The sequence below is a fragment of the Numenius arquata genome, chromosome 9, assembly GCF_964106895.1.
Source record: "Numenius arquata chromosome 9, bNumArq3.hap1.1, whole genome shotgun sequence".
Lineage (NCBI taxonomy): Eukaryota > Metazoa > Chordata > Aves > Charadriiformes > Scolopacidae > Numenius > Numenius arquata.
The window spans coordinates 17,330,280-17,575,629 of NC_133584.1; the positions used below are offsets into that span (position 1 = coordinate 17,330,280).

Consider the following 245,350-nt stretch of genomic DNA (forward strand, 5'->3'; position numbering starts at 1 on the left):
TTAAAGGTGTAGCAACAGCAATGCTTAAAAATCCCTTAATAAAGTGGCAGTACATGACTGTAATGCAGAATCTGTTCTACCAGTAACCTGGAACTCCTGATCCATATTGAACTGGATCTGACTAATGCCAGTTGTTTTCATTGTTAATATCGCTTTGTGTATCACATGTCAACTGTTTGCTCAGTGAATGTCAAGGCTGAAACAGGCTAGTGAGACAACATCTTACACAGAATAGCTTAAAACCTGGGTTTCAGATGCAAAAGCTTTTGCAGTTGCTTAGCGGGGTATCTTTTCCCAGCACTACATTTACAATTTATCATTTCCATATTGTTTGGTACAGTACAGTGGAGCCTTCTCCAGTAATAAACTTGCTTGCTAGGATCAGATCCTTTTACTCCCTCATACTCCTGTTCTACATTTGTTCAACCCATTTATGTAGGCCTAGCGATTTTTGGTGTTTTTACAGCAATAGTTATCCTGGATGTGAAATATGTCACACATCGTGGTGAATGCTATGAAAATGTTTTATTTAATTAATTACTGCAATAAGAAGGCTGGTAACTAATCGTTACACACAGACTTTACATGAAGTATTAAATCTAAGTGTACTGGTATAATCTTTTTAGTTTAGATATTTCCATATTACATACTGTTAAGGTGATGTCCATTTGATTGACATAATCTTCACAGAGTAGTGAAAGCTCCAAGTACCAGGAAAACACTCACCAAGGAACTTATACTCCTCTAAAAGATAATGAATACTGTTCCAACATACATAGATTTAATTTATTTGACTTCTAAAAAAAGAGGGTAAAAGGACAAAAATCATTAATCCCCTTTCTGCCTTCTCCATTGCATTGGTTTCTATAATAAGCCATGGAATGGGGAAAGTTGACCTTTAGCAGAACTTGTATCAATATTCCCATTCATAAACTCTATTCTAGTCTTAATCAGTACGGAACACAGAACCAGACAGAAAATTATTTCTCCTCACTTTAAAATTCTCTCAGAAAACAATAATCTTCCACTATGAAAATTGTGGCTAGTACAGTTATTCAGATTTCCATTGAAATATTTTAATTAAAGAAGGATCTACGTAATTACAACAGCCAGAACTTTCAAATGTATTCTAAATTAAAACACCACACAATTTTCTTCTAGCATGACTAGTACAGAGTTTTGCATTTTATTAAGGGATTTTTAAGCATCACTATCGTTACAAGTTGTTTTGGTTTTTTTTAAAGAAAAAAAAAGTAATTGCCAGAGCCAATCAAACCAATGAATGTACATACTCCGCTTTTAGGTTGCTGGCTTGCCTGTGGCCCTTACCACCATTTGCCAGCGGTTTCAATTTCTCACCTTTATTTTTTTAAATCATCAAAACAATATTCAGGACAAGGTATAATTTCAATCTGTGCCCCTTCACTCCAGCCAAGTTGACTAAGCAACTTAGAAATAGATAAAAGCAGAGCATACCGGAATACACGTTTTTATAGTGTACAGGAACAATTCAACACGTTCAAAGTTCAGGCAACTACTCTGACAACCACTTTCATGACTATATATGGAAATTAGTCCTCAAGTAATCATACTGACTATCAGGTATTATTACAGCAGCTGTGCAAGTGATAAGCCATAAGCACCCTGATATTTCATGAAACTACTTAGTACAGTTCAGAGGACCTCTATGCACCATCTTGGCTGCTGGCCACCGTATCAACCTGAATAATGTTCATATTTCACAGCTCATGAAGGCATCAAGGAATACACATGTGCATTCAAATGCCTTTATCATCACCTGTGCCTACCCACAGGACACAGCTGAGATTTAACTGTGGTCACGCTAACCACATGGGGGAACACCTCATACACATCCACAGAGCAGATGAGCCCCAAGAAAAACAGTAATTCTACCTCAGAATTATCAACAACAGAGGGAAGTACGATTTACGTGCTCTTGTGCTCTGTGACTTGCTGGTCCAAGGCAAAGTCACAGTCTCTTAAAATAAACACATTGACCTGCCGAGGCATGTGGTAAATAAGCAATGGAAGCCAAAGAAGATAGAGGCCTGGGTGTGGAAGAATCATGCAACTGTAAAGCAAGAGGACTGCCCAAGTTGGGGGGAAATAATGTCAGCTTCAGCAGAAATCTTGGTATTGCCACATACACTGGATGTGATACTCAGCTCTATTTGTCTGTATGAATTTCTCCTCAAGTTCTGTCTGCAAGCTACAAGCTCTGCACATCCAAGACTCACTTCACCAGTAGGAATTCTGCATTAGAAGAAAAAAGACAGAATGGTCTCAAGGCACACTATTTTCATGAGCAGTGAGTCACTCTCTCCAGCTGGATGATAATAGACCTGCTCCTCCTCCTGAGACTCAAGAGACATAAAAGTATATAAGACATATAAAGTATGTATAAAAGTATATATAAGTATATAAAAGTATATATAAAAGACATATAAAAGTATAAAATAAAGGGATGAGGAAGAAACAAGGAGTTGAATTAAGAGTTTATTGGGCTGCTACTCCTGTGTTCAAGAAAAGCAAGGAAAAAAGACAGATGTTTCAGTTGGTGTTCCTTTAGAGGATTTGGGAAGGGCTAGGTTTCGTGAGTGCCCATAAAAATGTTTTTTTATGGTGAGCATCTAGAAGACTTCTTACATCCTCACAGCACAATAAAGTTGTTATTATTGGCAGTCTTATAAATCCACTGTAGCAGGAAGAACTTGATATGGTCAGAAGGCAGTAGATGGGGCTTTGCAACTGGAAAGGAAAAAAAAGTCTCCTAACCTCACTCCCAGTGAGCAGGGATCAGGAGATCTCTCCAGTGAACTGCTGTAAGTAGTTACTACAAAAAACAAAAAACCCGTGAATTGTGTGCTTGGTAAACACTTAAAGAAACCGCACCACAAATTTATACAGCATTCTACCTATGAAAATAGAAGCACTTCTACAAAATCTATATCAATACAAACTCACCATTGACGCAGGAGACTTCCAGCCAGAAGCAATTTTCTTTTTTTTTTTTTTTTCCATTAATCACTTTTGTGCCCCACTTATACTTTGCCAACAACAAAAAAGTCACCCTATGATTCAATAGATTTATTTCTTAGGATTGGAAGCTAAGGAATAATATAGCTTGCTCAAACTCTCCTAAGATCCCAACAGATATCTTGCCATCTTTCTTAAATTTATCGGGGATGACACAGGAATTTTAACTCTACATCAAATCAGCAAGTAGTGCAATTCACACCTTTCTTAATGTGATTGTTGTCTCAAACTTGGAAATTTACATTCAGAATGCTGTTATCACAATAAATAGATTTTTTTAATTGAAATTGTGTAGAAAATTTTGTGTTCAAAATAACACTGATAACAAAATCCACATACTTGGTCTTCCTGGACCATTGAAGTTTTACTTAACAACACATGTAAAGCTACACAGTTTCTGCTTTCTCTCTAGAAATGACTCTTGAAAGACTAATATTTTATAAAGTCAGCTGGTAGAAAACATTGCAATATGTGTTGACAAACAAACTTAAATTAAACCCTGTTATGTTTCGTAAAGTTTCTCAAAGTATTCCAGGTCCTTCCCATGTCAGCAACCTTTAAAAGGTCAGCAGAATTTTTAATGAAAAGGCATACCTATATTTTGCAGGAAAAAAATAACCACCCAGGAATGAAAAGTTAGTAATAGGTTCCCCGGAAGTACCCATCTGAAATGAATCAGTAATTAAAATACACACACTTTGTGGACTGTTTTACATGCAAGAGACATAGCCCTAGCACAGTGGAAACAGGCAACAGAATTGGAACCCTCCGAGAGGATTTTATTTCAGCCCAGAAACTACACCAAGACAGAGTTCATAAACAGAGTTATACTTCCTAATGAGGAAAACAAAGCTCAGACTTCAGTTTCCCCTCACGCACACTCCCCCTGCTATTCCTACTACACGCAAACACCCTTATTTTATCTTTTTATACTCTGAAGCCTTGCAAACTCGCTACACAGGTAGCGCCCACGGGCGGGTCAGTAGCTTACGCTCATCCGCCCGGCTACTAACGCGCACCTTCCGCTCTGGCGGAACTCTCCGCACGCTGCGGGATGCTGAAGCAGCCTTTCAGGTTCTTTCTCAAAACCTTTCGCACTTCATGCATCTAAACGCGCTCGCTCCCTCCAAGGGACGTAAACAGAGAGCAACACACGCTAAAAGTAAAAAAAAAAAAAAAAAAAAAAAAAAAAAAAGTAACGGCAATATTTTAAATATTGTCTAAGTCTGCTCTTCACCGCTACCTACAGGGAGGGGCGCGGAGCCCCCGCACCTGCCAGAACGCGCCCTCCCGCCTGCTAAGGGAGCCGGGCTCGCCGCTCACCACCCCCTCACGGCGGACAGGCCGATGGGGTGACACCGGGAACCGGCCCCGCCGCCCCATTCGCTCCCTACTTGCCCGCCAGCTACCGGCGCCCCGCTCGTTCGCTCCCTACCTGCCCGCCGGCCGCCGCCTCCCTCACTGCCGCACCGCCCGCCGGGGCCGCCGGCACCTGCTGCCCGCGGGGCGGGGCGGGCCGGGCGGACGGGAGGCACCGGCGGCCAATGACAGGGCGGCAGGGCCGGGCCGAGGCAGGGGCCGGTCTGTGGAGCCCGAGGGACTCGCCCTCCCTGAGGACAGGGCGGCGGTAGCCGGCCTGCGTGTCCGTGAGCGGCGGGGAGAGCTCTAGCGGGGGTCTCTCAGCCAGCACTGACGGTTACTCCTCGCCGCCCCTCAGACCGGAGCTGCTCCCCGCCTCGCTTTAAGCCACTCTCAAAATTGTGGCTCTTCCGTCCCACGCTGTGCCCTGCGGGTCCCCTGGAGCCGCGGCCCGCGCCCTGTCGATGCACCCGTCGTGGCTGAGCTCCGTCTGGCCCTCCTGGCAGCCCCTCAGTGCCCGTGTCAGGAAACGGCTGGGGCTCGGCCCCTGCTCGGTTGTCACCTGTCTGTGCACTGCCCCGCGAAGGAGAGCCCTACTAGGGCAGCGAGGTCCCCGCGGGCGGCCATTGGAAACCGGGTGCTGAGCCGCCGTGGCCGCGCTCGCCTCTGGTAGCGAAGCGGTTAAAGCTGAGCCGGGCCACTGGGGGGCGCAGCCTCTCGCAGGACGGCGAAGGAGTTTTGGGTCCTGCCGGATGCCGTCACGCCGTTCCCGCCTCAGCAGCGCGCGGCCTGTTTCAAAGCGGGAGCCATGGCTGAGCAGGGCCTGGAGATGGCCTCCATGATTCCGGCGCTGCGGGAGCTTGCCAGGTAGGACGGACCCAGCCCCCGTGTGTGGGGGGTAAGCGCGTCCGGCCTCGGCATCAGTGTGTAGCGTGGGGAGATGGAAAAGTAGGTTCCTTCCCCACCGCTGTACGAGGTCCCCCGGGGCTGGGCCTGCGCCTTCCCCTCATCCTGGTCGCCTTCTCTTCCCGCCACCTGCCTGGGTTGTTCCTTCTCTTCCTTCCTCCCTCATGGAGGGAGCTGTTAGAACTTGGCGGGAGAGGTGTGTTAGTCTGCATAGCACCCCGCGTCCTGGGGACTTGTCTTGTGTTTGTAGCGTGGTTTTGGGTAAGCAACCCCACTTTTGGGACAACAGTTTCACTGAAGATTAAACGACTTTGAAAAGCTTCGGTTATAAAGTTTTAATGGCAGCATCAAGACTGCAGCTTTGTTTTGTGGTAGGCAGCTGGAGGTACAATTGTGTGTTGAAGATTTGACCTGACTAGTTACCTGTCATTTTAGCCACCTGAGAAGTTGCTATTGACACCTCTTACGCAGGGTATTGGTAGTTAATCAGTTTAATTGTTTTAGTTAATTCCAAAAGTGGAGCGAGTTCTTAATTCATTTATTTTTGTTGCACCAAAGCTCGTTTGTTGCTTGGTAGTAGCATGTGCATAAATCCCGTAATCTGCCAGATGTAGGTTTAATATATATCAAACATAATTGCTTAACAAAATTAAATGATCTTCAGCAGTTTGTGAAACTTTGTACTTCTGAAGAATAAGGAGAAAGAGGAACAGGCAATATGCTGGTCACTAAAACAAGAAATAAATTTGTATTTCTTTTTGAAAACTTCTAGAAGAAAAAAATAATCAGTGTTTAACATTGTGTTGTTGAGATAGACTTTAAATAATTATTTTGTATTTTAAAATGGATAATGTCAAAATAATGTATTTTTAATTTTAGTGCCAGTCCAGAAGAATACAATACAGCTGTGCGTAAACCAAGACAAATACTCTGCCAGTTCATTGACAGAATTCTTACAGATGTAGATGTTGGTAAGTATACATCCTTATATTTTAAAATCGTTGTCTGCTTTATGCTTTCAGTAATTCCTGCCCCCCCCCAAAAAAAGTTACAAATCTCATTTCAACAAAGATTTAGTAGTTGAATACAATACTTTTTATAACTTATTTTTTAATAAATTTTATGGTGAAGTATTTGCTGTTATGATATGAAGTAACTTAAGTCAGTTGTAGGACTATAAATGCTTGCAACATTGAAAGTCAGTTGTATCATGTAATGTGATTGTTCATTGAGATAGATAGCTTCCAAGTCTTAATACTCACAGGGTCTTTCAGAATTGAAATACTTTGATGTAAACAGCTTTATTTTCAATTTTAGAATTCTAACAAAGTCTTGGTTTAGTACTCCTTAACTCATGTTAAGGTTCCAATTACTACAGTACTTTAACATCAGTTTTGTTATTATGAAATCCATATACTACAGAATTATAATTTGTAGTTATCTGTACGTTTGCATCAAGGAGAATCACAGTATGGGTAACTTACTGTTTCCAAGGTTTCATGTAGCTGTCTTAGTAAGACTGATATTTTGTCTAGTGAATTGATCGGGTATTGTACCCATGATGCTTTCCAAATGATGTGTTTTTTAATTCTGTTGTAGTCCTGAAAGGGACAATTGTGTCTTTAAAAATGAAAATGTTAACTATTTGTTATTCTTCACTCATCAAACCGCTGGATATAATACTAACTAAATGTTAATGCATGTACTGTTATGAATAATTTTTGAGCTGAGTAATTTATATTTTTCTTTGTACAGTTTGGTGTCACACAGCGGGTTTATAATATGCACGAAATCATTATAATGAATTAATAAAGCACACTCCCAATTGCTAATTATACAGTTTTAATACTGTATCATAGTATTTTACAGTCTTTAGGTGTGAACAAAATTTGTGAAGTTGATTTATGGCCATGCTAATTCAGAAATGTGTCTCCTTTTCTTTTAAAGTTGCTTTGGAACTGATTAAGAAATCAGATTCACAGCCAAGTTCTGTAATGCTGCTTGATTTTATTCAACATATCATGAAATCTTCCCCGCTTATGTTTGTAAGTGTGGATGGAAATCAGGAGGAAACTGAATGCAGTTGCATTGGTGAGTTTGAAAATGTTTATGTTGAAGCTTGATATTTTCAGGATTTAATTTATTTTACAATGGGATCATACAAAAGAACAAAAATTGGAAAAAGGCAGATTCATAAGTTCAGCATTACATATTTATAAGTGAGTATTGTCATAGACTTTTAATATTGTGAATTTATTTGCGTTTGTGATAATGAAAATTTATCAGGACAGAGTTTGACCTTATTCATTACCATTGCTTTGCAGTATTTTCTGGTTAATGTTGATGACCTATCTTGTACACATAATCATTGCCTGAGGGTGTTTTTGACAGAGGAAAAAAGTCTGGATCTACCCAGAATAAAATGTCTGTCCTTTTCTCTGTGTCCCACTCCCCTGGCATGCACGCCATTTTCTTCTTCAGCCTTCCCTTTTCTTCTTTTTCAATAAGATCTGCTGAAGAAATGTCCCAGTGAGGGCTCTCTGTTTACTAAGCCTACATGCATTTATCTCAAGGAGTTTTCTTTTGTTTTACTGATGAGCAACCTGCTCTCAAAGAAGTGCTCGTAATAGGAAGTTTTGGTTTTTATCTTAATAATTTTCTGTTTGCTGTTTCTTTTTTTTTTTTGTCCTAGAATTTAGTAACTGGATCATAACAAGACTTCTCCGAATTGCTGCAACTCCAAACTGCAACACGTTGCACAAAAACATCTGTGATGTCATTTGCTCTTTACTTTTTCTGTTTAAAATGAAGAATTGCTCCATTTTTGAAATACTAACAAAAGACTTGCTACTGCTTTTCCAAGACTTAATCTTCCTGCATGAAAGAGATGCACAAAAGCATCTTTGGGGAGATATACTGGTCTGGCCAGTTCCTGTAAAGAGATTTTCAAGCAATACAAGTGACAATGTGGGATATTTAAGATTGGCACCATTACAGCTGATGGGTATGCCCAATGTAGAATGTTTGGAAGTTATATTAATGTCTATTCTGACAGATATTGTTGCAGATGTGTTTTTTGTAAGACAAGATATTATTCTGTGGGGGATAGGCTGCTCCCTGTTGGAGTATGGCAGTCCAAAAGTTAAAGTTTTGGCAGTCAAGTTTTTAGTAAAATTAATTCATTTAGGAGGGCCTCCAGAACAGCTGGCCAGTGTTTTCTTCACAGTCTTTTTTGGAATTCTACAGTCAGTACTTGAAATGGATACTGAAGAATCAGAACTGTTTGGAGAACCGTTCTTACAGTTGGTGAGGACATTGTTGCCTTTTGAAGCAGATTCTTATAAAAATATTGAACCTGTCTACTTGAACATGCTACTAGAGAAGCTCTGTGCATTGTTTGAAGGTGATGTGTTTAAGTGTCTTCAGTCTGAAAAGCTGAAAGCTGCTTTTTGCCATATACTGCTGTATTTTCTGGAGTTTGTTCCAACTGGCTATGAATCTGCCTTACAAGTAAGAAAAGTCCGTATCAGTACCATATGTGGAATTTTTGTGAATGTGCTTGGAACTCAGGAAGAACAAGAGGTAGGTTAATTTTAAAAGCTGTATTTGTCATGTGAATAGATAATATACAAAATACTACATATATATGAAGAAGAAAATCTAGGAAATACTATTTTTAGTTGCATAATTAGATTGATACTCCTTGTTTCTCAGCTATTTCACATATTTGTAGAAGTCAGAGTTCTTTAATTAGTGGGTGTAGCTGGACCCCGTGTTTTCCAGATGTATTAATCTGTTGAGAAGCTATGCAGGCACAAGGGTCTGTCTGTAATCACAGTACAAAATGTGGGTAAGGCACAGTGTATGCTCATATAAGGGCAACTTTACAAGTAATTTCCCTTCACCTGAGCTGCTCTTACTTTCTAACCATATGCTTTTAGTCATATTTGTTGGGGACAGGCAGACAGAAATGTTTGAGTTAAAATAGAATCATGGAATAGTTTGGGTTAGAAGGGACCTTTTAATGGTCATCTAGTTCACCCCCTCCAATGAGCAGGGCCGCTTTCATCTAGATCTGGTTGCTCAGTGCCCCATCCAATGTGACCTTGAAAGTTCCCAGAGATAGGATGTCTACCACCTCTCTGGGCAACCTGTGCCAGTGTTTCACTACCCTCATTGTAAAAAATTTTTTCCATATGCCCAATCTAAATTACTCTATTTTAATTTAAAGCCATAATCAGGTGTTAATAATGAGGTGTTGCTATGCTGAATGTTCCCCCTACCCCATGCACTCACATGCATATCATATGTATTGTCTCTTAGACTTAGCGTGTCTGTCTTGGTGGCTTTGCTAGCAAAGTGTTATCGCAAGAACTGGGAAACAGCTGTACAAGCTGCATTCTCTTTGGTAGGAACACAGGAAACTTCATTGCTTATGAGGATTTTTATCTTATAATTATGATTTTTGAATAGAAAGTTTTTTAAGAATGTTGTTACCATAATATTTTGAATTTTTATATTTTAAGTCAGAAACAATAGTATTATGACTTTGAGAAGTAAGGCATAGTATACATCATGGTACCTCTGCTGTTGTTCCATCCCAGTATCTGGTGAGTCCACTTTATACAGCATTAAAAACACAAACGGAAGAAATCTTTCAGGAGCTTCATCAGAACCAGCTAGATACTTCTGATACTGATGGGTGGAGCAGCAGCAGTGATGAAGTTCCAGAGAAAAAGCGACGGCTAAGCCTACAAACAAAGCATCAAAAGAAATCACCTACACCAGTAATGTATGACACTTATTCCATAACTACTTTTATAGTAATTTGGCTAGTGAATAATAACAAATGACAACTTTTTTGAGGCAGTTTCTTCATACCATCCACATTGAAAGATCTTCTGGAAAAAGATCTAAATGGTATTTTGAAAGATCAGAATCTACAGATGATTTCTAAGCCAAACCAGATAAAGAGACTATATTTTTAATAAGTTCAATGCAAATTCTTTTCATTTTTACACACTGAAAACAGAGAAGCTGAGATAATACATACAGAAAGATGGAATTACGTATGTGGCTATGCAGTTGCCCTGGACATGCTTAAAGCAGGTCTAATTAAGTCAGGTCGTTCTCTGATGATCAAAGCAAGCTCTCTCAGCCTCTGTGCTGCATTTCAGCTCCCTGATTATCTTGGACTTGCTCCAACATGTTGATCTTTTTCTTCTATTTGGGCGTACAAAACTAGCTCCAGCATGCTGTACTGCAGGTGTGGGGTCACAATCAGCCTTTGCTCTTGATAATACAGCCCAGTATGTAGTTGATCTTTGCAACAAGGTCACACTGCTCTTCAATTCAACTTTTCCACAAGTCCATTGGGTCATTTTCTCCAAAGCTACTTGCTAGCCAGTCAGCCCTCTGCCTGTTCTGTTGCATGGGGTTTTTTGCTTTAGGTGCAGGACTCTTCGTACGTCTCTGTTGACCTTGATGAGGTTTTTGTCAGCCCAGTTTTCCAGCCAGTTGAGATCCTTTGAATAAGCAACATTGCTTTTATCCATAGAGCTACCTGTGTCATTGTAGAAAGGAATCAAGTTAGTCTGGCATGATTTGCCCTTGGTAAATATGTGCTGGCTGTTCCCCGTTGCCTTCTTGTCCCTTATGTAGCTAGAAATGAGTTTAAGGAAGACTTTTTCCATAACATTCCCAGGGACTGAGGTTAGGCTAGCAGCCCTATAGTTCCTTGAATCCTCTTTTTTTGCCTTTCTTGAAGATTGATGTAACGTTTGCCTTTTTATAGTCATCAGGAGCCAGCCTGGTCACCATGACCTTCCAAGGATTGTACAGTTATACCTTTCTAGCCTTTCAGATAAATCTGATTTGTGTCATACTTAACTTCAGAGTTAGTATCTTATTCTCCCTAAGAGCATGATTAAGCTAAAGCTTCGTTTGGTATTTTCCTAATCCTGTATCCAACATGGATTAGCTCAGTTTTTGCTATGATGATTTATCTTTTCTTTAAAAAAAAAGAAAGGTATGTGTTGGAAAATAATTAATATGGTCAAATTACAGACTTAGTCCCGTAAACATGAAATTGAAGAGCACTCTATGGAATGCCATCACAAAGAAAGCTGCATCCTTAATATTTATCCTTGAGAAAGAAATTCTGTCAGCGGATGTTCTTCAGACTGTAGAAGGGATTGCTGTAATTCTGCGACTAGCTGCTTTGTGCATAGTTCATTGCTCCCCCCCAACAAATTCTACCAGGTAAAGGTACTGAGGTGAAACTGTGAAATCAGTCGTTTCTTTTAACTTTGCCTATGATTCGTGTGGATTACTTTAATGCTTGCCCATGTATCGGGACAAGTATTAGATAAGTCCTGTATGTTTTGAAGTAGTACATTTTCATAGTAACTTTGCTTACAAGCAATACAATATTAGATGTTTATAATCTGTTGCATTGATCATGTGACTTCTATTTTAACAGACTAGATCATAAAGTAACTCATCCGTGTAACTCTGACACATATAAGAATGATCCGAACTCCTCAGACTCAGTGGTGAATGTACAGTTCACATGGTTTTCCTCTGATTTTATAACAAGAGTAGTAAAAGCCTGCAGAAACCTGTTAGAGGCTGCTACGCAGATTGTTAACCTAGAACAAGTGATTGACAGAATAGTCAAGATCTTTGATGCTTTGCTGTATGCACAAGGTGAGAAATCCTTTAAACTAACATGTTTTTTATTGGATTTGTAAATTAGGAATGCATCTGACTGAATTGGTTTGTTGTGGTAGAGGTACTGAAATGACAGATCTTGTGTTAGAACTCCAATTCCTGTACAAAAAGGGTTAAATAAAAAAAAAAGAGCTTCTCTGTTCAGAGAGCTTCCTTTGTATTCCTTTTTGAACATGATTTATTAATTGTTGTCTGTACTTCTGTTGATTTTTATCTGAAGAAGAGACTACATGGGGATAGTGAATATGCATAAGAACGAAATGAACTTTTAGCAGTTTTCTTTTTAAAACGCACAGAGGCAGCATGCCTCGCTCTTTTGGTTTCACTCAAAGATTTCAAAGCTTCTGACCAGCTTCAGCAAATATGGCACATAGGACGTGTACCAAAAATATTAAGTACTTATATGTTTCTTTTCAAAGTTGCTAGTAGGATGGAGGACAGACTCATACTAAGACTAAAGTGTTATTATGAGTTCAGCTTGCTCGCCATCCCAAAGTCCACCGGAGAGTCTTTCTACAAATCCAGAGATACCAAAGTTGTATTCATTCTGATGCTCGTGTATTACATGCTGTCAGTTATTTAATGAAATTTTAACATCATTTTGATGTACCACTACATCATTGATTATTACATGTCTAAAATGTAGGATATGAACATGTGGGAATAGTGATACTAATCTTTGTTGATAGCAAAAATAACATTTTGTGGCAAATTAAGAGCATAAGATATGTATCTGTTTTATAAACTATACAGAACTGTAAAAGTATCAGTTTTTTGTTGATTTGACTTTTTGTTTTTTCCCCCTAGTGAAAATTCCACTGAGTGATCAGATTCTTGATAACTTATGTGGATTGCTGTCTCTGCCCTGGATTTACAGCCATCCTGATGATTTTTCTTTTAAGCTATCTGCTTTTGAGTTTGATCCTGTAGTTTTAAGCGAAAAAACTGCACAGAGTTTCTGTGAGTATGTTGAAGTATATAAGACCTAACATCTCTCTGGAGTGATTGTTCTGAAGTAAAATTATTTTCTTTGCCCTCTTATGATGATATTCAAAGTTTATTCAAAGTTTAAATCAAGTTTATTTTGTTCTTTCTCTTTAGCACCCCAAACTCAGTCACACTGTGTGTTCCTTCTGTCTCTCTTCCCAAGAAAGATTCATCTGGATTGGAGAAAATCCATTTATCATTGGGCTCTACAAAGTCCCTGTGAAGTAATTCGGGCTACTTGTGTTAAAGGATTCTCTCTCCTGCTTCATCCACAAAGTGTGCAGTCCTGCAGTATGATTCCCAAAGTTCTTTTGTATGTATTAACACTGCTTTTCTGTCTTCATGCAAGAAAAACGGATAAATAAGAAATGTAGTATAAGCACCAAAATAAATATTTATTTCTATTTCATCCAGAATTTGCTAGATCTCAATTTCAGAAATCATAAGATATCAACAGGACAGGTGTAAGTGGCAATGTTTGTATGCTAGAATAGTGTTTGCTTACCATGTCTGTTACAATACAAGTTACTTCATACTTGTTGAAGTACTAGTTGAAGACCCCATTTCAAATTAACAAATTTAAGGAGGGGAAAGGAGATACCTATGAGTTAAATGCATGTGATATTTGTTCATATGTCCCTTAAAATCTTTCCAGTTTCTCTGCCTTTTGTGTATACACCTTGGTGTCTTCTGTCCTATTGTGTCTCGTCTTCTGTTACTTCATAACATGCCAGACTGACCATGCCCAGCTCTTCTTCAAACCTTTAATAGAACTTGAGGGTAATCTGAACAGAAAAAAGATAATTCAGTGAGACAGATCTTTAAATTCTTTTAATAGTGCTTTCAGTGTAGTTAGAGAATTCATAAAATGTAGAAATTTCTAGGTAAATGTAGAGATTTCTAGGTAAATGATCTATTAAAATGGGTTCATTTTTGTTTCCATTTCAGAAATCAAATCAAAGATGAGTCTGAGCTAGTCAAGGAGGCTTGTGCTGCTATAGTTGGGAAGTTATCCTGCTGTCTTTCTGGTACATTCAATATGCAACCTTCCTTATCAGACTCTGCTATTAAGCATGTTACTTACGATATTTTATGTAGCAGCCTTACTGTGACTTCTGCTCATGAAAAAACTGGTTCTGTGCAAGCCTGTGTTTTCAAGCCATTTCTTATTCTCCTTGAGAACAAAGTATCCAGTTCGGTAAAGCTAGGTATGTGACTTTAACTTTGTTAACAGTTTGCACTTCTGTCTGCGGCACTAAGTCACTACTTCTGTACCTTTCTCTGTTCCCTTTTTTCTATATGGCTTTTTCTATAGCTATAAAGGTGATTGAAATGTTGTATTTTGGTTGATGTCGCTGCTAATGTTTGATGATGTTGTTGATATTCTTTTTAAACTACCTTGGTGTAATTTTGTTGTATGGCTATATCTAGAAATGTAATACTTGATAAAATCAGAATTTTAAATAGCTTGTCTGGTTTGACAATATTTACTCGTTTGATTAAAAAAATATATAGTGTGCTTTATGGCTTACTTGCATCACTGTCTTGTGCACTTCAACAGATTTTTTTAAAAGCATTAAAAATATTCTTTTCTTTCCTCCTCGAACCCATGCCACCCAGCATTTATAGAAAATATACCACATCTTTGCAAACATCTGGATTTTAACACTGATGAGTCCAGTGTGAAGATTCTTGTTGAGTCTTTATTAAATCTAATGGAAGATCCAGACAAAGATGTAAGAGTGGCTTTCAGTGACTGCATAAAGAACATACTAGAATCCTTAGGCTCTGAGGAAGGATTCATAAAAGAGGTGAATTCATATTTATGTGGGGTTATTTTTACTAACTTACTGTGTTTTTTGTTTCACTAATGTCAGACACTTTAAAATTATTTGTTTTGTTTTCATGTGTTCCAGCTGTTTGTTTCAAGAATGAAAGAAGCCTATACAAATGCCAAAATATCAAGAAATAATGAGCTTAAAGATACCTTGATTCTCACAACAGGAGATATTGGCAGGTATTTTTAGTAGTATCTTGAATGTTGCAAAGTAGGGTTAGTTTGTGATGCAAAGTAACTTTCAAGTGTAAGTGTAAGATTAAATTACTTATTTGAAGGTTAGCCTTTGTCCAGAGTCCTTTGCAACTGTAGTAAGCTGTTGATTCATATGGTATATTTCTCATTTTCTTCTGCTGTGTCGTAGGAAGTACAGATAAGGCATGCAAATACAATTATGAGTCATTTTGCATTGTGGTAATTGGAGATTCTTAAGTCATCTTATTAATGCAATGATTCTTTTTTCCTTTTTAATTCTTTTTCTTCTGCTTACTTTGTAAGGGCATCAAAAGGAGATTTGGTACCATTTGCCCTCTTGCATTTGTTACACTGTTTGTTGTCCAAGTCAGCTTCTGTGGCTGGAGCAGCATACACAGAAATTCGATCCCTGGCGGCAGCTAAGTCCATAAAACTGCAAGCTTTTTTCAGTCAGTACAAGAAGCCTATCTGTCAGGTAAAAAGAAGAGAGTTTGTGGTTTAGAAAGGAATGTGTTTGGGTTCTTTTTGTGTACTTTGAAAATGGTATTAAAGATAAAAATTAGAGTATTTTATAAGGTGAAATCTCGCAGGACAAGAAAGAGATGATTTAAAAAACAAACCAAACACCCACCACCCCAAATATTCAAAAGGAATGGGAGATCTTTAACTTTCGCATGATCATCTCCTCTCAACAGTATTGCTTTTCTTTTTTATTTCTCTAGATGCTGTCATTCTGAAATGGAAACTATATATTTTCTTGCATTGGGTGGTACCGTTGCCACAAGAGGCTATGATTTAAAATTGGAATTGAAGTCTACATTTTATAGGCATAATACTGACATGATTGATTTGTTCTTTTGTTGTACCCATTACCTAAAGACAGAAGTACTCTTTAAAAGAAAATTATCAAAAGCAGAGTTTTCTAATTTTGAATATTTTTTTTAATAATGCGATGACTGAATCCAGGGTTGCGAAAGTGTATGATAATCCAGTTCTATCACAAAGTAATAATCATAGATCTATGTGCAATAAATGAGAAAAGCACAAGCGTTTCACTCTTCTTCCTATTTTTACGGAGCAAAAAAAGGGGGAAATAATACTGAATTTCTTCATGCTTAGTTTCTAGTGGAATCCCTGCACTCCAGCCAGATGGCAGTATTGAGTGCTCCATGCCAGGGTAATGAGCTACAGAAACAAACAGCTGCTCACCAGAGAGAAATGGCTCTGGACATGTTGTCTGAGATCGCCAATGTATTTGATTTTCCAGATCTAAATCGCTTTCTTTCAGTAAGTTGGTTGGACTTCTTTTACTTTTGATAGCTGGGGTTTTTGTGTGTGCGTGCTTGTGGATTTCTATTTTAGTCCATAATTTTTCTGTGAAGGTCATGGATCTGGTTTGTTTTTTTTTTTCTCTAGTTGCTGTTGTTTGTTATAGCATAGAATACTTTGGGATTGCTGCAACTGGGAGTTCAAATACAGAGGAACAGTTTTATCAAGTTACAGTGATGGCTACAGTGCTAATTCAAGTATGATGGATGATACACTCAATGAGTACTCTAGATCTGAGTTAGTTTATGTTAATGATTTAGTGCACTTGCATGGATGCTTTGTAAGGTGTGATTTTTGCACGCTGTCTGCGCTGTTGTTCTGTGGATAGACCTGTTCTTGATCAGGTTAGATGTTTGTTTTACTTGAAGCCTAAGTAGCTTTGTGCTTGTGTTGTGCTTGTTGGTAAATGGGAAATGCAAAACTGTTAAGTAAGCAGTGTTCTAGTTGACTGGTAGGTTGGGGAATGTTGATGTGTGTGGGTGTGTTGAGTTTTTTTTCTTTTAAGATTTCCTTTTGTGGAGAATCTGGATGGACACAGAAAAGGCTAGCTCACTTTTTGTTTGCATGTTTCTCAGTATTGATTAGATGAAGCACCTCCCTAAGTAAATATTTGTATTTTATCTGCATTTTTACTAGGTATTTCCATGTTACTGAAGTTCTTCTTTATTCATATCTGTGGTCATATGGATGACTAGAGATGTGTGGTGCTGTACTGACACAAATGGAACAAAGCCGAATCATGGAGTTTTGGAGGGGTTTTTTATTTGTTTGGGTTTTTTTTCTAACAAGTGTTGTTTTTAATTTACCAGCGGACCCTACAGGTTTTGCTTCCTGACCTTGCAGCCAAAGCTAGTCCTGCAGCCTCCACACTTATTCGAACCGTAGCAAAACAGTTGAATGTAAACCGAAGAGAGATTTTAATCAATAACTTCAAATACATCTTCTCTCATTTGGTCTGTTCCTGCTCTAAGGATGAGCTTGAGCGGGCGCTTCATTACCTCAAGGTAAATTGGCATTTGCTCTATTATACATGCAGATTAGGAGCAACAATTGATGAATAGTGAGTTTCTGCTTTATTTAAATTAAGGTATTGCAAAGCATAAGTGGAAATTGTAGATGCAGAAGTTTTGTTGTTCTTGTTATTTATAATCTGTTCCTTTGGCTCTGAGGAACTGTTGTAAGATATTTTGTGAACTTAAAAACTCTAAAACTTGGTTTATCTAACACTGAGCTGATTTGGAAGCTTTTTCTTTTATTTCTATGGTAAATCAAGCAGACTCCAGTGCCTCCTGTCTCTGTGTGCTGGTTTCATTGTAATGAAATGAAGACTTGGTTTCTGTTTGCTATTTGATTATAGAATGAGACTGAGATAGAGCTGGGCAGCTTGCTGAGACAAGACTACCAGGGACTGCATAATGAATTATTGCTGCGTATAGGAGAACACTATCAACAAGTCTTCAATGGTTTGTCAATATTGGCTTCATTTGCATCTCATGATGATCCCTATCAAGGACCTAGAGAAATAACATCACCTGAACAAATGGTAAGGATGGCAAAATATTCATGTTCAGTTTTGTTCAATAACTTTTTTTTCTTCAGTTGGAAAGTGAAGACAATTTGACATTCTCTGAACATCCTGTATTTGAGGCAAAAAGTGAAGGAAAGGCTGGCATTTCGTATTAAGTATTCCTGTAATAGGGAAATACATACTGAGTATGCATAAAAAAAAAAGAAACAACCAAACAAAAAAACTCCCACAAACCAACAAACAACACCCCACCACCCTTCCCCTCCCCAAACCGCAAAGTCTTACCAAAACAAAAAACCCCACAGCCTAATAGGGATGTCTTTCATTAACACTGATATTTTTTAAGGAGCAGCATATTTATTTTTCTATTATTATTCTAATTTGTCTTTGATAATTAGCATTTCATACTTGCTTTTTAATTTTTTTAAGCTTAGAAAAGTGTTAATATTAAGATTATTTGGGGGTTTAACTCTTTTTTTCCCTCCCCGCCCTTCTCCACAGGCTGATTATCTGCAACCTAAATTGCTTGGTATCTTGGCATTTTTTAACATGCAGTTACTGAGTTCCAGTGTTGGCATTGAGGATAAAAAAATGGTGCGTAAACTTAATTTTAAGTATTAAAGATAAGCAAGAACTATTTCAATATTCCAGACTTACCTATGTGATTGGGCAACTGTCATTGAAGTCTGAAAGATACTAAGATTCTGACATGATTCTTGAAAACCAGTGGTCTCACTGTGGGTAGGACTTCTGTGTAACCTCAGAAGTTTTTGTTTTGTTTTTTTTAATGGTCACCAAATGTACATATTTTGGACGTGGTATATATGCAACAAGTCAATCAACCAGAGGAGGAATCCAAGTGTATGTTTTATATGTGTGGAAGAAACAAAGTGGAAGATGAGGGAATATGGTAAAAAATGGGAGTTACAGCAGGGAACAAGGTTATAAGGACACCAAAGGGCAAAGCTGAAGAAAATAAGATGCAAATCCACAATAAACCAGGATTTATTGGGTTTGCTTCTCACCGAAGAGCTCCTTTCAGCTTTATGGTAGAGAGCATTTAGAGAAATTAGAGCTCACAACTTGAGACAAAGTCTGAAAAATCTGCTCTGCTGAGGTGGTGCTTCTAACTACAAAACAGGGCTTTTAGTGACCTCACAGAGGTAGTGTAGATGTTTTCTATAGGGAATGTTTCAGTGCTAGAATATATATAATTTTACATTGATGGACTGCATTTTCTCTGGTGTTCTGTCAAACTTTTTGCTTCTCAGATATTCACGTTGAGATGCTCTCATTTTCATAGCCCCATGTCTTCATGCTTTCTGAATTTCTTCCTTTGAATAGCATGTCTTCTGCTGCACCTGCTATTGTTTCTATCTTTTTTTGTTCTGTTGTTCTTGATGAGTTTCCCCTTGCACGACCTTTCCTCAAGCTCATGTTTCTTCCTGTGTCACTGATCTGTCATGCTGGGCATTGTGCTACCTTGTTTGGTATGGTGTTACTATGACTGAAATATCTCCTGCTTTTTCTGCATCTCAGTATTTGTCTTCTGTCTTTCATCAGCCCCATTGACAACTGAGCTATTACCTGTTCCCTGAAGCTTATCAGTCACTTCTGCCAGAATTTGTATGTCAATTCTGTTGTTGGTGTGGTGCTGTCTTGTGTTTGGCTTGTTGTTTTTTTGTTTTTTTTTAATGCAAGTTGGTTTGTTTTCTCTATATTTCCAAAACCTGCTCTTTTCAGCTTCCCAAACTTTGGATATATAGCCAATCGCGTCTCTCTTCTAACCCTCAAATTCTTTATTGGAACAGCAAACTGAATTTGGTGTCTTACAGGGTATGATTGCTTAAGCCAGTGTAGCCTGGTTTTATTAGAAAATACAGCTTGTATGTGTTTTACTGAGTATCTAATACCCTAAAATGACTTTTCTCCATGTCTAGGCTTTGAACAGTCTTATGTCTTTAATGAAGCTCATGGGTCCCAAACACACCAGTTCAGTAAGAGTGAAGATGATGACTACGCTGAGAACAGCTCTAAGATACAAGGACGACTTTCCAGAACTGTGTTGCAGGTGAACTGATAGTGCACCCAAGCAGTGACATACCAGCTGTTTCTGTCCTTGAATACACTGGAGTATTGTCCAAAAAAATACATATTTTTTTGGACAATACTCTAAACCACATAGCTGAAATAGCTTAAAATGCTTCTCATGACTCACTTAAAATGTCTTTATGCAGAGCAAAATCATTGTTTAAGATTGTTTTGTTGCCTTTTCTTGTTTAGAGCCTGGGATTGTTTTGTTCGAAGTCTGGATCATTCATACCTTGGCTCCTTGCTTAGTCACGTGATAGTAGCATTATTGCCTCTTATACATATCCAGCCAAAGGAAACTACAGCAGTATTTTACTTTCTCATAGTTGAGAACAGGTACCGTACAAAGTATTTTCAGTTATATGGATTAAATCCTGTAATGGCAACAGGCATAACCCTAAATTAAAATTGTCTGGCACTGAGATGAGAAAACTTGTTTTTCAGCAAAACAGTATGTTGTTCTTGTTGTTCTATAAAATTCCGACTTACCTAAATTGCAACGAGATTTTGAAATTTGACAGGTGATAGCCTCATCTGGAAAGGTGTTTTTATATTGTCCTTACAAAAATATATGACACTATGGCCAGGTTACAACCCATTGAGGCACTTTCCCCTGCCAGGTTTTCCAACTCTGCGTTTTTTCTGCTGGTATGGGAAATTATTTCCTTCTACAGGGCACACAGACAGAATAACAATGATTGCTAACATTTACTTTAAGCTAGAGAGAAGAGTACAGAATTGGAAATAGGGAGGAAAGGAGTTCTTTATTAGTTTCCTGGAATAATTAGAGTTATAATTATGAATTGCACAGAACTTAATGTTGAGTAAGATTTCATACATCCTCTTTGCAAGCGGCCACACCAACTGAAAATAACATCAGTCTAGTACAAAAGAGTTACATTTTTATGACAACCTTTTTGAAGACAATGTTGAGTCTTCTTTATCTTATGTTTTGTAGCTTAAAATTACGATATTTTTTTAATCAATGATGATAGATTATATCTTGATCGCTTCTGTTGGGTTTTCATTTTTCTTGCCCTGTATCATACCAACAGAATTCAAAATAAAAGGTGACAATAGGAATAGTAAGGCTCTTGTAGAAGCCCATAGTAGCAAAATTGGAAGAGATTCGTTCATGTTAGGAACACAGAATTCTTTTTTTGGTTGTGTGTTTTCTTTTCTTATGAGGAAAACTGGAACTGGATTCACATCAAATGGGGTTATTCTCACCCTTTGGCCAGTGTCCAAAATAAGGAGAGCCAAACCTGGTAGAGGTGAATGGCAACTCTGAAAGCTTTGGAAAAAACTGCCTTTAAAAGAGAAAATAATTTGAAATATAGAGGAATACCTGTGGCTTATTTGAGTAACAAGAAAAACAGACTTTCATATGTATACTTAATTGCATGAATTTTTAATCTAGTTTACTTTTTTCTGCTTTTTGAGCCTCTGTTCTTCTAGTCATTACACTTTACTTTCTATAGATGGGCTTCTAAGATTTTTCTGGTCCAACTGATGTTTGCAATGTTCTTTGCATTATTTTTTTTTTGGTAAATATTAGGGATGCAGTACAAGACTTCTTACATGAAATATATTTTCTGCCTGACCTTCCAGAACTAAAAGAAATTCAGGTCGTCCTTCAGGAATACAGAAAGGTACAGCTTCTTTTATTTATTTTTTTTATTTTTAATGCATCTAATGAATTCACAACAAGTGAGGAAAACAGGTAAAGTTTATTATTATGCTGAAATACTATTTATCTGCCTCCACAACAAAACAGAATTTGCTTATTGTAGGAATATTTTCAAACAGATGCTGGTTCTTCTTTAGCAGTAAAATATGCTCACGTTTAACATGCTTGTTTCTGTAGCATCTGACTTTTCATCTTTTTGAGATTGAAGAGATTATAAAATTAAAACTCAGCAGTATTAGCTACAGCAGTGAATGTGTTACAAGAGAATCTTGGTCCCTCTTCCATATTCTCTTTAAAGGTAACAAAGATTGTCTGTTTTTAGGAGTACTTTATGGTCCATTTCTTTTGCTTGCCCTCAGAAGGGTTTGGTAACAGATGGGAAGTAGCAATTACGTAGTGGGAATGAGGTAGTAAAAGCAAAAATTCGTTTGAGTTTAGATAATGAGGTACATAAAGCAAAGCATTTTGTTCTGATTGTCATTTTTATTTACACCATTATATTTAAACAAAAATGTAAATATAGCACCTTTTTGAGGAAAACATTTTAAAAAATAAACACAGTGGTATATGGATATAGGGGAGAATGTAGTCAGTAAGATAGTTGTTTGTATGCGTTCTAACTTACGGCCTTTGAGATGCTGCTTAAACATATTCCTGTTATGTTTAACTTGAACATCTTGTGTCATGTTTTGTTCAGGAATCCTCCAAAAGCACTGACTTGCAAACAACACTGCAGCTGTCTATGAGAGCTATTCAGCATGAGAATGTGGATGTTCGCATTCATGCACTTACCAGCTTGAAAGAAACATTATATAGAAATCAGGTATAGAAAACCTCTTTCAGTAGAATTAAATGTAAATCAAAGTAGCATCTGGACAAACAATCTAAAACTCCTTACTGTTACTGAGTGTTCACGTGAACTGTGTGATTCTCCTCAATTTATTAAGCTAGCTGTTTCTTAATATAATGAGAAGGGCTTCTTTTTCATTATGTCTCCTTCTAAGAGGACTTTCAAATCCTAATTTATGTGATGCTGATTCAGCAAGACTAGTGGTATATTTCTTATCTTTCTCGGCTCTGAGGAAAGATGTATCTAAGAAGTCTATTTCAGCAATCTAGTGTGTAGTCTTGTCCACGTGTATGGCTTTTGCATCAGGAGACTGATACATTTAAGTGAACACTTTTTGTGAGTGTAAGATCTGAAAGAATTAAGACGTGTGTGACCATGTCACACATAAGATTTTTTTTTTCTCTTCCTTTGCCTTCCACCCTCAAAAATGTGAATCCATTGATCATATTCAAATAAATTTTATAGCTATGTACAAGTTGCAAAGATAACACTTTACACATCTGTGTGGTTATTAGCCCAGAGGGGTCCATGTGACCTATTTTAAAAAAAAAATAAATAAAAAAATCTGTCTCCTTAGGTAGCTATAAAAGATTGTGGGACACTCTTCAGTCAAAAATTTAAAAAAAAAAAAAAAATCCTACTTAAAAGAACAAACAATCATTGTGTATATTCCTGGCCAATCAGTAATTCTTGCAGCTCAGGTCAGCAAAATCTTGTCATGTTTTGCTTAGTTAGAAATCTAGCAAAATAATTGAGGCAAATCAAACTTAATTAGTTTCACAGCTTGTGGGACTATTTGCTCTGCTATGTTGGCTGGGGTTTCAGCTTTCATTAAACAGAACAGTGGCAAGCATCTTCACACTATTAAGAGAAGCATTTTTCTGTATTTGGACTAAATGTGGAGCTGGGGAATAAAAGCTAGGCCAAAATGAAAAAGAAAAGAAATCCAATTAACAAGATGGGCATTGATTAAAAGACTTGAAAATCTGGGCTTTGTAGGACTGAGGGTGAAGAAATGGCCAACAAATAGGAAATAATAAGGATACACATGGCAGTGAAACCAGAAGGTATGCATGAAAGGAATTGAGAGAAAGTATCAGAACACATGAAGAAAAAGGATAGATAAGTGAAAAAGTGTAGAAAAGAAGAGGTTCTTGGTAAGATAAGGAAAGAAAATGAAGTTAGTAGAGAGGTGTATGATAATGAAATAAAATATTAACCATGACAGCATTATTAATTGAGGCCCAAATTCCTCATGCTTATTCATTTGTTTAGTCCTTCCTAGGGTAACAAGCAATTTAGGGCAATCAGGCTATAGTTACAAAATGATGGTATTTGAATCGCAAACCTAAAGTCATGGGTAAATGAAATACGAAGTAAGAATGAGTTACGGATGGAAAATATCTGAGACTATTTACCATGAACATGGTTGTAGAATAACATCATAATTCATCTTTATTTTTCAACTTCATAGGAAAAGTTGATAAAGTATGTAACAGACAGCGAAACCGTGGAGCCAGTCATCTCCCAGTTGGTAACTGTACTGCTGATCGGCTGCCAGGATGCAAATTCTCAAGCCCGACTACTTTGTGGAGAATGTTTAGGTGAACTGGGAGCCATAGATCCCGGCAGGCTTGATTTTTCAACAAGTGAAACTCAAGGAAAACACTTTACATTTGTGGTAAGACATGTTACTCTAGTGTTTTGTTTAACAATAAGGGTTTCTCAAAAGTGCTTGGGAATAGGGAACCTCTTATCTTTAGACCCTTTGAACATCCATACTTGCTTTCTAATCTCAAACAGTTTAGAGTCAGGCTTCAAAGTGATCATTTGGAGACTAAAGATACAGCTATTACTCTGTTTGTTTTAATTAAACTGGCATTTTTTTTGTGATTGAGGCTGGTGTGGAGGATCCAAATTTTGCCTATGGACTATTAATGGAACTGACCAGAGCATTCCTTGCTCATGCTGATAATGTTCGTGCTCAGGATTCTGCAGCATATGCAATTCAGGTAAAATACGTGCTTAGATCCTATTTTTGTTTCACAAATGTTTTCCTATTACACTGAACACAGAATTATGCAATAGAAATATAAGTTAGTTGAAATGACCACTGCCTAGTAATAGGGAGTTAACAATGCTGGATGAGAGTTTTGCAGTTATAACTTTGTAATTAAACATCCTGTAAGTTCTATTTCATGACTTCTGTATATACACAAGTTTTTGTAAGTACTGTGGTCATGAAATATTTTCAGTGCTAACTTGGTCATTTAAACCGTGCCTTTTCAGGAGTTATTGTCGATCTATGACTGTAGAGAGACAAACACAGACTGCCCAGGCTCCAGGCTTTGGAGGAGGTTTCCTGAGCATGTGCAGGAGATACTGGAACCTCACTTAAATACACGGTATATGACAATTGAAGTCATTTCTCTTCATAACAGCTTCAAAAACTTGTTTTTGTTCTCCAGGCTAGCAATAGCTTCACTTGGTTTTGTGATTGTTACTTTTCTGTGAAGAGTGATATGTGTCTATACAGAATTCAAATAAGGTCTTTCTATGTAAAGCTGAATAAGCACTTCCTTGAATGTAATTCTCGATAAATCTAACAAGCAAAATTCTGAGCTCATACTTTGCCCAGATCTGCCTGTTTATCCTTAGAGCATTGTCTTATACAATGTTTTGAAGCATTTATTTCTGTTTTCTGTTGTTTCTACAAATTCTCACTAGGATTTGAGTTTGTGCTCAAATTCATTAATAGCCCTTTACTGCTACCGTTTTTAGAAGCAGGAGGAGCTCATTGGCTTCTAATTTGAGTTTTTATTTTGTTGAGTTAATGATAAAAATAATGTGAAGAAAACTTCAAATGATGTATGCACCTTAATTTGAAATAATCAACACTGTTTCCTTTTTGTTTCCTCATGAAGACCATCACGCTTGTCTGAGATAAATTTTACCTTTTTAGAAAACAAACTTTTTGGCATTTCTTGGCTTTTATATATGTTCTAGGTTTTTCCTGTCAAAAACATAACACTGAAATATTTATCAAACTGCATTTCGTAAAACTGATTTGAACAGCACTTTGAAGTATATTTAAAAATTCTGGTAACGTTTTAGCTTGTTTGTGTTGCCTGTTTTAAGAAGCTCTAGAATAAAATATGCTGACTACGGAAAGTATTTTCATAATTCTTTTTTAAAAGATTGAGAAGATGATGAAACCAAATATGATTCCAGTTAGGGAACTTCATAATTAAAAATGTGCTACTGATTTCTATTATATTAAATAAAAAAGTTAGTTTTATTACATCGATATTTTAAAATTACAGGTACAAGAGTTACCAAAAGGCTGTGAATTGGTCTAAGATGAAGAAGCCAATTTATTTAAGCAAATTAGGTGATAATTTTGCAGAATGGTCAGCAACTTGGGCAGGTTATCTCATAACAAAGGTAAGAGGATAAAGCTGCTCTCTATATTGGTATATGCAACACATTTTGGCTTCTGAAAGTCAGGGGTGGGTGGGGGAATATGCCTATTCTCTATAGGCCTGCTAAAGCACATCCCTGAAGACTTCATGCGTCATCAAGGTAGCCATGCACCTTCCCTTCCCCAGCATTGTTGCTTTTTGGCCAGGCTTCACAGATAGCGTCAAAGCCAAATGTCTAGGAAGTTTGCCCTTGTCCAGAGTCTTGTATAGCTGAAGGCACTGACAAATGCTTCTGAAAAGTATCTGAAATGCTTCTTGAAAACCTCAAATTTACCTTCTCAGTTTCTGAAAGATTTCTTTCATTTCTCCATAGTTCCACAGTCCCAGCACATAAAAAGTACTTGTCTCTTTCTTCCTTTCCTTTCCCCTTTCCAACACGTGACTCACTGAAAATTTCACTTTAAGAAGTGAATTTAATCACAATAGCTCGGTACTTACACTGTCCTCTATTTCAGACAGAAGAATTGAATGTCTTCATAATTGCCTACTTATTGCAGGCTTTTAAGGGCAGAAGAGAGGCTGAGCGCAGTAGTAGACTCTTGGCCTTAAGGGTTTTTCTATGGCCAGTGCAAGTTCACAATGGTGATGAAAACATAGAGAAATAGAATATTGTAAGCAATGTTTGCTTGTCTTTTTGTGAAATTGGCAATTAATACGTGTAATAGCAGCTGCCATCTGGAATCCCTGTTGCAGGTTTAGGTCTGATGAACCTTCTGTAGGACATGAGTAACTTAAAATTTTATTTGATGGAATAGTATTTTTATTTGTCAACAAAAAGAAACCTATTAATTGTTCAGGCATTTGCACTTTTGTAATGATGCTTTTCCTGGAAATAATATTTTTCTATAGGTGAGACATGATCTTGCCAGAAAAGTTTTTGATTGCTGCAGTATTATGATGAAGAATGACTATAAAGTGACAATTTATCTGCTTCCACACATCCTTGTCTATGTTTTGTTGGGATGCAGTCAAGAGGATCAACAAGAGGTGAGACGTAGAAGAAGGTAGTGTTCTTCATAGGAATGTTCAAGGGCTGCTCTCCATAAGAGCTGTTCAGCTCTGCAGAATTACTGTAGAGCTACATGAACAAATCATATAGGTGTTAAACTCCTTTTCCTGTATTAATAATATAAATTTTCTGCTGGGGTTTTGAATAGACTCGTAAAAGTTTGTATTGAACTGCTCTTCTGTGGATTTCTGTGTATTTCTTCAGTAAGGCCTAGGATGAGATATTAGGCAGTTAATTATGACTGCAGTAACATCAAGATCTGGAGTTATACAAAGAGGAAGAGAGTTCAACACAAACAAGGAATAAATAGAACTTGTATAATTCCAAGAAGGCAGACCCGTAAATTTTTCCCTCCCTTGCATACACTTAAAATTTAAGTGGAAAAACTGTTTAGCTGCAAGATTCATGCAGAGCAGCGTTCATAAATGTCTTGTAGGAAAGCAGGCATAGGAGAGAAAAGAATCCTCTAGTCTGCTTTCTTTCACTTTGCTTTAGCAGAAGTTGAAGAGATTGAAAAATATAACTTATTTTTTATTAATTTGAAATTTCACAGCTAAGATACCTGTGTTTAAACACTGTGGGTGTGTAGAGGTGTGTGATGATTTTTCTTGTGTGAACAAGTACATCCACAATAAGCATCTGTTATGTATGTTAACTCATATTCTATTGACTAAAACAGGTAGCGGGTCTTTCAGCATGATATTTACTTAAATATAAGCAAAAAGTAGATCTGTGATCAAGTAGATAACTTGAATTCCATCAAACCTGGAAGTATTGTATTTGCAGCACAAGTACAGTAGCATTCATTGTGTTTTGAAGCCTAAAATTCTAGTAATCATGATGGTTATTCTGAATCCAAGGGTTTGATTTTTAAAGGCTTTCTCCCTGTATGGAATCTCCTGACGACGACTGCTACTTGGTCTGCCATTTCTTCTTCTTAAGATTGTGGGATAAACAGAGCTTGCGAATAAGCCCAAAATTATTAAAATACATTATTAAAATATCTAGTATTTTAGTTTGATTTTTGTGTTAATTGCTGTTTCCTACTATTTTGATGCCTGTGTGGCACTTCTGTCTTTTATCATATTGATGTTTGTGTAGGTTTACGTGGAGATTATGGCTGTTCTGAAACATGATGACCAGTCTGCTAGGAGGCTTGAAGACAGTGCCTCTGATCTAAGTCAGCTGAGCACACAGACTGTGTTCTCCATGCTTGATCATCTCACTCAGTGGGCTAGGCATAAGTTTCAAGTGCTTATTGCTGAGAAAAATACTGGCAAGTCTAGCAAAGAGAAAAGTGATCTAAAACGTGAGTGATACTTATTTTATTAAAAGTGGCATTTACATTCTTCAAATAAGTATTTAAATCTCCCACTTCACATTATCACCATTTAAGAATGCAATATTACTATGGTAGTCTGCTTTATGATTTCATACTGTCTATATTGTGATTTCTACTCCCTCCCACCCCAAATCTATTGTTTTGAATGCCTATTGTAAGAAACACTGATTCAAAATCAAAAAACGTAATGTTAATTTCTTGGTAGCTTTCTAAAGGTTCGGTTTAACATATTGTGTGCTGTCTTGCAAGATGTAGGAAGTTCACCAGTATTGTTTTAAATAAATTATTCTTGAGAGAAGAGAAAAACATTTTCTTAAATTAATCAGATTATTTCACTAAATTGTGAAATGAGTTAGCTGAATCTTTATGTATAAATTAATTCTTGAAACCTCAATGGACAGACTTCTTAAAATGTTTGTTTGGTTTTTTTTCTATAGCATCAAGTGAGGACTATGGAGAATATCAAAATGTGACACGTTTTCTAGACCTCATACCTCAGGATGCGCTAGCTGTGGCTTCCTTTCGCTCTAAGGCTTACACAAGGGCTGTGATGCACTTCGAATCATTCATCACAGAGAAGAAACAAAATATTCAGGAGCATCTTGGATTTCTTCAGGTTCTGAAGTTCTTGGGTTTTTTTGTTTATTTTAATTTAAATTTAAAATAGATACAGATGAATAAAGCTTTGTCAGATTCTTCTTCGAGATGGGAAGAAGAAAAGATATAGTTAGGCTCTTTCTTTTGGATACAAGGGTTTAGTTGTCTGTCTTTCAGCAATATTTAGTACTTCCCTTTCCCTGGAATGCTTTTTATATGAAAAAGGAGTAGGTTTCTAGTGCATAGATAAGAGAAAATCCTGAAAATACTTAAATGTGTTTTTGTTGAAAGTACAGCACTTATTGCTTTTAGTTAACTCTGCCTTTTGTTAGAAAAAAACACAGCCAACTATAATAACAAAAAAAAAAAAGAAAGCCAAAACACATTTGAAGGAAAGCTAAATGGCTTATTCTAAAGTAGAGAAAGAGCTAATGCTAAGGGTGTTCAAAATGATTTAAATTATTTTCAAGAAGTATTTTAACTGGTGGGATAAGCCTGTTTATTGTTCCGTATGGTTTATATTCCTCAGTGATGTTTTGAATTTGAGAAACTTTGTATGTTGCTTTTCCACCTTAAGTAATCTGCAGCTTCATATTATACAACTTTATCACATAATAATAGGACATTTATTTTGCCTTTTATACGGATTGTTATTCTTTCTTATTCTTCCTATAGTATGAGATCAGGAGTATTACAGTATACTAAGCAAAAGTAGGGCTCAATTTTGGAAGCAGCACAGCAAATCTGACATTTTCTATGAAAGCTTAATGCCAAGAAGTCCTACTGAGTAGTTTGGTCTCCATTTTCAACACGATGTGTGATTCTGAGCATGTTATATATAAAATATCTTCTTGTCTCAGAGTTGTTTTTAATGTCTGTTTTCACTTCTGTTTGAATGAAGAAATTGTATGCTGCTATGCATGAGCCAGATGGAGTAGCTGGGGTGAGTGCAATTCGGAAAGCAGAACCATCTCTCAAAGAACAAATCCTTGAACATGAAAGTATTGGCTTGTTAAGAGACGCAACAGCCTGTTATGATAGGGCTATCCAACTGGAACCTGACCAGGTAAATACAAGACAAATTTTAACATTTTTTTTTTTTTTTAAATATTACAATTTAATAATATTGTAAATCTTTTTGACTAACAAAAGACCAAGCCAAAAATGCCTCTTCAAGATATTTGAGTAAAATGGGAACATAAGAGTTTCCCTTGGCAGTTGCTGAATAATTATTACTATTGAAAGTGTCGTATGAACTGAAACCAATCTCTTACTTGGTTTATAGTGGAATTTGCAGGCTCGGGTTGATAGTTGGGTGTTTATGCCCAGGCCTTTGCTTGGGAAGGCCTGGAGTTGGATTGCTTAAGTATCAATCAGTATTGATACATGCCAAAAGAACTATTAGAGAAAGTTACTACAGGTTTTATTGAAAGTAATTCTGACTTGCTATTTTTGATCATTGACTTCCAGGGAAAATGTTCATAATATAAGAGCGATTGGAAATTGATTAAAGAAAACTTAAAAATATTTGTCTTCCATTCCCCTTTCCCTTCCTGTATTTGGAACATATAAGGTAGCAGTACTGGAAAATCGTTATGCTTTTCATATGCTAAAGTGAATATCCAGAGATAGAATGATAGATGTGATTCAGAGAATCACATTTCAGCAAGCTGAAGACACATATTACGCTTTCTATATTTGAAATACTCTTCTAATGTGAACTGCAAAAAGTATCCCAAGCAAGGGTATCCCTATGGTTTCTTGCACTTCCCTGTGCAGCGCAGGTTATCTAGCCCAGCTGATAACGGGTGTAGTAAATAGAGTGTTTTGATGGCACTACTTCGTTCCCAGAGTATGGGAAACATTTTTATGAAGAGTGAAACTGCTTTGGGTTTTTGGGTTACTTTCTTCCTGTGACTCTTTCCTTCTTACTGTTTTTCATTTCTTTAAATCAAATTTTTATTCACAGCTCTGATATGGGGATTAATAAATCATTAAACTACACTTATGGTGATGCGCATTGCAAAAATTGCCTGTGGTAATTTCAGTTCTTTGGTAATCATAGGCTCTTAAAATTATGAGCGTTCGTTTAGCTTATGGTGCAAACGGTTGTGCCTTTTCATGTTATAAAAAGCATTCAAATGGATATATTTCCTGCTTCAGACTCCATGAATTTAATGAGTGTATACGTGTGGTTCTTTTAATTTGTTGTTGTTTTTTATTTTTTTTCTCTCTTTTAGATTATTCATTATCATGGTGTAGTGAAGTCCATGTTAGGCCTTGGTCAGTTATCTACTGTCATTACTCAGGTCAATGGAGTGCTGGCGAACAGGTACTATAAGCACCTAATACAGTGGTTGAGTAATATGAAGCCCTGTGTTACACCTGTGCCTCAATAGCCTTTTTTGTGCTTTATCAAGCATTTGAGGCTTATCAAGCATATCCAGTTAGCAATGTGAAGCTAGAAAACTGTGAGTGCTTTGTCAATAAATGTATTTCAGGACTTCCAGAAATGTTAGTACTTCTTGTCTGCACTGTGTGCGATGTTGATATGTGCTTTAATTTGTTAAATAGAATCTTTCATTCATTGTTTTGCATGCTACTTGTTCCATAGCTATTCTGTAGCCTAATAGGATAAATGTGCCATAGCAGTTAAATACACTAGTTGGAAACTGAATTTGTGGGATCGAGTTGTACAGCTATTATTTGTTATCCGAGTATATTGTTTGGTTTTACTAATTTTTATTAGGAGCAGGCTTACCTTGCTTCTTTTCAAGTAAGAGAAGTTTTATATAAAGAATATTTGCTAATATAATATAGAACTAACATACTGAGGAGGGAAAAATTGAGTTTCAGCACAGGCCTTTGTTTTCTTTTAACAGGTCTGAATGGATTTCTGAATTGAACACTTACAGAGTGGAAGCAGCCTGGAAGCTGTCACGATGGGATTTACTGGAAAATTATTTGGCTTCAGGTAAGTTATCAAAATATCAATATCAAAATATCAATATTTCCTTGTATTTCTGAACAAGGGTATGTTTTAATCAAATAATCTTGATTTAAGGGGCAGTTATTGTAATTTTTTAGTCTTGGGTTTTACTGGGGGGAGGGTTGGTTCTGGCAGTCCTCTAAATTTTTTGCAAATGTATTAGATTGTAAACTATATGGTCTTTGAGTAGAAATTTCGAGTGAAAGGCCAAATTTCTTGTGGGTCTGTTTGAGGGGTGGATTGTGGGGGGGAATTATACAGTATTTCTAAAATTCAGTTCTGAGAAAAACTTATTTTCCCAGCAGCATGTTAAGACAAATTAGCATGTTTAGATTAAGCTGCTTAAAGAAACAGAGTTTGAGAAGCTTTTTTTTTTTTCCTCCCCAAAGATGTGAAGTCCACTACTTGGAGTGTCAGACTAGGACACTTACTATTATCAGCCAAGAAGAAAAATGAAGCAGATTTTTATGAAACACTCAAGGTTGTTCGAGCAGAACAGATTGTACCCCTTTCAGCAGCAAGCTTTGAAAGAGGATCCTATCAGCGAGGATACGAACATATTATCAGGTTTCTGACTTTCGTGTCGCTATTTACAAATCCAGAAATCACATTACCAAGTATGCAACAGCAAGAATTTTCCATTTCCATAATAAATGGTATTGATGTGCATTTTCTGTTACCTCTTTTTGTTATACTTGGCCAACTGGAAACATTTGATTAGTTATGAATTTATAATTATTCCTCATGAGCGATATTCACAATGAAACTGTTGGGTATAGTCTTTCAAAATCATCAAGCAAGTTTCAACAATTTAATTCCATGCTTAAAGTAGTACATGTAGGCCAGTAACTCCATTAACTTCAGAACATTGCTTTTAATCTGTATGATGGCCTAAAAGCATGCCCTTCTTTTATCAACAAAAAACTGTAAAAATTGAAATCCCGTCCCTTTCAGTAGTTTTCCTTTTTCTTTCTAATAAATTTTGAAGTTGGCTGTAGGAGACTAACAAGCGAGTAGCCTTTTTTAATGAAAAAGGCTTAATACTTTCTCTGCACTGTAAATGTATCCTTATGGCAAAATATTGAATAGCGAGAAAAGAACTAGTAAGTTCACAAATCCCTGATTTTGTGTGTTTGGTTTTGCTCTTTTTTTGCTTTTAGAAGTCCTACTATTTGAAAAAGTACTTACATGGCCAAATTTTAGAAAGAAAATGGCAAAAGCTGTGTAAAACTTGCATGTGTCTCAAACAGCAACCAATTTTCAACAATTTTTTGCCTTTATTTTGCTGACACAGGTTGCATATGCTGTGTGAGTTGGAACATAGTATTGGACCAATGTTTCAGCAACCAAATGGTGACTACAGTAGAGATTCCCTGAATTGGTGTGCTCGTATTGAAATGACCCAAAACTCCTACAGAGCAAAAGAACCCATTTTAGCACTGAGAAGGGCTTTGCTTAGTCTCAGTAAAAGGTGAGAACACTTCTTGTCTGTCTGTGTTGTGTTCTCAGTAATATTCTGGTTTTCCATGTGCATGTTAGAAGAAAAAAGATAAAACTGAAAATTTATATTATAGGCAAAAGCAGTCCTCTCCAGTATTACATACTGTCAAAATAGAAGGGAAAAGTGATGTCTCTAGGAAAGATAAGGGAGAAACAAGGGGAAAGAGTATTTGTTTCTAGGCCTAAATGGGAAAAGGTGAAACAGGTGTATTACGAATAATTTAAATGATGTCTATGTAGTATATAGATTATTGAGAAATTTTATTTCTGTTTCAACACATTGTGATATTTACTTCAGACTGCGTTCATAACTGAAATTTTTCATTTTTTGAAAAAATACCTCTGCAGCCAGGATTACAGTGAGCTTGTTGGTCAGTGTTGGCTCCAGAGTGCCAGAGTTGCAAGAAAAGCTGGTCATCACCAGACTGCGTATAATGCTCTTTTGAATGCTGGGGAATCTACGCTCTCGGAACTTTATATAGAAAGAGCAAAGTGGCTGTGGTCCAAGGTAAAGAAAATAAAAATGGAACTTACTTTCTTACATGCAAGAAAATAATCTTTATTTTTTTTCAAGAAAAAAAGGTGCACAATCAGTATATGTAAAACAAAGTATGTCACCTAGGACTATCAACACATTCTGATTGCAGCTGAGCCACAGGAAGTTTTTAACTCCAACTGCTAGTCAGCCCTTCTCTGTATCTGTTGACTTTTCTGGCAGCTCTGTGTAAAACCGGTGGATTACCTTCCTCTGTCAAAGCAGCCCAGGCAAATTTAAATTACCTTAGTTTTCCTTAATTTGTATCCTTTTAACTAATAGAGGTGGGCAGCAAACATGGGAGCAATTATTGTGGTAAACCCAAAGGAACAATACTGCAGAGATAACATGGGAATATAAGAAGCATTTGGAAGTCAGTGATATTCGGTTACCACAGCCAGAATGGTCTAGAAAATGCTCAGGGACATAGCTTTGCCTTAATAACAACTGTAAGATGGATGTTTTACATCTCTCTTATTTAAAGTATATAAAATGTTTTCCTCTTTCGCTTAGGGTGAGGTTCATCAAGCACTTATTGTTCTCCAGAAGGGGGTTGAGTTGTGTTTCCCTGAAAATAAAGCACCGTGCAATACCAAAAATCAGCTCATCCATGGTCGGGCGCTGCTGCTAGTGGGCAGATTTATGGAAGAAACTGCAAACTTTGAAAGCAATGCAGTTATGAAAAAGTATAAGGTAATTTGATATAGTAGTATTAACAAGACGGTAGTTTTGAATAATAATAATATATCTCTCAAGTATGCTATCGTTATGCTCCTGATGGTGTCAACCAAGGATAACATCAACGGGATTAAATGATATCAATGTGTAGGAGGGAAGTAGTTCTTCTTGTAAATATTTAACTATATGAATTTGCTTTAACATAACACGTCAATACAGCCAAGTCTACAGATTCCAACAGCGGGAGCTAAGAATACCTAATATAACTCTCTTAAAGTAAAAAACAAATTACAGGAGAATAGCTTTTTTTCTTATGCATGCACAAATTGGAATTCCTCACTAAAATGTAGACTAAATAGACTGTGAGATAACTTGATGACACATTATGCTACTCTTCAATGTTGTTTCTCTCTGGTAGTGACTTAAAACTATGCTTTAAATATGCTACCAGTCTCTGAAGAACTAGGAAAAGAAGCAACTGATATGTTTTTCTTCAACAGCACAGAACTACACTGCTTCGTTTTGCTATGCCAGTGAAATACTTGTTTGGCATTGATTAATGCTACTAAAGTAGTAGCAGATGCAGATCTTTATACTTCCTTAAAAGTTTTGGCATTTGATACTGCTAATACTTACTGCCGCTTACTAATTAAAATATTTTTGTAACAGTCGTTTAGAGAAAAATCTAACAGATGTATGAAATAATGGAAGCTAATGAAATTTCGATGGATAATATTAAAATACTAACCCTTAGAATTCTCTACTGTCTAAATATTGGCACTGGAAACAAGTCAGTGTTCTTAGAGAATGGATGTGCCACTTGCTAGGTTTTTTTATGTTCTGATATATGTCCCACATTTTTTTATTTTTCTTTAAAACATCATGTTTTTAGAAGGAAAACAGAAATGAGAAAAACATCCTGCTGTTTCACTTTTCAAAAAGCTAAAAGAAACCCAGTAGTGAGTTTATCAGGATCAGGAACTTGATTACAATATTTTTAATGAAACTATAATCTTTTCTAGTTGAGGAATCCTATATCATCCTGTCTTAAATTATCTTGCTGTCTCCAAATCCAAAAGGTATTTCAAGAACAGACTTCTAGTTTGTACAAGCATTTATCTTTGGGCAAAATCACAATTTTGGAGCTACATAGTTACAATTAATACTTTTGTGCATGTACTTTACACAAAGTTAACTAGGACAAGTTTCTTGAGAATCTTTTTTTTATTATTTTTATTTTTTAATTTTAAATTTAGCATCCTCTCAAAAGTGATTATCTGTTTTTTATTTTGTTGCAGGATGTTACGATCTTCTTGCCAGAATGGGAAGATGGACATTTTTATCTTGCTAAATATTATGATAAATTAATGCCGATGATAACTGACAACAAGATGGAAAAACAAGGAGATCTCATTAGATACATAGTTCATCATTTTGGGAGGTTAGACCCTAGGGGAACTTTGCTTAGTTTCTACAGAAGGATAACTATTATACTTAAAAAGCATTTTATAGTAATTAATTGTCTTTCAGCAATTCAACTGACTCAAATTTTTATGCAGTATTGTAAAACTTGGTTCCTTTTTTGTTTTCATACCTAATGAATTTTACTTCTGACTAAGCAATTGTTGTCTTTCTTGTGTAAGACAGTGACTTATTTCATCTGCAGTCTTGATTTATAAAAACAAAGCCTTTGTACGTTAGTAAGCTTTTACTTGTTGCAGATGCTGAACATAAATTTCTGAAGTGCAGAATGGAATGTGAAACAATTATGGTTGTAAAGTTTCCGATGCTTCTAAAATATATCATTAACATGCTGTGATTTGAACATGTAATCACAGGTCTCTACAATATGGAAACCAATTCATCTATCAGTCAATGCCGAGAATGCTGTCTTTATGGCTGGATTTCGGAGCAAAAGCATATGAATGTGATAAAGGTAGAACTTTTTTCCCCAGGGCATACTTTGTGTCATACTTCTGAATATATGATTGAAAGAGCAGTGAAGAATATTTTGAGTTCTTTGTTAAGACTTATTGCCTGAGATTATAAGGAAACAAGAAAGTATTATTCTTCTTTTAAATTACAGGATGTTAATATGCAGGAGAGTATTAATTATTTTAATTAAACCCTCCAGAACTTGTTAAAAATATATAATGAGATAGCATTGTTCCTCAGCTAACTGAAGTCAATAAACAGATTTAGGGAAAATCCCTGCATGTCACCTGTCACCTCTTCTAAGTTGCCTCCAGAGTAATGAGTAGTGGCTCTGTATACACTGCGCTACAGTAAAGTGTTAGGTTTTGGGGCTTTTTGCCAGTTTATCTTGGTTCCAGTTGTTGAAGGAATCTTACTGAACTTTAAAAGGGGGGTTGGTGTATATGGAAAATCCTGTGGGCAGAATCAAGGCATGTGAATCAACTGCCATAGATGGATTTTGGATGGGAGATTTTTGTACAAATGAAAACTGCAAACATTGCCTGCAGGTCTGGAGTGAAGCAGACAGTTGTGGCTCCTTGATCTTGACCTGGTTCTATACGCTTAGGTCAACTGAATTTGGCTGCAGGCACATCAGATGCTGCTTTCTCTGTTGTTGATGTGCTAGTTATGCTGGGTCCTCAGGTGCAGGGGTGGAGTTAGGAGCAGATGTGCAAATTTCGTCCCTTGTAAAGACTTTATTCATTTCCTCTCCACTAAAGAACGTTGGAATCCTTTTACTGGGGAAATACATGGAATGTTTTTGTTTTGTTCTATGCCATTGCATTACTTCAGAGAAGCAACAGAAGTTTTATTTTAAGAGTGTAAGGAGAGCTTTTCCAATATTGTCTGTAACATGTTCCTGCTGTCTGTGCTTGTTTATTTCCTGTTATTCTGGTTAGTTAAATAGCATATCTATTAAGTCATTGTATGCTATAGTAAAAAGAGCTTTACAGTAGGATCTTTTACTTTTGCCTGAGGGTTTCTTTTTTTGGCTTATGAAAATAACCAAAAAACTTGTTTCTGTAGGCTTGATTTAAATGACTGTACATTTCCAATGGAAAAAAGGAACATAATCTTGTCCTCTTGTGTTTTTCAGCTAGTCGTCCAGAACGTGTTCAAATGAAAAATGATTTAGCTAAAATAAATAAGGTGATTACAGAGCACACGAATCACCTTGCACCCTACCAGTTTCTGACAGCTTTTTCTCAGCTAATCTCCCGAATCTGCCATTCCCATGGTGAAGTCTTTGCAGTTCTGATGGTGATTGTTGCTAAAGTGTTTTTAGCCTATCCACAGCAAGCGATGTGGATGATGACTGCTGTGTCCAAGGTACCTTGATAAGTATAGCTACACCTTTATTAAGTTTGTAAAACTGTTTTTGTCAGAGAAATGCGAACATAATCTATTTTACTGTAAGATGATAAGAAGGAATTTAGAGTTTCAGTTGATGTGATAGTGTTGTGGAACAGGGTATCAATGCCATCACTGCAAAAGATTTTATTGTAGTCTAAAGTTGAGATACTACAGTTTAAATGTTCCAAAATAGAATGCTAACATGCATCCTGGCTTATATGATGTATTAGGAAAGGAAATTTGAATAACAAATAGCTGATGAATTGTGTAGTTGTCCATGACAACAGATTTCATTATTCGTAATTGTAATAGTACTTCCAGTTTTATAATCAAATAATCAACTTTGTGCCTTGATTAAAATGAGATAGATAAACTACTTAGTCTTAATACTTACCTGGTAGTAAGGTCATTCCAAAGCGAATTGGAAAGCATGGTGCCTACTATTTCTTTAAGGTTGGTGAAATAATGTTCAGGATACACCGGCATATTCATGAATATTGGCCTTTATCTTGTGGGGCTCCCAAGAATGGTTTCACAAAGTAATAACCCCACACACATAGCCCCCACAGCTGTACCACTTCACTATTTGTTCAGGTACCAGATTTCAGTTGGAGAACCTCCATCTCCAGATATTAAATATGACAAGCAATAAGTAGAGAAAAGAATAAATTAATTACTCTGTGTGTGTGTGTTAGGATTCTTTAATTGATTTAACTGTTTAATAAATTTTAACTTCCTTCCTTTTTCAGTCTTCTTACTCTACACGTGTCAATAGATGTAAGGAAATTCTAAATAAAGCTATTCACATGAAGGAGTCTCTAGGAAAATTTATTGGAGATGCAACACGCCTCACAGACAAGCTACTAGAACTATGCAACAAACCGGTACTTACAAAAGTAAACAAATAATTGCATGTAATAAGATGTTATACAAAAGCTGCTTCTGAGAGCTTTCATTAGCCAATTCATTACATTACTGCAATTTAACAGAAACTATACTATGCTAACTTAAAAAAAATTTTTTTTTTTACTTTTTCACAATAAAAATATTTAAAAAAAAGTAGAAAGTAGCTCTAAATTGAGCATATTGCAAAATAATTCAGTACATAATGGTACATTGTTTTTTGCTTTCATGTATGATTCTTGCCCGGTAACTTTCACAGTTTCACTATAAAAATAAAAATGTATTTTCATGAACAAATGAGCTTGTTAATAAAGGTAAAACCAAATAAATTCATTCATTATTCTGTATTTACATTCAGAGTGAAAAATACATGTGCCATAAAGGCCACATATATTTACTTTTGACCACTCCCATTTAATTTGAGATGCAATTTGCAATTTTTCTTATTACCATAAGCATTTATTATTGTTCTATTCAGTAGTTAATGTGAAATAGCAGTAATATTTTAAATGTCTATTGATAATTTTTTAACAACTTGTTGTTTTTTTTCCAAGGTTGATGGAAACAGCTCAACATTAAGCATGAATATTCATTTCAAAACACTTAAGAGATTAGTAGAAGAGCACACATTTAGTGAAATTCTCATTCCCTTACAATCTGTAATGATACCAACTCTTCCGTCAATTCCTGGTACACATGCTAACCATGACCCTTTTCCTGGGTGCTGGGCCTACATTGCAGGCTTTGATGATACGGTAAGCCTCCAGTTGGCACCTCATTTTAAGCTTCATGTTAAATAAAGATAGCTGCAAATATACGTTAGTTCCCTAACAATGGAGGAGTGAGTAGGAAACTTCGTAATTACTTTGTGGAAACTGAGTGACTTTTGTCATAACAATCTGAGACAGATGTGACCTCTTGGTACTTAAATAAAGTTTTGGCCTGAGGTTAATATGGTGTAGCACCATGGAAATGCTAATGTAATTGCTTGCAGTGATTTATTACAGTTAGACACTTAATTTTTGTATGATCTGATACAGGTGTTAATAAAATTAATTTGATTCCTTAGGTGGAAATTCTCGCCTCACTTCAAAAGCCAAAAAAGATCACCTTAAAAGGTTCAGATGGGAAATCTTACATTATGATGTGTAAGCCAAAAGATGATCTAAGAAAAGACTGTCGGCTCATGGAATTCAACTCCCTTATTAATAAGGTTTGAGTTAAACAATCAGATGCATTATACTTACTGACCAGAACAAAATGCTGAATATCTAACAAAAAAACCCCACTCGCCTTGAGATAAAACTTTCTGGAAGAAAAGTGAACTGTTGCAAAATATCTTATTTCAGCTGAAATCGATAGCAATTGATACTGTATAACTTCTTATGGACTTGTGAAAACAATAACAAAATACAGCATTTTGCCAAAACAATTTCTTATTCCAGCAAAAATATACAGGAGAGGTTATTTACAGTAAGCAAATAACTGCAGACTTTTTGCTGTCATGCTTCATATTTCTTATTCGGGATTTTCTAGTATTTTTAATGAGAAATAGGTAAATTCATCTTTTCATGCTAAAAGTGTTGCCATACTTATTTTAGTTATGTTTTGCTTCTCAGCAATATGCTTAAGGTTAAGGTACCATGTTTTCTGTGATGTTAAAGCAAATGATAGCATCTCTGAAACGTGAAAAAAACTATTTCAAATACTGCTTTTAAGGGATTTAAGCCATGTACAAGTTATGCAGTTTGACTTTTTATTGCAAAATTCTCTTTTTAATTTGCTTCAGAGAACAGACAAGCATTTTGCTTGCATTTGACCTACTGCAGACAGTGAAGCTTCGAATTTTAAATTCTAGATTGTGTGATTGAAGAGTTGATATAGATAGAATGGTTAATGTTATTGATACATTTTGATGCTATCTATGTTATCTATTAATCTCACTTTTCTTTTGTGAATAGTGCTTAAGAAAAGATGCAGAGTCACGTAGGCGAGAACTCCATATTCGAACCTACGCAGTTATTCCATTAAATGATGAATGTGGCATCATTGAATGGGTGAACAACACTGCTGGTTTAAGAAATATCCTGATAAAACTTTATAAGGAGAAAGGTAAAGAAATATACTAGATTGTAGTGATAGTGATATTTTTTTTATTTTTTTTTTTAAGGGGCTTGTATCTGTATTAGTAAATGAGACAAACAGCAAGGATCAGACTAAATTCTAGGAAGATGCAGTCGTGTATTTTTAACTATATGCAATATATTCTTATTCATATGTGTGGTCAACTTTTCCTTTTAAATGGTAGAGAACTGGTGCTTGCAATAAACAAGTTCCTTATGAGAACTGATACCAAAATCATCTTAATGCATTCTTTTTATACAGTGATGTAAATCATTTCAGCATCAGTGCCAGTAGCATAGGAATGTATGTGCAGCACTGAAAAATAGAAAAGACTGTGGACTTTTTCTTTGGATTTGATCTGTTGTTTATCATTTCTGTTAGATTTGTGTGAGATAATGAAGATAATTTATAATTGAATCAAGGTTGAGGGTACAGCAGCTTCCCGGGGAAAAGATCAGATTTCTTTTGAATTTCTTGTTAACAAAGCAGCTTTCTGGTCAGTGCAATAAAATTTGGGGGGAAATTTTCACCCATTATCTGGATGTGCACAGCCATCTGGACGTTAAGAAAGCCAAACATCTCAGCTGAATATAATGACTGGCTTTGTAGGTGTGGGGGTTTTGTATATGTGTGTTCCCCCCCACTCCACCTCATGGTGACTGGTAAAACTGGTGGCTTGTTTGCCAGGTGTTCCGTTTCACTTAACATCAGGATTTTTTAATTTACTTTCCAGTACCCCACCATCTGCATGTTCTATGGGTTATTTTCCATTTGTTCATTTATTTCAACTTTCAAAGTTTATCTACTCTATTGTAGTAGTACATATTAAGGCTTTATATTTGGGGATTTCTAATTGAGGAGGTCTATTACAGGTATCTATATGACCGGAAAAGAATTGCGGCAGCATATGCTTCCAAAGTCAGCACCTTTGTCTGAAAAGCTGAAAATGTTCAAAGAAGTCCTTCTGCCTCGTCATCCTCCTCTCTTTCATGAATGGTTTCTTAGAACGTTTCCTGATCCTACTTCATGGTGAGTGACTGGGCCTGGGCTAGCTCAAGAATATTACTTTGTGTATTTCACTAAACATTAATAATACTACTGAATAAAGACAGATAACCCAAGGAAGTGACTTAGATGTATCTGATTCTTGTTTCCGCAGGTACAATAGTAGGTCAGCCTATTGTCGTTCCGTTGCAGTGATGTCAATGGTAGGTTACATACTTGGTCTAGGAGACCGTCATGGTGAAAACATCCTGTTTGATTCTTTGACTGGCGAATGTGTGCATGTGGATTTCAACTGCCTTTTCAACAAGGTGAGAAATGCCATTTGCTGAACTTGCTCTTTATTTTACATACATGTAAGTTATAAATTTCTACTGCCTTGATTTTTTTTCCACTTTTTTACTTAATGTATCTGTTTTGTTATCTCCCTCACTTTGTTTCCTATTTATACCAAACAGTCGGGGATATGTAAAGAGTATGTGATTGTTCTGTATATTGCATTAATGAAAGCCAGCTTTTTGATTTAGCCTATATCAGATAAGCTGATGTGGATACACTGAAATAGCCCAAATTTCAGAGTGTTTGCATTTTGTGACTCTCCACTACCACCCTCCAAACAAAGCTGTAATTACTACATTCAGAATTCTATTGCTGTGAAGAGTTTCTTTGTTTTTCTCACACAAATTCAGCACAAAAATTCCAGTGGTTCTGTAAAAGTAAACAGCAGAAATTGTGGCCAGAGTGGGATTTGGAATTTTGGTGTTTCCGTTGAAAGATGCGTTTGGTGTGGGACATTCGCCCTTTTTAATTCAAATAAATGAGGTAGAGATATTGTTAGTGTATTGCTCCTGCTTTCTTTTTATTAAGCCTAAATGGTCCTACATAACCCTTACTTAAAAAAATAAATTAGTTTAAGCTAACTTGTATATTGTAAAAGAAAAGTTAGCATTTTGCATGAGACTACAGAGCAGCAAAATACGTTTAGAATAAAATTGTATATTCTGTGTTAGTGTATTGAAACAGGGAAAAAGAGGTCATTTAGACACTGGTATCCTTTATTCACTCTAATTTCCCTTTAGCAGCTGAGGACTGTGATCTAAGCAAACATCTCTTGTCAGCTAGGAAACTGCCACTGACAAAGATGGGGAAAAATACTGAGAACAGTGCAAATGTTATCCTGTAATAACACTTAAAATGCTTAGGGCATGCTCTTTTTTTTTCTTTTATCAATAAAAAGGGAGAAACTTTTGAAGTTCCAGAAATCGTCCCTTTTCGTCTCACTCACAACATGGTTAATGGAATGGGTCCAATGGGAACAGAAGGTCTTTTCCGAAGAGCTTGTGAAGTCACAATGAGGCTTATGCGTGATCAAAGGGAGCCTCTAATGAGGTACGGCACTGGTTTTGCTACAAACTCAGCAAAAGTTGTCTGTAGTCTAAACATCTGAAACAGTTAACTGCTGGGGAATGAATATGCCAGTTCCAGCATATGCGTATCATGGAGCTCAGTCTTACTACGACATGCAGTTATATAAATATTCAGCGCCAACTTTAGACTTCTGGTGGTGTTCTTGTTTTGGAAATTAAATGTATCTCATGTATCTTACCCTTTTTTTATTTTGAACTTATTTAGTGTCTTAAAGACTTTTCTTCATGATCCTCTCGTGGAATGGAGTAAACCTGTTAAAGGGAATACAAAAGCACAGGTGAACGAAACTGGAGAAGTTGTCAACGAAAAGGTTAGTTGAAAACAAGCATAGCATAAGGTATTCAAATGTCCATCATGGTTTCAAGTTATGTATTTTCTAACTGAAAGCTTAACTTTCTTGGGTTTTCTTTCATTTAAAACTCAGGTTGTTTGTTCTTGATTATGTTCATAATTTTTATCCATAAAGAGACTATTTTTATTGATATAAAATGTAATTTATCTACTAAAGAACCAAACAAAATAGAGCCTATAATTCACTTACTAGTGTTACTAAATCAAGGACAACATCAACAGAAGCAATGGGATACGTGAGGCTCCTGCTTCCCCTCACTCTGACTGTCACACAGTACTCCAGTTCTAGAGTGATGGTAACGTCTGGAGTCCTTTCCATGCATATTGTTGTGCTTTTCATGAGTGGATGTTTATTATAGAATAAATATGTGCCTTGTTACTTGTCAACAGTTTGTTAAAATTAGGATTTTGTATGTACTGTTTCTTTTGTAGCTGCTGATAAATACTGTATTGTTCATCCAAAATATCGCTTGCACAACCTGCAATATTTATTCTCCTTTCCCTCTGCAAAAATTCTGATTTATCTCTTTTTTGCTTTAAAAGAAATATTTAGTGAAAATAATTACGTGTAATAGCAGATAATACTTAGGGAGCACAGATAAACACGGCAACTAAGACAAGGACAAAGTACAGTACTGAAGCTCTATTACAAGAAAGAACTTAACTGAGCTATTTGAGCACAGAAATATCTCCTGGTCTTCAAGCAATTGCTAACCAGGCTGTGTCTACATAACCTTTCTTTAAGTTACAGGACCACCTACATAGTTGTATATGTTAACTGCTTTTTCTGGATAGGTGCCAACGTTGTGCTTGAGCTTTAAAAGAAAAAGTGCGAGTATAATAGGTATGAACTGGCTGCTCTAGTGGGCGTCAGAACAGCTCATTTTCAGTTGATCAGCACAACCTGTTATTAGACTTCTTTATTTTCAGTTGCCTATAATTTTGGCCTGAATTTTCCAGACTAGGCCTCTTTAATTTTAACCATAATTCTAAGAAAAAGGCTGGAGAAATTTTGCATTTATTTGAAAGTAATTGCATGAAATAAGGCTTTCTAACATTTTCAAATACATTTGCATAGCTTTTTCAGTCTTCTCTGCTAAATTTTATATGTTAAAGTGTAAGGCAAAAATTATAATTTGTCCAATACTCTATGCATTTTAAAGAATGATGTTAAAAAGTGAGAATCCTTTATTTTCAGAATAACTGGTGTAATCTGGGATTTTTATTAAATTAGCATACAGATTTCAAATACATCCTAATAAATACTTTTTATTTTAAGAAGTGGAAGTTGATAGATGGTAGCAATACTCTTTTTTTTTTTTTTCTTTCTTTCCAGGCCAAAACCCATGTCCTTGATATAGAACAACGGCTGCAAGGTGTCATTAAGACTAGAAACAGAATAAAAGGATTACCCTTATCTATTGAAGGGCATGTTCATTACCTTATTCAAGAAGCAAGTGACGACAACCTGCTCTGCCAGATGTACATGGGCTGGGCTCCATATATGTGAGATTTGTTCCCTTTGGAACAATATTATCCACGAGTGATAGAGCTTAAGAAGGTATTAACCAGTGGTAACTGGTTACTTCTCTTGATTTCTGATTGTAAGCAGCAGAACAGTCCTATGGTCAATCTGAAATCTATGTAAAACGTACAACACACTTGCAAGTATGTTGTGAACACACTTGCAGATGTGTAAGGTGTTACAACTTATGTTTTGTATATCTATAGAAGGCAGTATATAGGAACTGCTTAAAAATTAGACTGGGCAAGTCTGCAAGTTTCTTATGTACATGACTACCCTGACTATATGAAAAATTTTCCCAATGTTGAAGGAATGCCCTCTAACTTTATAGAAGTGCTGTATAATTTTGTAAAGATTTTTCTCCTTCAGCTTACTTGTAGATTAGAAAATCTGACATTAAAGTTTTATATTCGCGTAAAGTGGTTCTTTCAACTTTTTCCTACTTATACTTCAGAAGGGCTTTCTAAAAATAACTAGTATTTCTTTTCAGCAGTAGTCCTTGAATTTTTGGTTTCCTTTGACTTTCTTCCCCATGGCCTGGCTATGTATGGAAAAGCATTTGGGATCTTCAGTCTTCCCATGAAGAAACTGGTAAACTGTTACAATGTTTTAACGGTTTCCTTAGCCCTTGCCTGCTGTGCCAAGAAACCCTGGTGAAGGGAATGACACAAAGCTGGATTTGTGAGAATTCTGGACAGCCCTCGCTTCTCTCCCTTGTAGAAGTTGTGGCCACAGAGAGTGTCCTTCAGGCTCCGTTTCAGGAGTGTTTTGACACAGGCAAAAGACTCTAAGTGTGTTCAGAACACTAGACATCCAAACTGTAGGGAAATTGGGGTGATAGGAGAAAAATGAGACTTGCTCTCCACTAGGATATCATTACAACTTTTGCACGGTATTTTTTTTTCTCTGCTGTTGAGAGACAAACAATGCCATGAGTTTTTGATCGCAGTGATGCTGTGTCATGAGACAAGTTTTAGCTCAGCTGAAATCCAGACATGTCCGATTGTAAACTTAAATAATGGGTTTTACCTGGTTATAGTGTGTCTGTTTCTCTGGGGAACTACTGGGTAATATGCTACTACTGGGTAAGTGTTGTCACTGTCTCATCATTCTGACAGTTTTTCCAAGCACAATCTCTGAACCCGCTGTGTTCTCTTTTGTTGCGGTGTGAGAGTGCTGGGGTTGCGTTACCTTTCACAGGCTCCATCCCTACACCCGGGCCCAGAGCCCGTACCGGGAGCTACGGAGCCACCTACTGTTCAGCCAGTTACCCAGATGCCCTGCCCACAGCGGGCCGAGCCCGACGGCACCGAGGCGCGTTCCGGGAGCTCCTGTGTGGGCTGGCCGGGGCGGGGGCGAAAGGCGACGCGTCACAGGCCTGACGCTAACCGCGTCCGGGGCTCCCCCGCGTCCGGGGCGGGCGGGAAGGGGGGTAGGCCCGGGGGAGCCCGCCCCGCCGCTCTATCCGCCGCTCTCTATGGTCTGTGTGAGGCGCTCTGCGCGGCGCTCTATGACGCGGGCGGCCCGGCTGTCAGCGCGCGCGCCGGAAGGGAGGCGGAGCGCGGCCCGTTGTTGTTTGGGTCCGGCGGGGCTGTGAGGGCGGCGGGGACTGGTGGCCATGGGGGTCCCCAAGTTCTACCGGTGGATCTCGGAGCGGTACCCTTGCCTCAGCCAGGTGCTGAAGGAGCATCAGGTGAGCTGGGAGCGGAGCGTCGCTGCTTGCCAAGGGCCCGTCGGCGGCGGGGGGGTTCCTGACTGGCCCCTCGGAGCGGGCCTGGTCCCCGGCCGGGCTTGCGGAGCCGAGGCCGGCTCGCCCATAGAGACCCGCAGGTCGAAGGGGTGGGAAGCCGGGGGATGGCGTCGTGCTGTCGCCAGGAAACGGGCGAGTTTTTCAGAGCCCCCCGGAAAGCTAGGTGTCCGACGCCCCACAGTCGGGCTCTCCCCGGCCCGGCCGGAGCTCGGCGGTGCTCCTGCCGCGGGGGGCAGGCGGTCGGAGCTTCCTCCTTACCGGGCTCAGGAAAAGTTCCTGCTGCTGACGAGGAATGGAACAGTGATGACGAGGGACAGGCAGGTTTTACAGCTCCGCTGCGGCTTTTCCTTGTTACGTGTGTTGGACAGTTCGTATTGATAAGCAAAACAAGAAGGAAGTTAAAGCCTGAAATACGAAAGCAAATAATGCTTTTATTAATCCGGCAAAACCGTCTTGTTTTCAGAGAAGCCGTGTTTGGCACCTGTTAGACACAAGCTCTTAACTTTTTGTTACCATTTTGAACTGGCATTATGGATGTGCTTTTATTGTCTGAATAAGGATGTTCTGAGATGATGATTGAAGGCATGTTTGAGTGTTAATACATTTTTCCTAAACAGATAGCATTTTAAAAGAATAAATAGCAATCAATATATCTAAGTATATTAGATATCAATATATCTATCTGGTATCAATATATCTAAGATGCTCTCCTCAAGTGATTCCAAACCTGGATGTTTCACCCTTCCTTCTAGTTTCAAAGCTTAAGTCTTTGCTGATGATTTGTTGGATTTCACTACAGTGTCTTATATTGTCAGTGTAGCAAGGCAGCAGCAGCGTATGCTGACTTCTCAGCTGTTTTGTTAAAAGCCTGGGCTGCTCACTGAAATTGGTGTCAGCTGAAGTTTGGCTGAAGAAGGGTGAACTGTGGCAGCTGAGGGAGTCAGCATGTGTCTGCTCTACCAGGGGGTAGCATCATGATGGTTTCTGAAAGAGGCTCTTAAGATGAACAGAAAGCAAAACTCAACCTTGTATGCCAGTGCTAATGTCATTCTCTTGTTAGTCTTTCTGAAGGCTAGATGATGTTGTTTGCTTATGTGGAATATTTACTCTGTATAAAAGAAAAAAGAGAATGTCTAGATTGTTATCTGTGATATTAAGCTTCAAAAGTAGCGTGTATCCCCTTTCTTTTCTTTGCCAGACCACTTGAATATACAGACTGATACATACTAGCATCTAGATTAGGATTTTTATTTACTATTACAGGAAAAGCTACTCAGAATAAAAGGCAATTCCTATGTAAAACGTATTTAAATCGTACTATAGCTGTGGTTCTTAAAAGGTCATCTGTTTTTCAAGTATTTTTTGCTTTCATATAAAAGCTTTAGTTTTCATATCTTTAGAATGCTACCCATGCAATGCCCTGCTCCCTTGTTATCTGAAAGTTGGTGCCTGTGTGGATGATGTGGTGTTTGAGCATTTTGAAAGCAGTTTGATTACTGCATTTAACTGTACTGAAGATCTTATGCACAAGAGAAGACGAAGTATTGCAGGTGACCAGAGATCCTTCCTGATCCTGCCTCTTGGTTCTTCCCTTCATCATTCCTCTTTCTGAAACAGGGTTATGTTTTTCTTCTATCTGGATGATAAATACACGTCCAGCAACATACCTTTCAAAACTATGTAAAGATATGTCAGTAGCAATACTACAGAAAATTACAGAAAGTTAGCAGTGCCTTTTCCCAGTTGTAACAGCAAGAGCATTTTTATGAACAGTCGTATTGGTGGATTAAAGAATAGAGGTTTTTATTGCAAATTGTTCTTGTGCATGTTTAGTATGTTTTGGCAATGAAAAGATACATAACAGCCTGTTAGCTTCATATATTTATCAGTGTTTGTCCTCTGTATATTGCTTGTGTACATTCAGAGGAGGGTTTTTTTCCTTTAAAAGAAAGTTGGACTGCTACAGGTAAGGCTGTTAGAAGAACAAGAGAACTAGACAGAAAAAAAGTAAATTTGGAGAATGAGGGAAAGAAATTGATGTTATCGTTGATAACCCTGCTGCTTTTGGTGGTAATTGCCACTCTCTCTGCTTGCAGATGGCTCTTAGCGTAGCTAAAGAGGCAGCATGCAGTGGTCATAGTAGGAACTGGTAATGGGGAGAGCCCTAAAGCTTCTTAAGCTGGCTTTGCTCTTGAAATACAGTTGGAAACTGCATACTCAGTTTTGTAGTTTTTATTGCAGCTATGCAAGATTGAATCAGTGAAATGCGTGGGGTTATAAAAAAAATAAAATTATCTCTTCCTGAAAGAAGTGTGATTTTTTTTTTTTTTTACTTGCTTTTCTCTCTCACAATGTAGAAGATTGGTCGAGCACACGGGACAGAAGTCCTAAGTACCAGAAACAATCAAGATAGGATAGGAATCTGTTCAGCTGACTTTCTTCACTGGGAAAATCGTAGTAATGGATTGCAGGTGCAGACAAACCTTTAACCAGTCAAGGTATTCTTAGACCATTGGTGTGCAGTAGGTTCCAGGAAGTTCTTCCCACCTCAGGTCGTTTCTGAGTTCTTTGGTCTCAGCCATGCCTTGGGCAGTGATTCATTGCTTCAGCTCTCACCAAATGGGTACTAACTGTGGCTTTTGTAGATTCCAGAATTTGACAACTTATACCTGGATATGAATGGCATTATACATCAGTGTTCCCATCCAAATGATGATGACGTTCACTTCAGAATCTCAGAAGATAAGATTTTTGCTGATATTTTTCACTATTTGGAAGTACTGTTTCGCATTATTAAACCAAGGAAGGTTTTCTTCATGGCAGTTGATGGAGTAGCTCCAAGAGCAAAAATGAATCAACAGCGTGGGAGACGCTTTAGGTGAGAATATTTGTTCTTGTTCTGTCTTTAGGATAGTAAACACTTTAAAAAAACATTTACTTAAATGTATGTTATGAAAAGAAAAATATATTTTGACAGTAGCTTTAATTTTTAGTTGAATGAGAGTAACTACCTGTAAAATGATAATACGTAAAATCAGGATTCCAAAAAGGAGAGTTTGCTTGTTAACTGAAATATTTTTCTATGTACGCGGGACTTGGGGGCGTGGAGAGCTTTTTTCCTGTTAAATTATTTGTGAAATAAATCTGCAGTGAAGTTCTTACAGATGTCTCCAGTGGCTTCATAACCTGTGAGAGTCTTTGGTATTTGTGAATGCTAATTCTAGATACACCTTTTTGGAAACTATAATGGAATGTTCTTGGACATTCATAGCAGAAATTCAGTTTCTAATGAAACTTTGGTTTCCTGTTGATACCAGTTAGCAAGCTAGCTCAAATACAGAGCTGCAAGTAGATTTCACATTGTGAAGAATTATATGAGTTTTTTGGGAGATGTGGAGGATTTTTTGAAGACTGCTATAAGGAAAGAAAGACAGTGGTCAGACAGTATAGGGATGGTGAGTGAAATGTGACACAGACAAACTGCAATAAAGGGACAAGAGAAAATATTTTCAAGCTACTGGGTTTTTTTTTGTGATTTTGGCTTTTGGTTGTTGGGTTTTTTTAAGGAAAAAAAATGAGGTTGAGAGGAAGTAAAAGATTAAGGAAGAGTTCTAAATAGAAAATTGGAGCAGAATTGAGAGAGAAAATCTAAGATGTTGGTGGCTTTTCTTTTTCTGGTTCAAAAGCGGTTATGAAATCCTTGGCCAAGAAAGGCTAGGGTAATGTTTGTTTGTTTGCTTGTTTCTCCATTACTAGTGATGGTAAATTGTTACTTCACCCTTTCTACCCTCATGGTATTCCAAACTTGCTGCTTTGTTTAACTGTGTTACTGTTATTGTTCGGGGATGGCATTTTAGATGTTTAGATTCCAAGTGTTCCTACTGTTTCAACATTAATTTGCTTTCATTGTGATCAGCCGTTGAATGATCATCTTGGTAATCTAAATATTACCCGTATCTGAGTAATGACTACTTACCATTTTTCCCCCTAATAACGATGGTATTTTTAAGCCTTCCAGTTGCATCAGAAACAAGTTCAAACTCTATTCAGGAGTTAAATTCCACCCCCCCCCCCCCCCCATTCCCCCTTTATTTTTTCAAAAACCAATCCACTCTTTAAAAGATAAACTTTATGTATTTTGTCAGTAAAGCTATACTTAGGATATTAACATTTGAATAAGATGATTCTGTCTCTACTCCCTCTCTCCAACTCTGTTTTGTTTTAGGTCAGCAAAAGAGGCAGAAGACAAAATAAAAAAGGCATTAGAAAAGGGAGAAACTCTCCCTACGGAAGCCAGATTTGACTCCAACTGTATTACACCAGGTAAGATAATTAGTTATATAAATTTTAAGTGTTTAGATTTCTTGTTTGCATCTATATTTTGGCATTTTTCTATTGTAAGGCATTTTTTTAAAAATAGAGGACAGAGTTGATAAAGGCTGAAATAAGTTGAAAACTGAACTTTTAGTAAGTTTTAGTAGGGTTGGAATACTGTCTCATTCTAAAAAGTTTCTTAGGTTCCTATGCAAAATATGAAACCTCTTTGCGAAAAAACAGCTATTCCCTTGATCTCTTGCAGAATTTTTATTTGTTCTTTCTTTTCATTAATACTTTTCATATGTAAATGCAGTTTTGAATGACTAGTGCAAAGCTTTGTGTTTAACTGAGATTTCTGTTTTCAGGAACTGAATTCATGGCCAGATTGCATGAACATCTTAAATATTTTGTAAATATGAAGATTTCCACAGACAAATCCTGGCAAGGAGTAACAGTCTACTTATCAGGCCATGAGGTCATTGTATTTTGTTAGTATTTTATTTTAAATATATTTTTTTTTAATAGAAAAATACTTACTGATTAATTCTGGGTTTTTTTTTTTTTTTTTTTTGTGCAGACTCCAGGGGAAGGTGAGCATAAAATTATGGAGTTCATCAGATCAGAAAAAGCAAAACCCCATCATGATCCAAACACAAGACACTGTCTCTATGGCTTAGATGCTGACTTGGTATGTGCAATTAAAATAATACAAACAACAGAAGTTTATAAAGTGTGTGTGGTTTTGGTGTCTTCCTAAAAGCATAGGGTTCTAAAATGTTATTAAACAAGCATGTAATTTTGTATTCCTTCAAACTTTTGAATTTGTAATGAAATAGAACAGCAAAATTTATGCTGCTGGAATCTTGAATAACAGTTTAAAAAAATAATGAAGTAAGACCTTTCTATTATCTCTTTGTAATAGATTATGCTGGGATTAACAAGTCATGAGGCTCACTTTGCGCTCTTAAGAGAAGAAGTCAGATTTGGTGGTAAAAAATCTCAAAGGTGAACTGATTTAACTTTACTCTTACTTTATATATGATGAAATTAAATCCAAAAGGTACTAGGTGACTAAAATGGGGTTTTTATTGATTGCTACTAAATAAAGTCTTTTGTTTTGGAAAATGCATGAAATTAGAGAAATCAACTTGTTAAATTGTGCATTTGAATTTGTTTACATGAGAAAATGTATGCTGTCAGGGCAGCTGATAAAAATATCCTTAGAGCTTTGGTGTGTTGTGCTTCTTTCTTCATATTATGAATAGAGCAAGGCTGTACTGGCATCGTTTCTATAATTGTCTTATGCAGATATGGACTTTTAAAAATGTATTTATATCTCTGAGGTTTTGTGCATATAAGTAAATCACTAGAATAATTAGCAAAATAAACTCTCTTGAAGTGGCTGACTGGAGGCTCTTATTCGGGATTTGCCTGTTTGAAGAATATTGTGGGCTATAATCAGTCAGAACAAGGTGATTTGTCCCAGATCTGTGCATGTACATGGAGCTATTCTGAAGTAACAGAAAAACTATTTTATAACTCTTACTGTGGTTAGGTTCCTTCTTTGAAGGACCTTAAGCATATATTTGGTGGATAAAGGGAGAAGATGGGAGAGACTTAGAGAAATACACTTTTCTTGATACAAAAAGGATTTTGGATAATACAGTGATAAGTCATACAAAGATAGATATATATATATAAATGCATAATTTTTGCTAGTAAACAAATGTTTTTATTGCCAGGAAAAATTCTTTTTCCCCCTCCCTCAAGCATTGTTCCATATTTGGCTCCTGTTGTAATTTCTGGATACTATTGCTCATTACAGGAATTTACTTCTGGAAGTTGCAGGAATTGCCTTCTGTCAATATGGTCACTTTTATTAATACTTACAGTTGGAAATTTGAAAATACTAAAAATACATGCAAATTAATATCTGTCAGCAGTTTCTTGGTTGAGAGAAATTATTTGTTTTATCTGGATTTTCAAGTCCAGTGCAATGAAGAATAAGGGGCAAAATGCCTCTAGGGTCTTAGAGCATCAACCTGAATTTGCCGAAGTTCTTTAATACCGATATGAAAATTATGTTTAAAAAGTGACAGAATTGGGTCTGAAGTTCTGTGCAGCCAAGTGTAGCTCAGAGTTCTTATTAGTAGTCTTCATATGCACTTGTGTATCACACACATCTTCCTCTAGTACGTTTTGGCCAAAAGCTACTCTGTATGTATATGTGTGAATACACGCGTGTTTATGCTGGTTTGTCCTTGGAGGTGGTCCCAAGTGTCTATGATATCTACAAGGTGCAATTGTCCTTTATTAATTTAAAACACATCAGTCTTGAGCTAATTAAACTTTAGGTGTAGGTCTTAACCGATTTTGGCGTAATGTTGGTTTAGGTATTAAGTAATTTCAGTGAAGAGAGGAAAAGAAGGCAGAATATATGTTGACTAATTTATGCCATAAGCAGTATGTTTGTCAATTTTTGGTGCTGTAGTACAAAGTGTTGAAGCTACTAGATAATGCATATGGAGCATATTTTCAAGTTGAGCATAGTCTTTTCTTTCAAGAAGCATTTCAAATGACTGCACATGTAACCCAGACAGTTTAGACCTGAATGTGTACTCTCTATGTACTCAGACTACTTCTAAAATACCTTAAAATGTATTGGGTTTCCTGCAAAGTTAGGTTAGGTTGTCCCTTTTTTGGATAGTGGGATAATTATTTAGGAGACGGTTGATGCACCATGGCACTCCATAGAGCAGCCCTGCTTTCTCTAAGCTAGCTGTTTTCCATACAGTCCAGTCACATCTGCTGGTTAGAAGATTCTACTGCAAAATTTTATAGACTCAAACCAGATGAATACTAAAATAGATTCAAAGACATGTTTATACGTTATTTCCTCTGCAAAGATATAATCCTGGTAAGATTACGTGGTTTTAGGTAACCTTGGACTCAGTAATTATTCATGTTGAAAGTGTTTATAAATAATTAACTTAATGTTTTGAATAATTTATAGAGCATGTGCACCAGAGGAAACGACATTTCATTTACTGCACTTATCTCTGATGAGAGAATATATTGATTATGAATTTTCACCAGTAAAAGTAAGTTCTAATGGAGCTGTGATTGAAAAAATGTGTGAGGTCTTTTTATGCAAACATGATAACAAAAATTATGCTCCTGTGGGTTTTGTGTTTTGTTTTGGTTTTTTTCTTCTTTTTTTCCCCACCCTAGGACAAGATTTCCTTTGAATATGATATTGAGAGGATAATAGATGATTGGATCTTAATGGGTTTCCTTGTAGGAAATGATTTTATTCCTCATCTACCTCATTTACACATTAATCATGATGCACTGCCGCTACTTTATAGAACATATATGGCTATTTTGCCAGAACTGGGAGGTAAGAACACTAAACTTAGTTGTGGGAAGTAGAAACATTAACATTCCTGTGTTAATATTTATTGACCCTTTTAGCTGTGTTAGAATGTTTAGCGTTTATTACTCTTCCTTTTGAAAGCCGTCAAGATTGTGTTGTTATCTATGTGGCATATAAATTTACATTTTTAAACTGTTAATTAAAAAAAAACAAAATACACTTTGTTTTCCAATAGGCTACATAAATGAAAATGGGCATCTGAATTTAAAACGCTTTGAGAAATATCTTACAAGATTGTCAGATGTAAGTAACTTTGAAATTATACTGCGTAGAATGGTATAGTCTGAATATAACCGCAACACAGTGCCCTAAAATACACCGTGCTGTAGTTTTAAGGCACTGTTAAATGACTGTGTTTTACAAGTGGTTCAGTCAGCTGTTTTATCATTTAACTGATGGGATCCAATCAGTTGTTGTCTGATGTTAACATAATGTGAGAGGAAAGAGATTGAATTATTTGATCTATGTTATATCCAGCATCTTTTAGTACTGCAATTGAAATGAGGGTTCACCAGTAGAATCATGGTCCTCAATTCTCATTGAGTAATGAGCGGCAGTACTGGGCCAAACGTGGTGCAGGCAGCAGTATTGTTTACTCCCCCTGCCGGGTTTCTTGCGGGGTAAGCTACGTCTGAAGATCTTGTAGAGCGTATTTTTGCAAGTTTTTTATGAAGGTCGCTGGTAAAGATCAATAAAGCATTAGTATCTCTGAGGCAGACATCAGCACTTTTCACAAACTAACTGGCATACGTGAGGCAATCCTGTAAAGTGCTGTTGCAGTAATCCATCCTAGAGATGAGAAAAGATATAGGCCATATAGAAATGGAAACATCTCAGCCTTCTGCTGAACCTGGAAGGTGTAAGGCCATCTGCTGTCCCTGCTTCAGCCCTGTCTTCTGATTCTTGGGCAGAACTATGAAAGTGTTGGATGTGTGGCACAAGACTATTACCCAGACCCTATATACTTCTAGAGTTGATAGTGAAATGTGGAAGTTTTCTTACTCTTTTTGTTACCCATTGCTGCCTTACTGAAAGAAAACAAAATATGTTATATATTGTTAAGAAAAAAAGATTTTTAATATTAATCTATTAGTTTAGTTGTAGCTCTAGGGCAAAATCTTTATGTGCAAATGACTGTAAATGTAATCTAATGCACCTAATAAAAAGAGATTGTTAATTTAGCACTCTTAAATTTGGCATCCCTCAAATATTTCTAAACTTACTTTAATCTTTCTGCACAGTTTGATCGTGAACACTTCAGTGAAGTCTTTGTAGACCTAAAATGGTTTGAAAGTAAAGTAGGCAATAAATACCTCAATGAGGCAGCTGGTATTGCAGCAGAGGAAGCCAGAAAAAATAAACAAAAGAAACAAAAGGTTAGTGTTTTACATGCTCTTATTTCCAAAATTGCATGTTACTTTTTGCAAATGAATAATATGATCTTAGACAAATTAAGTGGCATAAACCTATGTTTTGAGATCAGAAAAGATATTAAAATGCATCATTTGAGGAACTGCCTGTATACATTGCTGGTTGTGAGTGATGAAATGGTTAAGTCAAGGTCAGGTTCTCAAGATTTTTCAAATCTTGTAAACCCATAACTTAATGCTTTAATATCTGTTCCTCAACAGCAGCAAACTTACTTCTGGGTGAATTAATGGTCAAATTGTTGTGCTTTATAATTTTGCATTTCAGTGCATAGCCTGCTGGAAGTTTTATGTGTTTCAGGTACAGTGATAGATCATTCATGCATGTCTTGGTATCAGATGACTATGTGACAATGAATGGATAAACAGCAGTGTCATTGGTGTGAGCTATCTCAGAGTGGTTATTAAACTTGCAATTCTATATATAATTAATTAATAAGGACAGCACCTTTCTCTGTATCTTGACTCTGCCCCACTGTCATGTTCCCCATGACCACCTCCATTGCCTGTCCTTCAATATATGACATTAGCAGAGAGTAGAGTAGCACCAGGAAATTCCTTCAAGTTTAATCTATCACTGTATATCGTTATCCTGTTCCTTTAGTGTAGTTTGTGGTTTGTTAAGAGCAAGATGTTAGCTCTTCCTTTAATTAAGGTATGTTTTATTTGTGGTTGTTTTCTTATTTGGCGCAGAAGTTTAGAGCAGCTGTATAGTATTAGCTAGCCATCTTGACTGATCCTTTGAATGGCAGTGGCAGTCAGGAGCTTGCATATCTCAGGTACAGGGGAAGAGGGCCAATGATTCTGCTTTTTGAGAGCTGCTTAGTGCTGCACACAGAAGACAGCGTGTAGTGTGAGAATGAAGCAAATGTTTGGCTTGTTTGACTCTCTTAAACACGATTTCTTGTATCCTTACTTCCCAGAAAAGTAATTTGAACTCTTAAAAATTTACTGATTAAAAATTTGATTACATACTGGTGCTGTAGCACAGAGCATGATACAGGTAGAAATGCTTATAGGTTTATAGCGTGGTTTTGGAAATAGTTGTATTTTGGAAAAAAGATACTCGGAGATTTCTTAAAGGTAGTTGAGACTTATTTGGCACTGCTCCTTTGTCTGATCTGTATGGATAAAATAAATTTCCTTAGGCAATTACAAGAGAAGAAAATGTAGTGGGTTTTATACTAAACAATAATAATACTTATTATTTGATCATAGCATTTTGAGTTGCAGATTATATGGTTGTGAATGAGGTATGTGCGTATTGTTCTGTATTTTTACTTTATCTCAAATATTAAATTAATAGGCTCAGGAAAATTCTATATGTTTGGCTGCTTTAGAAAAAAATGAAGGCGAAGTTGTGACCCCTAAAAGTAAGTGCAAATAATTTTTCCATATACTTACAAGAGAAAAACTTGTTAATTTGGGTATAGATTAGGAAGATCTGTAAGAATCTAGTGTCAGAGATTACCTTAATCTAAATGAGTTACGTAGTCAGCTATTGGGAAATGGAACTGCACATCACCGGTTTATGGTGAGAGGGAGTGGGGCTAAAGCTTTTGAAGGGCTTCTTGCCTGACCGGTATTACCGTGGTGAATTAAAGGAATGAATGACCAAATCTTCAACAACATGTATTTTATTATATAGGTGGGGACAAATGAACAGACTTTTATATAGCTTTGGGGGTTTGGGTTGTGTTGATTATGTTTTTAAACTCATTCCACTTGTAGGAAATGTCTTTTGCTCATGATTTGAAATTTAATGTCAAAAAATGTATAAATATTGCTCCATAATACAAGATGATGTTGCTTTAAAAAAGAATAAATTTTAAAATTTATTTTAATCTTTTCTTAAACTGTTTTCTGATGGCTTATATTCTCCTCTCTGTTCTTACAATTGGGCTACAAAATGGGTTGCCTGTCTTTAAAGGGAAAAAAGTTCCAGGCTTCATCTGGGTAAAGATTTTGTTTGTTTCGTGTTACTTTCAGTGCAGGGTAAGTATGAGCACCTATAATTGTGAATTGAGGAATAAGTGTAAGGTCCAGACTGAATGTTTCAAACCTTATTGTAGTAGAGAAGTGAATGTTAATCCTTTTTTTTTTTTTTTCCATGACTACTTTTTCAGCTGCGTTGGAAGACGAACCAGAAGATGATGATCTGTTTGAAACTGAGTTTAGGCAATACAAAAGAACTTACTACATGACTAAGATGGGTGTAGAAGTAGTTTCTGAGTAAGTGTATGTTTTTTTCTTCTTTTTTGTTTTTCCTTCTAAAACCCCGAAGACAAGTCTTTGTGTATGTCTAATACAAGACAGATTATTCATCCATGTTGAAAGCAGCGAACACATGGCAGTGCACTGCAGGGGTGATGCTTTTGGCTAATGCAAGAAGAGCTGCCAGTCAAGTTTTCTATAACAAGTATGTGAGGACAAGAGAAAAGCTCCATTAGTATTAAATGAATCCAGAAAATCGCGATAGTCTTAGGTTCCCAGAATGCTTTATCCTCATTCTTATGTATGAGGTGCTAAGTAACTTTTATATATCAGTGAAAATAAGAAAAACTAATAAGTATCTTTCCTTTTTCTTTTAAGTGACTTCTTGGCTGATCAAGCTGAATGTTATGTCCAGGCAATACAATGGATTTTGCATTATTATTACCATGGAGTTCAGTCATGGAGCTGGTAAGAGAAATTGTTAAATGAGAAATTGCTTAAAGATCGAGCGATATTTCACTTTGTATCCTAGAAACTTTTAACGTAGTTCAGTTTGTTTCTGATCTATGAATACTGCTGTGCTATAATTAAATCAAGTAACTGAAGAGGGCTTTTTTTCCCCTGCAGGTATTATCCTTACCATTATGCACCTTATTTGTCAGATATTCGCAACATCAGCGAACTCAAAATCAAATTTGAACTGGGAAAACCTTTCATGCCATTTGAACAGCTTCTTGCTGTACTTCCAGCAGCTAGCAAAGATCTGCTGCCTAAATGCTACCAGGTAGGATTTAGAATTAAATTGCATTTATCTGTCTCTTACTGGTTGTCTGCTTTATTTTGAAGGAAATCTTTTCCTGATGTTTTTGCATTCCTCTTAGTTATATTCTACCTCTGTATTTTAGGTGTATGCTTAAGTATTCTGCTGCTTACAATTCTTAGTACGTGGTGAAGTTAGTAATAAATACAAAATTTTGCATTTGCTAAGCAATTTCAGACTAGGACAGTAAAATGATGTGTTGAATTCCTATTCAACCTTGAATTGGTTTTAATACCAGCCTTCCTCTATCGCTTCCTAGAATTAGTGCTGAATTGTCTCTGATATTGTTTAATTCCTCTGTTGTGTTTTCCTAGCATTTGATGATTAGTCAAGACTCTCCTATTATAGAATATTATCCGCCGGATTTTAAAACTGATCTAAATGGTAAACAGCAAGAATGGGAAGCTGTAGTATTAATCCCGTTTATTGATGAGGTAGGTTCTTTCAATGTCTGCTGTCTGCAAAAGCTTCATAACAAATCTGCTAAACTTCTTAATTTATCAACAGTTAGATGTGCAATTAACTGGAAGTTTACATTAACACTTGATAAGACCATAGAAAAATATAAATTTTGCTGCCTGGAGAGTAAGGCCAGGTTAAGTTACCACAAGCAAAGTTAGTTTCAAGTGGCAGAAGTCCCAAGTAAGGGATGTGGACTTTTTGTTGTTTTCTCATGTTTTTATTCAGTTATTCAAATTTGTAGTTTCATATCTTTTGAGGAAAAAAATGTTTATTCCTATATACATAGAAAAATATACAATGTCTGTAGGTAGAACAAAAGAAACATTTGAAAAAAAAAACCCAGTCTTTTTACAGAAAATCTCTTCATATGAACATTAGTAATGGGTAGAAAACTAAGTACTAATTAAACAGTAAAACATTAATGGAGAGGAATAAAATAGTAACATTTTCCTTTTGCATATAGGATAACAGTATTATATGTTCTTGTAATATCTTTTATCAGGTTAGACTTAAGCATATCAAAGAGTGAATGAGAATAAAGTGCAGATCAGATTTTAAGATATATATAGGTGGTGGTGTGTGCCTGTTGGTTTGTTTCCATAGGTCACAGTGAAAGTTTAACAGCACTGAATCTTCTCACAAAAGATAACAGTTGCTACTTGAATGACCCATAAGATTTTGAAGCTTCTTCAATAGTTATTTTGCAGAATTTTATAAAAACATCTAAAATCTTTTTAATATTACTTTGTATGTTAAATGTAAAAGGCAAAATATGGCTAGCCTTTGGAAGTATGTTTGCAAAAATATGATCTTTATTCTCCAAAGCCATTCCATTGTAATTGTCCTATTTTTATCAGAGAGCTGGGACATAAGAAAGGGTGAGGCTGCAATTAGAAGAATAACACATTAACCAGAAAAGTGCAGGTATCCACTTTCCCAATGTGGATGTTTCTGTGCTGATTTTTTGTTGCCAGTTTCACACATGCTAATTTCTCTAAAATTTAGAAACGATTGCTGCAGGCCATGGAAGCCTGTAATAAGTGCCTAAAAGAAGAGGAGAAACGAAGAAATACTCACAGTGCTTGCTTAATGTACTGGTATGACAAAGAAGCGGAGTTCCAGTACTTGTCACCATGGCCAGAGAAATTCCCTGCAATAGAAAGATGTCATACAAGGTAACATTGGCATAACTGTTTTAGAGTAGACTAAAAGTTGTTAGAATACTTTTATTAGCATTTTAACCAAAGCTTTCTATATGCCAGTATATACACTGAAAAATGTAGGATATTGAATTAGATGTTGCTTGTTGTGGGTGGCGCAGTGAAAGTGTTTGTCCCTTTTCTTCAAATATTACTCTGCAAAACAGATAAACCAATGCTGAGTTAGCAAGAGCACTCTAGAGAATTACTTTCCTTTGTATGACACAGAAGATAAAAGACTGGTACAAATATCCGATAATAGTGATGATTTATTAGTACGGTAATTCCAGATCATTTGTAAAAAAAGAAGGGATTTGGATCCAGTGCAGAGAGTTGAACAGAAATGTGTGGTTCACTTTCCTCTCAGTGAAAGTAGCCAGCTAGCTTTAACACTGGCTAAGGTTTCAAGACTAAATGGAAACATAACCTTAATAGTAGTCAAACTTAAAGGAAAATAGGGGAGGAACGCTCTGTTCAGGATTCACTCTATTAAGAATGAATAGATGTGAAGGTGGATGATACTGTATGGAACCATTGCTAGTTTAGAAGAACGAAGTTGTGAAGATGAAAGATACCATATGGAATCATTGCTAAATTAGAATTTGACAATAACAATGAATTAAAATAGTGAGATTGGGACATACCATGGCTTGAAGTTTTGTCTTTTTCTTAATGAGTAGTCTCTTTGCAGCTATAGCATGGGTTTTTATAGTCCTTTGTATAGATTTTAAGTTGCTTAAATTAATTGCCACTTTCCTGTAAAGTTAAAGGGTTTGTCAAGTAATGAATGTTTGAATGACCAATGAGAGTTTCTAGACCCGAAGGTTGATCTGTATGAGCAAATGTTGTGCTACTTGTTTTTTAGGTATAAAACAATACCTTTGGATGCTTGGCACGTAGAAATAACCCACAATAAGATAACTAAAATCAACAAGAGCGCATTATATTTTTGTGGATTTCCTACTTTAAAGCACATTAAACATAAGGTAAAAGATTTCTCCCTTTGAGATTTTCAATTCTATTTAATAGGTAACTATGTAAGAGTTTCAAGTAAGTTTTATGTGCTGTTTTGTTTTTACCCAGTTCCATCTTAGAAAAAGTGGTGTACAGGTGTTTCAGCAAAGCAGTCATGGAGAGAACATGATGTTAGAAATCATAGCTGATGAGAACTCAAAAGAACAGGTAAGTATTCAGCTCCTAACAAAAAAACTTGTCATAAAAAGACTGAATTTGTTAAATAGTCAGATTTGAAATGTTGGGGGTTTTTTTGTATCTTCTCAACAGTGTATTATAGGGGAAAAACATTTATAGTAGTACTGAAAAATTTAAAAAAAAAAAAAATTAAAACCCAAGCATTTCTTTAAAAAGAGTAGTTAGATATGTAGAATAGTCAATTTAAAAGATAATATTTAGATTTTTTAAAATTTTATTTAACTAGTGATGCTTTGATTTCAAAATGAGCTTTATGTACAAGCTGTTAAAATTTGATTAATAGAGAGGAAGTTGAAATATGGCTCTGTTCAAGGCCATAGAATTAATTACTGGAGTAAGAACTCTGGAATTCTTAGCTCCCAACCCAAAGTTGAGACCATTACGTGGTGGTATTCTTGGAATATGTTTCGAAAACATCAGCTGAATCAGTTCACTGAGAACATCAACGGTATTAGTTCACACTGAAAGCTTTTGTTTACTTTTGGAGTCAATAGTAAAAAATAAATTAGGGTTAAAACACTAAATTTTTGTGGTGAGCAGCCTAAAATTTTGGTAATCTGCTCAAAGATTTAAATTTGTCCTGGCTTCAGAAAGTCTCCTGAGTAGAGTTTCTGGCATTTCTCTGTGGTAGCTATCAGGTATTCTCGGGTAAGGAGTTGGTGAGACTTGCTCCTGACTTAAATAATAGTTGGAATTGGTATAAATGCAAGGAAGCAGAGTTTCCACACCAGTGCTCCTTGTCTTTGGGGTGCTGAGTATATAGACACTTTTTTTTAATCAGTCCCGTTTAATCAACAAAGCAGACTTACACCTTCCACTTGAATGAGACTATTTGATAGAGGAATTAGAGGAAAGAGTTGACACAGAGAGATTAGGAAGCAAAATATCTTTTCTAAATCCTTTAAAAGCCAACTCTACTTCATAATTAAAAACATCATGTAGCAAAAGACAAATCCAGAAAAAGGAAAAAGTTTGAGATAAATAGTTAAGGAAAAACAGGAAAGGAGAGAGGAGGAAAACAGATAGGGAGAGTGAATATTCAAGATACATGGCAAAGAGAATTGAATAAGCCAGAATAATAGGTTAAAAAACAGCAGAAAATCATTGGAAAAATAGAACATAATGTGAGACTAAAATTACAGATGCTAGTAAAGCCCTGGACGTAAGTGCTGTTTCTTTATTTCAGTGAGATGCAAAAGTGAAATTTATGGTACAGAATATTTCACTAATCCCAAATTGTCAATTTGATTATGGTGTCCCAGAGGCACAAATAGTTCAAAGTGATTTAACAGAAGAAAGTACTTAGTAACCCCATAACAGAAATGTAAATAACTAACATATGCTTATGTAAAGAGCCACATTTGAAATATGATACTTTGTCCTAAAAAATGAAATGTGATTCTCAGTTTCTAATCAGAGATTATGTAGTATGTCTCAAAACAGAATTTAATAAACTAAAATGAGCTTTTTGTTCTGCAAGAAAAACCTGTTCTTTAACTAGAGGAGGTTTTATTGCAAAAGCAGTTTGAAAATATTTTAACAAAAATCTTTTAATATTTTAAACTATTGGTAACTTCTTTATTTTTTCAGATGGTAGAAAATGTTGCCAGTTTGGTACTTGGAAAGCGTGTTTTTGTTAATTGGCCACACCTTGAAGAAGCCAGAGTTGTTGCTGTATCAGATGGAGAAACTAAGTAAGAGACATTCCATAAATAGTTGTTTGTCATCTTTATTGTTTTATTCAAAATAAATTCCTTAGGTTGTACAACAGTTTTGGTTTTTATTATAATACTTGCTAACAGCAAATTAGTCCAGACGTATCGAAGGCTACTTAGTGGAAGAACCTTTGCTTAATTATTATTAATTGTAATTATTCTGAGGTTTGCTTATCTCTGTTGAAGTCTAGTCCTTCAGTATTTTGCTATAGATGTGGAAGTTTGGAACAGCTCATTCTTAACTTTGAGGGGAAAAAGGCATACACAGAAATAATGTAAAAGAGAACTCTTTCTATACAATCTTCCTTTCAGCACATGCACTGGTATTTTTTATAAAAAGTACGCTGTGTGTCCTGTTGTGGAAGGGGTAGAGAAAATGATGCTGCAAGTTTTCCATGTCCTTAACAAGTAATTTCTAGCTATTTTAAGTTTTGCTCATGTCGAGATTAATCTTACTTGGTTAAATTTGTGCCTGTCGTGATTTTATCAAGGTTTTATTTGGAAGAACCACATGGTACACAAAAGCTTTACATGGGAAATGCAGTGCCCCCGACTAAAGTGGCATATGTTGGAGATAAGGAACAAAGCATATGGTTAAAAGAAATTCAAGGCATTTCAGAGCAGTAAGTAATTTTGAAATTAAAGTGTAACTTTGCACTTTATAACTTAGCTATGTTTTATTGCTGTAGTATATACCTAGGTAGTAGAGAAGAGCTGCTGATGATAAAGGTTAGTAAGTCTGCTGGAATTTAAAAAAAAAACAAACAAACAACATAAAAGAGCTTATGTTGAATTTCATAGTATATGGAGTTAGTCCCTAGATATTTAAACTTAGATACTGTTACAAAAGAATTCTCAAATGAATTAGTTTCAGTTTTTACTCTCCAACTCAATTTTCTGTTCTGGTTTTAGTAATCTTCAGTTGTAGGAAATATATAGAATGGAGTCATACGGTATCGAGGTACAACTTAAATAGTTTAGCATTGTTAAATTTGAATAGAGTTCTTGCTCTTTTAGAGTGTGGATGCCCAATGGAACACAACTGAGTTACAGTAGCTTGCCATTTTATTATCTGTCACTTGAGTTAACTGTGTTAATTACCCCTAACTCTTCCCACTGTAAAGGTCAAATTTAAATTTACACACTTAGCTATGTGGCTGTGCAACAATGGATAAGCGATTGGCTAAGCCATTTATTCTGGGTATTTTTTATAAAACAGGAGGCAAACTTAGAATCCTTTTGTTAAAAGAAGTTGGGGGGTTTTTTTGGTTTTTTTGGTTTTTTTTTTTTTTTAATTCCACACTCTTGGTTCATTTCTGTTTATTGTAATCGGTCTAAATGTTCTATTTTTGTATTCAGCTACCAGAGAAGAAAAGGAATAATTATTCATGAAACCTCAATAGTTGTGTATGCCCAGTTACTCACTGGTAATAGATATCAGCTAAACCAAAATGGAGAAGTTTATTTGGAGAAGCAGTGGTCAAAACAAGCTCTTCCTTTTGTTTACCAAACTGTTGTCAAGGTAAATATACAAGTGCAGTATCTTTCTGCAGTAGCTCCTTACTCCATGGGGCGGATGTATGGACGGGGAGGAAAGGGTATATGGTCCTTTAAAACAAAAAAATGAACAAAAATAAACAAATTAATGTAATTTTTTGTATTACAAAAGATATAATGTGCTTCGGCAAGTATTTTGTCACAAAATTTGGGACCCTGTTGCACAGTTGAAGGATCTTAACTGAAAAAATGCCTTTTGTCGTCTTTTTACTGATGGTATTTTGTATGAAGTACCATAGTGGTGCTCTACAAGGTAGCATAGTTGCTTATGTAACAGCATTTGTAACTTCTTTGCTTTCAGTTAATTATTTCAGACCGAGATAATGTTAATTAACAAGTTCATATAAATAGATGCTTTTTATAAATTCTGCTGGAAGTGAATTATATTTAACGTTATCGATTTTGTCTTTTTTGTGTAGGATATCAAAGCCTTTGACTCCCGTTTTTCAAACATCAAAACTTTGGATGACTTGTTTCCTCCTGGAAGTACAGCCTTTATGCTGGGATCTCCTTACTACGGCTGCATGGGAGAAGTTTGTTCCAATAAATTTTTTTTTCCCCTAAATTGCTTTATTTGCAAGCCTAAAATAATCTAAGATGTTGTGGCAGTAGTGGTGGTTTGCTAGCTAAAATTTTAAATCAAAGATTCCCTGATGATTTAGTCAGAAGAGGGAGGGGATTCTTCTGCTTTGCCTATTCACTGTTGCTGGCATAACAAGAAGAAGGTAGCACAGCTTCAATGCAGGATTATTTTTTTTAATTATTTGGGATAATTTTCAATATAAAGAGTTCCCATTTTGGACCATTTTCAGTCATGGATTCCTTTGATTTAATGCTGTTTGCCTCTGTGAGGAACCAGTGTACAGGTCGTGGCAAGATGATGAATCCCAAAGCAACTCTGTGCCTACTGCAGCAAAATTGTTGATAAAGTAGACGACAAAGTCTTTTTAAGTAACATTTTTAATATGTTGTTTGTCTCTTCAAGGTTCAAGATTCACACGATGTGATCACAGAAGGTAGAATTCGTGTAGTTTTCAATATTCCGTGTGAACCCCAGCTTGATCCTTTAATACAGAACCAGCATGTAAGTGCTTTTGGTTTTTTAGTAAAAGGTTAAACAAGATGTCAAATATATTTTTGCGATGGTAAAATGTCTTTAAGGGATGCTTCCACATTACTCATTTGCCCTTTTTGTAAAAATCCTTATCCTTTGGGAATTGGCAATATTTTTTGTTTGTTTGTTTTAAAGAAATATTCTGTGAAATACAATCCTGCATATATTTTGGCCAGCCGTCTTGGAGTAAGTGGATATCTTGTCTCCAGATTTACAGGGAGTATCTTTATTGGAAGAGGATCAAAGAAAAAGTAAGTTCTCTTTGTGAATTTTGACTGTAGAGAAGCTTCTAAACTGTAACACAAGTCTACCTTTCTGCTATATTTAAGTGCTGTTCTTATCAGGTGTATAACTGTTTTGTGATGTGAAGCTTTCTTTAGAGTTTATTTGCTGTAAACTGAATTCATATACATTGTTTTTCGCTCCTATCATAAACTTTTTTTTAATTTTGTTTACTGGAGATTTGTTCTGTTAACTTTAGTATTGTACAAAGACATAAATTGACTTTCCTGGTTAACTACTTGCATAATTGAAGCGGGAGTTTGACCTTTTTGCCACACTGAGAATAAAATTGGAATTGGGATCTAACTTCATTGTATTTATCATCACTACTAGTATAAAGCTATAACAATTATACCTGTAATTTTTTTGAAGAACTAGTTAAGACTGAAACTGCTTAAAGTATGTAAGGGAGGCAGTCGCTATAGTTCTTTGAATGTCAGAATTGTGGTTTCCTAGGACAGCTCACTAAAGAAGAGATTGATGCATGAGCATCATCTTGTGATTTAATGTGTACATGTGTTCTCCACTGATGGTTCAGGGACATCCTTCTACTTCTTGGTAAATGCCAGGTAGCTTGTGGCTGATTAAATTTCAATTAATGAAGAACTAAAATATTTCCTGCCTTCTTTGGCAATAAAGTATGGGCATGCATGTGGACAGCTACCATAGCACAGCTTCTGTCCTGTAATATTTACAGCTGTTGCGATGCTAACAAGTAAACAATACAATGAATTCAATTTTGCTGTGGTTTAAGGCTGAGGATGTATGTTTATATGAGTTTTTTAATGTATGTACACACATATATCTATTATTCCAATTTAATAAACTTTTTCTTATTTCTAGTCCTCATGGAGATCACAAAGCGAATGTTGGGCTAAACCTGAAGTTCAATAAGAAAAATGAAGAAGTTCCTGGCTATACTAAGAAAGTTGGAAATGAATGGATGTATTCTTCTGCAGTAGAACAACTACTTGCTGAGTATTTAGAGAGGTAAATATTGGGTATTTACTTCACCCAAATTATCTACCTTTGTATCAGTCTTTGGATTTTGTCCTCTGGATGTAGATCGTCTAATAACTAATGAGTTTGCTTTTGGAGATTGCTTGATGGAACTTCTTTTATTCTGATATTCTCCTTGCAAGAGTCTCTCCTGCCCAGGAGAAGTATATTTTGGGATAGAGAAGTTTTGTCAGCAGCTTACCCTTGACAAATGAACAGTATGACACTAAATTAAGTAAAAAATAATCCGCCTGGGCTCCATAAATTTTGAAGCCTGTCAAAGTTTGTTTTGGTGAGGCTTTTTTGTGGTCTATGCTAACGTGAAACTAAGTTTGTCTTCTATTTATTCATTTTCAGGGTCCCTGAACTATTTAGTTATATAGCCAAGAACAGCCAGGAAGATATCTTCTATGAAGATGACATTTGGCCTGGAGAAGATGAGAATGGGTAAGCCGTTTTTTTCTGTCCTTTTTCTGTCCTTTTTCTGTCCTTTTTCTGTCCTTTTTCTGTCCTTTTTCTGTCCTTTTTCTGTCCTTTTTCTGTCCTTTTTCTGTCCTTTTTCTGTCCTTTTTCTGTCCTTTTTCTGTCCTTTTTCTGTCCTTTTTCTGTCCTTTTTCTGTCCTTTTTCTGTCCTTTTTCTGTCCTTTTTCTTTCGGTTTTCCTGTGTTTTCTGTCTGTCTCTCTCTCTGTCTCTCTCTCTGTCTCTCTCTCTGTCTCTCTCTCTGTCTCTCTCTCTGTCTCTCTCTCTGTCTCTCTCTCTGTCTCTCTCTCTGTCTCTCTCTCTGTCTCTCTTTTTTTTTCTAGAAAAAGTAAAATAAAGGCTGACAACATTGTGAAATTGGTGGTGATCGTATAGTGGCTGCTGTGTAACTGAAACCTTGCTGTCCTTGAACAGCATGACTGTTTGGTGATGAATCTGGAAAAAATTATCAGAATGATGGACATTCCAGCTGGGGAGTTCAAGTTTCTCTCAGACTCCTATCTCAAGACCAACAAATGAGAAATCTAATTTCTGATGGCTGCTTCATAATTCTTGCTTTTAAAGTAACCTTCAGTAAGAATAGTCACCAAAAGATAATTTTGGAAAATAAGCAATAATTATTTTAATTGTTTAAGATCACTTTGAATTTGAAAAATAACATGCACAGAATTTAAAGTACTTCACACATTTTCAATATACATCCAGTCAGTTTCATGGGAGACAAGGAGCAACCTTGGTCCCAGATACAGTATAGTAACATTATTATTAGCTAGTAAGCCCTGTTCACAGGCTTGAGTTAGTAAGTCTGTGTGATGCTGCAATCGACAGGATTCTTACCAGGCTGACACACTGTTGTGGGACTGTTCTACTTTAAGAGTCTCAAATTTGTGCTCCATTTTACCAGAGAACCCCGAAGTTCTTTCTTACTGTGTTGTGAAAAACAGCTGGTCACAGAATCTTTAATCACAGCTTGTCATAGTTAATTGGTTGGATGCAAGCATAATTTACTGAATACTTTCAAATAATTTTATTTTTTAGTATATTTTTTTTTTTTGCTGAGACAAAACTTCAGGTTAATTTTGAAACTATGGCATGATTCAGTTATTTTTTTTTTCTAACTACTATTGTAAACTTATGCAGAACTCTTGAATTCTGTTACTTTATGAATGTATACAAGCATTGTGCCTATATCGTAATACTTGACTGATTAAATCATGGACGTGGTAAAATAGTTTATGCAGTTGAAAGTTTTAATTCATGTATTCATGTCCTTTTTTATCTAGAGCTGAGAAAGTTCAAGAAATCGTTGCATGGTTAAAGGCACATCCTGTGTCTGCTTTGTCTCGCTCATCTTGTGACTTGCAAATTTTGGATGCAGCCATTGTTGAGAAAATTGAAGAAGAAATAGAGAAATGCAAGGTATGCAGCTTGGCATCATTGTGAGCAGGGGTGAACCAAAAAGCAGCTGCTTGTTATTTTCCACACTCTTGAATTAGAAGACAATTGAAGATTACTTGTCCTTCCAAAGAAAAAGAATACAAAATGTAATGTAATATCTGAATTTTTAATGTGAATTGTCGCAGAAATTCAGAAGAGCTCATTATTAGTCTTTTTAATTGACTTACTCTTTTTGAGGTGATTCAGCAGCGTTAGCCCATACTCTGAACTCTGCCTTTTGGTGATTTCAGAATGGAACAGATGTCTGTATATTCTGAACTACTGAAGTGCTGTTTCTAAGTGCAATATGAGCTGTTCTTCCCTTGCAGTTTCTCTTTCATAGAATCATAGAATGGTTAGAGTTGGAAGGGACCTTTAAAGATCATTGAGTCCCAACCCCCCTGCCATGGGCAGGGACACCTCCACTAGACCAGGTTGCTCAAAGCCCCATCCAGCTTGGCCTTAAACGCTTCCAGGGATGGGTCATCCACAACCTCCCTGGGCAACCTGTGCCAGTGCTTCACCACCCTCACAGTAAAGAATTTCTTCCTAATATCTAATCTAAATCTCCCCTCTTCCAATTTAAAACCATTACCCCTTGTCCTGTCGCTACACTTCCTGACAAAGAGTCCCTCTCCGGCTCTCCTGTAGGCTCCCTTCAGATATTGGTTGGCTGAGGTCTGAGGAAAACTAGAAAGTTCTTTTGTGAAGGCCACAGATCAAAAAAGGGGCCAAGGAAAGTAATAAAAAGCTAAAGGTAAAGCCACATGAAATAACGGACTGATTTCTTTGAAATTATTTGCTAGGACATTATAACAGAATTGGTGTGAATTCTGGAATTAGCCGAGCAATGCAAAAGCTCTGGTAAGAAATCAGTCATGTTTTAATAACTGGACTTGGTCATCCTAAAGACTTTATGAAAGCTGTATACCTTTATCTAAAAGGAACAAAAGAATTCTACATTATCTTTTCATATGTTTTGTTGTACCTGAAATCCAGGGCTTTTTCCTACATTAGTTCGTAATGGCTTTCTGTTCTTTCTTTAGCAGAGAAAGAGCAACAAGAAGGTGCGAGTAACTGTGAAACCCCATTTGCTGTACAGAGTAAGTGATGTGAGAAGGTGTTTTTTTAAAGTTGTCCAGATCATAATTATGTTACCTAAGCTTGCCAACTTCCAGAGAGTGGAATTTTAGAACAGTGTTGATGGAAGAAAAAGTTTTATGATGCCTTCTAGAAAATCAACTTGAGAACAGTAGCCCGTCTCTAAAAGGAATTTTTAACTATGAACTCAGTCATCTGTTATACTGACTTTGAGTTCTTTTCTACCTTTTGTCCTTCATGCTTCTACAGTTCTTATCGGCTGTATAATGAAGGCAAAATAAAACAGATTTGTCCCTTCTTCCCTGTTTTGCTTTTTGTTCAGTTCTTGACATATGACCAACTGCTCATCTTGCCTGGTATTTCACAGCTACCCATGTTACTGATACAGGCAGGTTACCCTTGATGGTTTTATTTTGTCTAAATTGATCCCTTTGGTCTGTCTTGGGTCACTGTTCTCAGGCAGCAGCAGTGAGTGAGAGTTGCAAGAAAAAAAAAGCTTACTTTGTATTTGGGAAAGGAAGATTCTGTGTTCTTAAACAATTCTTTTCAGAAAGTTTGTTTTATGGTGTGTTTCAGATACTGTTATATAAAATGCATTTTGAATGTAATCCCTGTTTTTTTGCAAACATTAACACAGTGTTTTGGTTATTGTCAGCCCTTAGAACAACAGAACGGGGTTGTTCCAGATCGAGACGCAGAGTACAGGCTGTTTGACCGTGTTGTGAATGTGAGAGAAAACTTTTCTGTTCCGGTTGGTCTTCGAGGTACCATTATAGGAATAAAAGGAGGTAATATTTTCTTTATGGTTGTAACATTGTAGCTATATAACAGCTCAGCCAGTGATGTGAAAGCAGGCTTCAGAAAAGTGTTTTCTAGAATGGTTGTGAATGCACAAAAATTTCTGACCTACAAAGCATGTCACTAGGAGCTTTAAGTTGCATATATTTACTGTTTTGAATTAAACCTACAGGTATTGTATTTTAATGTCATTTGTTACACAGCTATACTTTGAATAAGAAATTACCCTTTTCTTTCTTAATATGAAGAAGGCAAGAGACATCAATGAGAGAGAACACAGGCTGCAAAAAAGGAACAAAATTTTGGGAAGATATGGGCAAAGTTAAGAGAAGCAGAGATAAAAACAAAAGTATTAGCCTTGATACTTAAGTTGAACATAAAATTTTATCAAATACGATTTGTCTCAAATTGTTTTATTTCTAATTTGTTTTTTACTCTGTGATACTCCGTTTCTGTTAAATGGCATGGATTTACACCTTCTTTGAGAATATTGACTATAAATCTATTTCAGGTAAACAAAAGGATTTACAGAGTCTTATTGGGTGTAACAGTTTGAGTTCTAGTAATAGAAATTGTTTTCTTACCTGGTATTTAAGTAGTTGCTTTCTCATTCAGTTTGCATCCAGCAGAATCTTGACTAGACTAGACTTGAGTCCAGCTTTTAAAAAGAGTTATTATTTTCTCCATAATGGTTATATACTAGTATAATTTTAAAGGAGTATTAGTCTATCATTATGCAAGAAGGTAATGCTAAAGCTTGCGGTTTCTGACTGCCTAAATGAAGAGATGACTTGCATCTCTTTTCTGGCAGTTTCTGACAACTGTGACTTACTGCTATAAATTGCAGTTCTGTTAATGCAGGTTGATAAGTTGTTACGCGTGGTACATTTCTGTTAAAAGTATATCTAAAAGGGCAGCCATGTATGACTTTGAGAATCATTTCTGAATTGCTGTTAATGAAATTACTCATTTAAGACAGGGATTTTTTTGTTGTTGATAATTAGTTGGGGTTTGTTCTTTTCATTATTTATTGCGTAACTAATGTATTTACATAATTTAGATGAAAACAGCTACTGTTATATATCTAGGATGACGTTTTACTTCATTTTGTATAGCCAGTAGAGAAACAGATGTGCTCTTCGAAGTTTTGTTTGATGAAGAATTCCTTGGAGGCCTAACTATAAGGTTTGTGCAGGGGCTTTCGTAGTCATCTCATGCTCTTGGTATGGATGGCATGAAATTGCGGCCTTTGGTTTCGCTGAGTATTTTTAATGCCTCTTCTTAAAACTTTGTTTCTTAGTGTTGGTCCATTTTTTATTTCTTTTGCATTTGTTTTTTCTAGTTGAGTAGGGATAATTTTTATGAAGATGATATATTTTGGAAATGCTGTTTTGGCTTTTTTGCATATTTAGAAGCTTCTGATTTGTAGAAAGCATATATGAACCAGCGGAATAAAGCACTAGATCCAAATGTCTTTCGAAAACAAATATGTAGAAAGCAGGTTGTTATCAGTATGTCTTTAACATATAGATTAAAAATAGTTAGTAATCATCTGCTCTTCTGAAGGAGGGACGCTGAGCTATAAGTAATTGATACATAGGCACTAAATTCTAACCACAGTTAAAAACCTAAACTGTTCTTCAGGAGATGGAGGCACGATTAATGCTTTTGTTTTAAAAAGTACGATAACTTTTCTGTATTTAAGTAAGCAGGTAAAATTCTAAGTTCACTAATTTAGCAGGCAGACTTCATTTTACTATTGTTCTTAGATAAATTAACGGATTTTTTATGAGAGGGGAGAATCTTATGTATTATCTGTGTTCAGCAAGCATAACACAATCCTATCCCTTGCATGTCCTGTAACACAAATAATCTTCAGTATTCAGAATCATAAAGGTCGATATAAAACTGATTAAATCCTGCTTAACTTCAGTTTATAATTCTGCTACTGGCTTCAGTTTTCATCTGAGAAAAAGAAAATATTATTTCCTGGTTCATAATTTTTTTTACAGAAATATTTACTACAAAACTATGCTATAACAATTCACTCATTTTTAAAATTTCTTTGAGCTCAGCACTAAAAGGTACAATATAAACCCAGAGCAGTAGTAATTATGGATGTTTTCTGGTTTTGACAACCAGAGGCCACAGGGGAGCAAAATGGGATTAACGCTGTGTGTAATGTTACTAGATTTCAATGTTGGATACAGTTTTCAGCCTCTGCTGTTCAAATTTGAATCATTATCTTTTGGTATAGAGGCAACAGTATTGTTAAGTCACTAATATTGAAATGTCACTAATTAAATGACACGAAACAACTATGTAATTTGCTTTTCTTAAGGTGCTCACCTGCCAGAGGTTATCGTCTGCCGTCAAGTGCCTTAATTAACCTTTCTCACGGTAGTCGGTCAGAAATGGGAAATCAAAAACTGACAGCCATAGTTAAACCTCAGCCAGCTGTGAATCACTACAATCCATACACATCTGATCCGTCGTCTGTATGCTCGCAAAAAGTGCATCTTGGAGGCCTCAACCATTCTCCTCGCTCTCTTTTTGTTCCTACTCAAGTAAGACTTTTCTTTCATTTGTACAAAAATGTTTTTCCATAGAAGCTGAATTATGACCATGGTAATCTTCATTGGTACAAATAAAACTTAATTTTTGTATCACTAATTAGATGTACAGTAATCCTTATCTTGGAGAAATGAGTTAATGCAATAATGAAAGGGACCAAAAGTTCCTTATTGACAGTTGTTTCATTTTGAGTTGCTCCAGTTGCATTTCCAAGAGACAAATATTTAGTTCAAAGCAGCGACACCACCTTTGGTGTCAACAAAGAGTTTGTTTGGGCAGAGATGCAATTATTTCCTTGAAGCTCTGTTCCAAGTAATGCTTCCTGTAGGCCAACCTTGTCCATGCTCAGAAAGAGACGACATGATTTTCTTGTGAGTTTTGCTTCTTGGTTATGATTTACTTTGAAAAATGCTGGAAAGGAGGAAAAAATACAGGTGAATTTGGGTTCTCACTGGTTTAATTAAACTTTGTTTTTTAATAAGTGACTTCTTTAAAGAAAATGAGTTTAATGGTAACTTCATGTTGCTGTAGGTGTATTTGAGAAGAATCGTCTCATGTCTATACAGGAAAAAAATTTCATTTGGAAAGTAGTTTAAGGCAATGAAACACTTCTGATATAAATTTTTTTTTTTTTTCTCTTAATGATTTAGCAACTGAATGGAAGACAGCATTACAATCTCAGGGCTGAAAATCAGGGCAACTCTAACTCACCCCAGAAAGGATCATTTCTGAGTGGCAATCAGAAAAATAAAGTGAGTGTTCTGATTCCTTTAGTATTGGACCCAAATGTCTCAATATTTATTTTGGCCCCCTGTTTAGAGTGGGTGTTCTTTTCTGGTGATTAACAAATAGCTTTGTTTTAGTACATCAGATGTTTTAGCCTGGATACAGACCGGAGTAGAACTTGTCCCAGTACTTGAATGACTATAATATCTTGTGTTATCCTTGTTTAGATTCTAGATTTTCAAAAGTGTTTTTTACGTAGCTGGGCTTCAGTTCTGTGGTAACACATATGTAATGTTGTGAAGCAATTGAGCCTAATTGATAGGGCCTTACAAAATAAGGCATTAATAATAAAATTTAAGAATACTACCAGTATGAGAGCATGCTTTTGAAACCATTTTGAATTGTCATCTGCATTTAATTATACTCAGTGATCTTTCTTATGTTAATAATTTCTGTTAGTAACAAAACAAAAACAATCTCAAAGCAAACTAAGCTCGTTTCAGTTTAATAGTGATTCTTAGGAAAAGTTGTTATGTAAATACAACCCACCACAGTAGCCTATTTTATAAATTGGATATCTACAAGTTCTACTAAGTGTCAGTATGAAAATTTCTGCTGGCTGAAGACGGTTAAACTTGGACCTTAGGATTTTTGGAATGTCCTTGTTTATGATTAGCTGTTCAAAATTTGAGTTTATAGCTGTTGAGTTTGTTGGGGCTGTTGTTTCTTATTTTGTCAGGCACAGAGTAAGCAAGATGATGAATTCTGCAGCATATGGCAATCATTGCAGAGTTCTGGGAAGTCTCACCACATGCAGCAAAACATGCATGAGAAGGTTAGTATATACACTTTAAACAGATCCCTGGGTTCAAAATATGAAGGTACTTAATTTTATACGTCAGTTCATTACATCAGAATAGTTTCTAGTTAATGTTACAAATAAATCGTCCGGATGAAAGTATTGTTACACAGGGTATGCATAGCTCTGGAAAGGGGTAGTCATAAGGGACTACTATGTAAATGATAAATAAATAGTGTCCTGGTTAAGGTTTGATGTTTGAAATCCTAGGGTGCAGTCCTACCTCAGGAAATCAAGCTGGGAACTGGCAATCAGTTCTATAAGCCAGGATTCAATGACAGCAGCTTTAAAGGTCAGCAAAGAAAACAGGAGCCATATAAAAAATGTAAGTACTATAATTAGAAACTGTTTTGAGGAGAACTACTTGCTTTATCTGATCTTCATTGAAATACCTATTGAATTTTTTGTAGTTATGAACAGAAAATAATTTATTATAGCTATATAAACACTACATTAGATTTGTTACTGTCAAATAATATTCCTGGTGTGCATATTAGGTTATTCCACACTTAATCCTGAACTATTTAATCAAGCTGTTCTGCATTATGTTGGCCTTTCCTCCATCTGATATAAAACCAAAACAAAAAAACTCCACAACTTGGCTTTGAAAAATTTGCTTGTGATCACATTTGTAGAATATAAGATTAGATGTATTATTGCATATCCTTAATTTTATTTTATCCTACAAGAAAAGCATGACCTATAAAGTATGAATTAAACATTTGATGCAGCCATTCAAATTAATGCAACTCTATGTACTTTTTTGGAGTTATTAATATTTTATGATTATTATTATGATGATTTTTAAGAGCACTTCAAAATCATGCGTTCTTTTGTAGTTAAAGAAGATTCCAAAGTTACAAGAGGTGAAAGTCAGCCACATAATAAAATATCAAACAAACAGGTAATTTCTTCTGTACTAAGGAAATGTATTCTTTTCATTTTACTCTGATCTGATTCCTCATTTTACAGATTTCTCTTTAACTGGCATCTTACTGATTCTTTTACTAGGTAAATTCTATTTTGGAGGTTGTTTTTTTTCTCTAGAGATTTTATAGACGGAAAATGAGAGAAAGTATGTAAGATGTATAATGATGATACCAAATGATTTTCCTACTCCTCTCAGGCTCTAAAAGCTATGCTGTAATAGTAAACACAAATGTTAAGTTTTTAGTAAGCTTAAATCCTCTAAGAATATTAGCTTATGAAAGCTATTTGCAGATGCATTTCTAAAATGATGTGTTATAATGAGTAATGGAGTGTTAGTATTCAGTAATAAATGCTGCAGTTTATTTCAGAATTTTGCAGGTGTGAATAAGTACAATGTTAAACTTCTGAAGAGGAATGAAAGTCCCAACATGCCTGTAATTCAGAAGGCTGCAGTTGATGGTCCCTGTACAGGTGGAAAGGTAGGATCTAGATAGTTTATCTTGTGCTTTTTGAATAACTTCAGTTTCCAGTCCATTTTGTGCCAATTATTCCTGGTCAGTTGTGTGCAAATTCATGTTTATAACAGATACAAGACAAACCTGGGTGACCTTGATGATTCTTTAAATCAATTCTCTATTGGTCAATACTTGCATCTTTTTAGTATGCAAAACTTGGTAAAAAGTCTCTGGTTATCTGTTCACACTCTGAGCAGATGTGACTGTGGTGTGCCCAAGCTAAGACAAAAAAAAATCCTGAATAAGCATAAAATTAATCTCAAACTAATATACCCAGCCTCTTGCATCTGCTTGTGATATACTAAGTTAAAGCACCTTTTTTTATTATTTATTTTAAGAAGGACAATGAACTTGAAAGCCTTCTAGCTTCTTTGAAAATTTCCAAAGAAAATGAAGTGCAGACTTATCCCAAGGAAGCAAGAGCTACAAATGAAGAACATCTGTCACCACAATCATTTGCTATGGTCTGTATACTGGTGGAATCATTACGTTGCAGTTTAGCATCTGCTATCTTAGCATCAATGCTTCTATTTAAAGAAACTCCGTGAAACCTCATACTGCCTTTTTAAACATATTGATGAGCTTTTAATTAGCTTTTCTCAAAGAAAATTAAGAAACACATTTGTTTATGCTAAGATGCTGTTATCTGTGCTCTGATAAAATGTAATTCATAGGAAAACAGAAATTCAGTTTTTGTTACTGATTACGATTTTCAGGAAAGTAGTGTTGCCTGAATGCCTTCATGTCCCTGAATGGTTTGTTTTATTTTTAAAGAAAGGAACACAGATGCTTAAAGAGATTTTGAAGATCGATGGCTCTGACCCGGAAACAAAGAATGAAGTGAAATCCCAAATTAATGATGTTCCTGCTCCCCCTAGTAGACAGGATTGCCATGGACCTGCCTTGCAATATAGACAAACAAAAAAAATGGGTATGTTTAGACATCAGCTCATAGTTCAGAGCTTCATCTTGTAGTGACATGTTAGAACATAGCTAACAGTATAGTACTGAATTTCTGATAGTAATTACTGATTAGTAATAAAATGTCCATCTTTTTCACTTCTAATTATTTATTCAGATCTAGAAATCTCTTTATATAAAGTCTTCTGGTTTTTGTTAATCAGAAAAGACCAGAAAAAAAATTATGGGTTTTCTTCTGCTAATAACAAAGTTATCCTTTCAGTGTGGGATATGCTTGTGATACAGCTTTTTTTTTTTTTTCTTTTGTCAGCTCCATATATGAACAAGCCTCATAGCACTGGAGCCCCTCAGAACACATCAGCACTGGAAACTGGAGGGCACCCTTTCCCTTGTCCACAGCCTCCACTGTCTACTGTTTCTGAACTTTATCGTATTTGTTCTCTTGTTGGAATGTCACAACCGGATTTCTCTTTCCTAAAAACACCACAGGTAAAAGGCTTTTTCTGCAAAAGTTAAAGTTCTAAATCTTGTTTCAACTGTCCTATGTTAAACATTTGGACTGAGCACTGAAATACATCTGAAAATCAACCTTAGCTCCTTTTCTTGCCTTTTTTCAAAACAAATAAACCAATCCTTTGTTTCTATCTCACAGTTTGTCTGCAATACAAATGCCTTCAAAAATCTTATCTCATTTTTCTAGACCATGACAGTTTGTCACATAAAATTATCAAATGGTTTGTTGGTTCACGGACCGCAGTGTCATTCTGAAGCTGAAGCAAAGGAGAAAGCTGCACTTTTTGCTTTACAGCGTTTGGTGAGGATGCTAAAAATCTTTCAAAATCTTTGTCTCTCTTGCATTGCATTTGTTTATAATCCTCTGTGTCCTTCTTCATAGAGTTCTATAGGAGTGAACTTCCCTTTGCCTCCACCTCCACCAGTGTTTCCAAATTATCAACCTCTAGGCGTTCCTGTACCACCTGGGTCTATTCCTCCAGTATTTGCACAACCCCCTGGTAAGTACTGGGCTAGTACACGTTTCAAATATCGTCATGATATCCTGCAATTGTAATGGTTCTTTATATGGAAATGAATTGTCATCCAGAAAGCTCCATTTTTGGTCTTCGTGTATGTAGCTGTTTGAACTGCTTTGAAAACAGTTCATTAACCTCTTCTCATCAATATGCAAGTTAATTCAATACAAAGAATCACATATGTCCCAGTTATTTCTTTTCCTTAAGATTGTATTTGTCCATTCAATCTTAGTTGGTTTTTTGTGATTTTTTTTCCTTCAAAACAATAGTAATTAGTTCAAAGCTGATAGTCCCAGTTCAGAATTCTTAAGAAATCTCTTTCTTGATTTTTCTACATGGATTTTCTTTTTCCCCCCCTGTATACTTAATGGTTATCCATGCATTAGTCTTTTTATTTGTTTATAACCAAGTTTTACTGAAGTACTGCCTCAGAATCCTGTTGTACACTGCCAAACATTAGCATGGTAGTAACCCCCCTAAAATTGCTGAAAACTGGCTCTGTTTCTGGTTCCTGTCTAATTTTGTATTTTACTAAAGCTCACATTCACAGCTAGTGATTAACGAGTCAGCAGCGTTCTAGCATCCTGATAACCCACACAGCAGCTGCTACATCTCTTTTCCCCAGTGTTTCTATATTGTTGACTTGTTTCAAAAGGATGGCCTGCACTAGCAGCCTTCTACTCATACAGTTGACTCAGCTGAGGATGTGAAGATCCGAAGTTTTATGCGTGCTCTGAAATGCAGATGCTGTGACTTAGTGCTCCTAACTGTGCAGTCATCTAGGGATAGTTCTGTAAAAGCAGAACTGTTTGTTTGGGACTTTTTTGATAATAAATAAATACTTACCTATTTTCAAGTAAATATGAAGAATATGAGGCTTTATTGGAAAGAGAAACACTATGCAGACAAATGTAGTTGGGGGTACTTCTGAGGTCTTGGGGCGTTTGTATCCTTTTTTTGAGGAAGGAGAGCTAAAAGTTAATTATTTTCACAGCTAATATAATGCCTCCATCATCTCACATGTTTGGTCCAGTGTCCTGGGGAACTCCGGTGCCTAAACATTATTATCCTGGCTCCTATCCAGGAAACGTGTCTCTTGCAGGAACTATACCAGTTGGTTCTCACAACCAGTTTATACCTCTGCAGGTAAGATTGGCAGGTTTGTCTTAATATTCTATTTTTGTAAAAAATGTGCCTACATGATGAATGCAACAACACCCCCACTGTGAAGCACTATTTAGTATTAGAAAACTATTGTAAAAAATCGTATGCATGTTTTCTGAAAGTGGAATATTTGCAGTTTTTTGGAGAATGCATTTTGTTAAATAATATTTATTTAATTTAAAGGTAACTAAAAAAAGGGCTGCTAGCAAGAAAAACTTTGAGCTCAAGGAGTTTCAGAGTTCCCCTCAAGCTGCACCACTAAAGAATGAACAGCCAGTGTCTTCTGACCACATTCAGCAAGATAGTTCTTCAGCTCCTTTAAAATCTCCTCAAGCTGCTCAGTCCACTGTTTCCTTTCAAGACAATGTGGCTACTCCAAGCGCTCCTCATAACAAATCAACACCAAACACTTCCAGCAAGCGAAAGCCAAGAAAGCTGGCTGTCAATTTTGGCGCACCAAAATCTTCAGAATAAATATGGTAGCTAGGTGTATTTTATCTTTAACTCTTCCCCCACTGTTATGTTCTATCATTTAAAAAAATCAGAAAGCTCTATTAAAAAGACCAGCCACTTTAAGTATAATATAGAATGAAATAAATTTTATTTGCCATGATTTTCAGGTTGTTACAAAAACTATAAAAATTATGTTAAAACTTAATTATTTTGACTTAAATTAGCAAAAGCCAGGAAATGCTGAGTTAAGGTTACCATGCCATCCATTGTGCCTAGGTTTCTGAACAGTGGCTTACAGACTATACCGGGTAAGCAGCAATAACAGTGGCAACCTTAATTCAGGATTGCTGTGCTTTGTTTTTTGGGAGGGATATGGTGCGGTAATAAGTTGGGCATCAAAGATTGCTTAGTACGACATTTTGTATTCTAGCTTATTTTTAAATAGCGTAATAAGACAGAAAGGAAAAATTATTTAAATGCAGCTTTCATATTGGCTCTCAAGGTCATTCCGAGTTGAATCAGTGTGACTAAAACCTAACTACAGTGGAACTGCCAAATTTGCTGTAACTCTGAACTGTTAGGTTTTATACCACAGGGCAACAACTTTACAACTTTCAAAATGTAGGTATTTTTTATATCTCTAGTATTAGAGTGGCAAAAAGTGATTGCTGATGCAGAATCTCTTCCAGGAGACCAATTTATTGGATGTATTGAATAAAAAATATATCTGAGAAGTAGAGACCTCTTTGGTAAAGTATGTTTAATTTTTTTAATCTAGCAGCATTATCAACTTTGTTGTTTTCTGATGATAAAATAACACAGATATCTACTGCAGATCTGCATATCCCCCTAAAACGCTAGTGATATCCTGATTTTTTTTTTTTTCTAAATTATAAAAATGGGCAGAGTTTAAAGATGTCTGTTTGCATAGAATGGCTGTCAAAGTAATGTTTAATTAGATTCCACTTCAGACAAAAAGTTTACTTGTATTTTTGAAGGGAGCTATGTTGTCAAAGTAGTAACTCCATTCTTAGTTCATATAGGAAAAAAAGAAGGCTCAAAGGTCCCTGGACTATTATTTTTAACCCACGTGTTCTGTTCTTATTGACATTAATAAGAAACATTCAGTCTAAGAGAAAATTTGAAGCCTGGTTGGTGCTGTTTACTGACGATTAAACTTCATTTTTCTTCTTTATTCTAATCTGTTCCAGGAAAAATACTTTTTCTCTAAGGCCCAGGAAGCTTAGAAATAAAGCGTGCTTTAGTGATTCATTTTGTCGACTCTGTTGGATCTGCAAGTCTGTAGACTTCCTTTCAGTTCCCCTACCTTGTTCTTTGCCTCCATTTATTGCATTTTTTTATATTGATTTCTGTGAAACAGTTGTTGCCTCAGGAGTATTTGTAGAATAGCAGCAAGCCCTATAAAAAGGATCACAGAGGTAAAAACAAGGTTAAGAAATTTCATTTTGTTTTACCACGAACCTTGTAGAATAGTCTATATAAAGTCTTAAAATACGTTGATTTTGTTGTTCTATTTATAGCCATCTAGTCTCAAGAGAGTTTGAGGCCATATTGCGTGAAGAGAAAGTTGTATGTTTTGATGATTTATTGCCATTAGCAATGCGAGACTGACACGATGCTGACACGCCAATATTTTAGAAGTGTTTATGTGAGATTTAGTTAGAGACACAGATGTTAGTCCCCCGTATACTATATGAATTAATCTGATCATCAGAGAAAAGATCTGTTTAGAAATTCCCGTGATGGAGATGAGGCTGTTAGATTCTCATATCACCTAATCTTGTCTCCGTTAAACTTTACCATAGGTGTCATCATAAAAGACTAAGCAGTTGATGGTGATAAACATATTGTAGTTTCTGTTGGAATTCTGAATTTTCTTAAAATTACTGAATTTTGACATATCTGGATAGCCAATTCATGTAGGTTTTTTTAGAAACAGTTAGGAAGAACACTGTTCTTAACATCAGTAAACACAACAATTTGTATTATTAATAACCTTCTTCAGACTACGACTTCCTCTCCCTCTTCAAGTAGAATTGCTATATTTAGTATATATAGCTGGTTAAACACTTAATTCTGTAACTGCTGCATATTGTATTAGTCCCTGTTTTTTAGTTTACATATATTCTATGATACTGACTGCCTGGTGCCCAGTTAATTACAGTTTTACATGTCCTGGTAGATGTAACATCTGCATTGACCTATGCCATGTCCCCTGTGATTTCAGTTTTTATATTTTAACAAGGTGATTATGTTTAATTCATACAGATATAAATTTAAGCATTTGTTTTTCTCATAGATATAAAGTATTTTGTAAGCACTGGAGTTTTTCATTAGATCTTATACAGAGCAGTATTTTACTAAAAATCCAAAAGGGAAGACTTTTATGTGCGCATTTTTGTAGTTTCTGATTTTTTTAAAAATAACTTTTCATTGTTTATCTGCCAAGTGAAATGTTTTAAATTTGCATATGAATGGATACAGAATGTATTTTTTGTGCTGTTTAGTGTTAAGTGTGCATTTGCAGATTTTTAGCATGTAGTTGCACAAAGGACTGTGCAAAGATATTTTAAAATATGAATATATGATACACTGAAGGAAAAACATTCGTAAAAGTTAAATGCTATATAAAACTTTAATGCAATAGAATAATTTTATAAATTGTGTCTGTGTCTGCTTGGATTAAATATTGGAACAAGAAACATTACTTATTTTCACTGTTTTATTTTCAAATACTATATGGGAACTTCTGTATGCTTCAAACCAAAATTTTAAGATGCAAATTAAATCTCTTGAAGCCCAATTTCTGTGATTCTCAGAAGCGGCAACCGCCCACCTCTGAGCTGTTTCTTGATGGCTTTCAGCTACTACTCACTTAAAGATAGGAAGCTTGTTAAAAAGACTTGGTCACTTTGCAATTAAATGCATGTAACTAGATACTCATCTTCCAAAAGTTCTTTGGCTTCTGTCACCTGTTAAATTTTAAAAATAATGTTAAAAAAGCTATAGAAAAGGCAGCAAGATTACTTCCCAGCAAGTTCAGTCCTAGTGGTTCTTAACAAGGTGTGAAAAGAACTGGTGGCTGAAAAACAGGAGAAAAATAGGTACCTGGAAAGATTTGATGCTCTAATGCGAAGCCTTTTTCTGTACCTGGAGGAAAACACTGTGCTGAGATTTTTGGCACAGTATAGTTACCTCATTTGTAACAAGGCTTCTGAATGAAGCATAATGACAATCTGCACTAAAACTAGCGTAATGTGTTTGAATTTCTTCAAATGGCAAGTTACGCTTCATAATTAGATTTCCTCATCTCCCCAATAACAGCAGAATTTTTAAATTAAAAATTACCAACTTAATGTTACAAGTTTTTTCCCTTATTTTAGAGCGGGTAAATAAACTTCTTCGCCTTTGTGTATATATACCATGCGTGCAGTTTTGTTCTCTTTGACCAGTTATCTCTAAGATGATGTTCAAACTCTACTTGTCATTCCCTTTTAAAGCATAATGAACGCTGTAGTCATGCCAGTTAGTTCTTAGTATCTTTGGTTGTGAGTTATGAACTTTATTAGGGTCTGTCTTTTGCAATCTGTGTCACCAGCTTTTCATGTAGAGAGGTTATTTCCCTTCTCATGGGTTATGTATGGTGTGAATTAGCTTGTTTAAAGCAACTAGTATAAAGAATGGAGAACACTCTTAGCGTGACAAGCTGCTGCAACTTTGTGTAACGATATCCTGTATAGAACAACAGTCCGGTTGGTATATACATTCAGGTCATATTACTCAACATGAAGATACCAAGATAGAATCTTGCATTGCTTAAGCTGTCTTCAAATCATTAAGTCGATGGATTCTTAAGTACTGCAGTTGTCCTGCATGGCAAGTTCTGCTGCCTTACTTTTCCCATCTCAATATATAGGACTAAAGAAAATTAAAAGAAATTAAGTTAAGGGGTAAGTTTTCAAAATGTATCAGTTTGTGCATAATAAATTTTGCATGGACACTCCCATTCAAAAATTAAGTGGCTTTTGTTCAATTTAGTTCACCTGAACTACTATATAGATGACCCCTGAGAGTGAGGAATCTCAAAGAAGGAATGGTTGTTTACAGTAAGGGATTTTTTTATTCTTTTTATTTGATGTGTGATCTCCATATGTATTCCATAATCAGCCTTCCTTACTACTGAGAGACAGTTATGTTCTTCTCTTTCTGTCTCTGGAAAGGGGACACAGTGACACCAAGGGCATAAGGGCAGTCTGAATACACACTCTTGGCCAAAAGAATCCAAATTCAGGTGCATGAGGACCCATGAATATTGAGACTGTAACTGATATGTATTTTGAAGAATCGGATATCATGAGGTAAGTAGCTGCTGTTTTACTAAGCAAGGAATCTGTGGTTCCATCAACAGTTCCTTATTGCTGCCGATTTTTAAGAGGGTGTTTACTCTTTTTCTGTAATTTACAAATTTACTGTTTCATTTCTGCTTTGAAAGGCAATACCAATCAAAGAGAACAGAAGGAGACGCAATGCCATCAAGTGCAAACAATAAACCTGGTTCCTGTTATTTGAAAGGACAGAGAAAGTATTTTTCATTAAAACTACTTTTTCTGGTAAAACTTGCTCGGTAAGCGTTGCTGCATCAGCATTGCTTTATCAAAGTTGATAATCGCCCTCTGTCCTGTATTTTGTGTAATGGCAAGAAAGACAAAGGCTGGCAATCAAAAGCCAAAATGTCATTTCTGTGCCAGTACCAATAGCAATAAAATTCCAAGTTGGCAACTTTTAGCATGTTGAGGGTTACAGGTTGGTGATCTATTTCAGAGTAACCTATGCATGTTTTAGATTTAGCACTAATTTGGGGTAGAACGTGACATTTGCTGTTGGCTCCTGGTGTTTCTTGTGGTACATATTACTTTGAAACAGCTGAAATGCTTTGTCAGTCATTGAAACTTAACGCAGTGAGGTAAATGGAGAACAGTATATGCTGCTGGAACCTCTAAGTTTACTGAGCCTATATAGAGATGGTTCATCCTTCTAGATACCTCTCTTTCAAATTTTTTTCTTTTCCTTCCTCTTGCTTTTTTAATTCTTCCTTTTTTTTTTTTTTTTTTTAAAGTGGCTAGGTCTTACTGAAACAATAGTTCTTAAGTGCTTTTTCATCCCTTTAGTCTGTAGTGTATCCATTCTCTTGTTTTTCTATTTAAGCTTCATTGATGACCATTTTCCTCTCTTTATTTTTAAGATTTTTTCCTGTAAATTTCCAGGCTTTGAAATCAATTTTCTTTTAAAGAGCTGTTTACCCCTTGATTTTCTAGGTACAAATGACCATTCACCACACGTATGCAGACACAAACGTGTATATATACAGATACGGGACTCAAACCTCTTATTTTCACAAAGCTGTTCATAGTTCTGTCACTTTTTGCTGACATCATAATTCCTTAAGAGGCATCCAGAGGATGATGGACATTATCTTATATATACACATTGCACATCTCTTAATGTAGTTATTACTTAGGATGGGTTAAAAGCATAGGCAAATAATGAAACATTAACAGAATAAGTACAGCAGTTTCCACTTCACTTGCTTTGGTAGATAAATTCTTGGCTTAAAATTTGATTGTCCTCATTCTCTGTCAAAGGTTACTTCTGTTACAGGGCTGGCAGAAGGGCAGGACTGATGTGCTTCAGGCACAGTGCAAAACCTCACCTATTTGGGCACGGTTCTGATGTGCAATTCTCTAGTGAAAATGCTGGCTTATCCGGCCTCTTGTTACTTGTTCCCACTGGATCGTGCCAAACTGTATCACCACATTATGAACCATATCAAGGAATTAATCTGATTGAAACTCCTTCCCCCATGTTATTTTTCAGCCTGATAGTTCACCGTGGAGCCACAAGAACAGCTGTGTTGGTACAACAGTTCACAGTGTGAGGGCGGGATGATTTAGCAAGAATGGAACTGCTTAGGAAACATCCCATTGCTGCCTAAAATTCAAATCACACACGAAGCTAAAATGCTAGATTAACTGATGTAATTGTCTGTGGTTCTGTCTGTTGACTTCAAGGAGAATGGTAAATTCTGGCAGGAGTACAGGAGGAACTGCTGAGAATGGTCATATGGTAAATTATTGCAGCAAAATTTGCCAAAAGGTCATCACTTTTATTTTGGGCCATCTGTTAAGTTTTCAGGCAAGGCTTAATGAATGATGTATGTGGGCTGCACCAGCAGTAGAAATTAGTGGGCTTCCTCTTCTTTAAACAGAAACTGACTAAGGACACTGAAGTCAATGCTTTCACAATCTTAGAACTTCTTAAAATGGTAGAGCTAAGGAAGTGAGTAAAAAGCATTTGATGAAGCAGTAGAACGGTAGATATATCTTGACAAAATATAGCTAAGGAAGGGAAGTTAAAAAAAAAAACATGCATTCTGAGTTTTGGGTCTTGATTTCCTAGATTTCAGTAGCTGGAATCCGTTTAGAACCACCAGTGGCAAGTTTGAGTCTTACTGGAAGCCTAGGGTGAGTGAAGAGGCTCCTACGTATCAGTCGCGTAACAGAAATGCACCTGAGAATACTTTTATTTAAAAGAAAAAATAAGTTGCCTATTCCAAATGTAATTTAATTAATAATTTTGAAATTTTAATTAATAATCTGGTCCTAGAAAATGTCAATATGTTTTCTTTCTAGTTATTAGGTCTGCTGGATCTGTAGCACCCCCATCTCTCAAGGTCTATTTTAACCTGGATAACTGGGGCAAACCCTTCTTGCTTGGCATTGTCTGAAGTGTACTTGTCACTGGCTGGAACACGCTGAGCGTGGTGACAGTGCTTACAAATATTCTATATAAAGGTGCGGATTTTGCCGTCACTACCAGTGATGGATGATCTTGTCCCTGATGTTCTGCTGTTTGGATGGCTTTGCTTCATAACAACTCCTTTCCTTTGCTACAGCATTGGCCAGGTCCCTGGAGTGCCTCCACTCCTTCATTTGGTTTGATATTCCAGTAAAAGATAAGACCAGGCACGCTTTCCAGAGACAAAAGCAGCTGAGGATTTCAGCAGAGAAGATGCAGAAGTATGGGACGTGGCTGCTGCGTCAATTGGTACGTGACCCCAGGTGTGTGAATTCTCTGCCTCCGGAGCAGTGGAAACGGTACCCGCATGCTCTCACTCCAACAGGAAGACAAGGGTGGTAGCAGAGGGTACACGGGCTGGTTGTCGGTGTTGGGAGGGCGTCAGTACATCTTCACTTCAAATTGAATGTTTCTGGTCTGTGCTAAAATGAACATGGGATTTTTACCCATGTAAATGAATGAATGTTGGCAATAAGATTTTTATCTGAAGATGACAGAGGTTTTGGATAGACAAAGAGTGCCTGTGTGGGAATGATATTATTTATGACAAAGTAACATAAGCTAATGCCAGATAAGTCATGTATGGACAAGCTATGTGTGTCTGAAAACCCGTTGCCTCCTTTATTGCATGGGTTTTATCACATTGCAAATAGAACAATAATATAAAACTTGTATTTCATAAGCCTCTCATAAATTGAGCAATTTAAATACATGCTGTATAACTGAGATTTACGTATGGACTGCAACCGTGCAAGTTGGTTCACGTTACCTTTTTCCAACATATAGATGGGTGTTCCTTTTCAAGGTGCATCTAAGTTTTTTTATTAACATATTAAACTGAGTTTAAGATTTGCATGAAGAAATCGGCTTATGGTCACTTCCATGGAATGGAGTCAATCAGAGGGGTATGTATTTGTTACATTAAGAGCTTGTAAAACAAAATAGTAACCCGCAACTCCATTTTCTTTTTGAAGCTGTTTTTCATCTTGCAATGAGATGGGCCCCACTTGTATTGATTCTGTAAAAAGATGAAGGATGTCTAGATGCATCTTCCCAATTTTACTTGAGGCTTCTTAGTTTTTGAATGTTTTTAGCCTTTTATACCGGTTACACATGTTGAGTCTTATTTACAGAGCTTTCTTCATGAGTTCTAAATAATCATTACTTACTGAAACTAACAGAACAATTAAATTAGTTTGAAGAAAAATAGTCTCAATCAGATGTTAAGTACTTGATACCTTTCTCTGACGTACATCTATTAGCTGTATGTCAAGAGATTATAACTTGTCAAGTTATAGTCAAAGAGAATATAGAAGTCAAAGAGTTGGTGACTTTTTAATGAGCAGTTCCTTTGGGAGGAGAGGTAAAGCAGCCATTCCTTGGCTTTCTGTTTCACGTGCCTTCCGTTCCCTGTGATCCGAACCCTTGTCCCAGTGACCTCTGGAACTGCCCGGGTGAGGTGGGAGCTCTCCTTATGTGGCTTTCACTCTCCTTAGTATTCTGGGTTTAAAGATCCAACAACATCAGACTCTTATCCTACATAATATCCTTTGGTTTTTCATCGTGCAATTTTTTGTAAGAGGGGCCAAACAGAAGTGCAAGGGGAAATACTTTCTGTGTATTTTTTTTGCTTTTGCTTTTCCTGCTTTAATTAAATGAGGAGTTAAAACTAATTGACTAATTCTTATAATCAAATTGGGGTTAAAACGAAATTCTACTGATACAGGTTGAGGATCCTGCATCTTATTGCTTAACTAAGAGCGTTTCTGTTTGTTCCTGCTTAAAAACTGCTACCACATTTAGGGGCAATAAGGGAACGTTGCTGTCACTAATTATTTTCCAACAGTAATTTCAAACGTGTTTTGCTCTCTGCAGGAAAGTGATGGCACAAGAGAATTGATGCAGATAAAGATTTCTTATAATTACATAGAATTTGTTCACTGGCACTCACTACCTTCAGTGGCAAATCTCAGACTTTCATCTAGGGGAGAGATGGATTACAGCTTTGGATTTTATTCCTGTGTTGTGTGCCCTTGTCACTTGTACGTCCACTCAGACCTGTTTTCATCCCTGGGTTTCAGGATATTCGCTAGCCTCCATCAGCAGGGCTTTTGCTCCCACAGCAGTGGGAGTAAATAGAGCGAGTAGTGGGAGTAATGGGGATACTGCATTTGGGATCAAGTCTGAGAGTATTGAAAGGATTGGATTCATTTGTTGCCTCAATATATGCTGCGTGAGGCTCATACAGGGACATTGCCCCAGACGTATTTCCCGCAGTAAATGTTGGTTGTTCCCAAACCCCAGCTCCTGGCTGACCCTTTCCTGTGCGATGGGGCTGGATGGAGAATGGGCTGTGGGTGGGATGGTGGCTCCGAGGCAGTTCTGGCACCATGAGGAGTATTCCCATTCTGTATTTTAGAAAAGCTTTACCAGTTTGGTGTTTAAAAGCCTTTTATGAGCATTTGCTGAAGTTATATAGAACATACGTTTGGTTTGGGTTTGGAGGTTTCGCTGTGCGTGTGTGTGTGTGCAATCCCGGTGCCGAGCTTGAAAAGGCGCCGTCGCTGCCGGGAATCCAGCCAGCCCCTCCCGTCAGGGCGCAGGTGCCGCCCGCCCCTCCCCTCCGCCGCTCTCCGCCCGCGGCCGCGGTTCCCGCCCCGCCGCCAGGCCGCGGCCTGCGGAGGCCGCGCCGAGGCCCGCCCCCGGCAGCGGCGGGCGCCACCTGCCAGCCCGGCGGCGCCTCCCGCCCCCCGCCGCCGCGCTCCCCGCGCCCATAGGCCGGCCGGGCGCCCGCCCCGCGGCGGGGCGGCGGTTTTCTGGCGGGCGGCGGCCGCCCGGCCGCACTCCGCGATGCCGTGCGGGCAGCAGGAAAGCGGCGGCGGCACGGCCCCCGGGCGGTTCGTGGTGGGGGTGGACGTGGGCAGCACGGTGGTGAAGTGCCACGTCTACGACCGGGCGGCCGCGGTCAGAGGCTCCAGCTGCAGGAAGGTGAGTCCGGGGCGGGGGACGGCGGCCTCGCCGGGACTGGGCGGGCGAGGGCAGCCCCAGGCGGCGTTCGCCTCAGGGCGCCCGCCAGCGGGGCCGGACGTGCCCGCGCTCCCCCGAGCGGTTTCGACCCGCGGGTCTCCAGGCCCCTCAGCGGGTCCCGCGGCCGGGCGGGGCTCACCCGGGCTTTTCACAGTGCGCGGGCACCCCCCGAGCCGGGCCGGAGGGAGGCGGCTTCCTCAGGCTCCCCTGACCGGCCGGGGTGGAACGGGACCTCCAGCCCCGCGGGGGCAGCGCGGCTGCATCCCCCCCCTCACCTCTCGGCGTTCGCTCCCGCCCGCTGGTCCCTGTTACCTTCGGTTTAGCCGCTCAGTGGCTAATCCCTCTCCGAACAAAACGGCTTCTGTTAGTAGGGCACCGCGGAGGCTGGCGTAGGGCTGGCATTTACACACGTCCCATTATGCGCTGTGTAAGGAGGGGTGGGGGGGAAGTTAACTTTGGAACGTGAATTTCAGGCTGCTTTTGGTTTGCCTGGCTTTTGATTTTGGGATCAAGGCGATTTTTAGAATTAACTATTTTATTATTAGCTGTGGCAATGAAATGATTGCAGTGAGGGAAAGCTTAAGACACGGGATGGGTTTTCAGAGGTGGAAGGGGATGCTCTGAGTGGAGCTGACCCTTCCCTGGAAGCCTGGCTGGCGGGTGCTCCCTGGCTTGCTGCGCTGCTGGCCCGCCGCTCAGAGGCCTCGACTCGGAGTTTAGCAGCACAGCTCTTCGAGAAACCTGGGTTCCAGTTCAGAGCCCCAACAGCTTATGGGTTTCCCCCGTTCCTGGGGGTTTGGGCTTCTTTATTCTCTCTGAACTGAGGAAGTCTTCTAGGGATCACACACCCACTTTCAACTGTGTTTTAAAAGCGGCAAGCACTGTTGTTTCTTCTGTTGCAGTAGATTCAGAAAACTAAGTACAAGAAAAAGCAAACCCAAATTTGTTTGGACAAACTATCACAAGAATGCTGTTTTTTGTGAAGTAGGGATCATAATGGTGCTGTGTGTCTTCTATTAATAGGTGGAATCACTTTATCCTCGTCCTGGCTGGGTTGAATTAGATCCGGAAGTGCTGTGGAGTCAGTTTGTCAGTGTAATAAAAGAGGCTGTACAAGGTAATGGCTTATAAAGTCTAAGAAGGTAATTAATTATTCATCAAAATTAGGAAAGCTAGTTAATTAGATAATAAGGTTATTTTTACTTATTTAAAAAGTACTGAAAATTCATCATTGAGCACAGATCTACAGCATACTTTAAGGCCTGTTCAATCATTACATAAAATAGAACTTTCAGTTACTTCTTTTCATTCTGTGGGGCCAGATTAGGATTGAGGGAGAAGTAGAAGCAGCGTTCATACTTGATTTGGATGTTAGTGACAGTTCCTTGTTGCTCCAGCTTTTTGTGTATGGATCCTTCCCCAGTGCCTGTCTTCCTTCCTCCAGATGCCTCTGTGTACAAACAGAGAGTAGGCTTGTTTCCTCCTCTGTTTCCCCACTGTTCTACTGCTGCTTGGTCTGTGTGGATGTGTCTATGAGAGAATAAAGTTAGGGTGCTGCATAGTTGTGCTGGCTCGGTTATAACCTGATACTCCCGCTTTTCCCATTCAAACTACGCACGGTTCTTACCATCTGATTTCTGTATTACTGTTCTTTTCTGTTTGTATTTTAGCCTAAAATTTCCTAGTACTCTGTGCACTATAACACCCGCAACTCCGTTTTCTGCCAAACTTCTGATGTGTTTTTTTCCCTCTCCTTTTCTGGATGCTGCTCTAACCGTGTACTTCCTCTCCACAACTCCCACAGCTTTCCCATTACACCAAAAGTAGCGTTCTGCGATCCAGCATGGATTACCTTCTGTGCCACTGTGACGCCATGGACCTGTCAACTGCACCCCAGCCCGCTTTCTTACAGTGCCCCAGCCTCCTTGTCACGTGTGCGTGTGTCGTACTCTTTCATTCAGTGCCTGAAGTTCCTCCTGTTCGGCTCCTCTTGTGGTTTGGTCTCCAAGCGTTGCTCTGCCTCCAAGCCTGGCTCACAGCAAAACTGCTCTTGTCTCTTCCTTTGGAAGGCAGCCTAGGGGACAGGGAAAGTAACTGTTGCCAGGTGTAAGCTGCAGATCGTTATTTTGGGCTCTTGGTCTGTTTTCTGAGCAGCCACAACTGTTTTGTCACAAGAATAGCGATGTCACCTCAACCCCTGAAGACCTTACTAGCTTCCTCCACTCCTATTCTGTGGAGCAAATCAGGAAGCAAGATGTTTCAGCTGGTTTTAAAAGGGGAAACTTTTCTTGTGGCCAAGCTGTGCGCGCTGTCGGCAAGTCATTTTTAAGTGGTTGTGTAACGTAAGTGAGCATAAGCCCACGCTGCTGTCAGAGGCAGCAGTCCCACCCTCCTTATTTACAAGGTTATTTCAAGTCCAGAGTGGTTTCCTGGGTCAAGTCCCTGTGCGGTTGTTTATGCCAGCGGAGTTTCACGAATATTTGTGTCAGCGCAAGAGAGGGTGTGGTACCAGGGGCAGGAATGACTCTCTGAAAGCAGAAAGAAGGCATGGGAGCACTTCGGTTTTACAGAACTTGTGGAGCTAAAACGTGACTGTGCACGAGTGGGTGAGCTGATGTAGTTCTGTACCACCTAAAGGTGGAAACCACACCTGGCTGCGTGGTCTCACTCCTCTCTCTCACTCTGGTACTGTTTCAACCTTTCCATGAGATGGCTTAGCTGAAAAATATCCGTGTTTGTGTTCTTTTTTTCTCTTTAATGGAAGTTAGCTCTACTCACGTAGGGGTCCAGGGAGCATGGCAGTTGACACAGGGAAAGTGGTGGGAGCATGCAGCTTGTGGAGATGGGGAGGAGTAACGCATGCTACTAATCTGTAGTGAGCTGCAGTACTACTGGTATGGCTTTGCCTTCAGTTTAGACCCAGCTGCTACTGAAAAAGAAATACTGCTGTTCTCAAGCTACCCACTCCCAGGTCCTCCTCCCATATGCTCTTGCTGCCAGCAGCTCTTGTGCAGGCAGTTGGAGCAGGTGGCTTTGCGAAAGCGCTGATTTAATTTTCAGCTGACTCAGGGCCTTGATACCACTGCCTGCATGAATGCAAAGACCAGTATAAGGGAAGGTGCAGAAGCATATAGAGACATCAGCGGAGCAAGACATGTCTTTTCTTTATGAAACCCCTTCTGTAATTGTCACTCAGAGGCTGTGTCAGTTACAGAGTCTGTAGTATATGCTTATGCAAATGAGTAACTTTGCGCATGAAAGTTAACATAAGAACATGCGTGAGCAGGACCTACTTAACCTGTGATTTGGTCAAGTAGTGGGATTGAGAGCCCTTCACAGAGTAGCAGTACTTTTAAACAAAATAGGTAGGCTGTCATTTAAGTGGAGCTTTTAGACTTACCTTTTTTTCACATGTATTGCTTCTGGAAGCATGCATGAGCTGAACAGAGCTGCTTTGAAAATACCTGTGGACATATTTATTTACCATTATATATATTAGAAAAAATGTTCTGTAACAGTTATTTGAAGGTAAAGTTTAAGAGCAAAATTGGGGTGTACACAAATGTACATTTTTATACTTCTAAATTTGAAGTACACTTTGCATTCAGTGATACATTGTTTAAGCAAATTTGTTACTCAGAATTTTGAAAGATTGCTTAAGGAATATAATATTTAAGGTGGGACATGTTATTATCAAAGTGATTTAAAAAATCATGCCATATTGACATTAATCTCTTTATTGCCTGTAGAATCAATCTAGTTTTGTTTCTTTGGGGAATTGCTTTCCGTAAGTTTGTGAAGATACTTCTGTTTGTGCTTTCGTTCACATTCCATGTGAAATGCACATTTTAATTGGTTATGCAGGCATGTGTAACCTGCCTGCCTGTCTCTGGGATTGTTGAAGTAAAGTATCAACAGGCCTTTCAGAAGGTGGAAAGGGTCAGCATGCCACAACTGCTTTTGTAAAATACATAGGTTTATTTACCTGCTCTGCAGTCAGTTGTCTGACTCAGAGTTCTGTAATACTTCACTGTTCTAGCCACTTAGTTGACCAGTCTGTAGAGATTTATTTTCTGTTAAATTATTAATTGCTTAAGTATTCCATAGGTTTTATAGTTATATTGGAAAAGTTGTGTTTGTGTTTGTTTCTCCTAAGAAATGCTTTTTTTTTGGTGTGGTTTTGTTTTCATCTTTAGCTGCAGGACTTCACATGAGGCAAATTGCTGGTCTTGGCATCTCAACGCAGAGAGCAACTTTCATTACGTGGCACAAGTATGTATACACTATGTAGTTTAAAATGAATTTGTATTCATAGACTGGATGGAAGTAACTGTAGAAGTGTCAAGTCACTACCTGAAAGTAACAAATGTCAGTCACTCATGTTCTCTTGTGTTTGCACAGCTACACAGTACAGCAGTTTAGAATGGTTTCAAACGTATGTCCTTTTTGTTTTGTTCTTACTACTTTGGAAAAGATAAATACATATGTATTTTTTAATTCCAGTAAGAAATCTCACTGAAAGTGTCCACATGCCTATTACTAATTCCTCAAATCCATCAGGAGGACACATGCTTATTTTAGGAATTGACCTAGTCTTAAGTGTCCTGATTTGAAATGGTGAATCATGGAATTTTTTGGCAGTGTATGTTCTTTAGTTTTAAATGGCGATGTTCAACTACTGTTTTTCAGGAGGACAGGGAAACCTTTTCATAATTTCATAAGTTGGCAGGACTTAAGAAGTGCTGAACTTGTGAACTCCTGGAATAAGTCCCTTCTGCTGAAGGTAAAAGCTGCTAAGCTAGATACTGCTTGGACGTACTAGAACTGTTTAATTTTCATGAAGAGTAAGAGCAATATATGAAATACTCTGTTAACACGTTAATATGATGTGCTATGGCCTAAAAACATTTAACTGAGCCAAGATAAGCATGGAAGATAGTATCAAGAAAAAATGCAGTGCCGATAGTGTGAAGGTAATTAATTATGGGAAAAGATATCTGTAGATCTAGCACTTTTTTCTTTTTTGTTGTATTAAATATTGCATGTTAACATTGCTAGAGCATAATTTTTGGATGTAGGCAGTTCTTGGTTGGCAGTGGTTTGTGGATTTTGTTTGTTAGGTTGGTTTTTTTAATGTACTCTTTGCTCAGATTTTCTATGGAAGTATATTTCATGCTGCTCATGGCTTGTGCTTCAGACCTTCAAAAAAGAAAGATTCTCTAAGTGGAAAAACTTAAATTACTTTTCCTGTAGGTGAAAGCTAACTAGCACATCCACAATAAGAAGTTGAATTCTTGGGTTTGCCACTGTGGTCTTTTGTGAATGAAAATTCGATTAATGATTTAATTTTGGTTGATCTAGTAGAATACGATTGAGCCTGTCTACTACAGGAGAACTTTCACTGGAAGTAACGCTGTCAGCCACATCACGTGTTGTGCTCATACAGGCGACCTGTCTTTGCGACACAGAGCAGTCTCTATCAGTGTGGCAGCACAAGTCAGTAGAAGACTTGCTTAGTGCAGGTGCTCTTTCCTGTGGTATTTGTTGTGGGAAGGCTATCTGTTCAAAACCTATGTAAGGATTCTCTAACAGAATTTTAGCTTTCTGAATTTCATCTCATGTCAGCAGTTTTCATCTGTGTTGTCATCCTTTAAAGATAATTGATCAGAAACCTTTAAAAGGAGAGATTAAAAATTAAGTAACTGTTTTCTTTTGAAACAGGTAATCCATGTTATTTTTACAGTGCTTCATTTCTTGACTGGGAATGATCGATATTTAGCACCAAGTTTTCTTACTTTTTCAACACAACAAACTTCTATGAAGTTGTCATGGGTTTTTAAAAACATACATGAGGTAAGCTGGAATGGGGAGAATAATAGCTTCCTTAAGTCATAATAATGGCTAGGGACTTAGGTTGGTTGTAACCTCTTCAGTTTATTCTTGCTTGTTCTTTTCCTCAGAACCAGAATGAAAGACTTCTGTCTGTGTTAGTGTTCAAAGCCTGGCTACCTAAATATCTACTCATATTTATACAACTTTTCCATCTGATTCTGGAAATGAGTAGTAGTAAAAAGTTTTCTTCATGCACCTCATTTCACTTCATATAATTACATAGTTAGTAATTGTACTTTGTTTTAAAGTTGTTTGCGCTCTGGTTTTGCATGACAGTTATATTTATTTTCAACTGGCACTCTTCACTTTTCACTCTGCATTATTCCAGATTTGACAGTTTCACAAATAATATCATACTGAACAACCAAACACTGTAATTTATTGTGCATTTTGTTGTAAATTGGAAAATACACATAAAAAAAGTTGTGCTGAAATAATCTAATGCGCTAATGAGCACTGAGCTATTTGTTGCTGTATTCTTTGCTCTAATCCTTACCCTTTGCCTTGTTTCTTCCTGTTGTGCTTACAACTTTAGTCATCTTATTTTCTGTGTTAATTTTCAAATTATTTTTGAAGAAAGTGGTTATCATCCACTTCTACACGGTGTAAAGAAACCCTGAAATCTTCTGAGTTTTGTCTGGTATTTTCTGTCACAAAACTAACTGTTGAGAAGGTCAAGTATAATTTTTTACTGACGTGTTTTGGTTGGACCTGTTGAAGATGTGAGGTGTGCATTTGGAGGATTATAGAATTGAAGGTTATGCGGCTGCTGAGGTTTTCAGTGCGAGATGAGTGTTCTCCCACATTTTGTCAGCCGCTGATATTTAAAATAATGTGACTATCAAACCAAGACACTCAAAAAGCCCAGGCTTTTAATTACAGAGAATAATGTATTCCATCGTGTTTTTAGTGAATTAGTTCGTATGTTCTTTTTCTGAATTCTGTAGTTGTACACAGTATCAGTTAGTAGAAATTAGATGGAACCTGAATTTCCCATTTTAAAGGGGAAGAAAATCCCACGGAAAATAACATTTTGAACTCTTTACAGAAGACATAAACCAGAAAACACTGGTTCTTCTTTATTGTTCTCGAGCACATATTTTAAAATACACTTATTTATTCTATTTCTGCTCATTTTTTATTTAAGTGCAGTATGCAGGACTTCGTTTTCTTTATTCAGCACTGCTATAATTATGACTACAAAGTTTCCCTTCTTAAGGCTCTGATGCCACCGCAGTAGAAGATTAATTGCTTTTCTTTCCTTAGCAGGAACTATAAGAAACTGCTTATTCTTTGCTAGGAGCATGAACTGTAGGATACAGCTGACTTGCCCTTTTTTAAGAAATGTTGGCAATCAGAAACTTGTTTTCTGGGGATGTTATCATTAATCACAAAGAAAATGAGAAAAAGAATCGGGAACTATATTCGTCTTCATTGTACCCAGTTGTAAAAACTTTTTTTTGTATGTATGTATATTTGTTCCCAGGCTGAAGAAGCTGCCAGAAAAAATAACTGCTGCTTTGGAACAGTTGACACATGGTTACTGTATAGATTGACTAAAGGTGAATGTTACAGTTCCTCTTAAAAATTAATCAAACATACTGGAATCAAAGCAATGATGTTCATGACTGTTATTGATATATCCTAGAATGCAAATACTTTTTTGACAATTTGTGCTTTTTTTTAAGAATTAATGAATACTGTAATATATTTATTGTTTTTTAAAAAAAAAATAGCTTCTTAATTAATTCTTTTTTGGGCCTACCTGGAGGTGTAGTCAGAAAGGGAAATAATTATTCAGTGTAATCAGCCTTTTAAGCATTTAAAATTTAAAGAGGACTAAAGAAACGAATTGGCCTTGATTGAAGAAAAGTACCTGCGAAAGAAAAAGAACACAGAATTGTTACAAATCTGGAAGAATTGCAAGTTTCTGTCCAGAGGACTGATGCCTGAGCAATTGAATAGATTATGATAGAGAGTGATGCTGTCAGTGTGGTACATGTTGTGAAAGGTACCCGCTCTCTTCTGGGCAGTTTCATGAGGGTAAAATAAGGTAATTAATGTATACACATTATAGGGAGTGGCAGGTGAAGTTTGTATGTTCATTGTATTATTATGACTTTGCTTAGAGGCACTCAGTTTGTATTTCATTGCAGTCACTGAAATGTTTAAAGAAAAAGTGTGTTTAAAATTACTCTTAAATATTTGGGTATCTAAAATCTTACTTTGTTCTCTTTTTTTATGATAGGTTCTGTGTATGCTACGGATTACTCAAATGCCAGTTCTACAGGCATTTTTGAACCCTTTACCGTATGTGCTGTTCTGAAAAACTGTTGTTGTTCTTTATTGTGCTTCTGAGAGAGTTGCTGACATTTTTACTTTTCCCGTATTATTTCAGAAATGTTGGAACCCCACTTTGTGTAATTTACTTTCCATTCCAATGTCTATTTATCCTCCAGTGAAAGACACAAGGTAACTATGAAGGCATATTTGCAAGAATATGACACCTATTAAATTAATTGCCTTTAGAAAATATTACATAATCTGCACAGACAAATTAATATACAAATACACATCAAAAATTTGTTTTTTTAGATGCAGATGTACTTTTTTAACTCTACACCCGAACTTTATTTTTACTATCAGTATTTCTTAAAATGATAGTTTTAATGCTTTCTTTAAAATAAATTGGTAGCATTATGTTTCATATGTGATGCAGACCCAGGCCTTAAACATTTAGATTTCATTTTAACAAAAAGGTTAATTTAGTGTTGTGATGTTTCTTCATAACATTTGTTTTAAGCTTCAACTTCGGATCAGCTGACTCTGAAATATTTGGGGCACCTATTCCAATAATGGCAGTGGTGAGTGAAAATGTTTTCTTACTTAAATTTGTGTATTTGTACCTATATTATTTTTATGTAGCTTGGATTTAATACTTGTCTGTTTAGTAAGTATACTCTATTGCTTCTCTACAACTTAACTGCATTAGAATTGGTTGTTGAACTTTTGTCCAAAAACTCAATTTTCAACCTTATGGGGAAAGGGGAGAAGAGGAAAGGGAAGGGATTTCTAAAGGTTGAGGTCCATGAAGGTCAGATGACAAAATGATTAAGCACTGAATGTAGGACTTAAAAAGAGTGAGTTCTGTTCTAAGCTTTCATAACGTCTCTCTCTGGCTTTAAAATCAGTTTTTATATAGAAAGTTGTGCAATGGGGTCCATCCTGGCTTGGCTTCAGTAAGACTCCACACAAAAGTAAGAGTATTTGTTAACAGAACCACTTGTGGTAAACTTTATTTCTTTTTTCAGTAAAAGCAAATGAAGAATAACATGTTCTCTCCTCAGTAGTTAGGATTTGGATAAGAAAACCCCCATTATTTTTGTAAAGTGATGACTTGCAGAAAAATATGCTTGAATTGAGCTACATGGCAAAAATGTCATCTAGCTAACACAAATTTCTAAATTTAAAGACTTGTAGACTCAATTTATCTGTAAATCTACTGTTTCATCAAGGCACAAGCATAAAATGCATTTAAGAACCATCATCGTTGTTGGAAAAACTGAGCATGGAATAATTTGTCACAGGAGGGTTGGCAGAGAAAAAGGAAAATGAGACCTCAAAACTTCAACTTAGTATTTGGGGGAAGAGGAATTCAAGGCAAACGACTCTGTTTTGCTCCCTGGGATTGCAAATGCCCTCTTTATCCTTATCAAATACTAAACCATAAAATATTTCTTCTGTTTCCGTAACATTTTTCAGTGTTGCAAGCAGTACTACAGACCTTCACATTATGTCTGAACCTGGTGTAATTTGATTCTAGTGATAAATCTGACTGCTGGAATGGCCTGCAAATACTTAAGCAATTGTATGAGAGTCCTCTCTTAATGCTTAATTCCTTTGTGAATGGTTATTTGTATACAGAATGCTGATGTGTTTGCAGTATTGTGAAGTCCAGCAACATCGCAGGTTGGTGGCTGGTAGCTAATTTGCCATATTGTTTTTGTTGGTGTGGCAGGTGGCTGACCAGCAGTCAGCTATGTTTGGAGAATGCTGCTTTCACCCAGGAGATGTTAAACTCACCATGGGAACGGGTGGTTTCTGGAATGTGAATACTGGAGAGCATCTCTTTGCGTCGCGGAGAGGTAAGAGAGTGAAAATTTGGATTTAGAGTATTTCACATTACTTGACAACTGTTAACGATGAGGGTATGAAAAGGGATAAAAGAAGGCTTTGCTTTTCCTTCTGTCTTTAGCTGTAGAAAGAACAGCTTGAAAGTGTTTTCAGAACAGAAGACTGGAAATTTTTCATTAGAAGTGTAGATCTTTGTTATTCTGAAATATGCTTCTCCAGAAGAGAATTTAAATAACATGACTAGTAATTACATCTGCTACCTGCATCCCTCCTTGTTGGTTTGTTTGTTGTTTTTTTTTTTCACCTAATGTTCTTGATGGCAGTATAATACAGTACAGGGATGATGAAAAGGGGGATTGGTCCTCTGGCTTCTGGGACCAAAATGTTCCAGTGGATCACTGGAAGTTCCTCCTCTTGAGCCCTTATGCTTTGAAATACCTGTAGTGAGATAATACAGGATTAGCAATTATTGGTTTTCTTTTAAAATACTAGAAGTGGGCTCCCCAATATGTTTCTAGTGTTTAAACCTTCGTTGTTCTGAACATTTGTGGTTTGTTAAGCTTGTTTATTTGTCATAGATGGCTATTTGTCAACAGAGCAACAGATGATACTGAAGTAAATTTGCCTGCACAGTCTCTCTCTCTGTCGTATTTTTAAGGCGTTACTAATTTCGGGAAGCCTACAATTTACAATGGGAGGGGGTGGGACTGAGGAGGGAGGACAGTGTTGTGCTAAGGAGGCTTTTACCAGCTCAAGTCTGGAAGGGCCTCAGCAAATACAGAAGGTGTGTCAGAACTGAATAGCATGGACGTTGAATTCCCTGTGAATGCAAATGCTTTTTTGGCTAATTAGTGATGTTGTTATGGTGGTACTTTTACTTAAGAAATCAGATGTATGTAGCCTTTGAAAAGTAATAGCAAAAACAAGCTGTAAGGTTTTTCCTTTTTTTTTCTTTTTTTAAAAATATATGGCTGTTGTGATCTGATAGGAGTTGAAATCTTCAAGGCAGTGCAACTTTTACTGCTTTAGGCTGTTATTTATGTTAAAATTATTTTCCCTATGTTCGTTGCCTGTCGTGTGGTATGGTTAGTAGGACAACTTAGGTGCCTCGCTTTCTCATACCCTGGGCATGAGACGCAATGTGTTCAATCTTTAAAGTTGACATATGTATTTAAGACTGCAAGATGAATCCCTACAGCATCCTTGTGTGAGCTATTCATTAGCTGCTGTTCTAGTTTCTGATCTACATTTAATTGCTATATATGACAGTTTAAAAAAAAAAGAAAAAAAGTTCCTCTGAGAACAGCACCTCTCACAATTCAGTGGTGGAAACATGTTGTATAGATTTTAATTCTACCTCTCTGGCAGTCTGATAGTACATAAGAACTGTGGTCATGCCAAGTGTCTTGTTGATCTCTTCCCTAGAGGTAGGTTATTTTACACTACTAGAGTTTCTGGTGTGTCCACCTTTAGGAAGCCACCTGAAGGAGTTCTCTGTCCCTAATTAGCTGTCCTTCTCTAGGACTTTTGGCTCAATGAATTGTTTGGTCTTGTTTTCACCTTCGGTAGAAAATAAAGATTGTACAGGAGACCTGCAGCAAGGATCTGGAGATATATATATATCACCTTTTCCTTTCAAGAGACAAATAGAAACTTTAATCTAAATAGGTCCTGCTAATTGTCTTCCCTTGTAAGCACCAGTGTGCCTCCAGCACTAACCAAGTTTCTGCAATTTCACTAGTGGTACCATGCCGCTGTTTCGCACACAGGCAAGCAAACTGGATATGATTCTGTGAAAGACATTTGTATATCAACAACGTTACCTTGAGAAACTAGAGACAATCTCTAGATCCTTCTGATGCTTTTCTGGTCATACAGTTATTGGGACTCATTTGCCTTTGTTGCATTACCTGCAATCTCTGAGTCCTGAGCAGGGTCCCATAAGGTCTGGGTGCTTTCTTCACTCCAACAGTTACGGTACTTGGGTTGGGTGAACTTTTTATTGCAGTGGCCACTGAGTGCTTAGGTTCTTATCGTGTGACCTGAAAAACCATTTGTCGAGCTGCGGTGCTAGAGAACATCTACCGTTCAGCTAGATAACAAAGTCTTTTTTGGTTTAGCATTAAAAGCAGTACTCCAGAGGACTTTTGTGCTATGTTCTTGCTAATACAGATATCAAACAAGAATGTCTTTGTGTTCACAGTGACAGTTTTAAGTATTATATCTCTCTTTTCTTTGTTAAGATTTCAACATATCCAAGGGGGAGTGGAGGGCAAAGGGGAGAGCAAACCATTAGGTTTATCCTCATTATTGGCTGTTCATGTAATAGTATCTTCAAGCAGACAGCTCTTTGAAATATGCTGTACTGTGCTTTCAAATAAACTAATAGTGTTTGCTCTGTGTATTTCTGGCTTTCTTCTTAGAGATAAGGAAAAAAAAACATTCAAAGTCACTGAATGTTTTTTTTTTTGAGTCACTCGAAAGCCAAAACTGTTTGGTGGAAATCATAACTTCCTGCAAATTCCACCATGTAAACCATAGAAGTGCTAATCTTTTGTAGTTACAGACAAGGTATGTCTCCAGATATTTTTAATGAGTTTGGATGTTTCTTTTGTTGTTTATATTAGGCAAACGTACAGATAAAATGTACAGTTAACTGGCAGTAGCCTTTGTTGGTGACAAGGATGGGCTAATTGTGAAATGTGGTTTCTTTTTTGCCTTTTATGTGAGGAAGCATTGCATATTGAAAAAGGAATAAAAAAGTATATTGCTTTCATCCTATTCTGTGAATATGATCTATGTTCTAAGTTTGTGTTGCCTTTGCGGTTTTTTTGTGAATGTCTGTTTTAATGTTTGTGCTTCCCATCTGAAATCCCAACCTTCATGTTTTATGTTTTGGGGAAGTAAATTCTGACTGACTTTTTGAAACCATTGGGGAAAATTAGATAGATTGAAAACAAATAGGAAAACATTGACAAATTCTTAAGTGTATACAATCTCTTATCATTTGAAAATATAAATGCAAATAGTTCTTCTCTTTAGCTTAAGGGGGGGGTTGTGATTTGATAGTGAATTTTTTAGGTTAACTTTGATTTAACAAACTGTTGTTCCAGTTTAGTTCCTGTTTAGTAATTCCATTACTAAATTTTTAATTGATGTTTAAAAAACCAGTGATGGTTTTTGAGCTTTAATTCTGCAAAGGAATTGAATAGAAACTAACTCTTTTTTTTTTTGTTTGGTTTTTTTAAGTTGTGTTTATTTTGGGGGTGTGTGCTTGTATATGTTTTCCTGTAAACATTTAATTTAACTAGGTATTTTGTTGTGTTTTGTGGAAAATCATTAAGGTCTGTATCCACTGATCGGTTGGAAGATTGGGGAAGAAATTGTTTACTTAACTGAAGGCTCTATGTCAGACACTGGCACCGCCATAAAATGGGCTCAGGATATAAGTAAGTAGTTCTTTGGTTTTATGGAGGGTAAAATATATTACTACATAAGAGGTTTCAGTTACGTTACTGGGTCTGAGTTTGTAACCCATAATTGAAGAAACAAGCCTACATGTTTTGGATGAGCGGAAAATACACAGTCTCATTAGTAGGTTCTCTGCTGAGTGAGTTTACTGCAGGAAGTTTGATTTGCACAATCATCTCATCAGACTCTGCCTCTCAGACCCTCCTACCCACGTAGGCCTTTGTTTTCCTGGAACATTTTGCTCCTCACTTGCTTTCTCTTGGGCACGGCAAACTTCCTGATGCCTTCTTTTGTTTTGTTTTGTTGGATTTTTTTAAGCTGATATCCAGACTTGGAGATAAGGAGACCTGCCTGCAGTTAGATGTGTGCTGCTTAGGGTGTTGGGACTTGAATTTTCAGTTGTGGAGAAGCACAGCAATTGACTACTAATTACTAGCATGATTGTAAATGCAGTGTTCCCATAAACAGTTGCTGTAATGCTTTTGAGAGATCTCTAGCTGTATATCTCAGAACTGATAACAGGTTTGAGTTATATGAAAATTATGTGGAGAACTTTAAATGTAAAGGTGTTGAGTGTGTTGCTTCACATAGAAGTAACGTGGCTTTTGGCTGTGACTTATGTAATGGAAAGGCATTCCAGGTTAATAAAAGGCTAAGAAAAGTACTAGGTCTCTAGTAGTTGATGTTAAAAACCACTGATTGTTTATAGGACAACATTTCTGAGTGTTCTAATAAACTATTTATTTGGTTTACTTAGAAATTTGGTACACCAGAGTGCAAAAAAGGAACTAGTGTCTCAAACTTTGGGTTATCTGGGGAAGGTTTTCCTGAAGTGTAGCTCGCCACGAAGTTCCACATTTCTTGAATATGTCAACTTCTGGTGCATATGTGCATATACACGCTCATGTATGTGCCCTTAAGGCTTAAGTATGACTCAGATTGGTCCTCAGGTCTTCATCATTCAACATTTGACTGAACCTAGAGAATAACAGCCACTAATCTTTTGAGGAAATTATTCAATACACAGTTTGGTGCGGCAGATAAAAATATCAGTGGTACATGTATAAGCTTGCTACTTTAAATTCCATACTTAAAATGGATACTTATCATAGAATCAGAACGGTTTGGGCTGGAAGGGGACCTTAAAGATCATCTAGTTCCAACCCCCCTGCCATGGGGGGAGGGACACCGCCCACTAGACCAAGTTGCTCAAAGCCCCATCCAGCCTGGCCTTGAAAACTTCCAGGGATGGGGCATCCACAGCTTCTCTGGGCAACCTGTGCCAGTGTCTCACCACCCTCTCAGTAAAGAATTTCTTCCTAATATCTAATCTAAATCTCCCCTCTTTCAGTTTAAAACTGTTACCCCTTGTCCTATCACTGCACTCCCTGAAAGAGTCCCTTCCAGTCTTTCTTGTAGACCCCCTTTAGGTACTGGAAGGCTGCTGTAAGGTCTCCCTGGAGCCTTCTCTTCTCCAGGCTGAACAGCCCCAACTCTCTCAGCCTGTCTTCATAGGGGAGGTGCTCCACCTCTCTGATCATCTTCATGGCCCACCTCTTGCTCCAACTGGTCGATGTCCTCCTTCTGTTGAGAGCCCCAGGGCTGGACACAGTACTCCAAGTGGGGTCTCCATATGGAATTTATCTGTACTTAAAATGGATATTATTGGTGTATGCAGAGCAATTGTATAAAGGGTTTTTAGCTAGCCAGTAGTGAAACGGGCATCCCCTACAGTTGTTACCACAGGCAAAAATTGGGGAAGTTTTAGAGGGAGATTAAAAAACAGGCGTGCTGCTATGAACTCTCTAATAAGCAAGACCTTTATTTTCTGGAAATATGATCACAGAGAAGCAGAATTCAGAAACTTGCCAGCTTTATGAATAAAGAGAAGGGTAAAACTTTTGCTCTACAGAAGGAGTTGGGCTAAAACACAAGGTAAGCTAATGCCTCAGTAAGGATGGGGATGCTCAACATGGATGAAAATGAAACCTGTAATACTGGAAAAGGTTTGGAAATAGGAGTTTCTGCAGCAAGACAAACTTAATTTAATGAGCTTCTTTTAGTGGGATCAGATCACTTCTGAGAATTTTGAAAAAGTAGTATGTGGAAGATCAAGGTGAAGTCAATCTTACTTGATTTTTTCATTTTTTGTCCTGACATAGAGGTATTATATATAGTTCAGTAGTAGCAAATACAACAAGAAGGAAAAGATGTAATTTAGGTTTATTAGTCTGGGCACAGTAGAATTCAAAACTTTCAAACAAATTTATGAAGGTTACGAAGGTAAATTGAATCTCCTGGTGAGTTACTAAGATGGGTGTTTCGAAGATAGATTGAGCTAGATTAACCTCATTTATCTTTTATGGGAAAATTTACTTTTTACACAAGAAAAAGCAATATCTGTCATTTACAGGAGACATCTAGTCTTCTGTAAAAACATGTTATGTGGCTACGTAAGGACATTATTAGTTAAAACTAAGAAGATGGGTGTTACTACAAGGATGTTGTACCACATGCAGTTGCGTGTGGGTAAAGAACAAGCTAAAGAGGGATGTCTGTAGAGTTGTGAAAGGATTTGTTGTCCGGCTAGACAAAGAATAAAAGTAGCATCTATCAAAGAGGTGATATTAGGACCTACCTTATTTATATTAGTGTCAGTCGCTTGTAAAAATATTAAGGGTGCTGATGAAATATGATGGGTATTAAGGACTGTCTCTGTAGTCATTTGACGCTTGTGCTGACGATAAAAACATCTTTTGGGGAAAAAAACATTTTTTATGTTATGCAAATCTAAGTTTTTAGCATACTTAGGGTGCCATTGTTAGCATTCTCAATTACCATTTATGTCTATTTGAAAAGCAAATGACCTTTTACAGGATGTGAAAATTAAAAGGCTATAGCATAAAAGGATCTTCTTATCTGTTAAATTTAGTCGTCGTCTTATCTGTTAAATTTAGTCTTCATCTGAATAGGATTTTTTTTTTATTTAATGTGACCAATGGACATGACATACGGGAGAAGTGTTCGTTTCCCCTGGAACGTGTATTTCGAGAATATTACCAAAGGAAATAGTCTAGCTCTAGATTTTTGTATCTTAGTAATATATGAAGAAATTGGAGTAAATAATAAAAGCATATGACTTATGCATCTTTACAGATCTTTTCACCAATGTAGATGAAACAGAAAAAATGGCACGGAGTATTGTTGATTCTCAAGGCGTTTGTTTTGTTCCAGGTTTTCAGGTAAAATTATTATTATTAATATAACTGAGAATATAATTTTAATAACCCAGTTAAAATTTCAACTTTTACATGTTTAAATGTAGTAACGTTCATCTTAGCACAGTGTTTATTCTGTACTGCTCAGGTTCTTAATCTCTGTCCCTCACCACAACATATGAAGATCCCTGTCATGTGAGAATGCTTAAACAATACTCCCCCATGAGAAAAACCCTACAAAATAGGAAAATTACTTCCGTTTTGCAGATGGAGACCTGGGGGATGGATAAACTAAATGACTTGCCCACAGTGTCTCAGGCAGAGCCTGCAGAGGCAGAAACTGATCCCATAGCTTTTCTGCCATATGCAAAGCACCGTTCTAAAATAATTCATTTTATTCTGCCTCTTTTCAAGACGTAGGCTGCAATTCATCAGAATATTTAACCGTCCTTAAATATGAGCAAGATTGAAGCATATTGTTATGAAAAGCAAAGATAGTAATATTTAGACACTTCTTTGATATGCAGATTTTAATCTGAATTAGATTTTTCCCTTTAAAATAGGGTTTGTGCCTTGTTGCTAAGCTCAGTGTGTATAGCAAGAAGTTCCTGGCATTTGTTCTCCACTTTAGTCCCCTCCATTTCCCAGTAGCTTGCTTTCACCTTTCTATGCAAGGAACTTCCTGCAATTATTTGGGACACAAGCTCTATGTTCTTTCTCCTTGCTTTCCATTTATGCTAGAGACCTGTGTATCCTCATGTCTGTCCTTTCCATCTCTGATTTCATGATCCCTCCTGAGTTTCATTACAGATGTGAGTTACTGTTCCTGTGCAGAAGCAGCAACAAGGGTGATATTGATACTGCAGTTCAGTCCAGCATATTAGTCTAGACTGGAATTGATGGGAATTCCAGTTAATACATTAAATGACAAGCTGTGATAGCTGGGGAGCTGACATACTGCCAGTTCACCTACAAAGCAGTTGCTTCCAGTATGGGTTTGACGGTTGGTCGTAATAGTTTATAATTTGTCACTGCAAAATATGACAGAGCTGCAAGTCAGACCTCTTGGTCGAACCTTCATACAGAATGATTTGCGAATGTAGCCGTTGCCAGCTTAGGGACTGTGACGAGTCCCCCCAAAACTTTTTCATCTAGTTACGCCACTTTCCTAAATAATAGGAGATAATCTGACTAAAGCACACTTAGAGCAGCATAGCTGTTTCTATGTTTCTGTTTCTATTGTCAATGAGAAAAAAAATATATATCTTCACAGAACTTTGTTTTTCTAATCAATATTGCTGTCCAGGAGAAAGTCTTCGGTGTAGCCCTGGTCTCCAAGTTGTCATTTGGAATATTAGCATTAGAAACTGTATTGAATGGATGAACTAGGCAAGATGAAGGGAACGCTGTTGCTGTGCTGTGGGTGTTGAATAACATCTGCCATCAGCTGGTTCTTTGGTGCATAGACATATGTTTGAACCTCTCAGGTGTTCAAAAGTTACTGTGTTACCCAAACAAAGAAAAGCCATTGAGATGAAAACAGCATTCTTTCTCTTCTTTTGTCTTTCGGTTTTTTTCCTCAAAAATCACCACCTTCTCTTTTCTCTTAGAAGTCTTAGAGAGTATTTTGTTAGCTTGAGTACATACATTTTAGGTCTATATGGAATGTTTTTGACAGCTCATCTCTCTGTGTTGGTCCCAAAGTGCATTTTATTTTAATCTTCATTGGTCTACCATACTTGGTTTGATCATTTCCAGGACTAGTTTTTTTTTCTAAAGAAATTTAATCTTTTTAAACTTACCTTTGTTGAGTCCTGTATGTTAATGGAACAAGGCAAAGAAAAATTTCATTTCTTCCATAGGTAGCCCAGCTACCTTCTCTCAAACAGCTGGTCAAATAATTATATTTATGTTTAGGGGTGTAAAGCTTGATTATGCTGAGATGCTTCCATTTAGCATTTACTGTGAGTAATTGTCCTGTGAATAAGCAAATGTTGAGCCATGCCAAATTTCAGTATTTGCAGACAGGAATCCTGAGGTATACAAATGTTAGTCTGAATCTTTTTCAAACCTTTAATTCTATTAATATTCAAGTTCTAGAGATGTAGGTAAAACCTCTTTTTTGGTTGGTTGGTTTTTGGTTTGCTTTGTGGGTTTGTCTCCCCCTTGCCGTCTTGACACTGTCTCCAGAAAGAACCCCAGCTAGCTTGGTAAACACTGATTCAGTCTCTTTTTCCCTAATTCTAGTATTCCCAGTCCAAATTTAGAAGCTGTACTTAGAAAACTGAATGGATTTCTCTTTAACTGTGACATCTAGTTACCACTAATAGTACCCACCGATGTGAATTTCTTTGCCCTTTAAAAAGCCTTGCTTATTTCAGTGGAAGGTGCTTAGCTGGTAGACTCACAGTAGCAGAATCTGTATCAATTTAGAAACCGAGTGGATTAAATGGTATGAAAAGGGATGTGGACAGAGTTGAACACTTCTGGGACTGCAGCGCATCTGCTGAGCTTCACTGGCTAGATGCTCACACAAAGGGATTGCATGGTAGTGTTTCTTACGCCTCAAAATGATAGCGGTTAGGGAGGGTTCTTACGAAGCCCATATGTTCATTTACTACACAAAGTAAAATGTTGCTCTACCCGTCTGTGTTGAGGCAATAAGAACAAGTTTCTTTCTTACTGGATTCTACTGCTGTGATGAAGTGCACTGAGAGGAGCATCATTATAAAAGTGTATTTGAAATTGGGTGAATGTATACATTAGTCATTTTTCCCTTACTCATTCTGCTAGAAACATGGGTTTCCAGGCATAATTTGCTGTGGTTAGTAGTAAGAGGAAAAACTTAAGACTCTTCATTGGGGTGTGTACATATAGATGCTTCTTGCTTTTTTTTCTGACAATTAAGTCTTAAGGTACTCACCCTTATGTAGAATACGAGTCTATGCTTTTCAGTCTATTATCTTGTATATGAAAATGTGTGAACTTGGAAGCCATGGATCTTTATTATGCTACTGGGCTGGACTGGTGGTTCCATTGTTAGAAAGGGAAGGGTACCTGTACATGGGGGGGGGGGGGGAAAAAAAGAATATTTTCTTTTACTGTAATGCAGAAGTTTCTTCTATTTAGGAACTTTTGCAAAATGACAGTTTTCCTTTTGGCTGTACATACCTATTGATATGTATTTTTTTTTTAACATGTTAGTTTTTCTTACTTTATAAATATGCAAGTATGTATCTTATAAGCATGAAATTCAAACTACTGGTAAGTGTTGTCATAATTGATATTTAGCACAGTACAACTGGAAAGGATTTCAAGGACATAGGGTGTATCATCAGCAAGTTCGCAGATGACACCAAGTTAAGCAGGAGTGTTGATTCCCAGGAGGATAGGGAAGCTCTACAGAGAGACCTAGATAGATTGGATCATTGGGCCAACATCAATGGTATGAGTTTCAACAAGGGCAAGTGCCAGGTTCTGCACTTGGGCCACGATAACCCCAAGCAGCGCTACAGGCTTGGGGAAACGTGGCTGGAAAGCTGCCTGGAAGAAAGAGACCTGGGCGTTCTAATTGACAAGCGGCTGAATATGAGCCGGCAGTGTGCCCAGGTGGCCAAGAAAGCCAACGGCATCCTGGCTTGTATTAGAAATAGCGTGACCAGCAGAAGTAGGGAGGTGATTGTGCCCCTGTACTCAGCACTGGTGAGGCCACACCTCGAGTATTGTGTCCAGTTTTGGGCACCTCAATACAAGAGAGATATCGAGGTGCTGGAGCGGGTGCAGAGGAGGGCAACGAAGCTGGTGAACGGCCTGGAAAACAAGTCATGTGAGGAGCGGTTGAAGGAGCTGGGACTGTTTAGTATGAGGAAGAGGAGGCTGAGGGGAGACCTCATCACTCTCTACAACTACTTGAAAGGACACTGTAGAGAGGTTGGTGCTGGTCTCTTCACACAGGTAACTAATGACAGAACGAGAGGGAATGTCTTCACGCTCCAACAGGGTAGGTTTAGACTGAACATTAGGAAAGAATTTTTCACAGAAAGAGTGGTCGGGCATTGGAATAGGCTGCCCAGGGAGGTGGTTGAGTCACTATCCCTGGATGTGTTTAAGAGCCGTTTAGATGTGGTGTTGGGGGATATGTTATAGGGGAGAACTTTGTAGAGTAGGGTGGATGGTTGGACTCGATGATCCCAAGGGTCTCTTCCAACCTAGACAATTCTATGATTCTATGATTTTTTCAATTTTAAAATTACTGTCTACACTGAAAATAAAATTTAACATTGTCACAAACTAGGCATGGACCAGCAAACTAATATTTTGTGATAAAGTTCATCAGAGGAGTGGAGAGGAGATCCGTCAGTCAATCCTCCAGTTCTGCAAGAAGAAACAGACAACTTAGTGACCATTAGAATTTCAGTTGGACTCTGTTTATCAGTGTCACTGAAAACAGGCTGTAGTATAAACTAATAAAAAGTGTTACCATTCTTTTCAGTGTGTTACTTTCGAAATTCAGTTCATCTTTTTTTCACCAGTTTGGGATTGTTTAAAAAAAAAAAAAAACCCAAAACAAAACGTGTGCATGAAATCTTGCTAGGGAACAGCAGTGTTAGTGTGCCCTGTCCTGGACACTTAAAGTGTACGCTATATATATTTTGAAGAGAAGTCATACAGATTAGTGTTATTCAGTATTTCAGATTTGGAAGAAGTCACCTAAACATTTTTCCTGTTGAGAGAAGCTATTTAAACTGTTCGCTGAGTCAGTTAAAATAACACTATCTACCTCTTACATATTGTTTTCAATTTTCTTCTTTCACTATGCTGCCTGTAATTGTCGTAAGTTATTTTTTTCCTTACTATTTGACTCCTTTCTCAATAGCCCACAAATATAATTCACTGAACTCACGGTGAAATCTTTTCTGCAGATTTCTATGAATGACCCATATTTATGTGCCTCTTTCATGGGGCTGAAACCTTCCACTACCAGAAACCATCTTGTACGAGCTATATTGGAATCTGTAGCTTTCAGGTACTGCTTATCTTGGTTTTATTTTCTTATGTTTGCTTTTATTTTGAGGAGGAGTGTTAAATGGATACATGGAGTTCTGCAGTTTGTAAAATACACTGTTACCGTCACTGTTACATTGAAAGGGAGTTTTAGTTGCATCCTTTTTTTTAATGCTTTAGGAATAAACTTGTGTATATTTATTAGTTCAGAGTTTTTGTTGTTAAGTAACCGCATATGGGTTCTTAAGTTACATTGTTTTCTGCACGTTCTAAAAATGTTTTCTGTTTAAACCTTGTCCTTACTCTGCTGACAGTGTTTTGTCAGAAGCTATAGCCTACTCCAGCTGTGTTTAAAGTATCCCTGAAGCTGTAAGTTTTATATTAGCTCTTTGGCTAAAGTTTGAATTTTTGGTGTTTCATAAATCACAGTAATAGGCATCTTAAAAATCTTTAAAGATGTGAATGGGTAATAAATTCCAGATCTAACTGTTGAGATTGGAGATATTACTGCTAGTTGCTGTACCACATCAGTAGCTCACTGTGGAACAGGGTGGTTCTGCCGTGGGAACCCACCCAGCCTGCCTTGAACTGAAGTCGAATATGGTTTGAGCCGGGCTCACGCTGCTCTGTGGCCAGTTTTGGGGCACCGGTACGATTCCTTCCATTGAGTCCCCAGCTCTGCTTTGAGCATACATTACATGCAGTAATTCGTGAACTGAAGCATGGGTCTCTTGAAAACAGGGATGTTGAGAATCTCATCTCATTCAAATACCTAGCTAGAAAGGGGTAGAGATCCTTCCTGTTTAGATTTTCTCCCATTAAATTTCAGAACAAGTCAAGCTTACAACCTTCAGAAGTTATCTTTAAAGAACAGCTGGATAAACTCGGATTAACACTGTCTCAGCGTACTTTCCTCACTCTAAACCACTTGTTACATCAATAATTACATCTTGTCTGTAGAATTCTATCATCAGTTTCAGGTGGGAATAAATGTGCTTTCTACAGTGACTTGCCATGGAATGGGCTGTAATTTAGCTGTACTTGTGCCTTTGTAATGATGTATAACAAAGACCAGTTTCGGTCTTTTTTTTTTTTTTAATTTATGCGTTTTGGAAACTTTTTCACTATTGCAGCAGTTCTGACACAACTGAGGCATTTTTTGCCTTGTATTTTATTTTCTGACTATGTAGATACTGGAAACACTTTATGGAATACATAATACTAAATTCAACTAAATATTTTTTTAAAGAAACAAACAGCTTTATGATATCATTGTGAAGAAGGTACGCATTCCTCTTCAAAGTATTCGGTAAGTTCCATGTAACTCTTAAACTTGATATGTGGGAGTTTGATTTAAATAGGTGTGAACTTTATTATGCATTTGATCTTACTGTAAAAATTCTGCTGCTAAGAAATGGATGACTACCAAGTCAAATGTTAATGTAACTTTAATAGTGGCAATAGAGACTACCCATGGAATGGTCAGTTATTAAACCATTGGCTTTGGTGATTTTCACTAGATAAGTAATGAATTGCTCTAATTTTTTTTTATTTTTTTTACTTTTAAAAAGCAAATTCATGTTTTCAGGTTGCACTAGAGTGTATATAGCAATGCTTTCTACAAAAGTCATTCTACACTTTATTATCATTCTTTATACTGAAATTTTTTGTGCCGAGTATGTCACAGGCTGAATATTTTTTTAAGACATCAGTTAAAACGATCTGTTTGTGAGGGAAAGAGGAAGAATATTTTTACAATTCAGTTGTTAAGAGGTTGGTTTTGCTTCAGTCTCTGAAGAAGCAAATCAAATTTGGTGAGATAACTGTGATCCTTACAATAGACTTTTCACTATGTCTGAGAAAAATTTAGCTGAATTCTGAGTTGGTGGAAAACTTAAGCTGCACACTTCGGTAGGTACTTCATTTGGATGCACCAGTTGTCTTAGAGCCTCAAAGCCCTGTCACGCTGAGAACGCTGTCCAAAATTTCTCCTTCTGGCAGCCAGGGGTCATCATGATACCATGGTCAAGAAGAGGCAAGAGGGTGTTCCTGTCCCTCTTGTGGCTTATGCCTGTGCAAAGGAAGAAGGAGACTGGCAGGCATGGAAACAGTTGAGAAATCAGGCTTTTGAGTAGTGGAAGAAAAGTGAAAGTACGAAGTGGGGGAAGGTAAAAGTTGCTGGTTTTCATCACGTACTGGGCAAGTGTTGGCAAAGATGAAGGAGCAGACAGCCTTGGGTATTTAATGAAGGGGAAAAGATGAAAAGTATTGGATTTTTCAATTCCTTAGGAAGCTTTTTTACATAGAAAATTGCATCCAAAATTTGGTGAAATTTCTGTCAAACTGAAAAATGGGAAGTATGGAAGTACTGCCTAGGGAACATTAGAATTCTGATCTCATTTACACTGCAATGTAAACTTAAATGGTGTAATCATGTTCTCTTTTATTCATTAATATGAAATTTCTGTATCAAGTAGTGATTTTAATAGTTAACTATGATCAGTAGCAATTCAGCTTGTGGATTAAGCAGTCAGGCAGTGTCTCCTGATTTCACTTTCAGAAACAGCCAGAATGTTTATGGAGAAGCTTGTGAGGCATCACGTAGTATAGAAGATTTCAGCTGGTGTATTTGAATTGAAGATTTCTAAGCAACCATTAAGTTTTATTATCCAACACTTTCTACAGTAATAAGCAGTAGATGTCTTTGCTGCAGCACATTTGATAGAACAAGAGCTCCATACCTGGCTGTTACTGGAGTCCAACAGCATAACGAACCAATCTATGACAACTCAAAAGATTGCTTTTTATTATAGTTGTTTGTTTTTGTTTGTTTGTTTGTTTGTTTTTTGCAAGAGTGATTACTTTGCACCACTAGTAATCACTCTCAAATTATTAAAGATCAGCATTGGTAAGTTCTAGTTTTCTCCATTAAAAGGGTCTCTGACATGATGCAATTAGGAATATAGATGGAAGCCTCATTCTCATCTTCCTCATAAAAGAAGCAAATGTGAAGGCTTTTTAACTAACTAGTACAAAGATTAGGTAGTGTCATGGTTTGGGTAATGAAAAAAGTACTTTTCCAGATCTGAGAACACTTGAAAGGGTTTGTTTAATGTAATGGTTTTGACTATTGTGATGTTGTGGAGATAACGATGTGAAGGTTCCATTACAAACCCTGACATTTCAACCAGGATGATGTATAGTTTTAGAAGACAGAACTTTCAAAGCTTCTGATAATGTGTCTGTCCTGTGTCCCTGTCTGTCTAACATTCCTCCCCCAGTTTATAGGCGTTTTTTTTTTTTTCTAGGCACTTTGTGCTGGCCTTTAAATTTGCCCATAAAACGAAAATGCATTTGTGCATGAGTAATAGGAAGATTTATGCATAGGTGTGAAACCCCAGAAGTTGTTTTCTGAAATTTTGGCAATAAGCATTTGATCTGAATGCATTTTATTATTTTTTTTAACTTTTTATTCCCTTCTCCCTATAGAGCTGATGGAGGTGTCAGTAATAATAGTTTTGTCATGCAGATGACTTCAGATTTAATTAATAAGAAAATAGAAAAACCTGCAAATGCAGACATGTCTAGTCTTGGTGCAGCTTTTCTAGCAGGCCTTGCTTCAGGTATGTATACATTAAAAGGGGTTTTGTTTTTCCTTTCATAATGCATGTTTGTAAATAAGGAAAAAAAAATCAGAAAAAAAACAGGGCATAACTTCAACTAATTATTAAAGCTCCCCAAACTTTAGCCATTTTTGTGGGAATTGAAGGTAAGTAGTGTTTATGTTTCTCTCGATAGTGCTTTGTACCCAGGTACTTGTATTTGGTGGACCAAAGAAACAAATTATATTGTCAAACATAAACCAAATCAAGGACCTTATTTGTATTTCTAACACAATGTCCCAACTTGCTGAGCAGCTGTATGCTAGTTTAGTTTCTATATATGAATAGCGGCAATGAGTTTAAAGTGAAAAGTGTCTGTGTGTATGTTTGTAAGATTCATTTACACTTAAGAAGGATATACCCCTAGAGAACGAAGAGGGGAACTCAGTCTTGCCGCCTCCTGCTTCCTTCCCCGGACGCTGCATCCCTTCCCGTGTTGGCGCTGCCCACAGCACGGCGCTCGGTGGGGATGGATCACGTGGCAAGGAAGCTGCTGCGCTTACGTGCAGCCCTGTCATTCCTACCGAAGCTGTGTCCTGTCGTCCATGAACCGAGTTTTTATTCTCTTAAGATTGTCGCAGAAATAAATACAATGGAAATACAAAATAAATTATTAACAGGAAAAAAATCCAGCTCTACTCACACAGATTTGTTGTGTATAATTAACCAGACTTAGAACTACGAACTGTCAATGGTTTTGCTTAATACACAGCTACAAAATATGTTTCTATTAACGTCATTAAATAGCTTTTTGTGTAAGTAACGCAACTGGAAGATAAAAACTATATGCTCAGGTAAGACTTATTCTGCAATTAAAACTAAGAAAGTCCTTGACAGACAAGAATAATTCAATAACATAAATTAATCTGAGTATGTAACACCAGCTGCTTTCTGCCATTTATGCATTTTTAAAGACAGTAGGAAAGCAACTAGAGCGAAGTCTTTGTTTCTGTGGCCCTTCTTTGAGAGGGACCTGTAGCCGAAAGCACAGTGTGGATGAAAGCGAAGGAACGTCACTGTACCAGAGCTGTTCCTTGGAAACCATCCCAGTTAAGCAGATGTGCTGTTGTCAGGATTCCAAACAAGTGGATGCTATTGGAAAGGAGTTCCACAATGTTAAAAATATGCTTCCCTCTGAGGGAGTTTTTGGTTGAGTAAAGAAAAGCTGTCATGATTTCTTACTGTGTTTCTGCTTTGGATCTCTTGGAAGTAAATTAAAACAACTCAAAAATAACATTTGCAGTTGAGCTTGAGAATGAGCTTTCTGTTTATAGGGTTTTGGACTGACAAAGAACAACTAAAGAAGCTAAGGCGAATAGAAGCAGTTTTTGAGCCCCAGAAGGACTCAGAGGAATACAAACCTGCTATGGATACCTGGCTACAAGCAATGAAACGCTCCCTGCACTGGTAGAAACTGGCATTTTAAGTATAGAAGAATTAAAAATTTTCAATTCATATTTATAAAATCTTCATATAAACAGGACACTAAAGAACATAACTGAAATTTGTTACCCTCCTGCTGCTAGATTACTTACCACACCATGATGAACCTTCATATCATCCCTATGACAGCTGTAGTCCAGCTGCAGCGTTGGTGTCCCTTCAGTGACCTCCTTTGGGTGGCCCAGCTGCTTGAATCCTACCATGTACTAGAGATGGGGAGATTTTTCCTATGATGGGTTTTCTACTGAGGAACTCACCTCCCTTCTGATCTTTGAAATCTTTGGTATGTTAATCATCAAGGGAGGGTAAAAGGCACATATACTTCCCTAGGCATTTCTAAGAAACACAAAATGATTGTTGAGGGGTGAGTTGTGATGAACTTGATTGTGTACAAAGATATATTCTTATTAGTGGCCTGTTACCACCTTTTGGTTGACTTTCTAAGGAAGCATTTGACCCACCTCTGTGATAAAATTTTTGTGTGCTAAATTAAGATGAAATACAAAAACAAATAGGCTTTCAGTAGTATATTTTAAAAAAGTTAAAATCCAGGATTTTTGTAGCTGATGGTTCCTATCTAGCTTGTAGCTCCAATTGTTTAAATTTTATAAAGACCAAAAGTTCTATTATCTGGCACAGCTAATACAAATACATTAAAAGTAGGTACAGGTATGCTATCTAACTTGTAAAAATCTGTAACATTAGTATTTTCAAGCCCATTGTTAAATATTAGTTAAAAGGGGGTCAAAAGTCTATTTTTGAAGCTATTAATTACTTTTATATTTTTAAACAAATAAATTATAATTAAAGAAATATGTAGTTAATTATTCCTATGTATTTGTCACTAATCTTAAATCATAACTTCTCAGGAGTATGTGTAAATCAGTTTCAAAAATGTAAAATTATTAAACATTTTCACTTCAGAATAATATCTAATTCAAGCTGTGGGTGATTGTGTTCCACAGACACTGGAGACAAGAAACGTTTATAGATTTAAAATTATTGAAGAGGGCTGAAGAACTGTCATTCACTTTTTCTCGTGTTGAAACATGGGAGGTCAAACCACACTCCATTCCCTCAGTTTCTGAAACAGTCATCTGCCATGAGTTGGAGCATCTACTCTTGCTGTGTTCTTCTTCAAACTAGACCTCAGTTGCCTGTCACCCTTAGCTTAACATATTATTTTTCTTATTCTGTAACTTTCTGCCCTTCAGCCTGTGCTACATCTTGGCACTTTTTTTTTTTTTCTCTGGGTATCCTTCAAGTTGCAAAGACCATTCTCTCCTGAACCTACTTAATGGGAATCCTGAACCTCAAGTCCAGAAACAGGTCTGTTTGCTGATTCTAGTAATATGGCAGACTATATGATCTATATGGTTGATAGCTCTATAGACACTTCATTTTTTCTCCTTTTGGACCATAAAATATGGCTGTCCAGGTGCCAAGACTCTTAATATAAAAGTCCATTGATGAGGTTCCCTCCACTCCTCCTCCTGCTGAAGGTAAGAACCTGTAGTTACAGGGTATGTGGAACACTTGCTTTGCTTCAACACCTGTGTTTAGCTGGTGATTTTTCTCTGTCATCTCATCCTTGCTGCTAGAGAACGTGCTCATTGGCAAGAAGGTTCTACTAGGCCAAACAAAAAGGCTTTCAGTCTGGCATTTTGAGCAGACGTTTGTGGCCTCAGTGGCTGATCCTCTACGCTTTGTTCTCACTGAAGGAGTTCAGTTTCATCAAAGTCTGTCTATGAATAATGTCCATCTGTTAACCTCTTAGTGAAGGCTCCTTGACTTATGTTTGGTTAATAGTTTTGTGGGTTTGCTAGGCTTGATTAGGGTTCTCACAGTGCCCAGAACGGAGCTCTAATGGGAGCTGAATCTGATTCTGTTCAAGTAGCTGTGCTGAAGGTAGCTAAGCTGGCCCCGTGCCTTATACACCACCTTTACTGATGGTGGTTTTCATCCTGGCCATAGCATGGCTTGAAAGATAGGAGATACCCAAGACATTACATAGTCCTCTTGCTCTGGATAATGTCCTAGAGGACCTGTTCTGGGTAACTGTTTACCACTGTTGTTGTTTAGTTTGAAGTAGGAAATTTAACCTGTTTCTCTTTGGCTAGCAAATCTAGAGGAGAGAAGCTTCACGGCAAATAAAGGGTGCAAAAAGGCCACAGGAGCCTTTCAAATGATCCGCAAAGTTGTGTGTTCTGTTGTGGAGAGGTTCAAAGTAGTGAGTAAGTCTCTGAAACAAACAAGGGGTGCCTTTAAGTCTACCAAGATTGAGCAGCCTTTGGAGGTTAGAGCATCTGCCACAGCTTGTGACACGTAGTTGCCCAAAGACTGACCAGACTAATAGACACCTTGAAGAAAAGTGGTTGCTGATCGCTAAGCCTCTCTTGCTTATCTGTCAGAAGAAAAAATGATTTTATCTTCCCAGGAAATTTTTAACATGCTGATATCTTAAAGTGGTACCTGTTAATTGATAATAAATTTGAAATGAGCTTTAAGCAATTAGATACACTTTCACAGGCGCTTTGCTATCTCGATTTTTGCTACACAGAAGGGCGTTAAGACCATTGTAGAACCTCACTCACACTAACTTTTATTTAAAATGTGACTGCGTTTACTGCTGCTGTGTTAACTTGTATTTAGGTTTTTGCCTCAGGTGGTTTTCATCAATTTGAAAAGTATATACAACTTTACATTTGCTATCATTTGATACATTTATTTGGTTACATTCTTATTTGATTACATTTGCTATTTATATTTGATAGTAGAGGTAACAATACAAAAATTATAAATATTAACTAGTTTGGAGTTTTATCATTTTAAGAGATACACCGTGTTGAGGCTGTGAATGTTTTAGTTAGGATTGTGTGGGAATGCACCTCATCAGGCATGTGAAGATAGAAAATTCATGCATTAATGGGCTCTGGGCATCCTGCCGTCGCAGATACACATGGTGCTGATGGTATATAATTTTGTCCCAGTTTGGCAGTTTTATCATTCGTAACAACATGTAGTGCTATTATATATGTGGGGACTACGTGGCATGAAAAATCCCTTTAATGTTGGAGGGATCTTGCTACTATAGGAGTAATTATTGCATGTCAAGAGGAAGGGCGGATAAAAGAGTCTTCGGATAGTTGAAAACAGTGAGCCAGCATTGTATGAGTTTTCTTACATAGCTAAGAGAATCAAGACAGCTATGTTTAAAATCTCACTGTAATGAACTTTACCAAGATTTTTGAGTACAGTTTTCATTTTTTAAGCTTTTTTTTCTTTCCTGTAACAGCTAGTTTTATGTAAAATTAATTCAGACACTCTCGTATGTTTTTTGACGAGCATTTATACTTGCTTCCTTGTCAGAAGAAAGGAAAATACTGAGTTGGTGTTTCAGCCTGCTGGCTGCTTTTTGATATAATCTCTGTAGCAACATCCTTTTACTAGTCCCACTATTTCCATGATCAGGGCACAGCACAGAGGTGCACTAGCTGAACAGCAGCCTTGCGGGAAAAGCTAAGAATAATTTCTTGCCAGTCGGTGGGGCGTGGAATAGAGGGTGTTTGTGCCCTTACTGGTCCAAGCGAAAAAGTACAGGCAACATTGTGATCCCTTCTTCGAACAAACAGGTATGTCAGTACTGCAGGTTGGGTCGGGGAATATGGTAGGGCTTTGACCCAGAAGTTGGGTAGCTTTTTAGTTAAAGGCTTTATAGGGAGTGGGGGCAAGTTCAGCAGGAGAGGAGAGGTGCAGGGACTGTTTAGGGTTAGCGTGAGGGTTGTGGGCTGGCAAGAAAGCAATGAAACTGGCAAACTCTGAAAAGTAATGTGTTGTGAAAGGGGAAGGTGGAGGATCTGAAAGGGATCTGACTGGCCAGAGCGAGCAAGATGGTGTTCTAAAGCAGACCACTGACCCTTTCTGGAAGGAGACATGAGAACTTCCTGTAGTGTGCGTTTTACTGTAAGGGGTCACTAAGCCCATGCCCTTGCATGTCTAAAAAAACAATTCCAAGATGTTTTTCAGTGCAGCCCTCATTCTGAGATACAGTTTGGGATTTGTGTAAGTTCTGAAAGACCATGTATTGGTTTAGAGTGCTACAGAAGTGGCATACTTACCCTCATGCAACCTCATGATTGTTTCAGCAGCTTCAAACTCAATAGTGTTTATATGTAGTCATCTCGTTCTGCAGTTTGCTGTTGAAAGCAAATGCAAACTACAATAGTGACCTTTTCTGTTTTTTTCTTTCCTTAATGGTTAAAATGCCAATTTTTCATGTTCATGATCAGTTACCGTATCTGACTTCAGTTCATCAGTGTTTCTTGCAGAAAAGTAAATAAACCAATGAACTAGAGAGATATTTGAAGCATAAGTGTCTTTATTGAGGCTACGTTTGAGTTCAAGTATTTGTTTAGCTCGGGTGAGTTACGGAATAGTGCAATAAACCAGGCAAACCAGTGACTGGTTTGCCGCTGTTTTGCTTCCTTCTCCAAGGCAGTGCGTGCCTCCTGCACCCGTGGGGGCATTCTTCAGTTGCCTTTATGTACCTCTTGTGACTTTACCTGTTAGAGGGGTCTCTGAGAGAATACACAATAGTTTGTTGGATTATTTTTTTTTAATGCTTTCATGAAGTTATCTTGCATAACACTGCAAATATTGATAAAGGTCTTGTTGCATGCGAGGAAAGCATTTTATAGAGGATGAAAAGAAACTAGAACCACAAAGTCAGCAAATTCCTGGGCACATGGTAGATTTTCCGTTGTGAACTATCCCACTGAAGTACAGATATATTTCTTGCTTACTAATTTTTTCCTTAGTCCTTCCTTTAAGAACTCTATTTTACAGACTTTTTTTGATGTTTCTTCCCTTTCTAGTAAAGAAGATAGGGTCAAATATATCTTTCTAGAGAATTCAATATCATCTGTAAAGCAAGAAAAACACAATTTTAACATGTTCGGTCTACTCTGCACGGTCTAGAGGTTTCTAAAACATTTAAATAGTGTTTCTGGATCCACATAAACCTTGTTTTGCTCAGTTTGTTCAGTGGCATTAAGGCGACTGTTATAGAAAATTGAAAAATGGGTTACTGCATGCCTTGGGTGTGTACAGGAGACTTTAACAAATGTTTCATCATTGCTTGGATGATTTTGTTTGTAGTGCTATTTTATTGGTTTTTTTTTTACTCCCAGGAGTGTTTTCTATTCATATTCTCTCTATAAGAATACTTAATCCTGCTTTGTTGACATCAGTTTTTTTAAAAAGAAGGGGAAATGTAGAAAGCAAATACTTTTTAAAGCTTTAATAACGGGGCCTGCAGCTGCCGCTCCCTTTCCCGAGGCGCGCAGCAGGCGGTAGCCGCTCGCCACCACCGTCCCCTCTTTGTCCGCCAAGAGAGCCTTTGTTTCACGGGAGGGAAGTTACGGAGCTGTTGCGGGGCACGGCAAGAGGAAACCGTGCCCGGGCTTCGCCGTTTCCCTCCCGCCGCGGCCCCTCAGCTGGCTCCTCCGCGCCAGGGGCAGGGACGGGCGCTCACCTGAGGCGGCCAAACCCCCGGCGGGGCTGAACTTCGCATCCTCAGGCCGCCGGCTCCTCTCAGATAGGCGGAGCGGAGCCCGGCAGGGCCTGTGCCCGCAGACGCTGCGGCGCCGTCCCATGTCTATAAATACGAATCTATATACTTTATACCGACCTGCAGCACCCCGCCTCAGGAGGGCGGCGCCGGTGAGGGCAGGTGCGGCCGGCCGTAGCTGTCAGCGGGCGCGGACGGGCGCCCGGCCCCGGCGGCCCTTCACCCCCGCCCGGGGGCCCTGAGGGGAGGCGATGGCCGTGGTTCTGGGACGGCCCCGCCCTTCCGCCCCGCCCCCCTCGCTGTCTCCCCGCGGATTGGCGGAAGGCGTGTGTACACACACGGGATCGAGCCAATAGCGCGGGGAGGGCGCCTGACCTCACGCGGTGCGGCGGCCAATGGGTGCGCCCGCTTGCCAGACGCCGCCAAGCTTGTGCGGGGGAGAAGGACCCGGGCAGCGCACGGCGAGGCGGCGAGTGGGGCCGGGCGCGGGGGGGGGGGGGCGGCGGCGGCGGCCGGGCTGGAGGCGCTGCCGGGGCTGGCGGACTGGCCCTGGTGGGCTCCCGTCTGCAGGGCCTCCTCGCCGGCGGCGGGTGCGCGGCGCCGGCCCGGCCGAGAGGCGTCGTCGGCGCAGCGGGGCCGGGCGGAGCGGCGCGGAGCGGCTGCTGCTGAGGGGCCGCCGCCTCGTCGCCTCAGCGCCGCTGTCTAGGCCCGGCCCGCGCCACCGCCTTCCCTCCGCCTTTTCCCTCGCCGCCGCCTGGTCTGCGGGTGAGCGGGGAGCCGGGTGGGGTGGTGGGGGGGCGGTGAGGGAGGGGCAGCGTCTTTCTTCCCGGCGGGCAGGGGAGTTGGTTCCCCCGTTCCGCGCCCCGCGGCGTTTACCAGCCGCCTCCTCCCCCTCGGTCCCGTCGCCGCCCGCCTCCCCCCCACCCCTCCACCCCCACCCCACCCCCCCCGCCGTCTGGCGGCTCGGTCCCGTCGCCACCCCCCCCCGTTGCGCCCCGGGAGAGAGGCGAGCCGGTGCCTGACACCTGCGGGCGGCCGCGGGGCGGCGGCGTGCCCGGCTGGCGGGTGACAGCCGCCCTGCGCGCCGCCGGGTCGCCCGCTCCTCCATTGTGGGGAGCGCGGCGGGCCTGGGCCGGCAGCGCGGCGGGTGCGGGCGGCCGCCGCGGTGGGGCAGGGGGCGGGAGGGGTGGGAAGGGGGCGACCGGTCACCGCCGTGAGGAGTCACGGCTCAACAAGGGAGCGGGGGAGGTCGCGGCCGTACGAAGTGTAGCCTGAAGTTGGGAGCTTGGCGGGTGTGACTGACGGGCTCTGCCGGGGGAGGGCTGGTCCGGCAGCAACAACAACAACAAAACTTAATGGAACGGCTCTTCCCGCCCCCCCCCCTCCCCCGGCCCCGAGCTGCGGGCCTTCCCTCGCTCCCAGCCGTGAAGGGTTCGGCGGCAGAGGTGAATCCGAATATAAATACCGCCTTTCGAAACGGAGAACGCAAACAATAGGAGGAAAATGCGGAATAAGCAAACTTCCTTGAAATGTGGAAGAAAACCGCATCTGAGAGCGTGCTCCCTCGTTGAGTGAAGGGATGATGCTGAGCTATATATCAGAGGTCGTGATGTTTTCCTCTGTAGAAAGGACTTCAGTTTTCATTTTTTCTGTAAATTTTTGAATTGACAAAGTGAAGAGTTTAATAGGATTTAACATGCTGTGTAAAAATAATTTAAAAATTATTAGTCAGTTTTCATAATTTGAAAATCAGTTCAATTATTTTCATGACTCTTCATTAATACTTTTACCAGCTGATAGATTATTTTTTTTTAACTACTGTCATTAATGTAGCTTAACTATACTGACAGAAAACAGCAAAACACTGGAGGTTGTGTAATGTAACTAATTGCAACTTGATATAACCTTTGATTAAAAAATAATTTTATGATAGTATAAATTGATGCTGTTAAAAGGAAAATTAATACATTTTTCTCCATTTCTTTACCTTTCCCAAGTTAACTTTAGTTCATTTGATTATATTATATACTGTCTTACACAAAAAAAAGTATGATTTGCATACATGGGTCAAAGACTCATGACAGATAACCAGTGTTATGAAACAAATGCAGAACTGTATTTCACAGCCAATATTTGTGCCAATGCTAGGTGTACTCAAAGATGTTTTGTACGTAGGGAAGTACTGAATTTCAGGAACTTCTGTTCAAAAAAGCATGTAAGGTGCTAACTACAACACTTTGAAGAAACATGAAAGAGTAAGGAGAAGTTTGGATCATAGAAAAGGAGACCTGACTGGAGAGGTGGTCTTAAGAGGAAAAAGCGCGCAGTGAGTGTAGTGCCTGTAGAAGAGAAAAGAGTAATAGGTCAAATGATTTAGTTCTATACTAAGGGAGAAAAAAATATTTAATGTTAGCAAGATTCTCTCATGGGTGAACTTAAGAGTGATCTTATTTCACTGACAAATTGTTGGCCTTTCTTTTAACCACTTCCTGTTTGTACAGAAATCACTTTTGTAACACAACAAAATGAAACCATTTGACTTGTACTATATTGATGTAATTAACAGAAGACATATACCACTGACAGGAATGCTCTTTATTGCTGCAGAGGGTTCTGACTGGCAGCCTCGCTTTACAAACTGATAAGGTACAGTTTTCAATGCAGCATCTTGACAGCAGCTACCCAGTGTAAAGGGGAGGGACCAAACAATTCAGCTGGGCAAAAGGCACAGTGATGTTTTGGAAGGGATGTCATTACTACAGGAGAATTCTTTATCTTCCTCTGCTCTCGTGTATATTGGAACTAATGTAGGGGTCTCTTGTGCATCTGGACATTCTTCCTGGACGGTTGTGAGCACCCTCACAGTGAAGATCTTTCAGTTGGTTTGGCTAAAGGTGTTGTTATGGGTTTAGTGAAAAAATGGGAACGAAAATTGCAGCTTTCCATCGCCTTCTAAGAATTCATAATGTTACTCAGTTTAAGTGTGCACATCTCTTCACTGTGCCTACAGCAAAGTTTAGTGCAAATCTCTAAAAGTGATAGAAGAATCGTGACCTGATACAGTTAAGGGAGGAAAGCTGCTGCCCATACTGTCTAGGTGGTAATATCTGAACTTCTGCATCCTAATGACTTCTTTAGTTATAGCTAGCCTAAGTCAGTTCTTGGAATTGCATTTCTTCCGATGAGCTACCTTAAAATATCGTTCTTGGGGTTGTCTTTAATAAGCAACAATTTCTTAAATTGTCGGCTTTTTCTGCATACTTTTTTGGTGTAATGATTATGAATTTCTCATTTACCTTTCTGATTGCATTCACAGGACATGACTACTAATGAATCAACAGTGAGTCTTAGAATAGAGAAAATAAACTGTCTAGTCCAGTGTGAGGAAATAAATGTGTGGAGTTCTCGTGTGCAAAGCCAAGAAGCCACTGAAATCAGACAAGTTTATCATAAAATTTTAGGCATTCAGTGGAAAACAACCTAAACATCTTGGTGTGGTAACAGTACACATACTGCATCAAAGCTGATAGTGTAAACACCTGTTGCAGGATCTGAAAAACTAGGTATATGCTCAGAAATACTGTAAAAAGGTGCAGGCATGGCAGGGAGTGACAGATCTGTAACAGCTTCCTGGTTTGATTCTTCATGTGGTTTTTTGTAACATCCGGTATTAAAATGAAATGAATTATTTTCACCCCCTTGTTGATTTGTAGGCTACAGCTCTTTTGCAAGAAGGTGGGGCAGTAGTAAGTGATCTTACACTTGTTTCATTAAAAGAACTTTACTGCTACATTTTCTGATTTCCCATGTGCAGTGACAGTTTCCAGTAAAGGACTTTACAGACTGTTCAAGTTCGCTTTTATACTTTCCAGTATTAATAGCATAAAAATCAGTCTAAGCAAATCAAATTGAATGCCTATGGTAGTTCAGTTTGCAAGACTACTATATGTTATATCTGCTAATAATGTGTATACTGGTATATACTAAAATATGCATTAGTGGAATCTGTAACAAAAGCACAGCTTTCTGTAATATCATATTTCTACTGAAATACAGAGTAGTAATTAAAGGAAAAGGCATGATATTTGGAAATAACTTCTAGACCTAGCTATTCACTTGGTACTGTTGAAGAAACTTTTTGCTTTTCAGAACACCGTTTGCAAAATCTGCAGCCTACGAAGCCACTTTTGAGAATATTTGTCTTTACTGAAACTTATAGAAATTTTCAGATTTTGTCAGCAGTAACTTGGCAATAAAATAATGCTTTAGCCAGATCACATTTAGTATTGGCTGTCATAATAGAGACTGAAACTAAGCTCCGAAAAGATTAGCGTTTGGTTTTGTTAGTAGGCTTGGTTGTTATCTGCAGCAATTCATGTATTGGCACAATTTCATTCTTTCTGACTTAGCAGCAAGTGTTAAAAGAGAGGTAGAAGACAACTTGATATTGTTAACTTCCCAAATCACTTAAGCATGAATTGCCAAGGGGGCTCCTTTAGAGGTGTCCTTGAAGGCACTATCCAGATTTATCATGGCACTGTGATCTTCCTGATTTACAGTCCTTGGGATATTTGATAAACATGAACAGCCAAGTTTTTCACAAAATTTCTAAATATGCTGTTGGTTAACATAGCTGCTAGAAATAATCCATTTTAAAAATGGATTTTATAAAGGTGATGTTCCTTTTCTTTTGACTGGTTTTACATTATTTCAATCAGCGAGACGTGCCCTGACCATCAGGTTTTACATAAACAATGGTAAGAAGAAGCAGTGATGGTAGTTGTGATTATGCTTCTCCTATTCCTAGATAGCAGATCCTTTCCTATCTGTGAATGGAGTGCCTGTCTCCCGAACACGGAATTTTTGTTAACTTCTGTAGACCGAAGTCCATTGGTGAATGTAATTCTGGTCTTGAAGCTTAATTTCTTTTTTTTTTCTGTGGAAGTTAGGGCATGCTCCTCGGTTTTTCAGGTCAGGTTTGTCCTGTTTCGTCAGGTTCCTGTTGCTGCCAGGTTTGTCTCAGTTTGTGTGGGAATAGCAAATGATTCAGTTCTGTCTTTCAATGTCTGTAGTTCTTTTGTTCAACGGAGTCCCTTACGAACCTCTGTCGGGTGACTATATCGTCTGCAGGGTGCATGAATAGGTTGCTTTGAAAGGAACTCATAATCCATTTCCCCATGGTAGGTGTTAGCAGATGTGTTCTGCGTGAGTAAGTGACCATTTTCATTCACTGTTTTGTTATTGGGAATTTCAGCCCAAGATGTAAGTGGGAAAAAATCAAGAAAAAATAAGGTCATATGTTCAGAGTGAAATTGGCAGGTTGCTGTGGGTACACACTGTCTTAAGTCTATGAACTTTTAGTGAAGTTGTATGGATGAATTCTTCAACTTGGTAGGAGCTATTATAATGATATTTGTGAGAATTAAAGTCTTAAAGCAAATGTATCAGTATATGCTCGTTAAAGCTTGTGAATGCCAATGCATTAACATAGTAAAAGTCACCTGTAAACCATAATGGTCATGCAAGTATTAAACCTTTCCCATATGAGCAATACTTGTAATTACCAGAATAACTGTAATTGACCTGTTGTAGAGATTATGGTGGTAACACGACCAATAATTATGAATGAGATTAGGAACGGCAAGTGAAAGTGAGGTTATGTCCCCAGAGTGAAATCAAAAACCTTTGTATGCCTGGGCTCTCCATTTATTGTAAGGAAAGAGTTAGGTAACTTTTCCCTTCACTATAAACTTGACCTTGAGACTTGAGAAACTTGAGAAATATATTTCTGTTCTCTTGAATGTGCAATCCAATTGCCGTAAGATTCAGTTTATTTAAAATTCAACTTAAAATTGCAAATACATTTAAACAATTTTTAAAAATCAATAACTTCATACACAGAACTGACAAAATTTCAAGCTGTGTATTGATTCTGTATAACAGCAGGCTTCAGCTGTCCGTCAAAAGCAAATTATTCATCCTGCTTCTCGCTGTATAAGAAATTGGGAAAGCTATGATCTGAAGACAAAACATGCCACTTCTTCCTAGTGGCTTTTTGAAGCTTGCACACACTCCAGTGAACTCTTAAAAAGCGTGGAGTAGTCTTCATACAAACAAACCATATCCAACTTTTTGCCACATTTCAACCCATAAGTAAATTTTCAGGAGATCATAAATGCTTTTTTTTTCAGAAACGGACTCATGACGTGGTTCTGCAAACCAGACTGAACTGATCGAAAAGCTTGCTAAATCTGAAGGGTCCATCCTGTCCGGTGCACAGGCCTAGATGGTCATCTGAGCTGTTGGGGGTTGCAGCATATGGAAGACTTTCTTCTTCCCCCTCTCAGTCCCATTGTTGCTATTCTGACAGGATCAGACCTAAATTGGCTCACTGAGGGGATCAGGTGGAAACGGGAGTTATTGAGAGCATGTAGCAAGGAGGAGGAATGGAAAGTGAAAGGAGCAGGGAAAAGAGGAAGATCCTTTTTAGCATGATAGTGGTGGTAGGATTTTACATCAGCGCAACTTGTTTCATGGATTGCACACTTTAGGTAATTTTCTGTGCTGTAGTCAGTATTTGAGAGCTTGTGCATCACTAGAAGAATCCCTTTTTGCCTTTGTTCTGAATTATAACTAAGGAAGTATGAATTTTTTGTAACCTTTACCCTTCGGTGTATACTGTCATGGTCTTCATGCAAGACTGGAGCTAATAATGGGTTTAAACTGGAACAAAGCTTCTAGCAAATTATAAGGAAAATGTAGGAAATTGTTATTACTAAGCCACCCTCCATCATCAAGTTCTTTATCCCTATATAACTTGGTGATCTTTAATCAAATTGAAATATAAAATTCTCTTCAGTTAAGTGGATTGTAAGATCTGTCTAGCTGCGGGTGTAGACAGAAGTGTATCTCAGCAGGATGGCTGAACTGTTCCATGTATTTGTCAACATACTGATAACTCTGGAAATTTTAAAATCTCAACATTAAAACTCATTACAAGACCAGATTAATATCTACAGCATTCTCTGAGGTATCATAGAGTATATGAACTGGTGGTAGCAAGAAGCTTGTTTGAAGTCTCAGTAGTCAAAAAGATGCTCTTTTCAGCTGAGCTTAATTGAAAGAGGAGTATTATTGGCAATGCACAACGACTGTCTTACCAAGGTATTTTACAGTCAGTCATATAGATCACTGAATTTTTTTCAAATGTCAACCCATTGCTAAAATGAATTTTTTTAAGGCAAAAATACGTTTGTGAAAACACAGTGTGCTCTTTACTCTGAAAGGAAGTCCTACCTACCTCTTCCCACTGAAGCAGTAGACTCCCAAATGTTGTGCCCTGTATAGTAGTCAGCTATGGAAAAATCCCTGGGCTAGAAACCTAGTTAGAGAACAAAAGATGAGCTTATAAAATAGATCGTCTACTTAAAAGAACTGCAGCTAAATTTTTGTTAATTCCAAATGAATCTGTGCATATCTGTGCTGTTAAAAATTAGTTGTCTGTAAAACTCAAAAAAAAGTTTTAGATCATCTTACTTTTTTAAGTGCTGCGTGTTATCCACGTCAAACCCTGTGTACTTTATCTTGAATGACAGTAAGCTGGTTTGGGGAATTAAAAGAGCCTTCAAAGGTTCAAGTACTTGGGCATTATTCCACGTTTAATGTAACGTCCTCCTTATTTAAGCAATAAGGGACATGCTTCACTGCATTGATTTTGAAATAAGCCACGAGTGCTGTTCCTGTTCTTAGTTTACCCCTAGTACTTGCATGACACTGGGCATGCCTAAGAGCATCCCTAAGAGACTGAGTCCCTTGAGGGAAGGAATATCTAGTTGCAGGTTGATGGGATTTGGGTCTCAGCACTGTCAGGTCTGGACAAGCAGCAGAACTGGAGGCTCAGCAGTGCAATTAATCACATGGAGACTGAACACTTTCATCTAGGGGAGAGATAGATTACAGCTTTGGATTTTATTCCTGTGTTGTGTGCTCTTGTCACTTGTACGTCCACTCAGACCTGTTTTCATCCCTGTGTTTCAGGATATTCGCTAGCCTCCATCAGCAGGGCTTTTGCTAGTCACGTACATGTACAACAGTAGGAGTAAATAGAGCGAGTAGTGGGAGTAATGGGGATATTACGTTTGGGATCAAGTCTGAGAGTATTGAAAGGATTGGATTCATTTGTTGCCTCAATATATGCTGCGTGAGGCTCATAAAGGGACATTGCCCCTCACATGCTTTTAACAAACCACATTAAATGTTCGTTTTCATTATGTAGCTCAAGTGCTACAGTTTATACTAACTAAGCTTCCATGTAGGCCTTGTCTGTTTTTCCAGGTTCTTTCTACTGTGTAAACTTGAAATATAGTTACTGCTTTTGTCAAGGAGTCCGTTAATTTGTTCTGATGATACATTGGCATTTTGCTCAATCACAGTAATTTAGGAGAACCTGGTCAATTGGTTTTGTTCCTTCTGATTTCTTGTGTGTCAGCTGGTTCCCACAAACTGCTAGGTGAGATCTCTACTTTCAGATTAGGTTCAGGTAGTTATGTCTTCCATTTGCATCTTGGTTTAAAGCATCATGCTGATGGGTATTCCTGTCTTTTGCAGTTTGTAGGCCAAAGTTATTTCTTCTATACATAAATAAAGGATAAAACTGGGACTAAGTCATTTGAAGAGGATTCAGGAAAAAAAGTTGATAAATCAATGGAATCTTCTTATAGAGATGTAAAATCTGTAATTTAAATTTCAGAAATTTGATAACAAAGTTGTATTTCTGTTTCTTGGTGTATCAAGAAATTAATCTGTCTAGTACCTACAGATATTTTCACTAAACCTGGTACTTTTTATATCTCAGTTGCTTTAAAAGGAGTTGTACCTAAAAACATTCCAGCATCCAAGATGAGGAAACACTTCCTGGGAGCAGGTGGATTTCTGATAAGTACTTTGTAATTTTGAAATTTTACTGGTCTGAAAACTGAGACACAGTGAAGCAACATATGTGTAACAGGTGGTCTAATCCATGTAGATGCTGTGCATAAATTAGTGGTTTAAAACTGAGCTTTTACTGATTAATAAGGAATCTTTTTGTTACTGCTGTCTTCTGAAATCAGCTTTGTAGTACCGTAGCTGGAAAGTTAGTTCTATGGAGAGGGATGTGAAGAACATAAACTAATTTCTAGTGGACGGGCTGGCATTACACAGGCTTCTTTTTCTTGAAACTGATGACATTTTCTTTCCTCTTAGCTGACCCAGTTAATTGGAATCATTTTCACTTTGCAATACTCTTGATCAAGTAAATGAAAAAAATAACTTCTTGGTGATGATAAAAAGTGTTCTAGTACACTAAAATATCTCTACAGCTTTTTCTGTGTATCATGAAGACTTTTCATCGTAAACAATTTAGGTAACTGTCCAATAGTTGTCTTAATTTGTAGATACTGATGTAATACATAAATGACACCTTTCGTTGTGAAGTGGAAGTGGCCTCTGGGACTGGGGAGAATCTTTGTGTGGTGCGGGTCTACATGAATGTGTGATATGTGAAGTACTGGTAAGAATTTAAGAAAGCTAAAGAAAACCAGGGTAAGTTTGGTAAAGCTTAATTTTCAGGGGCAGAAAATAGACTGTTATGGTAAGAGACTAGTCTTTTCTACTATTAGGTTTTAGCCAATATGTGTATTTTAAAGGGCTAATTTAAAAATAAAACTTTGGACCATAGAAAATAAAACTATGAAGAAATATAATATATTTCTGCAGATAACTGTTTCCTGTTTTGCATTGTTTCTTGCCATGGGATTCAGCGTCAGTATCACTGACGCTTCAGAATAGATCTGGCTTTTAACTTGTAACGAGAATAGATACAGGTAAACACTCTTGTACTGTTTTGTTGTTACTAGAACTTGATTATCTGGGCTTTTGTAAATTTAATGCCCAAACTGGCTGTTTAATGTCATTGGCATAAGTGATTAGGTGACATATGTTCTAGGAGAAACTACAGCTCAAATACAAAAGTCAGACAGTTCGCTTGGCTCCCTGTACTGTACAATATTTGACCAAAAGGCAAAATTATGGGGAGCGGATTATAAACTAATTCTTAGATTATGAAGGGACAACCTTAGTTCAAATAAAGCAATCTTTGTGCCTCATGTGCTTTTGGCTCTAAACTTGTCTTTATGCAGCTTCATTTCAGTAGAAACTAGCTAAAGAACAAAAAGGTTGAGTTTTATGTTTCTCTATCTGTGTGGTGCAAGCTGTCAAACAGCAATTGGGAATGAAGAGAATCTCCATTTTGAGGCCATCTGTGTAGGTTCTTTTGTCTGAACCTGACAAGAGGTCATGGCAGATGGTGGGGTCACAAAGTCTGGCTTCTCGAGCTTGACAAAATGTGTTCATAAAGCTGGAAGAATACCAACTGTTCGTACTGGCTGAAGAGCATTGTGGCAAAGGATTGTAATAGTTTATGGCCAATACCTTCTGGATCACTAAGCTTGATAGCAAATAACTTGTCAAAGATGAAACTAGTTTGCTTATTTTTAAATGGGTTAAAGCTGCTTAGTAAATGTGTTCTTAACTATGTTTTATTTGAGTAAATTACTTGTAAAGCCTTTTAAAGCAAGAGAGGGAGGTCAGACTGCATCATGAATTTTGGCCAGAGCTCCAGATGATGTATTTGGAGAGTTTCTGTGGAAGGAGGAAGGTGGAAAAAGAAAAGGCACATAGATCATAATTTTCAGAGACGATGCAAGGATTCAGTATTTGCTCTTTGCTGTGGCCACTGTAGCTTTATGGCTTTTCTGTGGCTCTTCAGTTTTCAGGATTGCTACACATGTCCAGTAGCCTCTTTCCCCAGGGTGTGAATATATACCTCTCTGTAGTGTCCTCTCTGAAGGCAGAGAAGAACACTTCTTATTTTCTTGGATGTTTTGTTGTGAAACTAAAAGTTTTCATGGGAGAATGTGTTAGTAGACAGAATTATGTGGTATTCACATGCTGGAATAGCTGCTTAATTACGGCTATGATAAATTGAGGCGCTAAGGAAGATAAATACAACTCATTCAAAAGGAAAGGGAGAACACCTTTAAGTTGAATAAAATGTTTTCCCACTAACTCTAATAACAGTTTAATTGATATGATGTCTGAATAAACCAAGAAATCTATAGGAACATCCTAGAATTTAAAATTCTTCTGGATTGTCCAAAACCGGTAATGCAGTGATGGTAGGGTTCCCCATTAGCTGTGCACGCTAAACTATGAAACAGTTTTCGGCACTTTTCTAGAAGGGAGGTAAAGACTGGCCGTTCTCAGACTTTGTGTAGGTTAAAATAGAGAGGAAATAGCATGAATTGCACCCTGCTCTTGTAGCTGCTGAGTTTTGCTGAAAATGGTTGTGATTCATATTTGGTAACTGGTTTAAGCATCTTCCAAAAGATACTGCTGAATTGATTCCACTCTTGAAAGTGTGAACAATTCTCCCTCTCTTATACATCCCAGCACAATTCAGATGTCTTTTGTAGTTCATTTTTTAACAGCAAGTACTTATAAAGTACTTTCAAAGTACTTAAAAGCTTTGTGAAGTTAATTCTGTCTTTAAAAAGATGTGTACTGCCAGCATTGATTTGTAACTTCTTTTCTTCTGGTTTCTGGAAGACTTCTGGAAGCCTTGATTTTAAAAAAGAAATTGCTTTAGGGATTTTTCAGTATGCCAAAATGTTTGTCTTTTCCTGGAATTCTAATATTATAATTCTAATTACATAGGGTTAACAAAAAAGCCAGAAAATATTAAAAAGAAGAGTTTGAACTGGAATGTGTTTTCTTGGATGTTTCCTAAAAGTACTTAATGTTTGCTGTGTATATTCGTTTCATAGTATATCCTACTTTTTGTCAAGATTTTTGGATGTCTGCAGTAATGGAATTAGAAGCTTTCTCTGTTGTTGGAGGCTAAAGACACAATGGAGAGAATTCACTTCCATTTTCATTAGATGCAAATGATTGCATGATTTTCATTACAAGACTTTAGTAATGGCATGACATAATTTGCTACCACATTAATACAGTTAGGCCTCCATGTAAGTTGGGCCTTTATATATAAGATTACATCTCTGCATATTCCAAGCCATGTTTATTTTTATATCTGTGCAGAACCTGACTATTGTGGTGATTGATTTTATCAAAAAGTAAAAAAAAAATAAATAAAAACCTCTTCTCTGGAGATGCAGGGTTTCAGCTAGAGAGGTAACTGAAAATATATTTTAACTAAGATGTTTTATTAACTTTCTTACAGGATGTTCATTTTGAAGATTCTCTGAAGATGAAAAGGGATATCTTATGGTTTTACAGAATATAAAGCAATACTGTCTGACATGACGGCAAAAAATGTAAGTGTAATTCTACAACACGTATTACTTTTTATATTGGTGTGCTGCCAGTCACTTCTGCCTTTCAGAATTTGAAGGTCTTTGTGTTTGATTTCTTGTATTTGCCCATAAAAGAAATCAAACCCAAAGACCTTCAGATTCAAAAATGTTGTCCAGTTTTTGTATACCACTAATGTGTACTCCATCATCTTCTACAGTATTTTGATAAATTTAAACTGGTTAGAAGCTCTTTAAGGATGTGGAGTTCACTCAGCTATAGGTCAGGTTAATAACTGGGGCAATGCTCTATGCTATTTCCTTATTGATCCTTATGGGTCCCTTCCAACTTGAAATATTCTGATTCCTGTAACATTGTTTCAAACTTACCAGAGAGCTTCTCATTTTGTGGAAGCATCTCACCTTTGCATCAGAGTAAAATCCTTCTACTGAGTCCGAGTCTCAAAACTAGTTACTTTACTAATGCTGGTACACTCTTGGTTTCTAGAAGTCTGAGGCCCTTCCTGTTCCTTTGCCTGCCCCATTAACAAGCCTGGCTAGAGGCTCTATATTTGATTCCCCTATCCTGAGTTCTGGGGAAGCTTATGAAATGTCTAACATCCTGACCTTAATTTTCTGCCTAATTAGCTGTGCTTCCTGAGGTACACAGTTTGTATAGAGAACAGTTCTGATTAAGCTTTGTGGTCAGTGAGTTGAGTATGACTTTGCCTTTGGTAGGGCATCCTGCAGTCTAGTTAAATCTGAACAGGTTTAGGAACCGATGTCACTAAAGAAGTACCCCACAATAAAAGTGCAGGGAGCCCTAGGGTGGCTCTCTGTTTAGTAGCTGCAAAAGCTTTTGTGCGTATTTGGTTAGATTGATGCCAAGGGGCATAGCTTGGTTAAAAAAATTCTCAAGTCTTGGAAATTTCTGTTTGCTCTATTAATAATTTGGTTTGATGTGTAGTCCTAGGTAAGGTTTTCAGGTGTCTTATGTCTGACTTTGATTCAAACTGACCAAGCCAGAAAATAAATTGGCGTGTATATGCAAAGCCCTTTGAGTTGCTTATTTCATAGGCCATATTCAACTGTAGTATAAACAGGTAATTCTACTGATATATGTGGAGCAGCTGCACAAATCCAAATCATATGTGATTTCGACCTTTCGTTCAATGCAGTCAAAGGATAAATACCAATGCCAATAAAATCCATGGAGTGTTGTGTTTTAGAATCATAGAGTGACATAGGTTGGAAGGGATCTCAGGACGCCATCTACTGTGGTGCTTTGCATAAAGCTCTTTGATACTTGAATTCAGAACCCAGTTGCTTGGTGCTTTGTTAGGACTGCTCAGGGCTTTGGGTTTTGAAAACCTCCAAAGACAGACATGATACTCAGTCTGGGTAACCTAGTCTTGTGCTGACTACTGAAATATGTTTTTGTTGTTGTTCACTTGAGCGCAAGGCTGTAGTTATTTTATAGAATAAATATTTTATTGGGTTGAAATTTTGCATATTAAACCATGCAAACCTAGTTATTTAGTTAATGTTTATGGGTTTGCTTTTAAAAAATCAGTTACTGTGGTGCAGGTGAAAGTAGAATTCAGTTTTGTTAAGTATACATGTTCAAAGGATTTGCAAAATAAATGTGTAAAAGCAAGGATGGTCATATGCTTTCTGTCCTTATTTGTAGCACTTCTTCAGAATTTCACAACCTTAGTTACTCAGAACTGCACACTTGGGCCAATAGTGTCAGCCCTAGTGTTTTCTATTGCTATTAGAAGGCCCAAGGGTGCTTCTGAATTTGCGGAGTTCCAGGGTTGAGCATATGGCTATGGGTTTCTGCAGCCTGAAACCTGTTTCAAGTGTAAGGTTAGTGTTTGTATGTTATACTGTCTGAAATATTTTAATGATCTGCAGTGTGAGATGAGGGAGAGAGCTTCTTTGCAGAAGTATTTCCATCTTTTTTTCTTTTTGTTGAAGCATCAAGGAAAGGGAACTTTGAAGTACTAGAATTTGGACATCTTCTGGGAAACGCTAAAGGACACGTATCTTTCATCAGACATGTACACCTCAAGAAGCTGTCAACTCTGTGTTCTGAAATCACTACCCGTCAACTGGGACACAGTGGTCTAGGGATGTTTTGCCGATGCATGGCAAGAGCAAAATGCTGTGAGCTTAGGCTAAGAGGTCTTTGCATCTCACATGCATAAGCTGTGTTGAGCAACCTTGTCTCCAAGGAAGCTTTCACTTCAAGCACATGGCAAAAATGTTTCCATGGATTGAATGTGCATGTGAGATGATTAGCATTCTCCATCACTGTTTTTCCTTGCTAACTTTTTGAGTACATGATGGGAGGATTATCAAGACGGGGCTTACTGCACACTTTCTCTAAATGCAGGATACTTTCTAGTGTCTGCTTGTGGAACATTGCTTATGGGCAGCTTGGCCTTCTTTAGAAAATAAATCCAACCAAAACCAGCTATGAATAATAAAACGTTGAATAAAAGTTACAGATTCTCTTGGAGATGAGATATTTCCGTGCTTACGGTACACATTGTACCCAGATGTAATTTAAATCACCCTGTCATAATGGGTTAATTCATTCTTTGCTTATATCATAAAATGTATTTTTCTTGCCTGTTTTGTACTTCCATTCCCATCTGTCCTTCAGGTAAGAAGGCATTGAAACAGTATTGAGAAACAGGGAAAAAATGAGTAAATTCTCATGGTAAATTTATTTTTAGGAAAAGATAAATTATATGACTTAAGCAGATTATTTGAATAAGACTGTTAGTTTTGATTGCCTGATCTGAATTTATATACTTGTGCTTGTAAAGTTATTTGTCACTGCTTCTCAGAGGGCAGTTGCCTTGTCATAGATGAGGTCAGTTAAATGGCTATAATAGCTGTCCTTTTACATGTCAATGTGGAAGAAAACAGTTTAACTGTTGGTCAAGAGGGCCTTAAACAAGCCTTAACACCTGTCTTAGGAAACTCTTCAAAAATGATGTAAAGGACACCAGCTGTTCTGCACTGATAGTCCATGCGTGTTTCTTTAGTTTATGATAAGAGTGGCCTTTTTTGGTCCTGAGTTGTTTCCATAAGTGATAGTACTACACCATGTCTACAAGTGAGTTTATTAGGGTTTATGAGTATGAGAAAACAGCTAGTTAATGGATTCTCTACCCATTTGCAACTTCTACATGCTGTAATCTGGATTAATTCTAGGGCAGAGAGAACAAAATCTTTTCAGGTTAATAGGCAAATTAATTTCTCTAAGGAAAGGGAAGGATTGCAGGTGGAGACTTGCTACCTGAATAGTATGTCAAGCAGTGGAGAAGGCTGGTGAGCTACAAGAGCAGCTCGTGACAGTTTGCCCCATCCAAAACTCTGGTTGTGATTCTTTTTTTCTTTCCCCTCGCCCCATTTGGAAAATTCGAAGTCATCTACTAGGAGAGGGGGAAAAAACTTGGTGAAAACATTCCATAGGATGCAAAGGCCTGCCAAGTGCTTGTTTCGTCTTACTTCATGGCTGGATTCATCTTGCTGCAGATGGGCAGAAGCAGGAGGTCCATCTCCTGCCATACCCAGTAGTCCACACACTCTGGGGCAGTGCTATAAAGCAGAAATACCACGCGAGCCGTACAAGAAGTAATAAATGATACCTATGTAAGTGTTGGATTGTTTGCTGGTTTCAGTTTAGGAACCAAGACAAGGAATGACAAGATTCCCAAAAGTAGGGGGTGGTACGGTCTCCAGATAACAACATGGCCTAGGACCTGTTTGACATCAAAATGGAATACTATAAAGTTCTTGTTCTGCTGCAGTATTGTAGTATTGCATCACGCTTTGTTTCCTCTGAGGACTTAGTTATGATAGTTCTTCTGCAAGAGAAACAAATTCCGTTAGATCTGCCAGGCTTCTTATTTAAGTTCTCATGAAATTCAAGTTTGTTTTCAAGCTCTTATACATTTAGATACGAAGATTATAAAATTGAGAGAAGTGCTCCTGTTCATTGGATGCTCTTTATAAATGTGTTACTAGGGCCATCATAATGATAAGACATATTTCTATGCAAACCAAAATCCTGCTGTAATTTTCTATAATTTGGATCACTAAAGTACGGGATACAGAAAAAAAAAAAGGACTCAAGTATTTTGTTATAGTTCCTTAAATATTGAACCAGTTAAATAATATAAATCTTTCAGGGAATTAAATGTAAATGTTTAAATATTCATAACGGCTGGAGAGTCATCTTGGGCTGACGGTGCATATGTATATCATCTTCAGTGTTTAGCTGAAGCACCGGTATGAATCAATAGGGTTATAAATCTAGAGCTGAGGGTTCAGTTGTGAACAAATTGCAGTGCTGTCTTTGAATATGTTCATGAGAATTGTAATTCTTACCCCTTCTCTTGGAACAAGTTAAGGCCCTTATATCTAATACTTCGTATTTATCCCTGTGGGTCCCTGTTCATTCTCTGAATTAAAATTTTCTCCTATTTGTGTTCTTCTATGTCTTGCAGTGGCAAGGGTCCAAGGGAGAAGCTGATACTGTTATTAATTGTGCAAAGGCAGCAGTAGTATGATCGAAGAGTGCTGGCTCTTCATCTTGGCTTTGCAGTCGCAATGCCCTTTCAATGCTATATGCTATTCAATTTACTAACCTTTCTGACCTCTATTTTGAAGATATCTTCAAGATTACATTTTCAGTGTAAGGAACCCTAACATGAGCTTTCCTTGCTGCCCAAGCACCTGGGGGGAAGAATACTCGAATGCTCCTGTTTTCTTTGTGGACGTGCTACCAAAACACTATAGGAGACGTTTGACGTTTGTTTTCATGTCTTCCTCCTCTTTCCCCTGCTCAAATCCAGGCATTCCTGTTCGAGTCCTCCCCAGCCCTGCTGCATTGCCTCTGCACCGCTGCCACCTGCGGGGGAAAAAGGGAAAACAGAGAGGAAAAAATGAGACAGTCTTGCTCGGTTTCAAAAGCCACTTCTGGTGATGCTGTAATCTGCAACGACCAAAGCACTTGGTTGCCCATTGGAAATAGTATATGACCATCTGGTTGGGCGTGATAGGAAAGAGCAAGTCTGATACAGACAACGCTTGAGATAAATTGATGAACTATATTGAGCATCTCTACAGGCTTGTTTACAGAAGCACGTAACTTAGCTCATTTCGGCAGTATTCTATGACCAGGGTAGGGCAGCAACAGTTAGCGTTCAGATGTTGCTCCTGATGGTGAAAAAAATCTTAATAGAAGTAGTTGCAAAAGAGTCAGTCAAAACGCTTTGTGCAGATTTTGCCCTTCAAAAACTACTTGCCGAACGCAAGCTCTCTAGTGGAACGGAGCGATTAAATGCTTGTAATAGGTACTTTTTGTTCTTTTGTAGCCTATTCTAGTGTTATGTTACTACCATTTAATTTGCTGGCAGTCAAATGATTCTCTAATTTGATATGATTAAAATTCTATGAGCGGCCCTAGCATATGTTCCATTATTACACCATATATCTGTAAAATAAAGCAAGTATTTGTTCTTTGATTGTATGATTGTTTTTTCTGAACTTGGTTACCTGAACCCTTTTCCCAATTATTTACACAAGTACTCAAGTTTTATAATATTTTAAAAAGAGATTTTTATAGTATTTATTTTAATTGCTACTGCTCCAATGGAGCTCAATCAGTGCTTGTCACAGCTTCTGTCTTGGAATCAAAACAAAATGCTTTGTTGAACAGGGGTTACTAAGGTGGTGCAAGCAGAACCCTCTGAAACTGCAGCATACCTTACCATCGCTTGCTGTTGCTGGGCCCATCCTTTGTTAGCTGGCATCTGAGGGACTTTCCATCTCTTCTCTCCCTCGTGCAGGAACAGTGATCTTGTGTTTTTCTATACAAACTCCACCTTTCTATGCTTTGTGTACATGCCAAAATCTGAGATGCACCATTCTGTTTATAATTTAAATTCTTCATGTCTCTGGTAATTTACCCCCAGGGTAAATCAGTTTATATCTGAAGACTAGGGAATGTATTTAAAATGCATCAAGAGCCACATCTCCTCAGACCTGTAGACCATGTAGCTTAGTACTGACAGTACTGAACATCAGGCAGATTTCTGCTGTTATTGGTGGCAGCTGTTCTAATTGACTTGGAGGGGACAGTGACTTACACCATAATAGCCAGAATGTGCTGCTTGGGTCATGTATAGTACAGTATCAGAATATTTAGGGGTTTTTTAGGTAAGAGCTTAGTTAAAATTAGAGTTTGTCTTCATATACACACAGTAAATGTCTTGGATCCTTTACTTTGAATCTCGTATTCTTGTTCAACTCTGCTATCCATAGGATGATGATGTTTCAGAAATGCAGAGCAGATTACTTTCATAATACTTTTAGTTGCCTACTAGAAAACATAGAAAGGTTTATCATATTTTAAGACTTCAAAATGTTTTGTTCAGGTTGGTGTGACTTCCACAAATGGAGACTTGAAAGGATTTATAGATCAGAACCAGAGTCCAACAAAAGGTAAGAGAATTCTATTTGTATACATAGAAAAGAAGCATACATTAAGACTGATTTCTCTCATATGTTTACTAAATTAGTATTATTGCTGATTTCACTGCATATGGTTGGTTCGGTTTTGGGAGACTCAGAATGTAAATATTCAAAATGTATTTCATACATCCACACTGGGTTTGTATACTGACATGCAAGTGTTGCTGAGGGTGAAAGAGAGTGTAGTAAAAATAATTAGACGATAAAATAAGCCCTTTTTTTCTTTCCTTGATGGTGAATAATGTGCTGAATTTCCTGATTTCCACCCCACCCTTAAACTTCCCAGACTCACTTGCCGTTCAAATGGGAGAGAAGGTTAAGCGTGACTGCATGGTCAGTGATACCTTTTGATACTTTCATGAAAGTGTTGTGGACAATTTACAATAATAATTATATTTTGTTCCATTCCTGTTTCATGTTAGCATTTCTAGATTAATCTCTTTTGACTCTAAAACAGTATGTTGGCAGTCAGAACGGATATAGAATTCCAATAAAATAAAACTGCAACCCCTTCTCAGTATTAAAAAACTTGAGGATTTACAATTCAGGAAACTCTGATCAACCTTTCTAAGGAAATACCAGTTTGCTGTTATCCACTGCAATAAACAAATGCATCTACTAGCTGGGAGAATGATTTTTGGCTCATCATGGCAGTTTAGGTGCATCAGACTTCAGAGTCTGAAAAAATTAAAGAGTCTAAACAGACAATGCCTAGAGCTACAGTATCTTCCTTGTTTTCTAAACATTACGGATTCATTTCTGGCCTTTGAGGATTAATTTATTGTGCACTGGTGAGATAATTGCGCTTTTTTTTTTTATTATTTTGCGATTGTATCATAATAGTAGGGAAAAACACTAAAGTGCAACATTTTCAAATAATTTCTGTGAGACAAGCAATTCATTTGTTCAGAGAATAACTGACTTGAATAACTTTATAAAGTATAGGTTGTTACTGTTAGTGGTAGTATCTCAGTCATCCCGATTTTGCTTCTGGGATGACAGATGTATTATTTACCACCATTCTTCTGTATTTTCTAAAATGTTATGTTCTGATGATTTTTATTTTTTTTAACCTTGAGGTATAATTAAAAATCACTGACATCTCTGTTGAGATAAAACCTCTGGTTCACGCTGGCTTGGAAAATCAAATATTCCATAAAAGCTGGAAAAATTTGCATGCCAGTATCCAAGCTGTCTTTACTTTCAGTCTTGAGTATCCTTTCCTTCTTCTGGCGTGTCCACTGTTGAACTCTGAAAATTGAAAGGCATTCAGGTCCATTGTCTCTTACCACAGCTTTGTGAACTTTCCAGTGAATACAGTTTTTATTGTTTTATCCATTATTTAAGTTAATTCATTTGCTATAGTAAAAATAAAGGCAATTTATTGCTGCATATCTGGGCCTATTCATAATGTGCCTTCACAGTGTTCTTCGACTGAAGGAACATGTCCTTAGACTGAAGCAGTTCTCTTTCAAGAGTGAGAGAGGCCATTTGCTCAAATAAGGATCTTCTTGAAAGCATCAGATTCCAAGTGCTAGAAATTTATGTTTAGAAAAGTTGCCTTTTTTTTCTTTCCAAAAATATAATTATTTGTGGTGTGTGTTTACTTGTTGTTGGCCTCTAGTACAAACATGCTAATACAGTACCAATATCACATTAAAGGAACACTATTCCGATTCCAGTGCTGAGCCATGAGCACATAGAAAATTCCTTGCAAATTTCGTTGTCCCTTTTTTTTGATGAACTCTGATCTTTTATTATACTATGAAATCTGTTGTGTAATCCTGATTTCATTGGTTTAGTTTTGAAAAATGCTGGACTGTTCTAGGTAAACCCACTGCTCTGCCACTTTGCCTAATAACAGTGGACTGCAGCCTGGATCTTTGAGGATGCTGTTTCAAACTTCAGGACAATCTCTTGAAACACTTATCGAAAGAGCTGTTGCTCTTTCTGTACTCACAGAGCTGCATTCTCATTCTGTAGTATTAGCACTATATATAGTTATGTAGGGGAAGTTTTCTGGCTTTTCACACTACAAACACGTAATCAAAATAGCTCAGTTGACCTTTGTGCTCTAAAATTACTTTCTGGGGTTTTTTCTGGTCAGAGGCTTACCTTTCAAAATCTCTCTTTTCCTGAGTTTTTCCCTCGAACCATCTGAAGCACTTGCTCTGTTGCTGCTGTTGTTGCTGATCAGGCTCCATTTTCCCACCATGACCTGTAGTCTCCATGCACAACCTCTGGATATTTTCCAGGTTTATTTTGCTACAGGAGAAGCTAATGCTCACAGACTGCTTAGGTATTGCAGTCTAATCTGTAATTCTTAAAGCACATGCTGTGTCACTTCTTCTGGTTTTTAAATCTGAATTACTGTTCCTAAATAGGTTGACAGGTTGTTTGGTTTATATGGGGGTTCAGTTTTCTTATTGCTTGGTTGTTTCCTGTGCTTGTTAGTGAATACTGTGGTCTTCTTGCTGTAGCTTTTTTTGATTCAGGCTTTTTAGAATACTTTCAGTATTTTTTTTTATTCCTTGTATAGATGATGTCTGGGAAAAGGAAGGATTTCTAGTACCTGGTGTATCTAAATGCAATACAGATTTACTAAGGAAATTGATCTTTTAAATGTGATGATTGCAGAATCAAAGCACATACATCCAAATTTGTAATCTTCATAAAAAGACTTTCTGCCTAATCCTGAAGGGAACTGGATTTTTCTTTCTAGGTTTGCATAGAAGAAATATCACAGTGCTCAGCAGAGCATTAAGTCCGAATGTTTTTCACTTTGTTTAGTGAACAATTCCCATTCAACAGACAATTTACTTTCCTACATTTTTTGCTCTTAATTCATAGGCAAACAGGCTCTTTTGGCTTAAAGGATTTCCATTTGGAGCTTATTTCCTCTGCTTGAAATGAATACTCATTGGATCTGAGAGGGAATGCCACATGCAGGTGGCTCTTGCCTAATGGCCAGGGTACTCACCTAATGCCAGGGACTGCTGGTTGCAAGGATGGTCACTGGGTAAAGTATTTTAAGGAGTCCACACAGCAGAGTCTGGATATCTCCTTTCTGAAGGTCATTTTCACTCGTGTTTCCACTCAGTCTTTGATGTAGTAGATTCTTATTGTTACAGTCAAAACTGTTCAGCTATGGCAAGCTGGGCTGACTATCCTTCATTTCCTTATCTCAAAGTGCCTGGCAGACTAGCGATTAAAATTATTCCTGTAGGAGACCTGTGTTTCAGTTCTCCCAGACAAAAAATTGGCCCTGGTTCTTGTTCTTTAGTGAATCAATACTCTCAGGTTACTGAATGCAAGAGGGATGCTTCCTCTCAGGTTTTGGAGAACAGAGATGATTGTTGCTGTTCTTAGCCTTGGCGATAGACCGGTACGTATGTCTTGGGTATTCTTCTAGTGTTTTATCATGGATTGTGCCCATTGGGAGAAACTCCTGGTATGCTCCACGCTAACAGGACCAACACATTCCTGGCTGTAGGCGGAACTTTGGTGCCTAATGAAGTTAATTGACAACAACTAAGGTGCTCCGTTATTTAGACAAAATCTTGGTTTAAGTGGCAAGATGTCTTTGTGGAGTTGGCCCATTCTGTTAAAATTATGAAGTATAATAGTTCAAGGTAGTTCTCAAACAGGTACAATTAGGTTTGTGAATGAGTTGTATAGTAACGGTTCAGTTTTAAGTTTGGGGTGATTGTTTCCAGCTGTGAATGAATTAAATCAGACATACTGTAGAGTTCGGTTGAAAAGTTGCATGTGTAATCAGAATTTAAAATTCAATCTGTTTGGGAGACGTTCCCAGTCAGTAAGTTAAACACTTCCAGTTTTTTAATCCTGTTCATATATATTATAAAAATGGAAAATCAAATCTTCTCTGGCTGATTCCATGGAGAGGGCACACCTGTATCACCGCTTGGCCGCCTGTCCCATAGAGCCACCTCGCCGGCCCTCTGTGCATCCACATGGATGTCCAAAGCTTTGAGGGCTCTATTCTAGCCTGAGGAGTAGTCCCAAGGCTACCTGGTCTGCTGAGCACTCGGAGCTGCCTAGGTATGAAGCCCTGTAATAAAATCAAGGTGTACAATCAGGTAGTCAAAGAAGCTGCCGCTTCTCAGCTGTGAATTCAATGAGCTGTGGTGCCACCAGGTGAGCACTCTAATTCAGCACACCTGAAGTGCTTTAATTTGTTAGTCTTCTGCAGTGACAGGTGAAGGGACAGTGTGTCCTAAAGATTCCTTTGACCAAAACAAGACATGCAGAGACTCCAATTTGAAAGCATCTGCAGATGTGAAAGGTTTGTGCTTGCCCTGCGCAGCTGTGCAGACAGAGCTGAGGTGGCACAGGGCGAGGGGCCATTACCGGCCGCCCACCACGGGGGCAGGAGGGGACCCAGCCCCGCTCCAGCGAAGTGGCCTGTCCCTAGGGTGAACCAACGGCCTGTCCCTAGGGTGAACCAGCGGCGGCTGCAGGTTTGGGGTGTGTGCCATTGCTTTGCCCCTGTCAGAGACTGGCGTTTCTGCCATGGAGACTCTGTAGCCTCAGCAAAATCTCTTCCGACTCCTTCAGTCTCCAGGCACCGCTCCCTTGGCCGTACCGCTGTGTGGGACCGCCTGAATTAAAATTGTCGTTGTAAATGTAGGAGATGCGGGTGAATGCCCGTGTGCAGGGCCGCACAGGTGGAGAGGAGAGCCTTTGTTACACCAGGTTTGACGCCACGGCCCCCGCCGGCCGCCCCGGGCCCGCCCTGCCCGCGCCATTGCTGCCGCCTGGCCCTGCCGCGTCGTGCCCACGGGCGACAAGGGGGGGGACCGCCATCGCCGCCCCGGAGCCCCGCTCTCGGCCTGCCTACTTTAAACTCCCGGCGGTGGCGGGGGGGTGCCGGGATCGCCCGGCGCCGCCGTCTGAGGCGGGGGTAGCGCAGGGGCCCAGACCCTGAGGGAAGGCGGGCGGCGGGAGCAGAGCGCAGGGAGCAGCGCTGGAAATGGCCGGGCTGTGGGGCGGCAGGGCGGTCTGCTCCTGGCCAGGGGGACCTCGGCGGGCTGGGGGGAACGGCCCCTGCACCGGCACAGGCTGGGGCTGCTCTGTATGTAGAAAGGGGCCTGGGGCTGCTGGCGGGGAGCAAGGTGACCGTGAGCCAGGAGGAAGGCTAGTGGTGCCCTGGGTGGCATGGGGAGGGGAGGTGACAGCAGGTCCCCTCCACTCAGGCCTGGTGAGGCCACTCCTGGAGTGATGGGTACAGTTATGGGGCTCTCCAGTGCAGGAGAGACACAGACATAATAGAGAGTTGAGATCATGAAAGGACTGCAACATCTCTCGTGTGAGGAAAGGCTGAGAGAGCTGGGACTGAAGTCTGGAGAAGGCTCGGGGGGGAACTTATCAATGTATATAAATACCTGAAGGGAGGGTACAGGGGATGGAGGCAGGGTCTTTCCGGTGGTGCCCAGTGACAGGACCAGAGGCATGGGCACAGACAAACACAGGAGGTTCCCTCTGAACATCGGGAAACGCTTTTTTACTCTGAGGGTGACTGAGCACTGGCACAGGTTGCCCAGAGCAGTTGTGGAATCTCTGACCTTGGAGATACTCAGATGGGCCCTGGACATGGTCCTGGGCAGCCTGCTTTGACAAGATGACTCTAGAGGTCCCTCCTAACCATTCTGTCATTCTCTCTGCAGATTCCTGTAAGTTTTTTTAAGTACATATTTTACCAAGAATAGTTAATCGGGGGTGGGAGGGAGTGGTCTGTTAATATTTTTCATAAACTTGAGAATTGGGGATTTGATCAGAATTGTTAGAGTTTCAACAAAAACAATAGCAAAACCAGTAGAAATGATCAGGAAGGTTTGGGGGGTGGAGGGGGAGGAATTCATACCAGACTTTGAGCTGAAAAACTCCGAATGAGAATTTGTTTCCAAAACAAACAAAACGTCTCCTGTAACACGGTTGTTTCATTCAAAATTCATAGCTGCTGATAGGAATGAAGAACTAATATATCTGACATAAGTAGAAAAATGTCTAGTAAGGATTAACTTGTATTTGATAGATTACATTCTTAATTATAGTATTTCCAAGGTCATCTTTTGTCATGCTTTTAGCTTATGTTAAAAGTACTTGATGTACGTGACCTGCAAGTAAGGGATATTCCCAAAAGTAAATCAGATCAATTAAATACACAGAGAAGTCACCTGGAGCACAAACTTCATTTTCAATAGATAATGTCCTGAGAATTTAAAGAATTCTAAATTTCTAAGTGCCTATAAAGAAATTATGGAAGTTACTGAAACCATATTTTGTTATCTTTCATGGGGAATACTCTTGCATGTAAAAAGTGAGTTTATTTCACAGGTTAACTGTTCTGCTGCCTCCTAAACAAAATCTGTTGGCTGACCTAGTGTGTCTGTATCTGAACAAAGGCACTGGGTACTGATCCACTTTTGTCTATGAACAGTGAATTGACAGTTACTAGTTAGGGTGTGGAAGAAAGAAGCAACAGTTCTCAACTGGACTATGAGTGACGTGTGATTCTCAGCTTAAAATGTATAATGTAGATTGTACTGTCCTTAGTTAATACTTTTTTATTACTATATTCTTAAATTCTTTGAATTTACGTGGTGTTCTCTGTTTGTTGCTGTGGAGGCAAAAGGGAGTCCAGCTCCAGACACCAATCTTGAAACAGGCTCCATGAGGGAGGATCCCTTAATAGGATCAAATTGCAATCCAGATTGCTTTGGTTGGGAATCTTACCTTTTCATGCAACTTCACAAGAAACCTCGTTTCAATACATCTTTTTTTATGCAGTACCTAATTTTTATTAAGTCCTGATAGGGCTGGTGTTTTAGAAACTGGGCAATGCACAGGATGTCCCTGTGCTACTGTAATGGAAGCAGTAAGGCAAGTGTCTCTCTCTTTTTTCTTTCTGTCTCTTTTTTTTTTTTTTTTTAATTAACATATTTACCATTTTCTGCCTTTCCTTGTGTTGTAATCTTTTGCTTGATGCCAGACATCTTCTCTGATAACAGTGCCAGTTAGGTTTGCCCTGGTCACCTCACAGCTGCTTTTAAACACTGTCCTTCGCTTAGTGCCAGCATAGCTGTGTAGGTGGCTGAGCAGTTCGCTGGACCTAGGAGGAGATTCAGCTGAAAAATACCCGTTGTTCCATGTACGACACCATTCTCTGTCTGATTCTGTGATTTAGTTTTTCCTTTTCTACAGATCTCTTTGATTTCATATATTTCTAGATATGTGTGTTCTTCTACAGATTATACAATTTTTAAAGTTAGGTTTATAGCCCAGTAAGTTTGTGGAATAAACAAATGAAGAAATGTACCAAGAAAATATATGCACGTTAATAGCATGTTAATAATTCAGTTTTCCTATATGCTTTAATAATACTGTGTCCTGATCTTGGAGATCAATTAATGTTTTAATGTAATAGAGGATCCTGAGGAAACATCACATGTTATTGCAAAATATCCTAATGGACTTCCTGGTATTTCCCAACTCTGAACTGTTATTTTTACCATCCATTACCATCAAGCCATAGGCTGTGTTATTTAAAATGGCTGTTCATTGATACGCTTTAAAAATATGGATGTTTGTTTCAGAGCTCAGAATATGAAATCCAAGTTACCAGCACTTCCCTAGTGTTTTGTCTAAAAATTCAAAGACTTTATTTGTTGACGTACGCATTGTGTGTGACCCCAGCTGGTTGGTCTGTGCCTCCCGTCAGCTATGGTTTCCTTCAAACTGGCTGTGACAGATTCTATAGATTCTCCAATTGACATTGTTTCTGATTATCTTTGCAACTAAGCTGCAGACCTAACAGATTTAGTTATACAGGGAAAAAAATCACTGAAACGTCTTTAACTCCATATTTGTATAGGAGTCCGTGTTGTTTGTGTGAAGTTAAACTATTTAGGATGCCACCTAACGATTTGAAGTTAGTCTTATGGGATGGTTAGTTAGTGTGTGCATGTGAGCATGCATGTACATAAACATGAATAACTTTTTTCGGTGACTGCTTGAAACTAAAGATCACTTAAATTGAATTTTTCTTTGTGCAAGTAAAAAGATTTCATAAATGCCAGGAAGAATAATAGTTATGTAGTGATCATATGTTTCTAAGCATGAAAGAATATCAACTCTGGTTTTTCTCCATGAGAAACAGCAATAGTGGTGACTGAGGGATGGAAAACTAATTTACGTAGAAGCAAAGGGGGTTTGTTCTAAAAGAAACATACATATGTTCACTGACAGATTTTTATCCTGCATTTGCACCCGTGACGAGCATGCTCAGTTTGTGGTGGTTTTCTATATATTGCCATTAAAGCCTCTCCATGAGAGTTTTAAGTGGGTTTCTTTCCCATGTGCTTGGTTTTCTGTAGGTGGAGTGGGAATAATGACACTGACCTCCTTTGTGCTTCCAAAGTACTGCTGAGAAACATTATATAAGAATTGAGTATTATTATACAAATCATTCTAGTTTGATCCATCTCTGCTGACCTTTTTCATCCAGGCAGTAAGATTACCGTGACTAGGAGGCTGATGGGTCTCATTGTGTTCAGCTTACCACTGTACGTACTGCTGTTTTTCAGTGGAACATAAATCAGTGTAATCTTTTTTTCCCCAAATGATGGGCATTATTAAGACTTGGCATTTATTTGGAATTTCTTCATGTTTAAAGCCTTTACAGTTGCTATGTGATAAAGTATATATATTTAGTTTTGTGGTATTTTTGCTTTAAGTTCAATACAGAAATCTGCTGAATGTTTTTTAAAGTCTGTGAATATTTTTAGATGATCTACAAACAGCATGACGTCTCCTTCCTCCTTCAACTTTTTCTGTGCTGTTTTATAAATAAGACTTGAAGAGATTGTTCCTGTTGGTGCTTGCTGTTTTGTAACACCACCTTGCCTCCAAAACTTTAGAAATTACCAGCTCTTTAGCAAACATGGATGCACTGTTTGGTGAAAATTTGGTGTAAAATACAGCCGCTCATGTTAGCAAACAAGTGCCTGCTCTCAGAGCTGGTCGCACTTTTGTCGGCAGTTTCCAGTTTGTGGTGATGTTTCGATTGCGCTGGGACTGGTCCTGGCCAGCTCCAGCTCCTTCAGCAGCGGCTGCGTCCTGCAGACCTGGGCTGATGCTGTGCCAGGGCCGTGGGCAGGACGGGTTGCTCTTGGAAGTTGGATTTCTCTTTGTTTAGAGGAGAGTAGTGATGCTGGTGATACTGACTGCAAAATCTGTCTCTTCAGGTTGGGGTGCTCATGTGATCTGTTTGGAAATGCATTAACTGGACCAATTTTCATGTTGTGAAGAGAGATGGAGCAGCTGAGGTCACATGAGTATCTTGACTATGACACTTAAAAAAACGGGAGGGAATATTTTTTTCATAAATGATAAAACTTTTTGTTTACGTTTTTTTCAGTTGTTGACAAACAAGCAGAATTAACTCTTATTGTGAAAAACTTCATTGTTCTTTCTTTCTGTCATGGTGGATAAGCGAGACCTCACTCATAGAAAGGAACTCGTCCCTTTCCATCCTGTCTGTGTTTTAAAGTCCACACATTCACATATTTATATTTATGCTTAAATTTAAAAGGAAGGACAAGGGCAGGAAAGCATTTCTTTGAAAACTTGATGAACTCTTAAGATCATTTTGATGATGATGGGGGGTTTGTGTAGGGATTAGAAGATAAAGATCTTTCTTACTGACAGTAACTGTAACCAAAAAAGACTTTTAAACATATGTCATGTGTGACTGTCTTTTTAAAAACAAGATCAAGTAATTTGCATGACCCATGTAATTACTAGAGTTGCCCTAATGGTGAGGGCAGTTTAAGCTAGTTTTCAGAGAGTTTGCCTGTGTGTGCGCGAGGGGAGGTACTTACGTTAAAAACTATTACCAGTGCACATAGATTACAACCTACGTGCCACATGTTGAGAAAGAAGGAAACGGTGTGCACAGCGATGGACGTGGGACAGTGGGTAGACACGTACGTTGGACTGTGCAGCAGCAGTGCTAATTGTACAGTACAGTAAGTCTGAGAGGTTTAACCTTACGTTGTGAAACATGACATTACCGTGCCTCTTGCAGGCCAGGAAGTGTCACCAGCGATGACTCTGTGATGTAGCCCCATGGTAAGAGAACTGTAAGCTAGATGCTGACATTTCAGAATTTTACTGCACTTTGCCATGTGACTTTATGTTGTCAGCATCAGAGAAAGTAATTTATTTCTTTTCCCCGGTAAGAAAAGGGACAAGGAAAAATAGCATGAGAGCTGATATTGGAGAAAAAGGAGTCAAAAGTTTCAGCTGCAGCAGAAAAGAGGAAATTTTCTCCAGCAGTACTGGGAAGTGACAGGCACGTCGCTGACGACAACAGCCTGCAAGGAGAGGGGAGACTAGGTTTTGATGAGAACACGCTGGTGCAGTTTAGCAAATCCTGGGCAAAATCCTATAGCAAAAGTAAAATTGACAAGTAACTAGCCAGTTTAGGGAACTATTTTGAGCTCAAAATGTGAACACAATGTATGTAAATCATGAATTACTGTTGTCAGGGGCACTCAGGCACTACCTCACAAAAGGCGTTTTGTAATAGAGCAAGGATCTGCTGTGGGGGTGGGTTTGCGAGTGTGTGGGGTTTAGAAGGTTTTTTTCCTAGGTGAGTTAGGTGACTGAATACATTATTCGATTTATTGAATAAAGCAGAAGCAAGCTGCTTCTGAACGTGTTCTCAGATACAGATCTGCCTTTTGGAAAATTAGTCAGTAGTAGTACTAGCGTCAGTGTTAGTAGTAGTGTTACTTCAGATGCCAAAGGGATTTACACAAAACATTAGAACATCCTTTTCTCAAATTGAAAATATTTCTCATATCTGTTCATTTTTTATAAAGGTGAGACTTGTATGTCTACATCTTTACTATTTCTATGCTGTAGCTACAGAAGATCCTTTTTTCAAGTATTCTTTTTCTCTCAGTTGTGTTGTTTCTGCTTTGTATTACACAGAAGTTACACTGTTGAATTTATGACTTTCCAGTTCCCTCATGGCAGAACACAGGTGTACTGAATTAAAAAACAAAACTAAACAAAAAGGCTGGTTCAGGACCAAGTGAGAAGAGAAAAGTGGACAGTGGAGGAGAACAAGTTGTATGAGAAAGGACACCACTGGGTCAGCTTGGGACCATCCAGGCTAAGCTGAATGTTGACCAGCTCCTGTGGAAGGAGGAGGGCAGTGGGATGGGGAGGGCTGATCCCTGCACTGGTCTGAAGGAACCTGTCACCTCAGATGCCTTCGGTTTCTGTCTGCTAGTGCCAGGGAGCGTAAGTGGCTCTTCGGGAGCCAATCCTTTTCCTTAGGGCTCCTGACCCCAGCTAGACCCAACCTGACTCTGGGTTATGAGACAGTGGCAGCTCTTCCTTACATTTGATTCTGCCTCCAGACCCACCACTGTCATTCCCCATTTTGAAGAAGGCTGTGCATAAGAATGGGGGGAGGTATTAGATTGATCAATTCCCAGCTCTCTTGCTTTGAAACTGTCGTAGAGCCAGGAGGTCCTTCTGCCACAGTGTCCATAGATAAATGTGTTCACTGCTTGGAGTGGCTTGTGTACAACAGTTTGCGCATTCGTGGGCTAATGGCAGTGCTGCGTGATAGTTTTGATTAAGACCTTAAGTCTGAATAATCAAGATTACAAGATAAGGTTTGAAATAGAGGAGCAGCAGCATTTGTGAGACTCTCAGCATAGAGCTGCACTTCTCTGTGTGAAGGCAGGAAGAGTTAGATCCATAAGCTGTCTGGCATCACAAGGATGATAAACAGCTTGGGATGAGAACCCACTGGGTGAGAGATGGTGTGCTTGGCTTCATCTTGATGTCCAGCTGCCTGCTCTGTTACTTCAGGTAAGTTGCAAAGGCATCATTTACTCCATCTGTACAGTGACAGAGGCATCATATGCTCTGGATGTTACATCTGTACATCTACCTCACTGATGTTTGTAGAATACTTCAGTATAGTCAGGCGAGGAGTGGTTAAGGCTATGAAGATAGCTGGATATATATTTTGTATATGTGCTTATGATTATAAGTAGGATTTGTGTGCTGATTTCTCTCTAGAAGTATACTCATTAATTTTAACTTAATGCTGAGCTATGGCAGGCTGTGCTCTTTGTCTTAGGCAAGAAGAAATTGTTTTTGGAAATAAAATACTAACACATAATTTTAAAGGTAAAATAGTGAAGGTGTGGTTTTGCGAGGTGTCCTTGTGACATCTGCTGAAAGGTCTGGAGGCGGTTGTGTGAGGGTGTGTTTGCAGTTTATGAGACAAAAAAGCCAACCTGATTCCAAAACGTTAAAATGTGAGAATTTGCCAGAGTGTTATTCAGAGGTTACTAAGGAAGTAATTTAAAACTCTCTTTTTACTGGTCTTTTTAGGTAATATTTCAATAATCACATTACCAGTTTCCAGCACCAACTCTCCAACTAAGATTTTGCCAAAAACCTTAGGACCAATCAATGTGAATGTTGGACCCCAAATGGTAAGTTTTGCAACTCCGGTAATGCTGACTTGTGTAACTACCTGCATGGCTTCCTGTTGATGTAATGTGGAAACATGAAAAACAAAGACGTGATCGGTGCTGGGAACTTGCCGCTTCCCGCCTCAGCTGCAGAGGCTGCTGAAGTGCCCCACCTGGCTGGAGAGGCGCTGGATGTGGGTACCGCAGCTTGGCACACCAGAGCTGCCGCTCCCAACAACCATCTTGTGGGTGAACTTAGGGGATGCCCGTCTTCCTGGCTTGGAATGGAAACTGAAACAACTTTACCAGTTGACGTTTTAACTATTACTCAAAACTGTATTAAGAAAAGAAAAATCTCATGAAGAAGATTATTGATACTCTGAATATTTTGAGTCATGTTCTCACCGCTAAGTCTCCAGTGTTGCCAAAGACTAAATGTCTCAGATCTGTTGCTAGAGGTTTAACTTGTTGAAACTACTCTTCTTAAAACTCTTTTCCTGTCGATAACTGTATACTGAGAGCATATTGCTGTTTCAGGGATTTTGGATCTGGTTTGAGAAAAATTTTCGGTTTTCTAGTGGCCAGAGAGCTTAACAGGCAATATAGTCAACTGCTGCTGGTAACCCAGTGCCTACGTGCCAAGCACTTAGCCTGAGTACAGCAACCATTTAATGTGTTTTATAAATAATTGTGGTGGGTCTTTTTCTCATCAGCAGTTATTCCTGTTCTTCGGTGGCTTTTATCCCAGTTGGACAGATGGGCACAAGCATTGCAGCCAGCGCTGCCCTCCCCCGCAAGCTGCTGTGTAGAGCTCCATCTGAAGTACTAGCCACAGGCTAGTGCCCCGTCTACCAGGGAATCGTGTTCCTCAGAGCATCGGTACTGATGCAAGTATTGCCAGAGCAGGTGCCCCGTAGCATTTCACTGGAATGGTTCCTCTACGAAAGATGTGTCCCGGGAGTGCAATAAATAAGTAATAGTCAAGAGCAGGGAGAGCGGTCAGTTAATGCAGTTCCTGCTCTTAGGAGTGGCTGCTTGAGGCCCTGCTTTTGGTTTAAACGTACCCTAGTTGCAGTTTAGGTTCTATAGCGGGTAGAAGTTGCAAAAGCTACTGCATGCTGTGAGACACACATTTATTCTTATTTTGTATTCTTATTTTAATTTTTTTTTAATTTTTTAAAAATTATTTTATTTTCTGCTTTGTGAGGATAGGTCTATATTCAGAAAACATTTTATTATTAAATAGCCGTTAATACAGACCTCCAGTGTACAGCTGTGTTGTGCCCCAGACCATTTAAAAGAGAATATTCACAAGTTCTTAATAGTAGGAGTGTTAGCAATCCTTTGGCATCTCACCTGCGTTAGCAGCAGCCGTGAGGGGGTTTTGGCTTTATTTAACCGCTGCAGGTCACAGCCCCTGCGGCCGCTCCGGGTCCTTCTCAGCGGCACGCAGCCCCGGGGTCAGGGATTGACCTGGATTGCTCTGGATCCCCTGGGGTACAGCTGTCACTGCAAACAGTGACATCAGCACGGGTGTTTTGGGCTGGACTCTTGTGTATGGGTGTTTGTTACCATTTCTTTAGATTCAGTCTGTAGGTATAAATTTAACAGCGTAAGTATTACTGATAAACTGGTAGTGCTTAATTACAGAGATTTAATTACAGGGATTTAACACATCCTACAGACGCTCTATTTGCTAAAGTAGGGTGAGGTTTTCTGTTTTATGCTGTGCAGTGAATGTATGTGATTACTGCAGGCACACTGGAAAAATATTTGCTGTTAAGAGAAGGTGGGACTAGTCCTCTGAAAATACTCCGTGTGGCATATTTTGTGAAAGCAAACATTCAACAGCAAACGTAAAAGTGACGCCGAGGTAACAGTGGTTTGTGTACCCGGGAGAGCTGGCAGCCGTGACAGGGAGCCGTAGAGCGGGGGCTCCGCGCCTGAGCAGCTCCCGCCCCGCGGTGCCGCGGGGGGCCGGGGGCGCTGCCGGTGCCGGCCCTGCCGGTGCCCGCCGCCACCAGGTGGCACCGCGGGACAGAAAGAGAGCGGACGGGTCGGTGTGCGAGCGCCCGAAGGTGGTTGTGCCAGCTCGGTTTACTACAGCGGGCGGAGGAGGAGACTGGACATAAAATGCCCTTCAATCACACATTTGATCTGTGATTTACAAGGCATCGGTAGAGCAATGTGAAACCTCAGAGGGGGTGGAACGTGCTGCAATTAATTTCAGTACACAAAATATTTAACATCTTTTCTCCCTGGCGTGTGCCTGCCATATGCCGGCAGAGCCATATGCTTACTGCAAACAAACATTATTTATAGTATCGCAAGAAATTGATATAAAAAGTTACTGGATCGGACTGATGTTTAATTGAAATATTGCATTACATGCATACTGATGTTACGCCAGTGCTGAACTTAAACAAGCTTTTACAAATTAATCATTCTGTCACAAAATGTTTCTGACGTTAGGCCAATGTGGCATTAAGTTGATACCGTTCTTGTGCCCGCATGCGGCGTGTAAAGCAGCCAGCATGGCGTCTTTTGTTCTCCAATATCAACCAGTAAATATCTAACTTGTACCTGTTTTGATTTGTTTTAAAGATTAACTAATTAATACTGCTTCATTTTTAAATACTATCTAAATTCTTCTGGTGACCTACTTTAAAGAATGAACTTACACGTGATTTAAAAGTTGAGACCAGGTGTCTTAGTGTAAACAACCATTGTACATACAGTTTCACTGGGTTTGAGTAAATGTAAATTCTATCTATACCGTACAGGTGTTATTTAATTCCGTAGGTACAATGTTGTATTATTAGCTTGCCAGAATGCTTTGAGATCTTGTGAATGCTAGAAACTGCAGGGAATACTTTGGCTGAACCTCAGATTGTCTTTGGTACCAAAGACAGACAATTCCAAGAGACAAATCCACTGGAAAGGAGGCTTTATTGATTACAGTGATCAAGAAATTGCCTAGATGTACTCTTGAAGAAAAAATTAGATGTATATAGGCACAGAGCCTATCTGTCATACCTAGTAATTATTGCAGTCTAGATCTTGTCCATATGAATAATACAGTAACATGGTACAATTAGTAGAAAACTTAAGAGCATTGTAATTACTTTCATGTATGAAGATATTCTGATGACATCGCCACTGTATATTTTGGCTGCAGCTTGCATCCACTACAGAATTATTTATTATTATCGTCATCATCTTAGTACCATGCTTAGTATGAATTTTGGGCTGTGGTAACCTCTGTTTTCTTAAGAGAACTGTGTGTTTTTATTTCTAAATTTCATAGATCATAAGCACATCACAAAGACTGACCAGTTCAGGGAGTGTTCTGATTGGGAGTGCGTATAACCCAGCTCCAGCAATGGTCACACAGACACACATAACGGAAGCTTCTGGCTGGGCCCCAGGGTAAGATTCTTGGTTTATTTAAAGATGTTTGAGGATCTGCTCTGATTTTTTTTTTCCCTTTATTTATACTGTTGTATCTTTATGTTGGCTTACGGCTTCTAGTCCTTGCACAAGTAAAAGGAGGCTCTTCAGCGTATTAAGCACTTTTGATGTCTGGAGCATCGGAGCATGTGAACACAGAAGAACAAGCACCAGTCGCTTCACTGTCTGTTTTAATTTTGTTTCATAGCAGTGTCCGTTTCTTTGTGAAAAAGGAGAGTCATAAATTCATGAGCCCTGTTAAAAGAAGCCTTTATTTTTTTTTCCTAAGTTACGGTATATCCAAGGAGCTTTGCTTTTGAGCGTATCAGCGGGTGCCAAGAGGGGAAGAGACTTAGAGGCATTTAAGAATAAAGCTCTAATGGAAAATTTTAAAATGTAATCTATGTTGTATTTTTATGAATGTTTTACAGTAGCAACAAGTTTTCATAGGATTCTGAGGTACTCAGAGCAACGTGACTGTCTTTAGCTCTTCTAAGGAAATCTGGTCTTTACAGTTTTGGTTTGGTTTGGGTTTTTTTGTTTGTTTGTTTGTTTTTTCTAATACCAGTACTTCTGAGCTTTTATGTCTCAAGACAGTGCTTTGCCTCAGAAAATGAACAATAATTTATTTCCATATCTAGGCTAATTTTTGTAAACAGGTGATGAGTGTCAGTAGTACCTTTCCAGGTTTAGAGGTGGGAAAATGGAGCTTCTTAGGACATGGCAGAAATGAGAGTACAATGTTTGTACCTTGACCTTCTTCATTCTGTGCTTGTAAGCGAGGACTGTCATAGGCTTGTACTTCCCAGGTGTTCTGTTCCCACCACAGAGTCAATAAACTGCATGCCTGGCTGAGAAGTTTTTAAGCTTAATTTTTTTGCTGAGTGTGTGTTTATATCCTCAAAATACCTTTTGAATCCACTTAGTTCTGATTTTATTTGAAAAAGGAGTTGTCAAAGATTATTTCTGCAGAATTTGTGTAATGTGGAGGCCAGGCAGAAGTTCTTCCAGTTCCCAGCGGAGGGAAAAGCTGTAGTGCCTGTTCACAGCCTGCTAAACCGGAGAATGAATGCCCATTGGCTTTCTTAAGCTTCATCCAAGCCCAGGTGGTGGAGATTCCCAGAGAAGCCTCGTTGCAGTGCAGCAACCACCACCCAGCAGAAGCAAGGAGTTTGTAAACTGTCAAAATCTTCTGTTTGTAAACTGTCAAAATCTAGACACGCTATTTCCAGTGAGCCTAATTACTGTTTCGCCAATAAAAAGGAGCGAGATGTTCTCCAGACGGGCCAATCAATATTGATCCCCAGGGTAGTCCATACGATAGGTCATATTGTCATCTGAAGAAGAGAGGTGAGGCAGGGTCTGTGGTATTGCTGAACCCCAGCGGCGAGCCCTCGCTGAAGACAGTTCAAGAGGACTGCGCGTCCAGACTCCTTGCTTCACCCATTGTTTACTCCTCTTCGCAGATTCCAAATTGTTTCCAAAATCAAGTGAGACAAGAGCATATTCATTCTCGGGGCTCCGTACAGTCTCCCTCAGCCGGGGTGACAGGCGGGGGGACGCTCTCCCTTGGCCGCCGCTCCAGACCCCTCCCCGCTGGGTCCGGCGCAGCGGGGGCGGTTTAGCACCATGGACAGGGGTCGCCCACCACACAGACCCCGCCGGGGCTGCCGGGGAGGCGTCTGCTGGTGGGCTCTGGGTCGCGCAACCCAATACACGCAGGATTTCATGGCACAGGTCCTCACATCCAGCATTTTTGTTCAGCTCCCTTCATAACACTGCCAGGTTTTTAGCTGCGTAAGTATCTGCTGGGAGCCCTGGTTTTGAAATTGCAGGGTAACAACATGAAGTCATTTACTGATAGTTCTCAAGCACTGTGCATTGTTTCGGCTGCAAGAATAAAAAGACAATTTTGGAAGACAACTGCTGAAATCTTCTTGCTGTGGCTAATAAATAGAATGATAAGGAAACCAGCAACGATTGGTGACTGCTACTCCTCTGCAAAATTAACGTCAACTACTTCTTCAGAGTCTCTCTCTTCAGCTCTGTGTGCATCAGCTCCAATATGAACGTTTAGTGTTTTACCTTGTTTTTTGTTTAAAGATAGCAAAACATACAATGTCCTGAAAATACAGAATATATCTTAGGCGCTGTTTAAAGGCATTTTTCTTCTACATGGAGGCATTTTTAATAGGAATTTTCAAAGAAGCCCAGCTTCTCCTTTTTGATGGGATGTGGTTATCTAGGTCACATTAGCACTTCCTATAGTTCAGATGAAGTGAATTCCTTGAAATCATACGGGCAAAGCAAGGTAAAGTTGGGAATACAGCTTGTCTGGCAGTGAGCTCAGACAACCTCCAAAGTCCTAACCACCTTCTCTTAAATTTTGTCAAGCTGCATGTGTGCTATTTTCCCCTTTCAGTGAGCATGTAACAGCAAACACTAGTACCCAGTAGGCCCCACATACATTGATTTTGTTGGTCTAAATATATAATGTTATTTTCATCTAAGTTTGAATTGTCTTTTCTTAGGGACAGAAAGCGGACTCGAGAATTTATAGAATCAGATTTTTCAGAAAGGTGAGTATTATTGAACATATGTATTTTATGTAAACAGTCATATCTATCTTATTTCTTCAGATCTGCCCTTCAGCGATATGTGTGTCCAGTTCCCACTTTCAGCAGTTTTTCACTCCTCCACGTAAAGTCTTTGTTGTGTGTTATTCCTTGTAGTTATAATTCATTACTCTTGGCTTTATCACTTCCTGATAAATATATTTGCTGTTACAGATTATGATACTGGGAGTTGTGAAAAACACACCACCACATCTTCAGAAACAGGATTGTTCTAGTTTTCAGTGTGACAAATACTCATAAACAGATGGTCTTTTCCTTTGCTTCTGAAACTTCTTTGAGTGCATTCAGGGTGGTTTTATTTGTTTTGCCTATCAGGGGTTACTCAAATTGAATAACTGTGTAGGGATTAGGAGTGTTGGGTTGGGGTTTTGTTTCATCTTCCAGTATTCCTTTCCACTCTTCCATTTCTTCTGTCCTTTCCAGTGTTCTGTTTTCTTAAATACATACAAAATTTTGAAAAGCATTCTGGTATGTTAATGTTTTCCTTAGCTTGTTACTGTTGTCTGAACTAGGCCTTTTTTCTGTAAAATAATAGATCTCCCTGAAACATATTATGAAACCAACTTGTAAAACTGTAATTAAAAAAACAAAACAAAACCCAAAAACCCCCAAACAAACAAAAAAACAAAAAAACCCCAAACAACCAAACAAAAAACCCATCACAGCTGAGCTTTTTAAAGGCTTGTGTTGAAACGTGCATCCAAATCTAGCTTGTGTGATAAAACCAATTGCTTCTGTTTTTTCCATCACCATTATCCAAGCTCTTGCTTTTCTGGAGGCAGAAAGTGAATGGAAAATAATCCTGACAGTTGCCAGTTAGTAATTTGGCACCATAAAAACCAATGACTGTGTACTTATTCTCCACAAAAGAGATTCTTGTATCTCAGCCTTAACTATGCTGGTACAGATATTAAACTTGGTTGTTTGGAGAATTAAGGTGTCTTCTGCTGAATTGTAAATAGGGATGTCTGAGCCTTTCTATTTTAAGCACAAACATGAGAGTTCCCTGTAAATCTGGCTTCTAGGCACATCAAACCTGTGAGGTTTTCCCCCTTTTTTTGGTTACTCTTTTGGGAAACTCGCTGGAGATGAATTTTAAGTCCAGTTGTTCCCAGTAGCATATGGTCAAGGTAGAAATTGCCGAGAAAGGGGATAGGGTTCCAGTGCACTTTTCTGCCAACTTGTAAGAAAAAAGAAACTGATTCAAAAAAGCAGAACAGTTTTATTTTTTCATTTAGGTGGTACATAATGATGCATCCCGATTCCTGTTGCAATAGATAGACCTTTTGCTGTTTAACAAAGTAGCTTATTAACATTTGGTGTATTAAAATAATTACTTTTCTCCTTCCCAGTAAGAGAAGCAAAAAAGGAGATAAAAATGGGAAGGGTCTGAGGCATTTTTCAATGAAAGTATGTGAAAAAGTTCAACGTAAAGGAACAACTTCATACAATGAAGTCGCTGATGAGCTGGTATCAGAATTCACAAATTCTAACAGCCACCTAGCTACAGATTCGGTAAGCAAATATGTGTTGAAATTAGTTGGACCATTACAAAATGGTTTGGTTTATCATAGAATTCTGTCCCTTCTGTTTCTGCACTGTCCTGCCACACTCCATACTTTCCTTTACTTACTTAACTACTTCCCAAATATAAAGACTTACCCTCTGAAAATTAAAAATATAGAATTAAAATGAAGAATTGAACTCCATCTAAATTATAAACAAAATAGAGAAGTCTGCCAAAAGGTAACTCTAAAAAGAGGCTACTTTTGTACCCTCCCTACGTGGGCTTGTCAAGCTTTTCAACTGTAATAGACTTGCCATGACAGGAACTTGCTGCACAGAGGCTTCAAGCAGGTCTGAAGCTTCCAGTTGCAACCAAACGTGCTCACATGGTGTCCAGGCAGTAGGACAGGTGAAGGTGTCCTCTTTTAATGCCACTCTGACCTGAACTGCCATTTTGGCTTTCTACATGTCTATGAAGAATGTGTTCATGTGTTCAGTCTTTTTTTTTTTTCTTTTCAAATCCTTCTGTTGCAATTAATGCTCCGTTGTTTCCTTAGCAGGCTTATGATCAGAAAAATATTAGACGGAGAGTTTATGATGCTCTTAATGTCCTGATGGCAATGAACATAATTTCAAAGGAGAAGAAGGAAATCAGATGGATTGGCCTTCCTACAAACTCCGCTCAGGAATGTCAGAATCTAGAGGTAATGTGAGGAAGATGGGAAATTCTGTAGAGTTCCCAGGTTGTGAGAATGGAGCTGCTCTACTTTAGAAAAAGGGTTTTTTTCTCAATTTGAACCTGAGTGGTTTTGATTCTTGCACACTATGAAAATACAACTTCTGATATATGAATAAACTGAAGGGATATGTTTGTTTATGCCTAGTTCAGTTTTATTTAGTGTACATTACATTAGTATGTATTACATGAAGTTTAAAAAAACCCTGTTTACCTTACAAAAATGGACATTGATTAAATCAGGGATTACTTTTAAGACTAAAGGCTGTAGTAGCCTGAATTAACCAGATGAAAATATCGTACATTTGAAAGGAGACCAATTTTCTATTAATGTCTGTACTTGGAAATGCCATTCAAAGGAAATTAATTGAAAAATAATTCCTGCTAGGATGTTAAATACTAGTGATGAACTGGCAGGGGAAAAAATGAAGTTTTACTTATTGGTTCTTTCCATTATTTTTCCAGCAGGCTAAGAGTTACCATGTTTTTGCAGGGATGCCAGAATTTATATGCACTAATGTTGCTTGTCCTTCAGGCCAAATGCTCTATAAATAAAAAGCACAGTTACTGTATTTACTGCAGCGTGCTGTAATGACTGTAGATACATCTTAATATGTACTATATTTGTGATACTTGGGACATTAAATACCTTAAAAAGTGGATGGGGGGCCTCTGCAGTACAGAACAATGGGTTTTGTGCAGGTTCGTTAACATCAATTGTCTTTTTAGATGTGGTAAGAAAAAAGCTTTTACTGTTCTTGTCCATTACAGCAAGTTGGAAAATAAATCTACCCAAGGAGTATGCGTGTGCTTAAGCATTATACTCCAGGAGTCTTTTTTTTTTTTTTAAATATACAGATAAATCTACATTTTACATGCATTCATGTGAATGCGTTCTCTTCAGTATAGGTTATTCTTACAAATACGGAACTTGGATTTCATTGTCATCTACAAGGATCATGTGCTGTTCACTGTTTCAGGCTCTAATTCCATATGCACAAAATGGAAGCCGGGCATGTTTTCTTAAAATGTTGCTTCCTATGACATAGAGAAAGGAATAGAAAATAAAGCTGCATTTTCATGCTATGGAAATCCAAATTAATTTTGCTTTTACAGCTGTATAAAATGCCATCTCTTCTTACAGTGTAATTCTATAGTAATATTTCTGGTACAAAAATGAGAAATTAGTACAAAAAAGCTTGTTATATAGAAACCAGGTCTAAATGATACCTGTTTTAAGAGTTACATATGTGTCCCAGCAAAGTAAGTCATCTACTGTGCTGTGAAGCATATTTTAAACATTAAAGTGGGCAGGGGAGACACACCGCTACAAAGCAGCACTGCAAATAAAACCGGGGGGTGGGGGGTTAGGCCAGCTAAGTTTTAAAAGGCTGCATCATTCAGTTTCAATGGTTGAACAAAAAGGTAATTTAAGAGTTTAATATTTTTGGGAGCAGTGATACAGTGCTGCTGGCATGAACAGGATGATGAGGAAAAACACCTTTTAAACATGATGACCACGGTCCAGTTCTTCAGTGTTGCCCCAGAACACTATTTAAAATACTGTTGGTTGTACCTGCAGTGTGAGGAGGCATCCAGGGCTGCTGCTGTCCCAAACACCGCATCCGTAGGTTGAGGATAGCTTTGCCCCGTAAACTGGCATTGACAAAACTGTTACAAGAAAAGGATTCTGTGCTCATATAGAAAATGTTGTCTCTACCTTTTTGTTCCTGAGATCTTGTTACTTTAATCAAGTCTCAAATGAATAGTCCAAACAAAAAGTGGAGGTCACTGGAAAGATGCAGCTGATGATCCTGAGCCCAGTCTCCACAGTTAATGGCTTGTAGCTGGCACAGCGGGAGGGACATCACCACTCCAAAAGAGTCAAGGGCAGGTGGGGAAAAAAAAACCCAAAGCAGCCCCTCAAGCAAGTGTTTAATTTGGTGCTAATCCACGCTCCGTGCACAATACAAAAGAGGAGGAAGGGGTGGGGAAATAATAGGCTCTTGTCATAATTGATTCTTTACTGAAGTTAAAATTGTTGACAAAGAAAGACATGACAGTTTGGCAGAGCTATTTTATGAAGAAACTCATGTGACTGTGATTAGTCTGAAAAAAGAAGAAAATATATGGCAAATGGGCTGAAACAACTTGTGCAATTTGCTTACCGTGCCTTGGAATTCCCCACCCTTTACAAGGGAAGTCTGGATTTTTGTCATGGTGCTAGTGCACTGCTGTAGTTCTACAGCCTGTTCAGTTTGGCAGTGGAACAGACAAGATAACTAAGTAATTATCTTGATGCATTTACATTTATTTTTTAAGATAGAAAAACAGAGGCGGATTGAAAGGATAAAACAGAAGCGAGCCCAACTACAAGAACTGCTGCTGCAGGTATATTTAATTATTTTTTCCATAAATTAAATTATCAAGTGCAAATTGAACATGTTGCAACGTCTGAAGTTCTTTCTAGATTTTTTTAGCAGCTGTGACTATACCAGGGAGAAAAGTTTCACGGTTGTGACGTTTCTGGGTTCTAGAGGGGGACCTCTTACCCTGAGTTTGTGATTCATTCGTACCTCTTGTAAAGCAGCACGCTGTGTCTGCCTGCCATGGGCTTTTGCCAGGGTTCTCTGGAGCTTTGTCAGTATTAGTGGGAACGGGAACAGCTCATGAGTCCCCTCTGTTGACTCCAAATCCCCCCAGAGTTACCTTCTCTGAGTAGCTCCTACTGCAAAATTTCTCTTTTGATTCTAAGGTATGAAATTTACAGCTGAACTTGTATAAATATGGACAGAGCTGTTTTGGGGGAGAGAGGCATTTCTGGGTTCTAAGAATGGAAGGCTAGAAAATCCAGCTGGTTTACATTCTGACATGCACCTTTGAGGTGACTTGAGTTTTGGCTTTGATTGCAGAAATCTATTTCAAGTGCATCGTTGCTTATAGAGTAACATTTTATAAATACAGTTATGAGCATTCCTAAGTGTTTTGGTATGTGTGGACTTCCAGTAATCTCTAAGTTTTTTGTGAGGTTACAGGCAATAAGGCTATTTTTTTTCTAGTGTAACTATATTGATACAATTTTCATGTAATTAGATGTGCACTGAAACTTCTAAACATCTGATGCTTCTCCTTTGTTCATCACCAAAACCTGTTTCTCTACTTAGGGCACAATTCTGATTCTATGTCTGACCTAAGAAATTAGCAGCTTCTACAAGAGTAACATTAAATTATCATGGTGAAAATAAGGCAACTCAGGCCCTCTTAACTACTAGTCTGAAAATGACAGTTGTACTCCCTGCAGCTGTCATTATTTCCTTGATTATGTGCATTGTCAAACGGTTTGGGATTGTCTATCCATCTTCCCCTTAAGTGGACTAAGTGTTGCCTCAAAGTGCGTAAGAACACTGACTTCTAGTCCTTCAAACATTTCCTAAAAGCACAAGTTTCATAGTCAGATACAAGAATTCAGTAGAGAGCAAGTGGTGTCATGAACAGCGCCTGTTTAAAAACTTGCAGCGGAGAATTTCAAAACTCACTCTTTTGAGAGAGAAAAAGAGGTTGATGGGTGAGGAGGGGGAGAGAATATGGACCACAGGAGGTGGGGGAATGCTGTTAACTTTTGTTGAGTGTAACTAGCTCCTAGTCTGAGGTAATTATGCATGTAAAATAATAGAGAAGACCTGCAACTCCAGTGCCTTTTCAAAAGGAATGGGGAATCATTCCCCACCAAGCTTTACTGCTCCTTTCTTGTTCCTTCTCCAGGGATTGTGAGGGGGCATAGCCATTAGGGTATGTGGGAAAAAATTGTGTTTAACTTCTCTTCCTGGTGAGCTTCCCTAGTGCAAAGACAAAGTCAGGCCACAACTTTTTAACAGAAAATTACTGAAGGTATTGAGAGTTGGTAAATAAGAGCTATGGAGTTCCACTTCCTGGAAACACTGATGTCTTCTCTTTTGTTGTCAGTGATCATTTTTTCTTTCTTTCTTTCTACAGCAAATAGCATTCAAAAACTTGGTACAAAGAAATCAGCAAAATGAACAACGAAATCAAGGCCCTCCGGCTTTGAACTCGACAATACAGCTGCCTTTCCTAATAGTCAACACAAGCAAAAGAACAGTTATAGACTGCAGCGTATCCAGTGATAAGTGAGTGTTCATGGAATCAATTTTGAGACTTTTATTTTCTTTGTCGACTGGAATTTTTCTTTGAGTAAATGAGATAAATTTTTCTAGATTACTAAAAGAAATTATGTATTTAAATATGCTACTGTCACTTCAGGGGGGTGTTTTGTTTTGTTTTTTAATATTTAATGCAACCACAGTAGTAACAAGAGTAGAAAATCCAGATTAAATTAATTGTTGATCAAATTTGCACTTACCATGGGAAGGGACAGGAACTGTACCCAAACTTTGCATACACAGTACGGGCCTCTGGACCAAGCTTTTAGCGCTGAATAGTAAGATGGCAGCCTAGCAGATGACTCTGGGAACAAAAGTTGATTTCTCAATAATGGCCAAAATAATGCTAGGAGTTGTTAGGAAAAACAGTAAGAAATATAATGTAAAATTAGGTACGTATAGTGCTTTTTTATATTTGGAATACAATATGCTGTCTTATTCTTGGAAAGAGTATAGCATAACCAGGAGAGAGACACAGGAGGGCATTGAGAATGCCTGAAGCTAGCAAAAGGCTTTCACAGACGGAACAGATGGATTCTTTGGCCTAAAAAAAAGAGAGAACTGTGGATTCACAGGTGTCTATAAAACCATGGATGACATGGAGAATGCGCGCAGAGAACAGCTAACAGTTGCTTATTACAGTTAAAATTAAGAGACATTAAGAGAAGATACCATGTGACAGATTTTAGACAAAAAGAATGTAAGTGGGGTTGTAAAAGTCTGTGCAAACAACAGCATTTGATGTTGTTGTTGAAGTTTTTGTAAGTTCCAAAAGGGGTCATGTCAAATCCCTGGAAGAAAACCCATATTTATTAACAGCAAAGGTACAAGTGTAGGGACTTCTCGTGTCAGAGACTGCTAGAAACTGTACTGGAGAAATGTGACTGTAGGTTTCTTTGTTTGGAAACTTGTGGGGGAAAAAAAGGAGTTAGGCTCCTTTCTAGCATCCAGCATTTGACCACAACATGTGGGAGGAGAAACGCAGAGCTATCAGTAAATACAGCCTTCAATCCTTTTCCATAATAGCTGAATTCAGTTATTACTTAGTTAACTACACGGCTGGCTGGTAGTTAGTGTGACACTGGTCTCCCAGCCCCCCTTTGTGTAAACACTGTAACAGTTACCTGACTTGCGCTGCACCAGTCTAGGCAGCAGGAATGTCATTGTACCAATTAAAGGTATAGGGACACATCTTATTTGCCCTTTTAACGTGGTTACACTTAAATAAATACAGCTGCATAAACAATGGGTTTTACAAGTAATACCACATGAGTCACAAAGAAATTATGCCTGTAACTGACACACCCAGTACAAAGCATATAGATTTCTGGATGAAAATATTGCGTATAGGCACAAAAGACGTAACTTTTACAAACTTACTGGATCAGGTATAAGAAAATGAGCATTGAAAAAAAATGAGTATAAAAAAAAAACTCAAAAAAATCCACATGACACAAGCGTGGAGAGCTCATGGAAGACCCACTAGTGAGTTACCTTTTCAAGATCGTGTGTCATGGATGGGTTGCTTTTCTGGGGATAAAGCTTTTGTCAGCAGAAGATGAGGTACTGGGAACAGGCCTTATATTGTAATCCCTGGACCAGTGCTGTCCAGGCTTTTAATAGCCTGTGATCATTGCATAAGGCCAGTCTAGATGCCCCTGCTTTTCTTAAAGCTCTGGTAAGTTTATATCACTATTTCCACTTTTATTTGCAATGAAAGACGTTTTCAGTCCTGCAGCAGAAGCGGTACGTTGTGAACGTACAGGACTGTGAAGAGACTGCTTTGCGGGCTGCAGCCAAACGCATCCAAAAAGCAAAGTTTTACCAAGGTAAATAGGCCAGTTCCCAGGAGGAGTGTTGCATATTAGAACAGAAAGTGAAGTGTAAAAGAAGCAAAAACAAAGTAGTTATTTTGGTGACAGGGCTGCAGGTGGCCTTTAAAAGTACTGGATTTAGTACAAGTGAAGGTTCAGGTTTAGGAAGGCCTCCCTCTTCCCCTTTCAATCTGTTTAATGAGGTAGAAATGTTAGACTTTCTCCCTGCAGTGGTGAAGTTACTTTAATTGAGAAAGTGCCATTTTAAACCCCGTACGTGTGCCAGTCACAGAAAGAGAAGAGAAAAAGTATTTGCTGCACTTTTTTTTTTCCTTTAAGGACTCTTTACAGATAATGAAGAATCTGGACACTTACCTCAGTGCATACCAAAAAAAAAAAAGGAAAAAAATAGGCAAAAAAATCATAGCTGTGCTCTTTTCAAATCCATCTCACTTTGACTTTTTACATGCAGATTTGAATACCTCTTTAATTTCGATAACACTTTTGAGATTCATGACGACAGTGAGGTGCTGAAGAGAATGGGAATGTCCTTTGGGCTTGAGGCGGGCAAATGCTCAGCTGAGGACCTAAGGACTGCAAAATCCCTGGTGCCAAAAGCCTTAGAAGGCTACATCACAGGTAAGTCAGACGAGACTTTTAAATATTGTTCCTGAACAAATGCAGAACATTAGTTAACTGCGCAAATTTAATGATATTAACCTACATAAGTATGTAACATTTGAAGTTGTATGGGAGCCAGTAGGGTTGGTACCTAAACCAGTTGCTTTACAGTTAATTTTGGAAGGTTTATTATAATTGCCCTGTAAACGTAAATTCACGCTGATTTGTAACAACAAACTTCTGAGAGAGCTGCATTATCAATAAATTATTTCTTAAATAACTAATTTGACACCAAGAACAGATTTTCATGGGTTAGCATTAATTTTGAATAACTGTGGGGGTGTGGAGGAGCAAACTGGAAGGCGGCGGCTCTTCCCAAGTTAGAGGAGAAAAAGGAAAGAAAGAAAGAGCATCTTGAACTGGTTGAGCGTAACCTGTACGTGACCCGGTTGCATTACCACTTCCCTCTGCTCGAGGCAGGTGAGCTCTGCCAGGAATTCTCCACCTCTCTGTCCATGCAGACACGCTGCCTGTACTCTCAGTATATGGATGGTAGGCTCTCCTGTGTCCAGTCATTTCCACACTTACTTAACATGTAAACCAGTGATAATTAGATAGAACACATGGCCAGCGGGTGCCATTGAGAACTGAGCTTCTCTAAATAAACCAAGAGTGTCCCATACAGAGGCTTTTGCCTCCCCTAGTCGTACTGTTTGAACAGGTCGGATTTAAATAAACTCAAACCTACATCTCCTTCACCCTCACATCATTGGACTAGAGCTGCTAGAAGTCTATAATCACTTCCTTTAGTAATTGTCAGACTGCATTCTTCTTGCTCTACCCAAAGCTTAAATTTAGCCCAACATTTTCTCAAGTTTCTGGAGGGACTTCATCTGTAAAGAAAGTGTTACCCAAGGAATTCTTGTGTACAGACCTTCATTTTTGAGGAAAGACGGAACAAAGCTATTGCCCCAACTCCTCTACCGACAAGGCTTTGGTCTTGTATAAATTACAGTAGTGTAAAACTCTGTCTTTCACACAGGGACCTTGGAAACTTCAAACATTTGACTTAATTTAAAAAAAAAAAAAAAAATTTCTTAAAGTTGATGCCTTTCTCTTGGCAACATTCAGTTTTCACGTCAGGATCTTTTAAATGCAGGCTTTATATTAAAAATGCTATTTTCTTTTGCTAAGAAAAATATAGTTAAATAGACAGGAAGCTGAGCATGTGGTTTTGTATACTTGATTTTATTATGTGAGACAATTAAGAATGAAGCAGTTTCTTAAAATTTGTATGTCAAAACATTGCTGGATGTAAATTACAATTCAGTTGCATTCACTAAAATTAGTACATTTTAAATGGCTTAACATTTCAAACTACATCAAATGTGCTTGTTTAGCAACACTTGTTTGCATTTTTCCGGTCCCCTTGTTCTGTGGGTTTTAAAACTAAGATTTTAATTTTGGTCCATTTTGAAATTCTACACCAAGTCTTCATAAGGCTGCACTGGTGCCAAAAAGAGACTTTGAAAGACACTGTGGCTTGTTCCTTGCAGGTTCATTCGACTAAAAATTATTTACCACATATTTACCACTAGCGTAAAAAAGAAGAAAGGAGCAAACTAAAATTTCTGTTTCATTTTAAATCCGCATTATCTTTAGAGAATGGGGTTTCTTCACATTTGCAAAAAACCCTGGGTCATAACACTATTTGCTAAGTAAAACCAGCTTTTAAAGATTAAGCATAAAAGTACATGTCTAAACTAGCGATTAGTTCACTTCAGATTCTTTTGCAAAAAATTCAGTCACACCAATGTACTGCTCATGGGGTTTTTTATTGAAAGCACTAAAGGCAAAACAACCAGGATGTTCTTGTGCGAGTGAGAAACAAGTACTACTCTGTTTCAAAGAAACTAAACAGAAAAAAACCCAGATTCTAAGACTGCATATTCTTAAAGAAGGTTGTATTAGGGCTATTTCCCCAGTTGCAGCCAGAAACCCATTTAGAATTTTAACCATAGGCAATGTATTGATTTTATTTTTTACTCAAAATGCATTGAGGCAAGTAATGTTTTTCTTCAGACACAGGTTACATTCAGCTGTTTCAGCCTCTGACAAAGTTAGTCCAGAGTTGTTGTTACTAGACTATGTACATTTATACCATTTTAACCTTGGCAGGCTTTAGGCGTTGTTTCTTAGACTGCAAGAGTAGTGGCATGGAAGACTCATCACTGGGTTTTAGAATTCACGGTTACTTCCATCGTTCTCATGATGGCACTTTTAAGTACACAGGCTTCAAATCAAGGTTTCTTATTTATTCACTGGGTAAATTTCTTACAATCAAGACTAAAGTCCTCCCCCGCTGGCTGACTCCATGAACTCAGCTGCTCTAGAAACCAGTCCTGTTCTAATATGTCTAAGTAGGTAAGTCATTTCCCATACGATGTTAGTTTGACCTTCGCCTGGTTATCTTTTTTCCAGATAATTACTGACTTCTGAACACTAACAGTAGTTTGTATTGTAATGCTTGCTAATAGGACTGCAGAAACAGTTGGAAGAATCCAAGTCTAATCCAGTTCAATGAAAGAAATTTTAAATTGACAAAACACTTGGACCATGTCATCTTTAAAAAAAAAAAAAAAAGAAAGTAACTTCTAGTTGCATTAAACATGCCAGATAATTTGCTCGGAACTGCTGGACTGATGTTGTGTGCATCAAAACCTTATTAATGTATTTTCTTTGCAAGAGGATCATGTGTGTTAGCCATTCTTCAAGTGCCCTCACTTGATAAAAATAGTGTCTTCTAGGTTTTCTATAGGTTTCATTATGTCTTAGCAAAAAAAAGTGTTAGGGTTTTTTTAATACATATTTTAAGTATTACATTGGCAGCGTCTCAGGTGCCTGACTGCCACAGGAATCAGCAGAAGCAAGGCATATTAGCACCATAAAGTAAAATATTATGTGTACCTTAAATGATATTTGTAACACATTTTTATATTGCTCTATTGTCATAATTGATGCAGACTTTTAAAGCCTACAGGATTTGACCCTTCTTGTTTCCCAAAAGGGAGCAAGAGTAGAGGATACAGCATCTTAACCATAATTTAAAGTAAAAGTTAACACTGAAGTGTTGCATTCGCTGAGTGAGGGACACACAACAGACTGTGCTACAACCACGGTACTTGCCGGCTTCTTACTATGGAAAGAGCAATGTTATTTCTAACACAGCACTTGAACCAGCTTAAGACGGCATCCCAGGGGCACAGTCCTAATTAGACATTACTGTCCATTTCTCCATTTTGACTGAGTTACTTTCCCCCGCTTTCTTCATGAGCTGGTTCCAGGTACTAACCTGCAGGCTTTTTATCTGGCAGAGGAGTTTCTGACAATTTAACGTGTAGAACTATCTAGCTCAGGGCTCAAAACGGAACAGTTCAAGTACAAAGGAGGGAGTGAGATTGCTGGATGAACAGAAATAAAACAGACTGAGACAAGCATAAACTCTTGTAGAACCATACCCAAAGTATCCTGTGCCTTTTAAGCCATGCCTGTACTACAGGCAGTTCATGCAAAAGCAAGACCTGCCTTTGTCGGTCGAGTCCTCACTCACAGAAAGGAGACTACAGATTAAAAAAAAAGGAAATAAAAATTCTGAGGCAATAATAGTTGTGGTAACACCATCCCACTTGTACGTATCCCAATAAGGCAGTGGGCAGAGAAAGTGGTGCAGTTCAGGACCTCTAGATTACAGCACTACTTTATTCTTCCCTGCACGAAGACATGCTCTGCAAACTACCTGCGTAACAAGCCTTGACTAGAAAATGGGCTGGAGTTGAGACTGCAGAGATAAGAGCACCCGTTGAATGAATGAGCTTGTCTAGCCATCAACAGTAATCCAATGGGGCACTTTTGCATTAACTACTCAAGACTATCAAGGGTATTCCTTTAGAGGCTTCTCATGTAAAGTACAAATTTCTACCAAGTATATGTATGTCCTGCAAGATATGCCTACATCATAATAAGGACGCCACTCTTAGATTGGACTGTACCATCTTGCAAAGTTTTTTCTGAGCAGCTTTCCCTGGTTCTTAAGTGTAGCTATTGGGAATTTATCCGCTCTGCTAGAAGTAGTAAGTCTTCTCATGGTAGGCAGACTTCAATTTTGACAGTCCTTTCCAGACAGGAAATGGCTTCTTAAACTCCCCATCTTTCACAAACTACTTCTTTTCCCTGGCTCCTCAGGGCCCACTGGAAAATAGAATTTAGAAATATAAGGCAATGAAAGTACAAGGTAGGGGTATGCGCCTATGAACCTTCTTTCTGCCCTATGTGTAAAATCCATACTTGCCTTCACCGTGCTCTTCAAAAGACAAGCTAACTAGCTATTAGCCCAAAACGTTAGTAAAACGCAAGACTGCTAGCAGTGACTTGTTATTCTTCAGGAATATTGAGCATGTACACACAGGTACAGCCCTTCAAAAGACCAGGAAACAACACTGTGAAACATCTCTAATCCACTTTACTAATCTAAATGCAATGCAGTCATTCCAAATGGTTCGGCTGCCTCCTGCAAAGTCAGGAGGAGGCTGTCAGAACATGTTCTCTGTAAAAGCGAACCTGAATTTAGGGCGGTCTTAATGAGAGCCATCCAGCTATGTCCATATTCAACTGTGCTCATCTATTCTGTCCTCATAGATCACCCTAAAGCTGCCACTTACTGTTTTCTGTCGTGTTCCAGTCTGCTGGCTGGGACCTCAGCCTTGCTTTGGAACACATCAGTGAAACACCTTGCTCTAACAAGTCTCTGCAGCACAGAACAAGGCAGCCTGTGAATCCCAGGGGACACTGAGCCAGTTACGTGGCTGTGACAACCGGCTTAAAAGAGTCCCTATGCCAGGCAGTGCACTAGCAAACCTCAAGGAGCCAAAACTTAACAAGAACACAGAAGGACAAATGAGAAAGTGTACGTAACAAACACGTCTAGTTATTCCTCTTATCTGCTATTATAGAACCACTCTAGATAAAATATAAATAGTATAATCCCATTTTACTGCCATTGTGCTGTACAGAACAGAGGTCTGGTGAGGCACAGAAAATAATGGTGAGAACTGTAACTCCTGGTTACATCCAGCTGGCATCACATGCAAGCGCTATGAAAAAAACCTAGACAGTCCCAATAACTTTAGTTTGATTTTAGCTTTGTGCTGAGAAGGAATTTGGGTAGGTCAATAGAAACACCTTATCTAAAAACCAAATTAAAAACACACACACACACACACACACCCCCCAAAAAAAAATACCCCTGAAGTGTAAACCTGTGATTTCATACGGCTACTAGCCAGGGTCATCTGCGGTGTGAATTCTCTTCAGACGCAGGGAAAAGCTTCATAGAAATAACCACAGTACTGAGGGTGAGGGAATGCAAGACTTGAGTGCATCTACAAACACTGGGGGGTGTATACATACGTGTGTGTATATATATATATATGTATATGATTTCATCTTGATTAAACAGGACACATCTACAGTATAAAAATCAACTCAATCTATGGGTACCTTCTCTTCTAAACTAAGGAATCCCAACCACAAAGAGAATGCAAAGTTTAAGATTGTAAAAGGAGGAAAAAATTTAAGTAACTATTGTAAATGCAATTATGCTTTCTTCTAGATATGTCTGCAGGATTTTCATGGATAAACCAAGGGTTACTTTCAAGTTCAGCACAAGCAGTTTCACATTTAGAGGGAGCAGGAGGCAATTCTGATGCTAAATCGAGGTAAATAAAATCATTTTTTATTCAAGGATAGTGATATATGCTTGTGGTACTTTCAGTAACCTCACTATTTCATACTGTTTACATGCAGGGAATGAGATGTTTTCTATTATGGTTGATTTTGGAATGTGAAAAAGTCTTATTCTGCCTTCTTCGATAATTATATTTGAAAGGTCAAATAACATGCTTTGAATTTTGAACATACTGGCTATTTTGTGTCTGTGTTTCAAAAGAATAGAACCACTTCCAAGCCCTTATTATAAGGACATATAATTTCCTGATTAACCTTAAATTCCTGCCTGGGCATGGACTACAAATAGGTAATTGCATGTGGAAAAAAGCCTGAAAAATACAAAAGAATGTCTGGTGTCCAAATGCACTACTGCTTAAGCTCTCATGAAAGCAGTTTAGTCCACACAGTCTAATCATAGTTTTAAATTAAAACCAAATCAACCAAACAGAAAACAAGCACCACCAACAAAAACCCAATCCAAAAATCACCTCAACAACCACACTTTGCTTGGAGGATACCTGTACCTTAAAAAAAAAAATGGAATTAGAGAGTATTCTGGAACAGATTCTTCCTCATGGCATTTCATAGCTTAATTTCACATTGCAAACGTTTCCGAGTATTGACAAAGCTGTGATGGATTTATTCTTCTTTAAGCTTTCTTCGGCTTGAGCAATTCTACTCATTGGTTATGAAGAAAAAGCCACCCAATAATCTTTTTTTATGTGACTATCCAATATTTTAGCAGATTTCATAACTAATAACTGTGTTAAATGTAAAGCTTTTGTTTTTTTCCTTGTTAGTAGCATTTCTTTAACTAAGGAAAAGTTGAGGCCAAAAAGAAAGCCTAAAATTTTATGAGAAATCCTCTAAACTTCAACATTTCTGTTGTTTTGATAGTGAGAATCCAGGGTTGTGTTTGGATGCTGAAGTGGCCTTAGCAACTGGGCAGGTTCCTGCCCCTGGCAGTCAGCAGTCCAGCAGCGCAACATCACGCTACTCTGAATCACGAGGAGAAACCCCATGCTCATTCAATGATGAAGATGAAGAAGATGAAGATGAGGATTCTTCCTCCCCAGAATAAGGACAAAAGAAAACAGAATATACAAAATGCTGCTCATAAGTATTCTTAATGGGAGCTCCTGTTTGGATTTTACTTAAGATTCTTGCCTTGGTTTGCACTGTGTTCAGTGAAGCAAAACAGAAGCTTCAAAACGAATTCATTCACAGCTGAAATTCAAAACTTTTTGTACTTGAACACAGAGCCATGTGCAAAAACAGAGCCATGCGCAGACACAGAGCGAAGTGCTTGTTATCAACTATAACCAAGGAAAAGAACAAAGTCCCTGGAGATTTGGAAAAGTAAACATCAAGTTCACATTGTCCATTTTGGGACATTGTGTCTCAGGTCTCTGTCTTCCCCTTGTCTTTACCAGATGGAGAAGAAAACAGTCAGCCAACAAATGCCAATTCTTGCATTGTCTTTTGGCTGTGCCACCTTTAGGAAAAGGGGGAGAGAGAGAGCACGCAGGAATGCCCTAAAATAGCTATTTAATACTATCTTATATGAAAATTGTTCTAGGGAAAAGGGGCTATTAGAATATTTGCTTTTTTTCTGTTCAACTTGCTGTATAGAAGATTTTTAAAGTAATATAAATTGCAAGTGATTAAATGAATCCTGAGATAGTTTAAATCCATTTTAGATACTCTGAAGTTGTATTTCTAGATTACAATGTACCCAGTATAGCTTCTCCTTTACTGTTCTAACTTTATACTCCCTTTGATTTTATAGCATGTGTTGGAGTTTTTTGGAAAAAAAAAATGCCTCTCTGTCAAGGATCTCAGGCAGCATGTTCTCAAGGCAGTATTTTCAAATTCAGGGTGGGCACGTCACATAACTTTTAAAGTCATAGGTTGAGATTCTTAGGAAAAAAATTAAATTTCAATAATACATCATTTCATGATTTGCCTTCTAGTCAGTTTGGGTTATGATCGACTAACTTTCTTAAAATGAACTTCTGTTGCACTCACCTTGATGCATCTTTGAACAATATTGAAACACTTCCTAAAGTTATGGCTAAAATTACACAACATGAATCCCATTTGAACTGTTAAATTAGAATTGCAACAGGAGGCTCCGTATAGTTAACATCACATCCAATCATAAAAGACCTTTTTTAAAAAAAAAACCAAAACTTGAATAACAGAGCAAAATACGCTGTAGATGTGCTCTTCCCATGGTGTTCTAACATCCAGTACTTTAACTAGTCTCAAAGTTAACTATTTTAATTAGGCAAATCCAGTTTAAAAAGGTGTCACTTCTTTTTAGTTTTTATACTGTATGTAAATAGTGGACCTGTTTCTAAATGCCAGTGTGTGAGCTGGCAGAGCTCAAGGAAGTTGGCTCTGTTACTTAGTTACAAGATCAGGCAGCTTGTTATAGTGTCACTTGGTTGGGCAGTGGCAGCAAACCGTACCCCGTGGCTGCTGTGACCATTACTGCAGCTCTGGTGGGGTATGGCCACATAAGCTTTTACAGACAAACCTGCGCTCAAGCCAACGAGACCCAAAAGCACCGAGCCCGCACTAGTGAGATGAGGTGAGGCTCCAGCTGAAAAGCTGCCTGGCTGCTGTACAGGAGTTAGCACGTGGCTGGCTGCAGCCCTGGCAGGTGAGACGGGGAGGAGCGAACAAGCCCCACCTGCGTGTTTGCATTCAGAATTTAGAAACGTTTCACAGATAGCTGGAACTCCTGCATTTGAGGTACAGGTAGGGCGGCACCATTCTTTAGGTATAGCTCTTGACTGAGCAAGCAGTGCTATCAAATGAGTTGCAAATGCACAAATTAAAAGAATTTTAACATGCCTACCATGTTATTCACCCTCTGGGCGAGACTGTTAAGACTGTCCTGTGCTCATGGCTCACAGGCAACAGCAGACTGAGGGATTTACACCACCTCACTTCAACCAAATCCATACCACTACCTCTCTGTGAAGTAAAGCTTTACAAATACAAAATAATATTCTTTCTGAGAGAGTCAATGCACCTGATTGAAGTGGCTCACTTTTGAAATAAGAGGACAGAAGGTAACAGCTAATTGAGGCATATTATTATGGAATTGTCAGCTTAATGAATGGCGTCTCATTTAAACACATAATTGCTTTTATTCTTAAAAAAAACATTGTTTTTTCAAAAACTGTCGTGTCAGCTTTCATTGGACAGGGCAGATCAAAGCTACCTGATGTATGCAGGATCCTAAGGAACTCTTAAAGATGGGAACGTTTTCTAGTTGTTACTCCCCCCCAATTCATTAGGGGCACATTTAACTTTACACTTTCTTCATATTTCCCACTCAAGATCTCAATAAAGAAAAACCAGCAACACACTCAACAACTGCTAAAGAGGACTTTGAACCTGGCAAAAAAAGGCTTCCTGCCAAGAAATCAAATGTATTTTATTAGCAGTCAGTGTGCCTTCTGCTTTACAGGAGGAAGATCTTTACTGCTATCTTCCTTCCATTGATGTTCATGTCCTTCAAAGCAGCAGACTGCACAACTACTTGCTTTCCGGCAACTTCAAGCTATCAACTTTTAAAAAAAAAAAAAAAATAATCTAGAAGCACATAACATTTATTTAGACAGTTGAACCAAGACTTTAGAAGTTACTTTTCCTGAATTAGTTGAATACAAAGGACAAAACAAGTTAGAACATTTAGAAGAGACTTCAAAAGGAAATTCTTTTTTTGGGATTCTTTGTGCCAAGCTCCAGTTGAGAACGCAGTTCAACTAAAGTACTGTGGTCTTGTGGTTACACTAAAGTCTGGGAACTAGGAGAATTTTGAGCCTTATCCAGCCACAGTGACTCGTCTATGATCTCAGGCAAGCCTTTCAGTCATTCTTGTTGATCTTAACTGACATATTAAAAAAAAAAAAAAAGAAAAAAACAAAACCAAAAAACCCAAAACCAAACCAGGCAGATGCAGGACCTCACAAAACGCAGCTGTTGCATCTGAATTGAGCCCTGAGCAATTATGAGTAACAAGGGGATTGAGAATATTAAGCAACCACCCAGCTCCCACTAAGCTAATGGCAGTAGTTGTGCTCAGTTGCTTCAACGTGCAGCCCGTCCTTCCCTCTGGAAGCCAGCAGCAGATACTTCCCAGACTAAAATGGTCATTAGCGAGACTGGTTTTCCCATTTTCTATTACCATCATCCTCTCCTGTCTCGTGCAATACCCTTGATGTTCATTGGTATGAAACAAGTAGCAACTGGTACTAGATAGCAGCTCTTATAAGACAAAGTTAACATTTAAATTTTCATGTGTGACATGTTTCTGTGTCTTGGAACTCTATTTCTTGGTTATACATTCGTAAGGCACTTGGCTGCAAGCAATACAACGCTGTGTGTAAATGCTTTTATATATATTGCAGAAAACAGCTTTATTTCTGGACTTTGCAGTGTTTGAAAAATCTAAATTTGACTAAAAAACTTGCTGGCATCACAAACTAGATGAAGACGTCTGAGTGGGAGACAGCATTTTTTATTATGTGGAAATCTGACATAGTGTTTGTGGATTTGGGTTTTTAAAATTGTATTAAGGTGTGCCAGTCTTCTCATTTCAACGTTGGCATTAATGGCAGCAAGCCACCTAATCTAATGAAGTGTGTCAATTTAAGTGAGCATTAAAGCAAATGATACCTTCGGTTAAAATGGTGTGATTTTAGTAAACTTCATTAAACCTAGTACAAGCCACACTGTAGATATTTCCCTTTTGGTTAAGGGTTTTGTTTAGTTTTTTTAAACTGTAAGAAGAACTTGTGCTATCAATTGAGTCAGCCTGAAGTAAAATTATGTAAAGAGGCCTAATAACCAAATTTTAATCCTTTTTTTCTTTTCCAAAGAAAAACAAACCCTTCAAGTTCATACATAAAATAATGCTTGAATTTAGAATTCTAAAGTTAAGGTTTTAAATGGCAAGTGCTCTTTCTTCTGACCATATCCACCATTTTAATTCAAGAGCATCACATCTGAACACTGGGCAATACTGATTTTTCTAATTAACTGGCTCTTTTCAGCTGAAAATAATCCAGGCAGTTTATGGAGAAGACTTTCCTTGTAGTGAGTTAGAGACGCTTGGGTTTTGGATTATTTTAAAACAAAGCTAGTAACCACAGGGTATAGTAGACAGTAAACAAACCAACAAGTTATCTTCTGACTGACCCACCTAATTTATATCTTCATTACAAGAGTCTCTCAGGAACACAAGTATTTTAAATAACCGGATATGATGAAGCTGGGAAAGACTACATGAGTTTTTTGATTTTTTATTTTAAAAATTCTAGTAATAGCCATACTTTAAGGTGATATCCTTTTGCTTAGTACAAGCTTAATTAATTTTAAAGAAAGAAATGCTGCAGTTGAGTTCTTCCGAGGCCTGGTATGTTCTGTGGCTGGAGGCATCTCAGCCTTCAGCACCTGGAAACAGTGCCCAGTGCAGCGTTACTGATGACCAGGGAAGAAGCTAAAGACCATTGGTCTGCTTATTCAGATTCTGTGTTTTAAAATACGCCACTTCTTGAATTCTGACCTATGTCTAGAAATAATATGCCAATAAATCATTTGTAATTTCTGATTATGACACATCTGCCCTTGCAAGCATGTTAACAGCTCTAAATACATAATTATCTGCAACCAGGTGTTCACATAACCAAGTCCTGATAGCATGAAACTTCCACAAACTCTCATTCCTTAGACTTAACCAAGTTCCCAAATCAGATTATCTCTTTCCTATTTAGCTGTTAGAATTTAGTCTGGCGAGTGTTTCTAAGAGGCTGTGAGCAACTGTTCTCCCCTGGACCCAGGTATATTGCCAAAAAAAATCCCCACAACCATCATTACTCCCAGTTGTTCATTCCCTCTGCTAAGTATCACCATCCTTTCAAGTCACTGTAGAGCTGTTCATACAAGTACTTGCTAGCTGGCTCAGCCTAATTACCTGAGTTGGCATCCATGGATACTTGCCCCAGCTGGCACTGGCTGGCAAGGGAACGCTCATAAAAGCAGTCTGACAGTTACAACTGAAGGGGCTGTTTATCACAGCTGTTTAGAGAGTGCATATTCATTCTACATCTTTAATACACCTGCCTGGTCTGGCCTACCCCAAAGATCAGCCAAAACCAAAATGTTTTCTTCCTGCTTACATCTTTTTGACAGTACCCAAGAATCCCACATTTAGGATATCCACCTAAGCTGCAGGACACCAAAAATCCTTGCTCAAAATCGGGCAGAAGAAACATCTAATTATCCAAATGCCAGGAGAAATCCTCCTGCTTAGGAACAATGTAGAGTAAATGCATAACTTAATTTTTCCGTTCTCTAATAAGAAAAGCAGGCTGACCTGGATCCTGTCTGTACCTGTAGGAGGGTCATAATTCCAAGCAGATAAAAGAACCTCCCGGTAGCCCAGACTTGCATCTCTTCTTAGTATTGGCTAGAATAAGTAGCAACCAATCTTCTGACTTCTCTAAATGCCGTTCTTAAATACTTAATGCTCTCCAGGTGTAGGCATTTAGATACATTAACACCATGAGATAGCAGGATACAGCGATGTAAAATTTAAATCCAGTTGTAGATGTAAATCAAACTAATCTATGCAGTATATAGGAAAGCTTTTTCAAGATACAGTGAGTCTTTAACAGGGACTTCTTTTTAGCCTATTCTCATTATCCAGGCTGAGTGAAACAGACATTAATCCCTAGCACTAGCTTATTCTTGTGCCTTCCATGAATGGACAATGGCACACCCCTAAGACCAAGGCTGTCAAAGAGGAAAAAACCACCACATATCCATAGCCCTTCCCATTGAAAATTTTAGGTCACGTACCATTATTCTAAATGGCCACAAAAGTTAAAACATCGACCAGAAAAGATTAAGTCCACAAAATCAGTCTCCAGGTTTTTTTGGTGTTTGTTGAATCTTTAATCTAACTTGAATAATTAGTAGATATGGTTGTGCTAATGCAGGGATTAAGTGGATCTCCCAGAATTTCCTTAGGAAAACACCAGCTGAATCACAGTCCATCTCACAAGAAATTTCTGGCACATTCCCCTGTCTCTAAAGCCAGGTTGTATATATGAAAAATACTTCAGAGAAGTATATGCAAATGTTATGACACTGTATCTCACAAGCACCTACTGTGAAAAAATTAATCCTGCTTTGAACAAACCTGTAAAAACTAAGATATGAGTTCATCCTCCTTCCTCAGGTCCTGACGGTAAGTCATGCCCTGGGACCAAGGCACCAACCTTTGTATTTCCATCCCCTACATCGCGTCAGGAGTAAGCAGCCAGCAAGTACAGGCAGAGTTTTTACAACAGTGCATGTCTGTTGGCAGTTCAGAGAGGATCTGGCAATAGATCAACCCCTTGGCAATGAGTTAATACTGACGCACACATCAACCAAGGCTGCAGAGCTGCTGCAACACGCAGGAGGTGATAAAAAAGGCAGGTCCGTCCGTCCCCCCATTACTGTAGCACTTTTTAACATCTACATGGAAGTTAGTTGTAGGGACATAAAGTGTTACATGAACACTTTGGACATTTTTCTCCCTTTTCTTGTGCTAAACTCCTGTGTCTTCAGGGAAGTCCAAGTCTCCCATTCATCTTTTGAACAATTTGCTGCGTATTTTTTAATTCTCCATAGATTTCTTTCTTTCCAAATACCTTTAAATTATAAAGTTTTATTTTTGCAGAAAGACTGCTATTAAGCTATGCTGATGTATCATCCTGATCAAATAGTGTTAATTTCTACTACCACATTGTACGTGGCTAGGAGTAGTGTAAAATAGAATGTGGAAGTATTATATGTGCTTTAAACACTGACAAAGATATAAAGAAAAATGCATATACAAAGTTTTACTTTCCTAATAGGAACACTGGCATTAGCAAATAGTATATTTGAACCAATAGGAAATATTACTTTGTAGTAGCAAACACTTTGTAAATAAAAACTTGCTATTTTTTTAATGGAAATTTTATAGAAGAAGCTATTTCTGTATACTCAGTTGATCCCATGTTTTCTGAAAATGCTGCAAGTGGGAATTGTACATTGCAAAATGGGGGTGGGGAGCAGACAAGTCTGACTGAAGTGAAAACTGTACACTTTAGAGAAAACATCCGGCTGTCTGTGAACAGGAACGTAAAGCTTAACTGTAGAAGAACTGAATAAAAGAATTTCAAGGCAATGGGACTGAGCTTGTTTTTGAGAAAAACATTGGGGAAAGAAGTTGCTCAAGGTTAATGTTGCCAGTACATGTACCTCATTTAAAAAAAGAAAAAAAAAAAAGGAAACCCCCTATTTTACAATGTCACGTCCATGAAATACTGCATCCTGTGGTGTTTTGAAAGTAAATATAAAAATCTAGCAATTGCAGCCTCATTGGTTAGTTTACCACCCAGGAACTTAGTATGTCATTATCCAGGGAAAGATGCCAGACTGCTGAACTTGTTATATTTTGACAAAGTAACTCACAACATGTTTAAGAATGTTATCCTCCCTGTCTCATCAAGACATGTGCTCAATTTACACCTAAGAAAAGGCCTCAGAAACAGCTAACCAATGTTCACGTCAAACTGAATCCACGTTCCACACAGGCTTTTTCATTCCATTTTCTTAGAAGTGTTAGGTCTTTCTATTTAACAGTCAAGTTTTCAGGCAGGAATTCACAGGGTTCTCCTCAGCACGCTGTATTCCAGTACTCTGGGTGCTACCCCTGCATCTCATGCTGCATCCCCTCAAACATCTATAGGCTCTGAACATACATCCTTCCAACCCCCTTTCCAATTCTTTGTTAGCGAGAATTCAAATGATAAGAATTTAGGAAGCATTAAATACTGTCTCTCTTCATCGTCTGTACTGGTTTTCCAACTACACCAAATACAAAAACACCAAGTAATTTCACAGTACTTGTTTTTCTCCCATGTGCATAGAAGACCCACGACTCCAAATTTTTAATTTCAAGCCAGCTGAAAGTAAAGGTTAAAAGACAATAGGAAACAATTTGCAAAACTGTAAAGTCATTCTTGTGTAATAAATAGAAACTCTAGAACAGACCCCTTTCATTTAAAATGCGTTGGCATATTTGGGATGGCATTTTTACAAATAAATTTGGCAGACTCCAGTTAGCCCCAAATAACTAGCTAAAACTCTTGTTACGTGGTTTTTACAGACAAGAAACACAACTGAAGAAGTGAGAGGGTACGATCTTTATCTCAGTAATAAAGGTATTCCTAATGAAAAAAAAAATGTCTAAAATCTGTACCTTCTTCTGTATCAGTGCTACATAAGTCTCTGCCAGAAGGATTCTGGAACACTGAGCTAATGTTGAAGCTGGTTGGAATAAATACTCTCCTCTGAAGAATCTAAAAGGACAGGGCTTTGTTGTAAGCTATTTTATTTCTTTAAGCCGCATTTTCACCTGGGGATCTCCCCCCCAAAAAACCCAACATAGAAACTGAGAAAACATTACAGCATAAAAGCCCTTTGGTTCTTTTTCTTCTAAGGAAGAAGTACTCGGCATGGTTCTCTAAGAATGGACAAGTCTGCAAATAGCTCTCTCCGAAGTGACAAATGCTTTTGGTTAGAATTTCTTTGTCTTCCCAGTAAGATAGCATCATACAAACTCTTACATTTTTCTTCACATAAATCTGTATGTTTTCTTTTAAAAAGGAATCAAGCAATAGTAACTGGTGCAGCATTAAGGTGCTCTGTGCTGACAGTAACAACAGAAACATTAAGACAACTTGAAATCTTTTCCTTGGCTAAAAAAAAAAAAGTTCTCAAAAATTATATTTTGCTGAATTACACACATTCTGTCAGAAAGCAAACAGATCTCAAAACATTCAGGGAAACCGACCCTGAAAGAAAACGACCAAATTTGTGTAGGTTTATTATTCATTAAACTTTGTCTCAACCCGAAGTGTAGGATAGGAGATAAATTTGAACAATACTTCATTGTGGAAGTCCACTGTCACGAGTAATGTCCCCGATGCGTGTGATTCGTGTAGGTTGCTCCTGAACACGGCTCAGCTTTACTGCAGTGCGCCTGTCCTTCCTCTAAACAACACATCTTTGCTCTTAGGGTCCCACTTAACCCCCAATTCCTATTCTGTTGCTCCTGTTGTAGACCATTTAAGAGGCTCAAAAGCCTAACGTCAGTAGGGTTGTCTCCTTGCTGAAACCACTGTTCAAGGGTAACAAAACCCAAGGAACTGCTCCCGTATATTTCATAGAATAAACAGTACTTGTTTGTCATACTGAAAAAACACAAGTTGTTGAAGGATTTGCATTCCTGCCTATTGGTTCTTACAGCTGCCACCCAAACAACTGATTGCAGCCTTGATTTTCTTACATTTCAAGAATCCCACACCACTCATTCAGAGAACTCGCAGATCCACTAACCGTAACAGAAAACCATTGTCCCAGGCATAGCTGAGCAGGAAGTGATGTAAAAACCTGCAACAATGAGATGACATCAAAAGGAAGAAGTACTGGCAAACAGAAGGGTTCCTGCACTTCCAGCAGAAGGTGGCAGAGTTACAAAATAGCAATTATCTAAGCACCCTGGTTTTAGAACACACGAAACCATGAAAACAATACTCCTTTGGTTCAAATCAGCTGTCCGAGCACAAATTTTCAACACCTTGACATTAAAGTCCACATTATGCAGTAATGACAACAGATAAATATTATATTTAATTAATCACCATTAATTTAACATTATTTTTCAAACACTAAATAACAAAAATCCTGTTTAATACCGTATTATGTAAAAAGCAGCAGACTACATTTTTACAGCAGCTGCTGGCATAAACGAGTTATTTTTAATAAATAAGCACCACAAAGACACAAATATCTTGGCACACTTAGCAGTTAAAAAGCATTTCAAATGAGTAAACCACACAGATAATGGGAAAATGTCCTAGCGTTTACCTATGTACAATTTTAAGCCTCCAGCTTTCCAGAATGCAATTAAACAGCATTCAGAGATCTCAGTAACAGGACTAGGTTGAGGGCATGGACAAGTACAAGTTACTGCAAGGTAAGGAAGGGTGTGAACTCACCACAGATAGCTCCCACACTGTAATTGCCCATGTTGTACCCCACAGAAAGCTTCTCTGTGGTAAAGGTAAGATTATCTTTTTTTTTTTTTTTTTTTTCTTAAAAAAGTAGTGGAGCTTCCACAGTTGCCAGCATGTTTTAAGGCCACACCTTAGTTCAGCATCCGAAAAAGAGGTGTTTGCATGTTCACGTATTTTGTTAAAACACAGTTCTCGTGCTTTAAATCTACTGCTGCAGAATGGTGACTTATGACCAGATCAGCCATATTATTCTCCTTTCCAAAAAACTACATTCCTCTCTTTAGGATATATCCTGTATTTGCCAAGTCCCCCTATTTGCTTCTATCTGTTTTCCTCCTGTTTCAGCAATACATGAATACATGCTTACCGGCTCAATCCGTTCTGAGGCAATACAAGGACAATGAAGCTCCTGTGCCCCTTGGATAAGGCTGGCTCACAGGCATCTCTGCCCTCCCCAGAGTGAGGCCTGGCATGGCGCACTCTGCAAGCAGAGAACCCCCAGCAATGAAGAAACATAAAGGCATAACAGGCTGTTGACCTGAGGAGGGCAGGACAGCCGCATCATACTCCAACCACAGGGTGCAACAGTGATGCTACCTGCCACTGCCTTAACACTTCCAAAGCTGTTTTTGCGCTCGTTTCCCAGAGTTTTCACAGCTGTGCAATCACCTAGCTATACCTCCTTTCTACACCTGTAGAGAATATAGAATATACTTCTTCCCTACACCTGCAGAGAATAACCTCGAAACGCACTGCACCACCTGGAGCCACCAACCGACCACCTTCTTCCCCAGCTCTACCAGGTACAACCCAGGCTTTGGCCTGCTCGGCCGCTCCCTGCGACAGGCAGCCTCCGTGCCCCCGCGCGCTCCGCCGCCCCCCCTCCCTTTCCCCCACCGACCGCGTTAGCTGCGTTGCCCTCGTCGGTCCGGCGGGTCCCCTCCGACGGGGAGGCGGTGGCGGGCCGGTGGGCCGCTCGGGAGAGCCCCTCGCCCGCTCCCTCAGGATCTAACGGCCGCCTCCTCCTCGCCCCTCAGGGCTAACGGCCGCCGCGCGCGCCCAGCGCCGCCGCCGGGGCCGGGCAGGGACGGGGCGGCGGGGGCTTTAGTATCCCTTTTTTTTTGGCGTCCAATTTAATTTCTATTGAAAATCAACAGAAACGAGTAGGAGCGGCGGAGGAGGCGGCAGCGCGGCATCCCGTCTCTGTGGGCGCTGGCACCGCCGCGTGTAGCGGGGGGGTTGATGGCAGCCCCGAGGTGGCGGCGCCCGGGGCAGAGCGGGGCTGGCAGCCGAGGCGACGCGGGGGGGAGAAGCCCTTCCTCCGCCGGCAGCCGGGCCCCGCTGCCACCAGCCACGCTCCAAACAAGCCCCATCGCAAGCCTCTACTAGAATTATTTTAGGAATTTATAGGAAATCGCAGAGTTTGAAGCACGCTAGCAGAGTTCAGCTGCTAGAATTGGGGAGTTTATTCCTATTAAAAAATAATTAAGAAAAAGTGGCAAGACCCCAACAGTTTCCGATAGATGCTCTAACCTATTCTCCTTTTAAAGCCGTCCACAGCAGTGCCCGGGACTTCTCCTTGTATGGGCTCCCTGCCTGGATTCATGACATCCAGGGAGCCGCTCTCATAGAAAGTGGCCTCTCACCAGGAGGAAGAAAGATTGTTACTTCAAAATTCTGAATATACAATCAGAGAAATACAGAATAATCATGACAGGGAGAATACATTAATATGAAGTGTGTGAAATCTATATGGCATTAACTGGAGGAAAAAAAAAAAAGTGATTCAGCTAAACTCTTAGATCTAATGGATGGCCAACCTCTGAAGGCAAAAAACATCAACTTTTTAAAATACACAGGAGAGTTAAGAAATACCAACAGCTCTGGAGAATCTGCAGACAAAAACTTCAAGATGGAAAAAGATCCAGTTCCTCCAAACACCCTTTGAGGGAAGACCTCTTTTCTTTTTTAATTATATTTTTTTTTAATTTTTCATTTTAATTATGACACTAAGATAACATTTTCACATTACAATAACAAAATAATTAAGTATTATTAATAGTAAATTAACCAAACTGCAGAAGCTATAGCGGCTATACCTGTTGCTAGTAAGGTAACTGTATGGGACGTGAGTGGCTGCAGCTGTGGGCTGGCTGCAGCCGGGCTGCCCAGGATTTTTATTACTGCTTTTGAACCTTCTCACCGTTGATATTTTCTCATCATCTCATTAGCATGACTAAAGCCAAGTTGGAAACATTCTAGGCTTACGAACTTTATTCATGTTCTGCCAAGCTCCTACCTACAGTTTTCTGACATCAGGCAATATATTAAGACTATTAAATTAAGATTGGATGATAGGTCTATTCTGTCCAGGGTCTGTCGCCAAATGACTGAGTCAACTATATCACACCATTTACCAGATCAGTATTTATTGGCCCCTGAACAGCAAACGAGGGGCAGAAGCTTTTGCACTGGCAGAGACCTGATCAAGCTTGTACATTAACTCAGAACCCTTCCAGCCCATCTAACTGTATGATTGTGTGTGTCCCTGAGATGACTGGTATTAAACCATCTATTTAGCTATTTAAATATAGGAAACGTGTGATTGGCATGATAACAAATGGGTATATCATGAGAGATGCAACAAAGAAACAGAGCAGTACTGGTTGCCAAAGATGTTTCATAACTGCAGAGTCCAAAGAATTCTTGCTGGAATTGGACATAGGTCTCATTAATTCATTCCACAGAGGAGTACCCCTATTTCAAACCTTTGGAAAAATGCATCAATCAAATGGTATATTCTATGACTAATCAGCCGTTCACAGTTAAAACAAATATACCGCACTAAAAGGTAAGTACAGCCAAATATACTCTACTTTGATGGCTAATGGATATAATCCCTCAAACTGGGAGGTTTTTTCTCATTTCTATTCAACTACTTAAAATTGTGTTAGAAAATGATAATATGAAAATATCAGTAGTAAGAAGAAAAAAAAAAAAACCTACGGAAACTGCTCTCAGCAGTGGTCAGGCTGTTACATGGTACAAAACCAGAAGAGACGTGTGTCGTGCTCTGGTCTCAGCGCTGCCCAGGTAGTGAGGAGGTACAAGGGCATGGAAACGGCCATTGCAAACTAAGCGAGGCTGGTTTCGTGGGTACGGTGATGCACACACACCAGAAAGAGGATGCAGCCTGAGCTTTTGGAGGTGATACTATGTATTTCCAGAATTATTTTTTTTCCTTCTCCATTTACACGTTTTTGTAAAATACTACAGAAATCGGATCCATAGGCATGTATCCCCGCTCTGTACTGAAGCTATGAAACAGTGCTTCAAAAGAGGGAAAACGCAAGCACTGTACTCTGCTCAGTGCTGCGCGAGGCACATTGGCGTGAAACTGAACAGCAGTGGCTGCTCCTGCATGCAGAAACTGCAAAGACTTCTGCACTTACCTCCATAAACTCCCATTGGTCATTACTAATCACCACCCACTGTTCAGTGGAAGAGCTATTATAGATTCTTGACCTTACGTGATTTTCACTGTGCTGTGTACATTTGTTCCTGAGAGGAGCTTGGTAAGCAGGAAAATACAGAATACACCTTTTGTGACCCAGAACGAGTTAAGGAGCCTCACGCCTGAGCCCCCTGCAGCCAGGAACAATGTGAAACCTCTGAGAAGCGCAGGCAGGCAGCTCTGGCTCAGCAGATAGCAGGAACATGAACTCAAGGGGCAAAGACATCTCACGATTCCAACAGCCATTCGTGTCCTAGGGAGATTTCAGAGAGCTCTCTTGTCATATTTTAAGTCATGGCTGCATTTCTGTTTGTCAGAGTGCATTTGCTAGTTGCACTGCTGAGTTTTCATATGCAAGTCAGCCTACAGCAGTTTCCAGTAATGGCATCTTATGCAATTTTTGACCTACTTTAACACATTAGGGCACTTAGAAACACGAGATCCACTGCAGCAGCTTTCTGCTTGACTGTGTTACGCTGCAGCAGGAAGCAAGTCTTTAGACAAATACACTGATCCACTAAAATACAGGTGACAAAGAAAAAACAGACTGATTTTCGATGCATCTGTCAAACCATTGGGAGCATCCACATCAATCACTGTACCTATTATTTTCACCTAGAGACCGTGCACATTATTTCAAAAAGATCAAACGGTCAAAACTCAGTAAGCTGTTACATATACACTGACCTCTGTGCTCTTTCTCGACCTCTCTAGGGTGCAGTTTCCTGAAGACCACTGCTTAACACCTCCAATCAGGGCTTGTGTGTGTCATGGCAAAACACTATAGGGTTAGCGACACAGGGATCTTTTGCCCCAACAGCCAGCTGTGTTGGAGAAAAAAGCTGTCTTCTTCTAGACATCCTCCTGAACTCCAGCAGTAAACTGAAGGTCTTTGAGGAACTAAAGGTCTTATCAAAGGGGATCTTTGATACTCTTATCTATTCCACTATCAAATGTGAACAGCTAAAGCTAAAATGAACCACTACTAAAGGAAAGTTAGCAAATAGAAGTATTCCCACTATTAATCAGAACAAATCTGTAAACAGGAGGGGAAATAGCAAGAAAAAAATTGGGATGACTACCCCTTAATCTTCCTTCTCCCACATGAGAAACAGGACTCTCATACATTGATTTTAAAAGTTACAAGACACATTCCACAGCGTGTACATTTTCAGATTTGTGATCTGATTAAGGTGTCTGACCAGAGTTACTTGAGTGGGCCTGCAGACACTAGTCACTGCAAACTGTATTGAAGTTCAAGATCTACAGAGCACTTTTTCAGAACAGTCCTGGAAAGGGCTGGGGTTTTTCTTGTCTCTACACACCCCACACCCCCCCCAGCTTCTGTTATTAAGACTTCAGGAAAGTTTTAAGCATGGCTGAAGCAAACACAATAGACAGCATCATCTGACTTACCAGTACGTGTGTATTCTGTGTCAGTGGTCAGAACAACTCCTTATTCTGACCTACTGGTTTTATTGCCTCCTGTATCTTCTTCGGTCATTCTACGTCCTGCATTAATGGAATAATGCTCTCTCACCTTAAAATCTATAGAGACTTAGACATGGTTTTGACATTAAAATCTCATGTACTTGATACTGTACAATCTTGATAACTAATTTAAGCCCACAGCAGTTTTCCTATGCAGACAAAATAATTAAGTCCAAACACTATCCAGTATTATTCACCGACAGCTATTTTACCTTGTTTCTTTAATGCATAGTAATGCATAGATCTGGGGTTGATTACTTCTGTGTCATATTACAGGGGTTTTATGTAATGAAGGTGGTTCTTCACTGTGTTCTGTTTTTATATCCTTTAAAATAATTAATAAAATTAAGAGGTGTTTCAGACTTCACCTGTAGGTTAACGTATCATGTTAAACCTCAGTGCACACCTTTCTATGCCCATCAGTTTCATTCTCATCTTTCATTTGAAAATTAAGTCTAAATAGATAGAAGTCTAAATCTGTTCTGTTCTTGCTGGAATTCACACTAGGAAAATATATTCCTTTTGTCCTGTAAGTTGTCCACAGTTTTCCTAAATTTAACCTTTCTATATAATTTTCTAAACTATGTGGTACATTTCACAAAAAGCTACTAAAGGAGCTAATATTTGATCACATAGCTCTCAAAAAAACCCCAACCCAAACCCTCTTTAACTTTTCTCCTCTCCATAATGCTGTTGGTTTGCATATAATTCACTTCAGACCTTCCCAGCAATCTCTTAACAGCTTCAAGAGGCTTCCTTATACCCAACAAGGAAGTTACTATACAATCCACAGCAGCATTACAAACCTTCCCTGTCCCATGCCCAACACCCCAGTTCCCCACCAGTCTACATTACATCCTCCTTTTTTCTAACAGCTATTGTGTTACCTTTGAGGAAAAAGCCTCCTCAATCCACAAGCACACAGAGCTATTGATCTAGACTGAGGGAACTACCTATAAGAACATTTCCCCTCTTTCAAACTGTGTCCAGCTTGGGAGTCCTCAGCACAGGAAGGATGTGGACCTGTTGGAGCAGGTCCAGGAGGGGCACAAAGATGATCAGAGGACTGAAGCACCTCTCCCATGAGGACAGGCTGAGAGAGTTGGGGTTGTTCAGCCTAGAGAAGAGTAGGCTCCAGGGAGACCTTATAGCAGCCTTCCAGTACCTAAAGGAGTCCTACAGGAGAGATGAGGAGGGACTCTTTATCAGGGAGTGTAGTGACAGGACAAGGGGTAACAGTTTTAAACTGAAAGAGGGGAGATTTAGATTAAATATTAGGAAGAAATTCTTTACTGAGAGGGTGGTGAGACACTGGAACAGGTTGCCCAGAGAAGCTGTGGATGCCCCATCCCTGGAGAAATTCAAGTCCAGGCTGGATGGGGCTTTGAGTAACCTGGTCTAGTGGGAGGTGCCATGGCAGGCGGGTTGGAACTCAATGATCTTTAAGGTCCCTTCCAACCCAAACCATTCTATGATTCTATGACATCCTCCTGCCACACAACTTCCTTTCTCTTCCACATCTTGTCAACACGACCACAAGCTCCTCCAGTTCAAACCGTATGGGTGGCCTCAAGAGATAGTACTTGTTCTCGGCATGCAACGTGTACATCCATGCACCATCCACCGCCACCTCAAAAGAAGGCAGGGCTATTCATGCAACTTTTCTTAGAAGCAGATTAAGATTTGTTTTAAACTAACATTTAAACCAATCAGGCTGAAATTTACTACCACTTGTAAGTAGTGTTTGAATTAAGCAATTTCTAAACCCAAACAAATTTAGAGAGAAACATACAGAATTACAGATGCTTTAATGTTTAGGCCGATGCTCTCCCTAAACTTAAAAGGCAAAAGGAGCAAAAAAGTTAGGAGTTAACCAAAAACCATTCCTTACACTAAAACTCACCCAAGTTCTGATGCATTATGCTTTTTCTCATTCACAAGAAAACTTAAAATGTTCAGACAACTTGGTACTAAGTAACAGGCATTTAAATATTTAAAGCGTTAAGTAAGTGCATCTGTCCTGTTTGTAATTAGGAGTGGAGTGGCAGTTTCTGAAGTTAGCATCTACAGCCACAGGAGGTTTAAGAGAGACCTTGTTAGGAACAATAAACCCTGGAGGAGTTACCACTGTAGGGGCTCTCTCGTGTCAGAAAAATAGAAAGCATGCTCACAAGTCACAAAATATTTGGTTACTGGAAGGACATGTTTTTATTCCATACAACTGTAACGCAAATTCAAAATATTATAATCCTAACACATAATACACACAGCTAAGTAGACTTTCTAAAATAAAATACGGGATTGCATTTTTTGTTTTAAATACACTGACACCTAACAGCCCTTCTAAAGAATTGTTGCCAAATCCAGATTAAACTCTAGCAATTCCCTTTGGTTAATGCAAAATCAAAATGAGGCACTGCTTCCCCAGCTACATGCAATACTCACTGTTCAGAGCTGCATCACATAGAAAGATTTAAGCACAGGCTAGTGAATGAACATAACTGACATTTTCTTTATTGACTTCTTTTCGTCCTTGCCTGAGATTTAAAGAGACAAGAGTCTTACTTTTAGTCATGAATTATTAGAGCTATTTGATCCAAACTACACAGTGACATGCAAGCTTCTGATAAACCTCAACGTTGCACATTAAGAATCTCAATTCACCGAATTAACAAACTTCAAATTGCAATAACCTGAAGTTCTGGCTTAGCTTTTCTCTGATTTTCTTCCCTCTCAGTTAGACAGGAAGAAAAACTATAGAAAGTAGAAGAACCCACTCTGATCTTTTGTACTAAAATGCCTCTTCTAACAAAACAATGACAGTTACTTTATGTATTTTAACTGAAGGGCGACTAAGAGTAAAAAGGAATATTAAAGCCTTTCTGATGGAATCTTTGTCCACAGCAACACTGACTTCATAGTCAGGTAAGTTCTAACATAAAAGAGGAGTCACATTTTTGATGTGTAGCCCAACACCTGTAACCAAACAAGCATCAGGACAAAGATTCATGATGTGAAACTGCTGACGTTAAACTGTTGCAGTAACTTTTATCCCCCCAGCACAGATAATACAAGTCAAGCTTCCAGTATGGAAGGAATGTTCTTCAAAAGAAAACTTGAAGGAAACCACCTATGTATTCTTTATTCTTACCAAAAAGAAAAAAATAAATAGCACACCAGAAAAACAACTCAGTGTTGATGTAGAGGGTGGGCTAGACTAAATAAAATAATTATACTCCCCAGTGTATAGCACAGGCAGAAGCACAGTGGCCTCAGACCATTTCCAAGTTTGCAACAGCTTGTAGCAAAGGGAGATCAGAGTTCTGCCTGTTGTAGGTGAAGTTTCTTCTCTCAACAGGTACAGAGCGAGATCTGACCTACAGGCAAAACTGAACAGTTGCTTCTGAACACATTTATGCCTTGAATATTCTATTAATACAACGCCAAAGAAATCATCTGTCTAAATTAAAGATTTTTCACGGTAGATGGCATTAACAGAATTATTTCTTCTATAAGAGAAAAAGTACTAGTTTTCAAGTATACTGACTACAAACATATTAACATAAAGATAAGTGCATTAAAAGGCAATATGACAGACTTAGCATGAATGCGGACAAGTTTTAACAAAGCGCCTAACAAGCAAGAGGATGAACATTTCACTAGCAGGAAAGTCAAAGCTCTGAATAATTGCAAAAAGATAAAACTCAAGAAATTGCAAAAAGATAGAACTTAAGATTGAACCTTCAAGTATTCTGAGGTTTACAAATCCATACTCAGAGCTGCCCACATACTCTTAGTATCTAAATCTAGTATTTTTCAGTTCAAGCCTTGAATTGCATTTGAAACATTGTAGGAAATCAGTCAGCAGGGCTTGGTGCAGAGAAATGTATTTTTCCCTTTCCAAATCTCCCACTGAGAGAGGCGGGGTGCAGGGGATTTAAAAAAAAATCAGAAAACAACCGCCCCCAACTCTTTGTGTTCATACAGATTCACAGCTCCTTTAGTCTACAACTCTTCCTTCTATTCTTCATTTGCACCCACATTTTTTCTTTTTCTCTCTACTGCCTGGGAACTACTACGGACGGCATTTCAGAACAAAAGGAAAGGGCGTCTTTGTTTTCATTAGTTGCATCCTAGAATGTCCCCAGCAAGAAGTAATTGCAGGTGAGCGCTAAATGTAATCTGCCCTCAAGGGATCATCTTATCTACTGCATGATCAGTGTAAATGAAACCGTAACAATCAGTGTAAATAAACTCGTAACAATCTTCTCTTCAGCCTCCCTTTTAAGCCCTGGATGTGAATGTCCATGTGTGGGGTGGCAGGGGCAGCGGGAGTGGGGTATGGCAAAGAGTAGAAGGTACCTCAACTGAATTGGGTAAGTAGGTTTTCATGGCGGTGTGAAACAGCACCTGCAACAACTGGACATTTCACAATGTTTAAAAGTCCTTGTTTCAGAGTCGAAGGCGCTAAAAGTTACCCAATAAGCCAAAAAAATATTTACCAGTATAAAAGTTAAACATTTCAGGTTTCTGGTAACAACTTAGTAAATTTAGATCTTTAAACACAAATTAAAATTAAGTCCAAGGAACCTTTACTGTAAATGTCACATGAAGAAAATTAGAAATTTTATCATGTCCTAATAGTCAATACACCTGTTTATAAATAACTGCTAGATCATTTACTTACTCAAATTCCGAAGATACAGAAATAAAATAAGGAAATAGTTCAGCTTAATTAAATAGTTTAACACCAGACTCATTATCTACATACATTTTACATGCTAATTTTGATAGCTGAACCCTTTCAAAATTTTTTCTCCCCCTCCCCCCAACTTATGTGAGTAAATTAAAAAAAACAAACCAAAACAAACCACTTCTACAAAATCTACAGAGAACAGGAGTTTATTGAGTTCTACCTGTCTGAAAAGTGCTGGTGAAGAGTTGCCATTTCATGCTTTGTCTATATAGATAAGTCGAAAGAGAAATTGTTGCAAAAATCAGCTCATCTGAAAACTGAGTGTTTCTCCAGAACTTCTTACCATTCCTAAGTGAACACAAATGTGAAAGTTTTTTTTACATGAAGCTACACCTTTTCATTCTCAGGTGCAACATCTATACTTTCAGTTCCATCAGGACTGTTAAAATACCTTCAGGCAATATTAATATACAGAGAAGCAATTAGTCATATCTTCAAGGACCCAGGTATTCCAGCTCTAGAAGTGCACGATTTAAAACATGAGTAATGGAATATTTTCAAAGAGCATTCTTACTCAGTATTAATGCATGCCATTATTACAAAAATACCCATTGCATATTGTAAGGAACAACAATTTTTCTTTTGTAGACAACAACAACAAAGCATGCTGAATGGTATCAGATCAGTATAAATCTATTTTTATGAGGTTCAACATACTGTTCAAGTCCCACTAAAAGCAGCTTCCTCCAACTGTGCACCAGCATAAGCTTGCACAGGTGTTAAAGTTTTATACTAAAGTGGCTTAGACTGGCCTCAAACATTTTCACAGCACAGCATTAAGACTGGATCTTGAATTTTAGTAATCACTCATTCAATTTGTTTAAATACTAAAAACCACTAAAAAAAAACACATAAAAGCATGTTAAGTGACAAATTTAGGCTTAATGAGCAGAATACGCAGATATTTACAAAAATGCTGATTTGCTGTGGCCTTTAATATTGAGAAGACATCCGAATGTGAACCTTGTGCTCAAAAAAACCCCAAGACAAAAACAAAAAAACCTCCCAGGGAAGGGTAATATAAAAGCCATGTCAGCAAGACTGCAGAAGTTAGAACCCAATATGATGGGTCAATTTGGTTTAAAGCGAGGAGCAGTCACAAATAAATCAGTCTATTTGTAGTCACTTTAGCAACTGGATTAATAAAAATACTTAAGTTAAACTGCAAGTAATCCACTTCAAGTCAACAGGATATTTCTATAAAGCAGTTGATGACACCAATTTTCTCAATGGGTGATGAGGAAATACACAGAAAATCCAAGATGAAAGAGCAGATGAAGACGTAAAGCATGTTAAAATGATGCAACAAAACAGAATATATAAATTAAACATGAATGTTTAATCAAGACAATCCTTTTTGTTTTAAACATAGGTTTTTCAGGAAAATTTCTAATTGGAAAATGAAAGCCTATTCCCACAATAGTGAGGCCATTTCTTTCAACTAGCTCTGTTGTACAACTGTTACCAGGACCCTAAACAATTTAAGTTGTTGTATACTGATATTTCTGAACTAAAAAGTTTTAAAATATTGTATAGATTTTATTTGTGCTCCACATATCGCAAGCAATTAACAACACGAAGAAAGATTCAATTCCTCAGCTAGAATACCAAACTCTATACCAAGTATTACATGTACACAATACTTGCACAGTGACAAGCACAAGGAAGTACTAGTTGAGCGCTTACTTTCAGAAATCCATACCGACTTTTAAAATCCATTTCAGTTCTCCCACACCACCCAGTCTACAATTTAAGGCATCTCCACACAGCCATCCATCCACCCACCCTCTCCCATACACACAATTTACGTTGGAGGTGTTTATTCTTACAAAAAGATCACTATGTCAATCAGGTACCATTTATTATTTATCCCTATAACTGTGTCAGCATTGAGATATGACAGTTAAACCAGTGTTAAATCAATACAATATTTACATAGCACAGCACATTAAGCTTGAGACACTCACTTGGGGGATAAAACCACATTTTAGAACAGAACAAAGGTCACCATTATGTGTTTGAAAACAGCTATTTACAGGTCCCTATGACATAACTATAGTCTGTACACTGTTCCAATGGGGCAGGCAGAAGCAGGATAGGCATTTATTTCAAGGGATTTTAAACATACAATTTGGAAGCATATTATTATGCTACCCTGAACGCCACAAGCCACCTTAACACTCTCCAAGGTGGTTTCATATCCTAGAATGGCATGTCCAGCTGATACAAAACAGACAACACAATGTTTACTTTGTGGAGAATTTTTTACTCCTGCTATTCAGTCATCTCCACTTTGAAGGCAATTCGTCCCAGAAACTTGTCACGATCATCTTCATTTTTTAAATTAGGTGAGCCCAGGATCTTACACTCAATTGCTATTTCTTCTTTGGTACTGTTGGAGTTAATTGCTAGTTGAACAGCCACTAGAGGCTGTAAATAGTGAGCCTAGTAAACAGAAAGATGGGGAAAATATTTGAGATACCAGAGTAACTTAGCATTTAAATTAACATTTAATCCATCACAACAGTTAAGAAAAAGCTAATTAAGAACTCAACCTTTCAAAGCCCAATCTGATCCAGGTAAGACTTCCTTCCTCCCCCCCCGCCCCCCCCCCTCCAGTTAGGTAGTCAGGTATACACTCTTCATACTGTTTCTTAACTAATACATTCAACATAATTTAGGTCACAGATGGTATCTTCAAGAGGCATATGACTTTACCCCTCTCTATTACATTGGGTCCAATCTTTCTAGAAAACTCTATTTGAAACAGCCTCTGAAATGATGTTCTTCCTTCCTATCCATTCCATTGTCTCTTCTGTTTGTTTTTGGGTTTTTTATTCTGCTAATTTAAGTGATTTTTGTCAAAAGCATGATTCAACAAACACTAGTAAACTAGCTTCCCTTCCACACTATCCCATTTACTTGTTTAGCAACAGTCCGTTCTAAAATGAGTTATCTGTTTAATAGTTTTACACAGAAACCTTTCCTTGAACACTCTGACAGTATCCTGGTCAATCACATTTGGTGGAACAATTACAATTATTGACTCCATTCCCTATAACAAAGATGAAAACTTAAGAATGAATGCAGAATTAATTTTTCTTTTGTCAACCCAATATTATTTCTCAAGTCCAAGTCAATTAGGACAACTTGAATTCTTTCCTAAAGCACCCATGAATTAAATAAGAGCTTATTTATCATACATTAAAGCAGCATTTCATCCAAAATTCATAAAGTATTTCCATAATTTAGTATGTTTTTTAGGTCAGTACTGCTGACTGCTGATTAAGCAAATTTTTTTTTTTTTTTTGGTAAAAATTCATATAAGCCAGTGGACTAAATATGACACTACAATTTAATTGAACAAAATTTTGGGTTAGTTTTTTGCTTGTTTGGTTTTTTTCTTCTCATTAACTTATGAGATTCCGTAATACATTTCTGTTATTTTTAGGCTATCTTCTCTATTAAAGAAAGCACTACAGAATATTGAAGTCTCATTTACATAGAATGATGGTATGGAAGCTGATATGCTAAACCTTTAATGTACTAGTAAGAAGTAGATTGAAATAACTGCTTTCCTCGGACGGTTATTTTACTAGATCAGAAATTTTCCTGTGCTTCCATAAATTTCAAACTGGTAGGGAAAATGAAGCTAGGGAAGGCACTCACAAAATTCTCTGGTTTTAAGGGTGATACTGCATTTGAGGTACTAACTGAGGTTTTTAAAAATCAGAAATAAAATTCCTGGTTTTCCTCAGAGAAGTTCTTTCATCACCAAGATTTTTCAAATACGTACATAAATTTCTATGATGTTTTGAGGACAGATGATACCATAATGGACTTTTACTCAGTATAAAATTTGGGGGGGGAGGGGAAGAAGAGAACCAGCATCCTCATTAAATACTACAGATCATCTAAAAAAGGTAATAATCCCTAAGGTCAGGGAGTTGCATTCATTGTGCTAAGCAGCAAAAGGCAAATAACCATTCTGGACCATGAAACTGTAGATATTAGTACTTTTATGGATCCTACTTTAGCACAAGAGCAGCAAGATTAGTTAAGTCCTCTTAACTCTGTTACAGAATAAAGGAATTCAACAGTTCCACACTGATATAATTTAAAATTCTGTCGTATAGCCAAAAAATCAGTCCAGTCTCTTGAGACCTAGTCAAATACCTCAACCTCTCACAACTCTTCTTACTGCCTCTTCTTCTCAATATACTAATGTTATCAGAATTGAGCCTCATATGAGCAGGAATCCCTCAAACGATATCCCCTATCCCACATGACAAAGCGAACATGAAAGGACAACCAAAAGCTAACAAAGAATAAATAAATAAATAAATAAAAAGAAGAGTTAAAAAAAAAAAAGAAGTAAAGCTTTTTCTTAATCACCTAAGTCAAGCAAGGAACAGCACTGAGTTTTGTCCGACTTCATTACTCTTATAATCTTTCCTTTTCCATCAGTATAGCAGCAAGACAGGAATTTTGTCGGGAAAGTTCCTCACCTCGTCTTTGGTACAAACTACCTCCTGACATCTCAAGGCCTACTGACGCTGTACTTTGCATTTCTTAGGGAAGATGTGCTCTCTTTCCCTATCCTTTCATTCCAAGAAGGGGACAGAGTATGTACTGACTCTGCCTGTTGGAAGCACAGGTTGACAGTCTTTCTCTAGTCTTGTATTTTTAAGAAAATGGATGATTTACCAATTCAAAAAAGCTGGCAACAAAATGAAAAACACAGAACTACCCATAAGTACCTAAAAGCAAATGTTGAAGAAAAACAAACTACTTCCTCATTAGTAAAAGCCATGCGAGGATAAAAAAAGCTTATGTGAACTGCTGCAAGTAAGTATAGAGTACAATGGAAAAATAACTGATAAAGTAATAATTTAGTACAAAAATCACTTTGGGGACACTGCAATCACCCACTGTGGTATACTATGGATCCAATAGATTTATGTTGAGAAAGTATTTTTATCTTCAGTGGTGAACAGTGAAGACATTTATTAGACTAAATAACTTTGTCAGTAAGAGGCAATATGATTTTATATTTCATAGAAGGTATGGATTTTCTGTATGTAGTTATCACAACTTGATCAAAAAAAAAGAGCTAACTTCAAGTTTGAGAAGAAATAGGAGTTTTAACTCTACACATTCAGTGTCCATAAAATAGTAAGCTTTGGGGTTACTTAAAACTTAAGTGTTCTTCAATTACATAAATACAATTTCTGTCAGAATATAATGAAGATAGATGCAGCAAGCAAGAAAAAACAAAGATAAGAAAATTAAAAAAAAAAAAATTAAAAATCTGCTACCTTGAAGTACTTCTTCATAAAACAGAGCAAATAGAAAAGATGACCGCAGAGCCACAAAGAAATATAATCAACAATACCATAATGAATTATAAACTTAATATCCTATACATAAACCCCAAGGACTAACTATTAGAAACTGTACTGTAATACAAAGAACAGTTCACTTTTACTGCTTTCCCTGCATTCAAAAAGATTCCAAAGGATATCGGTGACCAAAAAGCAGTGACCCTTAACACTGCTAGTACACAGCCTCTTCCTCATTAGGTCAATGCCCAGTCTATTTCCTTTTGTCTGCTAAAACATACCTCAAATCTCATCAAGCACTGTACCTCATCACAAAGTACAAACTTCAGGATCAATCTGATATTAGTAATTGTAAATGTAAACAGAAAAAAAACCATTTACAAATTAAGACCATCATTAAGGCATACTTACATGCAAGCTTTTCCCATAGTATGGAAAGTACATTAAGTCAATCAAGCCTTCAGGAGGAAAATAATTTATCTCAACCACGCCTTCTTCCTGTGATTGGAGATAGCAACAAAATTAAAAGTCAACATCTGCTTGCATAGAAATGAATACAAAATTAGAATTATAACCCAATGATAAAGTGCAAGATCCCTAAAAATAGGCAACTGAGCTCCAAAGTCTTAGAATAACTTCCAAAAAATTTATTTTTGGCAAACAGTTACACGCTGCACATGTCTGCTACACTAAGGATTATTAACAGCAATATCTAAATTAGTAATCAAGTCAAAACAGCTTGCTTTCATGTTTCACTTATGAGTCAAAGAAAAGGAGAGGGGGGAACAAGGATATTCACTGCAATGAATAATTTGATAGCAACCAAAAAAAACCCTATTTATAAGCTAAAATCCCAAGTATCCACAAGCAAGCCTGTATATTTTGGTGAAACAACAGCACATCTGTATTTAAGTTAAAGATTAATTTCTGTTTAAAGCCTGGTTTTTAAGCCTCTCAGATTTGGAACAATACCACCCTTCACAAAGAACTCTAGCACCCTCCCTGCAATGGTGTAGTATTCCTTTGTTCAGTTGCCCTTGGAACACAGGCTACCTAAAAGGAAGCCCAGCTTTAAAACGGTGATGTTTACTAGAGTTTCTGTGTGTCACCACCACCTTAGAGGAACAATATACACATGCATGCCTTATCACTACACTTTCCCCTGTAATCCCAAATCTTGTAATATGAAGCAGCTACCTGTAAAGTTGCTGCCTAATTTCTGACTAAGGAGACACCCAATCTGTAAGATATACAAAATGCGTATATGTGATTGAGCTGCCCCAGACACTGGCTATCGGTATAGCAATGCACAGACGCGTGTCCCTATATACAATATTCCTCAGGACTGTGTATCCTGGCAGCATGTCAAACTACCGCAAGTTCAAACCACTAGGAAACACCCACATATAATGTGACCTTCTATAATAAATTAAACATATTACCATGATAAAGGGAAATGCCACTAAAACAACCTCCCTAAAACGCTAAATATATCTTCAGAACATCCCTGCTTGTTCAGTGTAATTCACAAGTTCAAAATGCATTAGTAACTTTAATTGTTTTTTCTACACTACCAAATATAAGAGCTGCAATTTTAAAAAGATACACTACAAAGTTCAGAAGACAACTGTATTAACAGAACTAAGCAAAAGAGGAAGATCAAAAAGTAGTAAAGAATAAACCACAGCTCAAGAATACCTTCTCCTTGCCCCCTCAAAAGAACATACAATATGTTGTTGAGGATATAACCACATTCTTCCCTTACAGAATTATTGCAGTTCTTCAATATATGTTTATTAAGTATTCTGCACCTTGAGCTAGCAAATTTAATAGCTAAGTAGAAATGTGTTGCTTTTCACCATTATTCTTTATTTTATTTTAAGCTCATGCAGCTGAAAATACTAATTTTGCAAATATCTTCCTGAAATACTGGTTAAAAAAATTAGAATACAGAATAACATAAGAAAGATAAATAGGAGTAGAGCGTTCTGGAGCAGCTAAAAACAAGGCATGCATGCAGTCATAAATATATACACATTAGGCTATCAATGCAATAGCAGAGAGATTCTGCGACATGCAACTGCCTGTCTCATGCAATTGCTGTGGGGTTTGCAGTTTTCTTTAATTAATTAATCCTAATTTACACCCCTACACAATTAAAAAAAAAACCCTACACCTAAACAAGCTGCATTTGCTGAAGAGCTTCAAGAATCAGCCCATTACTGAGTATCACTTTTCTACCATTTACAATTTCCACAAAGAGTTGCAGGCAGTCAGCAAATCTAAAAATCAGACCACTTAGCTGGACAGACAGACTTCCACCTCACTTACTGGGTCTTTATTAAGACCATGTCTTAGAAAGAGTAATTTTGCAGATGTTAAAATAATGTACAAAGACCCAAGGAAAGAACCTGGGCAAGATTGGTCTGTAATCATTTCAGATGAAAAAATGGCACAGGAAAAAGAGCACTATCCATTAGTGGGAACTGTAAAGCACCTAAGATTTCTGTCACAAAAACCAAAGTAACTCAGATGCTGAGTATGTTGACAGTAGCAAGGCACGTAGTGTCATTCATACAGCTATTCTTCATTCTTGTAAATTAGAAAGTGATACCTAATACAAAGTCAAGATGGTCACTAAACAGCAGAAATGTACATATTTTGGAATTCAGGCTCTTTTTCTTTTCTGTAGTTAAAAACAAATTAAAATAATGCATCAAACCTACCAATTTTCAGTAAGGGTAGTTTTAACTTGAAAGAATACTGCTGCAAGATGTTCCAGCGCACATGAAATTGTCTAGCCCCAAACTAAAGACCTAAACACTTCTAGCCCCAAACTAAAGACCTAAAATGCAGATCTTCAAACTTCTTGAAAACACAATCCTTTCTTGGCTTGTTTCTCTTTGTGGAGATCCTCAAGACTGCAGCAGGTCAGTTCCTCCAGGGCATAGAAGAAAGAACCAGCTCTAATTAGTGTCTGACACCGCAAACACTCACTTCTCTGATCTACAGAAATTACAGTGATGACAGTTACCACTATGTGGAGGGCAAAGGAGGAAGCATCCCTAACTATCAAGTGTGCTGACTTTGAAATTACAGATCTATCCCAAATCTTTCTATTTTTAAAAAATCCCACAGGAAAACTGCAGGGAGAAGAAAGAAGAATTGCCTCACAAAAGAATGCCTGAAGAGCATAAATTTCAATGTGAAAAACTTAAATGACGTTTCAGGTGGCAAAGACTGTCAGGATACACAGACAGAAACTATTAACCTTATTTTTTATTTGACAGCCTTGTCCTCTTAATTAAAAAAAAAATTTTTTTTTTTTTTTCATTTTGAAGTCAGATTGTATTAAGTCCAGGCAGACACTTCTCCAAATTGCTCTCAAACTATATAAAACTCTAACTATAAAGAACAAGAAACATTTAAAAACACAGATGAATGAGAGAAAAAACAAAACAGCAAATCTACCGGTGAAAAAAAAGTCTGCTATGTAATGAAGACGCATGATAGTAGGATTTCCGCTCTGCTCAAATCACCTTTCAAGCAAAATCCATCTTTGTCACTCAGATGTTAGCGATTTGCGATGTAAAATTGAAATTACTAGTAAATTGCTTTTGTGCTATGAACTGCACAAATATGCTCATATATTCTATGATGATAATACCCATTGTGGGGTTTACTTTCAGAAATGCATGAGACACGGATTAAATTTAGCAGTACGCCCTGAATTCTTTTAATCCACATTTGCTGGCACAGAAGGAAAAAAAAGAAAAACTAAACCCAAAACATTGCAACAAAACACATCAGTTACTTGAAGACTAGGTGAACACCCTGAATAAGAGAAGCAGTAGAGAAGTACAAATGACCACTACACTTCAACTTCTATTATGAGCCAGTATTTGGGGAACATCCAAATACAGTGGCAGATGCAACACAGTTATAAATTTGTCTGCCAAATGCACAAAAGCCCTTCAGATATCCTCCATATTTCCAGTGTGCACACAAGAGGACCACAATTCACATCCGTGCAACAAGAAGATCCAGAAGAGCCACATGGTATTATTTCCAGGCGAGCATTCACCTTATCCATTACAGAAGAGGAAGAGACCATTATACAGCACTCATATTCTATATGGTTACAAGCATCAAAAGAAATAAAAATGGAATTGGAAACAAGGCCTCATAAACTATTGTAAAAACAGCATAATCCTTTAAGTTTAAAGTAAAAGTTTCAATAAGCAAGGGGCATAACAGAAAGGAGAAGTTTTGTAAGAATGAAGCATAGACAAAAGGAGAAAATGGAAGTTGTTGATGCTGTTTTGTTGTCTACAGAGAAGAATGAACTGTAACCAATACTTAGGCTTTCCTAAGCAGGTAAATCATGATGAGCTAGGGCAAGAACAGAATAAGATAAAATAGATGCATTCAAAGAGAGCCTGACAAATATTTTTGCTGGAAGTCACTGAAGAACTAGTGAGATTAATAACCTTAAAATCTAAAACCAACACACTTGTGTAGATCAGAGAAATTCTAACTGGATATGGTAACAAGCAGTACTTCGTACTTAAAGAAAGAGGATGCAAGAAAATACATACCATAAGATACAATACAAGTATCTCAAAGGGTAAAAAAATACCAAAAATATCCACCATAATCAATGAAGTTGTTATGAAACTTATTCTTTTGTTAGTCAGCTAAGAGGATAAGTAAAGCATCATCTGTGATTTGCTTAGTATAGCTTTTACCACTATCTCATAGAGCATCCATATAAGAAAGCTGAAGAAATACTATCGTCATAAAATAGGATTACCATCAATATTTTATAAATCACTTGAACACTAGTTCTCAATACCTCACAAGGTATTTCAGGTGGAAATGAAGATGACTGTCCTGGCCCCTATTCAGTGTTTTCAATAAGGACTCATGAGGTGTAAAAGAAAGTTCATTCATGGGTGGCATCAAGCCACAAGTAGTTCAAAACACTTCAAAGATCTCAATCCCATTAAAATGATCATGAAAAATTATAGAGCAGGACGCAAAAGTAGCAACATGAAATTCAAAGCTCTGAGCTTCAAGAAATCACATATACAAATACAGACTGAGAAATAACCAAAAGAAAGATCTAAGCAGTAAAACAATTAAAATAAAGATCTGATGTATTACAAACAACCTCAGGCGACATCATTACTTCCAATACGATGACAGAGGGAAAAACTGTCACTAACAATACCTCAGCTAGAGGCAAACTTCTGTCTAGTTTGAGATACCACATTATGAAAAATGATAAACTGGAGAAGTCAAAGAAGAAAGAGTACTAGTAAAAGTAGAAGAAACTTAATTGCTTTATTCTAAAGAAACAAATAATTCCTCCAACAGAACAGTATTTTTTTTAAGCATGGACACAAAGAAATCAGCCTCAAATAAGAGCAGAAAGCACCTTTACTTGCAACAGACTGTCACGGGGAGATCAAAACTATGAAAGGTTCCACAAAAATCAAGAATTAAGATTTATGCCTACCACAGGGACCAAGGATGAAGGCAGGAACTCTTACAGTATTTGCCTCGTTAATTACTGAAATTTCCCAGCCTACATTTTTATCAAGTCACCTCAAGCTAAAAGCCACAGCTCCATCCCTTGCTTAAGCTACTAACTTACCAAGGCTTTCACTGCTCCCCAAGCAGTCTAGGAAAAATATGCAGAAGTCAAAGTAATCATTATTGTTGCCATAAAACATTCTGTGTAAATCCATTGGTACACAACAAATATGCACAGATTAGCCATTATTATAAGTAGTTTATTCTTGATTTGAAGGCAATTTTTACTTGCACAGTAACATTAGTTTCCACACTGTGTCTTACCCATCATTTATAAAATTGTCTAAGGTGCACTTGCAGCATGGAGAAAAAATAAAAATATAGGTTATGAAATGGGAAAACAAAATACAACTCACAATAAATAAATAAATAAGTAAACAAATGACCACAAATTACATGTATGCTTTTTCCTCAACTCTAAAGCAAGTCAGGTAGCTCAAGGACATCTAAAGATGAAAGAACAATAACAAAAAAGTATTTTTATAAGTACACTGAAGAAATTAAATACACTAAAACTAAACTAGACATACAGTAGATGAAAAAAAGAAAAAAGTACAAAGTCTAACAAGAAAGGAAGAGTGTTCTGACACATAAATGTTCTAAATGAATAAATGTTCTGACACAGTATATTACTTCACTTTTCATCCTAATCACAAGGAAATTTAACTACACACTTATTTCTTACATTTAGAACTGACCTTAGATGTACATTGTATACGTGGTTCTCCTTCAGGCTTTAATCCAATTATCTAAAGGAGAGAAAGTTAAAATATTTAGACTTTCTTCCCCTTTCCAGTTTTACAGACTGAACTTGAATTTTCCCCCCAATTAATATGGCAGAGTTCATACAGGGAGCAAATCTATCTAGTATCATTTTCATATGAAGCACAGTTTTAGACTAGGACTAATATTTAAAGCATTGATAAGTTAAAGCTCAAATAGTGGCCACTGAAAGGACTATTTTCTTATTTTACATTCAGCAAGTAACTTTAATGCCCCAAACCAGTTAGCAGTTCAAGTAACATATAACATCACTAAAAAGTCAAAAACTTATTCACTCAGTAAGGTTTTCATCACCTTATACAATTTAGGAGTTACAGAAAGCATGATATTCTAATTACATTTCTGGAATGTAGACATGAAGCAAAACACACTTTACCTGCACAGTGGTTTAGAATCTCTTACATAGAAAAGTAAGCAAAACCAAAGAGCACTGCACTCCTTAGAATAAGGTTTTCAGATATTTTAACGCAAGTAATCAAAGTAATCAATGCCAATACTTGTAAGTATTAGAATGCTCAAAAGCTCACTTCATTTTACTCTCTGAAACACACAAATTGTTAGACGTTTCAGTAAATTACACTATTTCCAGAAATGCAAATGTCTTGAGAAGCTAACTGAACATGTATTTCGGTCCTTTTCTACAATCATCTTTCATATAGTGGTAGTTGGGAGCACTTACACTAAGAATTAAAAAATAAGTAGGCACTTACTCTGTTCATTTTCACAAGCACGCAGGGAGTTCCTTTAGAATAGCCAAAGGTCGTGTCTTCCTTTCCAGAGCATTGTCCAAGCTCAGAGAGGTTAAATCGACATGCCTTCTTAACAGCAACATCATTCTGATCAAAAATCCTTCCTGGTGTACAGTTTATGTTTTGGGATTGCTTCGAATCATCATATGCTATGAAACACAAATAGCTTGTAAGTCAATAGTATAAGGCATACAATTAGCCAGAAACTGCAGAAGCCTGTATAAACATCTAATTTATAGTTGTTACTTGTCTAGGAGCTTTCTCACAGGACTTATTTTCAGAGCACTATGTTTAATATCCATCTTAACAATCACTTATTTTTTCAAAGCCTATCAAGAAATGGCACTGTGCTTGAATGAAAGTATAAAAAGGGTTATTACTAAAGAAATAATGCCGCCCTGCTTTTCAAACCGTATCAATAATCATAGAATTGGCTAGTTTGGAAGGGACCTTTCAGATCATCTAGTCCAACCATCAACCTAACACTGACAAAAAACAGCACTAAACTATATCGCTAAGCACCAGGTCTTCCCATCTTTTAGATACCTCCAGGGATGATGATTGCACCACTTCCCTGGGCAGCCTGTTCCAATGCTTGATAACCCTTTCAGTGTAAAAATTTTTCCTACTATCCAATCTAAACCTCCTCTGGTGCAACTGGAGGCCATTTCCTCTTGTCCTATTGCCTGTAACTTGGGAGAAGAGACTGACCCCCACCTCTTTACAACCTCCTTTCAGGTAATTCTAGAGAGTGAGAAAGTCTCTCCTCAGCCTCCTTTTCTCCAGCCTAACCAACCCCAGTTCCCTCAGCTGCTCCTCATAAGGCTTGTTCTCCAGAGCCCTCATCAGCTTCGTTGACTTCCTCTGGACCCGCTCCAGCACTTCAGTGTCTTTTCCGTAGAGAGGGGCCCAAAACTGGACACAGTACTCAAGGTGGAGCCTCACCAGTGCCGAGTACAGGCAGACGATCACTTCCTTACTCCTGGTCACCACGCTGTTCCTGATACAGGCCAGGATGCCGTTGGCCTTCTTGGCCACCTGGACACACTGCTGGCTCATATTCAGCCGGCTGTCAGCCAACATCCCCAGGTACAATCACAACTTCACTAATTTCTGTATATAAACTAATTACGTATTCTAAACTAATAATGTATTAAAATATAACCAGTCAAGTTTTTACCTGGAAACTAAACCAGTTTTCCTTTTGCACATGTTTATTTTATAAATACATAGGAAAAGTTCAAGTATTCCAATGACTAATATTACGTTTGTATCAGGTAGCATAACTGATGTTATACTAACACGCTGTTTCTCACTTTCTTGTGTTTCACAAGTACACAGATCACAGTGTCACAAATGCTCATCTACTCACATTTAACATGTTTTGTGGTTTTGCTTCCCTCCCTTCCACCCCGTCCCTAGCTAAGCGTAGACAAAGTAACATGGAAGAAGGGTAATGAAAGTTCATCCTCAATGTGAGAACACACTGAGCTGCAGGAGAGCCAGGTACGCATTAATTGTAGCATTCCTCTGAGGAACCCTTGCCAGAGGGCTGAAAGAAAAGCCTGCCCATAGGAGCTTTTAGTAGGCACCAAAACTATGAATCCAGATAGCTTCAAGTACAGCTTGTATAGTTAACAAAGCAACTCACGCACCCGGGTGAGATTTTACAGCATCTCCTCAATTCTGACTTACAGCTTTTGAGAGGTTAAACTTACTAATATTTTAAATTGATTTCCGTATTTCTAGATTAAGTTATTAATTCTTAAGACTAATGGATTCTCACTCAGTTACCAAGCCATTTAGATGAAGACTCATCAGTTAAGTTTTGATCAACTTTGCCTCCTGTCCTGGGTTGAGAGACACAGGACTAACTTTTCTTCTAATGCTGGGGAAAATTGCACTTTTAGAAGACTCTAGTGTCTGCATTTGTGAAAATATTTACTTTATAGCCAGCCAGGCTCTATGGGATTCAAGGTTAGTGTTTTTGAGCCTTGCCAGGGGCAGGGACAAGGAGGAGCAAGGCCTGGGCATTTGACCCAGGCTGGCCAACAGGATTATTTCATACCATGAACGTCACATCCAATATAAATTAGAAAAGTTTGCTGCGTAGCTCTCTCTCCCTGATGGCGGCAGGTCCAGACAACTCCTTGCCCCGGTGCCGGAGCCCTGAGGCCTTCCCTTCCTCCTGAAGCCATTGTGCTCGCAGTGTCCGATACTTGCTATCCACTGCTGGGAGTGCACAGCTTCCCACTGATATAGTTGGCTGAGTATAATTCCTGTATATCTTATATCAGTATCGGAATTAATACTGGTTCTTTAGTATTATTGTTAATTATTTAGTCTTAGTCTATTAAATCTATTTATATTTCAACCCTTGTGCTTCTTTGTGTTCCCCGATTCCCCTTTCCGGGTGGGGAGGGGTCACCGGGTGATAGAATAATTGTCTAACGACAATAGATTGTTATGGGTTCTCTCAAACCATAACACCTCCAACTACATCACCTATGTAATTTCACACTGAATTCTTTTGGGATATGTAACTTCTACATCTTGTAGTATTTAAACAGCCATGTCACCAAAACACTGGACTAGGACACAAAACTCTCCATTACGTACTCCACTATTCCTCATGCTCAGGATCCCTGTCCGATATAGGTATTGATGCTGACTTTTTTCTATAAAGTATACACTTTAATAACACACGTCTAGAATAAGCCTGAACTTGCATCAGTTTTCATTAGCAATTGGTAACTACAAGTAAAAAAGGAAACTAAATTTCCTCAACATTAAGACTTCTGAATTACTTCGGGCAGTTATAAGTAACTTACATTCGAGAAATTTTCTAAGTGTAGAAACATATTCTGCATATGACTGGGCGTCACTCTTGTTGAAGTAAAATTCCAATGCAGTGTCTGGCTTTGGTGAAATCATAAGTCCTTAAAAAGAAAAAGTGCAAGTAAAGAACTAAACAACTTCTCTTCCCTACACCACTCTAACCTAGTCAGAAACAATATTCATAAATCGGAAAATACCTATCTGTAAAGAAATATCAACATTACCCCTATATTCCACCATACCAGAAGGTAATTTCTGTTTCAAGTCAGTTATCAAAATCAACAGGACATGAATTAATACTTAAATTCAACTCAATGTAAAACTGCAATTCACAAACCAAACCCAACTGATTAGGAATAGCAAAATCAGCATCTTAATCATTTTCAATCAAAGAATTTTACTGATTCACTTCCCACTTTTCATACTCAGGAAATTAAACTTTAAAAGTAATTGAAAAAATACCCCAAAGCATATCCAGAAAGCCCCCACTTAAAGCTACGCTTCAAAGTTTTAGGCAACATAGTCTGAAGCTATGATTGTATTAATCTCATGGAAATTCACAAGAAACAAGGTATTTTTTAAAACTTTACAACGCATAAAGATGGCTTGAAAGATTTCCCAATCAAAAACAGACAAGCCGAGTTAGTTGTTAGTCCTTTCCTCCTCCTCCATGAAACAGAAAGCTTAGATGTCATCTGTTTCATGGAGAATACAAGAAACTTTATTAAACCACTGCACGCATGTCACTTAAAAGGCGTACACCTTAGTCAGGCTGCGGTAACTACGAAGGCTCGTGCGCTGCCTCCCAGGCTGCAAGCACAGACATGGCAGCAGCCCCGGTTCCTGCAGTGGGGACCTATGGCTGGCTTCTTTCCGCTGCTGGCTGAGGGGACCAGGACAGGAGCAATCCTCAGCCAGGGAGCCACAACTGGCAGGAGAAACATGGACACAGATTACCGAATGCTGAAGTCCAGCTTTGTGTTGAAGGATGAAAAAGGCAGACACTGACATGGAGTTTGGGCCCTTGATAGAGGAGAATTGTCCTTCTTCCCAGGACAGAAGTAAAGAAAGGTACAGAGTTAAATCTTAGGGACTCTTTTTGTGGCAGGTGAAAGCAAAAGGCACACTCTCTGCTAACACATACAGCCCTGTACCATCAGGAGTTGTCACTAAGACAGATACCTAAAGCTACTAGTACTCATCACAGCTTCAGTAGCAGATGAAATAGCACTACACCACCAGATATTGCAGAAGAGATTAAATCTGTTCAAAAAAAGGCGTATGATTGATTGCTTTATTCACGCTACCTTAAAGTAACTCTTTTTTAATATAAATAATTAGAACGGATAAAAACCCTGGAGTTGTGATTAACAGATGAGTGTCCATGCATCTGTCTCTTCAAGTATAGCTGAGAATTGACACTGCAGTTCCACATAAGTTCCACATAACAAAACCCCCAAAAAACCAACCTCTTTTTTATCGGATTAGTTTTATTCTAAGATAGAATATTAGAATGGTTTGATCAACATCAAATTTGGCATAAGGGAAGAAGTTGCTATTGCAGCAGCAACTAATTGTATCAGTTTAGGATGCCATGTAGTTTCCCATCCTCTGGCAAAACCAATTAAAACTAGATTCTCAAATGAATAAAATTTAAGGCAGAAAACTCATCTCCCCGAACTAAAAAATAAGAATAAAATCAGGCCTTCTTTATACAAAATAAACATTTAGGAAGATGAGATTACAGCGGGAAGATAAAGTCTTATCTAAACGCAACTTAGATAAGATGTTGGATTCTTAATACATTGCTGTAGTTAGTCAATCACAGTAAGCTTTTGGAAAGCATATAGGAAATGCAAATAAGCAGCCCAGGTCTACTGAGGATTCATCTACAGAAATGACGAAGCTTCTCATCTGGAGGCAGAAATTATTACAAATACTTTAAATTGGGCAATAATAAAGCCATATACTAGAAATTTATCATAGACAAACATCTTTTAGATTAAAAAAAAATCCAGATATAATTTAATGCTTTTTTACTCTACCTTTTTTGTAGGACTTACAATAAATCATAAATTCTCTTTTCTGCATTAGCAGCAGTTAAATTATTTCCAGGCAAGCCACAACTCAATGCCTTAATGACTGACAGTCCATATAACACTACAAATACCATTTTTGACAGCAAATGACTTTGCACCATTACAATCATCTTCTGGCCCCCACACCGAACAGGGATTCACCAAAATACAATATAACAGGGCTGAAAAATCACTGAAGGGGTTTTACACACTAAGGGGTTTTGAAGAGAAGAGATTGTTATTATCTATAGAATTATACTGTAAATGAAGGACTTAGATGCTGTTTTTCAAAGTGAATATGACAAAGTAACTAAACTAGTCATCAATGAATGAAACAATAATTTGAAGAGATTTATTGCTTCAGGGGAACTTCAAAACATCCTAAGAGGAAGGGACTACTCCAATTCCAGTGGATCACAGTCTGCCTAGAGACTATGGTGTAAATTCTACAGAAAAAGCTATTTGAAGGACTGATGCATAGACTGTGAGAGATGCAGGATTTAGGCTCTTCTAGAGGAACGGAATTAGCAGCCTCAACATCATGATCACATCTAAGATTGTAACAGAGATTACATTACCCTACAATTCCAAGATGGATTGAAAAAAGAGGTTTTTAAATCATTTGGATTTGATTGGTAATATTATATTCCAGTGCACAATGCAAGTCAAATATCAATTATAAAATAAATTAACTGTGAGATTTCCAAGTACGTTTAACACAAGAGTAAAACCTTTGACCTACGCCATCCAGGTTTTGTGTGTAGAATTTTTTATATAATTTAAAGTTTTACAGCCAGGAACATGACATGTTTCACTGCAAGTGAAAAGTGACAGAGTTAAAGAGAAACACTAAAACAGAAATAAGCAATTTTATTAACTTTTACGTATGAGTAATTAAAGACATCATTAATAAAAAGAAATAATTCTGAAATGTTATGGGAATTCTTAAATTAAAAACTAATTGTGGCATATGTACTTTTTTAAACAAACATCCCTTACGACTTCTTTCAAAACAAAGGAAAATTAATACCCTGAACTATGAGAGATACGAGATAAAAATAACGTCACTCAAGTCCAGAATTAAGTCACAACTATCCACAGCTCCATCCACTACCAAGGTTCTGACTACCACAAAGGAAATGAGGAGAAAGGGTCAACTAAAACACCCTTTTTTTTCCCCTCCTTTTTTTTTCTTTTTAAACTAATCAGGTCTTTTAAATTATTATTATTCTTTCCTGCATTCAGCCCACTCTTTGTTTGAGAAAACAGCACAAATCCTCAAGAATCCCTTATAAGAGGACATTTCTTAGAGAAGGCCTAAACACTACATCAAAACAAATTCTGTTCAGAATCCAGAGAAATGTATCACGTTGGCCCAACTGCAACTTGCTCACACAAAGATTACTGTATCATCTTAAGTGTTGATGCGGCTGCATGATGCTGGTTAATTTTAAGACTTCGGAGTTCAAAAAAAAAGGAAAAAGTATTTTTAAAAATAATGCCATCCAACTTCCACCAAAATATTAATATTGCATAGCCATTTAGTTTTGTTGTGTTTAAGCACAAATCTGGTCCCTAAGCCAAGTTATTATAAAATTGGAGATCTTACAAAATTTTCAGGTGGCCCAAACATTTAAGTTGCATATACAAATCAAATACTTGCACATTCTCCAAAAACAGTAACTAGAAAACACTAATCTCTCTGTTGTAGTTAAAGTATGCAGAAGCATCTTTTAAATCTTTCGGAGTGAAAATCCCTAATTTTTTTCCAATATGGACATACACCAAAATAGGGCCTATAATGACAGATTTTTGTGATATATTTAGATCAATCTTTAAAAAGTGGAAAAAAAAAAAAAGAAAAAAAGAAAAAAGACAACTACCTTATTATTCATTTTTATTTGTGCAAGTTGTTTTTTTTCCTGTAACATATAGCTCCTTGAACCAGCCAACAGTGGGACTGGATGGGCATGGACACAAAGGAAGCAGTAGTTCCAGGAAGCAAGACACCACTTTTAGTGGCAGCTACATGTTATGTAGACTTAACTTCATCATAAAACAGGATGCTCTCTCTTCAGTGGATCCCTATGTAATAGTTAACAACCCTGGGAATCCACAGACATTCCATGTTGGTTGAAAGCTATCTAATGCTATAATGAAAGCTCTGGAAATGCCTTTGTATCATAGTCCTTATGTGCTCCTGAGTAGATCACCCCCATAGCACAGCCGTCCTGTACTTTCTTCAAAGTATCAAATACTAATCACAGGTGGCCCTTCCATCTGATCCAAGAGATCCCTTGGTTTATAGTATCTTTAAAGCAATTTGATTAAATGATAACCCCCCTTCTACAACAGCATGTTGTGTGGATGTGCAGGTAAAATTGTGGTGTACTTACATGACAAATTCAACTGAAAATGACTTAAGAGAAAAAACAGCAAAAGCTAGCACATACACACAAAAAACTGCTGAGTTTATGCTATAAATACATATAACTTATCTCACACCAAGTTTTACCTTCGAAACCTGTAAGTAATTGAATAATAATGAGAGTTTCCCATACGCAGTTCGCACTTCAAATAAACTCTCAAATGAAACTTAGCTGTTAAATCAGACAGAGGTTTATGAAAAAATAAATACACTGTTACCTGGACTAGAAATCCGGTCACGGTATTTTGGTATATCACTGCTCAGTGTCTGAAGCATAACCCACATTGTGAACGTGAAGAGTGCTGCTAGGAAGCCATAAAATACCAGATAGAACAGTAAGATCAAACCTGTAAAGAGAAAGCTAAAATTACTATTTTTGTTTCAGCTAATTCCATTACCTATTTTGAAAAAACAATATGGGAAATAATCAATACAATGTTTGGTTTTGGTCGTGTCACCCCCCCAATCCCTTGCCACTCCCAACTGTAGATATAAATCAGCATGCCACTAGCATACATATGTATTGCTCAGTGAAGAATAATGTGCGCAAAAATATTTGCTTCATACTTTCTGGCTCTTAAAATTTACAGAGCACTTTGGCATCTCTACTTTTAAGATAGAAGCATTAAAAATGGTTCTTTGAGCTACACAGGAAAGCTGGCATAGATGACTAAGCAGTTCATTAGAAAAAAAATAGTTTCACTTGTTTAAGGGAATTATAGTTTTGTTTCTGGAATGGAAGGGGTCGTAGGGAAGACAAAAGAAGTGAGTGAAAAGATGAAAGTATGACACTGGATCCAGCACAGGTAGAAAGCGGCTGGTGCTTTAATAACATAGTTGATATTTGAGAGAATTCCACACAAGCATTCATTCACACACGCATCCTGTTACAAGAGACTTTGCAAGGTGAAAATGCTTTCTGCCTCATACCTTTGAAAGCAAATCAAGCCTCCTGTTCAGACTTCTCAGAAGTCTTTGTCTAACACATCCACCTGCTTTACCGATCTACCTTGGGGACCCAGCAATGTTCCTGGAATTCACCAATTACACAGATGTTACTGGCTTCAACTTGACAGTTGCTTAAGGAAGAGCTGCTCAGAACCTGAGGAGACAGCCTCAAGGAAACAGCCTATTAGGACGCAGTACCTCTCCATCACTTAGCTGCAACAAAGCGCTATGGGAGAAAACTACGTAAGAAAACAGCTTGAAAACTTACTGTGATGAAATTAGTTTATTTTTTTCCCTGTTCTCCCCCCATCCCTCCCCTTTTTTCATTATGTATGCACAGACATGCACTCTGCATACACAGATCAGTTGTTTACTGAAAAGAGAAGGCAGCAGACAGGCCAAACTTTAAAATCTTACTTTAGAGTTGATAGGGACTCAGATCAGCTGCAGCGTGTGAACTCTGACTGAACACTTGAGACTTAAGGACACACGCATAGACATTGTCAAAAAGTATGGGAGCTATACAAGTATTGAGGAATTCAGATGCTCACACAGAGAGTCATCTTCAAAAACCTTCTAATTCAAAAACATAACCAAACAATGATGCAAATAACTTTTTATAAAATATTCTAGCTATAAGGCTGCTATCAGGAAGCCAAAGAGGGTCAAGGGAAGCACATCAAAACCATTATGCAACATTCTACTTGATTATATGAGAGCACCAAGTGCAGCATTTTTCACCCTTTCAAAGAAGAGGAAAAAGCAAAAGCAAAAAATGACTGTACCCCAGTGACAAGTACTGTCCACTGGAGGACGACAGAAGGAAGCCTAACCCCTGGCTCCTGTCCCAGAAACTATGCTTGCATTTTGCACTGAAATATTTTCTAGTGTACTACAGCCCCAGTAATCCATGACTGCTAAAGATGCAGTTAGATGTATTACTTCTGCTAAGAATTCAGTGTACGTATATTGAAATAACAAGATGGTTCCCAAATGATCTTTACCATAACATAAGTTCTCTGCAGCAACCAGCTGAACATTACTGGATTTTGGTTTGGTTTTAGTTTTCAATTTCACATGTTGAGAAAGTTACTTACCAATCTGCAAAACTCTGAGAGTGATCAGTTATTTAAAATATCTGGGAACCAAGATACACGTAAGATACAATGCAGTGATTAGAAGTTAAGTAGCAAAGTATAGGTAAACAAGAACAAGCTTACTCTATAATGAACAAGACAGCAGACACCTATTACAAACTATTTCTAAGGCTATTTAGAAGCTGAAAAGAGCATATAAAAACAAACAGTAGAAATCTTAATAAAAAAAAAGCCATTAAAGAAGTTACACATGTATTTGGCACACCAGCAATTTTCTTTACCTGTAAGCTTACAATTGCTTTAACTGGAACCAGAACAGAGCAACAATCTGCTGATTAATAACCAATGTATTTTGAGTACGATAAAAACAAGCGAACACCTGCCTTGTAACACCTTTGGTCTGCTCTCATTTTAATCCCTACAAAGTAATCAAAAAACCACTTTCATCAAGCTGTCTAAAAAGTACACTTTCCATCAAGTGACCAAGACATTCATCAATCAGTTCCAAGGGAAAGAAAAAAAAGTTTGACATTTAAGACAAGACAAGCACCTTCCATGGCAATTAACATAAAAGCAAAAAGTCAGGGAAATCTTTTTAATTTAGCTGTTTCAGAATACATCTGTATTTTAATTTCCAAAATATGATGCCTAACTTCACTGCGTTAAAAAACAAAACATCAAACCTGCCCACTTACTACTGATGGGCATAATAGCACCACGGTGGTGCACTTCTAAGCAGACATGGCTCTAAGTATAGTACTGCTTTGGGCCAATACTACCATAACACCTGCAATACTGGTCTTCCACCCCATTTTGAAGCACCCTGAAGAGTGGATCCAAGCCTGCTACAGCTCCCTCCCTTTGCTCCCTCAGTCAAGGCAATGGTGCTGACCCACCTGCACAGCCTCTCTCCTCCAGTGGGGAAGGGGGCTGCTGGGTTCCCCCTCCCCTGCCAAGAGCTGCAGCAAGGCAGGACTGCTACGGGTAGGCAGCCCCTGGGAAGCCCTCATGCTCACAGAGGCAGACCCAATACTGGCAAAAACGAGAGGGACCCCAATGTCTAAAACAGTGATCGACTCCATGGTGGAATGAGCAGTCCCTAAGGGAGTCCTTGTCCCTCCAAGCAACATCACACCTACCAGGGCTGCAGCACTAACAAGGCTGGAAACTCCACTAACTTCCCCCAGTCCAGCAAAACACGCATGTGTGCACACACACACAAATTATTTTTAATCTTTATTTTAATATAGCTTGTAAATTGTACTGCAGAAAACTGACCACTAGACTAAACTGGCCCAGTTATGCTATTTTGCCACATTAAAGAGAGGGAAAAAACAAACAACAAAAAACTCCTCTGCAACTTCCAACAGCCCCAAACTGAGTCAGCTGCTCTTTGTGAGCCTATTAGTATTAATTATCCTAAGCTAATCGCAGTGAACAAGCCATAACCTGTCAAGAAGCTCTGCTGAAATAACTTCACATAACACTGGATTTCTCATTAGGAAACAAGATATACCCAAGCAACTGCAGAATGCTATCCTCCGCATTTACTCCAAGGGAAGTACAGCTACCACATATAACATGCAACTCAATTCAATGGCTGCAGAACATCTTGCTACACCGAACCCTTTGAGTCAGTCTTTGACACCAAAACTATCAATCACAGAAGGAAAACTCTCAAAACCAAAATTGTGCATTACAATTTACCTAGTTGGTTTTTATGATTGGGGTATTTTTTTAGTTATGTTTTCTTTTTCCAGGGCCAAAACCCCCTTCATATCCTAACCACATAGGTAAACAACACTCAAATCTCAAAAACTGCTATTTCTGAATCAACATGTTGGTGGCATCATTAGCTGGAGTTCATTTGCAGGAATCAAAATGGTTCTCCACTATGAAAATTAGAATTTCTGACTCTGGTGAACACTAGATATCATGTACAAGGCCATCATTTCCATGATGAATGCAAGCTTTCCAAATTTTACACAGCAAAAGTGATAAAAAGTATGCCGATCTGGCATAAACCAGACTGGAAGATCTACCTATATGTAATACATGGGTAGATATATACAGGTATCAGTATAAACACTCTCACAACAGACATGGAAGCAACTATTCAACGTTATCTGCAACGATGAAAATTAAATGCTGTCTTTATGGTTTGTTGGATTCCATGCTGCACTGATCCTGTCACCATGACCATTCTTTATTACCTTTAACTAGTGGGATTTAAATACCTATGTATGTTACTAGTGACTACCACCAATATCAGCAACATCAAGGACTTTTGGTCCACCTACAGAGGGATTTTCTTGCCTTAAACTAACATAACTATACATAATAGATAAGCACTAACCATGTTTCAACATTATTCCCTAGACACTTTAGAATTACTGTTTTCCAAATTTTGGGGATGGTAGGGGAAGGGAGAGGAAGAAAAAGGGAAGGAATACTTCAGGAAGAAGTAAAACGTCAGTCCTGTGTTACAGTTTATTTCACAATAAGCCAGGGATCCACAAATAACCTGGCTAAATGCTTCAGGAAACAATAAAAATTGTCAAGTACAACACTTGCAAAGAATCACAAAAGCCAATGCTTAATGTCATGATTATGCATTTACAACAAAAAACCCTCAAGCCCCCAAAACACCCTCCCTGTACCACTCAGTAAGTAGAGCTCACTGATACCTGCAACTAGAGAAGGCAAGCCTTCTTTCTTCACAGAAATCTGTGTCATGGAAAAGAAAATATTCTACTGATTTCTCAAATACTCATTTCTTACAATAGATGGTATCATGGAAAAGTTTAGTAAGATTTTGACTGCAGTCATATTCCTGGTTGTGCCTGAATTTTTACATCAACTGTCCATCTGCCACAACACAAAAAAAGCACTGTGTCTCTGATTTGCAACTTGGATGTGTAAGTGCTTCTACTGCACTTGGCAGACAGTGGTACCAGAAGGTTTAATAATACACTACCTGTGAAGAAAGCTGAAGTACAACAAAACTCTGCTTAAAACACTGATAAAGGACACCAAAGATTCAAATCAGAAAAGCAGTTAAAAAATTGCTGTACGTCCCAGGAAGAATTCAGTGAAGACTAAAGAGAAGCAAAACTGGATCTTTTGTTACAGTGACTGACATAACTGTATATTCACTGGCATGGTGGAAAGCTCTCCTAAAAATAAGGTGTTAGGTTTTGTTGGTGGGGGTTTTTTTGTTTGCCTTTTTTTTTTTAATTTCAAGCACATATTTGTGTACTAAGCATGTAAAAGAATACTCAGTAGGTCCAAATTTCTATGTACTTCAAGACAATGTCACCTGTCCCTTGAACACCTGACACAACTAGCTTTATAGGAAGGCTTAAATAAGCTTGACATGACATCTAGTTTGACCATAAATGAAGTATTACCAGACTCTACGTTGCCTTTTTTTTTTTTGGCACAAATTTTCTGTAACCTTGTGTAAAAAGAGTTCATTGTCTGTATTGTAAGATTATGCACACATTTGAGTGTGTATGAGCATCCCGTTACAATACTTCCATGATGATCTCACTCTGTTTTTCCTCTAATTCTAGGCAGGCACAGCACCTTGCCATTACAGGCAGAGCCTGACGGTTGCCTTCCTTTCACTTACAGGAAGGCCCCACACGGCAGTCTTACAAATTCTCATCTCTTTGCCCTACCCGATTTACACCCTGCGTGGAACCCCAGGACCAACCCTCCTTCCCGTCACCTCTGTGAGGCCTATTAGTGCCCCTTATGACTTGTTGCTGAGAACACCCCCAACTCATCAACAGTTTTTTCCAGTATTTTCTGTCTCTTTCATACAACAAATGATTATGCCACATAATTAAAAGTGTAAGGGTGTTGGTGTGGGAAGAGTTGTTGGATTTGGATACCAATTGGTGATTTAAATAGAATTATCCCTCAAGTCTGCACAAATAAAGTAAAAATCTCTCCTTTTTTACAGTGAGAGGACACAGTACAGGATTTTTACCAAACTGTAGAAGTCAACATGCCCCTGTCACATGACAAATGAGTACAGGAGCTGCTTGTGTTTGATCTTTTTACAAATGCTGGTGTAGAAATGGCAGATAAAGATGAGTAGTCCAATGCCGTACCACTCAGATTCACAGAGAATACCGTTACAATTTAGTGCCAGGACTGCCTCAAACTAGGGCAAAACATGCACATACTGTGAATAACTATTTAACAGTTTCTCTACTGCTTCTGCCTTATTTCTGTGAGAAAGCTGTCTTGAGACAAGAGAAATACGCATGGGAGAATCAGAGCCAACTGAATTCTTATCATGCTGCCCCTGGAGACACCACAGCCCAGTGGACTGGCAACCAGAGGTCTCTTTTCCTACCTCCCTGCCTTTCAGAGGGGAGACTGACAACAGGAAAGGAGCAACAGTCAGACTGCTCTAAGCTCACATCAGTACTGCAAGGGCAGAAGTGCCACCAAACCCTGCATATTCTTATGTGCCAACAGAGCCACTCAATTAGTGTTCTGCAATTAAAAAGTAAAAACCAAAACAGAAAACCACACACCACCCTCCAAAACAGTCAAAGATTATAATTTATTTTATACATATATATAATTAAACTAAATAAGCACAATATGCTAATCAGAAAATGCTAGGACAAATAAATATTGATGAAAAAATACACCAACAATTTATGGTGCTGCCAAACAATCACCTCAGTGTCCAGGCTAAGGAAAAGGTATATAGTACTAACCACATACCAATCACCTAAACCCCTTAAGAAAACTTATTAATGAAGTAAAATTATTCAAACTGCTATATAAGCCTATAAAAACTTTCTCAATATGGAAAAGCATCCTTTATCAAGGGAGCTGGCTGTAGAAAGTTGATTACCAACTAAGTCGTATCAATTTCAACTATTATCTATTGCTCTTGGACTACCACAGACTAATAACATTGTAAGTGACCTATCCTACTAGATAGGTTTAAACAGAGGAGGTTGTTTCAACTTTGCTTTCTTTAAAAAGTTACAAACCATTTCCAATGCACCCACAGTCTTTGCCAGATTCATGAGACAGACAGACTTCTGCAATCCATACACCCATTCATCCAGCCCACGCACTCCAGGAAACCTGCCTGTACAGAAAGATCACTAGACAACGGCATAGTGGAAATTTCCTCTCCTTTGCTATTCAACTGGCAGAGTAGCTCGGGAGCTCTTATTTCCATCTGAATGGAGGAGAACTCAAGTCAGAGCTAGGGCCCTCTCTTGATAGACAGGAGACATTGGCACCGCAAAGAAAGCACACCCCATGCGTAGTCTGCTTAAGGCTCCTCCTCGCTATTTCAACATTAGTATTCATTGAGATTGTGTCAAGGCCAAGGATATATTGGCCTGTTCCTTTACGCCACGCTGAGATTCTTGTTGGTTTTGTAAGCACAACTATTAAGTATCCCAACTACATCCAAGTTTTGGGAGGAGACGCAGCATTTTCTCAAGTCAGTAAATATGTCCCATGAGGACTGAAGAAACATCCTAATATTAAGCATTTATACAACTGTTTAATATGAGAAAACATAGTCAGAAAGTCCAAATATTTTTACTGGAAGCAACAAGATTATGATAACATGCCTTCCAGCGCAGAGGAAAGCAATGGGAAGACTACCTGAAAGTAGGAAAACAAACATTGCCTTCATAAGCCTTACTGGGGAAACTTCATTTAAAAGCTTCATTTAAGATAAATAAAAGGCCGAGAAACCCCACGTTGCAACAAATTTAGCACAATGACACATAACGATTTTTTTTTTAATTTTTTTTTTTTTTTTTTTTGGTAGACTATCCGGAATCGGGACTCGCAAACTTTTTGAGTTTAGAGGGATTTAGGGGGTTTCTTCCCCCTCTCTCATCCGCAGCTACCGCCTGGAAGTACAAAGGCGATTCGCGCTCATTCATTCTCGGTTTCCTGCGATGGTGGGGGGGTGGCAGGGAATGGAGGGAGACGAGCGGCCGCACTGACATGCCCGCAGGCCGCCATGGAGCGGCAGAAGCAGGCGCGGCGGGGGCCGGCCCCGCACCTCGGCGGCGGAAGCCCGTCACAGCCGCACGGCGGCGGCCGTGGGAGCGCCCCCCTCCCCGTCCCCCCACGGACCCGGCGGGAGGAGGAGCCTGCGGGCCCCGTTTGCTGCATTTGCGTACTGAGGTGGGAGGGTGAGTCAGCTCGGGACGAGCTCCCAGAAACTCCTCTTCCTCCCCCGACCCCCACCTGCTCCGGGAGGTTTTCCCCCCCCCGCGCTGTCACGGCCGGAGCTATTTTTAGACCGGCGGGCGGCGGCGGTTGTAACCGTTACCGGGGCGCGTGCGCCGCGGCCTGGCGGGGCAGCTTCACCTGCCCGCCCAGGCCCCCCCGCATCGCCTCAGGCCTCCCCCGCCGCCATCGGCCTCGTCCCCTGCCGCCCCTCGCCTTCGCCGGTGGCCCCGGGGCGGCCCGGCGGCTCGCCCCCTTCACGCCCGCGGCAGCCCTTACCCCAGCTCTTAGCCGTGCGCCCCAGGAACTCGCCGCTGCTGGGGTTGTAGATGAACTGCCGCCACTCGGCCATGGTCTGGCGGAAGGGCTTCTTCGTTTCCTTGGTCATGGCGAGGCGAGAAGCGGCTGCGTCGCTGAGCCTCCCAAGCAGAGATAGCCGCGGCGAGCGCCCGCTCCCAAGCGCTAAGTAATGCGGCCGCAGCGCCCGGCGGGAGAGCGGGCGGGGGCCAGTCAGGCAGGGCCCGTCCCTCCCGCCTCCGCCGCCGGGCGGGGCCCGCCGCCGCGCCGCTCCGCCCCACAGCCAATCCGCGCCCGCCGCGCGCCTGCCCCCTGGCGGCGGCGGTTGGGTAGGGAGGATGGAGGTGGGGGGAGAGAGGGGGCGTTGCGGGCAGCGGCCGGTCCCACTCCCAGCCGCCGGGGGTGGGTGAACCGGGTGGAGCGGGGGGGGCGATGGCGGCCCCGGCGCCTCAGCGGCGTTGCTGGGATGGCTCCAGCGTGCGGCGAGACATCGCCATCTCTAGAGAGAGAGAGATGCCGCGGCGCGGATCGTGCCCTAAATGGCACCTGTGCGCCCCCCCACTCTCCCCGGGGTCTCGCCTCAGGCGCCCGCCGAGCCCCTCTGCCCCGCGCTGGGTCGGTTCTCACAGCTCTGAACGGACAGCGGGTCTGCCGGAGGGCCTGGGGAGGGCGGGAGATGCTGCGCTGCAGGAGCTGCTACAAAACATCAGAAGCAGAAAAATACAGAATATCGACAGCAAAACATCAGAAGACAGAAAGGTTACCACGTGTAATCTCCGTCTTGGGCCTTCCTTTAATTGTGCCACCATCCTGAAACCCTTGGTAAAAGAACACGTGTCAAAACGCTATAGAAGGCATATTGATAATACGACTTCTTTGAGCATAAGACCTCAAAAACTCAGTTGCTGTTGCACTCCTAAAGGTCAAAGTAAGAATAGCACAAAAAAGTGTTCTCCATCTCTCAACTGACAGCAGGGGAGCAGGCTCCATTTACTCTGGCCTGAATCAAGAGCTCGCCCCCTTAAATTCCCTCTTTCCCCCATAGCAAAGGGAGCGGTGCCGGCCCCGGCACTCCTCTCCTGGGTCGCCTCAAGCGTGCTCTCCCTCGAATGTTGCTCAGCCAGTGCAAATAATGAACCATTAATTAGAGACTTTGCAAAACTCAAGTGTAACAGGAGACCTACTACATCAAAGCCAGTTCCTAAAATAGTCAGTCAATAAGGCAGAGATCAAACCCGAGTGAAAAAGCTAAGACAGACTACATCTTAAAAATGTGAGAGTAACAATGTAAGGGATGGCTTAAACGAGGAATTAAGACTTTATCAGCATGGTTAGTTTAAATCTTTATGATGGTTGCAGTATTACTCAGGCCAGGAATTAAGCATAAAATAAACTTATGTGCCTCCTGAATGTCTGATTCCAATAGTCTCTTTTCTTCTGTTATAGTACATCACCTGAATCATTCTATTTGCTGTAAAACACCACCAGAAAATAACATATCACTCACACTGTGTCACACTGATCAGCTAATATATTCAATTTCAGGCCAAAAATAAGCTATCTCCATTTTTCTTTTTTCTTCTAAATGTCACCAAGCAAAAGACTGAATGTCATTCCATTCTAACAACCGCTTTGCTGAATTATTTTTCCCAGTTTATTCTAATACATATCTTAAGGAACAATGTATCAGCATAATGTGCCCGTAGCCATCTTTTTGGATGGGGCACTACATTGATTCAATTTTTGCTAGATGCAAAGACTGGGGGAATTAATGCAGATTGAAAAAAAAAAAAAAATCAGGTTACTTCTAAGGAGCAACCATGCCCTACATTATGCAATGAAATTTCAACATTTAAAGATACTCGTATTTTAAAAACATTAAAGAAAATGTAACCCAAAGTATTAGAGGAAGTAATATCCAGCAACCACTGAAACTCTTCAGTCTGCTCATCATAAAACATGGGAATCTTTTTGTGTTCTGCTCCACTGAGTTCAGAGGCTCAGTTTGACTAGAACAACTATTATTCTTGTTCTCAAAGTCAGCGGCCTCGTGCAGCCCAGCCTGACTTGGGTAGAGGGTTGGTTCCTCAGCCCCACTGAAAATCAAACTGTTTCCGAGCAGCAAAAGGGTAAATAAATGTTTTGACTTGTGGACACACATACCCATCAGCTAGACACTGATCCCAGGTAAAATAATGGAAAGGACCATCCATATTCCAGCCTTTGTTAATAAAAAGTAATGAACGGTGACGGCATGATCTGCTGTACAATTAGCTGCAGTCACAGTGCAGAGTTTGACAGCTTCCATCCCTTCCCGACCCGCATCATCTCCTACGCCAGCCAGCGTTGGTCGGGGCGCAGTGCGGGCCAGCAGCTCCCTGGGGGCCGGGAGCCACAGGGGACCCCAGGGGTGGATGCAGCGGGACATGGCTCCACAGCAGCGCCTGTCCCACTGCCCCCAGCCAGGGGTCGGGACAGGCCCCAGGGGCAGCAGGGGGGCAGGCCAGGCCACCAGCCCTGGAGTCGGGGTGCAGGCACAGCCAGGGCTGGAGACCAGCACACCATGCCGGGTCCAGTGAAACGGGGCTCCGGGACCGTGGGGACGAGGGTCAGGTCAGCCCGGGCTGGGCAATTAAGGCCTATCAGTGCACTCAGGGCCCTGATGAGTAGGAACAAACGTCTTTGGTTTTTTAAATAATTAAATGTTCAGCTGATAAAAATAATTGCACTTCCATTTTAAACTTGGATTTCTCCAAGCTATTGATTTAGTGCCACAAGACATTTTGATTCAAAACACGTGATTTATATAGAAATAACTGGACTAAAAACTGGCTCGCTGGCATTTCAAAATGTAACTGTCAGTGGCAAGACATCAATGAGTGGCACCCTTCAGGATGCTGACTGCTAAGCTGGAGGGATTTTGTGTTAGGAGTCGAGGTGGTTGTAGAGAGTCTGTGGTGATGACGTTTAGACAGGATAGAAAGATCGGTGTGTTCATTTGTTCCGCAAAGCACAGGCGATGGTGTGGCAAAAAGAACTAATGCCATCTAGAGTGTATCAAAACTTGCCTTCTAGAAACATCTCTGTGCACACATTGGTGAAGAAACACTACAAGAAAACCTGCACCCGCTTCTGATATTTACACTAGCAGGAAAACGGAAATATTACTGATAGTTCAAAGAGTATACTGAAAAATGATCCAGGGAGCAGAAAACAAGCTAATTTACAATATGAAGCTTCCACTTTTCAGCTTATTCAGCTTCTGAAAGAAAAAACCTGACAAGACATTGGATTACTTTGATTAGGTACTTAAATATGGAAAAGAGATCTTGATAGTTCGACCTTTTCAGCCTCACCGACAAAGGCAATGGCATCCATTTGCTGGAAACCGTAGCGAGACAAACCTAATGTTGACATTTTCTGAGTGTGAGGGCAGTTAAATATTTAAATAGTTTATATCAGGAGAGATAATGGGTACATCTTTTCTTGGGTTTTAAACATGAGATTAGATGTAGTTTTTAAAGAGAGGTTTTCATTCAGCTTTGGAAGAAATCCAGTTGTGTGCGGACAGGCAGCAAGACTTTCCTTACCATCAAGTAACATTGCAATGCAACATTCTAGGTCAGAAGCAGTATCCTCTACTTGCAGACACCATCCCGAAAGCAAGACCAATTGTCTCAACAGGGATTTTGCCCATGTTTGCTCAGATGGTTACTGAAATACTTGGGTTGGTTCCACAGAGAGAAGTGAACGAGTGACACTGGTGGTTCTGAATATGGACATCTGACAATTGTCAGGTTTGGGGTCATGGCCTCACAGATCATTCAGCACTAGGAATGGTCCTCAGTTTGCAATTTCCTATTTCTCTGGAAAAACAGTTTTATCTTCCTGGCGTATCTTTGTAATGGTGTAATTGGCAATATGTGTTTTCCAAAGCACAACAGGAAGAAAAACACCTGACTCACTATGAAGAAAATAATGTATGATGATAAAAACGTAAACCATACAACACAAAAAATTCTAAACCTTTAAAATACTAATTGTATAAAGATAACTCCTACGTTCTTTTTAAAAATTGTCATGCAGAACTCCAGGGAAAAAAAATAAATATGATAGGAAGCAAGATTGCTGTAATTTACAGTACAGAAACTCTACAGAGGGCAGTTCTTTAGCACGAGCTAAATTTCTTTCATGTTGCTAAATAGAATTTCACTTTGGCCCATTGGAGGATTCTTGAAGACGAGAAAGCCACCACTTTCTTTTCTAGTCTGGGTCTAAGGTGGACCATAGCAAAACACAATTTTGGCACCGCTTGGATAAGCTCCCTGGGGCTACTGTAACTTCCAAGGGGTCTGCCCAGTCTAGTTTCAAAGCAGCTTTTGAATTGCAAAGAGATGTATGCATAAGTTAGACCCAAATCTGCTTCTTTATCCTCAGCTAAGTTTTCAACTGGCATTAGAAGATACATGATGAACCCAGGAAGGACCAACTGCAAAAATATTATGACTGAGAAATACTTTGTACTTCATTGTACAAAATACCAAGAAGCATAAGACACACATTTTCATGAGGAAAAAAAATACAAAAGACTTCCCACTAAAAATGAAAAAGAAAATGTCTGTCATTGTGAGAGCAGAAAGACTACAGAAACAGTTCTTGTGTTTGGTAGTTTGCCAATGAATCAGAAAGGGCTGGTAAAAATGCATTCATTGTGCAGAACCCCCTCACTCTTGAAAAAACTCCTTTATTCACAGAGACAAGATTCTGCTCTCATATATAGCACGACAACTCCTGTTAAGTCAATGGGAGTTGACTTGCATTACGCAGAGGAGACTTTTGCCCAGATACTCAGCATTTGTTTACAGTAGGAAAAAGAGCCTCTAACTATTGTTGAAAACTATTTCACTGCTTATTTTTAATGCAATGGGCTCAAAGTGAGGAATGCTCAATTTGAGGGAATTTTACTTTATAACTATTAGGGTTTTTATCCATTTTATAGCACGTGCAGTCGGAGTTAAATTTCAGAAGTTTTTCATGGACAAGAGAGCTTCTTCATTCAAGCTGGTATTAGAAGAGTTTATAAAAATAAGGTATCTCTTTTAATTGCTGAAGCATTTTTCTCCCATTTTGAGCTAATACTTTGTAAGCAGCAATCGAGTGAGGGACCACAGGCACTGTTACTGACAGGGTCTGTCTACGGCAGACCAGTGAAGTGCAAGGTCTGAGGCAGAAAAGGGAGCTGGGCAAGACAGTTGGCATTAGCTGATGGGTAACCCTGGGACGGGAGCAGAAAGGGCAGAGGCAAATGGGAAGCCATTAGGAAGAAGGGCCAAAGAGGGAAGATGAAGAACAGGAAAGGCAGGGTAAGGAGTTTGGGGCTGAAAATGAAGTTTAGTGATGAAACTCACGTTAACTGTGAAGTGCTGCTGAAAGAGGTGGTCCCTCCTTTCCCTATTCCACTGTCCCTTCCAACCCTGGTTGTGATTTTTAGCATTGGTGTTCATTTGACCTCATGATGACCTGATTCAGAGAGTTGAACTGAAAGAAAACGAATGGAACAAGTTTAGTTCCCTGACTCGGCTCACAGGGGAGACCAGGGCAGGCAGTAGGAGGAACGGGACTACCCCTTTCAGTAGCAGCCCACAATTAGATTGGCAGAACCACATCCTGAGTTCAGCAGGGGACTCAGGCAGCAAGCCAAGGAGAAAGCCCGCACTGGCTAAGCCAGGAGACTGAGGCTGAAATGAAGTCTATGAAGAAAGCAAACTGTTGAAAAATTGATGCTGGAGGGAATGAAAGGACTGGAGAAGTGAGGTAGGGTTTGGAAGGAAGGAGAGGGTAGAAAGCAATTGCAGGAGTCTCTGTCCTTGCTGGAGCACCATATCCTGCCCTGAAACTAAATTAGAAAATGCTAAATTTCACTATTCCTTTACCACCAAATATTGTTATGCCAATTACGAGCCAATGTGCATGTCTCACTGTGTTCTGTTATCATATAAGATGACAACGTATTACTCTTATCACTAATCAGTGCCTGCAACAGGCAAAAGTTTTTTGCAGTAATCTAATCTTATTGATAAAAGCTGTGATATCATACCAACATGATGGTCTCACGATACCACTGACATGTCTCTAGGTTGTTAACAAATGGGAAAAGGAAAAGCTAATTAAGGAAAAAAAAAACCAAACACAAAACCCCACAAAGGAGTTTTGAACACTTTTAAATTAGAAAAATCCTAGAATTACAGTTCATATAGGTTGGATAATAAATGACTAAAGACAAGCAAAACTTTTTCCCTACGCCTACAAAACAAATAGCTTTGGAAGACAAATTTTCATTTAAATTTTCTTGTTCTTTATCTGGTGTGTCTGTTTAGATATCTACCAAATGAAAGTGTTATTTTTTTTTCCTTCAGTTTTCCTTCTGCATCTACATCTCTCTACTGATGTAAATTTAGTCTATACAATGCTGGCAGTTTGTGCAGATGACTGTGAAATACAATAGGTTGCCCCTCTAATTTACTTAAATGCTACTGAGAAACTGTTCTGCGATGGGAACTAGCATTTTCAGTTTTCCCAGTCCAACTTTCTTCTCCCAGATGAGTCCCTTAGTGGTCTTGAACAAATCATTTAATTTAATTGTACCCGTATCAAGCCAGCTGGATAACTAAAGTAAAAAGCAGCTCTTCATTGAAAACCAAATGCTATGCCTAAGCTGTGCCTTCTTGCGTAAACAAACACGGCTGAGACTAACACACTTTCCCTTGGGATCATCATGAGGGAGTCAGGCATTCCAAATGCATTTCAAAACCTAGAAGATGGGTTCAAGTTTGGTCTTGAAAGACATTTTTGCTAATCCAGTAATTAACATGCTGTCTTCACATAGAATAGAGGATCTTAAATATTTAGAACCATACTATCATAGTGTTTTTAAGAGAGTCACAATTTTTAAAAACGTATTAATTTACTTGTTCACTTCAAACAGACTAGTTCTCAACTGTTATGTTTTTAAAACTCTAGTGGCTTGCTTAATGAATGCTTGTGACTCATAAGGCCTATTATTAGTCCTTCTGAGCATACATTAGGTAAAAAAAATGACAGCAAGCTAGCTTTTATGTACTGTTTAGCAGAAAGTTCACTGTATTATATAAACCATAGCCATGTAGCTCTCCTTTAATTGTTAAAAAAATACTGTAACCTACTTGTTTTGGGTATGTTTCATTTTACTTCCTAATCCAAATAGTGTGTTACATACATACACCTTAGTGACAGTGGCATCAAACTAAAGTTATAAAAATATTTAACCAGCTGGTGTACAGGAGCAGCTCATGACTAATATATTCACCTGAGGTTATTAACTAACTCTTTGAGAATATTTCTGCCATTCCATGAGAGTCAGATTTGTTAAAAGACTAACCACCTTCATCTCTCATCAACTACAAACGATACTGAAGATGCTCAGCCTTTTTTCAGCAAAGTTCTACATCCGTCTGCTCTTGATAGATTCATTGGTAGGGAGTAACCCTATAGCGGATACTCTGCAATTGTGGAATGGCCACACAAAGTCACAAGGCTTACAAATAGAGATAGTGTCAACTTTTAATGTGATGCAGTCAATCTGTTTGTTTCTATGATTTTGAAAGAGGAAGCTGGAAAAAAAAGAGAACTTTTGAAAATGGAAAATGACAGTCAGCATTTTTTTCTTAGTCTGAATGTGTGGGAATTCCACCATTACTCTATTTTTGGTCTGACTTTTTTTACGGCTTTTTTTTTAAGATTATACTACCCTGCAAATTAATAATGTTAAATAAAATTATAACCTATTTTCAGCTGATTTTTGTTGATTTTTAACTATCTGTGGTTTTGAAAGAGCAGTAGATACACTTTGTATTCTATAATACAGTTTTATAAACAAATATAAAATAGAATCAGAGCTACATAGGATCCATATGCCTATTTCTTTTGTTTCTGCAGGATCCTGCAGGTTTCATTCCCAGTAAATGCTACTGGATTTTCCCCAAAGTGACAACAATAACGCTTTTTAATTATTTTAAAATTGTATTTTCCAATTTCTCTTATATTTGAGCAAGGACATACAACAGGCTTCCCTTTTCATTGCTCCCTAATCATAATACAATCTAAAAACATTAATTCTACCTCCTACTGCCAGATGCAATCCCTTGAAAGAAAACTATACTTAAATCAGTACATTTAACAGAGCTCTATATACTTTAAGGGCAACAGCAGTTACTGCCAGATGATGACAAAATACAAATTTTTAAATACATAGTGCCTTGGGGAAAGGTTTTTTTTTCAGATTCACATTGCAGAAAAAGAGACCAACAAAAATCCACACTCAAGTGCTGTGTAATCCACAGAACTGCTGTGTCTTCTCCCCATGCTGTTCCCCTGTGCATGGGGAGACACTACCCATACAGGAATGGAACAGTTCCCATACCGGAATGGAAGTATTTGAGTAGAGCAGCAGTATTTAGTCTACTGAAAAAATGAAAGAAAACCCTATCAAAATGTGGTCTGTTATAAACACAGAGCCTATGAGAAAATAAAATCTTAAACTACGAACACCCTCCCCCCTCTCCCCGAGTATTAAAAAATAGACTGAAATGTTCTGCATCCATTTCATTGCAGTTTTCTGCTGCTGTAGTTGTAATGGGTACTTTGTTGTTATAATACTATCAATCTTCATTTTTTATTTATTTGCTAAATTGTTTGCTAACAGAAGAAAGAGAAGATAATTTATAATAAAAGCCCATCTGCATAGATTTGTGCAAACATAATTGCATATTCTAACATTCAGTCCGAAGACATATTGATTACATCTAAGAGACCTATTTGTTAACAAATTTGGGGCCACAGAAATGGATTTTTTTGAATAATTCCATAATGCGAATAAAACAAAGTACTTACAGATATCCTAAGGAGCCAATCTGGTTGTGATTTCTGGCAGAAATCACAGTGCAGTTTCCCTGCGTGGAAGATGATTTATGAAGCTGATGAAGGAACTGTACTTCATACGTGCTATAAAGACTAGTGCTGTGTTCTTAGTATTTAAATACATACTAAGCATAGTCAGTCACTGCACTGAACACACCTACAGTGCTAAGGCTGCTGTAGAGCTACTGTTCTTGCACTTCAGGTCACGTTGGACTACTGAAATTTGGCACATAGAAAAAGGTTATTAACAAGGTTATTACGGGTTATTAACCAACACTTGAGAGGAATGACTGCTGTTGCCCTGTATAACTACAGCAGAAAAATACAGAGTTAATCACATTTAAGTCACTGAAGAGGAAATGGGTCTTTGCAGAGGCCATTTCAGAGGACAGCAGGCCATGAATTCATGTTCTTAATACAATGTACGCTATACAGCAGATTTCTCAAATCCATTTTATATGGCCCAGAACAGTGTTCAAATAAATACTACACCAGGAAATATTAAACATCTGCCTGATGTTTGACCATGAAATATAATTATACCTGTTCCCACCCCTTTGGTAATTGTCAAACGGTTGAGATGATTTCAATAAGAGCAGATTTTTTTGTTAGCATCTTAAGTCATTGTGTCAACACCCATAGTGAAGTCTGGGTAGGGCAACTATCATGTATGTCTTGTAAATATGCATTCTATATTTGAAAACATTCTTTGAAGGAGGCTTAATTTAAATTTTTTATATGAAATTAGGCCTCTTCACTTAATTATTAAGAATTCAAATTACCAAGATACACACCTAGTTTGTCTTATCTACATACGCTGATCTACATATACATACCCTTAAGTAAACTGGGAGACACATAAGCCGCAAATTAGAAACTCTGTATTTAGATGGGAGGAGGAATTGTTCATGCGGCATAAGGAACAGTCAGTAGTTATTGTTAAACAGTGTTCTTGAACACAGACCTAAGAAATTCTGGATTTAGGGGAAGCCAGTGGGAATTCAGGTTTCGCCTTTAGTGCCATTTCTATAATGGAAAGACAGAAAACCTCATTTGCAAACCTCAGCCATTAACTTTGAAAAAGTTTGTGCAAAAATCATTAATTTGAATTTCCTGCATTGCATTTATTTACAAAGCTGTGAGTATTCTACTATTTTTAGCATCGTTATCTTTCCATTTTTACTATATTTGGGGCAGATTTCTTACCCTGTGATTGACATACAGGTGGAAAAATAACACTGAAGAGTTAATGATGAGACAAAGATTTCATTTCTTTTACTAATTTGTTTCTGGTTTATATATAGATTCTACACGTGTATGTTATCTAAATGGTATAGAGAACAGAGTGGCAGACTCCTCTCTCCCTTATTCCGGTGGCAGCGTTCAGAGGAGAAGGGAGCTGCCTGGAGAAGCACTGACCTTTCTGGAGAAGCAGCTGTGGAGCAGAGGGTGGGGAGGGCAGCGGAGGCACCGCAGGCAGGGAACAGCGGGCAGGGAGCTGAAACCAACAAAAGGGTTTGCTTGCAGCAGGGAAAAGGCTCAGACCCAGACCTAGAAAAAGGGTGTTTCTATAGGACCCTAATGGTGAGCTGTGTAAATTACATAAGGATCAGGAGGCTGCTGAAAGTCGCCCAAATGGCAGGCAAGATTGAGCAGACGGATTCATCCCGTAAGGCACGCTGGGCAGGTTATTTGCAAGCTTTTTAATAAGACTTTATTGACAAGCCTCAGCTTTCTCTGTAAAGAGCTCTCTTGCTCTTGTTTGCTATTTTGTGTGCTAATACCATCTCATTTCAGAGACAGGAAGCCGTTGGTTTCTTTCAGCACGCTCACTTTAAAAAAAGCCTGAGTAGGTTTACTTAATTAAAGCCTTTGGTGACTCAGGGCTCTGTCAGCTAAAAGTGATAAATAGACAGATGATACATTATATGAAAAGTATATATATGAATATGTAAGTATAACAGTAAGCTAAAAATTATGAGATGTATTATAATATATATTCCTGATAAATTTCATTCCCAAAATTAATTTAGCCATAACTCTTCAGCTGCAGTTTTTACTTTTCTATTTTAGTACAACCTCTGCTATTTGCATTGTTCTTCAACAGCACAGCTCAGTAGCAGCAAAAATACAGCAAGGCTCATTTAAAAATCTAAACCCAGGAGATAAATCCCCAACAATGGATGTCTTGAATAGTCAAATGTAATCTCCATTGTTAATCATACTGAAACTTTCCTTGTTTTTATTGCTGTTTTAATTGTAAACGCGGAAAAAAAATAAGAGTATCTTATTTTCTAACTTGGTTTCTGTAATACCAAAGAGAAAAATCCCATTGTGACATATATACTCTGCTGTTTCCTAGACATATGATTTCCCCTTCTTTTGGGTCAAATCATACATAATAAATCAGTTCCTAGAGACAATTAACCATCTAAGATTCCTATTAATTAAAAAAAACTTTCTTTCTTTCATATTACTCACTTTTCTACATTTGCGTGCATCTTGAGTCAAGTAGTGCTGGTTTCAGTACCTTCTTGTTTTGCTTTTAAACAATTTATTTCAGAATAAATCCTTTTGGCATCTGGAAATACGAAGTATTCCTTCACTAGAGCTCAAAAAAGAAAAGAGGGAATATGCTTTTTCATAAGGGTACGTACAATCCTAAAGACATTCCCTACTGTCCAGTTTAAAATATTTTTTCTAACTTTCTCTTTCATAAGAATTTCCCTGCTCTAAAAAGGCTTGACACTAAGCACAAAGTAAATAAAAACACTGCTGTCTGAACTTGAAGCAGCAGAATAGCCCTAAAAAAAAAAATCCTTAGGGTATCACTTAGAATTACACAGACAAGCATCTGTGACCACAGAGACTTGTAATAAAGAGATTTTTTAATTGAGTTCTACTAAGCGCATATACTATGCTCTCAAGCTGTTCAAGTGTCTCCTTCTGGGGCTCCCTCCCCATTGCTTTGTTTCTTTAATGAAATAAAAGCCCTTGAAGTTGACAAAAACAATTATGTTTTCACTCAAAACAGAAACCTATACAAAGAGCTATGCAATAATCTTTAAATCATACATCGAGCAACTGAGAAACTGATGGTAAGGAAACCATCCCTCTAGAGATGAACACAGAAAACTTCACTGCAGGTAGCTTAGTACACACAGGCAAGTTTGATGTGGAGTTCTAGCTTGAGGGTTGTAGGCTACATAAGTGTTTTTCACTTACTGTTGGAAAATAAATTAATTTCTTCTTAACAGTCCACATATTTTCATATAATCTATGTGACCCAAAGATGTCTGTCAAAGTCTGAAACGTTATTTCTTTATTCTCTTATTTATCAGTTCTGCTGGTGTAGAAGCATTAATTGCAGTCTGCTAGCTATGTAAAGGAAAAAAACAAATTAAGAGGGTTGTTCATTTGGTTTACTATAAATTAGAATGTATTTGCAAAGAAAAAAAGATTCAAACAGCATTTCCTCTCTTGCTATTGTAAAAAAAAAAAAAATCATTGTTCATTTAAAATAATAGCTTTTACAGAGTGAGTCTATTTTTTCCTTACCGGAAAATTGCAGGAACTAAACACAATTAATGCATCTGCTGCTGTTCCTGATTAAAATGAAGATTTAAAGCCCTTTATATCCTGTCTTAAACTGATTTTAAAGTGTTTATTTTTCAGATAGTGTCAAGATCATGGTAATTTCAGAACAAAAATGTATAGTTTGGAGCAGTGGCTGTTCCATGGATCTCAGAACAAGAAATTATCCCGTGTCCATCCAGACAAAAACTGGAAGATGTTTGATAACGTAGCTCACTAATTACAAATTCCTCCCCTCAAAAGTAATAATTTCCTTTAAAAACTTTCCTTCTATTTTAGTTCTAAACTGAGGACTAAACAGATACCTGTAGCTGAGTATCCCTCAATTAATTAGCCTTGCATAAATAAGATTGGGACAAAAGGCTGAAGGGGTGCACAACATTTATGCTCTGTTGCTACACAGAAGATAATCTCATCACGTGTCTGCTCTTGAGTTTATTAGCACAATGAAACAAAAAACCTTGTTGTACAGTACCCATGACCAACCTTTGACTTCAGACTTTACCAGATGTCTTCATCTTCTCCTTCTCACTGAAAAAAAGATATGCAAAATATCTAAGAACTTGTGCTCCACATCTGCTTAGAGACTGCTCTGAAATCAGTAGTATAAACACTAAGGATACAGTGTAAACTGCATCAAAACTAACTCACCGGGTTTAGAGGGAAGCCAAGTTTCAGAACTGATGCATTCAGTTCACTTCAAAGGAGTTTTTTAAGTCAGTAATCTCAAGATTTAATAAAAAAACCCCAGAATATATGGAATCCTGAAAATCAGGGTCATATTTTATTCAATAGCAAAGGCAGTTAAGTAATTTTTATGCACTAGGAGATCAACACTCACAAAGCCAGCAACTTTCATCTACTAAGAGGAAAAAAAAATAGTTTGGTTAGGAACCATCTGAGGACACGCCACACCTGGAACCGTGTGTGTTTTGCAGTCCATACCTAAATTGGAATGTGAATCAGCCCCTACGTTACCTAGAGCTGATTCTGCCATTCCATAGAGCCTGTTTCCCACACTGCTCTTAATTTCACCGATGAAAAGGAGCTGTTTAAGGTGAGGAAATGGTTTGTTGGCAGCAAAATAAACTCACTTGGTAAGAGATCAGGAGGTTTCAATCTCTTGGCAAGAAATCAAAGTTTCCTTCCTTCCGTTGTTTAAAACACTTGATCCACTATTCTCTGTACAAGGCATATGGAAAATTCTGAAGAAATTATCCATTTCTTTATTCCTTCCCCCGCCTGGAACCGGTGCAACGTAAGAATCTTTAGAAGGACTGAATATTAGAGTACATACTTGGTTTTAGTTCTCATAGGTAGTAGATCCTGGATTAGGATTATGGATTAATGAATTACAGGACTTTTCACCCAGCATCTGTCACCACATTTTCAGTCACATCAAAAAGAATATAACGTTTTGATTCAGTATTGACATAAGAAGATGGGGAGAGAATCAAAAACGTGTTCACCACAGAGCTGCAGAAATGAGAAAAATCACCTTGGGGGGAATTCAGGGGAAACAGTATCTGAATATTTGTCCATTGCTTGATTTAACGGAGAAGAGTTCTCATTATGTGATGTCTTCTACTAAGATGAGAAACTAAGCACGAGAAACTACTGATTCTTAGTTTGTATCAGACAATGTATCATTATCAGATAATTTTAAGCAGCAAAGTATCCTTACTGTTTAGTTCAGATCACATTTTCTAATTTCTTCCTCTGTATAGGAGGAAAAGCTGCAGTTGTGCAATACAGCTATAGAAAATAGGTGCCCATTTTTCCTAAAAAAGCGTTGAAAACATTGCTGCTTTTACTATTTATTAAATAAAACCAGATCTGAGTATCAATAGATGCATAAATATCTAATCATTACACAACCTCTTCACAGCCTCTCAGAGAGTTCATCCTTTTTGATGTAGTACCTTAAACTTTAATGTTTTTTATGCAAGTGTGCTCTGACAGCTCATTAGCTTGATGCGAGGTTCCAGATTTCAGCACTGTAATTTCTCACGTTCAGTATGTTAGCGTGGGAAACCAAAAGTATACATACTTGTGCATAGAGATGGCAGCACAGCTTAACTGTCTTAATAAAATATCCAGAATTAAGCCTTTGCCTTCACTCTGGGCAGCAAGATATTTAAATTGGTCTCCCCAAACCTTACTTAATATTAGGATATTTATTTCTGTGCGGATGCTGATTAAAATAGCCTGCACCAGTGATACAGTTTATTTACAGACATGGACAGTAATTGTGCTAAGGAACTGATGCGAGTTAAAACCAGCACCTCTTTGCTTAAGAAAATATTCCTTAAACTATAGCCTAATTTCCAACTATGTTGATTTAATATTTTTCACCTTTTGGATGAAAAAGTCCTCCTGGTTAACTGCTGATCTCTCATTACATTTTCAAGGTAGCTCTGTTTTTACCAACTCCATCGTGGTTTTGTGGTCAAAAATAGTCTCTTATCTGTTTGCAGAAATGCCTTAATGTATCAAGTCCTAATGGGGGATAGTATAGAAGTCAGCCTGGAGGAAGGGAGGAAACATTCCTTAAAAAGAACAAAAAAAAATAAATTCCTGTATTCATCAAACTTCTTTGCCTAATGACTGTTTTCAAACTAGCTTCACAGTTCTTGCATAATTAGGATAGAATGAAATAGATTTACAAGCCAGATACCATATTTGAGATTACTATTCTGTCAATCGTCCTTCTGTACGAGTTCAACAGTGAGTTTCCTCCTGTTGTTCATGATATCCTGTTGGCATTATGTTTTGGGAATAGAAGCAAAATTCTTTTTGGCTTGTTTGTAAATCAGGCATCTCTCTCCAATTTATTACAGAGGAACAGGCTAAATTGGTAATCAGTACTAGTGGTTCTTTTGGATCACAATGTTATTATTACTGATAATGACAAAAATCATCCATACTACTTACTATTAATTTAATTTCTTCATACAAGGAAGCGCACAAACAGGAATGCTTTAGGGGCCCCCCTGTTTGGTATTGTTGCAGATACCATCTCACCAGCTCCACTCCAATCATCCCTTCCTATCAAGAAATAGCTCAACTGTCATTTATCTTGGGAAGCAGTTCCTAACGGTTTGACTGAACCGACTCAATACATCGTGCCTCATCGCTTCTTTTTCTCCACTTTCATGTTACTAAAGCCACTTCTGACCTACATGCGGATGATGTCAGAAGCAGGCTCAAGCCCTCAGAAGCAACCACTATGGTGATATGCTCTGCTCTATGTCCTCCTGAGAAGTCCAGATATCGGAACAATTTATCTCTTTGCAGTTCCATCAACTTATTTCCATAGATTGACGGGGAACTAAGCACTGCAGGCTAGCAATGTAGTTAAATGAAAAGTGTTTTTGAACACTGCTGTTCAAAAGATGTTCAGTCAGAAGCGTATCTATTACTGTAGGAATGCCTGCAGACAGGATTGATTAATAACAGATCTGTTTTTACTTGCAGCAGACCTTTTACCCCAGTGATTCAAAAGTCACGAGACATGTCTAGGACATCCCATGTCATGCTTGCATGAAGTCTTGCAAAGCAAACATAACTGAACATTCCTGTACAATAGCTGTTTTTTTAAACAGTTACTCCACTATTGTTAACTGAACTACAAGTTATGACAACTGATATATCCGTAGTCATCCCTTTGGCATTCTTTGTAAAAACATGAATCACAGAAACATTCATGATGAGGAACTCCCATCATAAGGACATGTACACAGCGTGTCACTCGGCACTGCTGTATCTTTCCACTCTGTAAGATGTAACTGTCAGAACAACTTGAGTGAATCATACAGGCCAACATGTAGGTTTGGTAAAGAAGAGCTCTGAGAAAACACATGTCAAATTACTTAGTTATGTTTAGCTTCGAGTAATGCTTGTGTGCAGAATAAAAATGAAAATTTTCTTTGTTCATAAGTAATTCTATCAAGCATTGCAAGAGCACCATGTTGGTGTACTTTAATCAGAAAACAAAACACTTGGAAGAAATTGGCCTACTGACAAAGCTCAGACATTGAAGAGCACGGATAAAAAGCACAAACAGGATAAAATAACTACTAAAATAGGTTGTGCTTGCACTTGGTCAACAGGAAAAGGAGGAATTAACCACTGCAGCTGCACCAAAGTGGTCAGAGGGAAAGGAATAGAACTAAGATATCCAGAAGCCCTTCCAAAGAGACTCGTGGGGTTTTTCCATGTCCCCCCCACCCAGCCTCTCACCACTTGGAGTAACATTTGACTGAAATGGTGTTGACAGCTATTCTTTATGGCACCTTTTGTCTATCAAAGCTACAGAATTAACATTAAGCTTCCCTGAAAGTTGAAGTGGCTTTGTTCAGAATTGCGCCAGCCTTCTGGAGATGGCAGAAGAGGGTACAGATACGGGATAAATGTAAGAACAATATACCATGTCACATAAAGGAAATGAACTCAAGAGGAAGGTGTGAATGGTGCCACCTGAGATGTCACCAGCTGTATTTTCCAGGCAAGAGGTATCTAAAAGACTTCCACTCCCCTAGGAACACTGAGTATTTATTCACACTTTTGCAAATGCAGAGGGCTAACCGGTAAGAATTTTATACTAGCTCTGCTCAGGTTCAGACAGTTATATGAAAAGAAAGTCAAGAAAAAACCAAACAATTAATTTCCTAAGAAACATTAATCTTTTGGTCTATTTTTAAAATGAAATACTAGACTTAGAGTTACTTACAATGCCTAATTATAAAAAGTCATATGCTTAATTGAATTTGGTTTCAGTTTCTGTCCATGCATTCCTTAATGAGTCTATGAAGCTCCCTAAGGCTATCATAATGCAGTGTTTCAAATGTACTCCCTTCGCCACAATGATCACAGTTGACCTTTATCCATAACATTAGAAGTGATAGGTCTTATACCATAGAAAGCCAGTAATTTCTGCTATCCATAGATTTCAAAATTGATGGGTTTGTCACTTGAGAAAAATGTACGCTTTGCTTTCAGCAAAAACCCCAGAACTGTTAGCGTTTTCAGTACTTCTGTGGTGCTATGAGCCATAGTTGATAAGAGCTTAATTCTTAACTTAAATCCTATTATACAGAAAAAACACCATGCATGATTTAAATATTTTTTTACAAAGCACTAGTGAATAAATAGATTAAAATAATTTAAAACTTTTGGTGTTAAAAATCCAATGATAAAAAGATACAAATTATTATCATAGCATAAAAGAACCAATTTATACTTTTTAAGGTAAATGACATGAGCATACTTAAGTATCTTAATCATACATGTGGATATTCAGATCAGAAAAATGCTACATATATATCATTAAAACCTGTGAAAGCAACAGTATTTTAAATGCAGTCTTACATGAGCATTTTATTTCTAGAAAACAATGCTGATATTAAAAGCATATATAACATAAAACTATCACTAATATCATGTTTGCTTAAAGACTCTTAACTTAAAGTTGCATTCCCTGATACTGGTGCTATTCGATAGCCTGGAGATTGCATGCAGATTCCAATTACTAAATCTATTTCATCCTGGAATAGAAAAGTGAACTACTTGCTGCAACACAACGTGTTTATTGACTAATCGAGCCTTCGCACGATACAACTGAAGGTACACAGCTAGAGCTTTATTGCCACTAATAAACAACCTCTGTAAACAATTATTTCATTAGTGTAATATTAAACCTCATTTTGTCTCTTTATGCCCAGTGAAATTGGTGGGGTAATGGTAAAGGTAACAGGGATGGCATCAAAGAAAATTTGGACTTGAGATACAAGAGAAAGCTTTTCCTTTTATACCCTCTCAGTGCCAGCATCCTTTCTTCAGTGTTGTCCAGGGTACTTTAAACTATGTTCTAATAAGAACAGATGTCAAGCCGTTACGAATCTCACATTTCAGCCTTCTTCAGTTAAAATTATCAAGTAGTTCTAATAGCAGTACCACGTAAAACAGTGCAGGGAAGACAGCACTGCTAGTACAATCACTGCAGAGTGACCAGGGCACTCAGTAACCTTTCACAGATGGCATTTAATGCAGTAAGAGTTCACAATTTAGTTTTTTTTAGATGAGATTAACACTTGAACGCATCATATCTGCCTGAAAAAGAGGCAGGCAAGTGAGACGCCACAAAGCTGGCAAAGGAGAAAAAATAGAGACAGCTACAAGAAAAAAAATACCAGTTTCAAATTACACCATTTTCTTTTGCCACGAGAACTTAAGTATCCCACAACCGCAAGGTTTTTTCCTCCCACAACTCCACCCCTTATTTTCTATCATAAACATCCAATGACTTGGTCAATACTTTTGACTTGTGCCCTATTCTTGCCCCCTCACATATACATTTGAGGTTTACTCACATGAGTAGCATCATTGTCTGCAATAAGACACGTAAATCTTTTAGGATTGCTGGCTTTGTGTTGTTAAGGTGAAGCAGGATGTTAAACTAGCTTTGTTCCTGAAAGTTTAACAAGGAACTTTTCAGTGGCAGGAAGAAGAAAAGAACCCAGCAATTTACAGATTCCTTAAAAATTGCCGAAATTAATTTTTAAAAGATGCACTGAAAATGCTAACAGAAAAACATAAATAATCTTTGCTCTGCTCTATCTGCTCATAGCGCAAACACAAGCTGTCTGCATTCTGAAATAGAGAATTTTAGAAAATTAGAATGAATAATTTCAAACTAACACATTTTTCTCTGTCAAGCACTGTGCCAAACTGTGCACTATCAGACTACTGATACACTTCTCTGAATGATTCATGGAATACTTAACATTACAGTAACTCACCGATATACATCCTGCTGGGATTTATTGACACTATAACACTTCTAAAACTAAAAAAAACTGTTATGTGCGTATGATGTCCTGAATTCACAGATCTCAGCATTGCAGTACATTTTGAAAAACCCCAGACTTGCAACACCTGGTATCATATGGGATATACGATTCTAACATGACATTAAATTCTGGTTCTGTTTATACATAACCTCCTTCCATAGGGGGACATATCTATACTGAAAAATTAGTTATGCACTAGAAAACCTACAGCCATTTAAGCACTGCTTTATGGCTCTGGAAGATTTTTGAAATGGCATTTCCAATGGATTTTCATTCAAATGGATTTCATATGGATTTGAGGTGTACCAATTCAGGACAAAAGTTTAATGCCACAAGCACTCTCCCAGTTGTAATAAGGTTGGAGGGGGTTTTGTGATATTTTTTTTTTTGGTGGGGTGTCTTTTTAAATGTATATATAATTAAGTTTTCTGTCTGGGTTTCTTAAATACATTGGCCTAAAACCACTTTGTGAGAGTTTTCTGCAGATGGAAGCAATGAGAAATGAAATCACTGGATGTCAGCAGTGGAAGCGTTCTCTTAAACCTGTGACAGAACCACATGACTCTCTTTCCTCTCAACCTCCTCTGCTTTTCACAATCTTTCAGGATCATCCTTGTCAATTATAAGCTGAATTCTGACTTGGGCGTCTATTGTTTTAAACTATTTGACAGAAAGTCTCCCCTGAACAGGCAGGCGATTATATGCTCATAATTCATGAACAGAATTATCCATTAATCCTAAGTAACACTGTTCTTCATGATTTTCACTTGAACATTAAGTATAAAAAGCACTGGACAAGCAAATTTAAAAGGAAAAAAAAGGAACAATCCCTTTTCTACTTAGAACAACACAATGTATTACTGATGTATTACTTAGCTGTGACTAAATCACTTAAAGCATTTAAAACTGAAGAGTTTTTAATTACTGCAAAGTTTGGGATGAGCTATTAGATGACAAATGAAGACTAACGCTATGTGTTGCACATGATAGACCCAACTATAGAAAACATCACGCGTATTGGTTTTCCTCTTTTAAAACAGATGTGAGAGTTCAATCCCAGCGCCTATATAAAAGAACTCTTTGAGTTCAGCAGGAGGTTTACTCTATGAAAAATAGGAAACGGGGTATTAGCAGCCCCCAGGACTCCAACGAATGGAGCGGTTTCAACTTCCACTTTAGTCAATGGAAATTATCGTTAGACAGATGACAGTAAACAGCACGCAGAATCAGTTTTAAAAGTTGTTGCAAACAACTACCACCTATTTTCTTACCAGCGAAAATCAGTAGGATGCATCTCACGAATAATACACTTCAGTAGTAGCAAGCATTCGCAGAAATTTTCCAATTAATTCAATTTAG

The 245,350-nt window shown here is 38.3% G+C and overlaps 5 protein-coding genes across 9 annotated transcripts; 4 read left to right on the forward strand and 1 right to left on the reverse strand.

Moving 5' to 3' along the window:
- Positions 1-5,224: 5,224 nt before the first annotated feature.
- ATR (ATR checkpoint kinase) lies at positions 5,225-45,772 on the forward strand. Its single transcript, XM_074153062.1, has 46 exons — positions 5,225-5,283; positions 6,202-6,293; positions 7,270-7,413; positions 8,015-8,904; positions 9,927-10,112; positions 11,835-12,030; positions 12,862-13,014; positions 13,156-13,354; positions 13,990-14,249; positions 14,662-14,852; positions 14,958-15,058; positions 15,377-15,548; positions 16,193-16,360; positions 17,212-17,406; positions 17,760-17,945; positions 18,432-18,524; positions 19,871-20,001; positions 20,214-20,357; positions 21,580-21,673; positions 22,409-22,534; positions 24,036-24,242; positions 24,460-24,573; positions 24,851-24,966; positions 25,885-26,005; positions 26,893-27,030; positions 28,154-28,361; positions 28,832-29,010; positions 29,893-30,057; positions 31,232-31,323; positions 31,874-31,965; positions 32,370-32,547; positions 33,275-33,451; positions 33,829-33,988; positions 34,529-34,708; positions 35,992-36,134; positions 36,532-36,629; positions 37,767-37,999; positions 38,773-38,907; positions 39,481-39,681; positions 39,996-40,139; positions 40,888-41,038; positions 41,923-42,079; positions 42,210-42,363; positions 43,290-43,441; positions 43,685-43,790; positions 45,168-45,772. The coding sequence occupies exons 1-46, from the start codon at positions 5,225-5,227 to the stop codon at positions 45,339-45,341; spliced, it is 7,755 nt and encodes a 2,584-aa protein (XP_074009163.1). The 3' UTR covers positions 45,342-45,772.
- Positions 45,773-46,898: 1,126 nt separating this feature from the next.
- On the forward strand, positions 46,899-80,871 carry XRN1 (5'-3' exoribonuclease 1). The gene is made up of 41 exons (XM_074154159.1): positions 46,899-47,049; positions 49,752-49,984; positions 51,332-51,429; positions 51,789-51,898; positions 52,001-52,111; positions 52,346-52,428; positions 54,437-54,524; positions 54,655-54,823; positions 55,035-55,102; positions 56,101-56,241; positions 57,593-57,659; positions 58,413-58,518; positions 58,879-58,968; positions 59,128-59,284; positions 59,635-59,754; positions 60,788-60,957; positions 61,847-61,967; positions 62,065-62,163; positions 63,784-63,887; positions 64,400-64,531; positions 65,268-65,430; positions 65,885-65,998; positions 66,451-66,549; positions 66,715-66,830; positions 67,705-67,851; positions 68,218-68,307; positions 69,625-69,760; positions 70,825-70,881; positions 71,535-71,667; positions 72,793-72,862; positions 74,019-74,244; positions 75,717-75,812; positions 76,047-76,161; positions 76,676-76,740; positions 77,620-77,745; positions 78,056-78,212; positions 78,513-78,691; positions 78,903-79,016; positions 79,098-79,215; positions 80,228-80,379; positions 80,581-80,871. The coding sequence occupies exons 1-41, from the start codon at positions 46,975-46,977 to the stop codon at positions 80,869-80,871; spliced, it is 5,106 nt and encodes a 1,701-aa protein (XP_074010260.1). The 5' UTR covers positions 46,899-46,974.
- A 9,705-nt stretch (positions 80,872-90,576) lies between these two features.
- GK5 (glycerol kinase 5) lies at positions 90,577-117,545 on the forward strand. Its single transcript, XM_074153765.1, has 16 exons — positions 90,577-90,714; positions 91,777-91,870; positions 94,950-95,025; positions 95,443-95,536; positions 96,475-96,606; positions 98,132-98,207; positions 98,894-98,955; positions 99,044-99,117; positions 99,449-99,509; positions 100,664-100,790; positions 104,124-104,228; positions 107,407-107,492; positions 112,391-112,494; positions 113,722-113,781; positions 115,962-116,095; positions 117,409-117,545. The coding sequence occupies exons 1-16, from the start codon at positions 90,577-90,579 to the stop codon at positions 117,543-117,545; spliced, it is 1,560 nt and encodes a 519-aa protein (XP_074009866.1).
- Positions 117,546-135,487: 17,942 nt separating this feature from the next.
- On the forward strand, positions 135,488-176,384 carry TFDP2 (transcription factor Dp-2). Of its 4 annotated transcripts, none has more exons than XM_074153143.1 (12): positions 135,488-135,520; positions 141,955-142,021; positions 154,496-154,599; positions 157,886-158,007; positions 160,560-160,607; positions 162,017-162,179; positions 162,728-162,874; positions 165,229-165,297; positions 166,900-167,051; positions 169,371-169,537; positions 175,188-175,293; positions 176,201-176,384. In XM_074153143.1, the coding sequence occupies exons 1-12, from the start codon at positions 135,506-135,508 to the stop codon at positions 176,382-176,384; spliced, it is 1,344 nt and encodes a 447-aa protein (XP_074009244.1). In that variant the 5' UTR covers positions 135,488-135,505. The 4 variants fall into 4 exon arrangements, with proteins under 4 accessions (XP_074009244.1, XP_074009241.1, XP_074009242.1 ...); XM_074153140.1 differs by having other exon boundaries at positions 135,506-135,520; positions 162,731-162,874; XM_074153141.1 differs by lacking the exons at positions 135,488-135,520; positions 141,955-142,021; positions 157,886-158,007 and having other exon boundaries at positions 154,583-154,599; positions 162,731-162,874.
- Positions 176,385-196,330: 19,946 nt separating this feature from the next.
- Positions 196,331-224,881, reverse strand: ATP1B3 (ATPase Na+/K+ transporting subunit beta 3). 2 transcript variants are annotated; one of them, XM_074153320.1, is made up of 8 exons: positions 224,574-224,881; positions 216,234-216,362; positions 211,503-211,610; positions 208,633-208,820; positions 207,838-207,888; positions 207,201-207,227; positions 201,953-202,039; positions 196,332-198,644 (listed from the first exon to the last, which is right to left on the reverse strand). In XM_074153320.1, the coding sequence occupies exons 1-8, from the start codon at positions 224,680-224,682 to the stop codon at positions 198,474-198,476; spliced, it is 870 nt and encodes a 289-aa protein (XP_074009421.1). In that variant the 5' UTR covers positions 224,683-224,881; the 3' UTR covers positions 196,332-198,473. The 2 variants fall into 2 exon arrangements, with proteins under 2 accessions (XP_074009422.1, XP_074009421.1); XM_074153321.1 differs by lacking the exon at positions 207,201-207,227 and having other exon boundaries at positions 196,331-198,644.
- Positions 224,882-245,350: the final 20,469 nt, after the last annotated feature.

Excerpts from the sequence above, each read along its gene's own strand:
- ATR (XM_074153062.1), top strand. The coding sequence starts at position 5,225 with ATGGCTGAGCAGGGCCTGGAGATGGCCTCCATGATTCCGGCGCTGCGG. Across the intron at positions 15,059-15,376 it reads ACAACAGGAGATATTGGCAG|GGCATCAAAAGGAGATTTGG; the intron begins GTATTTTTAGTA and ends TTACTTTGTAAG. Across the intron at positions 38,000-38,772 it reads TGATGACTGCTGTGTCCAAG|TCTTCTTACTCTACACGTGT; the intron begins GTACCTTGATAA and ends TTCCTTTTTCAG.
- XRN1 (XM_074154159.1), top strand. The coding sequence starts at position 46,975 with ATGGGGGTCCCCAAGTTCTACCGGTGGATCTCGGAGCGGTACCCTTGC. Across the intron at positions 60,958-61,846 it reads ATAGAAAGATGTCATACAAG|GTATAAAACAATACCTTTGG; the intron begins GTAACATTGGCA and ends CTTGTTTTTTAG. Across the intron at positions 61,968-62,064 it reads TAAAGCACATTAAACATAAG|TTCCATCTTAGAAAAAGTGG; the intron begins GTAAAAGATTTC and ends GTTTTTACCCAG.
- GK5 (XM_074153765.1), top strand. The coding sequence starts at position 90,577 with ATGCCGTGCGGGCAGCAGGAAAGCGGCGGCGGCACGGCCCCCGGGCGG. Across the intron at positions 96,607-98,131 it reads TTTTTAAAAACATACATGAG|GCTGAAGAAGCTGCCAGAAA; the intron begins GTAAGCTGGAAT and ends ATTTGTTCCCAG. Across the intron at positions 98,208-98,893 it reads ACTGTATAGATTGACTAAAG|GTTCTGTGTATGCTACGGAT; the intron begins GTGAATGTTACA and ends TTTTTATGATAG.
- TFDP2 (XM_074153143.1), top strand. Across the intron at positions 154,600-157,885 it reads TGAATGTTGGACCCCAAATG|ATCATAAGCACATCACAAAG; the intron begins GTAAGTTTTGCA and ends TAAATTTCATAG. Across the intron at positions 158,008-160,559 it reads GCTTCTGGCTGGGCCCCAGG|GGACAGAAAGCGGACTCGAG; the intron begins GTAAGATTCTTG and ends GTCTTTTCTTAG.
- ATP1B3 (XM_074153320.1), bottom strand. The coding sequence starts at position 224,682 with ATGACCAAGGAAACGAAGAAGCCCTTCCGCCAGACCATGGCCGAGTGG. Across the intron at positions 207,228-207,837 it reads GTATACAATGTACATCTAAG|ACTGCTTGGGGAGCAGTGAA; the intron begins GTCAGTTCTAAA and ends TATTTTTCCTAG. Across the intron at positions 202,040-207,200 it reads GGGGAGCAGTGAAAGCCTTG|GAAGAAGGCGTGGTTGAGAT; the intron begins GTAAGTTAGTAG and ends CTCCAATCACAG.